Raw genomic sequence first — 288,358 nt, 5'->3', positions numbered from 1 at the left:
TGACAGAGAGATGAAATTTCCTGTGACTTAGTATGGAAAGATTTGCAGTTACTTTTTTTTTTTTTTTTTTTTTGGTCCTGGTGATTGAACTCAGGGGCTCTCGGCCAGTGAGCCACACACATCCCCAACCCTATTTTGTAATTTATTTAGAGATAGGGTCTCACTCAGTTGCTTAGAGTCTCACCTTTGCTGAGGCTGGCTTTGAACTTGCACTCCTCCTGCTTCAGCCTCCCAAGCCTCTGGTATTACAGGCATGTTCCACAGAGCCCAGCTGTAGTTAAATTTTTAAACAGGAAAAAAGTAAGATATATATTCCATATTAGACCTGTTGACTGATATTTCAGGGAAGGGGACAGGGACACAGGCATGTAGAAGGTCTTCAATGGATGCTCTTTCTGTGCTGTCTGGTTTCCTAGTATGCTTGCATTGTCAAGTGAGGAAAGCAAACATGAGTTCTCCTCCGACATCCCTGCCACTGTTGTTATTTCAATGCGGAATCAGGCAAGGGAGACTGGACTGCTCTCCCCACCCTACCCCAATGCCTTTTTCCCCCTGATCCACCCAGCTGCCACCTGCAGTTAATGATGCTCAGGCCACATGGACTCTGGGGTTAGATGTGGAGATGAGCACGCCTCTTCCCTCATTCTGACTTCAGTCTGGACCTCCTGAGAGGATTAAACCTCCTGAGAGTTTTAAAAAGAGGTTTCTGGGCAACCAGAAACCTGCAGAGAATGGTCAGAATGTAGCTGCAGCACCTCCCCAAGCCAGCAGTGCTGGCCCTGGTCCAGAGCTAACAAAGAGCAAACCAAGGATATGACCCAGGCTGTCAGAGTGACCACGGTGAGTGAAGGGTGAGCGGGCTGACACCAGTCCCCTGAGGACCTTGTTTTCCAGATGCTGCACTGGAGGATCTCCAGGGCCATCCTTGGGGACAGGCAGCAACTCAAGAATGTGAATCTCAGGGGAGACATAATTGAATGAAGATCTGATTGTGTTGCCAACTGCTGTGTGCTCAGCCTCTGAGAAGAAAAAGAGTAGCCATTGTATCTTTGCCATGACATGAATGAAAGTAACAGCCATGGGGTACATGCAGTATTTATACAGTAATAAGCTCCAGGGTTGGTCCATGTGTTGAGATGCCATCGAGAGCCATGTGTGATGTGTCACATGACATGGATAGTCATCAAAGAGGTCAGAACTCTTTGGCTCAGAGAAGAAATGAAATAATTGCTGAAAAAAAATGAGAAGCCAGGCAAAGCTAAATAAAATATGCACAGTTATTATTAAAAGTTCAAGTGCCAACCATTGGGTTGGGGATGAAATGAGATTTACTTTTTAATAGTAATCTGTAAGACAATAGCAAGAAGAGTTTGTTCTTACCTCTAGTTTTATTAGCTGTGTGACATTGAGAAAGTTGTCTAAACCATGCCTGACCTAGTATGGCTTTCAGATGGAGGATGCTATATGATCACTATTTCCTAAGGCAGAATGTGAGCATTAAGTGAAATGGTAATGCAGAGTGTTTAATGCTAGCACAGAATAACTGCTTTTTAAATGTTGGGGAGTACTACTCTTTCTGACCACCATGCATATATATCCACTCCCCTCTGTATAGTTCCTGATGAATTGAGTATAAACTCTACATGGGTTTTATTACTTCACTTAAATGTCAGAGTGAGCCTAGAAAGTGCTAAGAAGATGTGTTAGTACAGATTTTCCCCAGAAGTAACAACCAAGAGAGAATGCCTTAGAACTATAAAAGATTTAGGGGGAGAAATACCAGTGGAGGATAAAAGGGATAGCAGGGGTACCAGAGAGAATGGAGAGAGTCTTCAGGAAGTAGTGCAGGACTGATACCTAGAAAGGGCAGGAAGCAGGGCAGGGGACTATATGGCAGTGTGGTCAAGCCACAGTCCCTGCTCAGTGACTCCTAGGAAGTGGGAAGGCCTGCCTTAGCACAGGGCCTTGCTTGGCATAGTCTGGGAGCAGGTTCAGGAAGTATGGTTTCTGTAAACGTATGGAGTGGAACAGAGAAGACAGTGGCCAAGCAGCCAATCAGAGCCCAGTGCTTCCAGGCCACACAGATCTGCCAGGCATACCTGCCCAGGAAGCAACCTCTCTGTGGCTCTCATGAGTCTGTTCTTCTGAGACTAGTGAACCAAGGGCATCCCATATTCTTATAAATCTCAGGGCTTCCTCTTCCACTCTGCGTTCCAACTGTCCCTCACCTTCAGTGCCATCTCAGTAGCATGCCTTGTGGCAAGAGGTGAGCCTGCATTCCTGAAGGGTCTGAGCATGGTCAGGTCTGAGTCACAGTGGCACCGTTCTGTTAAAATGCAACAAGGCACTAAAAGAGATGTCTCACCTGGACCCCACACATACTTCTCCCTCCTCTCACTGGTAGAAGCAACCTTGCCTGTTCTTGTCAATCAAGGTCAAGTACCTTCTTTGAAGTTCTGCTGGCCTATGGACACAAGGAACCCACAGTGCCCTGGTGATAGCTGCCCCTTGCAGTTCCATGGGACACCCACTATACACCCTGATAGGGTCATGTGAAGAAGCTGGGGACGGGGGCTGATACAAAGCCACTGGGTGCCTTGAGGGTCAAGGGCTTCTGCTCCTGCCACTTATTCAGTGCCTCTCTCCTGCTAAGATGAGGCCCAGATAAGACTTTTTCTTGTTTTAGAGAAAGGAGTATTGCTGGGTCCTTCTGCCGTGAAGATTCTGCAGTTCTAACAGAATACGCCCATCATGGGAATGTCCATAAACATGGTCCCTTGTTTCTGGGGGTATATTGCTCCATATCTATCAGGGCCTAACAAGAGCTGCTTCTTTAAAAAGTGTAATACATTGCTTGGACCTCGGAAGCCCAGTGCTTGTCTTGCGATTCTCCTATGGGAATTTTCATAAGTTTCATGTGGCATCTTCATTCCCACTGACATCCCTTACACTACAGTCTGCAGAGGTGTTTAGCTCAACCATGGGAGTGGATTGCATCAAGTGCTACATGACTGTGGAGCCCTTTTCTGTCATTTCCCTGCTCATAGCCAGCAGCTAGGCATGTCACATGGTCCTGGGTGCTAGAGTAATATCCCTGAGTGCACAGTGTGTTTTCTCTGAAGCACAAAGAAGCCCAGTAGATGTTGTGTTCCCTCCTTGGAACAGACACAGCAATGTGTTGTTCAACCCAGAAAGGATGTTTTGCAGGCCTGTGAGCAATGGATACCAAACAATTCTGCAAAGTGCGTCCCTGAGTCTTCACACCCTCTGGAGCCCATGGGTCTGCCAAGGCCCCCAGTATCCTAGTCATTGTGTACCATTCTATCCTGTTGATGCAATGTACCCAGGAGATGTTCAGTGGAATGCACAGAACACCTGGACATCCAGATTATGAGTGTATCCATCTCTGTCCTGCTAAAATCAGGACAGAGACACCTAAGACAATGCTATAATTATTGTCACCTAAGACAATGCTATAATTATTGTCACCTAAGACAATGCTATAATTTGCCCATCCCACATGAATCCAAAAAGAATCTGAACAGTGTCATAGAGTGCAGTTGAAAAAGTGGTGCTAAACCTTTGGAGTCCACACACAATCGAAGAATCCCTGCATCCTTCGGTATTTGTATCTTTGATTTTTCTATGTTGCCAAATTGCTTCCCAGAGTGGTGATGCCATTTTTCAAGTTGAATTTGAAGTTAGAAGACTTCTCAGCTTTCTGAAATAAGAGGATATTCCAGTAACATGTCCTTGTATATCTTAGTTAGGGGTGACACAGTTCTGGCTTGATTTGATAGCTCTGCAGTTGGTGTTTTGTTTTTCAGAGAAACACTCCTCTTTATGGCTCACCATTTAATTTCCCTGCTGTCAAGAGGCAGAATCAAGTTATTCCTCTTTTTGAAAGAATGATCTAAGCAGGAATAATGAATGCAAAATGCTGTAGTTAAACATCAGCAGATCAACTGATGGATCGGCTGTCACTTAGATTATGCTATAAATGGAAAGAAAGTGATATTTAATCATTTGCAAAAAAATAGAAGCAGTGGTGATGGATTTGGTGTACTTTGACTGTGAGCGACTCATTATGGCAAATTGTTATTTTCCAGTTAATAGAGGAAATAAAAAGGGCAAAGCAGACAAAAGTCATTGCTTTCAAGAGCAGGCCACATCCCCTGAGCTGTTTATATATATGAAGCATTACTGGTTAAATGTTAAGTGCTGGAAAAGGTCTTCCCAAGTTCATTAGTCCAAGTCCTAACCACAAGTGCCTGAGGTGAGAATATATATGGAGAATAGGTATCCAAATAGGTAAGACAGGTAAGATAGGGTCCTTACAGTGGGCCTGATCCAACATGGCAGATGTCCTTATAAGAAGATTCTAGGACACACACACCCAAGGTTGGCCATGTGAGGACAGGGGAGAAGGAAGCCATCTGCAAGCCCAGGAGAGAGGTCTCAGAAGCAATCAGACTCACTGATCTTGCACTTTTGGCCTCCAGAGTCGTGAGACAATAAATATCTTCTTTCTGACCCCCTCTTTCCCAGTCTACAGCACTTGGTTTTGGCCGCCTGAGCAAACCAGAAAATAAAATCTGCAGATTTGGAACCTCTGGGTGGCAGGGTGGGGTGTGGGATTGGCATCCCATAAACCGGCTTTGTTCCCCTGAAGTGTAAATGATATTGTTTTCATTTGTTTCAACGTTGTTTAAAACCAGATTTGAAAAAGTAAAAAAAAAGAAAGACACATTTCAGGAAACTCTGGTGTTTGACCACAGCCAATACGTCTAGAGCTGCTGGTGGCCATGCCCTGGGGACAAGGCCCAGGCTCTCCCACTCACCACAGGCCCTTCTATGGCTGCTGTGTCCCTGAAAATAAAGTTGGACTTTAATTGACATTTACCACGAAGAATGCGGTAGTGTGTGTGTGTGTGTGTGTGTGTGTGTGTGTGTGTGGTGTGAGTGTGTGGAGTGTGTGTGCTATTTTTATAAGAGAGATATTTGTCACCACCATTTATTAGCAAAGTGTCCTCGATCAAGCTATTTTAAAACTCTTTAGACCTCTATTTTTTCACATTTAAAGTAGGGCAAATATTGTACCAATCTTGGTCTGACCACAAACTGACCACAAATTCCATGGCCTTTAAACAGGAGAAAACAATCCTCTCAGTCCTGCCTGGGGGCTGGCAGAGTAACATCAGTTTCACTCAGTGGAATGCAGGACCACCAGTGCCCCGAAGGCTCCACAGGAGAATCTGTTCTTGGCCTCCTCTGATCCTGGTGTGTGTCATAGCCTGACTTACGGCTGCATCCCTGTAGTCTGCCTCTGTGGTTGTCTTGCCTTCTCCTCTCCTATGTATACCCTGGTTTTCTATTTAATTTCTGCCTCAACCATGGGGCAAAACTGCTTGTTTTAACTGAAGACACAATATTAGTAGAATGGAAATAGAGCCTCAAAGAGAACTTCATTCAGTATTTTGTTTATTTTCCCAGACACCCCTTTGAGATCTAATTTTACCTGCTGCAAAAGAAACAGCAAATGAAGCAGCTGCTTTGTCAGCGCCCCAAGTCTCAGGAGAGCCAGCTCTAAGCTCCACCTGGAGCAAAGGACAAGTGTCTGCTTAGGAGTGTCACCCCATCTGAGCCAAGACCCTGGAGGGTCCTTACCTAAGTCCCATCTGATGACCATGTACATGTCTTGGACATGGAGTGCAGTTTGGAGAAGTAGAAATGCATGTGTTTGTGTAACATCCACAACTTTGGATTCCACAGGGCTGAATGAGCCAGACAGAGCAGGCCTGAGTCGGGTCGACCCTTCTTCTCCAATTGACAATTCTTAGACACAGGCCTTTCCCAATATGTTGAGAAGAAACAGTTCTGTAGCTGTTACCCTCCCCAGAGAGAGGCCTGTCCTTGGTCCCAGCTTCAGGGAGGCAATCTAGGAGAGCAGTGTCTATTTAGGGCTGCTGCTAGCCATATGGCCACTGAGGGTGGGAACTGGCCATGCAGAAAGAAGGATCATGTGATTAGGTAAGATTGGGGTCGTTGGTATCAGTGGACAGGGAGACTGTCCAATCAATCATGATGGCATAATAAAGCCTCACCAGGATCTCTGAGCAGGGAGGCTCAGAGGAGCTTCCAGGTTGGCCGTGTTCTGTGCACGTTGGCACATGTCAATAGGGCTAGGGTGCATGACCTGACTCCACAGGAGAGGTGCGTGGACCCACACCAGGGATCCTCTGTGCTAAACACACCCTTTGGCTGAGGTTGAGATGTATTCTTCTCTGTTAATAAACTGCCACAATGAGCAGAAGAGTGTCAGTGAGGTTTGCATTCTCTAAGCAAAGCTTTGAGTCTGAGGGTGGTTTGGGGGAAATCCCAAGCTCGCAGTTGGTGCCAGGTGAGGTGAAGGTGGTCCCTGCAGGCCTTCCCACCCTGTGAACTTGAGTGTTGGCCCTGAACTCTTGCCTAATTCCAGGTGTGGGCCAGTGGCAGATGTGGTCCTCCAGGTTCTCCTTATTCCAGGATATATTTGGATGTTCAAATACAGGTTCAATTCTTTTTACCTGCCCAAGAGCACCTCAAGCCTCAGAGGGCCTTCCTTGCTGAGAGTTTCAGGCTGGGAACAGGGAGTCTCTGAGCAACTTTTCAGGGAGCTCTCTGCTCTGAGTGAGCACCTGAGGTGCTCCTGTTATGATTATTCCTGAGTTGGAACATGGACTTCAGTTAGTATTCCTGTTATTTGTAGATAATGAGAAACCCAGGTGTGCAGTGAAGGACGCTTAGGAGAAGACCACCATTGTCCCCTGACAGGTAGAAGGGCCCACTTGTAATTTTCAGGTTTGCGAGTAACACATTCACAAGGGTCCCCTCGGCTGTCTGCTCATTTGCTAAAGCATAGCATTCTAGAAAGGGCTCTGTCTTGGAGAACTCCAGCTTAGCTGAGGACTTCAGGAGGATGGGAACAGGAGTTGATTGGTCTCCCTTTGAGGAAATGTTGGTCTCTGACTTTTCAATGGCAGCCGAGGGCCTTTTCTGGGAAGAACTGACATGGCTGCAGGGGGTCAGGCAACACCCACCTTGGAGTAGTTTCCCTCTCAGTGTTGGAGTGGTAGCTCTTTCTTCACATGGAAAGTGGATTTATCTTAGATATAAATGGAGATTAGTTATAATTGATTTGCATTCGAAGCATCTGTATCTGTGATGCAGTGGCATCTTCCATGTGAACAAATGCCACCGTGATGCAACACAGCCCTGGAACTGCAGGAAAATATATCTATTATCTGTTGATAATGGTTTCCTTATTCCATTTGTTTTCTTTGGTACCTCAGTGACAATAAAATAGAAGACAATCAAGTGCTGTGAAATTGAGCCAGATTGGGAAGAGTGGGGTTCGTGAAGTACATTCCCCTGTGGAAATGTATTGGAGATGTCATTTCATCAGTGGGGAAATATTCCTCGATTTGTGGTGTTCGCTGGTTTGGAGAGATGTCTTTTATTTGCTATAAATACTCTCACCTCTTTTTTCTTAAAGTTAGCCGATTCCCTCCTTGTGAACGTATGTCTTGGATTTGTTTCTGAATTAAATTCTCCCAGTTATTGAATGGCATCTCACTCTTCCTCCTGCCCTCTATTTGGAATGGTTTTCTGTGTTGGACTTGTCTGATGTTAAAAGGAACACAGGGCATGGCACGATATGACCCAGTAATGACACTCTTGGCCATGTTTTCCAAGGAATGAAAAAAAATTATATGTACCAAAAAAAAACTGTAATGTGAAAACTCACAGAAACTTTATTCACTTAAGTCCCAAACTGGAAATAACCCAAATGTTCTCCATATAATGGAATGCTAGTCAATGACAACAAACTCTTTGTGCACACAAACTGGATGACACTCCAGGGCATTATGCTGAGTATACAGAGCCAATTCCATGCTCTATGATATTGTGGATGACATTCTTCAAATGACAAAGTTAAACTTTTGGAGAGATGATCTGTGGACACTAGGGATTAAGGTGTGAGCAGGATAGGGGAGTTTGGGAAAGACTGCTCCTCATGCCAATGGTGATTACATAAGTCCACATCAGTGAAAAGAATGCATAGAACTGTGGGTGTGTAAATCTGGAAAAATTAGGAAATATCAGTGGATTGTATCAATGTCCAGTTCCTGTTTGTAATGTTTTACTGTGGTCCTGCAAAATGGTGGCATTGGAGGAAAGTTGGCTAATGGTGCATGGGCTCTCTCTCTGCCTATTTCTGACTACTTCATGTGAATGTGCAATTATCTTAAACGTAAATATACACATATGTAAAATTATGAAGTCACTGTTGCAAAATTAGATGGCATACAGTACAAACAAATATTAATACCTTCCTCTGATTCCATTCCATGTCTTCATTCAAGGAAGGTGTAGGAGTTAGCTTTACACTTTTTGTTGTGAAAGATAATACCTTTCTTTATTGCTTTGAAAACTCTTGTTATTCAAAGAACAAAACACCCTAATAGATTCAATTGCTTATCTCAAACATTTCCATGTGCTTTCATCCTTTATAATGCCCATTGAAGTAAGTGACTCCTCTCCATTGTGAAATGAATATAGAATTTTATGTAATGAAATATAATCATCTTTTTTTGGTACTAAGTTATACCAACCCATAGCAGCTTAAAACAAAAATATTTTCCCATCTCACCCTTCCTGCAGAACAGACATCCAGGAGTACCAGGGCTGATGGATATAGTCATGGTCTCTCAGGGGCCTGTGGTTGAACTGTCTGCTGGGGATGGAGCCATCACCACTTGGCCAGGGATGGAGGTCCATGTCCAAACCACTCACATGGTCACTAGCAGGCCTCAGTTCTTCAGGGTTTTGCTGTTCATTAGATATTCAAACAAATGGAGGAAAGATGATTTGTGTTTCCTGTGAGTGCTAAGTGTCCTTGGAACCAGGGAACTGGCTTTCCCAGAACGGGAGATCCAAGTTGCAGAACAGGCAAAGGAGAGGCCTAAGATGAAAGCTGTGGTTTGCATTAACTAATCTTGGAAATGCCACACTCTCCTCACTTCTGCCTTCTGCCGTTAGTCACACAGACTGTTCCTGGTAAGACATGGGAGGGGCAGGGACCCCTGTAGCCATCCTGGAGGTTGCCGCCATGATATCCAGGCACGGGGGCATGGCCGTGTCAGCTCTTGTCCACCACACGGTGGACCCTGATGCTGCTGTCAATGGGCAGGAAGACAAGCTATCAATCAGGCTTCCAGGAGATATTACCAAGTAAAAGGTCTACACTTGTGAAAGAAAGAAGGGGAATTTTTTTAAAAAAAATATATGTCTCTGCTTATCCTTTAGGAAACAAAGCACAGGAAAATACATTGAATAGCAATGAAGTCAGCTACCTGAGAAAGGAATGCGTGGACATTAAGGACAGATGGGATACGAGAACTAGTGGCACCTTTTGTGTAATTTCTTGAATAAGATTGACTTCTAGAAGAAGAAAACAAGAAATCAATAAAGATGAGAAGGTATTAAAAAAACTTAACTGAATGTTCAAATTAACCCAACTATATTTCAGATGATACCAAAACTACACTGAAGGGGATTAACTAAAAATCAAGATGGCTTTTTTATTGTTCTGAAACATTTACTCACCTGATCAGCCTTATCATACTCCAAAACTGTGCAAGCACAGGCGAGAAGCCAGACAACACCCTCCTTGACCAGGTCACCCAAGTGGACACCACCTGGCAAAGGCTGAGGAGGGCGGAGGGTAGAGGACACAGAGAGGCCCAGGCAGCATTAGCTGAGTTGAGGCTCCAGGGACCATTAGAATAACTGTCTCAAATTGAGTTCGATCACCTTGGAACATCAGCTACTTAAATTCTTCCCATAACTCTGCTTATCAAAATAAAACCCCAAACCCTGGTGGCTAAAATGCTCGACAGATAAAACACTCTTGTGGTCTAGAAGCTTCTTTTTCTTTTAAGAAAACGTAGCTAAGAGCAGTTCAGAGAGGCAGAAGGCAGACTATCTGAGTGGTCAGTGGTCTCTGCGTGTTACCCACATGTGAGGATCTCCCCGGTTCTTCTCCCGCGCCTCACACTTGTTAGTGGATGTCATATCTAGTGCCAGTGATGTGTTCTAGTGGTGCTGGCCCCAGTGGTCTCCAGAGGACTCAGTTCTCTTCCATCCTGGACTCAGGGTGGACAGTCAGGTACATTGGAAAGGTCAGGGACCCTCAGCAGCTGGGCAATCCTGTTTGGGAGTGAAGTGGGTGGAGCTGGAGGAGAAATGCTGTGCTCCATCTAGTGACAAAATCAAAATGTTCGCAGAAGCCTTTGAAGGTGCATCTGGGTGAGCAGGACCCTGGAGCCAGCAGCCAGGGGGCCAGAGAGGCTGTGGTGTCTATCTCCTGCCTCCTTCCTTCCAGGAAGACTTGAGCCCAGAGCTCAGCCTGTCTTCCCCAGTATGGAAGGGGCTCTACGCTTCCCAGCCCTCCCAGCTGACCCAACTTTAGCCCTGCCTCATGTTAATGGGAGGTCCTGTGCCCACCACCTGGAATGGGAAGTTATACTCCATGTGTGTTTAATACACCAAAATACACTCTACTTTCATGTATATCTAAAAAGAACAAATTAAAAAAAAAAAAAAAAAAAAAAAACTCAGACCAGAACTCTCAATCAGTGATGCTGGCCACACCCTCCATGGCTGAAGCCTGGGGCTCTGAGACCTTTTAAGAGTGACCACAGACTCTCCTGGGAATTCAGAGAAATGGATTTGGAGCCTGCTATCTGATTGTGGGAGGAATGTTCCCTCAGTCAGGGTCAGACCCATGTGCTCACTGTGGCCAGACTGATGACAGGAGACCAGAAGTGGCCGTGTCACTGCGTCGGTAGTAGTGGGTGGTGGTGAGCTGGAGAGCCCCTTCCCACCAGGCAATGGGGCCGCATCTGTTGCTGTTGGTTTGCAAAGCCTGCTGCAAGCTGGCTGTAGGTAGCCCTCAACCCACCTCTTCTGACGATGCTTTGACCCAGCGCTTTCTTTTCTGTTTCTCCTGAGTTCTCGTCCTAATCCTTACACCCTGAGCACTTCTTCTCAGCTTGGTTATACTCATCTGGCCTTTCTTCTTGTGTCCTCCCTGTCTCCACATCCAGCCAGGGTGGGTACTCCCTGTCCCCTCCCCAGGCCTCCATCCACAACCTCTGTCCACGTGGTCCTGTTGTCCAGTACACCTGCTCTGCCATCTATCCATAGGAATATTACTACCCCAAGCCCAGCCTGCTTTCTCCTCTTCTGAGAAGTTCTTTTCCACTGAAAGCTAAATTCATTTTGCTCCGTCTGGTCATGAGGGGTTTAGCTGAACATATACTTGGCTGATGTTTCCTGGATTTGCTGGTATTTTACTTCTGACTTGTCAAGCTGCCGAGCTCCATCTCAAAGGGCTCAATCCATAGAGGAAACAAACCAGCTCACATAATAATAAAAGAAAAAAAGTCCAATAGAATATGTGACCTCAGGCCCAGCCAGATCTAAGGGCTATAATAACCCCATTGAGAACCTGCTTCCCTGTCCCACAGCTTTGCACTGGCTTTGTTCATTTCTTGGGGTGACCAGATGGCCCTAGAGCCCTGACTTTCTCCCTAGCAGCTGGGCAACTTTACAGAGAACTCAGTTCCAGTAAGTCCAGCCCAAGTTTCAGCTTGGGTCTAATTGGCCCAGGCTGAGTCATGTGCCCCTCTGTGAACAATCACCATGGCCAATGAAAGGGGATATGCAAATGGTTTGTCTGACCTGATAATCCCTGAAGGTGCAGTTGGAGGACTGAAAGTGGCTGGGGCACAGGTACCCCAGACTAGAGGTAAGCCACTACCAAGAAGGGAAAGGTGGCACTGCTCCAGCTAAAATAAGACTGAACTAGCGAATTCCACCCTTTAGATTTTTTTAACCTTTCAATCAAGTTTATTTTAGAATACACATTTGTATTTTATTTTATATATATATATATATATATATATATATATATGTGTGTGTGTGTGTGTGTGTGTGTGTGTGTGTGTGTGTGTGTTTCCATAAGCATCTATTCTGTACCAGGTACTGTGCTGAGTTCTGGGTACCAGACTGGAAAAGATGCAGACCCTGTCCTTTACAGTTGCCCCTGTGATGTGAAACTGCATCAGAGACCATCTTGCACAGAATTAATCGTACATTTGTGAGGTACTTTGAAGGAAAACACAGGGAATTTTAAGAGTTTCAAAACAGAGATATGATTTTGTCCAGGAGGTGAGAAATGCCTTCCTTCAAGAGGTGGCCTGAGGATCCCAAAAGCTGACTGGCCATCACCCAGGGAGAGGGTGGCTGCTGTGGGGGCAGCTGGGCATTTTCCATGCATGCCATGGAATCTGGCATCAGTGTTGGTATGTCCATCATGTGGATTCAGTTTTATAGAGATGTCTTTGTCAATAAGCTCTGTGCAGATTCCTAAGAGTGGTAATCATCAATGTAGTTTGGTGTTTTTCTTGGAAAAAAAAAGTTGATAGATTTACAACCCATGAAATTCTGGTGAGACAGCTGTATTAGTCCTGCTCAGACTCCATAACAAAATGCCGCAGAGGGCTAACCTGAACTGTGAATTTATTTCCACAGTTCTGGAGTTGGGAGTCCAAGTTCAAGATGTCATGAAGGTCTGTTTCATTCCAAGACTTTCCTCTTACCTTGATGACAGCCATCATCTCCTGGTGTCCTCACAGAACCTGTTTGTGATATATGCTCAGAGAGAGAGAGAGAAAGACATATTTGGTGCCTCTTCTTCTTTAAATAAGGGCACCAATCCTATGGGATTAGGCCCCACCTTCATGACCTCATTTGATCTTTATAACCTCCTCAAAGGCTCTATTTTCACTATAGTCACATAAAGGGTTAGGGCTTCAACATAGGAATTTCATGGGAATGGAAACATTTAATCCATAATAGCTCTGTACAATTATGTATGTGACTTTTGCAGGGGAGCTGTGCACAAAGCTTCATGCTTAAGACCCAGGGGCCCTTGTTAATGAGATGACTAGCTAAGCTCAGGGATGGAGATGAGGAACAGAAGAAGGAAGTCTCTGTATCTAACTGGTCCAGGCTGTCTGAGACTTCCAGCCGCCTCATGTTTGCAGGGTTGGCATTTGTCCCCCAAATATGAAGGACATGGAAATCAATAGAACTACTTCTCCTGATCCAAATAAAGCTTCCACTTGATTCCTCCAGTCCTTTCCTGACCCTCACTGCTTTATTCAAATCCTACTTGGGAGGCAAATGGGTTTTCATTAGTGGCAGGATATTTTTAAAGACCAATATTCATGGTCCTCCATTAGCGGAGCCTCTCTGGAGCCTGAAGAGGGATCCACAGTGAGTCCTACATCCCTTTATTGGCACAATAGGAACGGATGGTAATGGATGTGCGGTGTGCATTTCAGAAGCAAGTGCCTTCCTTTTATGTGATGAACACTGGGAGCTCTTTATAGATTTCTCCTCATTCATGTTGAGAACTTTTGATATTTCTGATTTATAAGATCAATTTTCATTCATGCTGCATTTTCTCTATTTATGATCGCGCTGGCCTGGACTGATCGTCTCTGGAAATCCATGACTGCATTTGTGGGAAAATTAAGAAGACAAATATCCAGCCGCTCGGCAGAGGCCTGGACGCTCTTGCTCCTGGTTTAACAGAAAGCTCAGGAGGCGCCACCTGCCTTGGCTCCTCTCTGCCAGGAGGGAGGGAGGTGGTGGGGGCATCATCCTTTCCTCCTGCTTCCTGGACAGGCCCTGCTCATGCCCACTTCTAAAAAGTCCCCTAAGCAGTGTGGCTACATCATCCTGGACCCAGCTGGACAATCTCACAGCCAGGCTCAGCTCTGCTCAGAGCAGGACATCCACAAGCCTCCGGCAGCTGTGACACAGGTGACCCTCTGGGTCTGTGGGCTTTTCTCTGCTTGGGCTCAGCATGTTGGGTGTCTGTGGGGCCAGGCCACCTCCCTCTTTAGCTGTTGAGTTGGGGACGGGAGCTCTGGCTTCCCTGGCATGGGCCATGGCATAGGACATTTGATGGCCATGACTATTTCAGACCTCCCTGGTACACTGCCACTACCCCCAGCTGATTCTGGGCTTCTTAGCAAATCTCCTCAGGAGGGCTTGCAAACAACTCAGGGTCCAGGCTGGTGTCACCCTGAACCCACAGCATCCACCACAGGCGATCAGTGGCTGCTGAAGTGGCTTTGCGTTCTCTGTAATTAAAGATTTTCTAATTGGCTTATTTCATTAGTAAAAAAAAAAAAAAGAAGAACAACGAGGAGGAAGAGGAGAAGGAGGAGGAAGAGGAGGAGGAGGAGGAAGAGGAAGATGAGGAGGAGGAAAAATCCACATACTTGTGCTTAAGGTTTCAACTCAGTTTCTCCCCAAGTTAAAAACTTGGCTACAGGAAATATGTCATCTTTGCCATCTTTTCATGTCTTGGAATTATCAGCTTTGGGTTACTAGGAGGATCAAGAGTCCCAAGTGCCATTGCTCTCAGGGACTGAGCTCACCAACACCAGAGTTCTAGGTGAGAGAGAGTCCCAGAGCTCTGCCACCAGGGGATGGGTGGCTTTTGGCAAGTTAGTTAACCCCTCTGGATCTCCACTTATTAACCTGTAAAATAAGTTTGTTCATCATTTTATTGAAATGTAAACTTTTTATAGGGACTGATGGGGAGACATTAGCAGTATAGCAAGAAATGGGTCTGGACAAAATTCCTAATCACCAGGAGTCTACACTCTGGTGGAAAGACACACACTGAATATGTTAAGTGAGAGGATTTGAGTGAAATGATACAATGCAAATAAAAATGCAGTGGGGACAGTGGTGTGTGTGTGTGTGTGTGTGTGTGTGTGTGTGTGTGTGTGTGTAGGGCAGCTGCTTGAGGGACAGGAAGCCTCTCCCAGGACAGAGATACTGTGGACAACTGGGCAGAGAAGCAGGCAGACCTGTGATCTCCGAGGCAGGCTTTGCAGGCAGAAGGAAGTGCAAACCCTCAGCTGTGAGGATGGGAGCCCAAGGGTCCCTTTGGGGGCTGCCCAGCCCTAGAATTCAGGGATTTATGTACCAGGCTCTCAAACGGTCCTGCAGGTCTTCCGGGGAGCTGGTTTCCCTTCGGGTCGCTTATTCTCTTGGGTCTGGTTTTGGTCTAATTTTTGATCCTTGCAAACTTGGCTTTTATCCCTCAGGCCTAGCTATTGATTAGGTGCCCTCACCATGGACAGTGCCTCAACCCATCGAGGGTCCTCCTGGAGCCTTCCTGTGTACAAGCTCCCTACGGAGCTACTGGCCGGGTGATATGATGTGGCAGAGGAGCACAGAAGTCCTTCTGCAGAGCCCCTGTCAATCATGTTTCTCACCACCACCCTCCTTACCAGAACAATCACCTGGTAGAGAGGTGCCGAGTAAGGTTGTGTTTGCCTGTGGCTTTCAGCAAGGACAGAGGATGAAATGTCCTGGCTGGTTCAAAGTGCATAAAGCCCATGAGGAGAACCCGCAGCTGCGGGAGGGTGAATACCAGGCACGGGAGGCACCAGCTCTTCTTGGGAATGTTCTTCTTGGCATCTGAAGTAGGTCATTCAGTGCTAATGCCCCCCGACCCCATCCACTGCAGCAGCTGAAGGAGAAGGGTCTCAAAGTCAGGCTCCTCCACTCCTGACCCCATGACACCTGTGGGGCTCTGAGGCTGCCTGGCCTCAGGAAGCAGCATGGGGACGAGTTGGGAACAGGAACTAGACCCCCAGAAGAGCTACCCCCTGGCATTTCACTTGATACTCACTCGCCTTAGTCAATTGATCAGTACCACCTACAAGAGACACCTTCCCCAACAAGGAATCCTTCTCTCCTCCCCAGGTGTGGATGTGCAAAGAAAGTAAAGCCACCCTTTTGGGGTTGGAAATGCAGTTCATTGTTGGAATCAATGAACTGTGAGAGCTTAAACAAAGCTGCAGGAGTGTGCAAAATGGGAGGAAGTGGTGATTCCCTACTGGATCAAGGAAACCGTCCAGAGGAACAGCTATATTTTAATTTGGTCTATAACAAAGAGCTAGTGAGCACTGAGTACTGCAAAAACACTGCAGCAGAAACACCCCAACCTCAGCCAAGGAAAGTACTGCAGAGGAATATCAGGTAGGCCTTACTCAGCTTTCTAGAACTTGTAAATTGTGATTCCCGTATTTACTGGGAATAGCATTTTCTGTGCCGGAAGTTGTGTTAGTAATTTTGGATCATTTTTCTGAGAGTTCTTGCTTAAGCAAGTGTGCTTTAGCCCCCACACCTGTCCCCTTTCTGCCTATGCCTAGGAGCTCTCTGCTGGCTGAGCTCAGCAGGAAACCCAGCTGTGAGGGGCCAGAAGTGTCCCCCCACCAGATCCTGGAATGCCCTCCAGAGTGCCTCCTCCAGGAGGGTTCTCAGGGATGGATGGAGGTGTGAGCTCCAGGGATGGATAAGATGGTCAAGGTTGGGGGCAGTGCCGGGGGGTTGTGTGTGCCAGAGCAAGGGATGCAGCCACCTACATCTCATTTTATATTCTCCAATGTTCTTCCTACTTTACCCTTTTGTGGGGGACTCCAGTGTGGTGTAGCAAGGTGAGATACTCAGAGAAAATTCTTGCCTAATTCATTTCATGAAATGCACTGTCTGCTGAAGCTTCATAGAGCCCAATTTCTGGAAAACAGGTTCATTAAAACTTCCAAAAAACAAATGAATTTAATTACTTCGGTGTAGAAGAGGCAGGATTGGGTGGTGCCATGCAGGCTCCCGTCTCCTGGCTTGCCCTTTGTTCCCTGCGTGATGGAAATTCAAGCATCACTCTGTGAAGATCCTTGGGCAGACTAATAAATGCAAAATGCAATTTTTTGTAATGAAAAGTATTATAATTAGAAGACTATTAACTTTTCTCATCCACTATTATGGAATGAATAAGCTAAAGGAAGCTTATCCTTCAAGGTAATTAAAATTCAGAATTAGAGAGTTTTTTGTTTGTTTGCTTCTTAAGGGTCTGGTTAGCTCATGGTTTGCATTTTCATAAGGATCTGAGTATTTTGATTTGGGGGCTGCTCCTTTTTTCACCCCTCCCCTCCTCTCATCACACCTCCTTTGCTCACTGAGCCCTTTTCCTCAGTCTGATCATCCTGGGTCCTGTGTGGTGGTGTGGGAGGAGGTGGACCCTCTAAGAGCTGGGGCCCAACAGGAGGTGGTGAGGTCTTGGGGTGCCACCTTCGGAAGGGCTTAGTGATAGTCCCAATAGAGAGCGAGTTCTCGCTGGAGTACAGGTTTTGAAGCCAGTTTGGCCTTTCGGCTCCCTCTCTTGCCTCCTGTCTTGTCCTGTGGCATCTCCCTGATTGTTTCTTGCTATTATGTCATCTGCTGCAGAGCCCTCACCAGAGCCCAGCAGAGGCAGGCACGTGCTCTTAGACCTACCTCTCCCACTTGGAGCTGAATAATTCTGTTCTCTCTATTAGGCATCCAGCTTCAGAGAGTTGAATTCAGCCACAGAAGTGACATGTGACAGAGGCTTCCCTGGGCCCATGTCTTCATGCTTGTTGTCTGGATGTCTAGCAGAATGCCTGGTGCAGAGTAGGTGCTTGGGAAGCGCTCGTCCATCCACTCCAAGAATGCTTGCTGTTCAGACGTCCCAGCCTCGTGTCCCTGGTGAAGGAGGGGACTCAGGGCAGCCATTCCAGTTTGCTCATGTTGAGAGCAAACTGAGGCTGAAGCAGTGTCTTGAGGAGGGTGGACGGTGTGGATGGCTGGAGAAGCTCCTGGTTTCCCTCTGTGTGGATGTAGCCACAGAGCAGCCTTAGGAGACACCAATGTTCAATTACAGAGCATCTGCAGGTGTGCCATCAGGAATGGCCTGGTCACAGATTTCAGTGCTGAGGTCTCCTCCTAGCTCATTGCAATTTGGGGCTGGAACGGTTTCTTTGGAACCTCATCCTGGGACCTGTAGTAGAAGGTCCTGCTCTGCTAAGTGAGCTTGTGCTGGGACCCGAGTGCTCATTCCCCACATCTGCATGTTGAAACCCAGTTCCGGTGTGATGGGATTTGGAGGTAGGGGCTTTGGAGGACAAGACCAAAAGGAGCTCTTTTAGGAGATGCTAGGCACTTCCCATCGGCCTGAGGAGCTGGTTCCCTCCCAAGGAGCTTGCTCTCGAGAAGGCCCAGGGCGCTTGTTTGCTATCTTCCACGGGTGGACAGAAGGCTGCACTATGAGGACTGCACTTCACCAGACCCGAAATCTGGTGCCTTGAACTTGGACTCCAGTCCTCAGGGCTGTGAACAATACACTGTGTTGTGCATAAAGGACTTTAAGTGCCAGGTCACCTGCTCCAGCAGCCTGCACAGACTGAGCAGGTAAGATGATGCTTGTGAGTCCTGCAGTTTTCTGTTCTGCAAGTAGCTGCTGTTGAGTGGAGGGAGTCACCTCCTGCTGTCTCCAGAGAGAATGCCACTGACTTGCACAACAGGCAGCAGCTTGGCCTGTCCCTGGGCTAGGACTGAAGTCTGTCCCAGGCATCTTCCCTCACTCTCCACGCTCCAGACTTCTGCCTTATCTCCTCGCTTCATGCCCAGCTCTTCCCACCTCGGGGCACTTGCTGCCCCTGCAGGGGTCACGCCTGCCCTGTTCCCCCACTGACCCAGATCCTTCTATGGACAGGGCTCCTCAGACACTTTCCAAAAGCCTCCCCCACTAACATTCCTAAGTGCCCTCTTACATGCCCATGACATTGGCCTCCTTTGTGAATCCACTGCAAAGTCCAACTCCCACAGGGCAGGCAGCAGGCTGACTCTGGAACCCCTGAATCTGCAGCAATAATCAAAGTATGTGGCCTTGCACAGGTGCCCAGGGCAAGCTGGTCGACTTAATTAATGAACGGAACTTTGCATGTTCTGCAGCTGAAGACCCCCATCTGATGCCATGTCAAGTAGGTGCTCAGGGCCTGGCTGATGGGTAAGAATAGACCTCATGGTGTTCAGGGTCTTATGAGCTCCTGGTCATGTGGATTGCTGGTGTGGGCATTTCTGGGAAAATTTTCTCAATGATCTGGAAAATGCATTGAGAAGAGGCTGTGTCAGTTATGCTGGCCGCTGAGAGCACAGTTGTTAAAATAATAATATTAATAATAATGAATAATAACTAGTATCTATTATGATCAATGTAGTTTGAGACTTCTTCCACAATTCTGAAACTATTTTTCATGGAGTTACATTTTTAAAAAGAAAAACAACAACATAATTGCAAAGCTTTAGCAGGATGTGTGCTGCCTGCTTCCTCTACCCTCCTGTTCTGGACTTCTCAAGACCTAGTGCATTTTAAACTAATGACATACTGGGAAGAGAAATTGCTTCTGCTCAGAAGGAATTATCCTGATCAGAAGGCTGAAGAATAATTAGAATAACTATTAGATCAATTCAAAGAATAACAACAGTTAGAATAATTAGAGAAACAATACAGAATGATTTAATTTAGGTGGGAAAATTAGGAGTTGAAGGTTTAGTGTTTCTCTATTAAGCATTATTTTTTAGGAATTGTTCTACTTATGTGTAGAAACTTTTTAGCACTGGGAGGAAAAAAAATCAAATCCACTAGTGTAATTTAAAGGCGTCCAATTAACTCAGAGAGCAGTTTGTAGCTTTCTTTACTTGCTAATAAGTCTATTCAGCTGTTGGGTCATTTTTGGCTGAAGACACTTAATCACATTGTGAGTGGGCTTATCAACATACATTAGGAATGCACTACTGGATTGTGCAGCAGAGGAACTGCTGCTAATTTAGGTATACATTCAGCATTACATATGAAGCGCTGCCACAAATGTATATATCTTGTTCCCCTGTGTTTCAAAATGAGACAGGCTCATTCTGTGGTGTAAAACTGAGAAGACATAACTCAGGGAGACAGGTGAAGATGACATCCCTGGTTTCTGGTTGCTAACACCCAGACTGTGTCTAATAACTATTTTAGTGAGCTTTTTTTGCCAATGTGATGAAAAGATCTGAGAAAACAATTTTAGAGGAGGAAAAGTTTATTAGGGGGCTCATGGAATCAGTGGTCTCTGTCCATAGATAACTGGGTTTATGGCTTTGGGCCTGAGATGACACAGGACATCATGGTAGAAGGGTATGGTAGAGAAACTGAGGAGAGAGGGAGAGGGAGAGGGAGAGGGAGAGGGAGAGGGAGAGGAGAGAGAGAGAGAGAGAGAGAGAGAGAGAGAGAGAGAGAGAGAGAGCTCCCTTCATCATAGATAAAATATACACCCCAAAGGTATACCCCCAGTAGCTCACCTCCTCCAGACATACCCTACCTCACTACAGTTATCTCTCAGTTAATGGCTATGAGCATATTTAGGCATTGATTAGGTTAAGGCCCTAATAACCCAATTATTTCACCTCTATACTTTCTTGCATTGCTTTACACATGAGCACTGGAGGAACAGCTCCTACCTAAATTATAACATTAACATTAGTGCTATTCCTGGATCTCCCCTTCCTCTGAGAGGGCAAGAGAGTGATTGGGGCACATCAAGTCCATGGAGTAGAGATACCACTCCTGAGTAATAGTCACATCTCAGTCAAATAACATCAAATCTCACTCCACACACAATCCAGACCCACCCAAGCCCCAACAATACTTCAACACATAGAACTGGGAAGACAAAAACCCCAAACCATCAACCAGGCCCCAAGGAGGAACAACCAGTGGAATCTGAGATGTCCACTCCTGGACATAAACTCATACATTCAAGAAAGACAGAGAGAGAGAGAAATTCCAGAACAAAGAAGATAACTACATTCAAAGGACATGCATATAAAAGTGGAAGCACACTGAGCTATAACCGTAAGACTGCAAACAAATCTATCACTCCAAATTCACAGTCCCCTAACAAAGGAACCTATAGATATGTAAGTGGTTGAACTTCCAGAGAAGTACTAAGAAAATAACTGATTTTTAAAAGTTTAATGAACTAAAAGAAGATCTAAGGAAGCAACAAAGAAAACAAGAAATAAAAGACAATTTTAATGGAGAAATAGAGATATTGAAAAGACACAAGTTAGAACTCCTAAAGACAGAAAAAGTCAAACTAAACATTGACTTGAAAGCATCCCCAACAGAGTGATTGCATAGAAAATAGAACTTCAGGCCCTGAAGATAGTTATGAGAATTTGAGTACTCAGAATGTGATAAAGGGGGGAAATAGCATGATGAGAATAATACATGAATATTGTGTCAGCATTCTGAGAAAAAACCCTGAGAGTCATTGGGATAGAGGTGAACATGGAGATACAGAATAAAGGTATAAAGAATATTTTCAGTGAGATGGTAATATGAACTTTCCCCATATTAGAAATGAGATAGATATCCACAGGCAGGAGGCATATAGGATCCAAAATGGATGAGAGTAATAGAGAACCTCTGCAAGTCACTTTTTAATCAGAATGTTTGATAAAGAAAATGATAAAAGCCAGGTGTGGTGGCACTCACCTGTAATCCCTGCAGCTCACGAGTCTGAGTCAGGAGGATTTTGAATTCAAAGTCAGCCTCAGCAGTGGTGAGGCGCTAAGCAATTCAGTGAGACCCTGTCTCTAAATAAAATACAAACTAGGGCTGGGAATGTGGCTCAGTAGTTGAGTGTCCCTGAGTTCAATCCCCAGTAGTAAGAAAAAAAGGAAAAGAAAATGATAAAAGAATATTAAAAGCTGTGAGAGAAAAGAGAAAAAACATCAGGTGACATTCAGAGGCAAGACAATAAGGCTCACTTCTCACTTCTCAATGCAGACCCTAAGATCAAAGAGGGCCTGGAATAAGATATTCCAAGCTCTGAAATAATTGCCAGCCAATTAATATACCCAGCAAAGGTATCTTTCAAATTTTGTGCACAAACAACAACAAGATAAACTACAAGAATTAATGACCAGTAAGCCAACACTAATAAGAATACTCAAAGATATACTGCACACAAAGGAAGCCCTAAAGAAATCCCAAATAGATCAAGATCACTAGAAGAGCAATCAATTATATTAAAATCAAGACAATTAAATACAGCAAACAAATTAAAATGTCAGTGAAAGACAAACACACATCCATAATGACACTGAATGTAAAGGGTCTCAACTACCCCATTAAAAGATGTAGATTAGCAGAATAGATTTAAAAATAAGATCCAATGATTTGCTATTTTCAAGAGACTCATTTCATAGGAAAAGATACTCACAGTCTGAAAGTAAAATGATGGAAAAAAATTTCATGTAAATGGAGTCCAAAAGCAAACAGAAGTAGCTCCCCTTATATCTGACAATGTAAATCTTAAGGGGGAAAAAAGAAAAAGAAAAAGAAGAGGCAAAGAAGGTCACTACATACTGATAAAGGGGACAATCCAACAAGAAGATTGAAAGTTAGTATATAATATATACACTCAAATGTCATTACACTTAATTACATAAAAATACTTCTTGATATTAAGCCCAGATAGACCACAATACAATAATACTAGTTGATTTCAACATATCTCTATCACCAATAAAAAATGAGTAAACATAGTTCTGACCTAAATAATACTGTAAGTCAAATGGATCTATATACATCTACAGAATAATTCACCACAAAACAGCTGTATTTACTTTCTTCTCAGCAGCTGATGGAACTTTTTCAAAATAGAGCATATTCTAGGTGACAACGTAAGTCTTAGCAAATACAACAAAACTGATATAATCTTGTGTGTCCTATCAGATAATAATGTAATAAAACTAGAAATCCACATCAAGCAAAACAATAGAAACCACATTAACTTATGAAGATTGAACAATGCTCTTTTAAATAAACAATAAAAAAATAGAAGAAATGAGAGGAGAAATTAATAACTTCTTAGAAACAAATGAGAACAGAGATGCAACATATCAAAATCCCTGGGACAGTATTAAAGCAGTTATAAGAGGAAATTTTATATCATTGAATGCTCACATTAAAAAAAAATAGAAATGTTCCAAATAAATAACCTAATATTCCACCTAAAGGTCTTGGAAAAGGAAGAACAAACTAATTCCAAAATCAGTAGAAGACAGGAAAAGATTACAATCAGAGCCAAAATTAATAAAATTAATATAGGATCAATGCCACAGAGAGTTGGATCTTCAAAAAGATAAATAAAACAAATAAATCCTTATCCAAAATAGACGAGAGAAGAAAAAGCAGATATTACCACAGACACTTCTGAAATCCAGAGGATCATTAGAAACCATTTTCTAATATATCGTTTCCTATAATCCAACATTTATATGCCAATAAAATCCAGAAGAACATTGACAAATTTCTAGATACATATGACCTGCCCAAATTGAACCAGGATGATATTAAAAAAAATAAACCTAAACAGACCAATATCAAGCAACAGAATTGAAACAGCAATTAAAAGCCTATCTACAAAGAGAACCCCAGGACCAGATGAATTATCACCTGAGTTCTACCAGATCTCTAAATAAGAACTAACACCAGTTCTCAAATTACTCCATGAAACTGAAGGAGAGAGAACACTCCCAAATACATTCTAGGAAGCTAGTATAACCCTAACAACCAAACCAAACAAAGACACATCAAGGAAAAGATAATGTAGACCAATATCCCTGATGAACATAAATGCAAATTTGTATAATAAAATATGAGCAAGGCACATTGAAAAACACAAAAAGAACATAATATACCATAAACAAGTGGGTTTCATCCCAGGGATGCAAGATTTGTTTAACACACAAATCAATAAATGTAATTCACTACATAAATAGAATTCAGTAGATGCAGAAAGGACCTTTGATACAATACAGTACTCATTCGTGTTAATAATGCTGGAAAATCTAGGGAACAAAGAAACTTTCCTCAACACTATGAAGATTATATATGACTAATCCAAAGCCAACCATCATACTGAATGGTGAAAAACTGAAAGCATTTCTTCTAAAATTAGGAACAAGATAGGGATATCCACATTTACCACTACTATTCAATACAGTTCTTGAAACTCTAGCCAGAGCAATCAGGCAAGAAAAGTAAATTAAAGGAATACAAATAGAAAAAGAAGAAGTCAAATTATCTCTGACATGATCCTATATCTAGAAGGCCCAAAAACCTCCATTTGGGGATAATAAATTCAGTAAAGTAGCAGATTATAAGACCAGCATTCATAAATTAATATCATTCTTATAATCCAATAGTGATTCTACTGAGAAAGGAATCAGGAATAAATCCCATTCACAATAACTTCTAAAATAATTGATGAATTCATCTAACCAAGGAGGTGAAAGATCTCTACACAGTGGTGTACGCCTATGATCCTAGTGACTTTGGAGGCTGAGACAGGAGAATTGCAAGTTCAAAGTCAGCCTCAACAGTGGCAAAGTACTAAGCAACTCAGTGAGACTCTCTAAATAAAATACAAAATAGACTGGAGATGTGGCTCAGTGGTTGAGCACCCTTGAGTTCAGTCCCTGGTACCAAAAAAAAAAAAAAAAAAAAAAAAAAAAAAGAAGAAGAAAAGACATTCTAGAACACTGAAGAAATAATTGAAGAAAACCTTAGAAAATGGAAATAACTACCAGGATCTTGTATTGGTAGAGGGCCCTGACCACGTATGTGAAGGACAAGGGCAGCCCCTTGTGAGCCAGGCTGGAAGGGTGCAGGAGAGAGAGGTGTGGGTGCTTGGCATGGGAAGAAGGATGCCCTCATTGGAAAAGAAGTGCCAAACTTAAGCTCACTGTGGGTAGCTCAGAACAAGTCATCTGGCTCCACCCCACCTCACCTGGGCCAGGAGTGCTGTCCTATCTTTGGAAGTTGGAAGCTGGAATGATCTAGAAGGCCCTAATGGCTCTCGTGTTGACTACTTGATAATTGCCTTATTTACTTGTCTGGTTGTTGCTGTTAGCTTGCTAACTGTCTTCTCCCTGCAATCTGCCTGCAGGAGAGCAGGAACCTCATCGAATTCGCTCATCACTCCCTCTCCACTGGGGACAACTGAGGCATGCAGTAACTGCTGGAAACCCAGAGAATGCAGGTTTTTTTTTTAAAATCAGGGTAATTAATGTTTCCATCTCCTTATTACTTTGTGTTTACAGCCTTTCTTCTAGTTATTTGTTATATATATATATATATATATATATATATATATATATATATATATTAGTTGCTCAAGACAATACAGGTTTTAATGAATGAAGTAGTTCTCCAAAATGTGGAGAGCGAGCAGAGGAGTGGGGCGTTTTGTAAACTAGAGTCTATCTACCCATTGCTGATGACTCTCCTTTCTCCTTGGATTGTCACTGGTATGCTAACCTGCATCTTACAGGAAATCCAAATGTTGAATAGTCTGCTCCTATAAGGAGCTCACTCTTATCAGACCACATGTCGAAACTGGGTTCAGGCGCTTTGATTCTCTGACTCCCAGCATCATTCATTAGGATGGATAAGTCGACCTGGACCTGAGGGGGCGTGCACTGTCATGGCAGGACTAAGCAGGGTTTTGAAGGACCTGGCTTTGAGGACACTGACCTTGTAAGATCAGAGCTGACGTTGAAATTCATCCTTTGCCTGGCCACGCTTTGTTCCCAGCATACATTGACTGTCCTTAGTGGCCCCGAGGAGGGGGGCATGGTAATGATGTCAAAGATCAACCTCTCGGAATGGTGTCACATGGCCCCAGAGCCCCTCATTAGTGCACAGTGGGAAGAATCAAGGCGGCTCCGACGCACCTTTCATTCTATCATTTTAGATCAATTAGTGGTTTTTACCCTCTAAGATGCTGACCTGGTACACACCAAATCCTGATTTCATCATTATCTGAACTTCATTTTCATTCTTTTAGAATGCACTGAGGGTTCTCTTTCTTACAATGGTTTTCCAGTTCTGTTGCCATGCACTGAGCACCAGGCAAGTTCAGGAGGTCTGCAGCCTCTACCCTGTGGGACTCCACTTTCCTTCTTCAGGAACCCTGGAGAACAGCAGCTCCAGAAGTGTGCAGAATGGCTGTCTCCCCTCCTGGGTCATCTTATTTTTTACATTCTCTCACTAGATATGAGCAATCTTTGCAGGACAAATGAGAAAAAATGATGACTTCTACTTTCTTTCTCGAATGAGTCTGGCTTATACTTGCTTCGGCAAACCAGATATCTCTTGATCAAAGCTATATACAAGATTAAGTTTCTGTAGAAACAAATCTCAGGAGGGCTTGAGCAGGTATAATTAGCAAGAAAGAAGCTCTGGAAGTCACATGCCCACATCCTTTGAACCGTGGTTGACTTAAGACCTAATTATTGTAGAGTAATTGGCCTAAGAGAAAGTGTGCGAGGCTATTGTAATTAATATGATGGGCCAAGTGGGAGATGTGATGGGCTCGTGGGTTTTAAAATCAGAGGCCCAGGCATGGGCATGCATGTTTCCTGAAGGTGAGCTCCCCACCTGGGCAGGGTCTCACATTTGGCAATTTAGGGAGCCTGAACAATGTTTTTTTCACTGAATTTTTGCCCACCTGAGAAGTATTGAAGAACCATCAGATAAGCTGAAAGTGACAAGAATAACATTTGATTTTTTACTGAAATGTCATTGAGCATGTCAGCGGACTCCTGGGCTTCTCTTAACTCTTTCCCTAGACTTCAGCAGTATGATAAGGGAAGTTCTACCCGGGCTCCTATTTACAGTCACAGGGTACTTGGCATTGGAAGTGCTCCAGGGTGTGGGGGACCATGAAGATTCCTTCCCATCTCCTCTGATTTTGTTCTCATTATTTTCTTTGCTCGTGTGCTATTGAAATTATTCTTGGTGTTTTGAGGTTCCAAGTGCATTAAGGATGGCTGACTCAAAAGTGGGTGCTTTACCTTTTAGAGAAAGCAAGCTGCTCTTGTCTTTCTGAGTCTCCCTGAGAAGCAGGGTCCTCACAACACTCAAATTCTGTTTCTGCCTGTGGCCCAGTCGCTCCTTTCAGGGAGATGATGTAGGATTCTAAGGGCAGATGAATGGAAAACACACAGGCAGGAAGCAACAGCCACCCAAAGGCTGTGGGGTGTGAATGAAATATTGGAGCTAACACTTGGAACTAGGAAGGACTTAGGATAAATGAAACAAAATCTTGGAAAAGGTAACAGAATTTGTGATACCTCTCAAACTAATTTCAAAGCTTAATGTGAAATCACAGAAATCAAAACAGTGTGATAGTGACCTATGGACATAAAAATAGATCAATAGAACAGAATATAGAGCCTAGAATTATATGCACAAATATGATCACTGATTTCAAGCACATAGCAAACCATAGATGGAGAGAAAATATCTGCAATACCTACCTGATACATAACATATATACAGACTACATAATTCAATGATGAGAAGTACTTATAATGCAATATAGGAAATCAAACAGTCCATTTTTAAAATGGTCAAAATATTATACCAGTTACTATAACAAAGAAGATATAAAAAGAGCTCAAAACATGAAACTATGGTCAATATAACCATATAGTCTAGGAATGGGAATTAAAATCCCAGTAAGATATCAGTCTGCACCAATTTGGAGACTAAAATTAATATAACTGATAATGCCAAGTACTGTCTAAGGTTTGGAGCAACCATAGTCTCTTAAATGTTGCTGGTGGAAGTGCAAACTTATACAGCCACTCTGGAAAACAGTTGGGTAGTTTCTTAGAACTCAGCAATTCCACTCATGGGTATTTACCGAAAGCATATGATAACATTATGCTCACACAGAGACTAGCATGCAGGTGTTATTGCAGCTTTTAACATTATAGCCCAAACTAGAAATAACACATATGTCCATGAGTGGGTAAATACATAAACCTTGTGATTTATACACTGAATGGGCTATGACTCAATGTGAAAAAGTAATATATAATACATGAAGAGCATGGTTGAATCTCAAAAGAATTATCTAATTGTAAATGCACAACAGCCACTATATATTTTATGATTCCATTCACACACCATTCTTGAATTGGCTGAATGGTGGGAGAAGCCTGTCAGTGATCTTGAGGTTTAGAGATGCAGGCAGGGGATTGCTGACCATGGGCTTTTGCTAGGAGCCACAAGCAAATAGTATGATGCATGGCACCTTCGGTTGTAAGGTGACGCCAGCTAGCCACTGAGATGATATGATTATGTTAAGATTTACATTCATATGGAAATTGGACTCCTGCTGTTCACCTTGGCCTGCTATAGGACTCATGTTACGGGACTCCTGGAGAGTTCCCATTGGTTGGGGAAGGATAGTAGGAGGGAATTCCGGGGGAGGTCGGGGCCCCCCGGTTCCGGTAGACGGATGCGTGGGTGGACCGGTTTTGGCTTGCCGGAGCGTACGGAGGATTGGCGGCTTTTTCAAAAATAAAGTTTTGTTCCTGCTTGAGTGGCTCGTGATTCTGTGCCCAGCAAAGACTGCGGCAATTGGTGGCCTGGACGGGGAATGCCTGAAACTTAGAGGTGAGTAAAATTGCTCGCCCCTGAGGAAAGGGAAGGCGACAGAATGGGTGACCATTTCAAAAAAAAAAATGTGTTCTTGTTTTGATTTATTTTGTTTTTATTTCAAGCTCCCTAGCCCTAGAATTTTCTCAGGCGAACTGAGAAAAATGATTGGCTCAAGGTTTGAAGTTATTCGGCCCTGAGAAAGAGAAAATTGATATAACCATTCTCTGCTCCGTTTTTGTTTCATTCTGCTTCGGCTTTGTTTTATCCTATGTTATTGGGTTACATTACCTTTATAGTAGATTAGAACCTAGTAAAAAACAAACCAAAAAACTTTTAAGTAAATTGTTAGAGGTCCAAACTATGGTAGAAAAAACGCTAGGTCATGCAAAAGAGAAGGTCTCTCAAGCTAGTCAGACAGAGGAAAATTTAAAGAAAGAAAGCTTAGAGGAAAAACAGCCATCAGGTGGAGAATTACAACAGGAGGCTGCTACTAACTCCGTTCTATCAACAGAGGGCGTAATTCAACCAACAGCTCCATCTACAGCTGAGCGCCCCTCAACTCCCGTAGTTCATGGACGGAATTCTGAGGCAGGACCCCAAAGATTAGCATGCCCTGTACTTGAGCAGGCAGGAGGGCAACGAATTCACCATGCTTTAGATTTCAAAACAGTAAAGCAATTAAAGGAGGCTGTAACAACCTATGGGCTGCAAGCTCCCTTGATGGTAAGCATGGTCGAATCTGTTACCAACTTGGACATGACACCAGCAGATTGGGCTAACATGTGTCGATCTGTGCTAAATGGAGGACAATATTTGTTATGGAAGGTTGCCAGTGAGGAATTTTGCATGGAGACAGCTAGGCAAAATGCAGAAGCCGATTACCCTCAAAGAAATATAGATATGTTATTGGGAAAGGGACCTTATGAGGGTCAAAGACAGCAAATTGAATATGACACTGGCATATATGCACAAATTGCTGTAGATGCAGTTAGGGCATGAAAAACTTTACAGGGGCATGGAGATTTACAAGGTCAATTATCTAAGGTAATACAAGGAACTAATGAACCTTACGCTGAATTTGTAGATAGGCTTATTCAGACAGCCTCTAGAATATTTAGAAATACAGAACAGGCAATGCCATTTATAAAACAACTGGCTTATGACCAAGCAAATCGTTGCTGCAGAGAGGTCATTAGACCATGGAGACAAGAAGATTTAAACACATATATTAAATTATGTAGAGACATTAATGAACAAGGGCAAGTCTTAGCAGCAGTACAACAGGCTTTAGATGCCAGGCCAAAAACATGCTATAATTGTAATCAAACAGGACATTTTAAAAGGAGTTGCCCCATAAGAGGAGGGTTTAACAAAACTGGGTATCAAAGGAATAGAATACCGGGTATTTGCCCACGATGCCATAGAGGGAAACATTGGGCTAATGAATGCCGTTCTCAAACCACCATAGAGGCTATTCCGTTATCAAAAAATGGACAAGGACCAAGTGTTTATCCATGATATCGTGGAGAAAGGTATCAGGCTCCATTGCCAAAAAACGGACTAGAGGGCCCAATGCCCCGGGGCCCAAAACCACAAATATATGGGGCAATGGAGGAACCCAGCAGCACCATCAAGGTAGTGCCCAGGACACATTATCCATTAAATCCCTCATCAAACAAACTAGAGGGAGTGCAGGGTTGGACATCTGCACCTCTGCCAGAGCAGTACTAACTCCAGAGATGGGAGTTCAAATCATTCCCACAGGAGTAAAAGGACCTCTTACCCAGGGAACAGTAGGCTTATTATTGGGATGCAGTTCTTCTACACTAAAAGGACTTATGATAAGTCCTGGGGTAATTGATCCCGATTATGTGGGTGAAATAAAAATTATAGCTAGTTCTCCAAGAGGTATATCAGTAATTTCACCAGGAGATAGAATAGCACAGTTATTAAAATACCCAGCCTGCATGATAAATTTTCCAGTTGTAATGTAGAAAGAGGTTCCAAGGGATTAGGCTCCACAGGTGTAGATTGGGCTATGCTGTCTTTAAATTTAGATTCTCGCCCAATGCTAAAATTAAATATTCAAGGACATGACTTTAATGGGCTGCTGGACACAGGTGCTGACCTCAGCATCATATCTCATCAAGAATGGCCAAAACATTGGCCATTACAACAAGCCACTCAAACGCTTTGAGGCCTAGGAGTGGCAACAAATCCCCATAGAAGTGCTATGGTATTAGATTGGAAGGATCCTGAAGGATGTGAAGGAACTATACAGCCCTATGTATTGGATCATCTTCTTGTAAATTTATGGGGACGAGATGTCCTAGATCAATTAGGATTGACATTAACAAATAACATCAATCCTAACTCGCCAACGACTAGGGCTAAACAAGGCTTTAGGAAAGAAAAAAGATTAAGAGAACAAGAACAAGGTATGACAGCACCTATTCAAATAGATCAAGAAATAAATAGACATGGATTGGGTTTTCAGAAAGGGCCACTGAGACAATCAAAATTACTTGGAAATCAGAAAGACCAGTGTGGGTTCCTCAGTGGCCCCTGACTAAAGAAAAGATACAAGTAGCCCATGACTTGGTCAGACAACAATTAGCGGAAGGACATATACAACCTTCCATATCCCCCCATAATACTTCCATTTTTGTCATTAAAAAGAAATCTGGTAAATGGAGATTATTACAAGATTTAAGAGCCATTAATAATGAGATGGTTATTATGGGACCTGCTCAATCAGGGATTCCCCAATTGTCTGCTTTACCAAAAACCTGGCATGTTTTAGCTATAGATATTAAAGATTGTTTCTTTTCTATTCCAATTCATCCTGAGGATAGTCCACATTTTGCATTTACTGTCCCTGCACTGAATCATGAAGGTCCTGATCAGAGATATGAATGGAAAGTACTCCCTCAAGGGATGGCTAACAGCCCAACTATGTGACAAATTTATGTTAATAAAGCAATCCTGCCACTTAGAAATCAAAACCCTGAACTACAAATATTTCACTAGATGGATGATGTGTTATTGGCACATAAAGATAAAAACACATTGCTAGAATGTTATGCCACACTTACAAACTTATTGAAAAATTATAATCTAGAGATAGCAATAGATAAAGTACAATTAAATCTTCCAATTAATTCTTTAGGAGTTCTATTATCCTCAAACATGGTCCGTCCACCAAAAATTCAAATACGAGTAGATCAACTCAAATCACTTAATGACTTCCAAAAGTTATTGGGAGACATAAATTGGATAAGGCCTTATCTAGGCATACCAGCAGGAGAGTTGGGACCTTTATTTGATATTCTAAAAGGTCCATCAGATCCAAATTCACGCCGCATGTTAACGCCTGAAGCAAGAAAAGCATTAAAAATCATTGAAACATATATGGAAAATATGCATTCGGATAGAATTGATATAAGTTTTCCTTTATTATTTATTGTACTACCAACAAAAAATATTCCTACAGGAGTATTTTGGCAAGAAGGTCCATTATTGTGGATACATTTATCTTATTCTCCTAACACTATTCTTACTAGATATCCTAAGGCTATAGGACAATTAATACTCAAAGGAATAAAAGCAGCAAAGGGAGTGTTTGGGATTTATCCCAATAAAATTATTACTCCATATACTATGGATCAAAATGATGAGTTAGCTAATGAGTTAAATACTTGGGCAATAATCCTGTGTAAAACTAGTGTTTCATTTGATAATCACTTACCATCTAATCCTGTGTTGTCTTTTTGGTCTAAGCATCCTGTAGTTTTTCCAAAAATGACAAGAAAAACCCCTATCATAAATGCTCTAAATATATTCACTCATGGGTCAAACAATGGTACAGCAGCAGTAGTTACTCCTGATCAAACTTTTACATTTTTAGTACCCAAACAATCAGCTCAAAAGGTAGAGCTTAATGCAGTATTACAAGCGTTTATGATGTTTAAAGAGTCTGTATTTAATTTATTTTCTGATAGTCAGTATGTAGTTAATGCTATAGTATCCCTTGAAGATGCTGGTAGGATTTCATCTTCTTCTACTGTTTTCTCTTTGTTTTCCGCTATACAAAGTCTAATCTGGGACAGAAAAGATCCATTCTTTATAGGACATATCAGGGCACATACAGGATTGCCTGGAGCCCTTAGTATGGGCAATGAACTAGCAGATAAATCTACACATGACATACATATTTTCTCCACAATAGAAGAAGCTATAAATTTTCATAAAAGGTTCCATGCCAATGCTAATACTTTACAAAAGTGTTTTAAAATAACTAAAGAACAAGCCAGACATATAATAAAACAATGTCAAAATTGTGTGACATTTTTACTACAAGTTAATCTTGGAGTCAATCCTAGAGGACTGATACCTAACCATATTTGGCAGATGGACGTCACACACTTGCCAGAATTTGGAAAATTAAAATATTTACATGTTACAGTTGATACTTCTTCCGGATTTTTGATGGGCTCCCTTCATGCCGGAGAAAAAACTAAAGATGTTATAGCTCATTGCTTACAAAATTTTGCCACTGTGGGCATTCCAAAACAGTTAAAAATGGACAATGGTCCTGGTTATACTTCCACCTCTTTTAAACAATTTTGCTCATCATTTGGCATTACTCACATAACAGGAATTCCATTCAATCCACAAGGACAAGGCATAGTTGAAAGAGCTCATCAAACTATTAAAAAGTACTTATTAAAACAAAAGGAGGGAATTGGAAAGGGGTATATATCCCCCAAAGATAAACTTAAAATAACCCTTTTTACTCTAAACTTTTTAAATTTGGAATCATCGGGACTTAGTGCTGTGGAAAGACATTTGTATCCAAAAAATGTATATAAGCCTAAGGTACTTTGGAAAGATATTCTAACAGGACAATGGAAAGGTCCGGATCCAGTGATAGTCTGGAGTCGGGGCTCTGTCTGTCAGGAGGAACAGCAGCTGATTTGGATTCCAGAGAGATTAACTAAAACAATTTCTACAGAAAAAGAAGATGATTTGACTCAAATCCATAACAGCTGATATCCAGAACTCCAGCTTGACTATTCTTACATCTGCAATAGTGATTAACCAAGGTTTTTTTTTTCAATATCTATTTTATTATTGCATTTTTCCCACATCATAAAGTTCTATTTTATTTTTGAGCTCATACAAACCTAGGTTAATGTTTTTCTGATCAGTTTTATTTTTTGACTGTGTTTTATTTTTTGACTGTGGAATTTTTAAACATTGCAATGGAGATTTCACCTAGGTATAGCTACAAGGCCTTTACTACTATTGTCTTATGTGTTGTATGTTGTGTGCACACTTCTGTTTTGTGTTGTATGTCTGTATGTGTGTATGTCCATATTTCTTATATGAGGAGCGCTCATGAAAAAATGGATCTGAATTTTTTTTTATTCACGTGATTTATATGGTTTAATTTAAATTAGGTGAAAAGCTGTTAATTATTGTTTTTAAAGGTGGTTAACAGATCTGTTTGTTTACTAATTTAAATTAGGTAAACAGCTGTTAAGGATTGTTTTTAAAGGAGTTTAACAGATCTATTTGTTTAGTTTCACCTTTCCTTTTCATTATATTTAATAATTCTGTTCAGGATAATGTCTCTTTAGCATCATTGCCAAAATTTCCATCTCCATCCCAGTTCCGGTGAAGACTAAGATAAAACCAAACTACAGCATCTATGATAGCTATCACAGTAAACTGTATAAACTGATACATCAATGAATATAACTCAACAAGTAATGCTCAATCAAGAACTTGATTTAGTTTGGGAGGAAATGGACATATTGATAGACTCCTCCGATTTGAACTGCCTGCAGAACTTGCCTGGACTATATATCAGTTACATGCATTGTGAAATATTGTCTGGTGCAGCGAATTGTGGTACTGCTGGCATATCTTTGCTGATGGTGTCACCAGTGATGCAATTTCCTTGCCAGCTCACCCCATGTTAATTGTGGTAATGCTGGCATGTCTTTGCTGATGGTGTCACCAGTGACACAATTTTTCCAAAGGAGCCATCAATTGGCTTGGTGTCGTGGCATTTCTGTATCCTCCTCCCTTCTACTAGTGATGGTCTAAAATTTGGGGGCCAACAGAGGTGAGGCAAAGAACCTCACCCCCCCACTGGCACCAAGGCTAAATATGGGGGCCAACAGAGGTGAGGCAAGAACCTCACCCCCCCCACTGGTGCATAGGCCTATCCACAAGCATGGCTGAATGCTGGACCAGTAGTCAGTGACAGATTGATCTGATTGCAGTGGATTCAACCTAAGACAGGAAGCTGACGTCTAAAGGTCAGTTCTCCCATGACGGGTAAGAATCATATGTTGAATTGGACAACCTACCAGGCACGGTCCCTAGCCACATTGCCTGTTGCTTAATTAAACAGAAGGGGGCAGATGCTAGGAGCCACAAGCAAATAATATGATGCATGGCACCTTCGGTTGTAAGGTGACGCCAGCTAGCCACTGAGATGATATGATTATGTTAAGATTTACATTCATATGGAAATTGGACTCCTGCTGTTCACTTTGGCCTGATATGGGACTCATGTTAAGGGACTCCTGGAGAGTTCCCATTGGTTGCGGAAGGATAGTAGGAGGGAATTCCGGGGGAGGTCCGGGGCCCCCGGTTCCGGTAGAAGGATGCGTGGGTGGACCGGTTTTGGCTTGCCGGAGCGTATGGAGGATTGCCGGCTTTTTCAAAAATAAAGTTTTGTTCCTGCTTGAGTGGCTCGTGATTCTGTGCCCAGCCAAGACTGCGGCAGGCTTTGAGAAGGTTTTGGTGCACTGGGAATATTCTGCTTGATGGTGGCCTTCACAGGGTGCACCTTTGTCAGCATGCACTGAAAGGTAAACAAAACACTGCTGATTTTATTGTGCATAAATTATAGTGCATGTGGTTGATTAAAAGTGGTAAGTTTTAATGTGGCTGAAATAATTAACTTTGCTCTGAATGAGAGTTGCATTCACACCCCTCTGGAGTCAGAGGTGTGGCGGGTGGGTGCTGCTCCTCCTCGCTGTGTAGTCTTTCTCCACAGGGCCTCCTGTGCCCTAGTCAGGAGCGAGGCTCACCTCTTCCCTCCTGGGCATGCAGGAGAGTGACCTTCTCTGGGCCTGCCACAGGCTGGCCAAGTGACTGCCTGTGATGTCCCCTCCTGGCCAGATCATTCCACCATTCCATCCTCAGTGAGCAGATGGCCAGGGCTCTCCTTTCCCTGGAGTCAGAGATCAAAGCTCTAGATGTAGAACGGAGTGCCTAATGCCATCACCTGTGTCAAATAAGGCAAAGAGTCACCCTCGCTCCAGCTTGCAGGTGCAGAGGAGGTCTCTGCAGGGCTAGGGAGAAAGAAGACTTTGCCAGGCTAAGGGTTTGAGAGGTGTAAGGCAAGATAGCTTTCCCTGCTCTTTTCTTTTATACTCTTCAATTTTGAATCCGGGGTATCTATTATGTATTCTATTATACACATCAAAATACAAACTCCCTAGCTGCAGGGTTGGACCAATACCCAGGCCCGTGAGTACTCACCCTAACCTCTTCAACCCAGGGCTCCTGGGCAGAGTGGACGAGGCTCTGTAGGCTTCTGTTCTGCAGGCCACCAGCCCCTGGCATACTGTTCCTTAAATCACCCAGGCAGGGGTGTCTTCCTAATTGATGGAAATTTTAACAGAAATGAATTCAAAAGTCATTTTGCAAAATAATTTGTCTCATCAGTGGTGATTCTAGGAAGAAACAACAACAACAACAAAAACACCTCTACTAAAAGTTGCAATTAGGAAATTAAAGATGATTCTGAGTCCTATTTTCCTGGAGAGTTTGGGGTATTGTCAGAAAGATACAGGCTAAGAAAAAAATAATTATAGCAATTGCCTTTGCTGTCTCCAGGCTTGTCATGGTGATGCTGATAAAATCAACAGAGCTGGGAGCAGGGCAAGTTGTCAACTTGAGAAATTGCCATGGATTTGGCAGGTGAGGAAGTAGAAGTGCCCAAAGTATTTTGTTCATTACCAAGATTTATTGTTTCCAGCTCTGGGAAAGTGTTGGCTAAGCAAAAATAAGGCCATTCACACCAGTCTGCAAAATAGATTTTACCTAAAAAGTGCTAAAATGAGAATAAAAAGGAGGAGGGAGAATGTGAGGACGTTCCTCTGCTATTTAGGAGTTGGGCCGTGGGTTAGACTGCTTGGTAGATACTGATTAAAGAGGCAGATGGGGAATTTCTTAGAGTGTTTATGCTAGAAAAATGTATTTGAGATTAAAATAACATCGGCAGAACTGACCAAATGAGACATTTGTAGTTGTGAGCTTTCAATTAAGAAAATACCAATTACAGAAAGTTGCAAAACATAATACAAATGCCTATGTACCCAACATTCAGCTCTGGCAACTTTAAAATTTTTGATATATTTTCTTTGATACTTTAAAAGGAATGTTACATATATGGCTAAAAGATTTCAGTGGTTCTTATTCATTTATGCCCTCTCTTTTTGTTCTGCAGGGTTGATGATTATATTGCAATGTGCCTGAGCTATGGGATGCCCAGATAGCTGACAAATCAGTTTCTGGGTGTCTGGTGAGGTTGTTTCCTGAAGAAATGAGCATCTGAATTGGCAGACTGAATGAAGATCTTCTCTCCTCCATGTGGGGCAGCATCATCTACCCCTTGGGAACATGAATAGAAGAGAAAAGCTGAAGAGCCATGGATGTGCCATTGGCTTGAGCCTTGGGGTACATCTTATCTGTACCTAGACAGCTGTGCTCCTGGTCCTCAGGCTTCATACTCAGACTAGGACTTATACCTTTGGCTCCCCTAGTCACAGTCCCTTGTGTTTGGACTAGAACTACCCCATCAGCTTCCCCAGTTTTCCAACTTGCAAATGGTAGAATGTAGCTCTGTCTTTCTCTCTGCCTGTCTGTTGCAAGTGAATTAATACCTAAGGCATGTTCTCATCCCTAAGGCATGAGGGTTTCTTTTTTCCATATCTCCTCCAAAATATTTGGTAAGGTCAGATTTTTAAATGATTGACCAGCATTTTGAATGTTCCATTGTATCACAACATTTATGTTTTTAAATTACTAATGAATTTGAGTATTTTCTTACATGTTTCAGGAATGTTTGAATTCCTCCTTCTGTGAATTACAGATTCATGTATTTAAAATACTTTTTATTGAGTCCATGTCTTTTCTTATTGACTCCAGAGCTAGTTCTCCATGAATAGGCCTCACCATTTTAGAAGGGTTTATTCTCCCTTCACAGTTGGGTTCTGAACTGTTGTTGGGACCCAGCAGACCGTATGTGTGGGGATGTATTTCTGAGTGATTCTGCTCTAGGTCTGCTCATCTTCATGCCAGTCCACCCTGTCTGCTCCACTGTATTCGTTAACGGTTCTCACAAGCAGGTGGAAGAGTCCTCCAAGGTTGCATTTTGTTTTCCCAAAGCCGCTTGATGATCTTGCCTTTCCATGTGAAGTTTAGACCCAACCTGTGCATCTCTGCAGGGAGGCCCATTGGGATTTTGATTTGGAATGTATTCTGAGCCATGTGTTGCTGTGGTCACCGAGTTGGGGACAAAATGGGCCCCTGCTCCTTCTGGTATGCTTACTGTCTCTGCGCCACCTCTGTGGGGCTCCAATAGACACGGGCTGCCTATGCTTGTCCTGAGACCCTGACCCTCTGCGTTCTCTTTATGAGAATGTGTTTTCTCTGTGCTTTTGACTTGGAGTGTATTCTATTGTTTTGTATTTGTGTTCAATCTATTGTTGAGTATTTGTGTTCATTTAATTGTTAAATGTATAATTTGCTGTTTCTGTGTGTTATTTCTCATCGCTCTGTGTGTGTGTGTGTGTGTGTGTGTGTGTGTGTTGATCTCACATATGTAGCTAATGCATCTAGAAGCTCAACTTATGCCTTCTTTAAGCAGCTTCTCCCACAGCCCTGTCTATTAGGTCTCTGTGTCTTCCAGCCTTTTGAACGTGCAGAAGGCAGTTAGAAGAACCGTTAAACCCTTCTAATTATGCACATCTTTTGTATCCTTTGTTATTTTCATTGATTTTTTTCTTCTTTTTACAGGTCACATATTTATGTTTCTTTGAATGCCTCGAAATTATGGATTGGGTATCAGACATACATTTTAAACAGTTATATGTTTTTTTTAATGTTTTAATCAATATTCCTCAACTTTGTTAGATGCATTTGTTACCTAGAAATTGTTTGATCCTTCCTGGTATTTTTTCAAGTATTTATCAAGGGGGACCAATATTGCATTTGATTAAGGGCTTATTTTTTTTCCCCACTAACAAGGCTGCATCTTTTGAATATTTTGATAATTGTGGCAGAAGCATATCAGGGTGACACCAGAGAATCATGCCTGTGTGGAGGCCCCCACCCCCGCTCTAGTGTGGCCAGGGTGTGGGACTTTTCTTTTTTCTCAGACAGTGTGGCCAAAGTGATAGAGCACCCTTGTGACTGCCACATGGAAATGTGAAGAGCTTTCAGGAGCCAATGGGGACTCTATTCAGTTTGCATTAAGTTCATCAGGAAGGAGGCCTCGGCCTCACCAGCGGGATCCTTCAGAAGGCTCCCCAGTTCCCAGGCCCTCAGGAGTGCACTTGCTCTGTTCTTGGTTTGGGGAGGTGCTGCCCCTAGTTCTGCAGCAGGAAGCAGGTGAATCCCATCACTGTTGAGAGAGCTTGGGAGAGGATTCTTCCCCATGCATGCTTGTGAATGGGGCACAGCCTGGCCAGCACATTGATCTCAGTCCTGGCAGCCCTGAGCTGAGCCCTCATCCACAAAGAGAGGATACATGCACACTGTGGACGCGCTGTGGGTAGTGATTGCACACACAGCAACTGAGAACATGCACCCCATGGGTTTCCCAGTCTGACCCTGGGAAAGTGTGTTCCCTCACCTTCCTGAGCTCTCTCTCTGGTTAGGTGTGCTCCCACTGTGTGCCCAGCAGAACTGGCTGGAATACACAAGAGGGCCCCTCTGCTGGTCTCCAGGGCTCTCCATGTAGTCGTCCTCTCTGTTAGAACCTCATCCTCTGGACATCACCTTCACCTCTGCCTCTTCCTCTCTGGGTACCACTGGGTTCCCTCTCCATGAGGATGCTAGGGGCCAATCCCAGGGTGACTTGGGTGTTAGTTACAGACTCTGGCTATGGAAAGACTTTCACTCCAGTGCAGGGTTCTCAGCCTCAGCCCTTGGGCTCAGAACTCATGGGAGAGGAGGCAGCACACTTGGGTGCCGCAGGACATTGAGCAGCATCCGTGGCTTCTACCCACAAGGGGCCATAGCACGGTGGCAGCTGTGACCAACAAATCTGTCTCCAAGCATTGCCAAATATCTCCTGGGGTCCCCAGTTGCCCTCAGTGGAAAACTAATGCTCTAATTAGAGAAGCAGATGTGTCCCCTGGGAAGTAAAGTGTATATGAAAAGCTTTCTCAACCAGAAGCTGGAGTACTGCTCAGGACTCAGCCAGCGACAGTTGGTTCTGGGTAATCCCAGAATAAACATCATGTCCCCAGAATGTTCCAGGGGGTCCCACCAAGAAGTGGGGCATGTTCACAAAACTAAACAAACACTGCTTGAATTCCTCCAATATGTTAGGCACCAGGCCAGCTGTCCCAAGTGGAGCAGCAGACAGCACAGCTACCCAGCTTTGTTCTGGTGGAGACTGTCCACAGGGTCACCTTGAGGATATCCACCCCTGGGGAAGGAATGCCAAGGGTGTTTGGCTCTCCTTAGCTAAGAGGGACACACCTGGTCTGGTTCATCGAGGCTCAGGAAGGAGGAAGGATTGGCAGATAACCTAAACTGAAGGGTGTTTGAGATCATAAAATCAAAAATTTAGGCTGAAGACATGATTTCAAAATAGCCAGAGAAGAGGATTCACCATGTTCCCAGCAAACATAAGTGCTAAGTGTTTAGCGTGACGGATATGCTAATCACCCCCAGTTTGACCATTAATATACTGTATGTGCATGTCAAAATACCACACTGCACCCCATGAATATGTACAATTAAACACAAATAAATGAATAAAAAGCCAACATAGAGGTTTCCCTCCTCTGGGTGGAGGGATGTACCTAAACAAGAAGTCGGAACACAGAAGGACACAGCTGAATCGCTGTTCCACGCACCTCTGGGCTCTGGCAGCTCCTGGGGCAGGTCCATCTCACAGGCTGGAAAGTCACAGAGGAGCAGGAACTGCCTGAGGTGTGGCAGGGTGACCTCTCAGGAAGACCCCACCCCTGCCCCAGGAGGCCATTCTCTGTATTCACCCAGGACCAGAGAGCAGACTTAGCAGCACCAAGTAATGGACCAGACGGAGTTGCCTCCACGTCCTCCCCCTGGATTCCACTTCCCCCTTGGCTTCTCTGAGGTCCTCGGAAGGTGAGAGCCCAGGAGGTGATGGGAGCAGCCTCCTAGTTCTGGTAAAGACCAGAGAAAGTGGAGACTTGATCCGATTGGATGGGGCATCCCAGTAGGAGGAGATGGGACAGGAGGATGGGGACAGTCCTGTGACCAGAGAGCCTGCAGGCCAGGATGAGGTGGGCAGGGAGGGGGCGGAGCTGAGCTGCTGGGCTCCTGATTCCTGCAGGCCCTTGGCCACCCAGACTTGGCCCTCAGTCTCTCCTTTCTTAGCCTTTTCACTGTAGATGCCCAGGTCAGTAGGGTCTCCTGATGGGGAGTCCCACATGTGTCACTGTTGGTCATCTCATTAGGTCAGGGAACTTGTTTAGTGCACACAACAATTTGTATAATGAGTATTTGAAAAATCAAAGCTCCCCACACACATATGCCAATTCAGTCTCACCTGGCTAGGAAACTTTAAGTAACTTTAAATTTCAATTGTCACTTCTGGCCGATGGCCATGGTGCTGGACAGAGCAGTGTCCAGAAGCTTCATAGAACCCTGATAAGTGAAAGACAGAGGCTCTGAGCCTGCTTCTGTGCAGACAGCCCACTACAGAGAAGGGACCAGCTGGCTTGTGTGACCCAGGCCTTGGGGACCTTGGGAATCAGCCTCTGTGCTGTCCCCTTCCTGGGATCTGGGTAAAGGTGATGTGGGAAACAGGCTTGGGGACAGGACTCACTCACAGGCCTGAGCGGGTGGCTTTCTGTTTCATCTCTGTCTTTGGTGGCTTCCTCATCAATGCAAGAGTCAGCTATGAGCCACAGGGGCCCAAGAGCCATCCATTTATGACCGTATCAAGAATCAGGGGTCCTTTTCTCTTCTCCACACCCCGCCCCTCCTCCCCTCCTCCCTGCTTACCTGCAGGGGGCCTGGAGGAGGGTGATGGGATCTCCTCCCATGACATCTCCTCACTTGGGCTGATGAGACAAAAGCCCACCACAGCACCTACCCTTTCACAGCCGCTGCAGGGAGCCATGTGGCCCAAGAGGGCCTTTCCCATGGTGGCCCCTGATGCTCCCATGAGCCCCGAAGTCACCACCGTTCTCCCAATTCTTAGAGCCTGGACAGTTTGAGCCACTGTCCCTAAGCACAGCCAAGAGGAAGGAGGGGGCAGAAGGGGGAGGTGCCTGGTGACTGCAGTGATGGAGAAGCTGGACCAAAGGGATCTTGACGTGGCCATGTGGCCCTGGCTGAGTGCTGCAGTCCGGGCTGCAGCAAAATAACAGGGGGGTGACGAACAACTTGTGTACATTGATACAGCAGGAGTGGGAGCCATTTATTGTAGGACCGGAGGGGTATATATACATTACACACAGCTTATCTTAATTAACATAAACTAGATACAGCAGTCAACCAATAAGGAATCTCCACACTTAATGGCTCGCTGGTGTTACTTCACAAATCACTCCCCCTGGCAAAATGCCAGGCGCCATCCTGACTTGTTTACAGACTCTAACATTTCCCCCTTTTGTTTAATTTAAATAACGACCATAGTGGTTTTTACACAAACACCATAAATAATCTGCTACAAGCAGAAGGGGAGGATACAAAATGCCACAATACCACACCAATTGATGGCTCCATGCAAGAAGCCCTTGGAAAAATTATACCAGCAATGACACCATTAGCAAAGATACTGAGTTACAATTTGTTGTAGATTACAGTTTGTTGTCTCAGTCCAGGTAAAGCAGTGTCTTGATAGATTAACTCACAGTCCAGGTAAATCACAGTCCAGGTAAGTTCTGCAAGCAGCTAGCTTAAATCACAGTCCAGGTAAGTTCTGCAGGCAGCTAGCTTGATCCAAAGTCTCGTCTGGTTCTCAGCAACACTAGAAATTCTTTCACCCTCATCCTCACTGGCACTGGGACGAAGGCAGGAACTCCGGATGGCTAAAGAAAATCCTGTAGTATTCCAGCAGGCACTAAGAAAACAACCTTCTGAACAATTTAGTACATTATCTCAAGTTTTTTACATTTGAAATAGGCCTTAATGGCGCTCATTACTCATTAGCTTCCAGGTGTGGGAGAACCATTGTAGTTACTGGCCTTGGAAATGATCAAACTTCAGGGACTCGGCTGTCTTGCGCCTGCAGCATCCAGGGCAGCTCCAGATGGCCCCGGAGAGAGTCTGGGGAGTGTTCCAGACTCAAACTGCCAGTGGGCACAGGGAGCAAAAGCTTGCAAGACTGTGCCTCCGGGTCAGGTTTGGATTTGGGCTCTCGCAGTGGCATCCCGCTCCCTGGGCGGGGGGCGGGGAAGAGCCCGCTGCCACCACTTGGAAAGTACTTGCTGCGCCATGACCGGCTGGCACACGCGGCAGCCGCCGTGCCCATTCGCACCCTCTGGTGATGAAAAGTATTCAGTAATAGCCTTTTGCTGCAACTTTTTTTCCTGATAATCCTTCTTCTTTTGAACTTTCTTTTTCTTTCTGACTAGAGTTCCTGGGCTTCCATCAACACATGCCCTAACTATTCTTGGTTCCACTGGGGTGCCTCCTTCCCTTAGTAATTTACTTCTCACCCCTTCCATATTTTCATCACAAAGACAATACAATACACCAAGACAAAACAAGACACAAACATACTGTATCAATCCTCTCCATTTTCTCAAAATGGCCATTTTTCCTCTCACCCTATCTGCCTAGGGACGAGCAGATTTGCTCCCGTCCTGTCTATGGACGGGCAGCTTTTTTTTGTCACTTACCCCCGAGTGTCCTGGGGCTCCCCGTACAGGCCACCATCTGCCGCAGTCAGGCTGCAGCAAAATAACCAGGGGGTGACGAACAACTTGTGTACATTGATACAGCAGGAATAGGAGCCATTTATTGTAGGACAGGAGGGGTCTATATACATTCCACACAGCTTATCTTAATTAACATAAACTAGATACAGCAGTCAACCAATAAGGAATCTCCACACTTAATGGCTCCCTGGTGTTACCTCACAAACCACTCGCCCTGGCAAAATGCCAGGCACCATCCTGACTTGTTTACAGACTCTAACAGCTGAGGAGCAGGCCCCTCCTCTTTGGCTGGGCAGGAGGGGGAGCTGGCACCGTGTGCAGGGGTGGAATCTGTAGGAGTGAGGAGCAGCCTGCTCCTGGACGCCCATCTCGGAGTGTGGCCACGGACGGGCAGCCGTGGGCCAGGCTCTGTCAACACTGCCACATGTGGAAGGTAGCAATCATTCCCTGGTTTGACAAAGAGGAATGGGCCCATTATTCTATTTTTGACATTCTGCTGAATTCCAAGTTTTAAGCAGAACTTTAGGGTGTGTTTGTTTTCAAGGCCAATGGCTCCTTCTGTTAAATTTTGCAATAGAATCAGCCTTACCTCGGCTAGAAAATTTCCTGGCTAGTGATGGACCTGACAGAGGACCCCGTGAGTGAGTTGGTCATGTCTGAGGTCTTCGTCAGTCAGACAAACTCTGTGGGCACTGTCCTTCTTACAATGGTGAGGAACTAGGGCTTCGGGAAAATTGTGACCAAGTTGCCTTTGCAAGTGTTTCATGTTCATAAGGAACAGAAAGCATTTTATAATCTACCATTTCTCAAGCACCTGATCAAGTTGTTGAAACAAGGAATAGAGTTGTATTGTATTTCATTTACCTGCTTTCCATAACGGCCCCTGGAAGCTGTTTGGGGTCTACTGTGTAAATCCCTTTTCATTTGTGGAGACTGCAGGATGGTTTCCTGGGGAGCCCTTGTCCTTCATTGTCTCCAACTGTGTGCTCGTCAGGACCCAATGCTGCACTGAGGGGAGAGGGTTTTATTGAAATGTATGGGGGTGTGTGCTGGGGACAGAGATCTATGTGCCCAGAAACCAGCCCCTCATTGATTGGCTTTGCCCTGAAAGTCCCCAGGTGGCCCTGGATTGGCAAACTTTAAAGTGCTGATGGACCAAAAAAGCCTTGTTGGGAACTGTCCAGCTGAACTTGGACAGGGACCCAGAGCCCATTAAACTCACTGTGTCCTGCTTCCCTGGACAGGAGGCAGTTGGATTCCTTTTCTGGAGCTCAGCTGAAGTTCTGTTCCCAACTGGGTCCAGGGGCCATTTTGTAAAGGTTCTAGAACCTAAAAATGACAGTGCTTTTGCGGGGCAAGGAGTTATGGTAATGATAAACCCACGGGAGTCCCTACAGAGAGGCGGATCCTCTGTGGCAACCTAGCCACATGGACCAGCTAAGACCTGCATGGTGGCAAAACCCCTGGGAGGCTGAGGAAGGGCCACTCAGACCACCTCCCGCCCTCCCTAGGTCTCCTGAGGCTCCATGAGGGAGATTGTCCCCTCCCAGGATAGGCAAGGCCTTTTGTGCAGCCTCCCTCCAGGAGAGCTAGAGGCCCAACCACTGGGCAGGAGTCAGCAGAGGGGCACCTATGACTCACTTGGCAGCCCTCTGACTAGTTAGATCTCAGCGTCATCCCGTCATGGGGTGGAGGCAAGGAGCACGGTGAGTTGGCCCCCGTGGCAACTTATCCTTTCAGAAAAAGTGTCACGAAAATATAAATAAATAGGCAAATCACAAGAAATCTGAGTCTCAGGGTGGCTCACTCCCTCTCCACCACCTGGGCCAGGTCTCTGCCTTACCCTCGCCTGTCTCCTGTGCACTTGGCGGGGTCACCTTCTTCACGCACTTTGCATCTTTTGCAAATGCCTGAGTGGACTCTGTGCTAGTTCACTCTTCCTGTCTAGGACCAAAGCATCAGGGCCTCAGGGAATCTGTGAAGTGTTGACCCCTCACTCAGGTTTGGGATTGGAAGCAAGATCCTCCCTCATGATCTTTTTACCATAAATTCTGCATTGCTGGATCTCCACACCAGACTCTTCCCTTTGCTGACAAGATGCTTTCCCTGGGTTCCATGTTCCTGGCTCATTCTCTTCACCCAGGGCTCAATTCAGCTATGGGAGGGACCTTCCCTGACCACTTGGCTGAAATAGGTGTCCCTAGGCTACCTCCTAGCACTTTTCTGTCTTTCCATCTCCGTGTCGCTGTTTGAGACTCAGTGTTCATCATCTGTGCCCTTCACAGAGGCTGGAGTGAGACTGAGGTCTTGGTTGTTTTGTCCACCTGTGTCCCCAGAAGCCAGAACAATGCCTGGAACTTAAGCTTTGCTGAGAAAATGGACCAAATGCTTCATGCAAGCTACAAGGGTCAGCTGGCTCTTAGATGAGACAGGGTGCTGTCCCCGTCAGCAGGGATAAGCATTTTGGTTTGAGAGAGACCACGGCTTGTCAGGAGGAGCCCCTGGTAAAGGTCGAGATGAATTTATATCTAAAGCAAGAAAAACGTTAATAAATCCCATGAGAAAATATCTTTATGAACTGTGGTAGGGAAAGAGTTCTTAGACATGGCACCAAATAAACAAATGGAACTTTATCAAAATTAAAAACATTTTTTGAAGGTGGCTTTGTTAAGAGAAGAAAAGGATAATCAACAGTTTGGAGAAAATATTTGTAAAGCATAGCTGGCTGGGGGTGTGGCTCAGGGGCAGAGTACTTGCCTGGTAAGTGTGAAGCCCCAGGATCAATCCCCAGGACCACCAAAATCCAACAGCAAAGCAAACAGAAACAATGTGGCCTTCTTTCACTTAGAATATAGACAGAGCTTGAAATTCTTGAGTAGAAATAATAACAACCAAAAATCCAATTCAAAAAATGGGACAAGGACATAAACAGATATTCCAGCAAGGAGGAGATAATGGCTGAGAGACTGTTCAATACCATTAGTCTGTAGGGAAATGCCAATTAAAACCACAATGAATGAATGCCACTGCACCTATCAGAAAAGCTATAATAAAACATAAGGACGCCACTGAGTTCTGGGGTAGGGGGTGGGAGGCAGAGGTCCCGGGTCTCTCCCATAGCTGGGAAAGTGAAAGGGCAAAGCCCAGTAATAGAAAACAGTCTGAAAGTTTCTCCAAACTTAAATATTCACTTACCACATGTCTAGGAATCATTACACTCTGGCATTTATTTCAGAGAAATAAGTCACGCACACACACAAACCTGAATATAGATTTTATTCTGTCTTTATTTACATTAGCAAGCTATGGGATAAACCAAATATCCCTCAGTGGTAAATGGCTGGCCATACACTTGCACCTCCATCCAGTGGAACCCCACTCACAGTGTGAAGGAGTGATCAGATACAGAGCACTGGGTGGGTGGGGTGAACAAGTGCTTAAGGACAAGTAAAGACCATCCAAGATTTCAACTGCATAAGATTCTTGAGATGATGGGGCCGTGGAGATGCAGGGCAGCTCAGAGGTGCCCAAGGGAAAAGGCAGAAAGCTGTGTGGTTCAAGGGTGGGAATTCAAGAGGTAGCTCGAGAGCGATCCTTGATGAAGGAAGACTGTGTCTCATTTTGCAGTTGGTTGCACAAATATACATATACAGAATTAAATGGTACCCATAGAAGTAAGTGCAGGTTAATTTTTTTTATTGAGAATTGAATAAGGTTTGTAGTCAAGTTAATTGGAATGAATCAATTTCAAAAGCCTGGGAAAGCCCACACCAGATCTTTTTCACTAATTTTGCAACTTTCTGTGAGTCTATAATTATTCTGAACTGAAATGCTTAAGAATAAAATATTAGTGCACAGAAGTTACTTACAAGTGAGGTTTGGAGTCCAGCAAAAGATATAGTTAGAAACTGAAGACATTTGTTTTAGATTCCACATGTGAGACTGCACAGTGTTTGTCCTTCCATATTTGCCTTATCCCATTTAACATAAGTTCCTGCAGATTCTTCCATGTTGTCACTAATTTCAGATTTGCTAAGAGACTGGATTATAAATGTCTTCACTGCAAAAAATATACATATGTAAGGTGATGGATATATTAATTAGCTTGTTGTATTCTTTTCATAGTGTGTACAATTTTTTGTACTCCATAATGTATACAATTGTCAATTAAAAATGAAAGCAAATGAAAAAAGTAATATAAGTAAGTTTTTAAAGAAGAAAAATGCCTACATGGGTCTTAATTTATACTATAGCTCCAATTACTTGGAGTCCTCCCAGAGTCAGTTTTTGCAATGAACCAAGAGTCTCACTGTAGCACACAGCACCACTGACCACCGAAGTCGCCCTTCCAGCAATGGTATTCACAGCCCTGTGCAATTTATTGCATTGGCCAGAGACATTCTGTGAGTAAAGACCAGCCCCCGAGTGTCATGGAGATGCAGTGTGCACAGCACGCACAGAACTGGCCTCCCCCACCCCAGAAATCCCTGAAGGAGAAGAAATGGAGGATATAGAGTGTAGGACTAAGGAGGGCAGCCTGTGGATAGGGCCAGTGTGGGTTCCTTTAATTCATCTTTGTTATGGGATATGAGGTGTCCCCCCAAGTCCTGTTAGTGTAGGAATGTTCGAGGTGAGATGATAGGACTGTGAGGGCTGAGACCTAATGTGTCCATCCTGGTTTGAATGGACTGGCGGGGTGATAATGTAGGCAAGTGGGACATACATGGCAGGAGGAGGTGGAGCCCTGGGGGTGTGCCCTGGAAGAGTGACTCTTCCCTGTAGCCTCCTCCCCTCTCCTGTCTTCTTCCTGGTCACCATGAATGGAGCAGCAGTCTGCCACCACACCCTTCCACCATGATGTGCTCACCTGGAGCCCAGAACAATGGAGTCCGGCCCTCCAGGAACTGAACCTCTGAACCTGTGAGCCAGAATGAACTTTTCTTCTTCTACGTTGTTCTTGGAGTTTTATTTTCTGTCACAGCAACACAAAGCTGGCTCACCCACTTATCAGGTGGTTTTTAATAAATATAATCCAGGCATTCAGGCTGCTGGGCCAGCCCCTCAATTCTTTCCCAAGGTGCCATATTGGACCTCATCAGAGGTCCAGGTCTTTGTGCCCCTCCCAGGGCCGCCAGAGGATAAGCTGCCCAGATAACAAGCAGTCACTACTTTAGCTGGATGCTGTTAAAGCCACAGGCTTTGCAAATGCCTCCGCATGCAGTTGACCCACAGGGCTCTCCTGCAGTGCCCCATGCAATTCATCTACTCCCAGCTAAGGGCCCAGCTCAGGAGCACCAGCGAGTCCTTCCAGTCAACCTGTCAGCACTGTGTTCACATAACGGGATTGAGATGTTAAGCCATCTCCTGCTGCACATGCAGAAGCACAGGAGTACAAAAGGATCCATCCCAGAACACAGGCAGGAGTCAGCTAAGCAGAAAAGGAAAAGGAGAGGGAGACCATTAAGATGTTTGGTTCGGTTGACCTGCCTCTGTTCACAAAAACTTATGCTGATGCATAATTTCTGAAGTTTAATGGAAAAAATGGAGCCAGCTGAGCAAGTTCAGAAAAGAAGTGGGTGGTTGTCAGCCAGGCAGGGCAATTGGTAGAGTTCCAGGTGTTTCTGAGGCAGGGCTGTGTCACGACACAATTTTAAGGCTCCATCAATACCATTAATATTGATGAACTGGGCTGGAGATGTGGCTCAAGCGGTAGCGCGCTCGCCTGGCATGCGTGCGGCCCGGGTTCGATCCTCAGCACCACATACAGACAAAGATGTTGTGTCCGCCAAATATTGAAAAATAAATATTAAAATTCTCTCTTTCTCTCCCTCTCTCTCTCACTCTTTCTTTAAAAAAAAAAAAAATATTGATGAACTATCTCACAGAAGCAGCTGGTCGAGCAACACATCTATCAAAGCCTTCTGCCCTGCAATTGTCATGTTTGGTTGGGTGATGAGCCCTGAATGGCAAATTGGAAGATGATTTGGGGGAAGAGTTTTATCCTCCCAGATTACATCCCTACATTCGTGGTAAAATAACCAGGATTATGTATTCAGAACAAGCAGTCTCTTTGAAGGATCCCCTTTGTCTTTGCCAGGTGAACCAGATTATTTGGCACAATGCAGACGCATAAATATATGAGTGGTCATTGGAAGATCTGGAGCTACACCTGACCCCACCTCAGGCTTTCTTAATTCTGAGAATCTCCTTAGAGATAACAGACCTGATCTCTGGTCCTCGGGCGCTCTGTGCTGGTTCACAAGGAATCATCCCTTCCCACAGCTGGGGCGCTATGGAAATACGTGTGGTTGGAGGGGTCGGATGCTTTAGGTTAACCTTAATGATTACTACACCGTGAGATATCAGTGTTCCCCAGCTGCACACAGCCTAGGTTTTCCTTTCTGTAAATAGGGAAATAATTTCTACTAGAACAACCTCCCCAGCCGACTTTGAGGATTAAATGAGAGAAACCTAAGTGTGCATTCCTTGTCACAAAGAATACGATGCGATGCATGCCGGACTTCTTTATGTCAGCATTGCAGCTCAGTTAGAAAGGAGACCCTGAGCAGTGAAGAGAGGGAGAGATGGAAATTGTTCAGCCAAGGTCGTGGTGGAGGGTAAGAGCCCTCTACACCTGACCCCATCCCAGGGCCCGACAGCTGCAGAGCAGTCCAGAAGCACTTGGTCAAGATGGCGTTTTTATTATTATTATTTTTATTATTATTATTATTAGTTGTTCAAAACATTACATATCATATTTCATACATTTGATTCAAATGGATTATGAACTCCCATTTTTATCCCGTATACAGATTGCAGAATCACATCGGTTACACACCCACTTTTTTACATACTGCCAAACTAGTGTATGTTGTATCCTGCTGCCCTTCCTGTTTTTTGATCTACTTTAACTTCTTTTTCCCCAGGAAGGAAATCCTGACTGATAGTTCCTGTTGTCCCCACTAGATGGCACTGACAGACCAGGGTGTGGCCACAGGTACGCCCTTCTCCCCTCCCCCAGAGGACTCCAGAACACCTGTGGGGCCTTCTCTCTGGCCAACTGCTTGCTGCACAAGGGGCTTTGAGTGGTTTCTGCTGAGAGTGAGCAGGGAGGCTCCCTCTTGCCGCCCAGCTGGGTCCAGCACAGCACCTGGCACCTGACAGCTTGGAAAGGTCCCACCTCCCTCAGCAACTCTGCTGTCAGCCCTGAGGCTAGGTGGGCAGGACCCTGGGTTTGTGTGTTGGGTTGTATTTGGTTTTGTTTCTTTTTCTTAAGAGGCTTTATTGCTTTTATTTCAAACAGGGTGTGCTTATTATAAAATTTATAAACACAGAAAGAAAAAAATCCCCCATCACAGCACCCCCATCAGGGGACCATCTCCATAAAGCACGGTGATTGTACCTACCTACAGCCACATGCACAGAGAGGGAGGGCTTCCTGGACAGATAGACAGCAGGTGGATGTTCATATTTTATAGCAGTAAAATCCCATTGTGTGACTTCTATTCTACTCATGAAAGTACTCAATTCCATTTAATTTAAAGTCAAAGAATCCAAAGTAGAGTGGCTGTAGTCCATAAAACCACCGACACCTCATTTGGTTGGCGTGTGGCCCTCCCTCCTCCAGCCATTATCAGTGGACAGGCAGGCGATGTCCCCTTGCCTATTCAGAAGGACACTGGGGAGTGTGGAAGTCTCCCTGGCATAGGGATTTCACTTTCTTGGGATGTACATGCAGAAGTGGGAAGGCCAGGTCACGTGGGGGTTCTATTTATAAGTTTGTGAGGAACCTCCATGCTGTTTTCCACAGACTGAACTGATTTACATTATGAAGCCCTAAAGAAAAGGAAATCCTGCCATCAGAGACAATATGGATGAACAGGGGGAGGGAGGGGGGAGCCGTTAAGGGAAATATGTCAGAGCCAGAGAGAAAAAGACTGTGCAGTCTCTCTGCTGTGCAGAATCTAAAAAAGTTGAACCTACAGAAACAGACTGGGGAAGGGTGGTTACCTGGGGCTGTGGGGAGGGGAGAGGGCGAGAGGGACCAAGGGGAGACAGGATGAGTAACAGGGCTGTGACGTAGGACACCAGGACTCTAGTTGATGTATTTGTATGTACATCTGCCAGGAGAGCAGATCTTAGGTGTTCTTCCCACAGAAAGAAGGAGACCCTAGCTGCGGAGTGATGGGTATGTTAATTAGCTTGATTGTGGTAATCACTTCACAATGAACACACTTCTCAAAACACCGCCTGGAACTTGAATATTTCCAATTTTTATTTGTCAACTTTACCTCAACAAAGAGGAAGAAAACAAACAAAAGCCCTGGCTGGTGGGGAGGGCTTCTGATTTGTAAAAGCCCTGAGAAGGTTAAAAGAAGCTCCAGCGGAGGAGGCACAGTGAGGTCTGGATGCTGCTGTTGTCCCCTTCCTGGGGCTGACCCCTGGCACTCCACCTCCTGTCCTTCCACCCACTCCTTTCCGGACAGTTGGTCTCCCTGTTTTAAAAGGCTGCTCTGGGATTTCTTCCCACTCCCTCTGTCTAGATATTTCATACTTTTGTCAAAGTTCATAGCGTGGGTCACCTTCTATGGCCTAATGCCACAATCCAGGCCCCTTCCTGGGCTGAATAAAGTTTAGGGGTGTGGGGAGAACCACACTCATTCCTGGGAAGCACAGCACACCCCACACCCACCTCCTTCTGCCACCACACAGCTCCCAGCTGTGCCCCTGTGGATCCAGCTGTCAGTCCGTAGACTCCCGACTACATGTGTCCCTCCCAGTTTCTAGGGTGCTCCTGAGGGGGCCAGGGAAGAAAGACACTGGCAGCCGCCTGGTCCTAGGGGAAGCTGCTGTGCCTGCCACAGACTGGGGCCCCTTCAGGGAAGTGCCAGCTGTGACGCAGGAGCCAGGCCCCATGGCCAGGCTCTGGGACAGACCCCAGCTCTGCCTCTTGTCAGTTCTATGGATTTGGGCAACGTGCATCCCCTCTCTACCTGTCAGTTCTGGGTCACAGGACAGTGTTAATATCAACACTACTCATCAGCCGCTGTTTGGGTGGAATCCACCCTGTTTCAACTCGTGAACTTGAGGCATATGGTGGTGCCTGTGTCCTCAGGGAATCGTAGGTTGAAGCCTTTCTGTTTTTGTGGGGAGCATGAGGATTGAACTCAGGGACACTTGACCACTGAGCCAGCCAATTCTACACCCCACATCTTTTCCACGCTCGGTGTGGTAAAGCCACACCCGGAGGTCAGCACATCAGGGCTGGGGGAGGGAGTGTGGGGCAGTGGTAGAAAAGGTGAGGGGTGAGGTGTGGGCAGGTCGGGGTGTATCACAAGTGTAGCCCCCAGGGCTGTCAGAGTTCAACAACATAAAAGGTGCTAAATTCCCAGTGATGCCCTTGACTTTGAGAGAAGAGTAGAAATTAGAGCAAGGGCCAGGCAAGCAGGTTTGGGGTCCAAAGGATGCTGTGAACTTGAGCTCAACTTACAGGAAAGAGAAACTGCAGATGTCGAGTAGCCACAGAGCTCAGGACTGGGGGCACCGTAGGCACGAGGTGGAGACAGCTTGGCGTTGGTTTAAATATGGAGCCCAGAAACCTCTGCGCACGTCAAGGTCAAGGGCTAAGTATGTGCACGGCTGCCCAACATGAGTTAATGGGGTATAAATAAAGTGACCCCGAAGCACTCTGTCTGTCAGAGACTTATACGCTCACTTTCTGTCTGCTGGACTCTAAGAAGAGTCCAAGGGAGATTCTTTGCCATGTGCAGCTGGGCTAAATCCTCTCATGCCCACTGTAGTGTTTGGGACCAAGAGAACCCATGAATCCTAATGGACACATACTCAAAGTATGGGACATGGCCATAAGGGTAAGCTTGCTCTTCCTGTCCACCCAAATCAGAGTCCAATGTCCACTGCCCTGACCAGTGATTCTGAATTCTTCTGATCATAGCACTTCAATTTTTTTTTTTCTGGAAACTACATCCCCCTGACTCTCAGACCATGAGGTGTTGGTGAAGGTTCAATCATGTTCTACCCAGTTGGAGTGGACCATCCTCCTGACCACTCTGGTTCACATCACCTGGCTCAGGGTGGTCCAGTGCCAATTAACCCCAGGGATTTGCTGTGACCACTGAGCTTCCTGGTGCCATCTTGCTGCCATGGAGAGAGAGTCTGCCTGAGACTGAACATCTCACAAGGGAAACAGAGGTGAGGGGTGAAGAGAAGAGACTCCTGGTGGATTCTCGGGGTCCAAGATTAAAGCTGTCTCTGGAATGTTCACTTACAGAAGCTCATGAATTACCTTTTTAATTAAAACGACAAATAGAATTTTGTATCTTGCAGCTAAAAGGGCCCTGACTTCCAGCAGTTTTAAGAGTTTATTTATTTACATGCTTACTGAATAACATGGAGCCCACTTCAGCACCATCAGAGAGCTGCAGCCACACTTCCCATGAGGGCTGAACCCCCATCTGGGCGGGGAAGGGGTCCTTCATGTTGAGGAGTTGCTGGGGATTCTCCCTCAGGCTGGGAGCTTCTCTTTCCGTTTCATCCCTCCTAAGAGTTCATTTTTATATTAAACGATTTCTGATCAAACAGATGGGGTGGTTTCTGTCTCCTAACTGATGTGAAATCAAATTAGCACCATCCCCAAATGCACATGCTTACCCATTACTAAGTCTTCTCATTTATCTATATACTCCAATGTGCTTTCCAGAGACTTTTGTAAGCTATATATATATTTTTTTTAAAGAGAGAGTGAGAGAGGAGAGAGAGAGAGAGAGAGAGAATTTTTAATATTTATTTTTTAGTTCTCGGCAGACACAACATCTTTGTTGGTATGTGGTGCTGAGGATCGAACCCGGGCCGCACGCATGCCAGGCGAGCGCGCTACCGCTTGAGCCACATCCCCAGCCCCTAAGCTATATTTTTTTAATGAATCAAAGAATGTTCTTCTTTAAGCTTGACTGGAGTATTATACATAACATTATTTTAAAATACTTAACTATTTATACGGGCAGGTTTTGTAGTATATGGGGGTTCATTAGCACCAGAGGACCTGGTTTAAAATGGGAATCCCTCGACTTCCTTCCCCATTGATTCAGGAGGACTGGGGTGGCCAGGACTCAGAATCCCTAAAGCATATCTCTGATGATTCTGACATAGGTGGTCCCTGCATCATGCTGAGATTTGCTGATTGAAATTCATCATTTTAAGTGTCCTTCCTACATCAATGACCTCATCCCTACAATGGCCCTGTTGGATGTCTCAGAACAGCCTCTCCATAGCAATGGAGGGTGGGTACAGTTATCTAGCCCAGGGTTTGCCAATTCCACATCCCACATCTTTTCCAGTAAATGCCACTGTCTCCCCAGCAAGGGATGAAGGCTCTTTTCTATCTCTCCTTTTCAAAGACATAAATGACATCTGTCAGTGAAATAATTCTAGTTTTCTTTTTGCTAACTGCAAAAAAAATGTTTTTTTGAAACACTGAAAATGACAAAGGATAAAAGAAAAATCCTCTCTCTTTCTGCCCCCTAATCACAATTAATCTTGGATAAATTTTTTTTCTAGTTTCTTCTTTGTTTCTATTCTCTTCTCAAAAAGAGTCGATCATGTTTACTATCATTATCATGTTTAATCTGTTGATTTTTTAAAATAAAAAGTATAAGATGTTTCATTTTTGATTGACACATAGTGATCATACACATCTGTGGGGCCGGTGCAGCATTTGAGGGCAGGGGTAATTGGCGGATCTGTGTCTCAAACATGCATCACTTCTTTGTGTGGGAGCTTGGGAAATCCTCTCTCCTGTTGCTTTGTGAAAGCACATGGTTGCACTGGATTATTCTTGTATAATGAAGTGCCCCTAAATCCAGTGGCTTAGAACAGCCCCTATTCCCTGTCACCCAAGCAGCCACTGATCTGCAGGGGCAAAGGGTGGAGGAGAGCTCCTCTTGATGGCTTGGCCAGGTCTTCTCTGCACCTTATCTCTCTTCCTTCTCTGGGGACAGCTGCTCAACTCTGTGTCCCTCTCAGGATCATGACAGGTGCACTCAAGGGCAACAGGAAGACATCAGTTTTCTCAGGGATCAAGGCTCAGAAGAGGCGCACTGTCTCCTCGATCTGCCTGCCCCGAGTCAAAGCAAATCACTTGATTGGAACAGAGGCCAGAGGGGGCCATCCGTGCCTGCCCCAAGGTGGCCATGGCTGGGGGCTGCATGTGGGGACAGTTCAGTCTGCCTGGCCATGGAGTGGAGCCTTCCTCACTTGCTGACACCCTCTAAACCAGGTCCAGTGACCATCTCACGTTCCCCTGCAGGCTGGGTGATGGGGCTAAACCCTCCACTGGGTTTTCCCCATGCTCCTCTCTTTGTAATAATGATGCTTCAGTGAAGATTCTCTGTTGCTGGTTATTTCCTCAAAGTGATCTCTTGAAGTGAATCTCTGGGCCACTTTGCATAAATAGTGTTAAGACACCTGCTAAATAGCAGTGGAGTTCCCTGCACAAAGCCCGTGTGGGTAACAGCAGGACAAGCTCATTACCCCCTCACGGCCACGGGGTGTTACTTTCCTTAACAATCTCTGTGACATGGAGAAGCAAAACATGATATGTGGTGTTATTTTATTTTCTTTGATTTCTGGAGATCTAGGGAGTGTGCTTATTAGATAAATATTTGCCATATTAAAATTACCTTAAGATCAGGTGTGAAGGCCGAAGCTTTACCAATAATGTCCACTCATTCATCCATTCATCCGGCATATTTCTTTGGAGGACCTCATCTTTTCTAGGAGCTGGAGATACGGAGAGACAACTGAACAGGAATCCCAGGATCTGTGTGGTTGTGATTGTAATTGAAGGTGAGAGATAATAAACCCAACCAGTAAATAAATACACTGTTAGACAAGTTGCTAAGGAGTAAAGTAAAGCATGAGAGAAAGAAGTAACATTTCAGTGGTGGAAGATGGGGTTTCCAGGAAACTTGCCCTGAGAAAGTAGAAAAAGCCCAATACAATGAATAAATGGGCCACAGGAACACCTGGCGAGAGGATGTTCGCTGGAGGGGCCGGCACGTACCAAGGGCCTGAGGCAGAGATATGTCTGGTGTGTTGAAGGAAGAGGCAGAGGCAAGGAAGGAAGAAGAGACAGGGATAACAAACAGGGAGAGGGCGGAGGGGCTGTCAGGTGTTGTACATCCTACTAGAGCCTCTCCTGAAGACTGGCTCTGTGTGATGTGGTTTGAGAAGAACAAATGGTGCTGATTGCTGAGCCAAGCAGAGACTGCAAAATCTGGCGCTCCAGCTGTGTTCTGCAAAAACTGAAATAAGAAAGGTAAGGCTGGGGCTGTGAGTTGCTTCTAGAGGTGGCTGGGGAAGAAGTGGGCAGCTTTGGGGAAGTAGATTTGAGGTTTGCTGATGAATGTCCCAAGAGGTGGGGGGCATCCGGGGCCAGGGACGACACCAGTGTGAGAAACAGAAAGGAGAGAGGCGTAGCTAGCTGCGAACAGAAATCTCACAGGAGAAGTGACTTGGCCCTGGTGGAGGGATGATCACCTACAGCTGGGGTCAGCAGCTGAGGCCACAGCAGAATCAAACAGTCAGGATACCTCCTGCCAAGCCTAAAATGTGGCCATCCATCCCCTTTAAACTCTCTGGCATAAAATGACATTAGAACTATTAATGAACCGAATTATTTACAATTTTAAAGACAGCATCATTTATACAATCCAAGCCTATACTGGGTGTGAAAGTTCAGAAACCATGTTGGATATGGCATCGTGGGAACATCTGCCCAGGCAAAATTCATAAACAATCAAATTCAAGCCTTGCTTATTAAAAGGTAGCTAAGGCAGTTCAGCCTGTGGCTGAGGATCTGTCCTGAATCACAAGCAATGATGTCACCTCTGTCAAGGGGACCAGGTGTCTGACCCTGTGATTCTGAGTCTCCCCCATTAGAAGTGGAAGTGACCTTCCGGCTGTTTCTCCTTTTCTTGAAGCAATAGCACCATCTGTTTGCTTTACCTACTGACAGGCAGCTCCCGTAGAACTCCACCTGATAAAGACACCCGAATGATTTCCCTCTCAGGTGGAATGAGGAAAAACGCACTAAGCACAGTATTGACAAAGGTACTGGGTCTTCAGGTGGCTGGACCCTGCCCGACAGAGCACAGAGCCTGCTCCTATCTGCTCCAGAACTAAGGCCGTCCCCCGTGCCCCTGAAGGTCACTAGTCACTGTGAGGGGCCTACGGAGAGGGTGGCCTGTGGTCTCAGTTTTGATGGGAGCAGGGACAAAGATCTGGCCCCACAGCGGAACAGGGAAGGCAATGCCAACACCCGAGGAAACAAGGTGTAATGGTAACATTGCTCCCCCACAAGTGTGGGTGTCCCAGGAGTGGACACAGCAACCTGAGCAGGGCTGCCGGGCCCAGGAGGCTCTGCAGGGGGTGTGGACCCTGTGCCCTGGAGATTGGGTGTTGGGATGGGGTGGTCTGCAGGACGGGACCCGTGGAGGCCGAGGTGTCCCCAGTGGAGGAGACGCATCCAGGGGATGGGCTGAGCCGATACTGAGCTCAGACTGTGCCAAGTCATATACAGAAGAAGTGACTTCCTCCGATTCTCCATCAGTTTCCTGATCAGGCCAAGAGGGGCGTCTCGTTTGGTTCTACTGAGCTTCAAACACTCCTGACATTTCCCAGTCTCCCTTTAGAACAGAGAAGTTGTAGTAGCCCTTTAGCCAAAGAGGAAGAGGAGGGACCTGCCCCTCACCCCAAGTTATAACAGTGACACTATATTAAAAGAGAGAGAGAGAGAGAGAGAGAGAGAGAGAGAGAGAGAGAGAGAGAGAAGGAATGAAGGGATAGACCACAAAACAGGGCCTCATTCCTGGGGCTTAGGGTGGGCTCACAACCTGTCCACGAATGTCCCCAGGGAACAGGGTCAGGTGACCAGGTGCTGCCCTGGTGTGGTGCAGGGGTCAGGAGAGGCTCTCTGGGGTACAAACTGGCTGCAGCTTGCAGAGGGCGCCTGGGGCTTTCTTCCTGGCTGCCGGCCCTGACGGGGGCAGGAGGGGCGCAGAACAAGCTGAGCGGCTGGAGGGGACATGCTCCTCCTGGACTAGGGGCAGCTTATGTGAGCAGAAACAAGAACATGTCAGGAAACATTTAACCACCAAGAAAACAGCATCCTCTTCTCATGAATATTGGAGTTCCCAGATCCTTTCAGTCCTCACTGGTAGCAGAGAACATAGGCTGCTGCTGTGGTGATTTCTTGAGACCAAAAGAGCCCAGGGTGAGGAAGGGTCTTTTGCTAAAGAAGCCAGCAACAGGCCTGGCTTTGAAATTCCTTTTCCTGAGCATAGAGTGGCAGGGCTGGATTAGGATGGCACCTTATCACCAATTTCAGTTCAGGGTAACCCTGCCTACACGGGGACTTCTGCAACCTTCAGGGTCTGGACAGAGCTGTGGCAGAGTGGAGGGTGGTGCTTGTCCAGGGTCAGCTTGGTAAAGGCAGCTGCAGCCGAAGCTGGGGGTCCTGAGAATCTTGGGACTAGCTCGTGTGCTAGGAAACAGGCTGTGGATACCAAAGTTGCTGGATGCCTCTTGCACACAAAGGCTAGCCTCAGGAGAATGTCCTCAGGAAGATTGTGAGTCCTGTGGCAGGATCTTGCACAGTAACAGAGTTCTGGTAACTCCTCAAGTATTGGCCAGTGTGATCCCTGCTGCAGGGACATTGTGGGTGATGTCAAAAAGGAGACTCTTCCATGAAATCCAACAGAGTTTATTTGAGCAGTTACAAACACAATTGGAACAAAGCAAAGGAAGAAGAAATGCTTCAGAAATCCCGATGTCCTCTGAACAGGAGCAGGTTCAGGAAACACCAACCAATAACAGGGTCTGAAGGCACTTACCAGGGAAGGAAGCGCATTGTGGAGAAGACTTAATTGGTTACGGTGTAAGTGGCTAATTGGTTACACAGCCTCCTGTAATTAACCAGAGCTCAGCTACCCTGGTTCAACTCTTTATCAGTTTGGTCTGTTGGGCCTAGGCCAGGAACCTTGGTCCAGATCAATGCCTCTCCACAAGTTGTATGTAACAGTAAATGAGAAGCATTAATAGAAGTGGGTCCCTGCAAATGGTATCCGCCTAGGACACAGGAGGAAGCGACAAAATAACGCTATGGTTTATAATGAGCATTAATGCTTGTCCAGCCCGTGCTCTAGGCCAATGACAGTTGGAGGCTCAGACCCTGGGAAACAGATTCGGGGTCATGGCAGGTGGAAGAAGATGCAAGACACAGTTGGGATAGTAAATATGCTTTCTTCAGAGGAGCAGCAGCCATCTGCCAGCTCCAGGTCCATTTTGCCCCCAACAGTTCCATTTAGCACCACACCCCATGCCCTTCCATCGGCCTATTTAAATGACATGCAGGCCAGACAAAGCAGGCATGTTGCCAACAGATTCCCTAAGCAGGTACATATCACAGGCAAATGTCGGTGACCTTGGGTACATACGTTGAATCAGGGTGTTCATGGCCTTGGCTACAAACTAAACACATAGCCTGCCAGAAGCCTTGGTGAGGGGCCTGACTACAGCCACCTGGGGCCAGCAACAGCCAGGAACAGAGCTGAGCAATCCATTCAGCCATCGCGTTAGTGCCTGGACTCACACTGCCCAGCAGTCTTTCCTGTGCATCTACTATGTGCCAGACAGCATGCCAAACCTGGGGAGACAACAGTGGACAGAAGGAGGCTGGCTCTGACCTCATGGGCTCCACGGGTCAGCAGAGGAGACAACCAGGCAGAAATGTCAATGTGCTAATGGAATGCAGGCAGATGTCACAAGGGGACAACAGGAAGGCCAGGGGGCAGAGGGCTCATGTACATGGGCTGAAGGACTCCCGGGAGGGAGTTTGAAGAGGAGATTGAAGAGCTTGAAGAGGGAGATTGAAGAGGAGTTTGAAGAGCTGCCTGCCCACAGAGAAGCCAGACTTGCCAAGGTGTGAAGAGGGAGCCCCGCAGAGGGAGCTTCAGAGGAAGGAAACGGAGGGTGCATTGTGGTTTCTGTGGCTGATGGCACTTAACTCTCACATCCATATTTACACCAAGAATATTGGTGGAATGGACCCCTCTTCCAGGGTAAGATGACAACACATGGTTAATGACAAGCCCAGAATTCCTGGTCAAGATTGCCCCAAAGTCTTGTTCCTTTTGCCAACAATGCTGTAATGCTATATCCGGTGTCTGAATACCAAGTACATCTTCTTCTAAGAAAATAATAGCCAGTTAAGGGGTCTCATACCTTTAATCCCAGCACCTCAGGAGGCTGGGAAAGGAGGATCCAAGGGTTCAAAGCCAGCCTCAGCAACTTAGCAAGGCCCTAAGCAACCTAGTTAGAGCCTATCTCAAAAGAGAAAAAGGACTGGGGATTTGGCTCAGTGTTTAGTGATGCTTGGGTTTAATATCTAGTGCCAAATAACAATAATAATAATAGTAATAATGATAATAATTATAATTCCCCAGTAGAAATATTATCCTGGAAGGTGGAAGAGGGAGGTTCTTGACATGGGGATATTTCATAGCCAGCACCATGTCCTTGAACAAGCCAGATGCCCCGTCTGAGCCTCACTTTTCCCTCCTGTCCCCTTCCCTCCTTCCCTCCCTGGGATGTTGGGCATCTTTTGACAGAAAGGTGAAGTGAATCACAGGGATGCTGAGCAATGGAGCCACAATTCCTTTCACAGGAGAAAGGACAGTGGCAGCTGCTGGCAGGTGTGATTAAGAGGGAAAATCACGGGAGTCAATGGTACCAACAGATGTGGTGCCTTGGGCTCCGCCCTGCTCAGGAGCATTGGTTTGAGCAACACTCAGTTGAACCTCACCTCCTTCCACTGAAGTATCAAGTGAGGAGATGGTAACAACAACATCAGCTCAAATCAAATATCCCAGATGATTGTCCTGCACCCCACCTGCCCTTTGAAAGGAGTCACTGGGCTGCTCTTGGCTCCCTGCTCCCCTGAAGCCATGAATACGCTCACATTTTTCTGGTCCAGGAGAGGTGGGTGGAGCCACCAGCCGCCCTTTCCATCATCCACAGCGCAGGTCATCTGCTGACTTGCACAGGGTGTCATAAGGCAGCTCTCTCAGAGCCAGGGACAGGTGCCATTGAGTGGCAAACAGAAGGACAGCATTACTAGTTGAGTGGCAGGGTCAGGGCTCACCACCTGTGGAAGTGACCTGGGGTTTCCTGGGCTGGCTCCTTGAGGCCAAAGTGAGATGGTCGAGTGTGTCCAGCGCGCAGCCGATGGTGTTTGGGAAATGGGAAAAGGCCGGTAGGTGACTTGATGACTTGAGTTCCTCGTTTAAAAAGTGGAAAGCAAAGGCTGTCATATTTGTAAATCTGCAAGGGAAAGGACACAGGCAAGAAGTGGCTTCCCGTAAATAAAGGCAAGATCCAAAGAGCTTGTCTGGGTTTTGTTTTGTTTTCTAGCCAGATAAAGATAAAAGCCCACTTATGTGTTCAGAGGGAGGCACGGAGATGATGAGGCTGAGTGGATGTCAGATGGCCGCTGAGACATGCGTGGATTAGTGTCTGGAAGTTTCTGTCCCGTGGATGTGATTCTTGGAGTCTTCCTAAGTGCTATGGCAACCCACTGGAATGACTTGGGATTATAACAATTTAGCAAAGTGTGCCCTTTATGTGCTAATCCTAACACATTTTCAGCATATTAAGATAAAGGCAATGAATAATTTATCTAGCATAAAGAAGCACATGTTCTCGCGTGTCTCTTTTCATCAGGAGCACTGAAAGGACAGATTGGATCCTAATGTCACAGTGTTGATACTGGAGCTTTGATATGAGAGAAATAGAGACCGGGATTAGTTTTTATTACATTCTGCTTCTTGCTATTGCAGCCTTTTTCAATGATAAAAATTTCAAACACTTTAAAGGAAAATGTGAGTTTTCTGTCAGATTTGCCCCTGAGGACATGGACCCATCTTTACCTGGTTGGTTTTTCATAAAATTACTGAACTAGAGGAATTTTTCTGGGCTGAGTTCTAGTATTTGGGCATGTGAGGGGGTGTCCCCAGAGTCAAGGGCCTGGGGTACACATTGGGACCCAGTTTCTGTGATAAAGTGGTACTGTGATTTAAGTCCTCACTCAGCTGGGCTCAGCTGTGCTCAGATCCACCAGGGTAGATAGCAAGAGCTACGTCCTTGCACCCACTGTTCACAGCTCCTAGTCACCAAGCAGAGAGCTTGTGAATATGTGTGTCCTGGCAGTTTGTGTGGATTATGTGAAAAATGTTTTCCTGTCTCCTGGTCTGTATGGAGGAGCCATCCATTATCTGTTGGTAAGTCTGTTGCACTTGTGTCTTGGTTTTCTCTTGCAAGACTTTTTAAATCCAGTGTTTGTTTTATAGCAAAATGAGCAGAAGGTGCAGGATTTCCCACCTCCCTCCCTCATGCCAGCCCCGACCTGAGTAGGACCTTCGTGCAGTTGGTGAACTGCATGGACACGTTGTTACCACACATACACAAGCAGATTCAAGTAGGGCTCACCCTGGTGCTAGAAGTTCTGCAGTGTAGACAACTGTAACTGCATGGTGCCATGCGCCACCACACCCTCACAGCATGCTATCACCGCCTCGACCATCCTGGTACACGGCCTATTCACCTCTCCTCCCAGGCACCCTTAGCAACTGCCAGTGTCATCGCTGTTTCCATAGCCCTGCCTTTTCCAGAATGACACAGCCTTGGGTTTGGACTTCATGTCTCCTGTTTAGACCAGATTCTCCCACTTAATAACTTGCATGTAAAATTCCCCAAGATTGGAGACCCGGCTTCTCAGCCCAGGTCCACTTAGCAGTGATATTCCATTGCCCAGAGGGACCCAAGTACACCCCTCACCTACTGAAGGGCATCCTTCTTACTTCCAAGTTTGGAAAATTGTGAATAAAACAGATACAAACATCCTGTGCAGGGTTTTTTTTTGAGGATGTACATTTTCCACTCCTTGCTAATGCCAAGGACAGCACTTGCTGGATGGACTGGTGAGGCTACATTGAGTGTTGTAAGACCCCCAAACTCTGCCCAAGTGATGGCACCATTTTGAATTTCCACCAACATGAATGACAGTTCCCATAAATCCACTCTCTGGCATTGGGAATTTTTGGTGTTCTGGGTGATGGCCTCTCTAAGGGGTGTGGCTATTGTGCACTGGAGGCCATAGAATGGGGATATCTCTCCATGTGCTAATTTATCCTCTGCACATTTCCTTTAGTGAGATCCCAGTTAAGATCATTGGCTCATTCTTAATCTGGCTGCTTGTTTTCTTAAGAGTTCTTTGTGTTTTGGATGACAACATTGCATCAGATCTAGTTTCTGCACATAGACTCTCCAAGCCTGTTGTCTAACTTACTGCCCTAATATGATTGCTCAGCAGATTTAAAAAAAATATTAAATCTGGCTTTATTATTCTTTCTTTCATGGATCATTGCTTTGGTGTTGTATCTAAAACATCACTGGCAAACCCTAGGTCATCTCGATTGTCTTCTGTGTCATCATCTAGAAGCTGTATAGCTGTTACATCCAGACCTGTGATCTGCCTTGAGTTCATTTTTGTGCAGTGTGTGAAATATGGGTGAGTTCACTTTCTGCATGTGGATGCGCAGCTGTTCCAGCAGCTTTGGTTGAAAAGCCTCATCTGATTCAAGTAGGGCACAGTGGCGAGGGAACTGACCCAGGCAAGAAGGGGCTTCCCATAAATAAAGGCAAGATCCAAAGAGTTTGTCTGGGTTTTGTTTTGTTTTCTAGCAAGATAAAGGTCAGTCCCAAGAAAAAAACCCAATTACATGTTCAGAGGGGGCAAGGGGATGATAAGCCTGTTCTTGATCAAAATCAGTTGATTGTATTCACGTGGATCCACCTTGAGGGTCTCAAGTTTTTGTTCCATTGACCTGTTTGTCTACTGCCTGACAATCCCACACAATCTCTGTAGCTTTATGGTCAGTCTTAAGGTCAGGTGGGGTCGGTCCCTGAGCTTTGTTCTTTTGCCCTACTGTGTTGGCCATTCTGGGTCTGTTGCTTGACCTTATAACCTTTAGAATCGGTTTGTGGATATCCACAAAGTCCCTCTGTGGGATTTGGATTACGCTGAGTCTGAAGATCAAGTTGGGAAGACCTGGCAGCCTGGCGATAGTGGGTCTCCCTCCCTCACACACGGGATAGCTCTCCATTGACTCAGGGCCCTCACTTCTTTCATCAGGATGTTGTGTTTTTCCTCATGTGGGTCTCGTGCCTCTTTTGTTGGATCCATTCTTAAGGGTTCCTTTCTTTCTTCCATTTCATGCATTTGCCAGTGCAAATGGCCTGTGCTTCAATTTCACATTCTGCTTGCTCACTCGCCGTAGAGAGGAACATGAGTGCCCCTGCATCCTGCACCATTATTGAAGTGGTTTTTTTTTTTAGTTCCAGAATTCCTTTTATGATCAGTTCTTTCAGATTTTTTACATAAACCATCATGGCCTCTCTGAATAGAGCTAATTTTAAGTCTTTCCTAATTTTCTTCCTTTTATTTTATTTTCATCTCTTATTACATTTTCTGAGAATATCAAGTTGAAAGGGGCTCCCTTACCTTGTTCCCACTGTTGAAGGTGACGCGAGCCTAGCTTTTTGTAGGTATTGTTTATCAAGTTCAGAAAGTTCCCTCCCTCCCAAGGTAGTTGACTCTGCTCTTGAAAGTTAAATCATAAATGGTGATGGGTTTCTTAGACACCTCCTCTGCTTCTAGGTGTGTGATTTCCTTTCCAGGCGGTAGGGATAGACCACATGAATGCTTTCAAATGTTTGCCTGGCTTCCTGTACCTAGGATCGACCCCACTCAGCTGTGCACGAGTCTTTTTCTATTTTACTGGGTTTGATCTGCCATCCTGATGAGGCTTCTTACATCCATGTTCCTGAGGAAATTTCTTCCCCTGAGGAGTCTGTGGCTCTCAGAAGCCCTGGTGAACAGGGGAGCTGTGGCCATGACAAGGGCTTCTCACTTGGAAGAAAGCCTACCCTGGTGTCTTGTCATAGTGACAGTAAGTCTGGGAGAGGGGCCTCTGCTGGACGTAACAGAACACACTTGTCCTGAGTCTCACCTGCAGCCACGGGGGGGGGGGGGGGGGGGGGGGGGGGGGGGTTGTGTGGCCTGTTCGCCTTGCACTCAACAAGGAGGCTCTCAGCCTGCTCCGTGAAGGCTCCTCTGTCTTCAATCTGTCTTTCTGCCTGCCCTTCTTGGTCAGCTGCCTCCTGTTGCTGTCTCAGGAGTCCTCTGCCTTTCTCTGCTCACATCCCCAGCGCCTGGCCCTTATGACAATCCTTGGTGTGTTTCTCTGCTTTCTCTGTCTGGCTTCATTCAAGGTCACATGTCTTCTCAATCTCATCTTTCCTCCATTGTATGGCCTGTCCTTGGTCAAAAATCAGTTGATTGCATTCATGTGGATCCAAGTTGAGGCTCTCGATATTTTTGTTCCTCTGGGGCCTTTTTGCCAAGTCCTGTGCCAGTCCTAACCTGTGGCCCTGCGGGGGTGGGGCTCATGGTCCCTTTTGTACATGCAGAGGTGGAGGTGTGGGGAAGTTGATCCATGTCCCTCCTCTCTAAGGAGGGCCCCTCTTAGTGTGGCCCTCAGTCCCCAGGTTCTTCCCAGAACCTGTGCCAGGGACAGAGTCAACATGGGTTTTGGGGTCTGATCTCCTATATGAGGCTATGGCCCCTGCAGGGTAGGGGAATCTCAGTGTCCCCATCAGTGGTGTTCAGGAGGGTGAGGGGAGCAGGATCTGGGGAGAGTGGGGTTGAGGGGACCTTGCCCTGTGGGGCCTAGGGCCGTGTGTCCCATTCAGAGGGCACCAACCAGTTATGGGGTCAGAGTCTGCCTGCCCCATTCTGGTTCTGACCAGAGGGTAAATGAAGTTAAAATCATGAGAGTTTAGAGGGTCAAACTGTGAACTCATTGACTAGGCATTTGGTAGACAGAACGTGCGAGCAGTAAGTGCAGGAGTGGCGTCCAGAACATGATGGTGTCCTCCGTTGAAATGAGCAACCAAGAACCATGAGCCACGAGTCCTCATTACATGGCCCCAGAAGGATGATGGCAGGACCCTATCCTCTCGTCTTCCAAAGGGCTACAGCTCAGTGCCAATCAACTTGATGGGCAGTGCTACTATGATTGTATTTTACAATACGATAGAACACATCGGAAAATTTCATGATTCTGACTTTAAAAGGCAGGCATGTCTCTTCATTAGTTAACATTGAAATGGCTAAGCTGACCTTATTTGGCCATAGAGTCTTTGAAAAGGAGACATGAAAGGCTGAGGGGGCTCTCACTCTCACTAGTGCTTGGTGTTGGGTCATCCTGGGACCTCCCTGCCATGGGCCACCTTCTCTAGAAAAACTTCTTTCCCTTCTTTTGCAAGAGAACTTTGGCTTAAGCACCGTACAAGGGTAGCAATAAGTTCCATTTTAGTGTGTTCACATTGTTGGGAAAACAAGAAAAAAATATCATTAGCTGAGTTGCTTGTGAACAACAGGATCCAAGTTCCCATGGTTTTCCCTGCAGCCTCGCATGGTGGACGGAGCAAGGGACCCTCCGGTCTGCACTGAGGGCCCCTAAGGACAGCTGTCCCCTGCTGTCTGCGATGGGCCCTGTGTATCGACCACAGTGGGACCGACTTTCACAGCCACACACCCACACCCCCTTAGATTCTCATTTCTGCCATTGCTTCTGGGCGGGAGGCCAGGGCTCTTCAAGTACAGGGGGATATGGACTGAGGATCTATCTTCAAGATGAGAGTTCCTCCTGCTGTAATGGGAAGGATTGAACAATAATTGAAAAGGAAATAAAATTTCTCACTCTGTGATTGCGTGTTCTGATGCCCCTCGGGTGACCTAAAATCACTCTGCATGCCCCCCCGGGGTCCCGATCATTTGAAATTCGCTGTTATAATGCAGCGAATAGAATCAACATTTTTATGACACTGAGAGCACATAAAATATCTAGCCAAAGCAGGAAGTGCTAATGGTCCTGGACGAGCGTGGCTTGAGTGACACTGAGGCTTAGTGAACATGAAACCCACCCACGGACTCACAGGTCTGCAGAGTCTCCCAGCCCTGGCATTGCCAGATTTGAAGTTAGGAAATCATCCTGGCCTGGATGGGGAGGGTCTCATGCTCTTGTAAGATCTCAGCTGATTTTCAGAAACAAAAGTACTATGGAAAAAACAACCAGAGTTCATGCAAAAAGCCAACAGGGTGTCATACGAATGAGGGAAAGTAAACCTTGGATGAGAAGATCCACCGCGACTTGGATCCCGCTGGAGGAGGCGGGCTGGATGTCCGCCTGGGCGCTTCCCTAATGGACCTTGCTTGCTTTCAGGGTTTTATTCTATACTGTGGAGACATTTGCATATCTGTGTGTCATAACACTATTTACTTAATGTTTTCTTTAAACAGACGCCACAGTATCCTGCAATGAGACTGCTGACATTATGCATGAACAGAGCGCCTCGTCCCACCTCCAAGAGCAGGAACCATCCCCAGGATGGAAAGTAGGAAAGCAACCTGTGTGCGTGGGACAGAGGCTGCATTCTGCTTCCTCCTATGAAAAAGCAGGTTCCAGAGTGTCAGGTGGATGTCGAGGACATGACAGCAACCCCACTCTCGGCTTGATGTCATCGGAAAAGCCCAGTGAGTTTCAGAAGGGAATTGCTGGGTGACTGTGCTGTTAATTGGCATCTCAGTTACCTCACAATGAAACAGCTGAGGCACCTGTGGGACCCCACAACCCTGACCCCCACTGTGTCCTGACATCCCTGGGTCCTGCAGGGCACAGGGCATCTGGGGTGACTGGTTTAAAGCATTCCTAATCAGGAGTTTCTCCTGGGTCAGGGATGGGTCTAGGGATCAGGAGTGGATCCCGTTTCTGAACATTTCTGACTGCTGAGAGGCAGACATTTCTTCTGGGCAATTTAAAGGAAGATTTTTCTTTTATGATCAAAGCAAATGTGATGCAAGAAGACCCTTCTTTGCCTGCTCTCCTCTCAGCCCGTTTACACAGTAAGGACTTGATGCCTGGAGCTATGGCAGCTACCCTTCTACCATGAGGCATATACTTCTGAGTAAGTCAATGTGTTCAAGATGGAGGACAAGAAGGATGGAAAATTGAAGATGCCTCTGAGTTCTGAAATAATACTGTTCATCTCCAGACATATTTTTGAATATCAAGCATCCTCATGGTTTAAAGACTTGTTTACTAAAGAGTTGTGTACTAGCAGCTGAGCATGTGTACATTAAACAGCTGTAACTTTTCTGTGTCTGCTTAGATCATGCTTGTTAATTTTAGTTTTTTTCTCACTCTGTGTACATAACAGCAAATGGGCATAGCATTGGGTGGAGTTTAAAAAATTAGGAAATTATTAAAAGAGAAAAGAAATAGTCATATCTCTTCTCTCCTGTTTCTATTTCTTTTCTAAAAACTTCAGGTCTTGTTTGCATTGGTGTCTCCACAGCCTAAGGATGCCTGCACAAGATGCTAAGGAGCTTGGTAATGCTTCACTGTTGAGGATCACGAGTTTCCCTCTGAAGCTACCAGTTCCCACCAGTTTTCACGGTGACCTCGGTAAATGGCCACAGCAACACAGCCTTAGTCCATGTGTTGATAATGCCATTTCAAGAGCAAATGACCCACAAATCTGGATTTTATTTCTAGATTAGGTTACAGCCAAGTGCAATGGTTCCCCACCCCTCTCAAGATGAAAAGCAGGAGCAGGGCTCAGGCACTTCTCCAGATGCTAATGTCTAATGGCCAGTGGACGTGAATCTCCTGCAAGGTGCAGGCTTGCCGTGAAGGTTCTGCAGCTTCACTTCAGAGACTCCTGCATCATCAAATAATCTGTATTATGTTCAGGGTAAACTGACAGCCCAGATACCACTGGATGCAGACATGCATTTCTTGTAAAAGAAGAATAGATCCTAATAAACTGAAGGTTCTTAAAGGTTTTTACTTTAACAGGTTAATGACAGAAGTAATGGTCAAGAAAATGTAGTGCAGGAGAAATACATTCTAAGGGGGAATACCCAAGGGGAGAGCCCTGACCTTACTGCATCCCTTCTAGAACTTACTGGGGGCTGCAATGCTGCCCAGAGGCCCTGGCATGACTGGTGCAATGGAAAGCAGAGCCAAGGAGGCACCGGGTAGACCTTCCTCCTCGTCTCCCATCACCTAATAGTTGGATTGGAATATTCTCCTATCATTGCTAGAAATCTGCTAACTTCGGCCCAAAGTGAGGATTTAGGATGGAGATCTTGCAGCCTCAGAGTGGTGACTCTAAGTGAATTCAAACGTGTCTGTGGAAGAGAAACCCCCAACTCCTTGCATTCCTGTATTTTTGATGTCCCTGTGTTGGGTGTGGAGAGTGACAGATAAGAACAAGTTCCCAGATTCTGGGATACTTCCAAAGCCGCCAAATTACTTTACAGCTGCGGATAGGCTCCAGTTCCTTAGCCAGCTGAGCTGGAAAGACAGCCAGGGAATCCCTACATGATCCCAGGGCCATCTCAGGGCACTTGCTGAGAATCCTCACCAGCTGATGATGTCTTTCCACACCCACATCAGCCAGGGGACCCGGCTGGGAGGGCGCTAGCTCTCACCCTGCCCACTACCGCTGGCAAGTGCAAGGGACCCACTCTGACCTGTGATGTGATTACAGAACTTCACACCCAGAAAATAATCAGGATTTTGCCTAAAAAAGAGACCAACGGGAAACACAGATAACTAGATTAGATGACCCTGCTGGACCTTTGGAATAAATGAAAAACAGCCATGAATCTAGAAGCTCTACCTGAATGTTCTGCTTGCAAAAGTTTATTTCAGCCAGATGAACTCGGATGGGGTTCAATTCAATGGCTTGGGGGTAAGTTCCACATAGACAGAAGCACTTTGGGCTCCTGTATAATTTTGAAGAAAGTCAATGGACCCAGAAAATTTGAGAAGTGCTCTTTCAACAGAAAGAAAGCTGCTCTTTTGAGCTCAGCAAATTGTAGTCCTAATATTTCTGTAGTTCTAGTTTACCATTCCATAGTAATAGCTGCAACAGTAAACAGCTGGGGGTTTAAGATCCCCTGCTAGAAAGACATCTCTCAGTGCAGAAGCATGATTTTAGTCAACCCTCTCCCTGCCCCTGTAATTTTGGGGCACTCATTAACCTTATCTTCATTTTGGAGGTGAAGGGACCTGAGGAGGTTCATACAGGTAGCCACACAGTCAAGTGCAGAGCTGAGATTGGATTTCAGGGATGCCTGACTCTCAGACACCTTGAGAGACGATTGTGCAAACATCACTGGACCATTTGCAACACTCCCCATGACCTCCCCCAAATAAAATATAGCATTAGGATTTGTAAGCGGTGAGAGCTCTTCCACCCACGCACAGGGAAAACCTCCCTCCAGTGCAGTAGTAGCATGTCTCCGCAGCGGGTTCAGCTCTGTTCACAGCGTCCCCTGCTGGCCCCTCCTGGTGGCTGAAGAACTACGCCCTGGGGCTCCCAGGCTGTGCGCTCTCCAGCGCTGGTGGGTGCCCTGGGCTCCTGCAGATGCAGAACACACCTGGGGACAGAGCATCCCTGATGCAAAAAACAGTGCCTTCTCACGCTGTGATTGTGGCCTTTCCCTTTCTCCTTTCCTTCCTTCCCCCCTTCTCTTTCCTTCCTCCCACCCCAACATCTAATTAAATCAACGGAAGTTCTCCCCAGAAATATGCACATACGCCTAGAAAATTCAGCCTAATTCCAGGACTTTGGAGACTCTTCTGCTTCTCATCCCTAAGTGCCCTCCTGCCACAGTGGCCTAGGAGAGCTTCTTGGATGGAAGGAGAGCACTGAGAACTTAAAATAGTGAGTTCTTCTTGTTGTCATCTGCAGGCAGCTTAGTATTTCTATTCAGCATCCTGTTTAAACAAGTAAGTATTGCCACAACTCTGCTTCAAATGCCTGATATGGTCACACGGAACAAGCGAGTGCTTTTCAAAGGTGCAAATGCTGCAATAAAAAGATGTGTCAGAAGTACCGACTTCAACAGGAAATAGGGTCTGTGATGGGTCAGTTTCAAGTGTGCCGTGAAGGTGTTCCTGAGCACCCCTTTCTTTGTGACTGGTACTGGACTGCTTTGGAATTGGCCTGGACCCCTTTATGAATGTGAGGCCTGAGCCCCAAATCCACTTGTCATCTTCAGCCAATGGGACCACAAGGCACATGAGACTGGTCCCTACATTCCATTGCTAGTAGGGACCCAGTGAGAGGTCCTAGGAGGCTCCCCTAAAATGACAACAGTGTCATGTTTGACTTTGCTCCTGGTCACATTCTCAACAGCCTTAAGTAGGAGGTGTAGGTATCTATGAGGAAACCCAGGGGCCAGGAGACACAGGGACGCATGACTTCCAGCTGCAGAGGCCACGGCATCACGAGGACTTGGACTCACATCCATCACCCAGGAGAAATGGTGCAGTTCTGCACCAAGAATAGACAGAGAAACGCAGCCACCCTGCAGTGTGGGCACAGCTGGGAGCTGGCCAGGGGCAGATCCCATCCCAGAGCCTGAGGAACCTGCAGGCTATTCCAGTGGCTTCAAAACCATCTGCCCCCAGAACAGCCCCCTGGATGACTCAGGCACAAAGCATGAAGAGGCTGACCCCATAGCCTGAGAAACCCAAGCACCGGCCACGGCCCCTAAGCGCCTCCCTCCCTCCGGTGGCTTGTTGGGGAACCCATCAGTCTTGTTAACACTCACAGCAGTGCTGATGACCGGGCGTTGTTCCGTGTTGCTATTATTCTAACATAATCACTATTGGAAACATCTGTTGTTAAACACAGCACTGTGTGCACAGCCTTGCTTGATTGGTTTCTATTAATTGCATCCATAAATTATGCATTAAAGTGGCTGCAGAAGCCAGGGGAGTGTGGCAGGCCTGGGAATGGCGAGCCAGCCTCGGCGCCCTCCTCGCTGTGGAGGCCTGATGCGCCTGGGTGTGGGAGTCCTTCCCCGTCCTTGTAATAACTGCTAGAAATCCAGGAAAGACCACGTACCAGGGGGATGTTTCCCCAAGTTCTACTGTGATTTGCCCAGTTTTGTCTAACGGCTGTACTTTGGCTCAGGGTGGCAAGTGGGGTGCACCCCTAAATCCTGTCCAGCAACACACTGCAGCCTCAGTTCATCCTTGTGACCCTGTGGAGGAGGAATCAGCCCCAGAAATCAGCCACAGATATATCCTTCATAGTGGCCAAGGTCCAGCACCTGGATTCCCCACCTGGGCTGTGCCAACCTCGGCTGTGTCCTGCACGCAGCAGATCCAGCCCTGACCTAGGACTGGCTGACGGCAGCTCCCCTGCCTCCCCGTGCAGAGCCTGCCCTCCCACAGCAGCCCCTGTGCTCGCTCCTTCCACATTCTGAGAGGGCTCATGCCCCCTCCACCACTCCTGGGCCCTTGGATTCTGAAGCCTGTGTCAAAACAGCCAGTGACCTCTACTTCTCTTCCCATATCCAGGGACACCTGTTCCTCAGAAGCATTGGTGCAGGTGGCCAATCCTGCCCTGGACACCTGGCTTCCTGTGGCCTCAGGCCTCCTGTGGCCTCCCCTCCCATCCTGCCCACAGGGCATAGGCCTCAGGGCTCCCTGGAGCTTCCCTGCGACTCCCCTCCCCTTGCTCTGTCCTCTCACAGTGTCCCCAGCACACAGATGGGGTCTGCAGCCTGGGTTCCTGCCCTGCTTCTCCAACTCCCCTTTGGTGTCTGTAAGTGACCTGATGCTAGTGCTGGCCTCATCCGGGCAAGGTGAGGGTCAAGTGAAGGGGCTCAGGGGTCCCTCGGAGGATGCCTGGAGAGACCACTTGGCTGTTTCCCCACGTGTTACCAACAGCTCCCTGGGTTTCCATCTGTCCCTCACACTTGAGCCGGGACCCTCGTCTGGGAGCCAGCACCCTGGCACCCTGTAGGTTAAGATCTGGTCACCCTGCCTCCTGTGGCCACCCTGGGCCCTCTGAATCTGTGTCTCAGGTATGCGCCAGGCCCAGCCCCCGCTGGGCCCACAGCAGCATCTTCATGCGCCCTCCCTGCATCCCCTGCCTCTGGGACCTCCTCCCTCCTGGCCTCCCTCTGTCTCCGCCTCACCGCTCCACACATGGAGCCACACAGGTCCTTGCAGGGGTAAATCCTGCCACGTCCCTCCCAGTGCACCCCACTGCAGCCACCTCACCCCGTCCGTCTCCGGCATTTAGTGAAATTCCTTCAGGGTCCTGCCCCAGAGTTTCTCTCCGGCTCCCCCAGGTACTTCTCTTTCTGCTCCAGGGCTTCACAAGTCTGCCTTAGAGGACAGCCCAGGCCCACACCTGCACACCCCATCCTGAGTGACTCCTTTCCTCCTTCCTACTTCATCTTCAACAAGCCCACCTGTCCTGGGCGCCTGCCCTGCTGTCTACCACTGAGTCATGTGACAATCACAGGACACATGTGTGTTTTACAGACACATATATATGAAAATACGACGTGTATGTGTATAGCGACAGTGACCACTGCCGGGCACATCTAATGGCGAGAGCAGACACGGAGCACAGCTGGCTGCCGGGGGCTTCTGCAGGGATGCCTGTGACAGACCCACTTCCTTCTCCTGTGTAGACTCATTTCCCAGCACCTTGGTGGCTAGGGGTGGCCGTGTGGCTGCATTCTAACCAAAGGGAGGTGGCCCTTCTCAGGGGCAAAAAAACCTTCCACAGGCTCCTCCCCCCACTGCCCCACTGCCCACGCATCCCACAGGCTGGGGACACAAAGGAGTCATGACACCTCTCAGCACCTGGGAAGGAGCAGCCCCAAAGAGCCTGAGACCTCAATCGGCAGTGTGGACAGAGGGTCAGTGGCAACAGAGCAGTGGATTGAGTGGCCGAGGGCCATCGGGGACCCATTTGACCGTGTCAAGCCACTGCCACCCCCAGAGCTGCCCAGTCCTGTCCAGATTTCCCTGAGGGAAGGCAGATCATCTTCACGACGGTTTTCATCAAGGTCTTAGAGATGGACCCACCTAAAGTGTACGTCCACTCTGCGCAGTAGATAGTTCTTCCTGTTCCATTTCAGCTGGAGCCTGAGCCAGGCACAGAAAGGCCAAGAGACATTGCTGAGGCCAGGACGCCCGTCAACAGTGGTGTGCGGCTTGTGGTCCGGAGCCAGTGTTGCCCAGAGAAACCCTCTTCCCGCCATCTTGTTCTCCCCCCCACACCTCACCTGGGGTAGTGGCTTCCTACTTCCTTCTGTGTCTGGAGAGTGTCAACCTTGAGCCTACCGCCAAGTCCCCCATGTTCTCAGGGGCCACTGCCATGTCAACCCTGATCTTCCCAGAACAGCGATGGGTGAGAGTCGTTGTGACCAATTAGCTTTCTCCCTCAGGTGAGTGGACCTGGGAGAACAGGGAGGAACTCATCTTTTAAAAATGCTAACTATGCAGAACAATGGGGACAAATTAAATTGTTTTGGAGAAAGTGCTTCATTACATACATACTGTGAATTGATTAGAGGTAGGGAATTTTCATTCTGGATTATCTTTCTACTTGTGCATTTCCTCACATATAATTAATCAAGCTATTTGTAAATAGGTTATTTTCCCCCCGGATTCCTCTGTGATTCCACTTGTGCTACATTTTAAGTCAGTTTTTCATTATCCTTTTTTTTTTAAGTGATACTTGGAGTCATCAGCTGAAAGATCCCAGTCTAAGGGTTTTTTATAACCTGTGTCTGCTCTGTTTGCTCAGGAGAAAGTCTGATAACAAAGTCAAGCTTACTCTTATTATAAAATGATTGCTCCTTTACTAAACAGCTACTCTGATTTTATTAGTGAGTACTCACTGCAAATGATGAATAGTTTTCAAATACACAACTAAGATGCTGTAATGTAAATGTAATTGTTAGAGTTCCTCTGAAATCATGAAGACAAGTTATTAAAAAGACTCGGGGGGCTGGAGAAATGTCCTGACGGCCCCCGTGGTTCAGACGCTCCTAGTGCCACTGGTTTTTTCCTGGATTTGATGGCTTCAATTAGGAGTCGTGGAGACATGCAGCTTTCCAGCTGAATTCACTTCTCTGTAACCTGAGTTTTGACAAATGTGAAAATGTCCCTTTACAGAAACCATGTCCCAGTGAATCAGCCAGTGACGGGTGACCTTCAGGTGACAGAGATCACGGCCACACAGGCTTTTCCGGACATGGTTCCCGAGACAGCATTCCACCCTCAGAATCCACCCTGGTGGTGGCCTGCTCTGTCCTGGAAACACTGAGTTTTGTCTACGTGCTGGGCACTGAAGCAGAGGACCAGGAGAGGGTGTCACACAGTGGTGCTCCCCTATTGCAGGTCATGTAGCACTGTCCTGGGCTAGGGTGGCCTCACCTGTGCCCTGGACTCCTGCCTTCTTGCTCAGAGGAGACATGCTTCCCCTGGAAAGAAATGGAGCTGCCACCAAAAACAAACAAGCAAACACTCTCAACCTCCTCAAAGTGAGCAAACAGAACAGCCATCGTCTAGATTGTGTGACCCGGCTCATCCTTTCATGCAGGGTGCCGCGGGAAGGTTAAGAAAGCAGGCACTTAGGCATCCTCTGAGGAGTCCAGCCTTCACCAGTGTTGGAAGGAGTCCCACCCCTGGGGGTGGAGCTGGGCCAGGGTGGCCAGAGCAGAGGAAATCTAACAATGCTCGTGGTAGGGCAGCAGCCTGGACATAGGCCCTGAGATGGGGGTGAGCACATCAGGTAAGCATAAGGGCCACAGGTCACTGACCAGTGGACAGAAGCAATGGCAATAAAGCCCAGAGACTTCAGGCCAGAGTAGATCACAGATGACATCCTGGTCCACATCTGAGTCCTGTGGTCAGCAGAGATGGGAGGGCCCACGGGGCACTGGCAGGAGCACACAGTGGGAAGCACCTCTCTAGGAATGAGTGGGACACCATGTACACGGTGGAACGGGGTGGTGAGTTCATGGGGAGAGATCAGCAGCGCTTGCAGGAGTCCAGAAGAGGCCACCCTGGGACTGGACCACAGCACTGGCCCTGAGAATGTGGCTTCCCTGGTTTCTGCCCCTTCTTCTCTGCAGCAGGGCTTCTCCTCCTCAGCACCACTGATACCCGGGGTGGATGGCTCTTTGTTATGGGGAGCGATGTCATTCCCTGCTTCCACTGCTAATGCAGAAGACCAGAAGGTGGTACTTTATAAGAAAAAGAGGTTTATGTAGCTCGCAGCTCAGCAGGTTCAAGGGCACAGCACTGGGATGAGCTTGCTCTGGTGAAGACCTGGTGGCCATGGTGGGAACATGACAGGAGGGAGACATACCATGGTGGGACAGGAAGACAGAGAGGGAGGCTTGGCCTTTTAGGACAATGACTCTCACACACTAACCAGGGTCCCAGGAGAACTGTCTTAATCCTTTCTGAGGACAGCATTCCTGGTGACCTGAGGGCTTCCCAGTCTCCCACTAAGGTTCTGCCACTTCTTAGCCTCACCACATGGGGGACCAAGACTCCAACACATGTGCCCTGGGGACACACTTGACTGTACCCAGACAGCATCAGGGGCTGCGCTGTGCCCTGAGACAGTGGGTGTCAGCTCTGTCCTCTACCTTCTAGGTGCCCTGCCCCCATTGAGGCCACCAAAAACGTCTCAGAAACTGTCCAACGTCTTATGGGGGAGTTATCCCAAGCTGGGATCCTGGTGTTTTCTGATGTTATTTTTTCTAGAATCCTTCACCAGGGGTTTGCAAGCTGTTTCCCCGAGAGCCACGTCACCCTTGATGTCCTAGCAGCGTGAGAAAGAGCTCAGGAGTGGCAGCCTCACTTACAGGGTCCCTGGAACCCAACCCCTCTGTGTACAAACACGTGGGGGTTGGTGTCCACACCAGGTAACGGCTGCACTGCCTGTGAATGCAGGTACTAATCAGACTCGCCCTGTTGGCATTGTTGTAAGGTTTGAAACAATATGGCGCTGTCCAAGCCCTTTGCAGACTAAACAAGGCTTTCATAAGATAGGCACCACTCATTACTGCAAAAACTGGGCATAGAGAAAAAAACCTAAGAAGGAGCTGGCACTTGGAGAAGTCACTGGGAATCCAGAGCAGTGGGGCCAGCCTCTGCCTGCAGGGGCCAGGCATGAGATGGGGCGGAAGGGTCCAGATGATGGGCCTGGCCGCTGACCCAAGGCAGCACATTTGGAGGCCCCATGGGCTGGGCCAGGAGCTCAGAGAGCTGGAGAGGCCAAAGACCTTCCAGGAAGAACCACAGAGGGGGCAGCTTTGGTGGGGAGTGATGGGTAGGAATGGCTGGTCTTGGGAAGGGACCTCTCACCCCTCTCCCCTGTGGAGGCACGAGGCCTTCCCTGCGCAAGCCTGGGAGAGAGACCTCAGCACAGAGCAGAGCTTGGGGGCCGTGTGCAGCACCAAAGCACCACCCAGACCCAGCGTGGGGGAAGCTGGAAGCAGGGCTCATGGCATCTGGGTTATCTATGGAGCTCCCGCAGACAGTGACAGAGGAGCCCTGGGACATTAAACTCGCAGCGCCGTGCCTCTGACCTAGTGATTAATGGGGTCCTGGGATCTGCACATTTCCTTTCCATGCTGTTCTGCTCTCAACAGATGCCTCCTATTTCCCAAGGTGCAGTTTGTTAGCCCCAGAGATAAGGAGGTGGCAGATGCAGCTGGCAGGCCCAGCAGGGGTGTGGCTCTGTGCTTAGGAATAAAACAATTATTCACGTTTTCCTCATTATTAATTAAAGTGTTGCTAGCACTAAACAGAGAAGCTGGTGCTGTCTGGGGAGCAAAGCCTCCCTGTTGTCAGAGTGGTGTACTGTTGGGGCCCCTGCAGGGGACGTGAGCAACCCTGGAGTCTGCCAGCTACTGCGAGATGAGGTGGACCTTCTGTGCCCTGGGGACTTGCGCACAGGTTTGTGCTCGCTGTGGCTGGGGCTGGAAACCAGAGGAGCTGGACCGCACGGTCAGAATCCCAGCTGGGAAGGCGTCCACCCTGGAGGGGTCAGTTGAAAAGCGCTGGACAGAGGGACAGCTGAGGGAGATGCAGGCAGGGTAAAGGGACCTGGAGCAGTGGGAGGAGGCTCTTGGCCAGCAAAGCTGGGAAGCCATGGCCGTACCTGGTGCTGCAGGGACAGGGTGTTACTGCACGTGAGGGGACTACAAGGAGATGCAGAGGAATGCACTGGGCATCACTGGGCACCAGTTCATCCTAAGAACAAGCCACCATTCTCTGTCCACTAAGGTTTTGATGAGCACCCACATGGTTTTCAGCTCGGGACATGTTCCATACATGTCTTGACTGGACCTGGGCATGTGTAATTTAGTGAGCGGTTTCCAGAGTTGCAGTCACATGGACAGTCCTTGTCCAGCTCATAGCAGAAATAAACACATGCCACTTCTTGAGTAATATGTGTCCCCAGTCTTGCCTCTTCTGGAACATTTGAGCACAGCAACACTCCTTGGAAGTGCTATTGGGAATGTCAGGTATGCACTTGATAGATGTCCCCTTCAGGAACCACGAGCTTACCCCTGAACATCAGCTCCTTCCTGCACACGCACGATGTGGTCTCATCCTGAGCAACATATGAACTGTGGTCCAGTGCTGCTTTCTGGACACCTGGGCTTGTTCCCAGACATGTCACACCCCAGGGCAGAGGAAAGGGAGTCAGGTGCTTGCCCATTGGATGCCATCACTGGCAAAGCCTGTCAGGCCATCTGCCAGTGTTTCCTCTGTAGATCTGGCTCCTGTAAGTTTCTTGCTTCCTGAAGAAGTTTTTGCTTCTACAAATATGTTTTTTTTCTGTTTGTTCACCACTGCAGAGATCCTCTGAAGACCTGATACCTATGGAGAAATGACCATCCCTTGGCTTGTTTCCCCTCATCTCAGGGAACATCCAGCACTGCAGATGAGCACTTATGGGAACAGGTGATGAACAGATGAACTGTTTCTCAGGAACCTTGCCTGAGAAGGGAAACTCATGCAGTCATGAAAACTGAGAATCCATGATGGTCATGATGATGGTGCTGGTGACATGACACCTAAGTCAAAGGACAGTGAAAGACAGTAGCAGATGGTGATGGTGGGGATGGAGATAGTGACATGGTTGTGATGGTGATGATGGTGGTGATGTGCTGCTGCTGCTGCTGAGGATGATGATAGTAGTGATGGTGATGATGGTGATACTCATGATATTGATGATGATAGTGGTAAAGGTGATGAAAATGGTGATACTGATGCTGATGATGGTGATAGTGATAGTGATGGTGATGGTGATGGTGATGGTGGTGATGGTGATGCTGCTGATGGTGGTGGTGATGGTAATGATGATGATGGTGGTGGTGGTGCTGGTGATATGATCATGATGGTGATGATGATATGGTGATGATGATGATGGTATTGATGGTGGTGATGGTGATGAAGATGATGATGGTAGTGATGGTGGTGATGGTGATGCTGATGATAGTGTTGGTGATGGTGATAGTGATACGGTCATGATGGTGATGATGATGATGGTGAAGATGGTAATGATGGTGATGGAGATAATGATGGTGGTGATGGTGATGGTGAAGATGATGTTGATGGTGGTGATGGTGATGATGAAGGTGATAATGATGGTGATGGTGGTGATGGGGATAATGATGATGGTGAAGATGGTAATAGTGGTAATGGTGGTGATGATGGTGGTAATGGGGATGGTAATGATGATTATGATAATGGTGGTGATGGTGATGTGAAGGTGGTGATGGTGATGGTGATGATGGTGGTGAAGATGATGGTGATGGTGATGGTGATGGTGATAGTGATGGTGATATGGTTGTGTTGGTGATGATGGTGATGATGATGGTGGTGATGATGATGGTGAAGGTGGTGATGATGGTGATGGTGATAATGGTGATGCTGACTCTTTCTTTGTGACTAGGAGAACTTCTTTCCACATGTCAGCAGACAAGTTATGTTGAGCAGCTTATATGTGATCAGCTTTTACTGAGGAGGAGATTTGTTTGTCTAACATTTGGACTTGGGACAAATTCTCCTCCTGATTCTTTTCAAAGGCAGCCTGGCCAGGATATAAACTCTCTCCTCATTATTTAATTCCCCTTTTACTAACCCACATTTAGCTCACAGAATCGAATGCTGTGTGCGTTTTTATTCATATCCCCATGCCATTTGGGAGCATTTTTCTATAATGAGAAATTTAATGATAAGCACAAAAGCATTTCCAGTATTCTTCCCAGCCTGGCATGACTGCTAGTGTTGCCAGAAAAATAGCAATGATCATTTATTTCAGCAAGTTTCAGAGTCAACTACAACATGACTGTCTGCCTCATCTATTGGTGTCTTTTTTTTTTTTTAAAGAGAGAGTGAGAGAGGAGAGAGAGAGAGAGAGAGAGAGAGAGAGAGAGAATTTTTTTTTAATATTTATTTTTTAGTTCTCGGCGGACACAACATCTTTGTTGGTATGTGGTGCTGAGGATCGAACCCGGGCCGCACGCATGCCAGGCGAGCGCGCTACCGCTTGAGCCACATCCCCAGCCCCATCTATTGGTGTCTTAATGACAACCTCTTTACCTCATGGATAGGGAGAAAACCATGTACCAGGACCAGAATCTGATCCTGAGCTCTGCTGCCGTGTGATCTCAGACAGCTTACAGGCCTTCTCTGAGCTTTGACTCCTAGCACTCTACAAATTGACTTTCTCCATATCCCTAGTCTTAGGTTGATTCTAAGCCCTCATCCTACTTGAACACCTATTTCAAGCTGTAGAACCCCCACCCTCTCGAAACACTTTCTCCTCTTGGTTTCTGAAGTCACATCTTCTCAATCCCATCTGCCTCACTAATGGCCATCTTGTTCATTCCACATGACTGACTGTCCTCTGTGTCCCTGGCCATGGACCAGCAGATGCTCAGTCCTCCTGTGTTCTCACTGGGGCACCTGCTGCTGTTTTGTGATTTAGATGTCCCGTGTTTTCATGACTCATGAACCGGATTCTCTATCCTGAGTTCCGATGCGTCCACCTGGCTGTCTCCCAATCCTTTGGCCCCTCCATACCTGAGTCTTCTTCAACCTCAGTTCCCTGACTCCTGCACCCTGAGGTCCTCCTCCTGCTCTTTGGCTGCCACAACATCAACACAACCCCAGTGGGGCCAGGTGAGCTCTGCAGCCAGGTCCATGCAGCCTGACCCTGAGGGCCTTTCCACCATCGCTGCCCTGCCTCTGACCTTGGGCTCCCTTCTGCTAAGTGACATCTCTTCCTAACTGCTGTTCCTGAGTCCTCTCCTGCCCCTAAAGCTGGAGTAACAAGTTCAGATCGCAATGAACTCACTCAGCAAAACCCTCCATTTAGTTTCCCTCTCATTTGGAATAATAATGGGAACCTTCCTGCCATCTGGATGTCCCCTTCCTAGGTCCTTCATTGTTCTGGTCCAGTGCTGGTTTCGGGCCTTCTTGCACTGGCCCAGGCACCCCTCCTGGACTCACATGTCCTGAAATTCTGGAGTTACGTTCCTGGTGTCTGGCCCTCACCACCACGTTTATGTTTCCATCCTTCCACTAAGAGCCCTGCCCTGCTTCCCTGGGAGTCCGTGGCCCCCAGCAGTCCCCACCATCTGCTCAGCGCTCAGCGACATGTTGTGTGTGTTATCTGAACACCAGCCCCATGTGGTCACGTATTTGTATTCTGCTTTATCTTTAAATCCTAGAGTGGCACCTAGTACTGAAAAATGGAGGCACTGAAGGAATCCTTGACAATGGCTTGGTCAGGTCAGGATCTGCCTGTCACCTCAGCCATGAGCTAGGGCTCAGAGGAAGGTCAGCTGAGACCTCAACCATGTAGCACATTAAGTAAAACATTGAAAGACAGCTTTAGCCAGACAGCTGGCGGGATGGTCTGGTATCTGTGGGAGGATCAGAGGCTTCCCTGGACTCTGCCGGAGGTCCCTGCTGCCTGTCTGCTAGAGGCCCTGCAGGACGTCACTGGCTGGTGGGGTCGCATGTCTGGACTCTGCAGTTTCCATGGAAATGATGTCAGTGAGCACCTTCTGCTTGCCCCCTTCCCATGCCATGCAACCCCACACAGGTGCACGTGAGTATGAGCCACTGCCTGTGGCTGTGCCTTTGTGTCTATCCTTCTCTATCTCCATTGGCTCTTTCTCTCTGTCAGTGGAAACAGAGACTAAGAACACTTTCTAGTCAGAGAAAAATCAATTCAAGCTGGCCTTGGGTGGTGGAGCTCTGGTGTTCAGCCTCGACCCGTTCAGCAGGGATCACCACCTGCTAAGAGCCCAGCACTGTGTCAGGTTCCAGGAAGGAGCCAGTAGATGTGGCTTTGGAGCTCAGGAGCTGCAGAGCAGGCAAAGGACAAGATGCACACAGTCGTGGTGTAGTGAGTTCAGATCTGGGAACTGTTAAGGGTGCAGTACAACTCCACCACAGAAAGTCACAGTGGAACGGGGCTCTGGTCAGGGGCACTCGGCGGAAGGTCCACTGGGGAGTGGGGACAAGCAGGAGGTGAGGGTGGTCTGCATGAGGAGGGGCTGGACTTGGAGCATTTGAGGGACAGAGGGAAGCAGGAAGCAGCTTGGCCTTGGGTAGGGAGGCTCTGGGTAATTTGCAGGTAATTAGAAAGCAGTGTTGCAGACTCATGGGGTGAATGTTTTACTTTATTTGTTTTTACTTTTCTTTTCATGTATACATGACGGTAGAGTGTAATTTGACATGCTATACATGCATGGGGCATGACATTCTAATTAGGATCCCACGTTTGTGGTTATGCATGGTGTGGAGTTTCACGGGTCCTGTGCTCATCTATGAGCATAGAAAAGTGATGTCCATGTCTCGATATGAACAGGCAGTGTTCATGGCCTCAACCCTTCATGGGAGAGGTTGTTATGGTGAGCAGAAAATCCTGGGATCTGCTGCAGTTTCCAGCCAGGGCAAGGAACCTGACCAGCACTCGCTGCATGTGCTCAGAACCCTGGGAGAGGAAGGCTCAGTGGCTCCCATTACAGGATGCTGTCAGGAATGCAGAGCCTGGGACTCGACCCCACTCTGCACCCCAGGCTCTCTCAGAAGATGTGCTCCGGGGCCAGGATGAGGGTTTTGATACTCATAGCCCCATTGAGCTCCTACACCCAAGTTCAACAGGGCAGACAGAGAGGGAGGTTCCCAGGGGGTGACAGGCAGACAGGGGTCTATGTTGCAGCTGAGGAGCTGAGGAGCATGGAGCTTGGGGATCTCTGTCTTCACAGTGAGCACTAAGCCAGCTTGCTCTCTGTCCTGGAGAGACATCACCTCATCCCTCAAGGTCACTTCCAAACACAAGCCTGAGGGATGGCCTGGATGCCAATCAGCCAGGGCTGTGTGTCGTGGGCACAGCCAGGAGGAGCACGAGGGATGCCCAAGACCAGGGAGCTTGCCCTTCCCGGTCACTGCAAGCTCAGTGTGTCAGACACACTTGGAATTAAGAGACCACAGATGACCGTTGGCTGTGGGCAGTGCGCTTCCTTCCATGACCCACCCCAAGCACAGGTCACTGTCCCAATGAGGTGCAGCGCCACTCAGACCAGTCTCTGTCCTCTCTGTGGACCTCAGAACCCAAGGCCAGCATTCAAGGAGGGGGCCCTGGGTCCAGGTGGAAGTCCACCCCACTAACACTGCTTCCTTTCCATAGCACGTTCCCCCATTCCAGCTCGCACACACGTGGTATGTCTGTGTGTGTGTGTGTGTTCTGTGACTCTCAAGACCATGCAGGACAGGTGTCAGGTCTGGTCATGACATTAAAGAGGTGTCATGTTTTTAGAGGGGGAAGCTCCATGGCCGGAAGAGCTTTATCTCCCCATGACTCAGGGACAAATCTGGGGCAGGACCCAGGTCTTCTGTCCCTGAAGTCACCGCCTATTTCACCATCCCACTTTGAGTTTCCATTGCCATCTTGTGGTATGGAGAGTGAGCCGCCCTGGCTCAAGGCCAGAGACTTCTGCCTCTCTCTGTGCCATCCAGGAAATGCCACAAGGAACGTAGGGCCGCCCTTGTTTGAAGCATGAAAATAGGAAACATTTCCAGAGCCCGTGCCTTGAGCTGGGAACGCTGCATGCAGCCCAGAAAGAAGCTGCAGACACCATCATTTCACCCCGTCAGGAGGCCTTGGCAGGGAGGAGTGGGGCATGGGAATTAGCATATGTCCCCCTTGGGTCCTGGAGCCCCAGCAAGGTGACAGCAATCAGAACTGACACCAGTAACATTTCCTGCCAGCAGGATCTGCAGCCCCGTCCCTGTCCAGTGCCGCCCTCCCAAGAGGAGCATCAGGCCCAGGGGGTTCAGGGCATGGGGAACGTGGGCCGCTTTCCCAACAGTTCTTAATTAGGTCAACTTTTATTTAAGTAACATGGACCGACTTCTTTTGCATGCAGACGCTGCATCCTCACCTGGGAGGAGCCCTCCTGCAGCATGCCTGGTGGTCCTGCCTGGCCGAGAGTCCCCAGGAAGAGTTCCAGCCATTATCAGAAGAAAACAGCAACTGGGGCAGACAGGGAGGGGGTGGGGGGTGGGGGGGTGGGGGGTGAGGGGGTGCGCCTAAGCCGAGCACCCGAGCCGCGGCCCAGCGTCTGCAAAGCACCCTTACCATCTATTGCTATGGAAACCACGGACATTTAAACCCTGGCTAACTGAAATCCACTCTCCGTCTTTTGTGGAGGAATTGTTGAGGGCCTCTGTGGTTTTCAGGCAGGGAAATCAAGACAGATAGGTTTTGTGGAGAATGCGGAGGGCCTGATGAGATGGAGGACCCAGCCCCGAAGAGGCGTGAGGAATCCAACCTGGAGAACCTGCCTGAGCCAGAACGCAGCCTGGGCTTGAAGAACCCTTGGGGAGCTGGGAACTGGAGAGCCATCCATCACTCATGTCCGCAGTCTGATGAGGGGATCTGGGGCCGTTTACGCACCATGGATCCTGCAGACACCACGCTGCTACTTGTGCATTCTCTGTAGGAGATTTTCTACCAGATTGTGGAGCTGGGTGATCACCCCTCTCCTGAGGAATGGACAGAAACCAGTGCCTCCCCCAGCCCTCTCCTCCAAGCCCCCATCTCTGTAGAGTCACTGCTTCTGCGGACGTATTTATCAGTTAATTCTGAGTCAGTTTTCTGAGATGTGAACAGAGGCTTTGAATACATGGGCCCCTGTTCTGGGCTGGTGTGGTGACTCCTACGAGGCCACACGTAGTCAGGGAAATGCACGTGCAAACTGTGTTGGGGAGGGCAGAGTGGTCAGGCCTGGCCTTGTCCTGCTTCAGTGAGGTAGACAGTGTCCGTGCTTTCAAAGGGGGGATATGGGGAAGGACAATTTCACTTCCACATGCTGGTTCTTATTAACAATCAGAAATCCCTTTTCTGTGTGGCTCACCTAACACTAATTTTTCTTTGCCTTGATGCCAAGTTATCAACAGCTAGTAGAAAAGATGTAAATTTGTCTCACGTACCATGAAGCCCATAGTCAGCCATTTCAGGCCTGGCCTAGCAGCTCACCAATCTCCAAGAAACCAGAGTCCTTCCATCCTGGTTTTATATGATGCTCAACACATTAGTTTACTCCAGAAACTTTTCCCCTAGTGGTTACAAAATGACTTCCAGACCTCCAGGCATCACATCTTACAAACACAGCAAAATAAAAGAAGACGACAACTTGGGCAGGAAATGTTTAGGTTAGATGTCATTAATATTCCCCTCATACCTCCTGGGCCCAGATTGGGTCACATGCCATTAAAAAAAAAGTTTGAGAAAATGGAAATCTGTCATTGTAGACTCTGTTGTGGGGTGTGGACGGGTGACCTGACCCCTGCAGTTCCCCTGTCAGAGAGAGTTCCTGGGATGTAGGTCTTTAATCTTCAAATTCTAAGAGTTAGTCAATGAGGAAGGAGACTGTTTTGCTGGTGGCACTCAAAAAACCTTCTAATCCTGGCTGCTGCCGAGAGAGGCTCCTGTGGAGTTGTCAATCATCTGCTCAGAATTGTCAATCAACCACCACCCTCCTTACTTCCGAGAATATCTGCAGGTCGACTGAAGCAGAGGAACCAATTTGGGAAGAGTAAAGCAGTGCAGGGGTGAGGGGATCCCCGGGAAGAGCTACAGCAGGTTATCAGAAGGAAAGACACGTATGGAAACCAGCCTGAGGCCTGAGCCCATCCAGCACTGACCTGTGGGCTCACTAGACACGGAACAAATTGGAGATCAAACACGCAAAGCACCCAATTCACTTGCCAATATTTGCTTTTTCTTTGTTTTGTAATCCTGGGGATCAAACCCAGGGCCTCACACAAGCTAAGCAAGTGCTCTACCTCTAAGCTACATCCCTAGACCCAATCAATATTTAAAATTTGTGATAATTGATTTTTTAGCCTCTTTTGAAAACCTGGAATAACTGATCTACTGGGTTTCTGATCCTAAATGACAACATGAAATAGCACAATATCAACATCCCTGAGAGCGCCTCTGCACCATGGTCCTTGTGCTTACCACCCCATTGACCCTACGTGCCATAAAATACCACCTTAAAATAATTTAACATTTTTCCTTTAATAGAAGTCCCAGTCTTATTGCTTTAAACCACTGTTGGAAGTGAAATTTAAAGAAAAATAGAGAGTGCAAATAAAGCAAGAAAGAAATGGTGCAGAATTTGTCCACGGCCCACATAGCAGCCTTCCCTTCCTCCTGTGCCAACTTGGTGTGGAGGCCCAGGAGAGGAAGCTGGTGCACTTAGCGCAGCTCTACCTGACCAGCTGCAGATCGGAGTGCAGGTGTGGGCCAAGTTCCCCCAGATCACAGGGCTAAATGCCTGAGGATGGGAGGTTGGAGGGCTGGGTGGCCATCCTGTGATTCACGAGAGACTAGGGCATCCTGACCACACCCGCACCCCAGGCCTCTTGAGGTACTGAACCAGCCACCATCTGCAGATCACCCGAAACTTGCTCAGCTCTTTCTTGGAGATGTGAAGATGTTTTCAGGGGTTCAAGACGTCCAGCTAGGTGTCTTTCTCTCTGAGATAATGGAAAGGATGAAAAAATAATCTAAGAAAAATACTACCTCTCACTGTGAGATTCTGTTATATAGCGCTGTTTGTACAGCACCCCAAATCAGATCAAATGTCACTGGGGATTCTCCCCACACTGACAATAACCCTGCTATATCATGTCAGGCCTGGGGTCCATATTTATGCCACTGAACACAATTCAGAAGTACAGACTGAAGTAGAACTTTTTTTTTCCATTCATAAAATTGTTGCAGTTATCCAACATGACATTTAAAAAAATAGGGGTCTAATTCTGTAATCACTAATTAAGACACCCATCCAAGAAGAGACCTGTCTATCACTATGTCTATGTGTCTATCCATCAGATCCACCTATCTATCGTTTATCTTAGTTCACAAGTTCATGGCTTCCTCTGTTATTTTAATTCTAAATCACAAGGCAAGAGATGAATATATTTTGAATTGTGCTTTGAATATATCAGCTTCTTTTCAGAAACAATAGTACTTAGTACAATAAAGGATGAGACATACCATTGTAGCATTTTTAAGTTTTCCATTGATTTTGCCCTAAAAATTAACCTAGATTCAACCTTCAGCTTTCTCTTCTAGATACTCAATTGTCCCAGAAACCCTCTCCCAGAAGGCCCCATGTTCAGCAATTCTTAATTTTCAAACTATTAAAAAACCATCTTTATGATTAATTCCATGTTGACACAATATTTGTAATATTATATTTGAAGTAACCTGTATTATTGCTAAGTGTATTCCAAGATGATTCAATATCATGATGGTAAATCTTTACAACTTACAATAATGGAGGATAATTGTGAATTTAAGTCTAGTGAATGAAGCCATAATAGTGTGGTTCTGGTAACTGCATAAAGCTTTGAACCAGCTTCCTCTCCGATAAAGTCTGATTAGGATTATGTAAGAAAAAAAAAAAAGAAAGCATTTTAGCAACAAACAGATTTTTCTCCTTGATTCAATCAGAAAAAACACAAAAATAATCAGAAAAAGAACAAATCTGTCACTATGATATTTAAATGTCTCCAATTTCCTTTATTTAACACTGAAAAATATCTCTCTTATATGCAGAATGGTTTCATTCCACCCAGAAGAGTGTCTTATTCACTTCTTACCCTACTGGGTTGCCACCCAACAGCTGCTCCCCATTTTGTCCTGACATCTGATGAGCAGCTTATTGTCCCTCCCCCAGACTCACGGGCAGGTCCTGATTGGTCAAAACAGTTTTAGGCATTCTATATTTGTGCATCTATTCCACACAAGCCTGTGATTGATTGAGGTCTTGACCATGTGACCTGATCTTACCAATGAGTGCTAAGAATACATCATATAAAGATTTCAGCACAAGATTTTGCTTCTTCATTCAATAATATTAAGGCCACATGGCCTTCCCCAGCTCTCTTCCTTCAACTCTCCTGGAAGAACTTAATACCTATAACCATGGTGTCTACCTTTCTGTTATAACAACATGGCATAAAAAGACAAATATGTTCAAGATACAGAATTAGAAATATTGAAGAAATTGAGGTCATTGATGACCACATGAAGCCAAATATCCCCCCAAATGCTGAAAATATACACAAAAATTCCCATGATTTAAAGGAAAATAGCTAAAATTTCTGTCCTATAGCCAAGCACACCCATTATTAACAACATCAACATATGCTCTCCTGCAGGTGTGTGTGTGTGTGGGGGGGGGGGTGTCCTGGTTAGTCTACAGGTATAGTTTACCTAATTCTGTGTTTGTAACTCATCTGGTCTCCTTTCTCAGCCTCCATAAATCCCAAGCAACCATTTACAATTAGCTCAGAAGGCAACTTAAAGAAGCATAAGCCAGGAAAGTGGGAAATTCTTTCACACAAGTGGATATTCTTGGGATTGGTACTATTTAGGGGAGAAGAAAAGAAAAAGAAAAAAAATAGCATAGCCCCCCCCCCCCAAATTAGAATCTATATATAACATGCAGCAAAGGAGGAAAAATACATTTAAAGCAACCTTTGTTTCATTGGCTAATTCATAAAATATATAATAAGCCTCTACTATGCACTGTTTACACCAGGTACAGAGTAGTGCCTAAGAAAACAGGATTCTGATTGCTGTGAGGAAATTTTTCACTCTTGACTCTTCTACTGTCACTGCATTTTGAAAATCCTCCGGGCTGGCACTCTTGGCTAGCTTTCTGCTGTGCCAAGAGCCTGTTTTGCAGAGTGCTGTCTGACCCCAGATGGAGTGCAGATATGTGTGGGGCCCAGGAGGAGAAAAAGACCAAAGCCGCCTGGATTTCTTTGTTCCCTGTGGTTCACTGAGTGAGCTTTTGTTTCCTTCCCACAAATTAGAGCTTGTTGACATTAGTTTCCAGAATGGTTTGCTCATGTGGTAGGAGGGGGCATGGTGGTAATTGAGCCTCCTCGAGTGTGTGTGGTCTGGAGAGGGCAATCATCCAAATGCCATCAGTGAAGGACCAAATTTAAAAGGTGTGGTGTCTGTGCAGAGGGGTATTCCTCAGCCAGAGAGAGGCAGGGTGGTGTGAGAATATGAACTCCTCAGTTAACGCGGTTGAAATTGTCCACATTGTACTGAATTAACAACACCAGTCGCCGGCACCACTGATCACATCCAACCCTTTAGAGGAAATATCTAGAACAGGTAAATTCATCAGGATGGAAATGGGTCAGTGATTGAGAAGGAATTGGGTGGAGAAGTGGGGGAATAGCCTCTAAGGAATCTGAAGGGCTGGAACCAGATTGTGGTGATGAGACCCCCAAATGGTGAGTGCACCACATGCCACCAATTGTCCTGCAGTACCCGTGACTGGCAACATGCTGTGTGAGCTTTTAGCAGGATGAAGTGGGGTGAGATTGAAATGTTGCCCCTTTCTCTCTGTTTTGGAGGTCCATTTCCATTTACAATAACACAGTGACCCAGCTGGCCCTGGTCCTGAGCTTTAATGGTCACTGTCAAGACCAAATGCCCATAAGGCTGTGCTCCACCCCTAGTCTGTGCCAGGGAGAGGTGATTCCCCAAACCTTGGTGGATGAAAGACCCCGTGCAGACTGTCTCAGAAAAGGACAACAAGAACGAGTTCTCCAACAGGTTTTACTAATTGCTTTGACAGCTTTGCCGCTTCAGCTCCTGCCTCTGGAGTGGAGATCTCTATTTTGCTTGGATTAAATTGTCATCCCTGAGAGCTCTTGGGCTGGCAATCCTCTTGCTGCAAACAATGGTTACCATCTAATGAATTTGTGATGCTTAAGGTTTTTTTTTTTTTCAGAAATTTAATATATTTGTTTTAAGAAATCCCTGACACCAAGAATTGGGGAGAAAGACAGAGAGAATAAATAAATTCTCGGTGAAAATCAGTGAGACTGGGAGGCTCCTGGCATTTGGTGGATTATTTATAGAAACATGATATTTGTTTTTCTGCTGTGGTGTGACAGGTAAAATAAGAACGTGTGCCAGGGGATACCCGCAGACGTGTTCTTATTTCTTCCATTTTCTTGGAGTGCCAGGGAGATTCTGCCACTCAAAAGCAGATATGAGCAACTCACTGATTGGAAAAAAAAATGTGAGGCTATGAACTGGAAATATTCTGGCCCCAGAACAATAACTCTCTAAATTGAGTTAAATGTACTTACCTCGACAGAAAGAAACCCCTCCAGTGTTGAACACAGGGTTCACAGCACCCAGCAAGGGCTCTTGGGGCAGCTGAATTGTACTGGGAAGGATCGTGATGCGGGTGATCTGAGGTTTAAAGATCTGAGACTGGATATCAACCAACTGAAATAGATTAATATCCCTGGCTCCCAGAAAGACGTCCAAAGTTCTGTGCTTAATTTAGAGCCAATGCTAGAAGTACTCTATAGTCACTTAACTCTTTAGTATTGGAGCCAGCACTAAATCGATATGTGTCCCTGAAGGCCATTCTGGGGACATTTGCTGAGCTTTAGAATGCTCCAAATAGGCTTCCTTGTGACTCCCACAAGGGCAATTAGAGGAGGCCCCTGGGATGCGTGATCTCATATCAGTCCACGTTCACTCAAATACAATGGCATCCATTTGGCCACCAGTCATTAGCACGTGATGATGAATTGAATTGAAATCTGAGCTTTGCCTATGTGAGAGGCAAAGAAGAAAGCACATGCAAGTCTCAGAGGATATGGCTTATTTTGTACTTGCGAGGTGCACAGAAGGAAGGTAAGGTCTGTAAATTGAAGAAAAATGAGTCAAGTGTCACCTGAAACCGGCTTATGCAGCAGACAGCCTGTGTCTCCCCCCTCGAGTGTGGAGCTCGATTTCCTTTATACCTTAGCCCCTTCTCCTTCCCTCAGCTGCTACCCCCAGGAGGGACTGCCAGGAGGGACTGGGATTCGAATCTCTTGGTCAGGAAGGTTCGATATCATCTCAGGAGGTGCTGCTCTGAGAAGCCAGGTCTACTCAGGGTATGTGAAAATGTGAAGTTAACCGTATTTCCTGAGAAGTACAATGCATGCTACTTGGATGGGAAGGAAAAAAAAAAAGAAGGCTGAATTGCAAGGCCCATGTGTCAGTCAGCCTTGCACCAGAGTGACCAAAGGACTGGTCAAGGGCAATGTAGAGGAGGGAAAGTTTATTTTGGCTCTCAGTTTCAAGGTTCAGTCCGGGCTCAGCTGAATGCAGCGCTGTGGGGTGAAGGTGCAGCAGAACTTCATGGCGGAAGGGAATGTTGGAGGAAAGCAGCTCAGGACACCGGAGCCAGGAAGTACTGAAAACTCTTCTCACCAAGAACAAAATATAAACCCCAAAGGAAGACCACAGTGACCCACCTCCTCCAGCCACACCCTATCCCCATGTGGTCAAAACCCAGTTAATCCACATCATAGAATTAATCCACTGATTAGGTCACACCTTTCCTAATCTAATCATTTCACCTCTGAAAATTCTTACATTGTCTTACATCTGAGCTTTTGAGAGACATCTCATATCTCAATCATAATAACTGGGGAGGCTGGCCTTTCATCAAGAAGAGGATACACTTGTCCTAATGTGTGAAGGCTGCCATAATTGGCTCCAACAGCAAGGATTTACTTTCTCTTGGAATTTTCAGGTCATGGTGTTGGCAGGGTGGCTTTCTGGGTCTCTCTGTGGCTTGTAAATACCATGTTCACCTGTCCTGTGCCTTCACCTGGCCTTTCTCCTCTACATGTTTGTGTGCACATTTTCTCCTATGACACAGACCCTGGCCACATTGGATGAGGGTTCACTCCCAAAACCTCATTTTTACCTCATTACATCTTTAAAGATTCTAACTCCAAATAAAGTCACATTCTGAGGTGCTGGGAGATATGACTTCAACATGTGAATTATTTGGGGGAGACATAATTCAGCACATATCAATGATAATAGCCATGTTTCCTATTCAACATCTGCGATTCCTTATTCTTGACTGAATTTCCAAATGGCAGAAAAATGCTCACTCGGCGTGAGATCTGAGCTAATGTTGCTGTAAGCTCATCTTAGTTTGGGATGCTGTAACAGATACCAGATGCTGGGTGGCTGAAACAACATGCATTTTTATTTCTTATTGTGAAGGCTGAAAAGTTTGAGATCACAGTGCCAGAGATCTCATGTCTGGTGAGGGCTCCCTTCCTGGTTTACAGATATCTGTCTTGTGTGCTCACTGGATGGGGAGCAGACAGAGGACACAGAAGCTCTCCCTTGCATCTCCTTATAAAATAAACCCTGCCTCAGGGAAATACATCGAGTCTGTGCAAATGTCTTGTTTCTTCTTAAACTTCCACCTACCAATTTTAGCACCCATATATATACATTGGATGCAGCAAAAACACTGTGTGTGTGCATGCATGTGCACACACAGGTGAGGTGCTAGGGATTAAACCTGAGGCCTCACACATACGAGGCAAGCACCCTACCACTGAACCATATCCCCATATATTACACCACCATCATCATGATTTTTATTGTTCTTATATTATCATTGTAAACATTTTATTTTTGAGAAAGTGTCTCAAATTGCCCTGGCTGAACTTGAACTTGTGATCCTCTAGCCCTCCCCTCCTGAGCAGCTGGAATCACATGCTCAGCCACCAAGCCCAGGTGATGCGGGAATTTTAATGTGATTCCTCCCTCTAGTGGTGACTTCCATACCCCTAATTCTTTTTACATGTAATAATGGAAATTAATCTCTGATAAAGAGCCAATTTTTCTGTTCTATTAAATGTTATTTTTAATGTATTTGCTTATTTATTTATCCCCATGAGGTCTCCAAAAGGCTATATTCTTTGGGAGATAACCCAGGGCCATCCCTGTTGGTTTTGCTCCTCCAGTGTTCCCATTTCTGGTGTCTGTGACAATTTCACAGTGGCCTCTGCAGCTTTCACACACATCCCGCCTCGTGAACACTTTGAACTTTCTGAGACTGCGGGATGCTGCAGGCACATCTGTGCTTTCCCTGCCTGGGCCAGGAGTCCCGCCACTTCTTCCAGGAGCCCTGCCTTATTTATTGAAGAACAGTGTTTAGAAGCCAAGATGGCTGTCCCACGTACCCGTTTCCACTGAGTGCCAGGCCTTGGTGGAGCAGAGCGTGGGAATGCTCATTGTGTGCACTGATCTGATGTGGACGGACAGACGGTCTCTCCATCTACATATTTGCCTGCCCACCATCCGTCTACTTATCTGTTTACCTGAGTCTAGATGACAGAGGGTAAGCTCTAAATATCTATTCATTCATTGAAGTCCTAAAGAAATTTAAAATAGCTTAGGAAATACTAATGTGTACCTTCATGGAAAGCAAATGGACCCATAGAATAATAAGCACTGTCTATCTGTCTCTAACATTACAACCGCCAATCAAAATGGTGCTATTCAAAATTACTTAAATCAATGTCTACCATTTGCTCCAGGAGCTGGTTAATTTGTAACGTAGAGATGTTTCTTTGTCACAGTCTGCCCCTTGACTTTCATTTACCTACTTGCTCTTTGATTTTTTTTAAGTTTACATACATGAAAATTTACTATTGCCCCAAAGTAGGGGATGAGCTCCCTCTACCCTGGGGTCACTCACAGGATTCTGCTTGCCCTGGGGGCAGCCTCTGCCCCCTCTGTCCTATAGAGTGAGTCCTAATTTAGTTCTGTCCATAACTAGGATGCGGGCTCTGGAAGTCAGCAGCGTGAATCTCGTTCTTGCTTCCTGCAGGGTGCTTGCTGCAGGGCAGGTGCTCTGTAAGCCTTTGCTGAATGAAGGAGTAAAGGAATCTTCAAGCAAAACCACCTCAGAAGGACAAGGGCTTCCAAGGTCTTCTGTTTCACACTAGCCCTGCCCTGGCAGGAAACATTAAAAAATGAAGAATTGCAACATTTGAAAATTATAAGAATTGTATGCCAAAGTCCAGTTCTTAGTCTTTCTATGGAGTTCGGATGCTCTGACCCCCTGGCTCTTGCTCTGTCTGGCTCCCATCCGTGGGTTCTAAATGGAGGTGACCAGCCTCAGCAGGACATCTGCTCTCAGTTTTCCACAATCCACAGGGCTCCTCACTGTGCCCTAAGAGTGAATATTGCATTTGGTCGTATGGACTGCATTCATCACCCTGTTTCTGCTTTTTGTTTCTTGTTGCCATTGTTGTTTTTAAAATAGGTTCCTTGAGGCCTGGACTCCAGTGATCTTCCTGCCTCAGCCTCCCCAGCAGCTGGGACGATGCATTGTGCCATATTTTAAAATTTCCCCTGGTTTAGAGTTACAAGGAAAGTGAGACATTTTTCTTCTCTGGCTCTATTGAAAACTGATAAACCAAAGAAACACCAAAAGCACCAGGTGTTTCCAGAAAATAAGAAATCTCACATTTCCTTCAGAAATTGAAAAATATGACTATTTGTTTAATGATCTATAAATAAGGTCCCCAAGGAAATCCCCCAACATGCTTCACTCATTGGTACATCCTTCTGGCCCCTGTAGGCATGTCAGCTTGGGAAGGCCACGTCCACTGGCCAAGTCCACTGAACATGCTTCCTGGTCTAAAGAGACAGTGGGGATATTTCCAACCTTCCTCATGCCCTGACATTGGGACACCAATGAGTGCCCTCAAGGTCACATCAAGGTTAATGCTGAACCTTTTTTTTTCTTGGTGAACTTTTATACTTGGATGAACTGAATAAGCTCCTTTTGCAATGCATTTTCCTTGTCTGAGTGTTTGGATGATCATCTGGCCATAGAACAAATTTAAAACAGCAGCTGAATGGCTCGTTGAGTTTGGTCAAGCCGGTGTGTCCTCAGTCTCAACTCTGCAGAGTTTCCAGTAAAATTGGATTGTTGGGGATGAAGTCTTTATTTCACAATATTTACTGATGAGTATTAAACAGGAAAATAAAATTAAAGTTGTGTGAAAGATTAAAGCTCTTTTGTGTTGAGAGACATCTGTTTATTGCTTTCATTATAAATGTGCTCTAGCTCTGGAGGCAAAATGCAAAGCAAATTTAAATTAAAGTAAAAAGACACAAAGCCAGACAAGGCTGCTGTGCCCTTGAGAGAACAATCAATTTCGGGCATCAATAGCTGGAACAACTGTGTCAGAGGACAGAGTACATGACGCTGTTCCCAGGAGAGCCAATTCACGACTGAGTTTCTACCTTGCAAGTGTCGCTCCTGATGCTGGCCATCTTTCTTTTACTTACTGATTCAACACTTATTAATCAGCACCCCTTGTGCCAGGCATAGGGCAAGGTCCAAGGGCATCTTGGTGAGCAGTCAGCACCTGGCCCCTCTCTGCTTCTGAACCAGGTTGTGCCATCCGGGCCTGGCCAGCTGGAGCCCACGGTCAAACGCAGCTCCAGAGAAGTTAGATCTGATTTTCTCTTGCTTCCCTTTCATTGTGTTTCCCATCCTGCTTTATTTCTTCCGTCCACATTTCTTTATTAAGGCATTGAACTTGGTGCCGAGAGTAAAACGTGGATTCAGTCTTGTGTGCAGGAGCACTCCTGTCCCCTGCAGCAGGCTCTGGAAGAGGGAGGCTGGCTGTCACGCTCTGTCCTGAGGCTGTCTCTTGTTGCTGTTCACGCCTTTGCTTTTCATTACAACAGAACCTGGAATAAAGTAGCTTAAAAAGCAAAAGGGGAACTGAATTCACGAAAGGGCAAAATGTACTGAGGCAGAGAATGAGCAGAAACAAAAGATGTGTCCTTTAAGAAAACAACCCAGGGAAGCGAGCTGAGACGTGGCTGAAGGTGCTGTCCCCAGGGAGCATTTGCAAGTGAGCACAGGTAAACCTCCTTTCTTGCGTTCAGCTGCCAAGAGGCAGGAGGACATCCAGGCAGACAGTGAGCTCTGAGCCCCCATAATCAACTCCTGGATGCAAGACAGTCCTGGTAAACTATGAAGGGGGCAGATTTCCATCAGATCTTGCAAACTTAGAATGTGAGGAGCAGAGTGCGTGGAGGCTGTCTAGAGGCAGAGGAACTTGGAGGTGCTCACCACGGGAAATGACTAGAGTCTGAGGTGATGGTGTTGTTGATCCACCAGAGTTGATCACTGCTCACCCAGTGTCCACAGGAATCAAAGCAGCACACTGTACCTCACACACAGGGAGAAATATTATGTGGCAGCCAAACATAAATAACAAAATCCAAATAGGATCTCTGCCCACTCCCACACACAGAACCAGAGCAGGTGCTCAGAAACCATCTGACTTAGAGACTTGTCTAGCTCCCATTAGAACAGTTCTAGAAAGATTCAGTATCACCTAACATAGGCTCTTTTAAAATGTCTCAGATTTTCCAGGTATGTCTTTTGGTTTCTGAAAAGTGCCAAGAGGTTGGTATGTGGAGAACAGCAGGTGCATAATTTAGTTAGAAATTCCACCAACGGGGCTGGTTCAGTTATGTCCACATTACGATGACCTTGCTCAAGGCCTGTAGTTCAGAAAAACTCAATTTCACAGCCACTTCATTCCTGGGGAATTGCATTTGAGTCACCTACATATTTATATCATGTAGCCTTTGAGAGTGAACATCAGATATTTTTTATTGTTTATGAGCTTAACACACAATGAAGCAAATGATCCACAAAAACAGAAGAAACTATTTTATCTAACATAAAAGGATTTAAATATTCAAACATTTTGATACCCAATAGGAAGATAATAGAATCTGGTGTATTTTCTAATAGAGTTTTTACAAGGCTTTTGAAGGAATTTGGGTTAGATACATTGTTTTACTTGTTGTATTGTAAAGCTTTTTTCTTTCTTTTTTTTTTTTTTTTTAAGAGTTCCAGTTCAGAAACACTGACATCATCATGACTGTCACGGAGTGTGCTTGCAGAAACTGATCACCGTGAATTCTTTTGAAGTTTAAAAAACTGAATTTTGGGTTATGGCAATTATTCTTTTAAAGGTTTATGGAACTTGTCCATTTTTATTTTCAAATTTGAAAGTTTTAATTGCAGTGTGGGATGAATTGTTCATCTATGCAACCTCTTTTATTCTGGACTTCCCTGAATTAGTTAAGGCAATGTCAACTACAGGGTCAGAAAAACCCTGGCAGCCCAGGGTTTTACCCCAATAGAAGATGCAGCCATTGCTCTTCCCCATGAGACCCCTCCCGGACCCAAACTTTCCACGACAGGGCCTGACACCCTGCAGCCTGGCTGACCTCAGCCACTCTTTTGCACGTGGGAAGAGTGCAGCTAGAACACAATTCTATATGTGGGAAGGTCCTGGGGTGCAAACCAAGAGTGATGGGCCCCATGAAACTGTAATAGAGGGGAGAAGAGATAGTCTAGCTATGTCCCCAGGAGAAAAGGGAATCAGATTTTGCGACACATACAAAGTTTTGCTACACATTAACTACATAGGTTTCTAGTGCTCTGTGTTCAAATTCAACTTTCTGACATAGAAAACACACACAAAAAAAGATCTCCAGTCTTCTTCTACCAGGATGTCATGTTGGGCACCCTCAAGGCCACCCTTAGGTTTGGTAATTTCCCAGGAAGACACAGCACACAGTAGCACTCCAAGTATGATGACAGATTATATCAAAAAGATACAAAGCAAAAGCCATAAAGGAAAGGTCCATGGGCTGAAGGGCAGAAGCAGCCAGGTACAGGCCTCCAGGAGCACTCTCTCCATGGAGTCACCCGAGATTTGATTCCTCCAGCATCCAAGGGTGACACATCTGAGACACTGTCTACCAAGGAGTTTCATTCGAAACTTAGTACCTAAAGACTTAGGGCTGGTCTCCTGGTTCACACTCAAATTCTTGACTCCCTGGAGGAAAGCAGGTGCTCAGCATGGACATTCGTGGTGGCAACAGTTTAGGCCCAGGGAGCCACTCTCATGTCTTCCAGGAATAGGAAGCTTCCCAAATCCAGTGTCCCAGATGCTAGCTGAGGGCCGCCTTCCCAGCAGACCCGAGCAGGGCAGGCTCAGGCAGTCTTGGTGGTGTAGGTGATTTTGATTTTCAAGATGACAGGAAGAGGTGTGAGACTTTAATGAGGAAGCCGGATGCTCAAGAAAATTGACAGCTATCGTCTGATCACTTTTTGCCATGGGTGGTGGAGTGTGGCAGACTTGAGGGGGCAGAAAGGAGAAACCCCACCAAAGTGGCAGAGTCACTGGGGTTCTCCTGCCTGGTGTGCCTGGCAAGCCCTCACGGTCACCCAGAGCCTGGATTCCACACTCCTCCTCCTCCCTCCTAACAACTCTGTTTGAGCTTCACTAAAAACCCCTTCCTGCTTAAACTGATGGAATCGAACCGGTTTTCTGTGCTGAGATGTCAAATTGCACAGCCCCTTAGCTTTAGAGTGTGACAGAACAGAAGCTCAAGCCACAGACATTTCAGTCGATTGCTACTTGAAAGTCTTAGACTATGGTCACCCGTGGAACTGTCAACATCTATTTTGCCACTTACATTCTAATGTTTTTAGATTTTCATTAAAAACCTTTTGAGACTCAGCTTCACTTGAAAATCAGAATATTTGGAAACTCTATAAAAGGAAATAGAGTTCAATAATAAATACAAAGGAGTCTATGAAGAACACTCATTTATTTTAGTTATGAATTAAATAGTATGACTAATTAAATTATGTAATTATTGAGCACCTACTGTCTCCCAGGCTGTGGACCAGGAGCCACGTCTGCTGTGGTGATCAGAGTACAATGGGAAGAGGGACCAGGACTCTGTTTCCTGATCAGTTCGTTAATCCACTGGGGATATCATCAGATAAAAATGCAAGAAGGTCCTGAGGAGACTATTCTGGATCAGACCCACTTACTTCCTTATGTGGATGCCATTTATACCTTAAAACACTCTAAGAAGTAGACGCTATTATCATTAGATGAGGCACAGAGAGTGAGGAGACTGTCCAGCACCACCCAGCTAACCAAACACCACGGGTGCTGCTGAGCTGGTGCCCGGCCTCCCTCCCCACCCTGCCCTCTGCATCTGGGACCAGAGGGGCTCCAACCCTACTCTTCAACACATCTCAGTGTGCCGGGTGGGATTGAGCTTGGATGGCAGTATTGTAGCAAATAAATATTTGTTAATTTTAAAAAAGCAGAGGTTGGTTTTGAGGCTGATGCAGTTGCTCTGCTGTGCAGCTGGGGAGTTTTGCCAGTGCACCCAGGAATCCTGAGGCAGAGGCAGCTTGCCATCCTCTCCCAAGACCTTTGCTCCTGTCTTTAAGTGCAAAGCAGCCCCAGTTCCACATGTGCACACTGACTCCATCGTGAAATCCTCCCCTGGGTGGAAGGGCATCCTGCTGGCAGACTCTCTGCAGCTGGCAGCAGAACCTTCCCTCTCCAGGGGAAACACCATCCTCGGAGCACTTGGTGCATCCTTGGACTATGACACCAGCAGACTTTTTCCCAGAGCAGGTGAGAGACAGAAACTGGAGAGCAGATTGCCTGTGGACATTTTTGATGCCTGGTGCAGACTGGGGCTCCTCTTGGTCCTGCCAGGTGATGATGCACAGGAGGTTCTAAAGAAAGGGATTCCTTGATGCCCAGGTGCATTTCCATGGGCAATGGCAGACCAGCTTGTCCAAGCTTGCGCCTTCACAGACCACATTCTGCTGAGGCTGGGTAAGTAGCATTCAATGTTTCTAGTGGATTTTCTTAATGTTTTTTTTTTTTTTTTTTTTTTTTGCATATAACAATTGCACCTGCTCATGGGGCACAATATGATATCTGGATACACGTGCACACTGGGTCCTGCCTATATCATAGCTGATCTCATAGAAGGTGAGAACAGAATACTGATTACCAGAGGTCAGTGTTGATGTGTGTCCATAAAACTACCTGATAGGTCTCTCTGTGATAGGGGCTTGCTTCTGTCCTTTGGAATCTAAATGTCTTTATCCTGTGAGATCCCTGTTAGGCTGTGGTCTCAGGTCACCCTGGGGCTTCATTCTGCCCTTTAAAAACATCATGCTGTGGGGGAGGAAATCCTTTGACACAAACTGAACTGCCCCTACCCAAGGGTTTTGGGCTCACCGAGTTGCTCAATTCTTGGAGAACTTCTACCTCCCAAGATGAGCTTATTAGATGCAAAGACATTTATGAGGTTTGTAGATTCACTAGAATCATTGAGCTTGACAGCACAGCCACACACCAGAGATGATGATACATCATCTTGTAACACACACACACACACACATACAGTTTTTTATGTTTTCAAAATCACTTAATATGCATTATCTCATCTGCTGAGACATTAAGGGCAGTCTTTGTACTTATAATAATGACCGTTAATTGCATGACAGGTCCATCATGGGTATTTTATTGTTCACCCAGTCCTCCAAGTTGCCATCGTAATCCAGGGGGGGAGAGTGGCTATGGTGCCACTCCCTCCATTGGAAAATCAAGGAGGTGATGCCAGGAGAAATCAGAGGTTGCTCAAGTCACCGAGCACTGTGAGGCTTTCTGTCCCTGGAAAATGGAACCCCATCCTGTGCCCCATCATGCACACCCCTGACTCCTACCCTACAAGGACAGGGAGAGCCTTTACTTCCTACTGCTCCCTGGCTCTGTCTACATGTGCCCATCACTGTGGTGGATTTGCAAAAGAGCAGAAGGTGCAGGGACCTAGCACATTCTTCTGAAAAAGCCTCTGTTGGAGTTAGGATTCTAAGCTCCATTCCTCACTCCTCCAGTGCCATGTTGGTTAGAAAGGGGGCCTCTCTGAGCATCAGCTTACCCTTCTGTCCTAACTGATTTATGATCTTGCCAGCATGTGGCACTTTTTAAAAAAAATATTTATTTATTTATTTTTAATTCTCGGCAGACACACATCTTTGTTTGTATGTGGTGCTGAGGATCGAACCTGGGCCGCACGCATGCCAGGCAAGAGCGCTACCACTTGAGCCACATCCCCAGCACACATGTGGCACTTTTGATGAGGATCTCCATGTAACCAGGGTCAGATGAACCCAGCGATTTAAAATGTGCCTCACAATTTTGAAAACAAGGGAAATAAAAATCACAAAGTGTGTTGGATAGGCAATCTATAAGCGACAAACTCACAAAGAGCAAAATGATAAATTTTTAAAAGTTCACATTCAATGGTGTTTCATGGAATATAAATTAAATCAATATGTAGCTCTCAACTTACATGGAACAGATCCCCAATAATTTCACAAAATGTAAATGTGCATTCCAAACATTTTTTTCTATTAGAAGTGCAAATTTCAGGATGGAGTTTCAAAACAATTGTGTTCCTATAAGAGGGCACATCTTTTTGACCAAGTGATTTCTTTAGAATTCCATTAAGAAAATAGAGGTATATGTACATGTATGTAGAAAGGTTATTTGCAGTGATTTGTAGTAGCCACAAAAATAAAAACCTTGAAATAGCATGAGTGTCTCAAAATAGAGCATTAGTTCATACCTGGCGTAAGGGAAGTGGTCCACCCCAGTGACACCTGCCACAACCTGCCCTGTGCCCCGATCACTCTCTAGTTCTCTCTCCTGGAATGCAGCTGTCCCTCTAGTTCTCATCCTGCCTGCATCACTAGGCTCTGTCACCTGGCCTAAGAAGCCTTTCGAGGAAATAGGTGTGCTGGCCAGACCTCAGCTTCTCCTCGAGCCCACCAGTTGGAGAGGCAGGAGAGTCCATCCTGGGTATTCCAGAAGATGACCCCCTCTCCAGAAAACTGCATTCTCCCTTTCAGGCCAGCGCAGAGCAGGGTGACAAGCATTTGTACACAGTAGTGCCCTTGCCCTGGACAGTCAGCATTTTCTTTCACTGTGGGGGTTACCTTTTTCTGCAAAGTTTCTAGGTTCCTGAGATCTTAGGTTTAAATCCAACATTTGGTTAGTCTTCATTACATTTTGTAAATGGTAAAAAAAATGTGGGTAAGAATATTTGACCAAATATAGTTTTTCCCCATTTTTGTTGGTGCGTTACAGTTGTATATAATGGTGGGATTTGTTGTTACCTATTCATACCCAGGCACAACATAACAATAGAATTTGGAAAGTATTTTTTAATTCAGAGTTTTGGAAACTGGATTTTGAAATCAGATGCGTTGCTGACATGGCCCGTTTTTTCTGTTAGAAATTTAAACCATGTGTCCATCCTAAAGCACATCTGAATCACTTTGGATGTCCTTGAACCAAGTTTCTCTAGTGCCCAAAAGCATCTGTGTTACCTGTGTGACTCCACAGCACCATCCGTCTCCTCACTGGTGCCACAGAACTCATCTCACCATCTATGTGTGGGTGTAAGAGTGACCGCTGAGGGCTGAGCATGTGCCCCCTGCACACCTGCCCTGTCCACCCTTCCTGGTTATCAGTGAGATGAGTCCTAAGAATGTCGCAGATCCACAAGCTGGCGAGGACAGCAGCCAGCCCCTGAACCTGGTCTGGACAGAGACCCTCTGAGACACCCACGTCACTGGGCTCCTCCCGGGACGACACGCCCAGGCCAGCTAGCTTTCAGGCCCCATGCTGCGTTTAAATTCAGGATCCTTCTGCTGTCAGTGCCAGTGATACACAGAATCTCACTTGAGAGGTGTGGTGCAGCCCACAATGAGGGGGGCACTTTGGATACCCAAATTTTCAAATACATTGGAATCAGTTGTCAACAATTTTAAAATTCAGAAATTTCACATGAGGGAAAGATGTCCCAAATCTCCTCGTGGTTGGTAGAGTTTGTGTCCCCGTGACCTTCGCCCCTGATGTTTTGCCCATATATAGCCTTCTGTAGCAAGAGTTATTTGCAAACCTGATTAAGGTTACTATTTAGTTGACCTTGCAATACGGAGAGGACCCTGAGTTCTCCAGGTGAGCCTGGTGTCCTCATCCTGGCCATCCCTCTTGTCAGAATCTAACTCTGAAGTTCAATTTCCTGCTGTCCTTCACACACCACTGTGCCAAATGGCCCACAGCACGTGCACCTTGATTGGTGGACAGCATGTCATCCTGGATATTCTGCAGCTAATATAAAGCCAGGTCCATGAGCATGCACGAGCAACTCAAAGCCTAAGTAAGGTAGAACTGGGCAGTCCTGACTGTCCTGGGATCAGTGAACCCCAGAACTTTATGGGTGTCACTGGAGGGAGGGAAACCTGGTTTCAACAAGATATAAACCCAGAGAGAATTGGAGCTAGGTCTTCAGACAGCCGTGTTGCCACTATGGTGGTGCTGTTGGGGCCAAGGGGAGATCAGAGACAGACCCAGAGTCCTGATCACAGCTCTGCCTTCTGTGGGAACTTCCAATGGATGTTCCCAGGGACGAGCTAAAAAGAGTCTTGTTTTTTTTTTTTTTTTTTTTTGGTCTAAATCATATGCACTTGTTTTTATCCCTTGCAAAAGAAAGGGAACTAACGGATTCACTTTTAAAATGCATGACCACACACTATCTTCATCTTTCTAACATGAGGAACTATGGAAATAAAATGTCTGATGAAAGAGAGGAAGGGAAGACAGAGGGAGGAAGGAGACCCAAGATGACCCAGCAGGAGCGAAGGGCTTTAACTGAACATTCAACCTAAGAAACAGGAAGGGTTTGAACTCACATTCTCCACAAAAATGTGTTTTGCCTCGGGGGACACCTCCTGTGACACCATTACACTGTCCCTGAGCGGCTGGCACTGGCTCACAGGTGCTTTGTAACCAACCTTCTCTTTCAAAAATCTCATTATTATTTCAGAAAGTTGTTTTTGTTGGATTGTGAAGTATTTGGCTCCGTGGAACTTGATCAACAAGCTTGTTCTAAATTGACACTCCAGAAGAAACAGTTCTAAAGACAATTAAAAGTGAGCTGCATTCCATGCATCAGAGGACCCTGCCCCCGGCAGTCTCATGTGGGACCCAAGGGGCAATATTTATGGCTTCAGCATCAACCCCACTCCCCAGAGGCTGATCACTGAGCTTTGGTTCTTTATGATGATATGGAGCAAAAATAATTGAAAACATCTGGATCTGTATTGCAGCAAAACTTCTAGTGGAAAACTAAAAAGTTTTTATTCCCCTCTCATTTTAACAGAGGCCGTGAGGAGAAATTCAGGCTTGGAAAAGAGGAGAATGAAAGCCAGTTTTAGAAATTGGAGAATTCATTGAGCACTGTTGTAAAATGAGGATGGGAGGAGGGGACACAATCCTTTTTCAGATGGCTCTGTCACAAGCACTGAAGGGAACTTCTCTAGGTAGAGGTCCCCTGAACCAGCAGAACTGGAGGACAGCAGGGATAATGAGCTGGGCCAGGGTCGGGGACAACCAGGGACCCATGGCTAAAGGCTGCTTGGTTCCACTGCCCAGCTCCATCCATTCCTTCCAGGGAACCTGGGCCCAGCTGTGCCACATTGTCTCCTCCATGTTTTCTGAGGGTGTATGACATGCAGCACGAACTTCATTGCTAGAGCAGCCTCTTGTTCCCTCAGTGGACCTGCCCAACAGCCTCAGCCAAATCAGCTGAGTTCCCTGTGCAGGGTCTCCAGTTAAATACCAAGCATTTGCATTGTTTTAGAGAAAAAAAGATCACCAGGGACGAAGGGACTTCGGATGTTGGTGGGTGTGTGACATCCTTACCTGTAGTGATCACTTCACTGTGTTTGCATAGGAAAACCTCCTGCTGAACACCTTAGGGAATTAAATACACACCTGAATGTGTGGCAAGCTTGACAATTCAAATGCTTATGAATCTTTACTTCTCTGATTTATTTCATTTTATGGTCCTATTATTGTCCAAACTAAAGAGAAATTGATGCCCTACAAGGGTAAATAATAGACTCCTTCAAGATGGAGGATTTGGGTATGATTTACAAGTTTTACATTAAATTATCTGGGGTCCAGTTTCTTTGCAGGCAAGAGTGAAAGCAGGCAAAAGACGGACCCAGGAACAAGGATCTGTGTTGAACAGCTACCCGACCCTTGTGTCTGATAAACGGGCACCGCCTGGATTCCCCCCCTTTCCCCTTTGCCTCTAGCCAGTGTGGGACATTTCTTCTCCTGGAGTCGCATTTCATCCTCTGCTGGAAATGCAAAGCTTTCACTGTCTCCTGCTGTGATCCCTGTCCTCTTCCCAAGAGGAAGCATATTTAGGGAGGATGCTGGAAAATAGAGAGAGAAACTAATGAGCTCTCTCAGGGGGGAGACTAATTGCCTGCCATTCATCTGAGGATTCGAGATGTGGACTAAGCCCTCCTGCAGAAAGCATAGCAGCTGTGCCCGTGATGTCCAGCATCTGGGCTTTTATTCCCTCTCATCCTGGTACTGATAAAATGTGGCCCAATAGCTGTCATGTTGGGCGGAAATCTCTACACTTCCCCTGGGTGTCCACAGTATCACAGGCTTTAGCTGCTCACATTTCTGGTTTGAGGTAGTAACAGCAAATATTTCGTGAAATGAAATGCTGCTGTCCAACATATTGCAGCCATGGGCCTCTGTCTACCCTGTGGCCATGCAGAGCTCCTGATTTCAGGCCTTCTTCTGGATAACAGCATTGGTATTAAGCTCACCCCAGGCTACAGGTCTGTCTCAAGTTACCATTCAGCTACAATCTGCACTTGGAGATTAATTTAGTGACTTTGACTCCCCCTCGGAACCTGCCTGTCAAGGTTTACTTGCTGTTTCCAATGGCTCTTCAGTTAGAAACCTAGTGCTGGGAGTGAACCTTCAGTTCCCAGAGACGGTTTTCATTTATAAATGTGCTCTGAAATATGGTGCCATCTGCAACATCATGGAGAGATGGGCGGTCTCTCCAGCCTCCATGTGGAAGGCTCAACTTTGGCCTCCCCAGCTGGAATTCCAGGCTGATGCCCCTCAGAACACGAGGCCGATGGTGGGGTCAGGTTCTCCAACCGTCTGTTTCCTAAACCCCTCCATCCTTGATGGGGAGAGGAAGTCCAGTTGGATTAAAAAAAAAATTCTTTCTTTTTAAAAATATTTTTTCTTTCTTTTTTTAAAACTTTTTTTAAAAAATTTAAATTAGAGCATTATGGTTAATCATAGTAGTTGGGTTCATTTTGAAAAAATCATACATGTGTGAAATTTGTTTTTCTCCTTTTCAGTCCTTTCTTTTTCTGTGTACTAAAGTCACTGCCAAAGTTAGATGGCAAAAAGAATGCATTTCCAGCCGTACTAAAATTGAGTGATTCTGTGTACCAAATGTTACCTTTGATTACCAAAACTTCCAACAGCTCTGTCTTAATGGACTCTGCCAAGAAAGGGTGTTCCTCTTTCTGTGATCTTAGTGTGGACACCCTGGAGGCTACTGAATGGAACAGAAGCTGTCCCAGGCATGGGCCACTCTGTGACCAGTGTGAATGGCAGGGACCATGGCTGGAGCTGTCCTTCTAAGCCCTGTTTGTCCCCTTATTAAATGACCCCAATGGACAAGGTCTTTGAAATCCCCCCCTTTGATTTATTTTGTTGCATTTTTACTGATAAATAGTAAATTTGCATATTTATGGGGTGTCAGGTGATGCTAATTAACATATCCATCACCTATGCTTGTTCTGGGGGAGGTTGGGAGAGGCTGGGGGTGGGTCAAGGGGAAATGTTGGTCAAAGGGCACAGGCTGAGTTAGACAAGGGGAGTATGGTTTTGAGACTTCACCAGGTGGTGAGCACAGCTGATAAAATGCCAAGCCTGCTTCTCCTCTGACCCCTGGTCTTCCAGACCTGCTCTCCGCAGTCACTTCTCCCTCCTCTTTTGAGGTCTGTTTTTCCAGACTTTCAGTGTGTTTTGTGAATGACATCTGCCTGGGAGGCCGCATGCCCTCTTGACTGTGTGCTTCCTGAAAGGAGAGAGCCTGACCACCTTGTTCATCCAAACTTCAGAAAGTGCAGCACCAGGCTGCTTTCAATTTGCCTGTGAGCATTGGTCGAACGAATAATCCAAAGCATTCAAACTGTTGTGAAGGATCCATGGGTTCCACAGCCTCGGTGTCCACCCACAGATGGATGGATAAAGAAAATGTTGTGGACATAAATGGAGTCTTATTCAGCCAGAAAGAACAATGAAATTATGTCATTTGCAGGATAATAGATGGAACTAGAGATCATCATGCAGTGGGAAATATAAGTCAGACTCCTTTTAAGCCAAAGGGCACATGTTTTCTCTCATATGAGGAAGCTAGAAAGGAAAAAGGAAAAGAAAATTTGGAACAGAGCTCATGAAAATCAGAGAGAGGTCACTAGAAGAAAGGGTCCAAGAGGTGGAAGGTGGGAAGGGAGGGGGAACACTAGGGAGGGATATCAGTCACATTCTATTGTTACACTTTGTGCAAGTATGAATATGTAACAATAAATCCCATCATATGTACAACTATAATGCACCAATTAAAAAAAAAGTGTGGGTGGAAAAAACAATCAGTTGGTTCCAAAAACCCAAAGGGTTTTCCTTTGTTCAAGGTGCATGGGTTTCAGCCATGAACTCAAGGTGCCTGCACAGGATTTGAGATGCTCTAAAGCAGGGCTTGGACATACTCCTTTCTCTCTCTTCCCACTTCTTTTGGGAAATATCCTTTCTTCCATCTATTCAGTTATATGCAGGTCTTGGTGTTGATAGTCTGGAGAGTCCCAAACACCTATTTCACATTCTGATGTTTTGTTTTAGGGTCAGACTAGAAAGAAACTCTTGCAGAAACCTAATCACAGATGTTCCTGTCATTTTTGCCTTTCTGTAGGTTTTGTTTGTTTGTTTTACAGAATTTGTCTTCAGTAACCATTCTCCTGTGTCAAGGCTTCCTAAGGTTTCATTGCTGTATAATTGTACAGGGTCTGATTTGGAGCTAGTTACATCAATTGGAATCTCTCCCAGGAAGCAGAACCCCTTTGTTTGCTATCTGATAACTTACTGAAAACATTGAAATTGATAAAAAGCACAAGAATTCAAGTTGACACTTCACGGCTTACCTTTCAGAGTGTCCATTTGCAGCACAAATGTGTTCTGCTAAACACAAAGCCCCTGGGCTCTGGCAAAGACACAGGCTTAAAGGACTGCATTAAATCCAGCGAGTGTTTCTTCAGCATGTTTAGCTGAAAATCTGAGCCAGGGTTGGGGGAGGATGGGGGTGATATCTATTCAATAGGTTGAGTCTCAGTATTGAATACAGACCTGGGAAATTTCCATTTTTCACCTTTCCATTTATTGGCACTTAACAGTGACTTTTAAGAAGTTGCTCTGTAGCTTTCTTTTGTCTTGAGATCAGCTGGCAATTTGTGTTGTGCTTTTTATAGATGCCTGGGAAATTTCCTCCTCTTATTAGCTCTGGATCAATCCCCAAGGATTGTTTATTTTCTCAGGTCTTGGGTGACCTGCATTTCTTAGACTCTTTTCCATACTTGAAGTTTAGTCCTCTGTTTTCTATGTGCACAGGGAGATTTAACATATCAAGTCTGGCATTTAAAAAGCAAATAAGACACCTTCAGATTCCTTGCACGAGTGTCCTGTCGATCTGATGGCTGAGAGTTCCCTTAGGACTGATTATTGCTTGTGTTGGGCAGAATGCCCAGCCCCAAGATGTTGAGATCCAAATCTCTGGGACCTACTACATGTTACCTTATATTGACCAAAAGGATTCTAGAGATGTGATTCAAGTTAGGGACCTTGACAATCCAGATTATCCTGGATTATCCTGGTAGGACCCATTTTATCCTACAAATCCATGAATGTGTAGGAACCGCAGAAGGTGGGCATCAGAAGACCTTGTAGCACTGGAAGAAGGGCACAGGGGGTTGCAATGTTGTTCACCTGGATGAGGGGAGAAACAGGCAACCAACCCAGGAATGTTGGAGCCCCTGGAAGCTGGGAAAGGCAAGGAAAAATATTTCCCTTGGTGCCTCCAGAAAGGAACACAGCTTGGTGGGCCCCTTGCTTTTATCCTGGTGAGAGATGCATGGTGTTTCTCTCCTACAGAACTGCTTCTTTCCCTCCCTTCGGGTTATGCTGAGCTAAATGACAGCTCTCTGCACCGGTGAGCCAGCAGCCACCTGACCAACACAGCAGGCTGGATGGAATTTTACCTCACTCCAGGAGCTATCACCTGGGGTGGCTGGGCTCAGACACCTGTGTGTGGGCCACCAGGTCAGATCCATGGGCAGCTCTCATCTGGGTCCTGATCCCTGTCCCTGTTGGTCCCTGCAACATCACCCACTCGGAAACCCATCCATTCCGTGGATTCCATTTTCATAAGGAGAGCCGTGCCTGTCTTAGAGAGGCTGAGCATTTCCAATGAGTCTGGACCACAGCAGCTTTCGAATGTGAACAGGGAGCCTGGGTGAGGAAATGGACTTGGAAAATCTGCTGCTGACTGGTGGTTATATATTTATGTTTCTTAAAAACAAGGGTATTATTTTCAAGGTCTGAAGAGTAATTGGGAATTTATCCAATGTCTTCAGAACATTAAAAAGGATCATAAAAGTGCAGTGCTGTCAGATTCGAAGATTGCCAATTTGTTCTCTATCCTTTTGCTGCTTCCGGATGCTGAATAAAATTGTCTCTCAAGAACAAAGTTTCTCAAGCCGTCAACAGGCCGTCCTCTGGGAGAAATGTTGGTTCCAGGGTTACCTTTTGAACGAGGAAGAACTTGTTATCCTCTCCAATCATTTGCTCTCCTTTGAGTCCACAGGACCCTCACATGTGTTTGAAGACATTTTCACGTACCTTCGAGAAGTGGGTCGCAGGCCTGGCCTCCTGCAGCACTGGCCACATGGCTGGGACTGCTATTTGCCTGTGCTCAGCAGATAATGTTTTGGATTAGAGAGAAAGCACCAAAAGTCAATAGACCCCTGCCGCCCTCACCACTTATTCCAAAGCCAAGGCAGAAATTCAAGGCATTAGAAATTCCCAGAGCCTTCAATTTACCTAGTCAAACATCTGAAATAAATTTCAATGTTGGGCTAAAAAACGTTATGGTCAGTCACGTGCTACCAACAGCCATAACTTTTAAACTCACATCTTTCTGCTGAAATAAGCAATGGGAATTTTTTTTGTGCTTTCCTGTTTCTTCAGAATATTGCTCTTTCTCTAAGTACTATCTTCACTTCCCCTAAAGTATCTTAAAAAGAGTCACTGGCAAAACCCTGTCCTGGAGATACCTGTTTTTAGAAGGAAGTGTGTGTGTGTGTGTGTGTGTGTGTGTGTGTGTGTGTGTGTACACCATACTTTGCCATTTTACATAATCAAATACCTGTCACATTTGAAGGAAATAGTAATTATGAGTTATGGATCATTTGCAAGAAGCAATATAAAAAATTAGCTTCTGGGCCTGTTTCCAAACTTAGAGTAAATTTATGACAAACTTGATATTGATCAATGATTTATAAAGTCTGTTGAATTTATCAGCACAGCCTATGAGGGAGGACTTGTTAGGTTAAATAAATTAAGTTATAATGAAATAGATTGTTCCTTTATGAAAAATTAAAATGCACGAGATCTGGTAATTGTAAGTTGAGATTTGAAATCTCTCCTTTACAGATATTCTCACTGCAAAGTGTGAATTATGTCTTTAAGCTCTAGGGCCAAGAATAAGACCAAGAAAGTTTAAAGGGCTTGCACACGTGATTTTGGAACTCAGGTCAATGAATATCTCAGAGTGGGAAAGACCCAAATGGTCCCCCAAATCTCCAATTGTGCTTGTAAATTTTTACTCCTGAAGCCACTTTGGCACATGCAGCTGTTGGTACATTATTCTCATCCTTCTAGAAGAATATCATAAGGGGGAAATATTTGCACAGCTTCACCAAGCAATGGAGATAAACCCATTTTCCAGTCCACAGCACTAGATCATCATTGCAGAGATGGTGACTATAAATATTGAAGCCACAGGAAGCCCCAAGTCCCAGAGCTGAACTAGAGAGAGGGGACTTCCCTGGAGAGAGGGAAGAATGTGACCTCTCCTCCCAGAGCTGCAGGGGAGCTTCTGTCTCCAGCCCCCTGGAATTGAGAGGGGTTTTACCTTAATTTGCATTCCTTTAAAATCAAACCTGGGGACAAGTTTTCACACAAAAGTAGTTTATGTGAAAAGGATTCCCTGGAAGCATTAGTGGAGGGGGGAGAGAAGCCAGGAAGGGAAATCAGTAGAGAAAAACTGCTGAATTATTTTTCTTTCAAAATTGAGATAAATCCATACGCCACGGTTTTTGAAAGAATTTCACTGTTTTTTAGTGTATTTGTAGAGCATTTATCACCATCTGCACTCGTTAAATCTAGAACATTTTAATCTCCTCTAAAAGGAAACCTGTGCCCATAGGCTGTCCCACTTCTGTCCCCCACCCCGGCAGGTGCTAGTCTGTTTTCTCTCTGTGACTTATCTAGTCTGGATATTTCATACAATTGGTATAATATAACAAGTGGAATTTTATGACCAGCATCTTTTGCTTAACGTGAGGTTTTACAGCTCCATTCTGGTTATAACAGGCATCAATATTTGATTGTTTATTTTATGGTTGAATTAGATTCTATTGTGTAGATATATACAACTTTTGCTGTTCTATTCATGATTGATGGACATTTGGTTCATTTCTACTTTTAGATAATACTAATAATATTGGATAAAAATTTTTGTACATGTTGCATGTGTGTGTTCATATGTGTTCAATTCACTTGGAAGCAGAAGAATGTCCAGGTCTTCTGGTAACTGACTTTTGGAGGAGCTGTGGTTTTCTTGCTGTGGTTTTGAAGATGTCACCCCATTTCCTAGTCCCACCAACATGTCTTCCACCTCCCACACCAGCTACTGTTCCTGTCTTTTATTATCAACATCTTGATGTGTGAGGAGTGATATCTGGGGTTTTGACTTGAATTCCCTAATGATTAACAATGTTCAGCATCTTAGAGCATCTTGCCATGTGCTGATGGAACATTTGAATGTTTTTAGAGAAATGTCTAATCAAATCCTTTGCTTATTTAGTTCAGTCATGTGACTTTTATTTGTTAGTTGTCAGAATCCCTCGGGTGTGCCGCATACTAGATCCTTACCAGAACTGGCAAATATTTTCTCCAATTCTATGTGTTAATATTTACATTGATAATGTCCTTTGATGTTCAGAACTTTAACTTTGATGAAATTCTCCATTTTTCTTTAATTTTTTGTTATATTTAAGAAAATATTGACTAATCCAAAGCCATGAAGATTAATAACTTACCTTTTAGAAATATTTTTAATGAAATTTGGTTACTTCATCCATTTTGAGTTAATCTCGTGTGGCTTGTCACACAGTTAAAGTTTATTCTTTTGCATTTGGATATCCAGTTATCCGGCACCATTTGCTTGGGGAAAAAAAAAAAAACAGTAATTTTCTCCATTGGCTGTCCTTAATAGGAGTCAATTCTTCAGGAAAACAACTCAATCCTAAGTTGTGTTCCCTAACAATACAGCTTGAAAAATATGTAAAGCAACACTCTGGGAGCAGGAAGGAAAAACAAATATATTCCTAAAAGAATGGAAATCTTCAGTAGCCTCACTGCACACTTGAGCTCTACCTCAGACAGGAAGTCGGCCAAGCGTAGAGACTTAAATCAGGCAAATCAACTGGGTCCACGTGAAACTGATACAGCACATCATCAGGCAGCAGAATGTATATCATTTAAGGTGCATATGGGACATTTGCTGAAGTAGACTCCATTCTATGAAATAAAACAAACCTTAATTAGTCTAAAGTAATGGAGGTGACATTCTTTTTTTTTATTAGTTGCTCAAGACAATACAATGATCTTGACATATCATACATTTGATTCAAATGGAGTATGAATTCTCATTTTTCCACATGTACAGATTGCAGGATCACATTGGTTATACAGCCACGTTTATGCATACAGCCATACTAGTGTCTATTGTATTCTGCTGCCCTTCCTATCCCCTTCCTATCCCCCCCCTCCCCTCCCATCACCTCTCTCTACCCAATCTATGGTGACACATTTCTCTCTATTTTTTTCTTACCCCTCACACCATCATATATGTAATTTTGTATAAAGATGAGGGTCTCCTTCCATCTTCCGTGCAATTCCCCTTCTCCCTCCCATTCCCTCACACCTCTCTTCCCTGTTTAGTGGTAATCTTCTTCTCATGCTCTTCCTCCCTACTCTGTTTTTGAGTCACCCCCCTTATATCAAAGAAGTCATTTGGCATTTGTTTTTTAGGGATTGGCTAACTTCACTTAGCATAATCTGCTCTAATGCCATCCATTTCCCTGCAAATGCCATGATTTTGTTATTTTTTAGTGCTGAGTAATTTCCATTGTGTATAAATGCTACATTTTCTTTTTAATCCATTCATCTATTGAAGGGCATCAAGGTTGGTTCCACAGTCTAGGTATTGTGAATTGTGCTGCTATGAACATTGATGTAGCTGTGTCCCTGTAGTATGCTCTTTTTAGGTCTTTTGGGTATAATCCAAGAAGGGGAATAGCTGGGTCAAATGGTCAAAAGCTCATTCTAAGCTTTCCAAGGAATCTCCATACTGCTTTCCAAGTTGGCTTCACCAATTTGCAGTCCCACCAGCAATGTACAAGTGTACCCTTTTCCCACATCCTCACCAGCACTTGTTGTTGTTTGACTGCATGATGGCTGCCATTATTACTGGAGTGAGATGGTATCTTAGAGTGGTTTTAATTTGCTTTTCTCTGATCACTAGAGATGGTGAACCTTTTTTCATGTAATTGTTGATTGATTGTATATCCTCCTCTGAAAAGTGTCTGTTCAGATCCTTGACCCATTTATTGATTGAGTTATTTGTTTTCTTGTAGTTTAATTTTTTGAGTTCTTTGTATACTCTGAAGATTAGAGCTCTATCTGAAGTGTGAGGGGTAAAAATTTGTTCCCAGGATGTAGGCTCCCTATTTACCTCACTTATTATTTCTCTTGTTGAGAAAAAAAAAAATACTTTTTAGTTTGAATACATCCCATTTGTTGATTCTTGATTTTAACTCTTGTGCTATAGGTGACATTCTTATAAGCAAACCAAACATAATAAAAGTTTTTGAAAGTCATCAGTTTTCTGAAACCAAACACACAACCTTCAGAATCATCTGTGGATCATAGAAGAAGTAACAAGGAAGGTCAGAAAATATTTTTATTTAAAAAGAAAAATTTAAAATAATATGTTGGAGTTTGTGAAAAAACGATAAACTGTTGCTGACAGGAAGGCATGTACCATCAAATGCACACATAAAAGAAGAAGAAAATGGTCAGATTAATAATGCAATTCTCCACATAAGAAACTGGAGGAAAGAACAACTTACATGTTTAGCTGGCAGAAAGAAAGCAGCCATAAAAATGAGAACATATGGTAATAATTAAAACAGAAATGTGGGGGGAGCAGAGTGAGCGGAGCCGGTTCCCCACTGCAGAAGGCCCAGTGGTTAGCTCCCAGTGGGTTTCCTGTTTATGCATATTGGTCATTTGCAGCATTATCCAAGGGGTTCTCATGGACATTTTCTTCATTTAGATACATTTAGCTTCAGCCTCTAAATTTATGTTCCTTAATGCACGTAGATGGGCATATGTGCATACCCATGTGCATTTTGTCTTCGTTTTATATATACTGCTGTACACAGTAACAGTGGCTTGATATTCTCTCTGTAAGGTCTCTGACAGCATCACGTCAGCTCAGCCTCACTATGACAGGTAACGTAGAGCCCTGTGGATCCGGGAAGTCCAGGTAGGCCAGCTCAACCGTGGCTGGATCCCCAGGCTCAGCAGGTCCCAGCAGCTCCAGGTAGCCTCATCTCCAGAGAATCATCTTATGACAAAAAAATCTTGGGGAAAGGAGAGTAAATGATCTCCTTCAGCATCCAGATAATGATTGAAATGCTCTCAGTCACATGAGGAGTCTGAGGAAGTTGGGGTAGGAGAGTGGTTAGCCAAGGCTGGGGAGGGTTGGGAAGCAGGAGGGCTGGGGAAGGCTGGTCAGTGGGGACCAAGTTACGGCTGGACAGAAGTAAGATCTGGTGGGTTCCTGTACCAAGGGGAACCACAGAGGATGATAAAGTAGAATCCCCCTCAAAAGATCTAGAAGAAAAGGCTTTACATATTTTCACCAAAAAGAAATGATACCCACCTAAAGAGATCAAATGGGTCTGGTTTGAACATTATGCACCATGTCCATGTATCAAAACATCACATGATACCCTATGAGCGTGTGTGATTTTAATGTGTCAATTCTTAAAAAATATATAATTGATATGCACTGAGTTTTCCCTGAAAAGGGCAGGAACCAACCCTGAACCATGGGGATGCCACAGAGTTCATTACCCTGAGGCACCTGCTCAACAAACTACAGGAGTGATGACCAGGGCTCTGGGTTCAAATCCTGCTGTCATAGTGCAATTTTATTGAAGGCACAAATATCTGCCTGGATTGCCATCTTCATTCAGGCGTGTTGTGTTGAATGAGGTGACACTGGAAACGAACTCCGTTGGCTGTCTAAGGAGGGAGGACTCTGTGCCTTTTACTGATTCTGGGAGCAGCATATTTTATGGCTGCTGCAGAATCTCAGGGCAGTGGAAGAAGTAGCACTCAGAGGAAAGGACAGAAGGCAGAAGATGGTGATTGTGCCCATTCTCCGGCTTCTGAGCTGGAGCATCACAGAAGTTGAAAGATGCACACGCTACATTCTTACAGAGGAGAGATGTGAGCTTCAGCAAGTCTGAGCTGCTGGTCCAAGGACAAACTTTTAACCAACAGCTTGGCTTGCACCTGAGTCCAGGTCTGTATGTCAACCAAAGTCTGCACCTGCTCTACCACTAGGCATCCCCAAAGATGCCTGCACCCCAAGAAGCTCAAACCCACAATGGGCATATGGCCGATCCCTAATGCATAGGCTTGACGCAAACAGCAGAAATGATGCCCTGGTTCTACAGCTAGAACACAGGTGAGCCAGGTGGGTCCTGCCCTTTCAGGGACACAGGTAACACAAATCTTCAAACAGCCACTCCCCTGGTGTCACCACAAACACAGTATCTCTGTGGCAGTTTCAACTTGAAACTCGACTTCACCAAAAATAGAGATAAATCAAAAAAGTCCTGAGTGGTAAGGTGTAATTTTCAAAATGGTCCAACAGTCCTCTGTAATCTTTTATAAAAACGTGGTGGAGGAAATGGCACAAAAGAAGGTATCAGGAAAGTCCATGTCTACCTTAAAAGACTTCTTGAAGACTTAAAATCGTAACACTACAGGAATTTTCACATGCCCTCTTCTGATTTCTGCATTTCCACATAGAACATTTTCTTACTGTGGAAATAGGTGCCATGCACAGCAAAACAATCAGAAATGGATCCTAATAGATTCTATTTATTTAAAATGCATTTACAATGTATGCTGTATTATACTATTCAAAATTGACTTTCAGTAACCAAATGGTGAGGTTCCCTTAACATAAATTTTTAATTTAGCCCCTTCACATTATAATTAAAGAAAATCACAATTCCCAGAATCTTGATCTTTGCCTCAACAAAACTATTGATTTAAGAATGGATTTCATTAAAGTACTAAAAGTAGAAACTATTTAGAAATTGTAGACAAAGAGTATTATCAATGTGTTAATTATCTCTAATTTAGGTATATGTGGTTAAGATAAAAATGGTTTTAGTATTAATTTTTTAGGTTAAAAATAGGGCAGATATAATAGTAGTAATTATTATTATTATTATTATTATTATTATTATTATTATTATTATTATTTTAGGGTCAAGTGTTAGAAGCCAAATGCTAATTCAGAAACTCTTTTCAAAAAAAAAGTTTATACACATGTTTTTTCTATGCATTGAGTCTTGTATTGATTAATTTAACTCTTTCCCTGTCCCAATAGCCAGGTATTCATTATTGGACTAAAATGTTTGCTGGGTTTGTTTTATAAAAGAACAGTGCTGTAGTGCTACTACCTTCTTAAAAAGCTATAATAACCAACACTCAATTTCTAACTCAATCTTGTCAGAAACCCTGACTAATGAAATTCTCAGCCTCTTCCTAGAGTGCTGGCTACATCTGCTCCAGCCGCTGCTATGAAAAAACCTTCCCACAGCCCCCAGGAGGTGTGGGTCCCCTCCAGCTCTCTGTTGGACATATGGGACCTACAGTCTGGGCACCTGTTAATGCTGTTCTAGAATCTTCCTCTTGCCCCTCTTATGGGAGTGATAATGCAGCCCAGAGCAGAAGTGGAGTCAGGGAAGTGCCCTGCTTCCAAGGTGGCACAGAGCAGGGGACAGGGCCTGGCTGGGAGTCTACATGGCTTCCGTCTGTGCAGTTGTAAAGAGGAACCCCCAGGCTGTTTTCTCTCCCCTGTCACCATAGAGAAAAGACGGGCTCTGCCCCAGCAGGACTGGAACCCTGTGAACATGCACCCACATGTCCTTCCCATCCAAGAACACGAGGAGTGCTCTGAGATAGGGAAGGTGGAAGCCATCGGTCAAACGCCCTTGGGCAAGTAGAAGCAAGCAGCATTGGTCCCCAGGACTCTCTGCTGGTCACACCTGGCCCTTGGCCAGAAGCTTGCAACTTCTCTGTGATTTCTCCAGTTCCAAGGCTGAGCAGTGTCCACCTGTGCAGGGAGCCCCTGAGGAGGAAGGAGAGAGGGAGGCGTGCATTCCCAGGGCTGGTGCTGGAATTCAAGCACTCCCGAGAGCATAGAGCCACCTTTCACACCGATGGGCTTCTCACTGCCTCCCACATGGAACCCATTGCCAGTTGGAATGAGAGGCTTCCTCTTGCAGCAAGTGTGCTGTGTCGACTTTTGGAATTCCTATTCAGCCCTGTCACCATCCCAGTTCTGACTTCCAGTTCTGATGTCACCACAAAACCAACATGTGACTCAGTCTCTGGGATCCCCTGCCTCTTTGCCTTTCAAACAGGGTGATGCTGCTTGTCTTCCCTGGGTGTTAGACCGGTGTTCATCTGCACTTTCCCAGGTCTCATGAACATTAGGGACTTGTTAGAGAGTGGCCAGGTGAGGGCACTTTCTGTTTCTTGCTTACCCATCCCTAGGGTATCATCTTTCCCTATGTCCTTCAAGATGGTGCATCCTCACCTCCCATTACAACCAGCGAGAAGAGACAGGTATAGGAAGACAGCCTTCCTCAAAGATGCTTGCCGATGGTGCTTGCCCATCCTCCTTATCTTATTGACCAAACTTGAATCACATGACCACGTGTGGCTGCAAGGAAATTGGGAAATGCTGTGTTCAATCTGCACGGCTGGCTGAAACCAGAGATGTCTTGAGTGGAAAGGAGAATTTCAGATGTGTGCCTGGGTGGGGGGTGGAGTGGGCGAGCTGGTAACCAGCAGCAGATCATGAATATGCACCAGGACATGAGTAAGCGCTCCATAAATGTGACAAATAATAGGATGGTAATCTGCTATCTGATAGATATCCTCTGATCTTAAACAAATAGGGAACATTTTTCAAACCACTTATTAAGATTGCTGCTGATGTCTGGCTATCTGCAAAAGAATTGTTGCTTTTAAAAAAATTGTTTTACACATAGGGAAGAAGCTAATTGCTAGAATATTGCTTTCAAACACAGCCAGTGGTGGCCAGAGTTTAAAGACTGTCTCCAGATCATAGTGACTCAAACTCAGAAAACTTAAAGATGACTTAATGTGATGAAATTTCCAGAATAACTCCTAATTGCCTGTTATGCTCTAGGCACATGGCGACCATGTGCCTTTTAAGAAATGATGGAGTGTTGGGAGCCAGCCCTGTGTGACTGAATGTCGTGATTAGGATGTGTTTTCAGCTGCAAAATTTTGAGAAAGCACAAAGCTAAACAGAGAAGATGATGTATGACAGCATGAGGGGACCAGATGTGAGCTCCCAAACTGATACTTGGATGCAAACTCTTGTGTCAATTCTCCCAAGAGCAAAACATAAAACTCTGTTTTGCCAAGAGTTCTACCTTCCTGGATGACAGTCTCTTTCTCCTCTGAGTATAAATGCAAAATGAAATCTGTAAGCCAAATTAAAGGTTATTTTCATGAACTTTAGAATGTCATTGAATTTTTAATGAGCTAATTTTAGAGATAATTTTAGCATAATTTAAATGTAGAAATAAATTACTAATAGGAATTACTTCTCTGGCAATCAAGGGAGTATATTTAAAATTTAAAAAGATGGTAGCTACTTTACTTAATCTAATTTACTTTATAGTTTAACATAATTTAATTTTTATAATTTAGATGAATATTTTCAATAGGTTGCATATTGCTCAAAAGAAAAACAATCTGATTTGTATAATTCTCATCATAACTTTGGATTAATAAGCTTTACTTTCAAAACTACCAGTTATCCAGGAACACAGCTTTGGAGTATGAAAAGCTATGCAATTACTTTGGTGATATTGATACAGAATGAGAATTTGGGAAATATCAGCTATAGCATCAGTGCTATCAGCTCTGTGAATGCCATCATAATATCATAAAATTAATATGAAGTGCACAATATGAAGGGTTTCACTTTCCCTTCCAGTGGCCCTGAGAGGCAATACCAATCAAACACTCCTTAATGTCAACATGTGCTCTCGGTTCTCTCGTGGGTTTGCCCCAGGATGCCAGGGCAAGTGGATCAGACCACAGGGGAGCCTTGCTCAGTAGGTGCTCCTGATCCAAGATGATTCTGACCAGACTGGCTGTTCTGCTCCTAAACGGCTTAGTGTGAAAAACGGAAAGATCTCCCACATGGCGATGAGATCTAAGCAGGGATAAAACAGCTCCTTTAATACAAAGTATTTTTAAATGCAATAATACTTATTTTTTAAAAAAATGCTAAAAATAAATCAATAATTTCATTTCATTCCTCTACAAACCCACCGTTAGCATCTTGGGGTCCTGACATCAGATTGGAGATGGGTTGGTTACTGCTGGGGTTAGGACTCTGTTGTGGGACTGGTCCTCCCCTGGGACAGGTCAGCAGTGACCAAGTCAATAGATGAACAGGATGGTGGGAGAGAGGAACACACATGTGCACACACAGACATTTGGTAAATCCCTTACCTCCTACCGAGCTGGTGAACATCTGATGTTCTATGGCCTTTAGGTACTTTCAGAAGTAAGAGAATCCATCCTCAGTCTAGAGCAAATATCTTCCCATGTCAGGAATGATTTTAGGTTGCAAGTTGTCAACATTTCAAGGGATGCCCTTTGGGCTGGCTAAGGTTTAGGTTGATGTTTTGTTAATTTATATCTGTGAGTGGCAGCCACATCAATGGGACACATTATGATAGCCACATACCTGCTTGAAGAACAGTGGTTGGGTAATTCTCACTCTGATCATTTTTGTGGTTGACAATAGTGATCAAGCAATAGACACACAAAAGGATGAAAGCATTTCATAATGTGTGTATAGAGAAACATACTGTGAAGCTCGGTGTGTCACCATGACATTCTGTGGCTCCATGACTCACATGGCAACTCTTTTCAGTCATCCTCACCTGACTTTGCCTTCCTGAGGAAAAGGGGGTACCCTCCCTGTCCCATGTCAACTACATCTGGCACAGTATCTAGGCAGGGCTGTGCTTGCACCAGTAAATGTGGCCAGGCTGTGCTCTGGGTACCAACAGCATCTTTATCTTGTGGCATAAATATAAATGACCACAAGGAAGAGTGTTTCACGCTTTTGCCACAGGTCCAGTTGGGGGTTTTGGTTAAGAGTGGAGGTCTCTGTACAGTTGGGCAGAGACACCATCTCAACAGGAGATCCCACCTGCATGGATGGGGAAGTAGGGAGAGTCAGGCATTTCAAGAGAGTTCAACAGACCCATTTTCCTGGCACACACAAGAGAGGCAGATGTGGGGCTGGGGCTGAGGCTCAGTGGTAGAGCACTTGCCTAGCATGTGTGAGGCCCTGGGTTTGATCCTCAGCACCAATAAATAAATAAATAAATAAATAAATAAATAAATAAATAAATGTATTGTGTCCATCTATAACTATTTTTTTTTTTTAAAAGAAAGAGACAGATACACAGTGGATTGGAGAAGTCAACTCGCGTTGGTGATGGTTAGTTATTGAAATGATCTCTGGTGGCCTTCAGGCAGGAGAGTAAAGTAGAGCAGCTGACATTTTGAACAGATCTCTGCAGGTTCTTGGTGGTATGTCAACACAAGAGTAGACCTGGGGTGAAGTTGGAGGGGACAGGGAGACTTCATGTACAAGGAGCGGCCGGAGCATAGTGGTAGAAGTTCGGACAGAGAGGAGGGCGTTTGGTGTTGGAATAATCAAACGTGGTGTTGCATTGCATGTGAGAATAAGGACACTTCAAGACTCAAGAATGACACTGAGACAGGCAAGTGGCAGAATAAACTAGGAGGACCTGGACGAGCTGTGGGTATGCAGAGGAAATGAGGCAGAGGAGTTCAATGCCATGGCATCCTCAGGATTGCTAAACCTTGGGGCTGTGACTCGAGTCCATCACAGCACAAATGACACTCTCACCTCACCCACAGCGGGTGCCAGTCGGGGTGCAGAGTGGGGCCTGGAGTGGGGGTAGGAAGCCCCACGAGGCCCACAAGGAAGACCTCTGCCCTCTTGGTGTTGTTTTGGGAGCTCTGAGTCAAAGGTTCCTAAAGTCTATGGACCTGGGGTAGGGGAGACAGGAGGAGTAAAAAAGTGCTGGCTCCCTGGTCAGAGTGGGGAATAGTGTCCCCAAAGTCCCTTGCCTCCCCAGTAAGCAGAACTTGGTTGAAGATCCCAAACACTCCTCCTTGGCCCAGAACTGGGGATGGAGCCACATGATGTCCAGGGGGCTGAGGAGCCCACACAGCTGCTATCAGAGCCAGCAGCACACAGCTCCCATGAAGCCTGCCAGGAAGTGCCTCATGACCCTTGTCCCCTGCTGATTCTGGACACCAGATCCTCTAGCAATGGAGATAGCAAATAGACACAACAGGCCATTGGAGATTTTTGGATAGATCTGGAAAGAGTTTGGGTTTCAGGACTTGAAAGAAGGCATGGTGTCCCCAGGGGCAGAGGTCATGGACACTGTACCCCACAATACACAGGATGGTCACCCACGGTGCAGTCTACGGTGCAAAGTATCCTACACCAGGTAGAAAATTATCCAGCCTAAAATATCAACAGTGCCATGCTTGTCATTTGCTCCAAGGTCCCAGAGCAACAGGCACTGAGAACTTCAGGAAGTGGGGACCAGTCTGAGGTCAGGTAGGCATCTTTGGAAGAGCAGGATGAAAATCAGAAGATGAGAGCAGGCACAGTTCGCAGCTGAAGAACAGGAGACTCCCCACAGGTCTCAGGGACATGCTGGGGGACTGGACACATGTTGGAGTCACTGGTGCCTTGGCACGTGCTGGTTTGGCCAGACCGCTGGGGAAGTCTTGGAAAGGAGTGTTGGGGGTGGTGGCGGGGTGGGCTCTTGTCAGCTTTTACTCATGCCCTGCCTTGGAAATACAAGCCACAAAGGCATGTCCACCTGCCTGGGGCAGGAGGTGTCCCTTCCTCAAGGCTAAGCAGCATCTCTGTTCTTGGTCACCATGACTTCAGGAAACCCAATCCAGGCCCCTGAGTGTCTGCACGAGGGGAAGAGGGTACAGAGTGGTTGCGCAGCCGGCCAGCTCCTCGACTTTGTGATTGTTTACTGTTACCCAGGATCTGAGTTTCTTTTAACTTTTTGCCAGAGTGCTTATGTGGTCTCATCCTGCACCATTTAGAAATTACAAAATTTCATCTCGGTTTTCCAAGAAAAAAGAACTCTGATTATAATGATAGCTCTGGGCCCAGCAGGGAAGATTGCCGAGCTCCACAATGTGAGATCCTAATTTGTCCTTGCTCATAATTTTCCACAAGTGATCTTAAATAGACATTATTTTCTTTAAATAAAGGGAAATACATTTATTATTTTGCTCATTGGGTTTCTGGTAGATGGCACTTACATTTCTGATTAAAACTTCCCAGCAGAGAGGTAAAGATTGTGTGCATAGGTGGAAAAAAAAAAAAAAAGCCAGGCAGCATAAATACTTGCACATTAGCAATTTTGTTCAAAAGCTGCCAATAAGGAAGGAAATGTGGATGTAGCAGGGTAAAACTTCACTGGTACAAATTGCAGCCACCTGCTTGCCCAATTCCAAAGGAAATAATTCTGTGAAGGATGAATCAATCTCTGAATGAGTGTTGTAAGTATAGGGTTGCTGTCTTTGCTGGTTGGGCAGTTACAGAGGTCCCCCACCTCCACCCTGGCCCAGCCCATATCGCCCTGTGGGCTACAAGAGGTCACTTTAGGGGGCAGCTTTAGGAGAAAAGGGGTTCAACTGGGACCATTCCAAGTAGCAACATATCACCAGATACCTGAAGTCCAGAAGATTCATTGTGCTAATGGATTATTGATTTCAACCCAGGGATATATTTATCAAGTGTTGATGTTGCTTGTGACTAATTACAGAACAGCACCTGAGGCTGAGGTAGTGGGGGACTGGGGCAGAGTCCCATCCATAAAGCTGCAGACACATGGATTTGGTTGAGCTTATGAAAAAGGCATCTCCCTGTAAAATCCAGCCAGCACATCAAGTCAGGATGGGCTGATCAGCAGGGAAACAGACCACACCTGATTGTTTCATAATTCTGATATTATTTTGGGAATGCATTCTGTACTTATCTTCTGCCTGGTAATCAAAAATACAATTGTACTGAAAACACACACACACGCACATTCATGTATTTTTTTTATTTTTTACTTTTATTTATTTGTTAAATTAATTAATTTATTTTAATTAGGTATATATGGCAGCAGAATGCATTTTGATTCATTGTACACAATTGCAGCACAATTTTACATTTCTATGGTTGTACATGATGTAGTGCCACACCATATGTGCAGTCATACATGTACCTAGGGTGATGATGTGCATCTCATTCCATCATCTTTCCTGCCCCAATGAATCCTCCTTCCTCTCCCTCCCCTTTGCCTGGTCAAAGTTCCTCTATTTTTCCCATGCCTCCCCACTCCCAGTTATGGATCAGCATACTTATTAGCCTTTGGATTTTTGGCATTGACTTACTTTGCTTAGCACGGTATTTTCCAGCTCCATCCATTTACCTGCAAATGCCATGATTTTATTGTCTTTTAATGCTGAGTAATATTCCATTGTGTATACACACCACAGTTTCTTTATCCATTCATCTGTTGAAGGGCATCTAGGTTGCTTCCACAGTTTAGCTATTGTGAATTGAGCTGCTATTGAACATTGATGTGGCTGTCTTACTGTAGTATGCTGATTTTAAGTCCTTTATGCAGCAAAATTTAAATAAACCCCTCTCTTTCACCATGCACAAAACCCAACTCAAAGTGGATCAAGGACCTAGGAATTAGACCAGAGACCTTGCATCTAATAGAGGAAAAGTAGGCCCAAATCTTCACCTCGACTTCCTTAACAAGACTCCTAAAGTGCAAGAAACAAAATCAAGAATTAATAAATGGGATGGACTCAAACTAAAAACTTCTTCTCAGCAAAAGAAATAATCAATGAGGTGAAGAGACAGCCTACATTTTGGGAGCAAATTTTTGCCACACACATGTGAGATAGAGCACTAATCTCCAGGATATATACGAACTCAAAAAACTTAACACCAAAAAACAAACAACATCGATATGAGAAAACAAAAAAAAAAAAAAAAAACACCAGTATGTGTTCATCTTTATCCCTGGATTGTAGGACTTTAATGATTTTCAACATCTTTTTCTAAACTGTGTTTTCTACTTTGTTTTTTAATAAATGGGTAGCCCTGTTCTAAAATATTTTTTAAAAAATGAAAATGTCTATTAAATGAATGGGGACTTCACTGGGCATGGTGGTGCCCTCTCGTAATCCCATGGCTTCGGAGGCTGAGACAGGAGGTGCCCAAGTTTAAAACCAGCCTTAGCAACTTAGTAAGACCCTAAGCAACTTAGCGAGACCTTGTCTCAAAATAAAAAAAAAATAAATAGGGCTGGGGATGTGGCTCAGTGGTTGGGCAGCCCTGGATTCATTTCCTGGTACCAAAAATAAAAAAGAAAGAAAAGAAAATGAAGAAAGAACAGGGCCTCTAATTTGTGAAGAAGCTGCAGGTCTACCTCCAAGCCCTACTGCGGCTGGAGTATCTAACCTGATGTGTGCTGGGGCCGTGGCTGATGGAAGGGGACACACCTCACGGCTGGGACCAGTCCACATCCTTCTCCATCCATCCGCACTTGGGTGGTGCCTCATGTGACATCACAGTCCTTCATTTGTTTAAAAGTTTCCACTGTTGTGAGTCATTGCCGAGGCTTCACATCTGCAGGAGAAACATCTGAATGTGTCTGTTGATTATTTCCTGGGGTGTCTCATCAGAGGTTCAGCTATTAATGTCACCAAAATGAGCTCATCGCGCTTGATTCCACATCATGTCTGAGTCACCCGTGACAGACGGATGTAGTTCTTGCAGAATTAGTACCACGGCAATGCGTGAATTTTGCATATTGTTTTGAGGATATATTTGCCCTAGTTGTCAAAGTTATAATGGTGGCTGTCCATGTAGGTCACGGTGAATGACCCCAATCTCTTGAAATAGTGACCACCACCTATGACTTTCTATTAAACAATGAGAACTAATCAACAGAACTGGTCGTGAAACATAGTTTGCTTGTTGTTTCCTTGTAAGAGAACAAGAAAACACTTTGGTGGCCCTTTTGGTCCCAAAATGCCTTCCAGGTACTTGATTTTCTCAGGGAATCTTGACATTAATCTATCTTCCCACATGTCCAAGTTAAACTTCATTAAAACACAAAACAAAACCAAGAACACCTCCCACCACCTCATACCCCCAAGTCCCCCTATTGCTGCCGATGGATTGATGTGACATTAATGGCAGTCATGTTTGTTAGAGCTATGTGTTTTTTTTTTTTCTTTTGAAGGTTTATATGACCAGGAATGTAACCCTCATGCACACTCAAGTGTTGAGACAGTAGCTAATTTTCACCTGTGTGGTTTTTCTGCTTGAGGGCAAAGGATAATTAAAGGTGGCTTTTACTATTAACTGGGGTCCCTGCAGGTCGCCACTCCTTTCTTCATTATGTCCCTATCCAGCAGGAAACTAAACTGTGCTTAAAAGTGTTCAAAGTCCTTGTGGTCCTGTGGCAGACACCCAGCCACCACCCCACCTTCTCACAGCGCACAAACCAGTGCTATGGGACTAGCCATGTTCTTACCCTGGGAACCAAGCAGGACCAGTCTGATCTGACTACTACCGCACAGTTCCCACCCAATGATTGGTCCTGAGACCCACGTGTGACCCATTTCTGGACAATGGAACATAAATACAATCTACTGAGTTTTGAGGAAAACATTTCCTAATTTTAAAAAAAAATCCACATATAATCTTGTTCACTTGTCTTACTTTCTGTCCCTGACTGGTAGGCTGTCTGTGACAATGTGATGCCTGGAGTGGAGACAGTTGTTTTGGGATTATGAGGCATCAAAATCTAAGGAGAAAAATAACAAGTTGAGTGTGTGAGAGAGAACAAGTGGAAGGAAACTGCTTTTCAGATAATGTTATTTAGTTTTGAGGAAATCAACCTTGAGATAGCTATTGCTGGACATTCATTTAACTCAGGAGCAAATGTCTTCATATTTTAAATCACTCTGACTTTGGTTTTCCGATGCTTACAGCTAAACACAACATGGAAGGATAAAATTTCTTTATGGCATTACTCTTTTATCTGGACCCAAGGCAAAAGGTCAGGTACTCCAGGCAGGACCTCCTGATACCAACCCCACAGGGCTCCCACCTTCTCCACCCAAACTCAGCAGCATCTGTAGAAATGGAGGGTGCCGGGAACACAGTTTGAAAACCACTGATCTGTGTGAAAATATGACAGGAACATTGTGGTTTACCACTGTTCATAATGATGATTATCCCAGGTGGCCTACCTGAAGTTCCATGTCGGAAAAATATGTATCCTATGACACTATTTGTATTTCAATGACATTATTATGCAGACATAAAAATATCAGCCAGAAGATCTAGCTGTGTCTACTTCTAGCAATTTTATAAGGATTATCTTACGGGAAGGTGTAGCATTTTTTTAAAGAATCTTATAACATTGATACTTAGTTAATTTAGTGCACAGAGTATTGAATTATATAAAAATAGAAGTCATTTAGGAAAAATGAGACATTTCCCCATTATCTCATTTTATCTTTATACAAACATTATATTAGAGGTTGTTAAGTTGCCACTTAATGTTAATTCACAGGATGATTTATTGTTGGTGGCAACGTTTCCAACAGATTTGAACGTGAAAACCGTGTCATGGTAATGCTTCCCCGGCTACCCGTTGGTGCTTTTGAAATTCAGCATGTACTTGTGTGAGCTAAGATTGACCTTGTGAGGGATAAATATTTAAAATACGGTAAATACTGTCTAGAAACACAACTGTAAGTCAAAATGATGAGACACAGTGGAGAAGTCGATGGGCAACCCTCCAAGGAGGCATTCCCAACGTGGCTCCCAGCATCCTAGGAGACCTCCTGAGTTTTCTAGTTCACCAAGTCCTAAGGCAGCCACGGAAACGGGCTTTACCCTTCTCTTGCACAAGTATGCATGTGTGCAAATGGCTGTATGTCTGCATGCATAGCTGTGTGTGTATAATTAGAAAATAACTATGCGCATACTTTGCACATGACATATCTATCCTCCCTTCTGCCGACTCCACAATCCGGTTGTGAAATGTGCTCACACTAGGCAGGGAACCCAAGAAATTACTCCTCCTTCCTGTCACTGTGCCATCCGCCAGCACCCACCCCCCAGCCTCTGGTAACCACTGTCCATTTTTATGAGATTTAGTTTTTAAGATTCCACATCATGAGTGACATCATGCAGCCTCTGTTTTTCTGAGTCTGGCTTATTTCACATAATGTAATGTCCTCTGGATTTGTTCTGTTGTCACAAGTTCAGGACCCTGTCCCTTTCTCTGGCTGTGCCCTGCTGTGCATGTGCAGCACATTCTCCTGACCCAAGGCTCAGCCGATGGACATCCAGGCAGATCCCACGCTCAGGTGCAGTGAGCTCAGCCTCTGTAGCCCGCAGCCTGCAGAGGTGATTTCTTGCCCTCGGGCGCGTGTCCAGTGCTGGGATGGCCAGGTCATATGGGGGCTCCCTCTTCAACTTTTGTGGATGCTCTGTACTGTTCCCCAGGTTACTAACTTGCATCCCCGCAGGGGTCAACGAGTGCCCTGTCCTGGCACCCTCCTCAGCATTTGCCAGCTGCTGTCCTTCCCTTGGGCTGCGGTGACTGTGGGATGGTGGGGATGTGCGTTTCCGTGACGTTCAGTGATGTGGAGGCTGTTGGCAACACACCTTCCCTCGGGCCATGGTTTCCATATGTTGCTTTTCATCTCATTCAGCCGAAACCCTTCCCAGCTTGGACTTCGAGGTCTTCCTCGGGATCGTATCATTTACCTTCCAAACATCTGGCAGGTGCTGCAGGTCTCTGAGGTATGGGTTTCTACCTGGGTTCCGTTGTGGTCAGGGAATATCATTCAGGTTATTATTGGCTATTCCTTGACTCTCTTCTCAGGACCCAGATGTGGCCCATGGAGGCAGCTGCTCCACAGGCCTGAGAACGTTCTGTAAACCGATACTGCTGGGTGGGCTGCTTGGCAGGGCCATCCAAGTCCCTTGGACTCTATTGTTCAAGCTTTTGATTCTCTTGAATCTTTTCCTTCTGCTGGTGTCAATCATCCAGAGAGGGTCCTAAGTCTCTCCATCCTGACCCCAATGCTTAGGCAGGGCTAGGTTACACCAAAGGACCCCCGAGTCTGAGTTTCTTCTTATGCAGCAGGAATGACCCCAGGAGGACTTCCCCTGATGGACCTCAGACAGCTTAGGTCAAACCTCCAAATTCCAGTCCTAATTCTCCAGGGGTCTGTGTCTTCTCTCTTCATTTTCGTCCTAACTGACCGTAATATAGAACTAAAATAAAATATTACATTATTTATCATTATGTTATCGAAGACTTTTAGGTTAGGGTTCTTAATTATGAAAACTAATGAGGAGAACATTTCATATTTCTCCAAGCTTATAAAATTATTTAATTTAATTTTTACTTATGAGATCTATAATTATTCCCTTCATGTATAATTATCCACATTAGGGGGGAAATTGTACCCACCTCATCACTAAGTTGAAAAAATTCTCATTTATTAATAATCATTTATATTAATAATAATTGCCAAATTAAATATGCCATCTCTTAACAGATTACCCCAGACTTTAGTGAGTTATTGCTTCCCTGAACCAGGAGCAGAGTAGGGACTCATCAGATGAACCCAATGTAATCTAATTTTATTCTGATTCTGAAGACCCTTTCCTTACTCTGACTACACACTCAGTCTAGTTAATATTCAGATTGCAAAAAACAAGTTTACTCCACTACTTCTGCCCTTAAAGGAGATGGCCTCGAGTTCCAACCTGTCAGCTCATCCTCAAGGGTGTGACACCCCAAGGGATATCAGCCACGGAGCCAGGATGTCCTGGAAGCCAGGTTTGCAGGCAGCACATGTCCTTCTCTGAGTCATCCACAAAGGGGCCTCCCCACAACACCCAAGTGACAACATCAACATAATCAATCCTGTCCCTTGTTTGTTTGACTGTTTGTTTTACTAGGGATAGGACCCAGGGGCAATTTGCCCTTGAGCTACATTGCAGTTTTTTATTTGTTTGTTTGTTTGTTTGTTTATTTATTTATTTATTATTGAGACAGGGTCTTCCTGAGTTGCTGAGGCTGGCCTTGAACTACAGTCCTCCTGCCTCAGCCTCCTGAGTTGCTGGGGCCACAGGCACAGCCTTTCTGTTCCAGATGCCTGTTCTTCCTTGAAAAAGATCCGAATGAAATCCTCAGATTAAAAATCAAATTCTCTGAATCAAATATCAGCATCTCTGAACATATATAGAGACAGAAAAAAATGTCATCTTTACAAAACTTTCAGGCATTTCAACTTTGTTTTCAAAATGGGTGTCACGGGTCTGCAGGTGCCATATGAGAGAGTGAGACCTGTGGTCACCTGGTGAGTGTGAGTTCTTGACAAAGACATTAAACATGGATTGAGCCACAAAGCTCTCCATGGCCCAGATCTGTCCAGGTGATAGCCCTGCCCTGCATCCTAACGGGGAAGTCAGCATTAAGGCAAAGGATTTTTTTTCTTTGACTTAATTTCTAAGAATATTGAGCCACCATGACAGGCACCTGGCACTTCTGTCAAAGGACTGGTTTATACCTGAAGACACCAAGCTGTGGTCAGTGCAAGGCAGCCACACACAGTGGACTCTCTGATTCAGTAAAGTGAGATGTTTTACTTCCCGAGGAACATTTAACCTTGAGGAGTCAGCAGTAAGCTCGTTCTCTGTCCATTTACACCTGAAATTTCACCAGGGAGCATGTCAGTATCATGGATAGAGAGGGTGCTCAGTGACTGTATGCAGAGACCAAGGTTTCTCCAGAGAGATGCTGGTATCCACGCAGCCCCAGTCACCCTGAGGAAGGCTCAGGGCACCTTCTGGCCTCTCTCTCCCTCTTCTGGCTTCAGGGCACATTCACAGCCTCCTGAGCCTTATAAGCCTCAGCACACCAGTTATCCATCCACTTTGGCTCCGAGGCAAGTTTTCCCACAGTCTCCATGTGCTGGTTAACAGCGCAGGTTCTCATTCAGACAATCCCAGGTTTAAATCCAAGCCCTGTCATGCACCCACTATGGCCGCTTGAGACCCACCTCCAATGAGCCACTTCCCTCAGCTGGAGAACCACGGCCCAACCTTCCCAGAGAAGCATGGAGGGACCGGATCAAATGGGAATGGGCCTTCCTGGGGTTGACCTCAGCACTGCTGACCCTTGCCGCCCTTTCCAATTATTATTCTCCAATTATTCTTCTCCAATGAAGCTCACCCGGCTTCTTTGCCACGGCTGTTCCATAATTCTCACTTTAATACCCTGAGAGATGATGATGGCACTTGACAGATAAGCCACTGCTGTGCAGTTAGTGTACATTTAAAGTTTTGTCACTCTCTGCAGGGGGAGAAAAGGATGGACATGTGTGCATAGCCGCATTGAGGTCAGCACAGGCTTGCAAAACCCAGGCTCCCGTCTGCCTCCCGCTGCATGCCCTGAATGCTGCTGGGAAAGCTCTGCTCATTCATTCATCAAAATGGGCACCCATCCTGTGACAGACCCCACGAGGTTCACAGCAGAAACCGTCTGTGCAGAACAGGCATGGGGCGTGCGGAGACTAGAAATCTGTTCATTGTTGGTCTGAAATCCATATCCGTCTGGCTGTGATGGGTTTGTGTGCTGATCCGCCAGTCCCAGCCCTCAGTGAGGGTGAAGCCGAGGGGTGCCACAGTCACATGGAGGGACAGACATGACACAGTGCAGTAGTTCACGGATGAGAGGCTCAGGCTCTGCAAGAACTGCAGCAGCTCAGTTAATCCAGGGTTTGGAGGCCGAGAAGTCAGCAGTGAACCTACAACTGAGGTGACAAGAAGCAGGCAAAGGAAGCACATATCTGTCCTTAGACAGAGGGGACAGACAGCATTTCAAATGTTGTCAGTGGCCCACCCTTCCTATAGCTTCTAGAACATTCCATGTGAATGTTCCACCCTGTGCTGAGCTTGCAACCTCTTATGTTTATTTCTGGGCCTGCAGGCCCTTCCTCCTCCCTACCTACAACTGTGAAGTGAAAATGTCTACAGTCTGAGGTGGGCGGGCAGGAAGTCTGAGGGCAAGGCTTCCCCTGCCCCGGGAACAGCCCTTCAGCCATGACTCTTAAAAGTGGTATGAGGACTGGCTGGTGGAGGAAGGGGCTGCACTGGGGAAGAGGAGACCCAGACCTGATCCCAAAGAGCAGTCCCTGAAGGAAGTCCAGGAGGGGTCCAGGCAGCAGAGGTCCGAGTGGTCCGTGAATGGGGTTCCATCCTGGTGTTGCAGACTGACACTCAGGTCTGGGAGGAGAGAAAAGGTGTTCTGGAGAACAGACTGAGGGCAGTCGAGAGGACTGTCACGGAGGGCCGGGCCACAGGTGAATAGTGGATCAGGCGAGGCTGCATAAATCAAAATGGACGTTTGTTACAAGAACCATGCAAGAAATCACAGACCGTCACAGAAATACTGTCCCAATGCAGATTCGTGTTGGTCATATAAAGCAGGTGATTGACACTATTTCATATTCTGGAGAGATATCTGCTATGTGAATACACAGATGAGGCAAAATCACGGCAAATCAGACTCTGCTATCTGCAGTGGCCAAGGGCAAAATCTTCTGGCTCAAGACTCCATGTTTATCACCCATCTCCTCAGCAGAATTGGCAATAGGTGTCAGCCAAGGTTTCAATATCGCAGTTGGTACAAAACTGGATTTTCTCAAAGTACCAGAAAGTTAAATGAATAACATTTATAAATAGTGGTTACCAATGCAAAGTGCAGATATTATAAACCTGGAATATACTTGTCTGTGTTTGTAGGTTCTTCTGTTTAGAATTGTACAACCATATTAACTCCACACTCCTATACAGAAGACAACTTAAGCTCAATACCCAACCAGAGTTCACTGTAAGTGACTTAAGAGTTTCACTATTTTAAGTTGAAGTTTCAACTCTGTGTATGGGTGTGTGGTGCTGAGGATGGAACCCAGGGCCTCACACATACCAGGCAACACTCTACCACTGAGCTGCATCCCCAGCCCTTTCTATTTTATCTCAAGACAGGGCCTTGCGAAGTTACTGAGGCTGCCCTTGAACCTGCTCTGCCTCAGTCTACCAGATTGCTGGGATTAAAGATGTGTGCCGTTGCCCCGAGTAAAATTTCAGCTTTTTAAATACCTCCCCCAGGTATGGTGGCACACACCTGTAATCCCAGTGGTTTGGCATATTGAGGCAAGAGGATCTCAAGTTTAAGGCCAGTTCAATTTAGTGAGGCTCTGAATAACTTAGCAAGACCCTATCTTTAAAAAAAATGGTCTGGGGATGCAGCTCAGTGGTTAAGTGACCCTGGGTTCAATCCCTGGTGCCAAAATAAATAAATAAACAAACAAACCTTCATCTGCTGAACTGCGACTCTGTGGGTGGCATGTCTGTGGGGGCAATGGAAGTTTCCTGACCTCCAGGGGTCACCCACAGGGATTGCTCTGGGTTGACCTTACTTGTGCTCAGCTCTCTCCTACACCCACTCTCCAACCTAGCAAGGGTGAGCAAGTAGGGAAGTTTTGAAAAGCAACAGTGGAGTTGGGTGGGGTGTCAAAACCTGTAATCCCAGCAGCTCAGGAGGCTGAGGCGGGAGGGTCATGAGTTCAAAGCCAGCCTCAGCAACTTAGTGCCCCAGGCAATTTAGTGAGACCCTGTTTCTAAATGAAATATTAAAAAGAGCTGGGGATGTGGCTCAATGGTAAAGTACCCCTGGGTTTGATCCCTGGTACAAAAAAAAAAAAAAAAAAAAAGCATAGGTGGTATTTCATGTGAAGAAGCACATCAGCTACTGCCTCCTGTGAAGGTCAAAGAGTAACAGGGAGGTGACTATTGCAACCAAGAGTGGGAGGTGGCTGTGGGCATGGAAGTTGATCAGGAAACGCGATACCATATCTCATTACCACATTGTGACTCTCCCTAAAATTTCCAAGAGAATCTCTCTGATTCTAGAAATTCCCAATAAAATAGAAATCTGCTTCTGCTTTTTCTCAATCTGCCAATAATCTCTGCATTTATTATTTTTCAAATCAGTTTCTCTATTACCTATTGTTCAGCTTGAGAATGGGAGAGAGGGGTTGAGAGTACAATTCCTTGCATGGGTATGTTTTGAGGTGGGTGGAAAGAAATCCAGAGCTGTACAAAGTATTGCAACTAATTTCTTTGAAGATGTTGTTTGACTCCTGGTAAAGTTCTGCTTTGGTTAATATTAACACAAGTATTCTCTCTCAGAGCACTTTCTAAATGAAGGGGAGCTTCAGGGCATCATGCTGTGATCTCTCCTGTCTGCAGGAGTGAGGACTTCCTCTAACAGTCTACAGCACCTGCATTTGATGGGAAGAGAACCTGCCACCCGAATTTCTCCACAGGACTGCATAATGCACAGAACATAATAGAAAGTAGGAATCCTGCCTTGCAGGCTCCTAGCTCAAATCAAACAGCAAAGATGATCTCTTGGTTTCCCATGTGGAGGAACATGGTGTGTGGCTATGTCTTTCTATCTGAGAGTGAAGGGAAAATCTATTTAATTTGATGTTGAATTTGGTTTCTTCCATGAGCCCTGGGCAAAATTGGAAGCATGCAGGATGTCCTTCACAAAGCAACAGCTGGGCTGTGCTCTATAGCAGCTGTTAATATAAATGTTTGCCATTAATAGGTTTCATAGGTGCTCTAGAAACTGCATGCCAAGCTGGATAATGGGATAATGGTGCAATGCAAAGAGATAATATTATGATTATTTATTCTCATGCACCATTGATGGTTATAAGAAATAGAAGACTTGGGCTACATCTTAATCCATTTGGTGTTGCTGTAACAAAATTCCTAAGGCTGGGTATTTTGTATAAAAAAAAGTTTATTAGCTTGCCATTTTGAAGGTCAAAGGGCATGGCATTGACCTCCATGGGGTTCTGCTGAGGACTACAAAACAATATGGTGGAAACAGGTGCAGGAAGGGGAACACACGCAGCGAGATGGGAAACATGGTATTCAGGGAGCAGTTTCACCTCCTTCAAACAACTGTTCTCAGGGGAACTAGTCAGGGTCCTCCAAGAACTATAAGTCCCTTCCCAGGGTGGTGCCTCCAGTGACCTAATCACTCTCCACTAGGCCCCACCTCTTTGTCTCTCACCTTTGCCTGAGGGCTCAGCTTCCTTAGGGAAACCTTCTCTGACACAGAAATCCACATCCAAACCATCCCAGGCTCCAATTCAGAGGTCTAGGAATCCTAGGAATCAGTGGGTCATGGCTTGAAGTTTAGAATAACAATGTGTCATTGTGGCCTGAAGTCTCAGATGCTCTTGTTCCAGTTTAACAAGGTCATTCAGCCATTTGTCAGGTTCATTTTCTGCCAGGCCACTTAGAGACAATCCATCTCAAAAATTTTTTGAAAAGAAGAGTATCTGGTGTCCCCTGTTGTTCCCCTGGTCCATGTCTAGTTCAGATGGGGGACCTCTCTGTGCTAGTTCCACTGTACAAACAAAGGGGACTGAGACAGTCCCCACAGCCCTGGCCATCACAGTCCAGTGGGGGCATGGAAGGCTTGGGGTCGCTGTCCACCTGCATGAGTATACGAAGAGGGAGGGTGCGGTGAACTGTGGTACCACCGACTGAGAGCAGGCAGTTATCTTCAATGGACAGAAGCAGGAGCCGGAAATAATGGCGTGTGTGAAGGTGACAGGGCACAAGAGTGCTGCACGTCCATGTGACAGGACCCAGACCCAGCACAAAGATGAGCGCACAGAAACAAATGCAGAAGGACAGAAGAAGGGGGACACTCTTTGTTGTTGAGAAGTGGGGGAAGGGACCACGTTCTCTAAACTGTTTTCGGGTGGTGGGATTTTCATCTTTGTCTCTGTTTTATTCTGAAATCTCAGGTAAACACTTCCTAAGTAAAGCAAGATGATACCTGCAGCTCCAAACTTTTCACGTACCAGTTGAGAAAATGAAAAAAAAAAGAAAAATGAGCAACTTCCTCTGAATCCTGCAGCAGAGCCTGGGGTACATCTCACTGATTGACACACTTGCCCTTTCAATGTGCCCCAAGAGGCATGGTGCACGGATTGGTCAGGCCTGGTCAGGTGACTTCCTGCCTCCTCCATTAAAGTCAGTCCCAAATGAACCCAAGGAGTGAGGTTCCAGGGATGGAGAGAGGAGAAAATGAATCCTCAGGAGAAACCATGTGCCAATATCAGAAGGGGGATTGACCATGGGAAGAGAAAATAGAAACGCAAAACTAAAGAAAAACAAATCAGGATGTCTACCCCAAGCAGGGAGTCCTGGAGAGGTTCTGATGCTGTCTTGTGTTTATATTCAGTGGAGATTCACCACAGGGAAGGCACTGAGCATGGTTGAAATTTGCAGATATGCAAAGCCCTGGGGGGAAGCAGCAGAACAAACAGGGGCAGATGAATAGCTTTGTTTGTGGGGTGTGTGTGTGTGTGTGTGTGTGTTTTCATATTGCTTTGCTTTGTTTTCTCTGCAATGAAAATAAAATGCTAAAAATTTTATTTTAACATGCTGAAAGAGTGATGCCCCTTGGAGGAGAACACCAGCTGGGCTTGGAACACTGGGTTTTGTTGCTGCCTCAGTGTTCACAGCGCCGTGGGTACAGGGCAGGTCCAGAGAGGTGCTGGGGTGTTATTCAAATTACAGTTCAATGACTTAGAAAAAATACTTACAAGTCCTCCATACATTTGTAAATGCCAAGGTGCCCAGTGTGGGTGGCATGCCAGTTTCCTTGTCAGGGTTTTTCTCAAGATTTGAAATATCTCACCTAGTATTTATTTAATAAACCTGAGAAAAGCAAAATGCAAAATTATCTGAAATCTCTGTTTTTTTTTCTGTTCTTGTCTTTCTCCTTTCTTTAGTGTGTGGGGCTCAGCAAACCAGTGGCTAGGAAGCTGACCAGCTCCTCTTCGATCTTGGGGAACCAACAGCATAATTCCTGTTGCATGAGAAATGCTGCTCACCAGCATCAGGCAGGATGGAGCTGGCTATTAGATTTGCAGCCACCGGACTCAGTACAGGAGATGAACCCTGGGTCCATTTGGTGCCAGCTGCTTAGGAAATAAAAATGACTACAGGTCTCCCACATTTGTGGCTGCAGGATCCAGCTCAGTAATATTCGGAGCTTCTTTTAGGGAAACCTCACTCTCCCTCTCTCCCTCTCTCCAAATGCTGGAACAACTCATTGTCTTTCAGCCTCTGCAACACCACCCTTGTTTTTCCTGCTTGGAGGGTTAGAAACAAGGCAAATTGAGCTGCTAGAGGATGAGTTTTGGACCTGCTGTTTGAATTAAGCCCTTCAGAGTTATATCCCCACACTTCTGTGAAAATGCTTCCATTGATCTCTAATAGCAAAGCCCCAGCGGCCCTCCACTCAGAAGCTTCAGAATCAACTAAGAGCCGGGGCTCAGCCATGGGTCTCAAGACTCAGCCGGCAGAAACCCTCTTTGTTCTGTTCAGGAGGACTGGTCATTCGCTGTGCGGCAGGTGGGGGCTGTGGACGCTGGCCTCCCAGGGCTGCCAGGCCATGACCACCTCGTCACCCAGGACCTGGAGAGACCAGTGGGCCTGACTGGGATTTCACGAGGGAAGACCAGCAACAGGCCCAGCAGCTGTCTGAATCCCTGCTCCCTTCCACAGATTCCTTTCTGGGCAGCAAAGTAATCAAAGTGAAATGGAGGCGAGTGGATAAGTAAACTCAAGAAGCAGCTGTGGGAGACTCAGGGGTTCAAAGGTCGTGGGCAGGATTCTCAGCAGAAGGAAGGGAAGAAGGATGATGAAATGCTTTTTATTCCCTTGGACGTTCAAGGTACCATCAGTACCCAGGGGATTCTTCCATAGTCTAGAGTACAGAACTGGACCCTCCCTCACGATGTCTTCAACTTCCAGTCAGGAAAACGCTTCAAGTCAGGCGGAGACGCTTAGGTGGGGGAAAGAGAATGGGACACAGTGACGGTAAAAGCCAGAGGACTGGCAGCAGTATTATCTCCTGCGTCTAAGACAACACCTAATGACCACAGGATCCCCTCCTAGTTGTCTCCCAAGAGGAATTTGTCCTCCAGAAGATTTGATTTCTTCAGAAAAGCCACATCTTTGAACCACCCAAACACCCACAAAGAGGAGGATGAATAGACACATTGCAGTGTGTTTGTACAATAGAATAAAAAAAATGAGTACAGCAATAGGTTGAATTATTTGCTACAGAGAAATGGCACAGGAGTATCAGCATAATGAAGGAGGAGCAGGGGCAGCCAGACTCTAAGGAGTCCTCACTGCTTGAGCCCTGGTGCGTGAATCTCAAAAACAGACAAAACTATGATCATGGGTTAATTCTCCTCTCCCCTTCTTGAAAGGATGCAGTAGGGCTGGACACTGACTGGGAATGCCTGTGGGGAAATTATTGGATGCTGGAAATGTCCTCTGTTCTGGATAACTACGTATTTTGGAAATGGGTAGATAGGGGTTTACAGCTAAGCAAGTGCCCAGCAGGCTGTAGTCTGAATATTTGAGCTTATTACTGTGACTTTTGTGCTTTTGTGAACAGAAAGGAGTCCATGCAGCTGGAGAGTATTAGTCTACGTGCTTTTGTTAATTCTGCACACGGGTTTTAAGGAAATCTGATTTTTTTAAGTCTTCTAACAGCTTAATGGATCATAAGTTGGTTCATTAAAAAAACTTTTTAAAAAAGGAAAAAAAATGCATTTCTATTTCCAGAAAGTCTATTTTGTGAGGTGTCTCCTTTTTCTTGGAGCCGAGGACACACGTGAGAACTGCTTTTCCCGGAGGCCAGCCTTGTAGGGACAAGCCATGGTCAACGGTGGCAGGCACATTCTCTGACATCATGTGACATGGGCACCCAGCAGCGGCCCCAGCTCAGCAAGATTCGAGGCTTGTCAACCCAGGAGCTTGACAATGAAGCTCTCAAAGTGCATCTGCTCTGCGATGGAGGGAACAGGGATTACGAGGAGATGAACCACAGCAAGATTATTTTCAAATACTCAGGGGAGGGTTTTGAATGTCTGTAACAGATATAAATTATAGATAGGAAGATGTGGCTACCAGAGACTGACTTCAAATAAACATGAATTTGGCTCCACAATGTAGCTATTTCTTGGAGTCCTGTCAGATAAATAATTAAACTGCCTTCATTGGTTCTCAACCCAGAGGTGGTATTGCCACCAGGGGGTTTGGAAGGCCATGGAGAGGCTTAAGGTGCTCACCCTGACCAAGCCCCACTTATGGCACTTAGTGGCCAAGGGCCAGGGCTTCTGAACATCCTGAACTGAGAGAACGGTGCTAGACCATGAAGAACAGTGCCGTGAAGATGTTTATCACTCCCCTCCCCAAGAAATCCTGGAACAGAACAGGTGAGGGCCTCTGTCCTGCTTGGGAATTCCTAAACCATTTCTTTAAAATGGCCCCACTGCATCCATCTTTTACAACACAGGTGACACCTTGTTTCTATGTGAATGCTCCCAGTCACTCTCCTGCCCATAGTTAAACATCCCCAGGTCTTGCCAGGTCTCCCACATCCTCCCATATCCTGGAGAGCTCCTGCCTGGACAGATGGCATCTTTGTCCTTTGGTGGTAGACAACTGGGAGGAAAGAGGCTTAGGGTGGGCTGTGACAAGAGACACGTAGGCTGGGGCAGAGGGGACTGTTCCAAGAGGTTGGAGTTAGGAATAGAACTGAGGAGCCGTGGAAGGTATGCAGAAGGAGGATCAAGCTCACCTCCTCTTCAAAAAGCAATACCCTCACATCTTTGCCTGGATCTGTGGGTATCTCCATTGGAAAAGACGGGTCCAGATTCCAAGGCGGAGTTGATCCGTCCCACTCTCCACCTCCTCTGTTATGGTGGATTCCTCAATGTGCTCACAGAAGGGGACGTGTCTCATCCAGCGAGATGTGTGCAAAGTGGCTTCTTCAATAACAGACATTTCGTAAAGCCTGTTTGAGAACAGAGGTGCCATCTTCCACTTGGAGCTCTCGAATATGGATGAGTGAAGCACCGAGTGATTCATGTGCCTTGTCAATGAAAGCAACAGAAGACACGGTCCTCTGGCATCTCACATGATCCTGGGCATATATTTATGGATGGCATTGGTGATGCTCACTCCTGTGACTCTTGCCTTGATAGCACTGGTTACCATGGAGACAAGATGTCACGGCTCTGGGTGATGCAGAGGAGATTTAGCAGGAAAGGACAGCATTTTATCAGGTGGCAACTTGTCCTGTCCACGCAGTTAGCTCTCTGAAGGTAGCCTCCAGTTTCATAGACACTCAAATAAGCCACTCGGGTGAAGCCGCTATACGGCATGCTCAAGCATTCCTGTGGCTGGACAATTAAAAGTAAATGACCTGTGCTATTATTCCATATTGATTCTTCTAATGATTCAATATCGAAGGTGATGTATTTCTGGATCCTAATTCCTCACAGCTAAATGTTTGAATTGCTTCACGCCTCAGCTTTTGATGGCTATAAAAATGTTCAGCCTTAAGTGTTTCATATGGGCCATAAATTCTTGTTTATGTTACTATGGTGGTTTATATTGTCACCCTTTAATAACCACATCAAATGCAGGCATTAAGTAGTGATAGAGCACCTCTACATAATTTAACATCAACCATTTGTAACAACTTCTGGCTTAGTTTGGAACACTGTATGAAGAAATTAAAAGTATACAGGAATAAATCACCTCGGGCCTGAAACATATAAATATTTGAGTTGTGTGCTGGTCAGCTCTCCATCACTACAGCCAGCACCTGATGTACTCAGCCTACAAAGAGGAAAGACCCTTTGGGGGTCCCAGTTTTGGAGGGTCCCACCCATGCCTGATGGGCCCTGTTTTCTTTGGGCCTCTGACAAGGCAGCACATAATGGCCAGATGTGAGAAAGGGAAGAACACGGGGATAGAATACCTTCACTGTACCATGTTTCTTATGACCTAAAGGACCCAAAGTTTAAAGGTCACACCACTTCCTAATAGCACCAAGCCTTAAACATAAGGGCCTTCCAGGGACATTTCAGTTCCACACTATAGTAAGCCGTGAGCATGAGCAGGAGCCCATCACTTATGAAGGAAAAGCTGGTTCTAATAAATTGAGCAATTCTACACTTATTGTAAGGAATGACTCCTGACCCTCATTTCTCCTTTCAAGAAACCCATGCTGCAGGTCAGCAGGGCTGGCAGCTTCTTGCCAGGCTCCAGGGATGAGCTTACACTCATAAGCTCCTGGACTGTGGATCATTGTCTTTGGCTAAACTGCAGACTGAACAGATCTCTGACATATTTCTTGTGGGTCAAACTTAAATGGGGTCACTCCTTTCTTCCTTTCCCAGACCTTTCCTCCTGCTTGAGGAAAGGACATGCTGCCCCTTCACATTCAACCCCAAAGCAAAGGTGAGTTTGCAACTGGTTGAATGCAGGGTCCTGGGTGGTGGGCCTCAGGGTGGGTGACCCAGCACAGAGCAGATGGGAATTAAAGAATCCAGGCCCCGAGGGCAAGGAATGATTTCCTGATTCAGGGGAGCATCAATCCCTTTCTAACTCCTGAGAGAATGCATATCTGATTCAAAAAGTCCTTCTCTTTTCTTTCAGGAAAACTCACCTCATTGCTAGCTTCAAGACCGACCTCATAAGCCAGGAAATGCTCAGCTTCCCACAGGTGACAGTTTGGGCCCAAGAGTAAACACAGTACCTGAATTGCACCAATCTGAAGAAAAGGTGCTGCAGTTTTGGTTGGGGAAACTAGATACTTTTCTCCTCTCTTCCTCTTCCTCCTCCTCCTCCTCCTCCTCATCCTTTCTCTCTCTCTCTCTCTCTCTCTCTCTCTCTCTCTCTCTCTCTCTCTCTCTCATCAGTACACACACATGCCAAGTTGCTGATCCCAGACCTCTTGCACCCACAGGGGGAGCGAGGCTCCTGTGGACAGGCGGGGAAGAGGCTTAGGTGTAGGGCACGGTGGAGGAGCTGTGTCAGTTGCCATGGGGACCTTCTGCCAGGGGCTCTGCAGTGTGAGGTGCTAGTTTCCCCATGTCTTGGAGAGGGGTGAGGCTGCCTTGTTGGCACCCAGAGTTGGAATCAGCATATTGTGTGCTGTATAATTGAAGCAGTGAATCATGTGTCCTTGATTCAAGGACCTCCCAGTGGAAGAAAACCATGACCTCTTTGTGGCCGGGCCCTGTGCCTGAGGACCTGGGAGGTCGCTCAGTGGAGGTGCAGTTCTGGAGGCCAGACCTCATCACTCTGTTCCACTCCATGCAACATTTGGGGTACCTCGGATGTGTTGTGCTGATTTGGAGGCCATCCAACCCCAGGGATGCAAACACCCCAGTATTGTTTACCTCATAGCCTCTAGGAGCAGGGAGACTATCTAGCTTAGGTTGCCTGCTCCCTGGGCAGGTGGATTCCTCAGATGTTTATGAATGCATCCATTAACTTTAAAACCAAGGTCACTCTGTTTAGATCCTGTCCAAAAGACTGGAGATAAGGGAACTAGCCAGCTCCTAATCTCCCTTTCCTCCACTATCATATCCTTTAGAGACCTTATTATCTCACTGCAAGCTTTCCTAGGCACTGAGTAGTTTTTAACCCGACAGAGGCCTCTCTGGAGGACCATGATTAATATTGCCTTTCTGTTTCAGTTGTTATGGCAGCCGGGGTGTTTTTGTTTGTTTCCCAGAATCAGTGGCAATGATTTGTGAAATCATTTACGAAGAAGCAGAAGCCAGTTGAAGGGAAATCACAAATGTGGTGTCTAAGGACTGGTACCAATAAACACCAGTGATGGTTAACCATGGTTGTCAACTCGACTGGATTGAGGGACATGTAGAATGAGCCAACGCATCATTCTGGGTGTGGCTGTGAGGATGTTTCCAGAAACAGGGTGCCAGTCAACCCCATTGGGGAAATCTGCCCTGAGAGAGAGAGGAGCCCTCCAACAGGCTCAGATCTGGATGGAAGGAGAAGTTGAGGATGAAGCGTCCTCACACGCACACACAGGGCCTTCCTGCAAGGGTGAGCCTGTACCTGCTGCCATCACGGTGGAGGCCAGACTCCTGGGTCTCCATCTGAACATGGACTTGCATCAGCCATTTTCCAGGGGACTTCCAGGTCTCTGGCCTTGTACTGGGGCCTCACTGGCTTCTACTTTATTCTGAAGTTTCTTGAACTAAGCAACTACTTTGTCCCTGCTCTGAAGGCTGCAGATGGTCATTGAGGAAATAAATATTCAGTCTCTGGTCATGTGAGTCAGTCTTATATTGAGATACTCTAATAGAGTATTAGAGTATTGCTCCTCTGGAGAATCCTGACCATACAGCCCATCATTACCACCCACAGGCCTGAACAGTCAATGGGAACAAGTTGATCTCAGATCTCAGCACCTGGACCCCAAGAGGGCAGTGACCTCAGACAACATCATCAAGCTACAGGAAGGGAACCAGCAACATACCTTCTCCGATTCACCTCCTTCATTCTTTTCCTGTTCTTGCCCATGCTCTTTACTGGTCACACCACCTGGGAGCGAGAGGGAGGGCAGGGAGATCTTTCCTGAGTCCATCTGAGCACTGGGCACCCAGCAACTCCAGGCAGAGTGGGGACCATTAGAAGACATTGTTTCTGGTGCTGTCTCTTCTTAGGAACATCTGGGTCTCACTCAGTTTACCTAGTGTCCTTGGACAGACCATGCTTCTGCCACCCAGACTTCTACTGTGATTGATTGAGAGGGCAACTTGGCAAGAAGGAGGGGAAGAGGTGAGCGTGGGCGAGCACTTGGTGGGAGGGGGCTGAGGGTCTTCTCCCGCAGAGATGGGGCTGTGCATTCCATGGCTTCATGTGTCTGTGTTGTTAGTTAAGTGATAAGTGTCCTCTGTGTGCCCGGGAATAATATACTACGGACCAGAGAATAATGACGTGACAAAGCTCTCTCTGTTCCTGTGCCGTGCAATGCATATGAGACAACGTGGAGAACAGAGAATGCAGAGGACCTCCTGCCACTCTCCTTGCTATAAACAGAATGCTACTATGAAGAAAAGCAGAGTAGATAGATGTGCTTAGGAAATGGCCATCTGGAAGCTTCTTCTTATAGGCATCAGAAGAGCCTCCCTGAGGACACACTGCTGGCTGGCAGGCAGGTGGAGAAGAACAGGAACCGCTGCTCTCTGGGGTTTAGACTTTTGTGTTGGGAATGGCATCCCCTTGAAGACTTTTGTCTCTTTGGGTGCATCAAAAAGATATCCAAAGGCTGAGAGGGTAGCTCAGTGGTAGTGCTTGCCTGGCACGTGCAAGGCCCTGGATCCCATCCCAGCCCTGCACACACACGCACGCACATGCGACCCAAAGTTTTGCTTTCTGTGGTTTCTGTTATCTGTGGTCAGCCACAATATAAAGCATTTATATTTGTCATTATTCTTTCAAGAGAGACCATATTCACTTTTTCATGGTAGCATATGGTTATAACTGTACTGTTTTGTTACTATTATTAATCATTTATTGTGCCTATACCATAAGTTCTCCTTTATCACAAAAATGTATGTATATTTCAGTACTATCCATGGTTTTCGTTATAGACTAGGTGTCTTGGAACATATCCCCCAGATAAGGGGGAAAACATTATGCATCTTCAGATTTCAGAAATAAAAATTCACATCCAAAACATCCATCAACCTAAGATCTATACTTTCTCATGCAGAGGGTTGGCTGCTGAAGAGACCTGGATGCTACTTCAAGAGTCTGTGGAAGGAATCAAGGACCTCGTGGCTTCTCCTGAGATTCTTTGGTGATGTGTCCCAGAGTCCCAGAGAACAACTTCCTTTTGCTTTTTCCTCTGTATTTCACTTGACAGAGAAAACCTTTAATGGTGGCCTGTGAAGTATCGTTTTTCCTAATAATGGATGAAAGACTTGGAAAGGTGAAGTCAGGTGGAACCAAACCCTCAGCCTGTATCCAAGCCTGGCTTGTGCCTTCAGGATTCACAGGATATGTCCCAGAAAAATAAATTCCTGACTTAGGAGAACCAGGATTTTGGTAGTATTATGCTGTGCCATTACCATGGCTATCTAAGGATGACTGAAAGTTCAAAGCCAGCCTCAGCAACTTAGAAAGGCCCTAAGCAAATTAGAGACTCTGTCTCTAAATAAAATATAAAAAAAAGGGCTGGGGATGTAGCTCAGTGATAAAGCACCTCTAGGTTCAATCCCCAGCACTAAAATAAATAAATTAAAACAATGGCTGCCTAATAGAGTACATCACCCACATAGACCTGCTCGCTGCTGCAAACACTCCCAAGATAGAGGCAATATTTGTACATATTGATTAGAACATTCTGAGGATTAGCAAAGCTCAGAGTGATTACAATAATTTCTATCAACCATATCAGTTGTTTTACAATAGTTATTTTGTCATTATTGTTAACATAATTTATTTTACCAACACTTACTGTTGAAATTCCAGGTGATTCTTAATAGTTGAATATTTGAGTCAGCCCTGCTAAAGAAGACCCACTCTGGGGGCAGTGTCTGAGTATATGTGTGGTATGTGTGTTTTCAATCAACTCTTGTATTTGTTAGTTTGATATACCAAGTAAATTTTTCTCGTCTCCAAGTATAGTAAAAGTTGTCATTTGCTCTAGGAGATCCTAATAATAGCAGACATATTACAAATCCCCTTTGGATTGACTGCTACCCAGAGTACCACCTCATCATTTATTTTTAGCAAGAAACTGACCCACAAAAATGTCAGCTTGAGTGATCCCCAAGGTCTTCTTCCCTGATAAGTTGTGAGTGAAGATGGTCATCAGAAATGTTAAAATCAATGTGACAACAAGTGAATCCAAAAAGTTATTTTTCCTTGGAAATTTTTCCATTAGAATTTCTAGAATATCAGACTTGCCTGGAACTGTCTAAGTTAGATTGCTGAAGGCTTGCTTGCTCCCATAAGTCAATATTTGGGCATCTGAATCAAATGGTACTGCCAATTTTACATACTGTCAAAGGAAAAACTCAAGGCAAATTAAATTTAGCAGAGCTTGAGCAGAGAATGATTCACAATGGGGCACAATTCAGAAGCAGATGAGGTTGAGAGGGCTCTGCCTAGCAAGCAAGGTGAGCAGCGAGTTCCATAGGCTGGACAGGAAAGCAAACTAGATAACTCTCCTGCTTGGCTACAGGTAGGTGGCTGTCTCCCTTGGGCATGGTAAGAGGAGATATTTGCCTTGTAGGGTCACTGTGTGACTAGTTGCTGCCTGGAATATGCTGGAACCCGGGAATATGCTCTTAAGTTGGGTTTTGGTTTATGTGCCAAATTCAGCTGCAGTTCATAATGTAGGAATGCAAAGCTCAGAGTCGCCTCAGCTATTTAACTTAATCTTGTTGGCAGGTGCAACCAGGTGCTGAGTGGGAAGTCACTGGAGAACGGAAGGCAGAGTGACAGCGGCCTTTGGTTGAGCGCAGGAGAGTGGTTGTCCTGTCCCTGCGCCAAGGTAGAGGACTTGATGAGGACCCTGTAGGGTCTGGGAGTAAAGCAGAGCGTCCTGGCAGGGAGGCAGTGCCCGGGGCTGAGTCAGTTCCACAGTCATCTCCCTCCCCAGCGTCGGTATTGGCTCTGAGCTTGGGCCATGGTCTGGGGTTTGGTCTGATATCCACTGGGTTCTGGGCGACATCCCCTACAAAGACACAGGTCCCTCCAAAGAACCCTCAGGCTCTGGGGCTCTGTTCTGTGCAGAGCGGGCTCCAAGCCCTTCCTAGGAGACCTTCGTGAGGGATGCGGGATGTCCTGTGTCTGGGCGATAGTGTCCTGTGTCCACCTGGCACCCAGAAGTGCTAAGCTGCCGCAGCCCTCTGCCAGATCAGGACTGCCTATCGCCCGCAATGAGCCTGCAGGACCCTACTGGTCATGCCATTTGTGTCTGGCCCAGCGCGGTCCACACCACAGCCATCTGCAGTCCACACCACAGCCCCTCTATACACTACCACCCGATGTCACTCCTCCGCAAAGCCACTGAGGACCCATGTGTGGTCATCCATCTGGTGGATTCCTGGTGAGCTGCGGTCCTGACTTGGTGTCTCAGGAACATGCTTGGTGGTCATGTTCAGATCACATGGGGAGCAGAGGAGGGCTGGGGACCCAGAGCATATGACTGCTATCCAGGTGGGTGAGAAATGCACGTGGGCAAAGCCCTTGGGACAGTGCAGGTGCCTGATAGGACCTCGGAGAGGAGTGGGCGGGCACTGGCCCAATGCAGTGTTGAACCTGTGGCTTGTCTAAGGTCATTGCCCCTTCGAGTAGCTGGGAGATCCTTAATAGAGAGAAGTGGATCATCTAAATACACACACGCATATATTCTGCACTACACACACCCACACCCACAAACAGACAGATGTAACTCCTTTTATATATACACATATATATGACTCCATTATATAAATAACTGTATATATGTGTGTGTGTGTGTGTATTGTGTGTATGTGTGCTATGTGTATTTTTTTTTACCCATTCATCCATTGATAGGCTGATTCTGTAGCTGCTGTTGTATATTGTGCTGCAATTAGCATGGGTACGTGTGTATCTCTAAAATTCACTGGCTTTCGTTTTTGGGGGGAGGTAAATACTGAGGAGTGGTAAAGCTTGATCATATGGTAGATCTACTTTTAGCTTTTTGAGAAATCTCCATAGTGAATTCCATAAGGGCTCTACTAATTTACATCCCTCACCAACAGTGTATGAGAATTCTTTATCCCCCCAGGTCTTTGCCAGGATTTATCATTATCTGTATTCCTCATGCTTGCCTCTAATGTAATTTTCTAATAAAATGAACCAGGGATCTTTGGAAAAGAATCTGACTTTACAAAAAAGGCAGGTAATACATAGCATGAACCTGAATCATATTGTGGAGGATAAAATAAGGAAGAGCTTAAAAATCTCCTGCTGTTGGGGTGTATCAGATGAACACAAGAACAATGGAAAGGGGTTCCAGTGGCCAAACCTGGAATCATGTGAGCAAATAAATAAGTCAATGGATTGCACTTCAGCTTAAAATATGCAGCAACTATCCATGCTGAAATAAATGACTGAATAAATACTGAGCAAGGGATGAGAATAGTCTTGTCCCCAATGTGGAAGAATCCCAGATCTTCCATAGACAGATATGCCTCCTCACAGATGTGGAGCATGGTTCTTGAATCCTAAAATTTGGAACTGTGCACAGTGACTTCCTTCCAAAGGGTGAGGTACTGAGGTGGGTAACTTTAGAGTGAGAAGCATAGTAAGAACTACTTCAGCCCCATGACCAAGTTCAGCATCGACAGTGGTCATTCACAGTGACAACATGTCACCTTGACAGGATATGGTTAATGCAGCCTGCTACCTCTGTGGTCTTTCTCATCACTCATACCTCTGGTCTGATCACAGAGAAAATGTCAAGACACATCCCAACCAAGACCCAGGCCACAGAACACCTGACCAGCACGCCTTAAAAACATCAGGGTCATCAAAACCAAAAATTATCCCAACTGGGAGGAGCCTAAGGGGATGTAATAATTAAATATAATGTGGTTTTCCAGATGGAATAGGAAAACTAAAGTGATATTAAGTAAAGCTGAAGGATTCTGAATAAAATAAGAACTTTGGTTAATGTATCTAATTTTTTTTCAGAAATTGTGACAAACGTCACTAATTAAAGATGCAATTAGTCAACCGGGAGTATATGTAAAACTGTACCATCTTGCCATTTTATCTGAATCTGAAAAATAAAATAAAAGTTCTATTTTTTAAAAAAAGAAACTGAACTTCAATTTTTCAAAAGGAGGAGGGGGAGAAGGAAGGAGAAGAAAGAAAGAAAGAAAGAAAGAAAGAAAGAAAGAAAGAAAGAAAGAAAGAAAGAAAGAGAGAGAGAGAGAGAGAGAGAAAGAAAGAGACAGAGAGAGAGAGAAAGAAAGAAAGAAAGAAAGAAAGAAAGAAAGAAAGAAAGAAAGAAAGAAAGAAAGAAAGAGACAGAGAGAAAGAAAGAAAGAAAGAAAGAAAGAAAGAAAGAGGGAGGGAGGAAGGAAAGAAGGAAGGAAGGGAGGAAGGAAAATAAGCACATTGAATAAATAGGTTTAGAAAACTGAATGGACAACTAACTCTCTACTCCAAATCATTCTATTAAAATAAATTTTTAAAATTTTCTTAATGTTGGGAAAAGTATAACGGGAGCCGCACCCAGAAAAAAAAAAACAAACCCAACATGGCGCCTAAGGACCTTCTCTTCCTACTTTCCCCTTTTTCCACTGGCACGAAAAGTTCCGCGGGTGTGAACTCTCCCAATGGCGCCAGTATTTCAAATCTCGCTGGTGGGGAACCTTAGCCCCAATAAGAACTACTTCCATGGGCTCCAGAACTGATATCTGGAAGAACTTGCCAATAAATGGGTGGCTTGCCATTTATCTAAGCCCTGCCATCTCTCCTTAGATCTATATAAGCACACAGCCTTTTGGAATAAAGTGGAACTCTCCCTGGCGAATTGTCTTGCGTGGAGGCTTCTTTCACTTAACATGTTTGACTTAATTATCATAGTATAACTTGAAGGTCAAATATTTCTGAGCTTCAGCCAGAAACTGCTACATGATCAAGAAATTATAAAATTTTGTACTTTAGGAAAGGAAAAATCTTTTGAGACAGGATTTTACTCCTGTTCAGCTATTAGGATGAATTTTAATGATAAAGAAAATACTTGTTCATATGCAACAAAGACAGGTAGTGTCCTACACGCACATGTCCCCTACTTTCCCAGGGTCCCCTGATATTAGGCTCTTTGGCACCTGTGGACTTCTGGGGCTAGTATTTGCTGTCAATACTGCAGACACAGGTAGGGGCCGGGGCAACCTATCAAATCTCCTTCCTCATTGCTGCAATATGGAAGAGAGCTTCCTGACGACTTTGGACTTAGAGGAGAAATAAAATTTTGCTGCCTTAAGCCAATAAAACCCCAAGATTTTTCATCATAGCAACTGGAATTAGCTCCTCTAATGAAGGACATCTCCCACCAATGACTTTCCCCCAGCCTGTCCTAGCCAAGGCATACAAGTGTGAAAAATATGTAAGGCGCAGATGCCAAAACCAGGGTTTCTAGGCCAGATCCTAAGATCCAGGTGAGAGAAATAGAGGGCTCAGGCTCTAACCGTTGCATATTTTCAGCCTGGCATTACTCCCAGCTCCAAGCAGGCCCAGAGCTCCCTGGGTGATGAGTGATGAAGTATGACCATGTGGGAAATGCAGATTTAATAAATCATTATAAACCTTTACTGAACTGTAAATACAGCTGGAACCAGAGCCTGACATTTCACACCTCTTAAATTAAAAATAATGGCTCCTTCTTTGGCCTTTTGCCCATAAGTACAGTAAAATATCATGGATTTTAAGACTGTTATTTTCTAATTCTCTCATTCAAGGAGTATATTTACCCACTACCATGCAAAACACTGTGCAAAACCCTAAAATTTCAGGTATAAACAAAACACAGCCCTTCTCCTCCAGGGGTGTGTGTTTTACGGGACTGAGCAGCACATGGCTGGCTGCTTTAGATCCCCGTGATTAGTGCAGCAGCAGGGGCCTACTTGGGGCACTAGAGGAGCACAGGATGGTGGGACTTAGCACAGCACTGGGCCACAGCAGAAACTTCCAGAAGGAGCTAATGACACCATTAAATTTGGCAGAAAGGATGGGGAAGGAATTGTAGGCTTCAGGAGGTGGTGAGCAAGAATGGAAAAATGCAGTATGGATGTGATTATCATTTATGTCAGTCTTTGCGTGTGTCATGAAGATTTAACTTTTTTCTGTATGTTATTATTTAATTGCACCTAGTTTGGTATCTATATATAGTACAAGTAGCATCCATATGAAACAAAGTGAAGTGATATGAATTAGAAGGTAAGAAACTGATGAAAGGACATATTCTAGGGTGCATCTTAACAAACCTGTGCCTTCGGTTAAAGGACTTTCAAGAGCGCAGTCCTATGGCTGTGCCTGTTGAGAGTGAGCTACTATTGAAGTGAGACGTAGTATAAGGTGATTTTGATCACACTCTTCCTGTCAAACAGTGCACACTAATTTTAGAACAGGTTGACCTGCAGCTCAAATCTTAAGAAGTATTGTGATCTATTTGGTCAAATGTTAAATCTGTATTAAATTATTCTTAAAAATTATTTCTCAAATAGGAAGGAATAATTGGAACCTCTGTCAATATCCCTGATAAATAAATAATTCAAACAGAAATGAAAGAGAAAATGAACAACATTCATGAATAGGCATCAGCCAAAGAAGGAGCAGCAGTGAGCACTACAGAAACGAGAGATGCTCAGATGTCCCAAGAATCAAATAGGTATAATTTTAACACAAAAATTAACATGATGGCAATATACAATTAGAATGTATAAAAGTACTACCATATCCAGAGTTGGAAGATATAAACTGATAGGCACTCACATGGGCCACTGGTGGTTTCTGTTATTAGAGATGTCATTGAGGGCGCTTTTGCAACACACATTAAAAACTTTAGAAAACCTAACCTCTAGAAGTCTCCGTCATTGACATGCACCCCAAGGAATTAATCACACACTGCTTTCAAGGATTTGGACTCAAATACATTCACATCCATGATGTTTATAATAGTGCAAATGTGGGGATGACCTAAGATCCACAAGCAATGAACGTTTAACCAGCCACTGCAAGTTCTACCTCCCCTGACTTCTTGTGAAATGTCACTGCTATCTTTGAGGACAGTACTTTTCAATCACCCTTCTGTTGCACAAAAGGGTCATGTGACTACCATTGAGACCCTAATAATAGATGCACAGTACAGAGTGCTGGGGATAAAGTGAATCCATGGCATGAATGATTGGGGGTTTCTCCCCCACATTCAACAGAGACCACAGCTAATGAAGTACTAACAAATTCTTACTGAAAAAACAGTCTGACTATCTTCTCTATCATAAAAAGCTGAGTGATTAAAGTTCAAGGACACTCCCTGGGCTTGGCAAAAACAGTGTATAGACCTGCTACCTGCCCATAGCTCCATCCTCCTACAGGTTGGTCCTGCAGCTGGCTTGCATGCCGGCAGCCCAATTGTCCCTTCTGGTTATGCACACACCAGAGACTGACCCTCCAGGTCAGCTCTGCAAACACCTACTCCATAGACCTACAAGTTGGCTTTTCTCCCAGAAGAAAATAAGAACTATTGGCTTTTTCTCTTTCCATATTTTGTCTGCTTCTATATTCTGATCCTTCGGGGTTGGAAAGGGAAGCCAGTTTTAATCTCTGTTTCCAATTAAATAACTGAGATCATGCTGTTGCACTTAAGAACAAAAAAAGTTTAAAATGAATAATAAAATTATTGTTATATGGGGAAACAGCTTATTTTTCCTAATATTCTGTTGCTATGTTAAAAGTCTTAAAGATAGATTTATTTTAATGAGAAATATAGATCCTGAAAAGTCTTAGGCTAGTAGTAAATGGCCCTTTGAGGTCTGGGTCTCCTGGTGAACACCTGGTGGCTAATTCATTACTCCAGGAAGCCCTTTCCCCTTGCTTTGCATGAAGCAGAATGCCCTCGATAGCTCTGTTAGGAGGGTCCGGCTGCTGGGGCTTGGGCTAATTCTGTCTTCCTAAAAGCAAGCCTGTGTTGGTGTGTGCATCAGCAGGCATTTGAAGAATAATGCCCATCTTTGGAAGTGAGCTTTCATTTTAGCTCCTTTGCAAGCCTCGAGACTTCTGTGTCCTGGGTGCACAGAGGGCTTACCAAAAAGCCATGGAGGAGAAGCTGGTCTTAGCTCTGAGGGCTGCTGTTTCCCCAGGGATGGAGCCATAGTGCTGCCTGGCCTCCTAGAGGGAGTAAATATCTACCAGGCTCCTCTAGTGGGTGCCTTATAGACTGGGGAGGTCTCGTTTCATGATGCCCAAGGAGACTCAGTTCTCCTTGGCTCCCTAGGCAATGTTGGGAAATAGCTCCTGTACATCTCACATTCTGGCTGATTAGTGAGAGTTTTATTTCTGAAGCAGGTCACCTCACCTCAAACTTTTGAATGTTTTCTCATGTGACAATTAGATAGGAAGGCTAGCATTTATTTTCACTGTTTTATGTGTGTGTGTGTGTGTGTGTGTGTGTGTGTGTGTGTGTGTTATACTGGAATGAAACTCAGGACCTTGCACATGCTAGGAAAGTGCTCTGACATTAGGCCACACCCTGGTTCTAGCATGTAATTGTGTAGGTAGACTTTCCATCAAATTCTATTGTGTTGACACATTGTGTTGTGGATACATGTTGCATCCTGGATGCATTTCTGTAATCATGCTGCCTTGGGTCTTATTTCCTCAGGTCACCTAGAGTGAGTAAGAGTTGATACCACTTACATACGAGGCTTCAGGTCACACACCTCTCTATGGCTCTCTCACTCAGTTCCCATGACAGTCCTGTAACATCGGCACTCGGGTTATATCCAATGTGCCTGGGAGACACTGAGGTCCACAGGTGGAGGGAGCAGTCAGGGCACGGGCTGGAGAGCACATCCCGCTGCGTGACCATGTGCACCTGTGCTGGTGCCTGTGCCAGGTGGGGACTGTGTGGTGGAAGTCCCCTAGTGGTTCTGGAGTCCTGAGATTCCTCTGCCCATTGTGATGACTGACATGACCCCTCATCTGCTCCCCTCTTGACCATATCTGAGCAAACCTGGATGACAATCTGGCACCTGGTTTTCTGAGCACTTGCAGGTTCATGTCACAGAAACCCTGGCCTGAGCAAGAGAAGCTTCACCCCAGCCCCACCTCCTGCCAACAGGAAAAAGCAAAGGCACCCATTCCTCCATTGCCACCTCTGTTCCACTCAGGGGACTGGCTTCCCCTTGCACCCAGAAAGCCCCAGGTTGTAAATAATAAACCGTTTCACATGTTTTGATGCAGTTTATATCAAGAGTCGTTCCATCTGTCTTAGCATCCTAAGCAATAAAGAAAACCACTGAATAACTGCTAAGGGCCTTATGACAAGAACCATGAAGACAGAGTAAGCTTCTCACAATCTTATTGGATGGAAAGAGCTCATTTGACACTGGAAATGTTTGAAATACTTTATTTATATAAGCTCATCTGCTGGGTGGATATTTTCATTTTATTTTATGGACAAATAAGTCAAGCACAGAAATAAAGTAGCATTCTCTAGGTCACACAGCAACGTGTCCAGAGGGCTCTCTGTGCCACCTGCACTGGGTCATTCCTCCTGCACTAGGTGTCTCCTTATCTGCTGGTGCCACTGGAATTCAAGGTCTGAACCATTTTGGGTTTTTTTGTTTGTTTGTTTGTTTTAAGTATATATGACAGCAAAATGCATCTTGATTCATTGTACACAATTGCAGCACAACTTTTCATTTCTCTGGTTGTACACAATGTAGTGTCATACCCTAAGTGCAGTCTTATATGTATCTAGGGTCATGATGTCCATCTCATTCCACCATCTTTCCTGCCCATGTGCACCCTCCCCACCCTCCCTGCCCTTTGCCCAATCAAAGTTCCTCCATTTTTCCATTGCTTCCCCCTTCCCCCCATTTTGGATCAGCATCCACTTGTCAGAGAGAACATTTGGCCTTTGGATTTTGGGCATTGACTTACTTCACTTAGCATGATATTCTCCAACTCCATCCATTTACCTGCAAATACCATGATTTTATTCTCTTTTAATGCTGAGTAATATTCCATTGTGTATATACACCACCGTTCTTTATCCATTCACAATTGAAGAACATCCAGGTTGCTCCCACAGTTTAACTATTATGAATTGAGCTGCTATGAATATTGATGTGCCTGCATTACTATAGTAGGCTGATCTTAAGCCCTTTGGATATAGACCGAGGAGTGGGATAGCTGGGTCAAATTGTGGTTCTATTCCAAGTTTTCCAAGGAATCTCTATACTGCTTTCCAGATGACATCTGACCCTGAATGAGATGGACATCATGACCCTAGATACCAATTTTCAGCCCCACCAGGAATGTATGAGTGTGCCTTTTCCCCCACATCCTCACTGACATTTATTGTTGTCTGTATTCTTGATAACTGCCATTCTGACTGGTGTGAGATGAAATCTTAGAGTAGTTTTGATTTGCATTTCTCTAATTACTAGAGATGTTGAACATTTTTAATATATTTGTTGACTGAATGTTCAGCCCCTTAGCCCATTTGTTGATTATATTGTTTGTTTGTTAAGTTTTTGAGTTATTTATGTATCCTGGAGATTAGTGCTCTATCTGATGTGTGTGTGGCAAAATGTGCTCCCAAAATGTAGGCTGACTCTTCACCTCATTGATTGTTTCATTTGCTGGGAAGAAGCTTTTTAGTTTGAGTCCATCCTATTTATTAATTCTTGATTTTATTTCTTGTGCTTTAGGAGTCTTGTTAAGGAAATCAGGGTCTAATCAGACGTGATGAAGATTGGGGCCTAAGTTTTCCTCTATTAGGTGCAGGGTCTCTGGACTAATTCCTAGGTCCTTGATCCACTTTGAGTTGAGTTTTGTGCATGGTGAGAGATAGGGGTTTGTTTTCATTTTGTTGCATATGGATTTCCAATTCTCCTAGCACCATTTGTTGAAGAGGCTCTCTTTTCTCTATGTTTTTGGAAACTTTGTCTAGTACAAGATAACTGTATTAATGTGGGTTTGTCTCTGTGTCCTCTATTCTGTACCATTGGTAGACCATGTCTATTTTGGTGCCAATACCATGTCATTTTTTGTTACTATAGCTTTGTAGTATAGTTTAAGGTCAGGTATTATGATGCCTCCTGTTTTATTTTTCTTGCTAAGGATTGCTTTGGCTATTCTGTGTCTCTTATTTTTCCAAATGAATTTCATGATTGCTTTTTCTATTTCTATATGGAATGATGCTGAGATTTTAATTGGAATCACATTGAATCTGTATAGCGCTTTGGGTATTATGGCCTTGATGATATTAATTTTGCCTATCCAAGAGCAAGGGAGATCTTTCCATCTTCTAAGGTCTTCTTCAATTTCTTTCTCTAGTGTTCTATAGTTTTCATTATAGAGGTCTTTCACCTCTTTTGTTAAGTTGATTCCCAATTTTTTTTGAGGCTATTATGAATGGGGAAGTTTTCCTAATTTCTCTTTCAGAGAATTCATCACTGATGTATAGGAAAACAGGAATGATGTTAGAATGAGATGGACACCATGACCCTAGATACATGTAAGACTGCACATATGGTGTGACACTATGTACAACCAGAGCAATGAAAAATTGTGCTGCAATTGTGTACAATGAATCAACATGTATTTGATTTGTGGGAATTGATTTTATTTTCTGATACTTCGTTGAATTCATTAATTAATTCTAGAAGTTTCCTGGTGGAGTTTTTTGAATGCTGTAAGTATAAAATCATGTTGTCAGCAAATCATGATAGTTTGAGTTCTTCTTTTCCTATTTGTATCCCTTTGATTTCTTTTATCTGTCTAATTGCTTTGTCTAGAGTTTCAAGGACTATGTTGAATAGAAATGGTAAAAGAGGGTATCCCTATCTTGTTCCAGATTTTAGAAGGAATGCTTCCAGTTTTTAATCATTTGGAATGATGTTGGCCTTGTGTTTAGCATAGATTGCTTTACAATGTTGAGGTATGTTCCTATTGTTCCTAGTTTTTCTAGTATTTTGAACATGAAAGGGTGCTGTGTTTTGTCAAATGCTTTCTCCACTTCAATTCATATAATCATATGATTCTTATCTTTAAGTCTATTGATATGATGAATTATATTTATTGATTTATGTATGTTGAACCAACCTTGCATCCCTGGAATGAACCCCACTTGATCATGGTGCACTATTTTTAAAATATGTTTTTGTATGTGATTTGCCAGAATTTTATTGAGAATTTCTGCATCACTATTCATCAGGGATATTTGTGTGTGAAATTCTCTTTCCTTGATGTGTTTCTGCATGGTGTTAGTATCAGGATGATACTAGCTTTGTAGAATGAGTTTGGAAGAATTCCTTCCTTTTCTATTTCATGGAATTATTTGAAGAGTATTTTTATTGATTCTTTCTTGTAGGTCTTATAGAACTCAGCTGTGAATCCATCTGGTCCTGGGCTTTTCTTGGTTGGTAGGTTTTTGATGGCATCTTCTATTTCCTTACTTGAAATTGATCTGCTTAAATTGTGTATGTCCTCTTGAATCAGTTTGGGTTGATCGAATGCCTCTCGCAATGTGTTGGTGTCTTCAAGGTTTTTTATTTTATTGGAGTATCAGTTTTCAAAATAGTTTTGATTGTCTTCTAGCATCTGTTGTGATATTTCTTTTTTCATCACAAATTTTAGTAATTTGAGTTTTCTCCCTCCTTCTTTTTGTTAGAATGGCTATGGGTTTGTCAATTTTATTTATTTTTTTTTCAAAGAACCAGCTTGTTGTATTGTCAATTTTTTGAATTGTTTCTTTGGTTTCAATTTCATTGCTTTCAACCCTGATTTTAATTATCTACTGTCATCTACTACTTTTGGTGTTGGTTTGTTCTTCCTTTTCTGGAGCTTTGAGCTATAATCACAGGTCATTTATTTGTTGACTTTTTCTTTTTTAATGAATGAACTTCACGCAATGAACTTTCCTCTTCGAGCTGTCTTCCTAGTGTCTCAAAGATTTTGATAAATCATATCAGAGTTCTCATTTAACTCTAAGGATTTTTTTTATTTCCTCCCTGTGTCTCTTGTTATTCATGTGTCATTCAATAGCATATTGTTTAGTCTCCAGGTGTTGGAGTAGATTCTCTTTTTAATTTTATCATTGATTTCTAATTTCATTCCATTACGGTCAATTAGAATGCAGGGTAGTATCTCTATTTTTTTTTTTTATTTGCCAAGACTTTAGCATAATATATGGTCTATTTTGGAGAAGGAACCATGTTCTGCTGAGAAGAAAGTATATTCACTTGTTGATGGATGGAATATTCTATATATGTCTGTTAAGTCCAACTAATTGATTCTATTATTGAGTTCTGTAGTTTCTTTGTTTAGTTTTATTTTGGAAGATCTATCGATGGAGGGTTTAAAGTCACCCAGTGTTATTGTGTTGTGGTCTATTTGGTTCTTGTATTTGAGAAGGGTTTGTTTGACATACATAGATGCCCCCATCGTTTGGGGCATAGATAGTTATGATCCTTATGTCTTGTTCATGCATGAATCCCATAAGCATCATGAAATGTCCTTTGTTATCCTTTTTCACTAGCTTTGGTTTGAAGTCCACTTTATCTGACAGGAGGATGGAAAAATCTGCTTATTCATGCAGTCCATGTGAGTGGTACATTTTTCCCACCCTTTCACCTTTAGTCAGTAGATGTCTTTTCCTATGAGAAGAGTCCCTTGAAGGCAACATATTATTGTGTCTTTTTCTTTTTGATCCAATCTGTCAGTTTATGTCTTTTAATTGATGAGTTTAGGCCATTCACATTTAGGGTTATTATTGAAATACGATTTATATTCCTGGACATTTTGGTTTATTTGGGGTTTTTAACTTGGTTTCTCCTTTGATTACTTTTTCCTTTAGTATAGTTCCTCCCTTTGCTGATTTTCTTTTTTTTAAATTTATTTTTTAAATACTTTTAGTAGTTGTAGATGGACAGATGCCTTTATTTTATTTGTTTATTTTTATGTGGTGCTGAGGATTGAACCCAGTGCCTCACACATTCTAAGTGAGCACTCTGCCACTGAGCTACAGCCCCAACCTCTCCTTTGCTGATTTTCATTGTTGGTTTTCTCTTCCTCCTCCTGGAATATTTTGCTCAGGATGCTCTGTAGTGTGGCCTTTCTCATTGCAAATTCTTTTAACTTTCATTTATCATGAAAGGTTTTTATTTTGTCTTCAAACTGAAGCTTAATTTTGCTGGATATAGTATTCTTGGTTGGCATATATCTTCTTTCAGAGCTTGGTATATATTGTTCCATTGTCTTCTGGCTTTGAGGGTCTGGGTTGGAAAATCTGCTGAGAGACAAATTTTATTTATGTAGGTCTCCCCCTACATATGATCTGATTCCTCTCTCTTTTAGCCTTGAAGATTCTATCCTTATTCTGTTTGCTAGGTATTTTCATTATAATGTGCCTTGGTGTAGATCTGTTGTAATTTTGTATATTCGGTGTCCTGTAAGCCTCTTGTATTTGATTTTTCAACTCATTCTTCATGTTTGAGAAATTTTCTAATATTATCTCATTGAAGAGATTGTGCATTCCTTTGGTCTGAAACTCTGTGCCTTCTCCTGTCCCAATAACTCTTAGATTTGGTCTTTTGATGCAGTCCCATAATTCTTGCATGTTCTCCTTATAGTTTCTTACCATCTTCACTGTGTGGTCAATTTTATTTTCCAAGTTGTATACTTTGTCTTCATTATCTGACACTCTGTCTTCCAAGTGATCTGGTCTGTTGATGATGCTTTCTCTCAAGTTTTTTATTTGGTTTATTGTTTCCTTCCTTTCAAGGATTTCTGATTTTTTTCTCCAGAATCTCTCTTTCTTGAAGCAATCTTTTGCTACCTGTACTTGTCCCTTTATCTCTTTGTTGGAGTGATTAATTTTTGCCTCTATTTGCTCATTTAGTTCATTCTTTAATCACAGCTCATTTTAATTATGAACCTTCTCAACTCCTTCTCTGACATTTCATCAACTCTGCTGTTCTGGGTTCTGTTCTTGCAGGATCCTTGTTTGTTTGGGGCACTTTCCTCCCTTGTTTTTTCATGTTGTCTATGTGTCTTCCTTTCTTACAGTGTGGATCTGAGGTGTTACAGTTTCTACTCTACAATCTTGTAGTATGTGTAAGGCTTATCTGTACCTCACCTTGGGGTTGGGCTTACAGACCCTGCTGAAGGAACCATGTTCCTGATGTCCTGGACAGATGCTACTGCAAGTGTAGGTAGTGGTAGCCATAATGGAGGTAACTAGATGTATCAGTCCCTGTGAGTGGTCTCAAAATGGATGCAATGTCTTTTAGAGATGAAACTGAAAGGGTGGGCTTTGCACTGGCTTTGGGATTCCTATTCCAAGATGCAGCCACTTCTAGGCCCTGTCCGCTTTCCCAAGGTGGAGGCTACTGCGTGCAGAGGACTATGGCAATGGCTCAGTGTCCCAAGAAGGAAGTTAGTCAGACCTGGGCTCCCAAGAGGGGGAGGGCAGTGGACATGGGCCTCCCCTGTGCCTGGGCTCCCGCATAGGTCAGCGGGTGGTCCTGGACTGGGGCCTGAGCTCCAGTATGGGTTTCTGTTTTGTTGCTTTGTTTTTCATTTTAATTCAGAATCTGGAAACCCCCCCAGCTCCACACAGCACTTCCCAGTGTGCACAGCGCCCTCCCACAGTCTTCATGGCACACTTGGCCTAGACAGCGAGTGAGAGGGTGAGAGGGTGAGAATGGCCCACAGAAGGGCAAACCCAAGCTCAGAGAAGCCTGCTGTGTCCATGTGTAGCCCGCAGTGAGTGAAGGTGACACTTTTCTGGCACCTTTCTAGCCCCTGTGGAAGACAGAACCCACACTCTGAGCTTTGCAACCATCAGGGACACTAGAGAATTAGAAGCTGGGCCTGGACCTGTCAGGACCCTTTCCCCACCAGGGCTTCCTGCAGGGGCTCTGGCTACTCTGGAAGAGCTCACTAGGGTGTCACAACCTACCTCAATCCCTCGAGGGCACACCCCCTATGTTCCAAGGGCCTCCCATGAAGCTACCCCTCCTAAAGCCCCCCTTGCCTCCAGCAAGGCCACTCTAGGGCCCAGGCCCCAGAAGACTCGTGATACTTAGGGAAGCCCAGGCCCTCTGCAGGCCAGGCAGCTGCCCTTCTCAGCTTCTGGAAGCGGGGCAATAGCCTGAGTACTTTCGCTATGTATAAACTGTCCCTGGGCTTAGTAACCCCACCCTGTATTTTCTCATAATTTTCTGTAGAAGGCAGTCACCTGGGGGAGGTCATATAAGTCACAGCTGAGCCACCACAATGGGGCCTGGGCTACCACAGCAGAAAGGCAGGGGATGGTTTGCTGGCGTGGCAGTCTGAGGCTCTGTCCTCACTGTGAGCCCTGGTTGCCTGCTCTGGGGCCTCTGACCCGGGGAAGAGGTGGCCCTCTGCTCACCTAGAGCTGACTGCTAGAGAGGAGGCCAGGTTGCCTGCCTCTGAGGACCTCTGGCTCCACATCTCCTCTGCTGCTCCTAAGGCCAGGGTCTGCTTCCGACAAGGGAAGAGGAGGATCTAAAGGGGTTCACCAAACACCTTTAGAGCTTTCCTTACCCCACTGTTCCTGCATGGTCGGGGGGACATTCTAACAGTGTAAGTGTTGACAGTGCTGTTTTCTCTCCCTATCTACTTGGACAGCAGCCCTGTGTCTGCAATTGAGCAGAATCTGGGTCTGCTTACCTGCAGGAACTCAGATGCTTGCTTTTTTGCAGACTGTACTATTGCACACTTTCCTTTTCCTCTATGTTCACAGTAGTGAGGAATACACACATGTACTAGTCCACACACACATGCTTACACATGTGATTTTGTCACTTGGTTATGCATCATTATATAAATTCATGTAACCACAAATACACACAAATATGAATCTACTTATGTAAGCATACTGTTAGGGTGCACAGAAATGGAGACACTTATTGGGAAAGGGAGCTAAGGTGCCAAGGGACAGGATGTCAGGGCAATTTTTATTTTATATTCTTTTGTACATTTTGAAGTTTGACCTGTGAATAAACTATAGACACACATCATACACATATTCGCTCACACATATTCATTTTCACAATATCATTTAAGTTAATTTTAAGTACAAAGAGTAGCTTAGAAACCTTTCCAGAGGGGCCTATGTAAATCCTTTCACCTGCAGAATACTATCATTTAATGATACACTAGAGTTGAAGCTACTATCGATTCCATATCTTCACAGGCGCCATTATTGTTTTTATTACTAAATATGTTTCATAGACCCGGTACTAACTCATTGAATATATCTTAAAATAAAAAATGTAGATATTTATATCATCCATATAAGTGTGTAGTTTCTTATGCATGAATAATATAATTCCTGGCCAACAGTGTCATGCATTTCAAACATCAAATCTGTGTTTATGGATCTGTCTGGGGATGAGCTGTACTAACAGTGACCTAGGAACACCAGCTGAAGTATCATCAGTACCTAATGTAATCCCAGGCCTATCTGAAAACTGAAAATGCTTTTTCAATTAAAGAGTTATCAGCAGGCCTTGTGGCTTTACTGGGATGAAAGTGCTCAGCTGTCAATTCTTCTTAAACTCCCATTGAGAGCATGTGCACAGAAGGGATTAAACCCACAGGGCTCAGGGTACACATACCCAGTGACCCAGAAGGCAATGGACACAGGCACACAACACCCAGGGGCCTCCGCCTGCTCCCTCTTGGGGTGCAGACAGGAGGACTGGCCTCAGAGTCCAGGGCCCGTCCCAGAGACCTGGTGCAGGGCTTGTGTTGTGTTTCCTGGGCTTCTGCTCTCCGGGGTGTGTCTGCTGTTTCTGCTAAGAATGTTCCTCTCTGTCATCCAGTGCCTGCCGATTTTGCATTGCCATCCCCCACAGCTCCATGGTGAGCACGGAGGTCTGTGGAATCCCTGCATCCTGTCCCCCATGAGTGGCCAGGACAGAGGTGTGCACACTCCACGCTCAGGGAGGCTCAGTGGGAGCCCCTGTTGGAACTGAGCAAGGCTAGAAGACATAAGGACAGGTAGAAAGCAGTGGGGGACAACACACGAGTGGCCATGATTGAAAGTCCAGGGTTAAATGCCACCGCCACCTACCCTGAACACAAACACACTAGAGATCAATTATGAGACCTGTGAGCAGATCTGTCAATAGCCTCTCTCCTGACCTGGGCCTAAAAAATGCTCCTGCTCAACAAACAGATGTTTCTGTGATTTATATTTTTAGGATCTGATTGCTTTGTTTCTCCTCATGGTCTCCATCAAACCCTCAGGGTTCCAAAAATGTAGTACAGTTCACATTCACTGAGCGGAATGATGAAGAAGCCCCAAGATGGGGAAGCTAGCTGAGACATTTCATCAAAAGCAAAGAAGAAGATAAACCCCTAACAATTAACTATCAACATGTCAAGTAACCAGCACTGGAGAACGAGAAATACCCTCTCCCATCTTGTGCTGTAGATCAGCATATATACACACCGAGCAAAGCCCACACCCACATCACACCCTTCTGTGTGTGCCCTTGTTTTCTTCCTTATTAAACAGATCTGTGTCTCACTTTGACCCATCTTTACATCACCTTCTGTGAGGAAGCGAAAGACTCTCATGTCGTAATTTGAGGTCTTCTTCCTTTTAAGGACATCCTCTGCACCCTCCAGCCCTGTGACAGAACTGCACGGGAGACAGAGGAATAAGGATTTGAAGATGATGTCCTCTTGACCTGGAAGATATAGGAAGCCTCCATGAGCCAAGAAGTGGGTGGCCCCTAGCACCCAGAAAAAATGAGATGATTTTCCCCTGAAGTCACCTTAGTTTTAAGAAAACTCACCTTCAGAAGGGTAGGATGATCAATTGCTGTGTTCTAGCCACTGTGCTTGTGCTCATTTGTTACGGCATCAATAGGAACAGATGCAGTTCCCTCACCTTCCTTTCTGAGCCACTGACTCCCCCTTTAGGACCCACTCCTCCCTGTGCACACCATCCTTCCTACAACAGAGCTTCGATCATGTCGCACCCTGGCCAAGGGCCACCCAATGCCTAGGGAAGAAGACTGAACCTGCTGGGTTGGCATTCTTAATCATGACTGTCCACTCACCTTCCCGGTCCTGTTCTCTCTTTCCTCCCTCACAGGCTGTCTCTCCGAGAAGCCAGAGCACATCCACGCTTTGAGCCCAAGTCTCAGGACGGCTTTCTCACTGATCTCTCTGTTGACTGTCTATCATATCTCACTGCATCTCCAAATGCAAATTAAGGGGATAAACCAACAATTATCTCTCATCTGCAATGTTCTAAACATGGTGGTTTCATATATTTGATCTGATTTAATTAGGAAGCAAAAGAGACCACGATTTTCTATCACACTTCAATTGTGATTAAGCAAGTCTGGAGTTCAGATTCAAAAAGAATGATCTTTATGGAGGGGAAAAAAGCCTGAATGTCATTCAGCCAACACATGGGTCGAACATGCATACATGTGTGTGCATGTGGGCTGGGAAGTGGACATTAACAAGAGTAGACATACTGTCGTCACTATTGTTGGGTACATTCCACATCCACTTTTATCTCAGGTAGTGCTTTGGTTTGGATCGGAATTTCCCCCAAAGGCCCATGTGTTATATGGTCCACAGTAAGTGGATCAGTGTGGATGCTAAAAAATGAAGGTCATTATCTTAAAATCATTTCAATGCGACTATAAACTAACATGAAGCAAAAGGAGGCAAGAAATATTTTGAAGTAACATTGCTTTCTTTTCAGATGAAAAAAGATGGCATACATTTCCAATTCATTTCAAGTTAAAGTAGCATGGATTTGGAGTTCTAATTATGTGATCTATGCAGAATTATGAGGCATAAATTCAAAGAAGTATTTTGATGTTTTTTCTCATTTCCTTTTTAATTTCTTTTTTTCTCCTGCTCTCAGACTGAAAGCTGAGTTGTCAAGGGAAAGACATGAAACTGCTTGAAGTCTAAATATCCCTAGGCATTGTTCTTCAGTGACTGTCATCGTCATTGCTAAAAGTGGAGGTCCCCCATGGCAACAATTTGGGGGGCTGATCTAAAACACACCAGTATGATTTCAAATACAAAGCTGCCCGCTGCCAGGCCAGACACCAGACTTAGAAGAAGGGAGAGAGCCAGGTGACAGTAATAGCTTTTGTTGTCATTTTTTTTTTTTACCTTTTGTTTGGAAAATATTTTGGATTAATAAAAATATTTGAAAATAAATGTCATGCAAAATCTAACTCTACATCTTTTCCAGGATTCCCCTGTTGATAATATTTTGCTCAGTTTGACTCATTCTTCCTCTGCCTCCTCCCTCCCTCCTGCTCCTTCCCTCCTCCTTCACCAGTTTAGTGTGATGATAGCATCCTGTGAAGGCCAGTTTGTTTCCTTTGCTTCAGCCTGGTTCAGGGGTTGTTTACTCTCATCTTATTTCTATTGATTTAGTTCAACTTTTGAATGGATATGTGTGTGTGTGTGTGTGTGTGTGTGAGTGTGTGTTTAATTTTTTTAATATGTACAACATTCCTTATTCTTCATCATCCCCACTCCTTATTGGTAATCATCTTGTTTTCTGATTTGTCCTTATTTGTGAAGGTTGATTTTATGTGTCATATTGAGTGGGCTAGGGGATGCCCAGCTATCTGGTAAAACACGATTCTGTGTGTCTCTGTGAAGGTATTTTCAGAAGAGATTTGCATTTGATTCAGCAGATGGAGGGAAGGTAACTGCACTCATCAACATGAGTGAGAATCATCCAAATAGGTTACAAATAGGATACAGATGGGAGGAGGGTGAGTTACTTTCTTCCCTTGAATTGGGCCGTCTGTTCAATGGCCTCCTGTTCTTGACTCTTCAGATGCAGACAGGGCTTAGACCAGCTGATGTACTGCCACCCAACCCTCTGTGCTCCTCAGGGCTATGGCTTCACAGTAAATGACAGCACTGGTCTTCCTGGCTCTTCAGCCTGCAGATGTATCTCATGAGGCTTCTCACACCCCAAGATCCTAAGAGCCAATGACCTTAAAAGTCTCCTCTTAAATATTTATGCTATATGTTTGTATAGTAGCCCATTGATTCCATTGCTCTAGAGAACTCTGCCTCACCATTCTTGTGATTTCTTTGGTAAATAAACACAGATATGTGCATATTCTACTATTTTCTCTTTTTTCTTACACCAGAGATAGCACACTATCTGTCCTCTTTTTATTCATTGATTTTTACTGTGCTGAATTTATGCACAACCTAACCTGTGCCTTTCTAATCCTATTAGGTGTAGGTGATTCAATGGCCTCACCTACCTTCCCATTGTTATGCAACCCACAGCAACACCACCTCCAGAACCCTCTGTGTTGCCCAAACTTGAGATTCTGTACTCATTAAGACACAGCTCACCACAGGCCCCTGCCCACCCCTGGACGCCACCCTTTACTTCCTGTTTCCCTGAATTGACTATGGTGGGACCCTCCTGTAAGAAGCATTATATAATACTACTACTAATACTAATACTATTATTATTATTATTATTATTATTATTATTGCCCTTTTGAGTCTGGCTCATTTCAATCAATTAGCACAATATCCTCCAGCCATATCCAGGATAAAAACACTGATCAGAATGTCATTCATTTTCAAAACTGAATAATTTATATTCCCTTTTGCCCTTTGTTTCCCCTTCCCCCATTTTGACTGCCCCTCTGGCCCTCAGAGTGCTGGTCCCTTGCGGCCCCCTGTGTTTTGATACCCAGCATGACGAACCCCCTCCCAGACTTACAGTCTAGAATCTTTCTGTCTATACTTCTGCTTATTGAGCTATACAAATTTTAAAATCAACTTGCATGGCTCCAAGAAAATGTTCGTTAAGATTTTCACTGGGATCACATTAAAGCTGTATGTGAAGTCAGTGATAATTGAGCTGTTGATAAGTTTGACATGTGTCACCTTGACTGATGGGGGACCAACCCATTCAAGCTTACTTTTATCAGTAGACGTGTTTATGCTTTCCTGCATAGTGGCTGCAAACTCCTCTGCTCCTGCTTGTCCATAAATGTTTATTTCTTGTTTCTATTATAATTGGGGAACATGGATTAACTTCATCTTCTAACTGGCTATTATTTGTGCATATATACATACACTATTGATTTTGTGTGTCAATGTTATGTTTTCCTGTCCTGTGGAAATCTTTTGGGTTAATTTTATCATTGATTCTGTAGCTACCTAATCAGGTCTTCTCTGTTTTATTTCTTCTTCCTAACTTTGATGACCATAATCATTTTCTTCATCTAATTGTCTGACGAGTACCTCAAGATCACTTACGTTATGGTGGAAATGGTTGACCTTCTTGCCTTGTTCATAGTTTCACTGGGATCCTTCAAGGGTCCCCACATTATGTCAACTGTTGGCTTTAACGCTGACATCCAAATACCCCACTTTTATTTTCTCAGTGTTTGTCATTAGGATTGCATGTTGAATTGCCATTTCGGTGTCTATGGACATAAATGCTCTTTCTGTTTCCTCTTCTTCCTGCCCTGTCAGCCCAACCGCTGATGGCTGGCTTGCCAGGGTTGGATGGAAGGGAAGTGAACAGAGAGGGTCCTTGAGGCTCTTATGCAGGTGGCTTCTCAAGCTGGTGTCATGTTCTGGTCTTGTGGAGGTGGACTCCATTTCCTGTGGGGACTTCCTTACCCTTTCTGAGGCCTCCTGCCGGACTCCTTGGTGAGACGTCCTCTGGTCCACTCACAGCAGGCTGCTGTTGCCTTCTCTCCCCTCCCTGCTCTCCCCTACTTCCATTTATCCTCCATCCACCCAGGACAGACACTCATTTTCCCACTGCTTTCCCAAAGAGGTCCCTTAAAGTCCTCATAGATGTTTAGGCTGCCCTTTCGTCCTGCATGGGTAGGTTATCATGAGTTATTTTCCTCAAAACCACCCCAGGCAATTTCTGTTGTTGTGGCTAAATTATTGATATTACCCTCTTCACTCTCCCAAGTCCCTGTTGGGCTACATGGCATGACTGTCCCAGGCCTGGAACACAGGTGCACTCATCCTTCTAACCTGAGCACCAGGTCCCTCCTCACAGAGCAATCCCCAGACCCTCTGCCACCAGGCAGGTTACAAAGCCCCCTGCACATTTCTGGAGGAGAAATCGTACCATAGTCCATGACATCTCCAAGTTTCAAGTTGTCCATGTGGCCCATCAGTCAGTAAATAAAGAAAGCAGCAGCCCCCAATCTCCCCACCTTAGGAGTGGCAGCTCTCACGAAAGATTCTTCTTTTCTCCCATAACTTCTACCCTGTTGTATAAACAAATCCAAGATGGCCTCCGGACAGTGGCCGCCAGGTTGTTTACTTCTCTATAACAGGCTGGGACCTGTTAGCTTGAAAGCCTGCCAGAGCCAAACTCAAAGTTTTACACATCTCATTGTTATTAGCACAGCCTCAATAAGCATATTTTTAGCCATCAAAAGCCTGCCTGCCTGGCGTGCTCTGCAAAGTGGTATCCAACATCTGCAAGCCACAGATAAGACAAATCCCGTAGCAATAAAGACCCCCAAGTGGCTCCTATGCTTCTGAGCTCTCTGACCTGGAGACCCCCACCATGCAGTTGGGCCACAGAAGCTAGATGCCTGAGCATCGTTTCCACCAGGAGTCCTCTGGCTCTCATCCCTTCTGGGTGGTGGCCCCCACACCTCTGGACTGTCTCACGCTTCCTCTGCCTGTCAATGTCTCAGTGTGTCATACCAACAAGGTGTGAGTGCTAGCAACCCTGGGTGGTCAGATCTTGGTCCCTGATAGCCCACCCAATCCTGAGACTCTCCTAATCTTCCCACCTACTCCCTCCTCCTGCCTGCTTTGAATGGCAAAGAGACTGTGAGTTGGTGAATAAGTTTTTAGAGGCTCCTTTGAAAATCTGCATGCTGGTCTCTTGCCTTTCTTGGGCGATGGTGATGCTTTGCTGAGAACATCCTGCTCCATGCATGTGGAGCATCTCCTACAGATGGAAATGCAACATCACAGGGGAACTTATTTTCTGGCATTAGGATCTAATCCGCCAGTGAGGTGTCATCCTGTGATCTCATTTAATCCTCACAACAAGGAAACCTATTAGCATGAACTGAGATCAGGAAGGCTGAGGAGTGAAAGGGAAAGGGGTGAATCTTAACCACAGGCTGGGGCGACTGGGGATTCTCCTCCACTGCTCATGGACTGATGAGGATTTGATGGCGATCTGTAAAGGAGGAAGGTTGGAAGCACAAATGTCTGCTTACAGCTTTCCCCTGGGTTGCTTCTTAGTGACTCTCATCCTGGATAGGGCATAGTTATTACAGGGCAAGTCCTACGTATGCAGCAAATCCCTGCACGCTGTGTACTGGAGACTTATTTTCAGAGCTCTTGGGTGGCAGTTCTCCTGGGTGGTTTTCCCTGTGTTCTGAAACCAGAAACTCTGCATCAACATGCCAGTGTGGGAAACATGGCAGAAGAAATGGAGGGAAGAAATATCCGTGCTTGTCCCCACGGGCTCTTCTGCCCGTGGCCGAGCTCAGCTGTCATAGAGTTTCATTCTGACAGTGCCAACTCAGGTGACTTGGTGTGTTTGAGGCAAAGGAAGAAGCTCACAAGGCTGAAGGTAGACAGCAAAGGGGATGTTGGTGACACCAGGTAGGAGGAAAAGAATCAGGTCCTGGCCAGAGGTCTGCTAAGGTATGGCGAGGCCTTTGAGTTTTATTCTAATCCAAAGGGGAAGACTCCGATAGGTGTTCAGCAAGGAGAGACAATACTTGATTTACACCTTAAGATGACCAAACTCTCAATGGAGAGTGGATTCCGGGACATGAGTGGATTGCGGGACATGAATACAAGTCAGCAGACTGGGACCCTGAAGACCTCGGAGACGGTGTAGACACGGGGCCTCCATCGGGTCACATTGTTTCTTTCTGAGCTCTGCTTCCCATTTCCCTTCCTAGGGCGTCGACAGCAGGAGGCTACTGTGATGACTGAGGTTTAAGCACTCATGTCCCAATAAAATTGATGGAGTGGTCAGCACCTTAGCATCCAAGAGCAGGACTCCAGGAAGAAAGAACAGAAAGAAGCACAATTCAGTCCCCAGTTCATCCACATGTTGCCAGGCAGACTACATGAACGACTATAAAAGACATATTCTAAGGCTAATGCCTGGAGCTGTGAACATGTCCCCAGTCAGCACACCTGCAATAGAGTCTCTAACATTTCTCTCTAAATCAGAGGCAATCTCTGAAATGGACAAAAAGACTCAGATTAAGATGTTGTTTAGCACTGGCTGCACACCTGCCACATCATTGTCACACATGTGCAACATAGGCACACAGGGATGTAAAAGGAAATAGCAAAACTCAGCCCTGTAAGATCTCAGTACCAACCCCAACCCTCAGAGATACCTGTCTGTGCTCAAAGGCTCTGAAGGGAATGGCGTTTCCATTCTGAGCTGGGTTAGCCAGTGAATCCCACAGAGCCGGTGCTTCTGCCTACCTGCCAGATGCTTCTGTAGCAGAGTCTTTTAGGACTGACTCAGCCGGAGGCCAGCAGCTTGGGTCGATTTGCTAATCTCAGAACCTCTCCTGTACAGCATGTTCTCATTTCGTTCATTTGTGCAACAGCATCAGGGAATTGTTCCACTTTGACCTTGATCCCCTGGGATGTGAACACTACATATCCCATTCACCATATGCTGTTTCTATGTTCCTGGGACTGTGAGTTACAGTCTTAATGTCTTCCTGCTGGCGTTTTTCTAGGTGTGACAGTCACCTGTTAAATAGCTTGAGAGCTACAAACAGAGCTCTGTCATTCTAAAGGGTGCTGAGTGCCTTGTGCCTGGTCTCTAAGAGTATCCAACCCCCAGACCCTCACACTATGTGTGGACATGCTTGTCCCTGCCCAGGCAATGCTCAGCTGGGACTTGCTGGCAAATCTGAAGTTGGAAATGGATATTTAGAACAAAGAGCTGAATAGTCTCTTCAATTCAGTCTATGCACATATCCACTGGAGACCATTTGAGTTTCTAAATTGAGAAAATATAAGCAATCTGATTGCCTGGAAGCCTTGGATTAGAAGAATTCTGAGAGGATCCCAAAGGAAACAGTGTTATTACGGAGATGCTCAGAGACTTAAACAGGAGATTTCCTCCTGAGAAAAGCTCACATTATTGGAGGCCAGGGGATATTTCTGATAATAAAGTAAGAATTTGAAATTTGACTTAGAAAAAAGTATATCTAGATACATTAGCATAGGGTTTCGGCTTTGTGTTGTGACTGCATGAATAGGCAAGGTTTTCTTTCTAGATGCTTGCTAGCATCCCTTGGTAATAAAAATTGTCAAATTTTATACAATTTGAATGGTTTCCATGTGCTCTTCTTATATTCTGTTGCTGGCACGGACTCCCCCCGGCCCTCAGGGCTTGGATCCAGCCCTGATTTTTGTGCACGTCAAAGAGGCCAGCTCACAGGGCCTTGAAGGAGCTCACAAGGCCTTGTAGGATTTGTGGTGTCTGTTTTCATATTATTTCAGCCTGTAATGGTCATGTGGGGACGCCCTGACCTGCTTGGGTCTGATAAGGCTCCTGGTTGAAGGCTCATTATGAGTCGACATGAACCACCTGTTTTCCCCTCCTCCTTGCCCCCGCCTACTAGTGACTTTCTATTCTATCTGAAAGAAATATATAAGTATGAGCTGAGATAATAAAGTCAGAATCTCCCTGGATGAAGGACCTCGGACTCCTGTGTCTTTGTTAATCCCGACGTCTCCCGCCGGACTCAGTCCATTTTGCCGGACGCGGCAGTTTGGAAGTCCCACCGACCGGAAAGCGGAGGTAAGCGTACGGGACTCACCTTCCATAAGAGAAGGGGGAGAATTGGAGACCTTCCATAAGAGAAGGGGAAAAGAGACCTTCCATAAGAGAAGGGGAAAAGAGACCTTCCATAAGAGAAGGGGAAAAGAGACCTTCCATAAGAGAAGGGGAAAAGAGACCTTCCATAAGAGAAGGGGAAAAGAGGTGCGCACCATGGGTAACTCAGCAGCTAAAGTTCGTCTGGCCAACGAACTCAGAGAGCTGTTGAACACACAAGGAACAGGAATAAAAACAAAAACTGTAACAGAATTCGTTGAAGTTATTGCCCAGGCATGTCCTTGGTTTCTGACAGGGGGATTTCTTAATAACAATGATTTGGATCAGGTCAGATGTGATTTACAAAGATTGTTGAGGGATCAAGGTCCGGAAAGTATCCCAATCGCCACTTTCTCTTTATGGAGACTGGTTAAGGATGCTTTGTTAACAGATAAAATAAAGATTAAGGAACAGCTTGCAGAATGTGAACAAGTCCTTGGCCAGGTCCAGGAAGAGCAAATGGCAGAGTCCTTATCCCTTTCCCATTATTCTTTCACATCTCCTTCTTCATTCTTAGATCCACCCTAGCTGCTCTCAACCCTGCCTTCTCATCTTCCCCCTCCCTAATAGGCCCACAGAAAAGTCTTAACTGACCTTCTCCAAAATATTCACCATGGCTTATTTTAGGATTTTCAGCAAAAGAATCTCTACAAAAAGGTTCAATGTGGATAAATTTCCTATTTTCATATTGCCCTGTTTTATTTGGCTACTGTCTGAAAAATTAGCACTCCAGGCGCTGGACACTCCCTTACTAGTTTTTCACAAAAATATGTAAACAAGGCCTCTGGCCTTGAGCTGGGCTTCACAGTGCTGAGTACATTTCTAAGATAAGGGATTTACTAACTGGGCTCCATGGTAACAGCTGGCAGGAGGAGGAACTAGAGGGTCAAATGAAGAAGCCAAGATTTAAAGCACCTATGGCCCCAATCCCTGTTGCGCTCCCTCCTTACAACCCCAATTGGGACGAGGACAACCCCAGAAGGCGGGGGGGCAAGGGTATTCAGTGGCAGCCTAAGACGGCCCAAACTTTTCCAGTAATTGAAAACCTGGATGCCTATGGACAGCCGGCCAGAGTGTACGTTTCTTTAGCCTTTAAGGATATTAAACAACTAAAGGAGGCAGTTACTAATTACAGACCCCATGCCCCCTTCACATTGACTCTCTTCAAGTCTTTCTCTGCCAATCAGCTGACACCTAGTGACTGGCAACAGCTTTGTAGGGCTGTATTGTTCGGAGGGGATTTTTTTTGTTGTGGGAAAGTGAAAATCAAGAGAGGTGTCGCGAGCTAGCCCGAGTCAATCAGGACGCCGGCTTCCCATGGCGTAACCTTGAAATGTTAACAGGCTCGGGACAATATGCTATCATAAATCAACAAATTAATTATGATCCTGGGGTCTATGCTCAGATAGCTACAGCAGCCGTTCAGGCTTGGAAGGCTCTACCTATTTCAAATGCTGAAACAAAAATTTCAAAAATTGCCCAAGGACCCTCTGGGCCTTATTCTGACTTCATAGCCTGATTGATGCAGATAGAAAGAAATGAAATTGTCCCGAGGGGGATAGGCGGGGTCGGGAAGGCATGCCTGGCCCCTGTCCCCAATGTGGCTAGGGGAATCATTGGAGCAGCGAGTATCCTTCCAAGTTTGTTGCTCAGGGACGCCCATTGCAGCCGGGAAACGGGAACAGGGGCCCACCCCGGGCCCCGAAAGCCAGAGTGTACGGGGCGATACAGAGACAAAACAAGCTGCTACCGCAGTAAGATCTTGGCCAGGCAGGGAAAAATGCAGACAAAATCAAACAAAATGCAATCGGCTAAGAAAACTTGGAGAACTTTTGCCCTGAAAATGGGCAGCGAACTCCATGCTGTTTGCATCACCATGGTAACCATGGGCTGCCTGGCTGGAAGAGCGGCTTCCTGGTCCCACCTCCCACACTTTTGGGGCTACCGATTGGTTCTTCCACAGTCACTCAGACAGGACTTCTAGTCCCACCTTCCAGCCACTAACCTGTACTGCTGTGTTTCAGATTTCTACCGGAGCTGCTCAGAGCCTGTATTTTTAAAAGATGCCTACCTGTAAATGCTAACGAAAGATATCTTTTTCAGACAAAATTTAATTCTACAAGTTTCTATGTTACAGTCCTAAATTTAAGCTAATTCTAAGTTAAATAACCTGACTTTTTCTTTATAGTTGTGTTACTAAATAATGTTCTATTGATGAGAGATATCAAATATGCTTCTTTATATTTTACCTTTAATTTTAGAGGTCATGAGGATGCATTTACTCGCCACAGGAACAAACCGACAAAGTTCCTGTGATGACCAAAAAATCCTTATTCTCATTGCTAACTATAAAAATAAAAATGTATACTCAAGGATCTTATTTCAGTTACATCAAGTGACGTCACATAAAAGAGTGCACTCCTAGTTAAAAATAAATTAAAATGGATCCAAATATTTTAAGACCACGTGGTTACATAAAGTTAATACAATTATAAGTTAAGTTCTTATTCTTAATATATATTTTTTAGATATTTAAATAACCTATATTTGTTAATCTATAAATTAATTAGCACATGCCTAATTGATTAGTTAATATATATTTGCCTAATTGTTTTTCTTCAACAGGAAGCCCATAATTTATGTTTTATATCTACATTTATCAAGATACTCTGCCTTTTCAGTTACAGATATTTGAGATAAATGTGTTTACTGTAAATTTGCTTTTAAGTGAAAATACAACCAAGTAATTTCTAATTCTCAAAGTTACTGTTTAAACTCATAAGATGATAAATTATTATAATTATTTCTACAAAATATCTAAGGGTTTTAACCATACTTTCATTGATATTCCTTATCAAAGTATAATAATTTGTTTATAGATTCTAAGGTTTTCAGAAATTGTTCCAAAGTATATTTTTTTTTAAGAAAAAGGTGCTTCAACAAAGAAAAAGCACACATGGATCCTAAAAAGAAGAAAGAAATCATCTTTGGGTAAAACAAGGTCTTTATATTCATTTTCCTAAAAAAAAAAAAAAAAAAAAAAGGGGGGTTTTATATTGGTATCTAAACAGATGATATAAAAAGTTAGAACAATTAAAAAAGAGATTTATATATACTAAACTGACTATAATTAATTTAAGGGTATTTCAGGTTATTTTCCTAATTTAACTATACTAATGTGAACAAAAATTTTGTCCATATTTTGATATGATAAACACCTATTAAAATGTAAGTTTATTTCTTTAAAGAAAGATCCTTATTGCCTAATAATTCTTACTGTTTAAGATAAAAATTAATTTTGGTAAATAAATTCACATTGTTGATTAAACATTAAGTATATTAAACTACTAACTTAAACCCCTGTATGACCTTTTGAGAGGAGACCCCTCACCCACCTCCCTGTAAAAACCTACTCCAAAAGCCTTGAAGGCACTCAGGTTAATAAAAACAGCCCCACAAAAGATACAGGTTACCCAGATAGATTATTCTATACCCCTATCATTTATAATCCTGCCATCAAAATTAACTCCTACTGGAGTGTTTTGGCAAACAGGTCCCATCTATTGGGTCCATCTATCCGCTTCTAACTCTCAGGTGATAACTCCCTTTTATAAACTAGTGATAAATCTGATCTGGAAAGCCAAATATTTGGGTGATGCACTGTTTGGAAAAACTTTTGACATTCTCATTCAGCCTTATACCCAGGATATGATTTTAAAATTACAACAAGAACATAATCTTTGGTGTCTCTTCCTTTGTAATTTCAAAGGTCAAATTGATAATCACTTTCCCCGACATAAACTTCTAGAAGGCCTTAAAAAATGTCCTATTATTTTTCCTAAAATTATTAAAAGGGAACCTATCTCAGGAGCTCAGACTGTTTATACAGACGGAGCTAAAGGGGGGTTTGCTGTTGTGTTTGATGGATCTCAAGTAATTCGACACTCTGTTCCTAAACTGTCTGCCCAAAGATCAGAAGTTGAGGCTTTAATTATGGCCCTTAAACTATTCAATTCTATTCCACTTAATGTGTACACTGATAGTCTCTATGTTGCCAATTTAGCCTTAGTTATTGAAACAGCCCCTTATATTGGCAGACAATCTACCATCATGGAACAATTACAAACGGTTCAGCTCCTTGTTTTGGCTAGACGAGATCCTTTGTTTATTGGACATATCCGAGGACATTCGGAGCTTCCTGGGCCTCTGGTGGAGGGTAATGCTAAAGCAGATGCCGCCACTCACAATATGGGCCTGGTATTTGCCATAACCAGGCATGATGAGGCCTCACAGCTCCATGCTAAATTTCATCTAAATGCACAATCCTTATGCTTCCGCACAGGATGCTCGCGTGATCAGGCTTTACAAATTGTTTCCCTATGCCCAGTATGTGCTCCATTTCTTCATTCTCCCAGTTTAGGTGTTAACCCTAGAGGCTTACACCCCAATGATGTCTGGCAAACTGATGTTACCCATTTCCCAAGTTTTGGAAAGCTGTCTTTTGTGCATGTTTCTATTGACACATATTCTGGCTATATCTTTGCTACCTTACATACTGGGGAAAAGGCTAAGGATGTAATTGGACATCTCTTAAAAGCTTTCTCTTGCATGGGCACTCCACGCTGCCTCAAAACAGACAATGGACCCGCATATACAAGCCAAGCAGTTCAACGATTCTGTGCCCAGTGGGAGATTAAACATAAAACTGGAATCCCATATAACCCCCAGGGACAAGCAATTGTAGAACGGGCCCATCAACATTTAAAAACCTATTTACAAAAAACAAAAGAGGGGGAGATATATAGATGCTGCCAGGGACCACAAGCGCTATTATCCATAACCTTGTTCACTTTGAATTTTTTGCTCACTGGTGCGAGGGGACGTAAGGCCGCACAGCGCCATTTCTCCCCTCCCACTGTACAAAATGCTCAGGTACGGTGGAAAGATTTATCCACCGGAAGGTGGCAGCCTTTGGCTCCACTCTTAGCGAGAGTGAGAGGAGCCATATGTGTTTTCCCTCCAGGAGCAGAAAAGCCCATTTGGGTCCCGGAACGCTGCATAAGACCAGTGAATGACAAACATGAGGCTACAGATGAAGACCCCCAGACACTTGAGCCTGTCGTTGCCACCAAGCTTCCGAACCGTGCGATGGACTCTGCTGGTGATGTTCCCTCTGGGTGAGTTAGTTCATGGGGGCCTTGGTCCCCCGGCCGGCACAAATCTTCTAACATACCTCTATGGAACCCCCTGTGAATGCAAAGGGGGAACAATGACGCAGGCCCCAGGCTTTTACACCGCCACTTCTGATTGTACCAATAGGGTAGCTTACCTCAGTACAAGTTTCCAGACTACGGGTGCTACCCACCCCAATTGGGTTTGTATCAATAAGCCAAAAATTAAAGCTCCAAACCCGGAGGGCACTCCACAATGCTCTTCAACTTGCAATTTTACGTCAACAATTCATTCCTCATGCTATACGGAGGCCTCCCCTTGTATTAAAATGGGAAAACATATTTTGAGGCTACGCTGACTGCCGTCAAAGGGGAGGGTCCACCAAATAGTGCCTATTTTTCTCAACCTATGTTTGGAGGGGGAGACATATCTGGCTACATGAAGCTGGCTGGTTGTTATGGTATTGTTGGCAAGCCCTCCTGCTGGTCTAGCACGGCCCCTGTAGGGATCTCTGATGGAGGGGGGCCCACAGATGCCATTAAACACATTGAGGTAATTAGGCGACTGGAACCAGAGATCCCCAAACTTATGTATCACCCCCTGGCACTACCTAAATCCCAACTCCCTGATCTAGATGCTAACACCCTAGGTATTTTAGAGACCACCTTTTCCCTGCTTAATGACTCCAATCCCACTCTTGCCAGAGATTGCTGGCTTTGTATGACCACAGGTGTAATGATGCCACTGGCCATTCCTGTTAACAATACCATTCAAGAGGGCACAGTGTGTGGTCCTGGGTTACCCTTTAGGGTGCAAGTTGTGGAGGGCTTTATGATGTGCCTTATAGGATCTTTTCAAAACACTTCTAATGATGTTGATGTAGGGTTCCTGAATGTAAGGAACTGCTCGGTGGTCACAAAGTATTCCTCACCAACCCCACCTCTTTGTCCTCCCAATGGTACTGTCTTTGTCTGTGGCGGAAACCTTGCCTTTTCCAGGCTCCCGGCCAACTGGACGGGCGGATGTGTCCTGGCATTTCTCCTCCCTGATGTTACAATCGTCTCAGGTGATGAGCCCCTGCCTATTCCCAGCCTGGACACTTTGATCAGGAGACATAAAAGGGCTGTTCAGTTTTTGCCGCTTCTTGTGGGCCTTGGAGTGACCGCTGCTGTGGGCACCGGTACAGCCGGATTAGGCACGGCTATACATTCGTACCGCCGCTTATCCCAACAACTCATAGACGATGTACAAACCCTATCAGGGACCATTAAGGACTTACAAGATCAAATAGACTCCTTAGCAGAGGTGGTCCTTCAAAACAGACGCGGCTTAGACTTGCTAACCGCTAATCAGGGTGGGATCTGTTTGGCCTTGGGGGAGAGATGTTGTTTCTATGCTAATAAGTCAGGCATAGTCCGTACAAAAATTAAGGAGCTTCAAGATGACTTGGAGAAAAGAAAAAGGGAGTTACTTGAAAATCCCCTTTGGACGGGACTAAATGGATTTCTGCCTTATCTCCTTCCTTTGCTTGGACCCCTGTCGGGCCTTCTCCTTATAGTTGCTATAGGCCCCTGCCTTGTCAATAGAATAACACAATTTATTAAAGATCAAATTAACATTTTGACTTCTAAGCCAATACAGGTTCATTATCAACGCCTACAAACCAAGGACGATTTTGCTGAAGTTTGTCTCCGACCAATTCGAAGATGATTTTTCTACAATGATCCCTGCTTCATGCCTTCCTCCCTTCACCCCCTTTTTTCTTCCTTATTTTATTATTCCTCTCCTCTGACTCTATGCCTTGTAGAACCGGAACCAATTAAAGACCCAATAATGAATGGCTAAATAGATACCACTAAACGCCTTGGCAACAACGAGCTGATCTTGTAGTACCCAGAGACGGGCAACTTTCACGCTTGCACTGCAACCTAAGACAGGGGAATGGGGCCTCCCCAAAGACGGGTAAGCAGTGTAAGGGCAGTGAACGACCTAAGACAGGGGCTACTTGATTCCCTTTGACGTGCAACAAACAAAAGAGGGGGAACTGCTGGCACGGACTCCCCCCGGCCCTCAGGGCTTGGATCCAGCCCTGATTTTTGTGCACGTCAAAGAGGCCAGCTCACAGGGCCTTGAAGGAGCTCACAAGGCCTTGTAGGATTTGTGGTGTCTGTTTTCATATTATTTCAGCCTGTAATGGTCATGTGGGGACGCCCTGACCTGCTTGGGTCTGATAAGGCTCCTGGTTGAAGGCTCATTATGAGTCGACATGAACCACCTGTTTTCCCCTCCTCCTTGCCCCCGCCTACTAGTGACTTTCTATTCTATCTGAAAGAAATATATAAGTATGAGCTGAGATAATAAAGTCAGACTCTCCCTGGATGAAGGACCTCGGACTCCTGTGTCTTTGTTAATCCCGACGTCTCCCGCCGGACTCGGTCCATTTTGCCGGACGCGGCATTCTGTTATGATTCAGTAGCATTTCATTCTTTTTCAGAGGACTGAAATAACTAAATTTTCAAAGTCCAACTAAGAATCTCCTATTTAAACAAAAATCCCTTCCTTGATTATAAATTTTCAGAAGAGCCTTCAGCTATGGAAGGGTTTTTCCAACTCCTTTTGATTCCATCCTCCACCTGCCAATAATCCCCCCAACACATAAACACGTGCACACACACCTTTTTCCACCCTAAATGCCTGATCTGGGAAGGGCTTTCTAATGTTAAACTCCTTCTAATGTCCAGAATGGCACTCTTCACACCTGCCCTCACTGTGTAAGAACAACCCAGGGACTCTTGTACTGCAGCTTTATTTCACCTCTGTGGATGCCTAGGATCACAGAAATCCCTGTTACTAAGCCTCATTTTGTGGGTCAAATTGTGTCCCCCAAAGACCTAACCTCTATACTTGTGAGCATCACTCCAGCAGATACTGGAGTGACTCAGGAGCCAAGGGTTCCTGGGGCTGCTAGAAGTGGAAAGAGACCAGGAAGGACCTCCCTAGAGCTTTCAGAGGGAACATGGCTCTACCACACTTTAAGTTTGCACAGCTAGACTCAGAACTTCTGTTGTTCCACTTTGACTCTAAGCTCTTGTGGTACTTTGTTAAAACAGCTCCAGGAAAATAATACAGACACAATACTGGAAAGATGTAGAGAAGCAACTAATGCACATATTGCTCAGAGACTGAGGTGGGCTTCTCATTGCTCCAATGACAGGGTCTGCCTCTGAGCTGCGCATGCTCCCACAAGAATCCCCAGGTGTGTTCAATCCGAGGGAGGGAAGTGGAGCCTTTAAGATAAGGCAATCTGTCCTTCAGGGATTTGTACACAGGTTAGAAAAAGATTAATGGATACAGAAATATTTATCAAACAATAAAAGCTGTATCAATGCCCATATAGGACTTTTGCAAACAAATCAAAATAATTGTGATTTTCAGCGATTGAAGATTTTAGCATATGCAAAGGGAATTCAGTCAACATACAGTCTACCTACAACTTGTCCTGACACCAAGGGCAATCTCAAGAGCCCTGGCTCATTCCATCAATGCACATGAATTCCCATCCCGAAGGGGCTGTGGACGCCAGTTATGCCCTGAGTCTGCTTGGGATGCACAGTTGGAAATGTGCTAATAACTAGAAACTCGGTTCTTTGCTTATTTATAACTTTATTTTTAATAAAACAAAATTGTTGTAAAGAAACTAAATTGCGGGGCTGGGGATGTGGCTCAAGCGGTAGCGTGCTCGCCTGGCAATGCGTGCGGCCCGGGTTCGATCCTCAGCACCACATACCAACAAAGATGTTGTGTCCGCCGAGAACTAAAAAATAAATATTAAAAATTCTCTTCTCTCTCTCTCTCTCTCCTCTCTCACTCTCTCTTTAAAAAAAAAAAAAAAAAGAAACTAAATTGCGTATTTCTCTGTGCTTTAGAATACAGGGTTTAACTTATTTTTTCACTTTGTTTTACCGCAGTGTAACAAAAGCCCCTCCTGTGCCTGTGACCTAACAGGTACTCTCTAAGCATTTACTCCATGAATTAATTCAGCTTGATCATCTTTTAAGGTAATTGAAATAATAAGGTATAAAACTATTAAAACCAAAATGCTTGCCATTTGGAATTCTTTTTATTCCTTAGATCCACATTTCCACCTAGTATCAGTATTTTCTTCTATCAAATGTTTTTTTTTTTTTTTTATTTGGGGGGTGGTGAAGGGAGTGCAACTATATCCCAGCCCCTTCTATTTTTCCATTTAAAGACAGGGTCTTACTAAGTTGCACAGGCTGACCTGGAACTTGAGATTCTCCTGCCTGAGCTCCCAAAGAGGCTGGGATCCCAGGCCTGCTCCACCACCTGCATCTGTGTGTGTGTGCGCGTATTTTAAATGCAGATAAAAAAAGAACATTTTCAGACTTAAAAATGTTCAGAGAATTTTGAGAAGACTTCACTTTAAAAAATGAATGAAAAATCAGTTGGGCTCCATGGCACAGGCCTATGATCCAGCTATCCAGGAGGATGAGGCAGGAAGATTGCAAGCTCCTGGTCAGCCTGGGCAACTAAATGGAATTTTACTCAGCAATAAAAGAGAACAGATAAATGGATGACCTTGGAGAAGATAATGCTAAGTGAATTTAGCCAATCCCCAAAAAACAAATGCTGAATGTTTTCTCTGATATAAGGAGGCTGACTCATAGTGGGGTAGGGAGAGGAAGCATGGGAGGATTAGATAAATTCCAGATAGGGAAGAGGGGTGGGAGGGAAAGGGAGGGGGCATGGGGGTTAACAAGGATGGTGGAATGAGATGGACAAAGTACATGTATGAAGACATGAATGGGTGTCAACATACTTTATATACAGAGAGATATGAAAAATTGTGCTGTATATGTGTAATAAGAATTGTAATGCATTTCACTTTTTAAAAAATCAATAAAAATAAATTAAAAAAAAAAAAACTAAAAAGGGCTGGATATTTAGCTTAGTGATAAAGCAACCTTGGGTTCAATCTCCAGAATCTCCCCCACAAAAAAAAAAAAAAAAAAAAAAGAGTAAAGAAATGAAAACTACACACATCCATTTCTGACTCTAGAATTCTAGTTTGACAGCTTTCTTTCGTTCCCTCGTCTGAAAATGGTGCCTTTGTTTCTTCCTACTTGCCTTGCTTTTGACAAGAAACATACAATTCTCAGAGTTCTTCTTGGTGTAACATTTCTTTTTCCTCTGGTTATTTCCAAGATTTTGCTTTGCAACTAGTTTTGAGCAATTGGTTGTGAGAGTTCTCTGTATGATCTTAAAAAAAAAAAGTTTCCTGCTCTTGACTTTTATTGAATTTCTTGGATCCCTGAGCTTATCTTTTCATTACATTATTTATTCAAATGATTTTCCAACCTCCCTGTTTTGAAAATTTCAATTACACACTTATCAGGTCACCTCATCTGAGCGTAATGAATCTCTGCTACTTTTTGTTTCCATTTCACAGGGTCTTTTTAGCTCTGTGTGTCTGAGTTTGGATGGTCTTGATCTCTTTGCATCACTTTCACTAATTTCTTCTTCGCCATAGTCTAACCTGCTGTCCATATTCTCAGCATGATTTTTCATCTCACACACATTGCAGATGTCATCTGGACCATTTCCACTTGTTTTTTTTTTTTTTTATTTTTTCATCTTTCAGAGTCCAGGAAATGTATTCAGCTTTTCTCCTGCTCTTTGAGCCCACAGAGTTCCTGTCTTAATGTCCTCTGACTCTTATCCCGGCCTATGTGCCGGTAGTAGGTCAGCTCAGCTGACTGAAATTTCTTTCCAGGGTTATTGTTTCCTTGAATGACCAGTAATTTTTAACTGAAAGCAAAATACTGTAAAATTTTCTCATGGAGAGCCACACACATTTTATTTCTCTATATTCATAAACTGTGTTTGTTGTGGAACACTATTAAAGGACTGAGAAATCATTGGATCCGTTTTGTTAGGCTTTTAGGATTTCTTCAGAAGGACTGGGGCAGCATGAATTTAGAGCTAAGAGCTGATTATTTCCCAGTTTGGATTGCAGGCCTTATAAAGTGTCCTACCTTATTTGCATTTGAATTTTGAGGTCTTCTTGTTTTCCTGATGTGGCAGAGACCACCCCAGGCTTTCTCATGGTACCATGGTCCTGTTCCCTGACTCTTCCATGTGGCCCTTCCATGTGGCCCTTAGATACTCAGTTCTAAGTTTTCCATGGGCAGGAACTGGGTTTCTCTTTTTAATCTCATCCTTCATGTGCAGGTCAGCACCCTCTGGACAGCTGGAAGGACCCCCACAGGTCTCCAGAGACTTTTCTCTGCATCCTTCAGCTGCCTGGACCCTCTTGTCTGTCTCCTCACTTTGCAGTAGACGACCTCACCCTGCATTCTCCCTCCCTTCCTGCGGACACCCTCTAAAAGCAGTTTGGGACAGTTCTGGAATTCACCTCATTATTTTTCATTTTCTCAAGACTCACTCCCCTTGGTGGTCCATATTCTGTGCATTTGAAATTGTTTCCTATACTTTTCTGATCATTTAACTTATTAATTTATATTTTATGTAGAAGAATGAACTATTTATTATTACTCCCTTTCCTGGAAGCTACTGAACATATTTTATTGGAAAAAAATAAAAGAAAATAACACATCACTGCAGAACACATATTATCACAGACAGACATACAGAAAGCTTGCCTCTTTCAGATTCCCAGTTCGTGACTTTGAATGTGTTCCTTTGGTTTACCATTTCAACATGTTATTAAGATGATAATTATGTTTGGTCCTTTACATAGCACAAGTTTAGAAAGATGAGAATTGCATCTTTTATCTGTCCTTTGTTCTTTAATTTTAAAGTCCTTTTTTGATTTTTTTTAATATTTAGGATTAAAAGAACTATAAAAGCAAAATAGATAGCTTAAAATAGAACATTTAAATGCATTCATAAAATATCAGGTTAAAATGCAGGTAGAATAAATAGGGCTAGTCTTTCAGGTAGAACACTAATGTGTGTTTCTATGTGGCAAGGAGAACCCTGTAATCCCCTGCAATAGTTCCTTAACAGTTGAAGTAAGGTGATGCTCTTCCATTGATACTCAGTTCTAAGTTTTCCATGGGCAGGAACTGGGTTTCTCTTTTTAATCTCATCCAGGTAATGTGTAGACCTTACCATATACCAACAGTGTTTGCTTAATGGGTATATGGATGAGTAAGCTAATGTAGAATCTAATGAAACAGGGTATTTCAGCATCCCTACAGAAAGAGAGAGCTACCATGAACATCACCAGTGGGAGCCAGCTTCTTCAACTCACCTGAAGGGAAAGCCTCTCCTTTTCCACACATTACCTCTTCACGGATTTAAAAATCAGCATCTTAGCAAACAGTCACTCCTAAATAAGCATTAATATGTGACACACAAAGAATAAGTGAGGAAAGTCAATGGAGTGGGTTCATAAGACAAGAGGGCAGGTGACACTGGAAATAATTGAGAAGCCCCGGGTTCTTACAGGATTCACAGACTGAGAGGTGAATGCTCAGGGTTCATTCAGCAAGAGGCAACCTCCACAGGGTCATTATTGTTTCTTACACAGCTTGTCTGTATAATTCATCTTTAAAGGCACAGCAGGACGAGAATGGTTTCTGCCTGAACCAATTACTTATGAATCTTTTCCCTAAAAAATCAAAAGCATGTTCAGAAGTCTCATCTAATTCACTTTGTGCTCAGCAGGGTTAGAAGAGCTGTTATGGAGATTTTCCCTATAGAATCCTGGAACCTGCTCTGACCTACAAAATAGCCAACTAGGGCAGAGACCACTGGGGACAGAGGTAGGAGCCGGACTTTTCCAGCTCTGCTCGGGGCGAATCTAATCTATGTTTTGTGGCTCTGCTAAAGTAGAAATGAGAATTCTCAAAGTGGATTACTGTAAATTCCCATTTCCATTACCCAATAAAGTCTGTTTATTCTCTTATATTCCCACCTGTTTCATTGCCTACAGACAGCCAGGTGTGCAGATGGCAAAGAGCACAGGAAATGAGAGCTCTCTGCAGTGCACAGGGCTACGGCACCCCCCTGCTCCAGAGCCACAGTGACAGCCTCGCCCTCACCATGGCCTGTGGGCATTTTCCTTCTGGCCCCCGATGGCCACCTGGAGTCCCTATGCCCCATCCGTCCCTCTGCATCAGGTTCCTGTCACTCTGTCTTCTTGCTGCTCCTCAAGCAGCTTAGGTTTCCTCTCAGGTTGGGTGGCTTGTTTTTGTCCCACTCTGTTCTGGATTGATCCTTCATTCCACTTAATTTTGCTTGATCCCTGGTCTTTATTTGGGTGTTAGTACAAATACTCTCTCTCTCTGGAGGCATTGGCCATGACCACTCAACCTACTTTTTCCTCCCCTCCACTTCACCTTCCCCAAACCACCGGCACGACAGCTCACACACCATTATCTTTATCTAAGATATGATCAGCTGTGTCCATCTCTTCCAGGAAGACTCTAACTGTCCTTGTCAGAACCTAGAATTCTTCCTACCCATCGCACATCCTCAAGTAGCATTTGTGAGAATCGTAAAGTAAGCGTTAAAGCAGGATGGACAGCTAGATTGTGGTGTTGTGTGCTCTTGCCAAGAACTCTCTGCAGCAATGACAAGGAATTTTCTATAACTACTTGCAATCCAGTTTTGCAAAAGAAGCCAGACACAGAAACGCATGCTGCAAATCTTTTGCCCATTACAGAATTGCCCAGGGTCCATAGAGAAAAACTACTATGCATATAGTACAATTATATATATATATATATATATATATATATATATATATATATATATATATATATATATATAAAACACATGCAGAATTAATTGAGGTTGTCAGACATCAGGATAGTGGATTTCTTTGAATAGATGGAACAGGAAGGAGCTTAGGCAGGCCTCTGGGGCTTGTCCTACCTTGTCTCTTGAGCTGAGTACTGACCATAGAAGTAATCAGATTCTAACATGAATCAAGCACTCAATACCTGCAGAGTTTTAATTAATTTGGCCTGAATCCAATAGGTTAAAATTTAAGGATTTCTTTCCTATTTACCATGACTTTGATGTCCAGGTTTTATATTATAAATACATAAATTTATATGTGCTTATGTGTATATGATTAAACATAAAATATGTGCCATTTTATATATACATATAAATACATTTTACATGAATTCAAAATAAATTGAATGTATTCATTCAATAAATGTTTAATTTTATTATATACAGTCATTCATATTTTATATATATATGTGTGTGTAGGTGGGTGTGCATACATATTTGTATATATAATATAAAATAAATATATAACTAAGGATTCCTCTTCCTCAATTTTTTTTTTTGTAGGGGGAGCTCTCTGTCCTTTCAGGGACATGAGCTCAGATGGGCCAGAAGAGATCTGGCAGGCTTGTTTCTCTGAAGGTCTCTTGGGGATGGGGTGTTTCCATGGTTGTCTCCTGTCCTGCGGAAGACTGGCTTTGATCCCATTGTGCACACGGGGGCCTTTGGTTCCATGTGGAGTCCCAGGAGGTCTTATTCTGCAACCAAAGGCCCAATGGCAGGAGAAGGCATTGTCTGGGGCACTGTTCCTGGACCTGGACACTCCCCACAGGCCTTTTGCAAGGGCAAATGTGTGAGGACCCCAGCAGCCCCCTTTCTCAGAAGTACCCCGGAGTACGTCTGGACACTTGTTCAAAGAGGTCATGAGCAGAGGAATTATCAAAGAGATACATAGAACAGTGACAGAAATTATGGCCAATGGCCAATAGGAAGGAGACTGGGTGTTCATAAAACAGAATCCTTTCTCATGATGCATTCAATAACGGCATTAAAACCCACGGAACACATGTACATGTTTATACATGGTACGAGCACAGACGACTGCACAACAAGAAATGGCCATTCTTGACAGGCATAGGGTGGATGCTCAAGTCTGGCCTATTTTTCTTTTGAATTTCTAAGTTTTCTACCATGACAATGTGTTTTGCATTCCCAAATACTCTGTGAAACATTATTTTTGTGAGCAAGTACTTGAGAGACTGTGAAACTAAGGTCACAATTCACTGCATCAACGTAGTAATTAAAAACATTGTCAACGTGAATTTTTTTCTGTCTTACACAGGAATCCTTTTCTGTATGACAAATTTGAAAGAAGTAATCTTGACTCCACACCATGCCTGAACTATCCCTGTTTTATAGTTACTACGTATAAATAACTTAAACATTTGACTAAGATGTACAGTGCTAGTGGTTAGATTGACTTAGTAGAGTAGTGATAAATCATTTAAAAATTTAAACAAATTAAATTGCTCTGGCCCAGGTAAAAGGAAAGCTATTGGCTGTCAGAGCATGGATATAAGCCTACTGAAGCATTTCATTAAGATGTATTGCAAAAGTCAGAGGCTGTCTGGATTTATCATCCCCTCCAGAAACCAATTTAATCCCAATGAATCATGCAGAAAGATGGTATCTCAATTCTGGTTTTGCAACCAAACCCCAACATTGCAATTTATTTCCCCCTGAACCAAGATTATAAATCACCCTGTTCATAAGGTTGCATGTTCCCTAAGGGAAGGTATTTGAAACCAAAATATATTTTTTTCTCATTGCTAGAATGAAGTTAATTAATACAGTGGTTGGGTCACAGTTGATGATTTTACTCCCAGGAATCCTGGGAAATCTATTTCGACTGGTTATGATTTCATAAAATCCCAACTCAAGCTCCCAGTCTGAGCCCCACTATGTGACCAATGGGTCATTGTTGGGGGCCTCCATGAACAGGAACTGAGCACCTACCCTTGGCCTTGAATAATGAAGGTGTGGAACTGGCCTCTGCTTGTAGTGTGAAAGCAAGGAAGTGCAGCTCTGGGAGTGGGCTTCCCCCAATGGGACTGGGCCACACCCCGCTGTTGGCTGTCACCCAATCCCTTGCCTTGTTTGGGTGGAATATTCTTGAAGGGCTTCCCCCAATAAATAGGAGGGTTTCAGGCGTTCTCTCTGTTTTGCCTGCCTCTCTGGCCTCCCTTGTGGGAGCTGAGGTCAAGGAGCCATCACTGAATCCCCCAAAAGATATTTTCTGCCTCTGTGTGGTTATTTAGTAGCCAGCCCAGTTCACCTGAGTGATCCTGGCTGATTTGGTCACATGTCACAGCAGGTAATCCAGTATCATCTATGGCTTTCAGCTTCTTGCTTTATCTGTGGCTCCCAAGGTCATTCCTTTTTTTTTTTTAACCTGGAAATCAGGTTCTCTGCCAAAGGCACTTGAGTTGAGGAGTCTCCTGGGTCAGCCACCTTGATAAAAGATGGAGGAAGGAGTAGAAATGGACGCGGCCCATCTCCATCCCCACCTTCTGCTGTCAGGTGGCAAATAGAGAGCATCCCACACCACAACTGAGTTTTTCTGTTCTGAGATGCAGCAATGTTTTTTCTACCATGGGAAGTTAGTGGAGCTGACGTGCCACTTTGAGAATTTTCTATAAAAGGTCATCTGTCCACAGCAAGAGAACTGGGAGGCAGGAGGCGATAATTGCCTTGCAGGTTACCTCCTGCTCCTGCAAGGCAGCTCCCACCTCCTGCGCCTGGTTTCCTGACCTATTTTATATCATGAGTAGGAGCAATAGTTACTTATTCTTGTTAAATGTGAAAAGTTTATCCCAGACACCAAGTCAGCAAAAGGTTTTTTTTTTTTTTTTTTTTTTTTTTTTTTTTTTTTCCTTTTCAACTCAGGATGCTTCTTAGTTGAGTCAGGAAAATGTCTTCTTAAAGGGAATAAAGGGCAGTAATCATTCTACTTCCTCAGAGGTGGATTTCAGGTGGCTGGTTTTAAGCAAAGCAGGTTAAACAGACAAGCTTTCACAAAAAGAAACATGTTCATCCTCTTGGCTCCTGACGCCCCTAAAAATGACTTCTTAGACACATTTCCTCTTTAAGTCAACAGCTAAGTATCTCGACATTCCCAGGCAGGAGGCATTTTTGAGATGGCATCCAAGGGAGCCCAGGACACAAGCTGCTTGGATAGACTTAATGTCCCTCTCTGGGCCTGGTCTCTGCCACCTGTATGAAGTGGATCCCAATAGGATCCCCCCACCTGGCAGGCATGAGACTAGAAGGAGAGAGTGCTACAGGGGCAGGCAGGGCCAGGTGTGGAGACAGGGAAGAGCACCTGAGCCCTTTCATTCTGTTTCTCTTGGTACAAACCGCCCCTCCCCCACCATTGCAGCACCAGCTGATGTGACAGGTGAGCAGCACCCACTTAAAACTTGAACACGTGATTAATACAAGAGGCAACTCCCCTGTCTGGCCTGGACGCTGTGCAGGGTGCCAGACAGCCCAGATCTTTCAGGGCCTCTCCCTAGGAGGGCTTGATAGGGAGATTTCATGAGTTCTCCTTGCTGCTCCTGCTTTAGGATTACAGTACAAGCAGGACCCTGACCACAAGCTCTCCAAATGGCCTTTGGACTGTGAAAGCCACTCACAATAGCAAGACGCAGAGGCGCCTGGTGAGGGTTGTGAGGCGTATGTGCTAGTTTATGTTTGGTTACTATGCTACAGGGATGGAAAGCTGATCAACACAGTCCATATTATTTTCAACAGCATACGTGCTGGTTTATGTTTTGTTACTATTTAGTCCAACAAGGTTTGGACCCATAATGTGATGGGCAGACTGAGCGCTGGTATTGGCCTCAGCTCCAACCCTCAGTGACCTCAGCTCCTCATGAAGTGTCAGCAGCACACAGGTTTCTACTGACTGATAAGATCCCCAGCCAGGGTTAGGGCCCCCTAGCCTGGACAAGCAAGGACTAAAAACTGCCTTCCTGCACTGCCACTCAGGGCTGCACAGCTGACCTGAGACTCCAGAAATGCATCCTGCTGGTGTTCAAGCCAGCGCTCTGCTTCCCATGAACTATACTTCTGTGGAAGTAGATCCTAGAACAGTGGCTTCCTGCAGGTTTCTCACCAAGGGAAAAATGATGGGGATCCAAAGTGAGAATGGGTTGGCAGAGACAAGGCATTGATTTCCAAAATAAACCATTAATTACTCAAGGCCATCTCAGCAATGGAAACTAAGATGAACTAAAGCTGCAGACAACTGAGGATGCTCAGGCAAAGCCCTTCCCTCCTCTTGCCATCCTCAGAGATTCCCGGTATGTCTTGATGGACACCCCAGAGGCTTACTGTATGCAAATGTGCTCTATTACCTAAAATACCACAGTGCCTTGAATTCTGTTTGCCTAACTAATGCTGTTGTAAAAATAAATCAGGAAAATACTTTGAGTGGCATATTATGAATCCCACAGAAAAAGCCAGATGATTTTTTGTTTTTAAATGCCAGGCTTGAAAGGATTTAATTATATTGTTGTGACTGAGTCCACAAGCAATGCTCTGAAAACAGTACTCATTGGACTTAGCTTTCTCTCCTAAAATAGAATGGAAAATGCTTTCCAGTTTCTTTAATACCCTTTTTCCCCGCTCTCAGCTGTGAGCCCTGGTCTAAGCTTAGATAAGCTTAGATTAATGCCCATTAAATTAATTTGAGGTGTCTAACTCAAAAAACTGAACACAAAGACCAAAAATATGCTGAGATGTATTCAAAGAAGGTGATTTTATATTTTATTTATATTGTTTTATTTAACTTTGCAATTTTCAGGGAACTTATCACCCCCATGTAGACACTTCAGCTTCGAGTGGACCAGCCCTCTCCCTAGAATAGCTCAACACACTACTTCAATGGACAAAGAAATCATATTTTGTTAGCACATAGCAGAGCAGCTGTGTTTCATCAGTCTTGAGGGACCTTGAGGGATGAGGTCCCTAGGAAAGAAAGGAAGTGTCTTATGAGAATCTTACCCTTGGAGCAGGGTTCTGGCTGGCCAGGGAGGTGAGGCTGAGGTACCAAAGAGAAGGAAAGTGACATCGAATAGCAGAGAAGCCAGTGGAACTCTCAGCAGACACACAGTTTGGGGAACACTAAATATGGAGGTGGGGTGGCTGTGGTCAGCATTTGAGGAAGAACAAAAGTGCAGAGATGTAACCCTGCCAGTCTCCACCCACTGACCCTGGAGAGAGCTACTCACTTGTGCTGAATAAGGACCCAGAGGCAAAAGAGTCCAGCATGAGGTGGCAGCTAAGAGGCTGAGAATTATCAGACACTTTGCAAACCCTGGTGTAAACAGAAAGGAAAAAAATAGCTTAGGGGCCCATGGGTGCCCACAAACAAAACTTGCACCAAGTGGCCGCTCCCTTTAGGAAGGGAACATAAGACTCCACAGGTCCTATATAAACTGAAAGCCAGCCTGAGGCTTCTCTATGGAGAAGCAGGGAATACATGGCCAGATACATGCCAAAAAGGGATTTTTAAAAGCCAAGTACACTCCCTGCTTTATGCCTGCAAGGACTACTCAGGGCCCATGATTGCATGTGCCACTGTGTTTAGAGAGGGATGCTTCTCAATAGGGCACTGTGGCCTGCATCTTAAATAGCTTCAGAAAGGATCTAGGTTTGAATTTAAAACATTCTCAAGCTCATCTTGTGCACATCCATGTTTATTCATGCCAAATGCAAACATCCCGAAGGACAATTTTGCATTTAGGGTATAGAAAGGAATATATCCGAAACCAGTTCGAAAAATGCTAAGAGTCCACGTGGGCATGTTTGAGTTTGCCTCGCCTGTAAAGCTTACACCTGCTGCTCAGAGAATAATTAGTCTCACAGCCCCTGTCACGGAAGAGGAGCCAGAGGCTAAGCTATCGCCACTAGGTAAGCAGTGAGCTGGTACCAACAAATGAAACACATGGCTATGTTTGGATACGGTGATCAGGCGGCACTCCAACTAGTGTGGACCCCAAAGTACACACTCAGGGTAGATTAAACTCAATGCATAGTGTTCCTTTCCCACTGTGAACCAAACTGTGTGCTTGGTCACAGATATTTAAAACATAGTGGTGCATACCTGTGATCCAGTTACTCGGGTGGCTGACACAGGACGATGGCAAGCTCAAGGTAGCCTCAGCAACTTAGCAAGACCTGGTGTTAAAATTTAAAAAGGGGGGGGGAAGGCAGGGGACATGACCAGTGGCAGAGCACTCTGGGTTGAACCCCTCAAACAAACATATCTATGAGGTGCCATTTGGAGAGCCTGGGGATTGGGTGGGAAGACACAGAGGCTGTGGACAAGACTCGAGCACTAGGTCACGTCAGGGAGACTGGGTGTGATGTTGGGCTCTTTGTGGATGGACAGTCCATGGGTCCCTAGAGGGGACATTTCAGGTGGAAGAGGAAACAGGAAAGGAGGAGGGGAGGTCCCCTGGTGAGGAGGGAGGATATGGGAGGTGGCTCTCCCTGAGTGAACTGTTTGTGCAGGGCACTGAGACAGTAGGATGGGAACACAGGGTTAGGGTTAGGGTCGGTGTTGGGGAGACGGGGCTGCTCAGTCCACCATGCACAAAATGATTAGCCTAGACTGCAGGGGTGTCAGCACCGAGGCCCTCCTGCCTATGTCTGGCCTCACTGATGCTCCCAAGCTAAGGAAGTGCTATTACCTCACTTCCTGCGCAATCAACCTGAGGTCCAGAGGAAACGTGGCTTATTCAGTCACCTGGGAAGTCGACGACCAAGCTGGACCCTGAACAGAGCCCAGGATGAGCTCACCTCCACAGCCAGAGGACAGCTGGGGGGCGCCAGCAGCACCCGGCTCTCTGTGCCTGTTACCTTCTCTGTATTAGTGTCCTAGAAATAAATGAAAACTTCTAATGGAGTGTGTTTTTGGTAACAGGGATTGGACTCAGGGGTGCTTGATCACTGAGCTACATCCCTAGTCTTTTATTTTTTTTTTCTATTTTGAAACAAGGTGTCACTAAGTTGCCAAGGCTGGCCTCAATCTTGGGACCCTCCTGCCTCAGCCTCTTGAGCTGCTGGGATTACAGACATGTGCTACCACGCCCAGACCTGAATGGAGTGTGTTAAAGATGCTCTAGATGCTAGTGGGCATCCACAGAGACGTTTAATAGTTATCGCAGATGATGCCTACTAAGGCCAACATACACACACACACACACACACACACACACACACACACACACACACTCGCACACACCCTTCCATCTCTGGCTTTTTAGATAACTTGATCCCCACTGTCTGTCCTTGGTTAATGTCTCCTATTGACTTGGATGGGGCATCCTCAGAATGAGGTTTGATTTTGCTGTGCCTCATTAAATACAGCTCCTGTGAGACCCCCGACGAGGCCCACAAACCTCGGAGACACTGCAGCCATGAAGAAAACACACAAGGGAAATCCAAAGTGATTCCATCATTGGGCACAGACAGTGCCAGCGTTCGCTTGGGTTTAAGAGGCTCTTGGGTTCCCTGAAGCAGGCACACAGCCCCTGATTTCCATGTAATGAGCATATGCTGGGATTAATCAGTGTGATCAGTGCAGAGTTTATTAATTCGTGCATTAGCATCTGTGCTGGGTGGAGGCTCAGCCAGAGTGAGGCAGCCCTGGTCTCAACCCAACCCCTCACAGTGAGTCAAGGCCAGGACGGCCGAGCCTTTGGGGCCTGGAGCATCGTGTGCAGGTAAAGCTGTGTCAAAGCGTCTCCATCCTAGTTTAGCAGACCAGGGCTGTTCCCTGGCAACAGAGGCCCCAGGTGCCCTGGAGACTCAGGGTCCTGCGGTCAGTCATTTCCACCCCCGGTGGCTGAAGGCAGCTGCTCCTGCCAGAGCACCAGCCTGGGTCCTGCTGGTGCAGAGGAGCCCAGGAGGAGAGGACAGGGCACCAGGTGCTGTCACACCAGTGTCACAGGACTTCTGGGTGAATGGAGAGCAACAGGCATGTCTCTGTAGCCAGTGATATCCAGCCACCTCCTGCTTGTCATGTCCTGGCTCTGGGTCAGCTCTGCCAGGACAGGGAGCTGGACCCAGGGTTGAGTGCTGGGCACACCACCTCCTTAGAGCAGGGGTGGGTTAGGGGTTCTGTCTCCACACATGGTACAGAGGACGTGTCTGTGTGCACCTAGGGAGAGTGACACCTGTGCCCGGTGCAGTGATGTGAGTGGCCCTTGATGACAGTGGGATGAAGTGTGACGAAGGTAACATCAGGGATGATGAGATGGAGAGACGGGGTGGGGGACAGGGCTGCCTGAGACCGCGGGGGTGGGGCAGGCTCCCTGGGAGGGCATTGGGGACACTGTCCTCTGAGGAGGGAAGAGGCCAAGGGGGGCGTCCCTGAGGCAGGAGCGGGCATAGCCAGCTTTAGGCACAGAGGCGCCCGGGTCACCCTGGTGAGTGCTGACCGGCTTGTCTTGTGCCAGCAGGGCCCCGGGAGGCGGCTTTGCAGCACTAATCTAAACCAGCTGAGCGGCAGGGCAGTCCCAGGAGATGCGGGGTTTGCTCTTCTCTCACAGCAGATGGAGGCCGATGGGTCCTGCAGCTGTTCCTGCTGACATCAAGGAAGCAGGGAAGGCTCTGTGTCCAGCCGGGACTTGGCTGAACCCCCCTGGGTGCAGAGCAGAGCTGGGCTCTTGGGAGGGGCTGCTCTCGTTTCACATCAGAAGTGCTGTGGGCCCGCATCGGGGCTGTCCACGTGGCCCAGGGAATTGTGCACTGAGGCAATCCCACGGTCATTGTCGGGTGCCAGTTTGCCACTCTTACCCATTCTCAGGGCAGCTAGAAGCTTCTCTGCTGCCGTTTGGATCTTGAGTGAAGGGTTAGGGTTGAACCCTTGGTCCTAGCCTGTGGGGACCTTCTGCAGGTGGCTGCACCTTTAACAGGCAGGGCCTGGTTGGAGGAAGTGAGGTCATTGGCTGCACCTTGTGAGGATATGGGAGTCCAGCTCTTCCTCTTCCCGCCTTTGCTTGCTGGTCAGGTGAGGTGAGCATCTTGCTCTACCATGCAGCCCCGCCCTGTGCTGCCACAGACCCCAAAGCAGCAGGGTCCACTCACCATGGACCAAAGCCTCCAAAACCCTGAGCCCAAATAAACCTCTTTCCTCTCTTTAGGTTCATCATCTCAACTATTTTGTTATAGCAAAGGAAATCTGGCTTTTTTCAAGTTTTATCATATTTTAATTCTATCTTTGGTTTAAAGAAACCTTTATGTCTTCCAAAATATCTGTGGTATTTACAATTTAATATTGACTTGTGTCATAATAAAAGTTTACTTCATCTTTTCTAGTCAATACTTCAAATTTCCGTGCCATTGGAGGAAAGACTCAGGTTTTAGACAAAGCCAGGTTTTGTTTTATCTGTTCAGCTGTTTAAATTAACCACTGCAAAACACCCAGGTATATCAGAATCTTAGCCATGGGTCGTTGGGGTCCAAAATAATCTAATTATAAGGTTGATAACCTTAATGGGATTAATTAAAAGTCTGATATGCTAATATTTGGAGGGAGAACAGCATAATATGTATGCCATAAATCTAAGTTCAAAAAGGTTTAGATGTTGAGCAGAAATGTGATAATATGAATAAATACCTCTAAATGAGATGATGGTTGTGGTTATTTTATTCTTTAGTTTTTGAAACTGTACTTTTTGTCCTTAACAGTGCACTTCAGCATAATGTGTGTTTCCTTGGGAAAGCTTATGCTGACCTGAGGGGTAGAGTGGGATTCACTCGGTATTTCAGTAGCACGGCCTGTGTGCTTCCCCTGAATGTGGACTTCTCCTTCCCGATGATGGCTGACCTTTAGCAATTGGAGGCACAGTCTTGACTTGGGGAGGGGGTTCTAGCTCCCGTGCACAGCAGGACGCTCATGATGGGTTGTGGCTATGGTGAGAAGCCTCACTGAAGAGTCCTATGAGTGGAACAACCCTGTGGATGTAGTGACAGGGTGTGTGTCATGAGAACACCAGGGGACACCGTCCAAGCGGAGCAGCACTGGTTCTGGGCACCACCTGCCATGAAACGGGGAGGCCTGGCTAGACCGGGCTCGTCCCCAGCTGAACTGGGCTGCTGGCAGAGGCCACTCTAGTACCTGAGCCTTGTGAGCAAAGAAGAGCTTCTGGAACTAAATCCAGTAGTCTCTGTGGCGGTCTGTGAAAATGTCCCCTCACTCCGAGACAGTGCCCCATCCCTTTCCGACAGGAGTTTGACTGTGGCCGCACCCACTGCACCCACCGCACCTCTTGACACACAGGAGATGTGGTTAACAAGTCACATGCCGTCTGAGCTGTGAAACAGCCACTCTCTCTCTTCCAAAGCCTTGGAACACATTTTCGAAGCTGAGTGAATTTGGAGTCTCCTGGATCGCAATCTTAGTAAGCGCTAAATAAATGTACTTTTTCTTTGCACTTAACCAGGATGATTTTATCTCAGTTGACATGAAATTGTAAATAGTGCTGACAATGTAATTAGCTCTCGTTCATGAGACTCATTATGACTCAAATTTCCATCCCTTTCATCAACAAGCTCATCTGTTTTTCTGACAGAAGCCCTCTCTGTGCTTTGGAGGGGGCCTTTTCCTGGAGAGATGTCAGGGACATGGGTGGATAGGAAGTGGGCATTTGTGGGGCTGGTGGCAGCACCCAGTGGAGTGAGTCCCGAGTGGGCCCACACCAGCCAGAAGAAGCCAGCACCGTGGGAAGTCTGGAAAATCCATTTGACTCCTGGGTATTGCACTTGCCTTAATTTCAGGGCAATAATAACAAATAAATCATTGAACTGACCACCTCGGCTCATCTGCATCTTCATTCAGAGGCAAAGGGGAAAGTCAGGCTGTGACTCCAAGAGCCTCACCAGAGAGCAGCCAGGGGGTAGCCACATGAGGCTCCAGTGTGAAGAGAAGCCCTCTGCCCTGGGTAGTGGGAGAAGGTAGGCTGGCAGAGTGCCCTGCAGTGTGTGCCAGGACAAGTGGCTTACTCCCTGCCAGACCCCCTCCAAAGGCTCAGAACCTGATGGACCCATTAGGAGTCCTGATGGTCACCAGAGTGGGAATGAGCAAGGGATTTGTGAGACACCAGCAGTCTGAGAGTCTCTGCAGAGGGGCACTCCATGTCTCCTGAGCCCAACACAGTGACATTTCTTCCTACTCCGAAGAACTGCTCTAGATTGGGGCTGGGGCATTGAGAAGGGCAGCTAAACACAGGTCAGAGCTAAAATCTCTGCTTCCTGTTAGTTGGAAGCCACGCCCTGCAGCTCAGGTAATTGGAGCCCTGGAGAGTTGGGCAAGGCTCCCTCTAAGGAGGCACTGCAGGTGTCCTGGGTGTCCTGTGCAGCAGCCCGAGGGCCCAGGGTACACAGAACCAGTCAAGATTGCATTCTGTCCCTGGTTCCTAATAGAACTGAAAATAGTGGTGACTCTGAGGTTGCGCACTATTTCTTGACATACAGAAATCTGCTTGTTTGCAGATAAGGATCCCCAGAGCCTTTGGCCTCTTAGGATTTGCCAGGCCCCCTTACAGTTCCAGACAGGCAAGTTCACCTGTCCTGCAGTGGTCACAGGTGGGGACATTTGCATCAGTCTGGAGATGTGGGGTTCCTTGATCCTGGTTAATCTGCTTAGATGTTCTCAGCCACTGTACCTCTCAAGGTTGTCCCAAAGGTCTCTAGAGAGAGAAAATCCCTCTCACCAAGATATAAACAGATTTTCTATAGCTAAGGAGCCGCCTCAGCCTTACTAGGAATTATCAACCACTGGATTTTTGTAAGGTTAAAGGTCCTGTGGTCTGAGCATCCCTTTAGCCATGTGCTGTTGTAGATGCCAGAGAAGGTGCCCTGGACACCCTCAAAACATGGCCATGCTCGGGGAGTGGGGACTGAATGGAGCAGCTCAGGTTCCAACAAACAGTGGCTATTCCAAGAACAAGGACAAAGAAATACGCCATTGTGGGGTCCAGGGAGAGGGCAAGGGGAGAGTAGTTCACAGCAGAAATAATAATAATAATAATAATAATAATAATAATAATAATAATAATAAAAGATGTTTATTTCAGATGTGAGCGAGTCCTCACAGTTTTCAATCAAGCTCCCTATAGTAGTTTGGTTGGTGTTTTTTGTTTGTTTTACTTATTTTATTTTTATTTTTTAAAGCAGTTCTATGCCAAATTTTCACCATCTCATGATTTAAAACGACACAAGCTGACTGCGTTACAGGTCAGTGGTGAGAAGACATACCCGGGCCTCTGGGTTGACACTGGTGTCAGAACTCCAGGGAACTCCTAGAAGGTCAGGAGAGAATTGCTTTCCCCTTCAGTCTTGTAGGAGCTGTCCGAACCCCACAGCCCACCCTCCAACCTCAAAAGCCAGCACAGCCTCAAGCAGTGTCTTCTCAACACCTCCCCAGCCCTGACCCTTCCACTGCTCCTGTCCACGACTCTCTAAGACTTTTTAGCCATTGAGATACCTTAGGCCCACCTAGAAAATTCTAAATAATCTACCTCTTTTAATGTCAGTTGACCAGAGTCCTGAATTCCATCTGCTCCATAGTGCCCCTCCCATTCTAGAGTAACAAAATAGTCTTATAATCAATTCCCATTGTGTTCTGGATTAAGACCTGGGCACCTGGTGGGGGCACCCCCTCCATGCATTTCCATCCAATACCCAACTTCTCAGCTCCTCCCCTGAGCACCAGGTCTCTGCACAGATGCTAACCTTTCTTCCTGCATTGGGCCAACACCTTCTCTCACCCAGAAGACAACTATTCAGCCAAAGTGGGGCAGAGATCATTGAGTGGAACACACGGAAGGTTTTCCTGTGACCATCTAAGATGAGTTTTTAATGTTAGAAAACTTCAACCGTCAAACAACAATCCCCTGACCTTTATGGCCAAACATGACATTTTCACCATTGGAATTAAATGAGCTCAGAGGCACTGCACAGTGGGAAAACCACCAGCTTTAAGGGGCTCTAAGAAAATGTCTTTCATTTGTACTTGCCTCATTAAGACTTTAGCACTTCTGTTTTTTTCTTCTTTTTATATTTAAATATAAAGGTTCTTTAGGCATTTTCAGTAAAAATGCATGAGTTACAGGAGATTTGGTTGCAGCTGCACTTCTTGTGTTGAAAGCTGACTTCTCACTGTGCCCCTATGTAGTGATGGAAAGTTAGGATAGATTCTTGTCTTTAAGTCCAGTGACCACGAGGAATGTAAGGACAGCCTCAATGAACCCGCATTCTGGCCTCCTGTGTTGGGATGCTCACAGCACACATTCCTTGCACGATTAAAGCTATCAGCCTCTTTCTGGATGTAGATGTGTCCCACATCCTAGATTGCACTTGATAGAAAATGACCTCACGGTCAAGACTGACATACTTCTGGAATGACCTAACTGTTGTGTTTTATTTAATAAAGATAACATGATAATTTATATACAAAAACTTCAGATAAAAGTAACATCTTCTAAAAATGACTGAATCAGTATTAAAATCTTCAGAGGACAAATATTTCAATAATGCATTTTACAAACTACTTAAAATGGCTCAAATCTTTGTGAAGTCTTTGATACACACCTTTTGTAGAAATTGAATATTTTAGGACCGCTAATTTTGAAAAATCCTGATGACCCTTTATGATTTTATGTGACCATCTCTGGCTAAAGCACACTGTGTTTCTCCACAGCACAAAGGAGAAAATTCTGTTAATCATTGTACTACCTTTATTTAACAGAAATTAGCATCAAAATTGTACCTGACTCTAAGAAAGTGGAAGATTCAAAGACTCATCCCAAATCCTTTGGTCTTATGTGCAGAGCTGGGACTTCGACTGGAATTCTGCTGACTTGGTAGGTTTGTTTTCATATGTATCTTGCTAATTTTTCATATTTTTAAATGTATCTCCCAAATAAGAAGTAAAACCCACAGCTATATTTCTTGTCTGATTAACCTTAGGAATACGTGAAGCAAATGGTTCTTGATCCACAGTCTTACACATCTTCCAAATGGATAGTTCTCATTATAATCCATTCTATTTTTTAAAGAAAACATTGTCTGTGCCAAAGAAATGAGATTTTTCTGTAAAAGCATAAATAGACACTTTGAAATTTAGAATATACTAAAGAAAATATGTATAGAAACTTTTTAAACAAATTTTTTTAAAAAAAGGATTTTGCATTTGGTGAATAAAATTTCCTGGTTTAAGTGTGAGAAACTTTCAGAATTTTAATATTAAACTAGATGAAGTATAACAGAATAATCTGAAACCAGTGGGAAAAATAAAATTGAATATAGCAAATTCAATGGAGGTTTTAGAAAGCAAGGAAGGAGGGAAAAGTGATTATCTAATAAGCACTGCTTCTTTAGGTGTCCACATCTGTTTCTGGGATAGAATCTTCCAATCCATAGGTCACAGCATATGATTGGCCGTTACAGGTTAGATAGGAGGTGTTCCCCAAAAGTTCATGTTTGAGACAATGCAAGAATGTTCAGAGGTAAAATCACTGGGGTAAGAGACCATTCACCTAGTCAGTTCATTATTCCACTTGAATGGATTAGCTGGATAGTGACTGTAGGCAAGTGGGGTGAGACTGGAGGAAATTACTAAGGGCATGACTTTGGAGTTATGTTTTGTCCTTGTGGAGCACAGACATCTCTCTCTGCTTCCTGACACCATGTCCCCAACTCCTTTCCCCTTCCACCACGATCTTCTGCTTACTCAGACACAGAACAACAGAATCTATGGTCTGTGGACTGAGACCTCTGACACTGTGAACCACCAAATAAAATTTTCCTCCCCCAATTGTTCTTGTCAGGTCTTAAGTCACAGAGGTGAAAAGGCTGACTAAAATACCAGCATAAAATAAAGTAGGAGCCAACACTTATTTTGTAAATAAGATAGAGAGTATACAACAGAAAATATTCAGAGGCATTGCAACTTGTAAGAGCCCATGTATATTGGAGCCATTGGCTTTAGTATCCTGTGTGTGAGCACACACACCTATATGCATGCCTGTATTGTCAAGGTGCAAAGTGTGTTCCCTCATGTGAATTGTGGTCAAAACATTTGAAACCCACCTTTAGAACTCAACGTTCACATTAAAAATGGAGAAAGTTATGGACAAGGTGATGGGAGGTAAAAATAGCAGAGGCCCCTTATTATACATAAAAATGACTATGACAGCAATAATAATAATAATAATAATAATAATAATAATAATAGTAAAACTATAAAATTTCCATGTGACAGATGCCCATGTACTTTGCATAGATTAACATTAATGGAAGGAGACCCTTAGGGTTATACAAAATTACATGCAAGAGGAAGTGAGGGGAAAGGGAAAAATAATACAAGGGGGAGAAATGAATTACAGTAGAGGGGGTAGAGAGAGAAGAGGGGAGGGGAGGGGAGGGGAGGGGGGATAGTAGAGGATAGGAAAGGCAGCAGAATACAACAGACATGAGTATGTCAATATGTAAATCAGTGGAAGTGTAACTGATGTGACTCTGCAATCTGTATACGGGGTAAAAATGGGAGTTCATAACCCACTTGAATCAAAGTGTGAAATATGATATATCAAGAACTATGTAATGTTTTGAACAACCAATAAAAAAAAAACATTTACTTCTCACAACTCAACTTTTTGGAGTAGATACTATTATTATCCTAATTTTAGAAGTTAAATATATCTGTAGTAAAAGAAGCCAGGCAGTTCAGAAACCAGATTCAGAGATTGATGGAGGATGGAGTGTCTGTTACTTTCATAAACTTAACTATTCACCTGTTAGTGGGTTTACAGTCTCTTTCCTGATCTCTTGGAGACCAAAGGCTGCTCCACTTTGAAAGCAATGGCATGGAGGAGAGGTTACTTTAACATCGGCATCAGCATGATCTATTGATGTCCAAGTCCTTCATCCCTCCAGGTAACACATGCCTGGCCTCCATCAAGGAGAACTTGTGTTCCTATTTAGGGGCAGCTCCAATGCCTTGCCCATACTTCTTGGAGCTGAATAAGAGGCCCTGTCCCCAGATGATGAGCAGACCAAATGGGAGAAACAATTTTCTGGAAGCAGTTGGGGACATTGGCTCTGAGCACAGGATGTGACAGGAGAGACACCTGTGGTGGGTAGCTGCCTTCATCCATGGATTTTTTCCTTTACTGAAGCCCATGAGCATCGAGGTCAGAGTCTGTGGTTGGCATGCAGGCACTGTGATATAGTCACATCCCAAAGGGACAAAGCCTCTGTCCCCATGGGGCATATATTCAATTAGGGAAAGATGGTCAATAAAACCAATACAAAAATACAAGATAATAGCTCTCCAGGCAACGAGTCTGCTCCGATGGGTCATAAAGCAAAGGATAAACTAGACCATCTCTGGGGAGGCAGAGTTTTAGTTAGAATATCATAAAAGTCCTTTCTGTGGAAGCAATATTGTGTCAGAATTCTGAATGCAATGAGGCCGCAGGGAAGGATTCATTCCCACAGAGGGAAGACAGACTGCACCTGCCTTTAGTGTATTGGTGGTGACCTCATACAATTAAATGTGTCCCAGAACTGTTCACCATCTGCTCCTAGCTGCAGATACTCATTTGGGTCTGGGAGTCTGACACCCGAATGCCAGAAATAGCTACCTCGGGGGAGTGGACTGCTGGGAAAAGGGGTTCTCTTTCCCTCTCTGTGCATGTTAATGCCTTTAAATCTTCTCCAACAGTCTCACCATCACACTTGCAGATTGAAAGCATGAAGGGACTTGCTTTATTTGTGGATCTCGCTTACTCCTTCAGATTTATGCCATGAGTCTTGAAACTGGATGAGCATGTATTTCCCAGACTCCTCTTCCTATAACCAATGAGGAAAAACTTCTGGACATTTCTTTAAGGGAAAGGAAGCTATTGATTCTTTGCAAACTCAAACCATTGTATTCCCATGTCTCGAGGAGGTAGGTAAAATCACACTCAACACACAACCCCTCAGCCCCTGGCCTCTGAGTTTCCAATGTGGTCGCCATGCACACCGGGTAGCAGGGCAGAAGCTGCGGGTGCAGGGATAAGAGAGATGAGCCTAATTGTGGATGGGCGAGCAGAGGACGCCAGGGTCTGTAGGCATGTTGCATGTGGCCATCACTGGGAGGAAGGGCAGGGGAACCTCTCCTGAGTATCAGGAGTCCTGTCCAGCTGCAGGGTGGAGCCCAGGAATCTGACCAGAAGGAGCGCTCACCCTCTCCCCTTGGCTCCAGGTCCAAAGAGGACACAGTGAACGAGGGGCCAGCTCCAGGAACATCATCTAGTGACCACAGTCTTCATAAACAGGGATGTTGCAAGAAGAGACAGCTCTTGTGATGTGGACTCTGTTTTGGAAATACATGCAGAAACAGGGTTTGAAAATCTGAGAACTGTGGATCATTTTACTCTGGTGGTTTTCTACCCAAATGGTGAATCTGTGTTGAAATGTTTCTGTCTGCCTCTGGTATCACTTTCCTGTTTAGTGTGCAGAATATATAAGGAACATAAGAAAATCCAATAATAACTACCAAAATAACTCCAAATAATCCAATTAAAAATTGGGCAAGGACATGAGTAAGACTTCTCCAAAGAACAAATTCAAGTGATTTATGGGAAAATGCTCAAATGAATTAGGGAAATGCAAGTCAAAACCACAATGAGATATCATCTCAATCTAGCAAGAATGCTTTTGTTGGTAATTAAGAAAATAACAAATGCTGGTAAGGATATGGAGAAAAGAAAGGAACTCTCACACAGTGTCGGTAAGGACAGTTTGGGGGGGTCACCCACGTCATCACCACCTGATTCGTAATAAATGCCTGTCAACAGATGAACGGGTAAAAACAATGTGGTATGTATGCACAATGGAATATTATTTGTCCATAAAAAGTGTTATCCTATCATGTTAAGTGAAATTAGTCAGAAAGACAAATACCAGATGTTGTCTCTCTTCTACATGATTGTTAAGAAGCACAAGTCAGTTGGAGTGTATAATAGTGATTATTAGAGGCTAAGAAGGGCAAGAACTAGGGGAGGCAGAGGGAGGCCCGGTACTCAGACACAATGGCTAGAAGGAATAAATTCTCATTCTGCAGAAGAGAATATTTTATTGGTTAACAATTTCTGTTAGATAATTTATTAATGCTTAGAAGACAGGAGCTCAAAGCCTTTAAACACACAGTAATAATAAGGAGATGGAAATGTTAATTATCCTGATTTGATCAGTATATATTCTACACATGTGTTGAAATTTAACACTTTTCCCCATAAATATATATAAATATTACAAATTTTAAAAAAAAAAATGTTTAAGAGGAGGGAACAGTTAATGACCCTGACTTGGTTATTACACTCAGTAAGCATGGATTGAATTAATACTGTATCCCATAAATGTATTCAGTTAAAAGTGGAAAAAATAATTAAAAATTAATACTGATTTTATTACCAACAAAAATGAGAAGGAGGGCCATGTTCAGGAAGAGGTGAGAATGCCCCAAAGTCAAGGAGTAGAGCAATTATCTGCTCAGCTGCTGCCAAGCATTGAATCTGCAAAACCAACTAATGATCAGGTGTCGTTTGAGTGGTGACTAAAATATGAACTAGAGAAAAATTCCAGTGTTGTTTAATAACAAAAGGTCTTTAAGAGCCAAATCAATGTTTATAGCAGTACAATCCACAATAGCTAAGCTGTGGAACCAACCTAGTTGCCCTTCAGTAGATGTATGGATAAAGAAAATGAGGCATATATATATACAATGGAATATTACTCAGCAGTAAAAGAGAATAAAATCATGGCATTTGCAGGTCAATGGATGGCACTAGAGAAGATAATGCTAAATGAAGTTAGCCAATCCCCCCAAAACAAATGCTGAATGTTTTCTCTGATATAAGGAGGGTGACTCATAGTGGGGTAGGGAGGGGGAGCATGGGAGGAATAGACAAACTCTAGATAGGGCAGAGGGGTGGGAGGGGAAGGGAGGGGGCAGGGGGTTAGCAAGGATGGTGGAATGTGATGGGCATCATTATCCAAAGTACATGTATGAAGACACAAATTGGTGTGAACATGAACATATTTTATATACAACCAGAGATAGAAAAATCGTGCTCTATATGTGTAATATGAATTGCAATGCATTCTGCTGTCATTTACTTAAAAAAATAATAAAAAAGGTCTTTAAGTATCCAGAACTCAAGTAGATCCCACTTACATACTTCCTACTTCAATGCCAGTTTTTACTCCTTTAAGATATTTTATTTTCTCAACTTAAAAGAAATGACATAGGGGTGGAAGTACAGTGAAACTGTACCATTTCAAAGGCTGGTCAGAGTAGGGGACCCTGTGGGGTGTATGCCAACTCTGTGCTGAGGTCTAGCTCTCAGGACCCCACTAGTGCTTTGAGGTAAGCATCCCACCTGCACACGGATGTGCGCCCAGGGACAGTCTGCAAAGAGCCTGTGGATGGCACCATGCCTGAGCCTCTAGCTGACTCGTGCAGTCTGGATGCTGAAGACAGTGAGCCCTTCTGCGTAGCCACGGGAACAATATGCAGGGAGGGGCTCTTCAGTGTGACCTGAGGCTCTGGGTTGTCTCTACACTGCTTTATAAAAATAAACCCATCCAAACAGAGAGGATATTTTCAGTTTCAGTTGAGAAAACAATGCGAATCTCAACCACTGTACAGCTTTCCTTCCCCGCCCTCCCAGGTGCCTGGTTTGAGGACCACTGTAGAGGCCAGTGAGAGGCCCTTGCAGAGGTCAATGGAAAACCTCCTCCTGGGAATGGAAAAGCTACTTGAGAGCTGCACTAATCCAGAACCAACTGTGAATTAGCTCTTTGAAGACTTATTGAAGGAGCCGACATAAACCCATAGCTCCAAATGCTATGATGGCCTTCAGATGGCTAGAAACCCGCTTTTCCTTCTCTAATTCTGTGCCTGACAACTGACTGTGGGGGGCTCCTGTGTAGGGTCTAAATAAACATTTTAAACCAGGCAATGCAGAGTTACATAAAAATAAAAGAGTCAATGAACTGGAGCCGGAACAAAAGAAGGCAGAGGGGCACAGGCGCTCCTGGGGGAGCCGAGGGGGCTTGCAGAAATCGTCTCTGCCGCTGGGAAAAACTAGAAAATCTGTACTTGGAAAGAGTTATTGGAGGGCATCTGAAGTTACCACGGTAACCAAAATGTGGACAAGATCTTCCACAGGAGGAGAACTCACTGATAGGAGCTCCTCTCCTGGAAGGATTTTCACTGTGAACTCAAGAGAGGGTCCTGGCAGCCAGGCAGAAGGCTGGGCCTCTGTCGCAGCCAAGCAGGGGTCCAGAAGCCTCCCCAGGGTGCTAGACACAGCTGGAGTTCAGACCTCCAAAGCACCCAAAATGATGACCGCACAGAGAGCCACAGAGAAATGGCATCATCCAGGGCTCAGCCCTGCTCACAGGCAGGGCGCACAAGTCTCTTAAACCCGCTGTGCTGATGTGCAGAGAAGACCCACAGAACGTTGCTCCTAGGGGCTTCTTGAGAGGCTGAGCCGACTTTGTGGATACAACAGTCAAAATTAGAGATGGAGCCTGCCAAAAAGTCAGGCTTTAGCTACAAAATCCAGGTTTATCACCATCTATCCTAGCTGGAGGCCTAAGGCTGGGTTCACAAAATCTAACTATTCCAATAACTTAAGAAAACAGCGAAGAAAGCACATAAACACACAGAAGTGCCTTTTCAAAATCCAGGGACGGCTCTCCAACCTTAGGTGTCCGTGGATAGAGAGGAGGCCACTGGAATGCTTTATTCTTATACAGGGGACACACAAGGGGAGGTTCCGTGGAACATTCTATCCCCAAAGGGCAAAGGGGTAGGATTACAAAGGAACAGGGGAGTGTACCTCAACCCCAGCAGGTGACGCTTACTCCTGGAGCCGCACCTTGTTATCCCAGCTGGGGTAACCCCCAAGTTACTGCGACCTGGCACTGCCGTGCCACACTGAATGCAATAATTGTTCAGAACCCGGTGCATCAACTTGACAGCTCCCGACACAGGTTCTCTACGGGTAGCCCTGGATGACAGTGAGCTGGGGTCAGGGCCAACCAGAAATAAACCCTTAGACAAAAACTGACGTTTCAAACCAACTCAACTCAATTTGTGATTGGATTAAGGTTGACTGCCCTCAATCTAACCCCAGGCCCAAAGCTAAAAACAATAAGCCTTTAAAAGACTATGACATTATTGAGTCTCAATTTTTTAATAGAAACATCCAACATTAAATCAAATCAAAAAACCTTCAGAGAATCCAGAGACAATAAACTTGGAGGAAAAAAAAAGCAAGCAGGTCAGACTCAAGAGTTGTGCCAATATTTTCGCTCTAAGGATGGATTTAAAGACTATAATTAATATATTTAAGAAAATAGATGTTATGGAACTGGAAGGGTTTCACAGAAGTAGAATTTTGGATTAAAAAGTAAAATGGGAATTTTGGAAAAGAAGATCAATTGAAACAGCACTCCATAATTTTTCTAGTTCTCTGTTACATTTACTCAGGATCCATCCCAAGGATTAAAACTGGGTGACTTCAATCAGATGGGAACACTCTAGGACTGTACCACCCAGGGTCTTTGGAATTCTCCAGACAGTGAGTCTCAGAAATAAACAGATTTAGGTTTATGTTGAGTGTATCTAGAAATTGCTTCTCTTCACACCCAGCACTGGCCTCTGGTGGCAAACCAATGTGTTAATTCGTGTACACACATGTCAATAGCTCTGTAATGCTGTGAGGAGATCAATGAAATGAATGAGGCCCTGTTCGTGCCGGGACTGGGACGTGCTGCTTAACACCCTGGCATTGAGATCATAAAGGTCAGGAAGGGCAGGACCACACATGGCTGTAGGGGATGTTCTGACCAACATCTGTGGACTTCATCCCTACAGAACCCAAGGAACTCAAGTCTGCCCACAGCCTAAATAGGCCTCCAACCTCATTCACCCCAGGGTGGACAGTCCTTGAGCCTGCCCACACCTGGATATTCACATGGTGAGATCTGTTGGTCTCTAAACCATGCAACTGGATAGTAATACATTGGTGCTCTTTTAAGCATCCCAGAGTGTGGTAATTTGTTACCACAGCAATTAAAAACTAAATTGAATGTCATCTACCTCATAGGTGGCTGGTAGGATTAAATCAGTCATATGTATTTCAAAAGACTGTGCATGACACATTATAAGTCCCCCATTGAGGTCAGTCATGTGATTACCTGTTATGTGGAGAAGGGAGGCGTTACCCCTCTTCCAGACCCAGAACATGGAAGTCAACGGATAAAGTGTAATCATTATTATAAGAAGGAGAACTATAGATTGTGCGACATTGTAAAGATGAATATTAGGCCCTTGGTGCTGCTTGTTTTCGTAGAGAATGTTGAGAGTTCTAACAAAGCTAAGAACCAATCATGAGTTTAAAGAAAATTGTTAAAAATGATGTCATATTTGGAATTTTTAAAAAAGTAGGTCAGATTGTTTTACATGTGAACTTCCTTGACATTGAGACATCTCTACTGAAAGATCCAGGAACTTGCTCATCTTAAAACATTTAAATGTGTCTCCTTTAGAGCAGTGATAGGGGCATTAACCATGCTGGTCGGGGCAGGCAGGGGCAGGCTGAGTGACTGAGTCTCGGCCTTTGCAAATGGTGTCACACTATAAAAACACGGCCCAGCATTTCTGAATGTCAAGTCAAGTAATAGAGCTGACCTGGGTCAGCTGAATAATTAAATACTGCAGTGCCTTGGCATCCTGCTCCAAGTTGAATATAAGGATTTATGTCCCTCTTAGCCACCGGCATATTACTCAAGAACTCTAAAACCCTCAAAATAACCAGGGTGTCCTGCCCAACCCTTGTGTATACAATCTTTGAAGCATATCAACTCCTGGAAACAAATGTATTTAGTCAAAATAATCTGTACATCAGCAAGCAAACCTGAATCATGGTTTAATGGAGCTGGAAATGACTTCCTCTGTAATGCCCAGCAGGGAGGCTGCACACCCGGGCAGGCTCTGTCTGCTATTGATGCCCCGACCCCACATGGAGGTGTTACCAGGGCTGCAGAGCACACCCTGGGCAGCCCCATCTGTAACAGAACATGTGCTCCAAATTTCCTTTCCCCCGCTGTAGCACCAATCACGGGTGCAATGGAAAGTTACCCTATGCAGTCCTGCAGGGGGTCTCAATCAGCAAAGGATGAGTAAACAAGGAGGGAAGACAATGGTATACACCCTGGAAGATTTGTGCACACCCTCTGTTGTGACTTATGTCACTTTAAGAGGTGACATGTACCCATTTCATGGATAAATAAAAGCTCCAGAAAGGAAATCTCCTATTCACTGAATATTAGTGCCACTGTCTTTGTAAAATTAGCTGAACCCTGAATAAGACTAATGGCATCTGACGAGCAATTATCTGTCTGAAATCGTAACTGGCAACGGGCTGGAGTAGAAGCTGCAGTTTAAGCTGTGAGATACCCATGGCATCCCATGCCCATGACTCACGAGATAGCCCAGGAGCCTTGCCATCCTGCTACCTAGTCATGGGCTAGCTGAGCTGTCTATGAAACTGTGTGTAGCATTCACCAACATGCATTCATAATGCACATCAGTGCCTCGTCTTCAAACGTCCATATATTAAAATAGCTTGAATCGTGTAGTGATGACTCATTGGACATCCATTAGGAGGCACTAGTTGAAAGTTCTGACTACTTTTCCTGGAGTTTATGAAGTAGGAGGCAGTGGGGGCAGATGATCATGGATCAGGTAAAGGAGTTGCTAGCAGACAGTTCAGACAATGTCCAGGAGTGCAAAGAATTGTGAGAGGGCATTTACTCTTTCAAGAAGCACCATAAAAGGGGGAAAATGTGCAGAGGCCTCAATGGCAGAGACAGGGAAGGGCACAGAGCAGCGAGGCACTGGGTGCAAAGTGCACTGGTGAGACCCCCACTGAGTGTGCTGGGAGCCGTGAAAAGTGACATTTTGAAAATACCTGAAATCTGTTTTATTTCAAGATGCAGTGAAGTCACATAAAATAATACTTATTAAATGATCTAGACAAGACAATGAACTCCTCTCAGAATTGTCCCCCCTGCCAAAAAAATAAGGGTTTAACTCTTGACAAAAGCAGAAGGGTCCCTTCACTTGCTACCCCTGCCCCATGTACACTTTTCTTGGATCATTGAGTTTAGAAAATGTTTAGGTCCTTGCTTGGTGTATGGAAATAGAGTTGTTTTTAAATGCTCAGTAAGTCTCCTCCAGCTTTAACTTGCAGCGTGTCTCCCTGGAGGAGCTGGGGTCCTCTCTTTGGAATGCAGTCATCTGGGAAGACAGAGCCCTCTCCCCCAAGTTCCCTGGGACAGTCAGGACCACTCACTCTGGCCGCAGAACTACCTCCTGCTATGAAGGTAACACTCTGCTTTTCCTTTGCACAACCCAAGCAGCTAGCACAGTTGTCCATCCCAAGCGCAGGTGACAAGTTGTCACTTCTCTTGAGAACACAGGTGAGATGGTGGTGCTGCCTGGCTGTGTGACAGGGTGAGGCTTCCTTCTGCTGTGGCCACCTCTGAGCAGGTGCCCTTGCGTGCCTTGTTTTCTGGCTCAATGCCCATTCAGTGATAACACTGTCTTCCTTCTCTTTTAGCTCTGGGGACAGATTCTCTGGATTGGGAAGGGGTTATGCTTAGCTTTTAGTCTTATTTATCCAACACAACTCAGGGTGCAGCTAATTTTAAAAAGACAGTATGAAGGAACAGGAAACACATTCAATGACCCTAGGGTAAATTCTGATTTCATAGATACCAGGGGACAAGATGCACAGGGTCCATTCTGGGAACTGTCAGCCGCTGAGGCCACCCATGGCCTGACAAGAGGCGTCCATGTCCCACTGTCTTGATTCATAGCTCTGCCTTTGACTCTTGTGACCAGAGAGGACTGTCAGGTACTGCCCCTGTGCACTTCTGAAGGCTTGTGAATCACTTGTAATTTAGACAGTAAGAGCTAAGCAGAGGGGAGAGAACATGCCATTGCTCCCCATCCTTGCACATCTTCTGAGATACCTAGAAGGAAAAACTCAAGTGTAAATCAAAAAATCATCTTCTTTTTTAAAAAATGTTTAATTCCAACTACTTGTAAAAAAATGGCTGATAGAAGCTAAGGGTTTGTAATGCTACTCGTTTCCTCCTCCTCCTCCTCCTCCTCCTCCTCCTCCTCCTCCTCCTCCTTTTTCTTGCAAAACCTTGGAAGGATGCTACCTGGTTTTGTTTCCAGCCAAAGCTGATGTAAACTTGTCCCTAACAGTGAGGAACCCTGAGCATCTAGATGAAAGATCCTTCCTTCCTCCTCACTGGAGGACCATTTGAATTCCACCCAGCCCCTGGCAATGCCAATGCAGAACTGGAGCTGTGAAGGAGCTACCCCAGATAGAGCACAGAGCAGGGGAAGGAGGATCTAACAGGGTGGTGCAGGAGAGGATGGATCTTCGAGCTGTCTCCCTTTAAGAAGGAAACAGAACTCAGCAGTGACTCTTCCTTTGTTTGGAAGCAGAACAAGGACCAGGTGTGGCTTTAGTTACTCACCTGTGTCATGTCCCAGTAAGGACAATGACTGAGAAGTACCAGTTCTGTTACGGACTGACAGATCCACATTGCAAAAGGAGGAACTGCAGGAAGCAGAGAACATTGGGAACTCGGGGAGAAGGGACGCTTAGGACAGAGGAGGGGCTGGTCATTTCGTCACTGATATTATTTCTCAGATGAACGTGAATTTCTATTTCACAACAATCACTCTCATAGCTAGGACATTTTACATGTATTTGTACTAACCCGAAGATGAACCCAGAAGTGATTATAATATTCTTCTGGGTTTATTCAGTTTCATTCGGCAGCATAATTACAAGAAAATAGATAAAATGACTAATACGCTTAGGGATAATTGTCAAATTATAAGAGCTCAAGAAAACTAAGTAAGAGAGAAATGAATGAACTTTAATAATCTTTGTAATTCCGGGAAGGTCAACGTTCCTACTGAAGATGACTGGAAATAATGTGGGCAGAATAAACACAAACACAAAAATTTAAGAAAAAATTCTTTCATGAGCCTTCAGGGATCTAAGAACTCTAAGCCTACTTGCCCTTCGGCTTCTCAAACCATAGGACAGGAGGCGAGGACAGAGCACCTGCCTCATGCAGCCGTTGGCACAGTAATGGGCGATGCTCCTGCCAGGTGTGTCTGATCAGCACAGGTGCCACCTCCCTGCCATGCAGGTACTCTGCCCTGGCTCCGCCTTCTCAGGGGCTCCTCCTCCAGCCTGCCCAGGTGTCTCCACTCTCCCTCCAGAGAGTCCTGGCCCCAGGAAGTTCTTGGACCAGAACACTTGCCCAGGTTTACTGTGGCAATCGTACCTGCCTGTTTCTGGAACAATGTCACTCAGCTTGCCAGCCACAGCTCTGTCACTCCCATAGTGGATCACCCTGGGGACAGGGGCTGCCTGTGTATCGTGCAGCTCTGCACACCCTGGGGCCTGGACTGTGCTGTCACAGAGCAACTCCCCCGTCCCTGAGCCACGGAAGCCTTAGGTGGGCTGAGGAGTGGACTGGGGGACGCAGGAGTCATCGGAGCTGGGGGTGAATACGTGACACCGAGGAGGCCACGTAGGGGGTCCCCCCTCCCCTGTCCACTGTTAGGAGTCTTTGGAAGCCCTGCCTTGCCGGAGCTCCTTCCTCCCCATCCAGCCTGCTCCTGGCTGGCTGCCTGCCTTTGGCACCTGCTGAGTAGATCCCTGGGATGAAGAGCTGAGGCGTGGGGTGGGACATCAGAGTGGCACCTGCCAGGCATGGTTGTCTCAGACCACCTGTGCTCCTGGTCCGGGTGAGTACAGAGGGAATCCTGGCCACTGGACAACAGGGACTTTGAGACGCACTGTCTGCCTGCTAACATGACCTCATTTCTTCTCACATGGCCCCCAAGGTGGCTGCTAATGTTATCCCCAGTTTACCAGGGAAAGAAATGGGCTCCCTAGAGTTCTGGAACTTGCCCAAGATCATGCAACTGGCATTGACCACGAGCAGAGACAGGTGCAGGCCCCTCACATGGGAGGAACACGAGGCACTCCGCAGGTAATGGGACCTGCCCAGGAAGGGAGAATATGAAGACACTCCTGGGGGTTTGCTTGGTCTAGTTTATTGCATGGGAAAGTGAATGCCTGCCAGAGCTAGGGACTCGGAGACCTGGGAATAGGAGCAGCTCAAGCTTCAGCTGGAGGTAATAGATACCAGGGCCCAGTTTCCAGGGAGAAATGAAATGCCACTGTGGGTAGGTACTGTTGTTGCTTCTCAAGAGAAGACAGAAACTGAGGATTTGAAATGGAATTCTACTGTGCCCTCCATTTTAAATTGGCGACTGACTTTGTCCTGGTAAGTCACCGAGCAGGTCGACATGGGAGCAGTGGAGATACTGGAAGCTCACATGGTCTGCAGCGATCAGGGGCAGGGTGGCTTGGATTTGAGCTGACTCAGTTCTTCCAGGTGAGCTGTTTTTTGGGTACATGGAAGTTTTGAAGCCCATTTGGAAATCCGCCACACTCGAGGTCCTGGGATCTCCTCTTGATCCATAAGATGTCACTCCCCATGGAAGAGGACACTTACATAATTAAGGGGCAGTGCATGAAGCCCTCAGACACACTGGGGACACCAGCAGCATGGCAGGAGAGACACTGGTCCCCTCCGTTCAGGTCTCAGCCCTGTGGGGAAGTGGACCTCCACTTGGGGGTAGGAATTCTAGAGTGGCACTAATGTCAGGGAAGGGCAATTGTAACCCTCCCCTTCGTCCTGCTGGTGGGAGTCCTTCCATTAAGCAGCGAGTCACAGGTGCAGGTGGAGCCCCTGGTCAGGGCTGGATGACCAGAGTCTGGCTGCGTGTTAACCCTGTGGGTGTAGTCCCTGTCCCTGAAGAGACTCAGGAAATGTGCTTAGCAATGTGACAAATTAAACTCTCAGCTCTCTGAAAGACACATGGATTTTTCTACAGGAAGGGAGGAAGCAAATTTGTTTTCTCTTACCTCAAGCCATTACGATCCTCATGCAGTTTGATTAAATAATGACACTCCAAATACAGAAAAGATGCAGTTTCGTTATGGAGGCACTGAGTCACATTGAGAGGCAGTGTCCATTTAGCGAACGAGAAATGTGAATCAGTGCGGGCAATTTTGCCATATTTTAAGAGAACTGCATGTTTTTGCTTTGTCTCAAAAATAAGTTTTGCTGGGTGTGGTGGTGCACACCTGTAATCCTAGCATCTTGGGAGGCTGAGGCAGGAAGATGGCAAGGCAAGGCCAGCCTCGACAACTTAGTGAGGCCCTAAGCAACTTAGCAGGACCCTGTCTCAAAATAAAAAGGATTGGGGAGGTGGCTCAGTGGTTAAGCACCCCTGGGTTCAATCCCTGATACAAAAAAAAAAAAAAAAATGGAATGGTAGAAGCTACTAAATAAAACTGCTCATGCTTTATTAATCGCATACATCTTGCATGAGATTGTTTTTCTTCTGCAGTTGCCACTGCTAAATTCTTTGATGTAAGTGTGGGTATATTTGGTTGGTGACATTTTATTGTTATTTTCTTAAAAGCCCAGGTTTGCAGGGGCTTTCATGTTTCTCCTCTCTCCTCTGCTGTCAGCTCTAAGTCCAGTGCGCACCAGCTGGGGATCCAGGAGCAGGTTGAAAGCACTTCCAGTGCTGGCCCAGCAATTCCACCCAGCACAGTTCACCCGTCCTCTGGGTTTACATTTTCTCAGCTAGACCTCAGAATGTAAAGGCTTCTCTTACTTGGATACCTGAAGGCAGGAGGGTTCCTATGACTTCTTGATCTATACTCTGATCAGTGTTGGTGCTCAGGGAATGAGTAGAAGCTCATTTCAGGGACTCATACTCATTGCCCTTTCTTTCTCTGATATCCTCAATTGATTGTGTTTTGATATTATGAGTGCTAACTCTTAGTCATAACATGGCTGCTGCTGCTCCAACATCACAATTTATGGTAGGCAGAAATGGATGAGAGCCGAGGAGATTCGGGGGACAAGGGAAACTTTTTCCCAAAAGAAATCTCTGAATCCACGAAGAAAGTCCTAGGTGTCCCTCCAGCAGGCATCTCCTTCTATTTGTATAAACTGTGCCATGTGAACACCCTACCTTTAAGGGAGGCTGAGAAAGCCAATATTTAAGCAATCAGGATTCTCCTCACGTGGCTGGGAGGTCCCCCTCCTCTGAGATCAAAGGGGCTGCAATTGCTACCTGAAGTCAGAATAGTGCTCTTCAACCATGGAAGCCATGAGGTCTGGACCCTTGGATTGACCATCCTAGACGGTCACTGGGAGCAGCTCACCTGCTGTCCTGGGGACATGGTCTCTCACCTATAGGAAGTGGCCTCAGTTTCTTCTCAAGGCCAATGGTCTCCAGTTTCGAGACTAGATCCCTGCTACAACCAGACAGGTGCAGAGGGTCCGGTCCCAAGCCCCGGTCCCGGTGGAGGGGCTGTCACTCAGCTGACTGCAGGGCTCTGAACAGGGAGGACTGGGACATCACTCTGCTCTTCCATGAGGCAGGTGCCCACGCAGAAATCAATCACCATATCTGTGCAGAGATGGGATGGGATTCTAGTCTGTGGTTGGATTTTCTGTGTCCCTCCTGCAGGAGGCATAGCTCAGCTGGGTCCTGTAGTAATCAGACAGGGAGTCCTCCCAGGTAGGGTAGAAGCATGTGTTAAGGCTCTGGGGCGCAAAGTGGAGGTGAGCACAGCTCAAGGCAGATGTCAGGTCACAGTCTCTTGAGCAAAGTCATCAGGAGAGTGAGCACAGAGTGGGGAGTGGGGGGGGGCAGCAGAGGGGAAGGCAGCCCGGCTCTGAGGGTACAGTGTGCCCTGGGATATGAAGGACTCACTCAGCCACTGTGAGGAGACTTGCAATGCATTGGAGAGGAACAGAGTAAGATGAGCATTTGGGTTTGCAGTGTAGGAGATTCTAGAACAGCAGGTGGGAGGCACTGGTAAGACTAAGAGTGAAGGTTGCATCTAGAGTAGGACATATGTGTTTAAGGTCATTCGTAGATGGGAGCCATGTGGCTTCAGAAGCCACCTCTGCCCAAGATGTGTGTCCACTGGCAACGTGTGCACTAAGATCATCTCTAAGCAGTGTTTGGGAACTCTGTTTCAGCTGGTGGGAAAGCAATGCCTTTGTGCTGTCTACCCTTGAATTGTACTGTTGAGCCCAGGGATGCCCCGAGACATCTCTGTTTCCAAGTTGTGGGGACCCGTGACTCATCCGATCACAGTCACCATGTACAAACCCAAGATCAAAGCACCCCTGGCTCTCTGATTGCTTGACTCACATTTTCTCAGGGTTGATCTGCTTAAATGTGTTCTGCATGGGCATCGCAACCTCTTGATGGGCAGCGCTCATCATTGAACATTCAGAAGCACATTTCCCATCAGCCTCACTGTGGTAAATTTGCACGGCAGAAATAACGCGCTAATCCTTCTTTGTAGGAGTCCAGCACTTGGCCTTGCTCTTTCCCGCCCTGTACTCGGCCTTAGTTTTACCCCAAAGCTCACTGGACTTCTATCAACCAGGATAATTAAAGTAGCTCAGAAGGAAGGGCTTGCTTTTGTTTGTAACGGCTTTATTTAGATGTGACCCACACGCCCCAACGCCCTCCGCTTAAAAGTACACAAGTCGGTGCTTCTTAAAGACATTCAGAGACTTGTGGACGGTCTCGCGCATCTAATTCCAGAACATTTCATCGCCCCAAAATGAGTCCCCTGCCCCTGGACACTCACTCCCCCCTCCTGCAAGCTCCTGGCCACCACTCATCCATTTCCTCTTTGTGAAGGTTTGCCTCTTAGGACAATTTAGATAAATGGAATCATCGCAGGCTTGACCTTGGTGTGTGGCTTCATTCACTCGGCATCTGTTCAAGGCTCTTGCAGTGACCTTAAGCCAGACTATTGCATAGTCCTAAGCCAGCTGCATTCTCTTTGGTGTTAGTGCACTAGAGTTCAGCACATTATATTCTGCATCATAGTGCATTACATCATGCACAATCCTGGGGCTCATTTTGACAGAATCATATAAGCATGGGATATAATCTGCTCCACTTCAGTCCCCAGTACTCCCCCTTTCCCTCCCTCCTACCTCCCTGGCTCCCTTTCCCATACTGTCCTTGGCCTTCCTTATTTTATATAAAGTTCATTTTTTTTGCTTTATAGATACATAGAAAGGTGAAATTCCCTGTGGTATATTCATATATGGACACAGCACTCTTGTGTCAATTTTATCCCCTGCTCCTCCCTTTTCCCATCCCTCCTGCCTCCCCCTCATCTCTCTTTCTGTTCCACTGATCCCCCTTGTATTTTTGTGGAATGCCCCCCCCTTCTTGTTCTCCTTATTTTGGTCTCATTTCTGCATACTCCACCCTTGATTTTGTCTGGTTCACTCAGCATGATGCTCTCCAGCTCCATCCACTTACCAACAAATGCCATTCCTTTCCCTTTAGTGACTGAGTAGTACTCCGTTGTGGGGATCTGCCACACTTCCTTTATGCACTTGTCTACTGATGGGCACCTGGGCTAATCGATAACTTAGCTAATGTAAGTCATGGTGTTACACACACTGAGTGGCTATCAAATTAGCCTATGCTGATTTTAGTTCTCTTGGACACCGAGGAGTGAGACAGCTGGGTCACATGACGGTTCCATTCCTTTTTTTTTTCCAGCAGACTCCCAACTCCTTGCCAAAGTGGTTGCCAAAATTTGCAGTTCCACCAGCAGTGTATCCCTTCACCATCCCCCCCATCCTTGCCAGCTTTCATTAACATTTGTATTCTTGTTAATTGCCATTCTGACTGGCATGACATAAAATCTCAATGAAATCTGTATTTGCTTTTCCTTAATTGCTAGAGCCGTTGAACATTTTTCCATATATTTGTTGGAATTTTGTATTTTTTTTCTTTTGAGAAGTGTCTGTTTAGTTCTCTGGTTATTAGCTGGGTTGTGTCTGGGGTTAAGCTTTTTGAGTTCTTTGTATATTCTGTATATTAATCTCCCGTCTGAGGAGCAGGTGGCCAAGACCTTCTCCCTCCCGCAGACTCTCTTTCTCCACACTCTTGTTTCCTTTGCTGCGCAGAAGCTTTTTAATTTGATGCCATCACACTTTTTGATTCCTAGTTGTATTTCTTGAGCTTTAGGTTTCTTATGAAGGAAGTCAGTGCCTGCACCAGTATTTTGGAACGTGGAGCCTACATTTTATTCTAGCAGTGACGAAATTTCTTGCCTAATTCCTAGGTCTTTGATCTCCTTTGGGAAGAATGACAGACAGGGGTGGAGTTTTGTTATTTGACATATGGACATCTGGTTTTCCCAGTCATTTGTTACAAAGGCTATCTTTTCTATAATGTGTGTTTGGGGCACCATTGTCTAGTCTCAGATGATCGTATCTGTGTGGATTGGCCTCTTCTGTTCTGTTCCACTGGTCTTCCTGTGTGTTTGGTGCCAGCGCTATGCTGTTTTTTTTACTATAGCTCTATAGTTGTTCTTAATAACCTCATTTAAAAATATTCATTTATAAGGCACTTAGCCACAGGACTTACATAGTGCTTTTTTTTTTTTTTAGAATTTTTAATATTTATTTTTTAGTTCTCGGCGGACACAACATCTTTGTATGTGGTGCTGAGGATCGAACCCGGGCCGCACGCATGCCAGGCGAGCGCGCTACCGCTTGAGCCACATCCCCAGCCCATTACATAGTGCTTTTAAAATCATTTTTATATCTTTAATTTGGGAGCATTAATTTTTTTCCAGAAAAAAAAATGTTTGCCCTTTGCCCTCCTTTCTCATCTCTCATCTGCACCTGGAGAGAATTCCCACACCTCTTTTTCACCAGCTTTCTCTTCCATTAGGACATCTGTGTGCTAGCACCTCCAGCACCCTTGACCTCCCACTTCAAGAGAGGAGAACCAGGTCTTTAAATCATGGCTGGGACCGTGGTCACACATTGCTTCTTGCTCTAGGAGTCATTTGATCTGGAGATTCCAGAAATAAAGAGAAGAAAACATGGACTTTGATCCTGGCATCTCCTATTTGAGGCTGTTCCCTTCTTCCAAGGGAAGACCCCCACACAGGTTCGCAGCTCAGAGGGATGAACTGTGCTTTGAGCTTGGTGTCTAGATGACTGAGTTCTATGCTACATGACTCTGCAATCTTGAGCAAATGGGTCTCAATTGGTAACCACCAGGGATCTCCAGGGATCACCACTGATATGATTGATGGGTAATGACTCTATGAAGAGCTGGGTTGAAAATGAGAGTCAATGGGAAAGATGTTCCAGACTGATTAACAATGTCTGCTGAGGTCAGAGGAGATGCAAATGGTACAAAGCATCTATGGCAACCACCCTCTCAGGAGGAGACAGCCTCTGAGTGATCTGCTGTATTCCAGTTCCAGTGATGTCATTCTTCATGACTTTAAGGCAGTGCATCTTGCTGATAAATTCACTTATATTTTAATAATGTTGGCAGATCCAATCACTGCATTAAATCCTATATATTAGGTATATCACATATTGTGTTGTAGATGTTATGTAATCAATATATTCACAGTGTGTATTATGAGAGTGCATATAGTCAATGCTGAATTATGGTATGTAGTCCCTACTATATGACAAACAATATAATTTCTACATATACTGGCTGGTGTCCTCAGCCTTAGACTTCTGTCAGAAGGATATTCACTTCATGTTGAGATGAGGGCCCTGAGGCGATATTACAGAGCATGCATGAGGCCCCCCACCTAATAAGGCCTGGCATCCACACTAACCATCAGGGATTGTGAGCCCTGTTTGAGGTGGCCCGTCCTGCTAGGAGGGCAGGATGCACATACCCTTCAAGTACCATTGTACCGTGCAGTTCAGTTATCATTATGTAGCACCAATTGACATCAGCAGGCAAATTATTCTTAGGGTCCCCACTAAATTTCCTTATGACCTTGAGTTTACAGTCATGAATAGAACTTCTTTATGTCTCTGAAGCACATTTTATGAATAATATATTGCAACACATTTTGAATTTTATTTTCAGTTAGATCTTGAGTTTTATTGATCCTCATCTAGGACTTTTACATAAAGCATTATTGCAGGTTTTATTCTAGCAAGTGCAGGAATGGGTTTTATCTTCTGAGTCTGTTTTTCTCAAACTTTCCCCTTTCTTTTTTTTTTATTTCCTCTTTGCCAAACTTGTTACTTTTTAATCATTTTTTTCTACTATAGGAAAAAGATGTGCTGTCTGGTAGCCTGAATAATTTAAAAAACTCATGCATATCTAGGACCACTAAGGCATTAACTCTGCCCACCTATTTATGGGCAAATGTATACTTGTTTAGGTTAAGTATCTATTTCAGAACAGAATTCCATTTATATAGTGCCGCCTGCACATGGAGCATTATGTGAGATTATGAAACTCTCTGAGAACCAGCACAGTATCCTTATTCAAGACAACATCTCTTTCTCTCGCTGTTTAAAACTATTCCTCTACAAGCAAGTGACAAATCCTTGCATACGTTTGGGTTCTTATACCTTCCTTTCTGACTAGTTCAGAAGTCAATTTTAAACATTTGGTGGTGCATAAACCAATTCAAACCCAGGACACATGGGCACATCCTGGGTCATCACAATCTGTCTATCTGCCTGGGGGCCTTTGTGCAGTGAGGATGATACCATCTGCACCTGTTAAGGATGTTGGGAAGAAGAGATTCAAACATGGAAGTCTCTCTGAACAGTGCACACTGCCGCAGTCTGGCTGGGCACAATGCTGGGCACAATTCAGGAGCCACTTGTCAAGCAGAAACGAACTTTATTTTTAGAACACACGTGCACCACAGGAGCTCTTCAGGAATTCCCTCAGAGCCCAACTACCACCACTGGCTTCCAGCCTCTCAACCCCCACTCCTCCTCTCTTGAGGCCGATTGGCTGGGTCGCATGGGCGGAGCCAAAAGAGTCCCCGAATGAGCAGCTCCGTGGTCTGAAAGGGCAAGGAAACAGCCCAATGAGCATCACCGCAGAGGAGCCAATCAGCTGGCAGCTGGAAGTTTGCTGGGGCTGTGGTGAGCCAATCAGCTGGAAGTTTGCTGGGGCCCCTTCAGCTGTGGCTCTCAACAGCACATCAGGCAGGAAATGACAGTACCCTTCCCACTTTCTGTAAGGCAGGAATCACTGTGCCTCCATGGGGACCTGCTAGGGGGCTCACCAGAGATAAACACCTGGTGTAAATCACCAAACAGCCTGGCCCCTTATTCGCACTGGTAATGAGCTCAGGGACTCCCTGTCCAGATGCAGAGCTGCATGGAGAGGAATGGGATGGATTCCCTGGACCTGGTGTGATCCCATCCCAGCAGTAAAGATGCTGGAGTAATTAACAGTCCTTGAGGTGGCCCACTGAGCAGGGAAGTGCTTCTTTCCCCCAGGAAATGCTACAGACATGAAGCCACTTTCAGCCCATAGTTGCAGCTACTCCAAAGGCAAAGGAGATGCAACCTTTCAGCTGGAGGCCCAGTTGACATCAGCCACTGCACCTTCCTCCCTCATCAGGAAACTTCTGGGCAGACATTTAGGGAAATCTCCACTGCCAGGCTTGGAGGGTAGCACCAAATGAAGACAACAAAGCCCAGTCTGGGTCAGAGTCCAGGGGGGATCCATGTATCCAAGATGCTATTTCTTGAACCCATGTGTGGGGCAGGCTCATCTGAGAGCAGTGGCAGGCAGTGTTAGCTCCCTGTGGTCAACACATCAGATGATGTGAACCATTTCAGGACATAGCAGATGCCACTGCAGACATTCTTTGGCTCAGCCCCCTTAACAAGCTATGCTGGGGACCTACAGGGGATTATTTACTAATATCACCATGTGGACCTGGAAGGCCAAGTCCCAGGGCCAGCAGAGGAAAAGAGAGTCATCAAACCATAACCCTAGTGGCCACAGAAAGAAGGTAGTGACAGAAGGTAGTAATAGCTGTGGTGACAGGTTGGTCAGGGGAGCTTCCTGTGCCAGACCTTCAGCATCTGGGGTCACACTGACCTGCACTGACCCACAGGTACACACACATTGCAGATCACCACAGAGCCACCAGGACATGCCAATGGGCAAATCCAGATGAGCAAATGAGGCTTGGGAAGCCGAGAAGCCGTCCCCGTGTCCTCTCACCATGGAGAAGTGGTCCCAGCCCCAGGCAGGGAAACTGAAGGCCTGCAACTCAATTCTCCACCAGGGGGAGCTGTTGCCCCCGGTGCCTTCTTGGCAGGAGGGGTTTCAGAAGGAAGCCCAGCACCCCACCCTGGGCCAGCCTGGCAGCTCTCCTGGCCTCTCTCCACCCTCACCTATTGTGGTTCCCCGTGGCTCAGCCCCCAGTCACGTCCCCATGCCCACCTGGTCTTGTGCGTCTCTTGGCTTCACACCTAAGATTCTGTTTCCATGTTTTGTCTTGTTTTTCCGTTCAGTAGTTTGTCACCTCTGTGACTTCAGAGGAGGAGTCCCCTGTCCTTAGAGCTGGTCTTCTTCCATACCTGATGTGTCACTTGTCTCTGCTCTAGTACTTTGTCATGGTTGCTTTCTGTCCTTGGAACAGGAATCATGGTGTGTCTTGCCACGGAGACTTGGGGTTGATCTTACTTGAAATCTTTCCATATTCTTGAACCTTAAGTTCTTCTCCTGATGTCACGCTGGGCAAGTTCCCGCCATTACTTCTTGGTGCACCACTTCAGCCCCACCCTCCTTCCTCTCCTTCCCTGATGCTCTGCTCACTGGCTTTCAATCCATTTGCTCTCTCATTGGGATTGAATAAATTCTCTTTTCTGTCTTCAATACGAGCGATTTTTCTCTCTTTCTCAGTGTTGCACTTTGGAGCAGGACATCCTCCCAGGGCTCACGTGTTGAGGGCCTGGTCCCCGCTGGTGGTTCTGTTGGAAGGTGGTGGAAACTTTCTGGGTGGAGCATAGTGGAAGGCTTGGGGCCATTATGGTCATACCTGCCAAAGGAGCTGTGGGACCCGGGGCTCTTCCTCATTTCTTTTGATCCTGGCCTTGACATGAATAGTTAGTTGTGCTGCACCCTGTGTTCCCTTCATGATGTGCTGCTTCACCACAGGCCCAAAGCAATGGGGCCAATTGGTCATGTACTGAATCTTCCAAATGCTGTGAACCAGGGAAAACCTTTCTTTTCTTATAAGTTATTTATCTCAGGTATTTCTTGCAGTGATGGAAAACTAACTAACACATTTCCACTCTACTCTTAAATCCATCCATCTCATCTCTTTTCTTTCACTGTGTTTTCACAGTTCTCTAATTTTCTTTTGAGTGTTTTTTCTAACTTCTGAAATTTTGTATGTTTTTAATTTATCTCAAAAGAATTTTTCATGTCTTGTTAAAAACATTTTATGATCCCTGCTTTAAAATTCTGCTTAAATAATTCCTAAATCTCATTCATCTCAGTATTCATATCTATTGATTATATTTTTCTTAGACTGGCTCATGTTATATAGACTTACTCTTTTTTTTAACCTTTATTTAATCTGTTCATTTTTTTTAATGTGGTACTGAAGATTGAACCCAGTGCCTCACAAGTGCTAGGCAAGTGCTCTTCCACTGAGCCCCAGCCCCAGCCCCTGTAAACTTATTCTTCTTCATATCTGGGAAGTGGTGGTTTTATATTAAACAACACTGGGTCCTATTTAATTTTTTTCTTCCATCAGTCAGTAACTGCTCAGGTTTAGGTGTAGCAGGCAGTTGTGGCCTGTATTTTTGCTATGTAGTTTTAATGATACCTAAAGTCAGAGCACTGGCCATGTCTCTCTGTTTTGCTGTGTCCTTCAGATGCTGGTGCGCACCCACCCAAGTTCCACTGGTCCTGCCAGCGTCTACAAAAGTACTTTCCGGAGACACCTGCTGTGCAGACACTGTTGCTCCTTGATGTACTGATGCTACTGCACATAGCCCCAGTGGTGAGGGATCCCAGGGGGCCTCACTTCTGCTGCTGTCAGCCCACTGGGGCTCCAGGTGCCAGCGTGAGTGGCTTGGTCCACATGTGCCCTGACATGCTGCAGGCAGAGCACCCAGTGCATGCCCAGGGGCAGAGTGGCAGTGGGGGTGCCCACCAGGCGTTTCCGGGCATCCCCTCTCCCAGGCCTCTGGTCAGGGAAAGCAGACTTTCCTTGAGGGTTTTGGCCGCAACTGCTGGTGGCTCTGGATTGGACAGCTCTCCAGTGCCCACCTGAAAAACAGTGGGATAAAAATAAAACGTAAAGCACAGCCTGTCCCAGGCCTAGGGGCCCAGCAGGTCTGTCTTCCTCCTGGAACATCTCAGAGTCCTTCTGTGCTTCTCTCTGAAAACCTCACCAGGATTTTGTGTATTTGTGGGTGAAGGGAAGGGGACAGTGAATATATATCTCCTTGCTGTGAGATCTATATATTCTGCATACTCTTAAGGATCCCAGGGTCTCATCTCTTTGTTGTACCTGTGAACCTCATTTTCAATATTCACACTATTCGGCACAGCCAGTGAGAGGTGGGGTCCTCAGAGCCGAGCCACCTACCATCCATGATGCATCAATCTATGTCACATTGCCTTGGAACAAAACTGAGCAGACCTCAGTCCTTCTGTCATTAAAAACAGATGCATTCTTTCAGGGGGAAAGGAGGATGATTATACAAGAAACTGACAAGCATTAAAATAAAATATCTATAAAGAAAGAGATTTCTACCTATGAGATTCTCTTTAGAAAATTCATACCCAGCTGTTGGAATTAACTTTGGCTAAAGGGGAACAGTACAGCGGCTAGCCAGATTGATACATGGAAATAATTTCCCATTGCAAATGCACATTATTTTCATTTTCCATAAACTAGAGCAATCAAAATAAAAATAAACTGGTGGAGGGGAAATGGCAATTGGGAAGCTGTGTGTATTGTTGGATTCATCAAATTATGCACCTTTTTATCTTCGAAGTTAATGGTGTTATACTTATAGCTTTCATATCCTAACTCATTTTCCCTGTTTGCCAACAATTTCCTTGTGCTGAACCTACTTTGTAAATACTGACACATAATCTGTTTTTTGTTTGATCCCCAAATGTGTTTAGCACAAGTAGTTTCCAGTCTGAAAAGTCTGAATGTTCCTCAATCTTTGGCTTCTGCCAAGCCTATTCCATTGACTTGATTCTTACCTTCCATCCTGAGTTGACCACTCCCTGCAACATGGGCTGTTCTGGTCACTTCTTATAGCATGTGTGGACTACAGTATAATTGGTGCTATCAGATAAAACATGGGGATACCCAGTTAAATACAAGACACATACTGAATAATGTCACAGTACAGCATGTCTCAAACAGTGTATACACTCATGCTAAAGGGGCATTTATTTTCAATCCAAATTTAACTCAAGACCTGCATTTTTTATTTGCCAGATCTGATCACCTCAAATAGTGTAGTGGCCTGTGATTCCACTTCCTGAAACATATGCACCAGAGAACAAGCATTTGTACTCCAGGTGTTGTGGAAGACTCGTTTAAAGATGCTGCAATACAGCATGAGTGTCACTGGCCATAGGTCCTTAAGAAGCACTGATGTGGCCACCAATGCTACACAACAAGGAAAATCTAACAATCAGCATCACATTCACATCCAATACTATTTATGTGAATCAAAAAATACAAAATATTACTAAGGTTTTGTCAGAACATATGCCCTGGACAAAACCATGACAGGTCACAGACATACTGGCTGGGGGCCTGTACAGAGGGATTACGGAAGGGACTTGGATTCCAGGGGATGAGTGAAGACAATAACCAGGAGGCCCACACACCCAGTGATGTCGCTGAGCTGTGAGGTGAGGGGCTCCGCTGAGCTAAGCCTGCGCTCCTGTCCCAGCAACAAGGAAGGAAGCCAGGTGTGACATTGTGTTTACGGGGAGGACAGGGAGCCCATCTTACACAGGGCAGTGAGAGGTTAGAGCTTAACTATGGCCTAACATATGGAAGCAACTGACTCGTTCCCTTGTACTAAGAAAAAGATTTGCCTGGAGACAAAACAGGATCTGTTCTCATAACACACCAGGAAACATGTACAGCCCGTAGCAGGTAGGACCGTTGGGCCTTAATCTTCTCCTTCCACAGGGTCACAGTGCCCCACAAGAGTCAGCCTGGCGTGAGCAGGTCCTGCCATCCTGCCCTGTGCAGCATCCCAGCTGCTGGGCTTCCCTTAATTAGCAGGAACTCCACGTGGGGACTCTTTAGGATGCACTTTCTGTGACCTTAGAAGATCGGACTCCTGCATAGGGATACCTAGCCTGGCCTCTCCACTCAGTGGACAGAGAACCTGAGACAAGTTTCTGAGCTCAGCTGGCATACCTGCAAAGGGGAGTGAGCTACTCACCTCCAGAGTCAGGGTTCTCTAGAGGAACAACCAACAGTGTGTATGTGTGTGTGTGTGTGTGTGTGTGTGTGTGTGTGTGTGTGTGCGTGATTATACAAAAGACGTTTCATTAGATTTGGCTTGCACAACCCAAAGCTGGATGGTCCCACAATGGCTGGCTGCAGGCTTGGGAACTGGGGGGACCCGTAGCTGCTCAGTCCAAGAAGATGAGGCCCCAGAACAAGAGGGATCAGTTATGCAGCCCCAGTTAGGGAGGGAAGGCCTGGAAACTCCTGGAGAGCCACTGGGCAGGTCTACTTTGAAGAGTGGAGGAGCAAGTGTCTGGTGCCCTCAGGGGATCTCAGCAGCAGATAAGAACCTGCTCCAGAAGGGTCAGGGCTACATCTGGGGCTGCTTCTTTGTTCTTCCAACTTTTGTTCCATCTAAGCCCTCCACCTATTGGATGATGCTGTCCACACTGAGGGAGGGTCTCCACTGTGGTTGGCTCTCCCACATGCCAATCATCCCTAGACACACCCTCACTGACCCACCCAGAAGGCTCTTTGGCATCTCTTAATCCAATCAAATTGACAATTCAGATTAACCATCACAGAAAGACAGAAGGCTACAGGGCAATTTTGATTTTTGATTTATCCTCCCAAACAGGTTCCAAATTTTATGAGTAATCCAGGTACATTTTACCTGTGTTTCCTGGCTCTCTCCACTCCTCAGCTCTCACTAAACATGTAGGCATGCTTCAGGTAATTGAGGAAGGAGAGCAAATGTAGGTAAGAAACCCAAAGTCTATGGAAGAAAGATAAAGAGGTTCAAGGAAGCAGTACCTTGAGGTGGTTTTGCTTAGAGACAAGAAACCCTGATGGGGAGAACGTAACTCACTTGGAAATCTCCCGGGGTCACTTCCTGGAAATTACCCTCATGTTGTCTGTAGATCCTCTCACTTAATATTGGCACTGATGCAGGCAGCCTTTGTTGTATTGCTTGTATATAAAAAAGTCAAAGTTCCGTGTGCAGCAACATCTAGATACTAACAAGGAAGCCAATTTCTAAGAAGTGAAAGGAATGAAGGAGACTGTGGCAATCTGGTGGCATTTCAGCCTGTGCCCTGTTGAAAGGACTCGGAGGAGCAGCTGGCATGCACCTCCAGACAGGGGCTGTCAGGTGGGAAGGCGCAGGCTGGGCTGGAATTGCCAGAGATTCCAATTTTTCATAAATTGTTGGGGACACATAGAATCACGTAAAACTTTGCAATTAGAGCACATTGACCTTAAAATAGCTAAGGCTATGTGGGAGGTCAACAAAAGGATTCTCATGTCTGCACAATACATTTGTCATACCAGGCTGCCAGTCTGTGTGCTTTTGCTTTAAGTCACAAAGGGATGATCGTCTAGGGCCTTGTTATAGGTGTAACACTTGGGGCCCATAGAGTGGACACTGCCTCCACAGCAGCTAGTGAGCATGGCCAGGCTGGAACACAACCCTGCCCTTCTGTCCTGGGCTCAGAGTTGAAGGAAGGCAGTGGCCAAGCCCGACCTCATGCAGGAGGGAGCCCAGACTTCACACCATGTCCATGGCCTCAAAGTCAGAAAGTGGAGGATGCTTTGCTTCTTTTCTTATTTCCTTCTTTCTCTTCCTCCCTCCCTTTCTTTCTTTCATAGGGAAACACGATTTAAAAATGCTTCATGAAGAGAAGTAAGCTTCCTGACAGGTTAGGCTTGTGTAAGGTCCGTGGTCAGACCCACTGTGTTCTAGCTCCTGAGTGGGAAGGGGAGGGTGGCATGGGCTCTGTACATCAGCTATCACTGCAATTGGACCCAACTGTCCCTGAGGAGGAATTCCACCTTCCTCCTAAAATACATCCTTACAATGTGTGCTCACCAAAGGAGAAAAAAAGAAGATTAATTTTCCTCCAGCAGTGCCAGCTAATGGATAAAATATGTCTTTTAAGCTGTTTTATTTAATAAAGGCATCATATCCATTAAAAAGTCATAACTCAATTCTACCTTCTTAACAGAAGCAGCTCATATTGTTTATAGTCGGCTTAAATGTTAATATTTGCATCATGAAGGACTTCAGAGAAAGGGGAATACAGTGCATGGGGCTCTCTGTCAGTATTTATTAAAAGGCTTTCCCATTGCACAATATCACCAAGAAAAAATTTAAAAGAAGGAGGAGAAGTAGAAGAAGGAGGAAGAGTCAGAAGAGGAGGAGGAAAGGAGGAGGCTATCAGGAAACAAACACACCACATTGATTCATGAGGAAGCCCAGAAAATATCGTTCTTCGATCTCTGGGTGATTTAAAATAGACCTGTAGTCCTCACCCCACTTTTGTGTTATTTTTCGCAGATAAAATGGTCTCTCAATGGTAAGATCAGTGTTCTGAGGACACAAGGTCCAGTCCAGGTGCTGGTCTTAGAATTTGCTCCTGGTGTCTGGCAATACTCCTCTGTAATCCCATTATAAAACGAACAAACAAAAAAAGAAGCTTTTTTTAAGGCTACTTCTGTTCTGAGACACCAGCTTGATTATTTCCACAAACCTCATAATGGATTAGGGGCCCATCCTACTCCAGCATGACCACATCTTAATTGCATCTACAGAGACTCTGTTTTCCAAATAAGGTACACAAGTTCCGTGAGCATGCTCTTGTGTCTGAGCTTACCATCCCACGACTGTACATGAGACAATTCATAATGAAGGAGATGAGGATGACTTTGGTAAGGAGAAATATGTAAATTGTCCTTCCATTTCTGTCTAGTGACACTTGCATGGATTTATTACAGAATACTCCCTAAACATCTCATGTCAAGTGTTGGGCAGGGGACTCCAGTCTCCTCCATGACACAGCCTTGGTGCCGAGGTCCTTGAGTCTCTGTCCTTGAGTCTCCAGGGGAGGACCCAACACACAAGCATGGCCCTTTCCCAGGGTAGATGCTGGAAGGATAGTGATGGAGATGTCAACCTAATGCCCAGGCTCTTGGGGATGGGAACGCCTGTCCTCCATGCTGCGGGTAGGCCATTCCTGGGGTAGGACAGACAAAGCCAAGGCATTTCCCCCCACCCTGCAGATGTGGTGTGTCTGTAGTGGGGAGCAGGAGAGGGTGTGTCCCTTCCACATCAGAACCACCTTCCCAGGGGGGAGAAAGGTGGCGGCTGCTTATTGCACCTCCCTGACTCTGGGAGCAGCTGATGTAAAGGTGCAGTGTGAGCATGCTCTCCTGCTGGGGGAATGGAGGCTACTCATTTATGTTTCACTCTTGTAACTATTTTGCAAGATCGCCTACACTGGACCCAGTGTGTTGCAATATCGCCTGTCCTAGGCCACTGTAACAAAGCCCCACAGTGACATGATGTCAAACAGTAGGAAGTTCTCTGTTGTTCTGGAGGCTGGAAACCCAACATCAAGGGTCAGTGGTGTCAGTTCCTCCTGGAGACTGAGGGAAGGAAGATGTGCTTTCTCCAGCTTCCAGGAGTCACTGACGGGCTTTGTTGTCCTCAGTTAGGCCCATCACTCGCATCAGGCTGCCATCCTCAAATGACATTCTCCCTAGATGTGTCTCTGTTTTTTCTCATTATAGGGACAGCCTCATAATGAATTAGGGGCCCATCCTACTCCAGCATGACCATATCTTAATTGCATCTACAGAGACTCTGTTTTCCAAATAAGATCATATTCCAGAGGTGCTGGGATTTGAGACCTGAACAGATATCACTGGGGTCACAATTCAGCAATAAACATAGAATTTTAAATAATATTTTTACATGGGTCAAGTATATGTAAGTAGCCTGAAAAATTCCATAGACAACTGTATTGAAATGGGATAGGTCTCAAAAATAAACAAACAACAACAACAAAATCCATGAAAATGTGTTTAAAATCAGGCTAATAATAAGAACACAATGTCACTTCTGTGGATGAAAACTGTGTTCACCACCTAATCACTGCATATCTCCCAAGAACAAATATGTTTTTATGCACAATACCAAATAGGTCAGAGCAGTACCTCTGGGGAAAGGAATGATGGGTGGGCTAGGGATGAGATGGGTGGTTTCCAATGATTGTCCCCAATCCTTGACATTCCTCCTATGGAGAGGCAGGGTCTGTGTTCCTTGCCCTCAGCTCTCTGACAGCCTCAAATATTAATATCAGATCCCCAGGCAATAAAATGTCATGTACATCCCCAGGGCTCTCTTGGGACACTTACTCTGGGGAAGCTAGCTGCCCCATTGGGAGAGGCCACAAAAGTCTGTAAGGATGTATATTGTAAGTACCCAGAGAGCCACCGGCTGAACTAGAATGGCCAGACAAGTGAGCACCACCCCAGAGGGCTTCTGATGCCTGCCACCAGGGCTCATGGCTGGTGTCAGTTGTGAGAGAGTCCATGCAAAACCTGCTCCACTGAGCTCTTCCTCAATCCCTGACCTACAAAATCCTGAGAAAAATCACGGTTATTGTGAGTTGGTATTTGTTCCTTAGCAATTCTTAATTAAATTCTTAATTTTCCTTAGCAAAACTTAACTAGAACACAAGTAGAAAAATGAAATAAGATTAAAAGGGAGAACTTGAATGGACCAAATGCCAATATTGCCCTATTACCAAGGACTATGGTTAGTTATTTGGGCTCAGCAGAGCTTGGCTGGCTGAGGTTTGAGTGCAGAGGACAGTGCTCAGAGTTAGTGGGTTGATTGCATGTTGGGTATGTTGGTTTTCTTCAGCAGTCATAAAATTGTTGGCTTATAACTGTGCCCTGGGGCTGGAAAGGTTGGACCACCCAGGTTATGACAGCCTTACCCCCTCACGCCTGCAGTGACCATGTTCCACGTAAGACTGTGCTCATAGGGCCCCAGGATTAGGCCCTGATGACTCCATGCAACATTATTCTGTGTACCACCAGTGGGATCGGGCAGAAAATAAAATGCATTAAGAAAAATGGAAGCCAGGCTCTGACTATCAGAGAAAGGAGCTGCACATATGGAATGGGAGATTCCGGGATAACCTCTGGGATGCTGAAATGGGAGAATCCAGGATAACCTGTGGAATGTTGGAATGGGAGAATCCAGGATAACCTGTGGGATGCTGAAATGGAAGACATCAGTGTGAACACTCAGTTCTTAATATGTGAGTACACGATGCATGTGGACATGTGGGGCACGCTCCTCTTGCACCAATAGAACCTAGACCTATCGACCTCCCAGGAGCAGTGAGAACACCTAGCACCGAATCTGTGACTCCTAGATGGGACCTCTACTGAAAGGACCCAGACTCCTTGGAGAGATGGCTGATTCCAAAGATGGGACCGCAGTGGAAATCCTGAACCTCAGCCGTCATATTATCGTGCCAAAAGCAAGGAAGTGATAAAACACAACTAGGACACATGGGTGCATTTGAGGGGACTCTTGGCCACCGGTGCCTCGAACATAGAAAGTAGTAGGGCAGTAGTTCAAACTTTTAAATAAATGGGAATCCTGCTACAAACAGTGAATGAATAAACAAGTAAATGTCAGAGAAGAAAGGACTCTTGTGTAATAGAATTCCATCAAACAAATATAGAAAAGGATTTGCGGAACTAGAAACTGTTCAGCAACCACGTCGCCATAATTGATTAAGACAACCACCACTGCTGGGTGCTGAACTTCACAGGTAAATGATGATAAATGGAACACACACATAATTCTAAGTTATTTTCCCATAGAATGTTTGTTAAATTACTTATTAACTAATGAGCACAGAACACTTCCTTAATTAACTATAAAATGGAGAAATCTGGTGGACACAATCTTACACAAGGACTAAAACTTAATGTTTCCAACAATGGGGCAGCTGGTGAGTACCCTCCAAGGCAGCTGGGGAGGCCCAGTTTCCCACACAAGGACTGGACAATATTGCTTTCTATTTCCGTCAGTCATGCAACACCTGAAGCTAATGCTAAGAAGACATCAGACAGTCCCACAGGGAGGGGTGCCCTACAAAGTAGCTGACTACCATTCTTCCAAAGAATCAGTTATGAAACCCAAAAAGGCATGAAGGGTCGTTCTTATTAATAAACACACAAGAATCATGAGGACAAGGGAAATGTATGCTCCTGCTTGGGTCCTGCACTGAAAACAATAAATAAATAAATACATAAGAAAGAAGAATAGTTGTTTTTCTTTATTGTTGGCGTTGGCTTTAGAGCAACTTGTGACCCACAGGTCTTTTGATGAGACGGAAGCCCCATATCAATGTTGGTTTCTTTCTTTTGATGTTTGTTGTGTGGCTGTGTAAGCAAGTGTGATTTAAAAAAAATAAAATAAAAATATACACTGAAATATCTAGGTGTCATGAAGCATCATTTCTGCAATTTCCTCTCAAATGATTCAGAGGGGAAAAAGTTCCCTATCTAGAGCACACGCTTTGGGGAGGGACATGGCACAGCACATGTGCAATCTGTCAAGGCTTCAGTAAGAAAGATAAACATGGTGAGAGGGTAATGGTGTCACAGGGGCTGTTAGCTTGACTCAGAGGAGGTGAGGCTTCAGCTTAGGCTGACTGACAGAAATACCAGTGGGCAGGAAATCGGCCAAACCTGTGGAGGCAGAGGCAGCCGCAGGGCACAGGCCTCTCGATGCCAGCAGCTGGCACAACTGGACCCGGAGCCTCGGGGCTGCGCGGGAGTGGGGGAGTCCAGGGGCAGAATGAGGGAGGAAGGGTGTGCAGGCACAGGACGGGCACACTGGACTGGCAGGGCCTCCGTGCTTTTCTGAGGAGGTGAGGAGCACCTGGACAAGTTGGAGCTGGGGACAAGGAGGTCTGAACTGTCATTCAACTTGTTCTGAACTCTTTGTGTAGAACACACTTCGTTACCCTGGCTCTTTCCTTGTCCAGCTTTGTGGCTTAGTTTCTTATCTTTTTTTTTCTTCTCTCTTTCTACATTTTATTGGTGCATTACAGATATAATAATGAGATTTGTCATTACATATTGGAACATGCACACAATGTGACAATCTAGTGTGGCCAATTCCCCTCCCAGCACTTCCTCCCTCCCTACCCTTGGTCCCTTTCCTCTGCTGATCTCCTTTTGATTGTCATGAGATCCACCCCCACCTTTCTTCTCCTTTTTCCTCCTTAGCTTCCACATATGAGAGAAAACATGTTTGGCTGTTGTGAATCGTGCTGCTATAAACACGGGTATGATGTAGTGCTATAGTATACCGACTTTAATTCTTTAGTGTAAATACCGAGGAGTGATATAGCTGGGTCATGAGGTGGGATCATGCCTGGTCTTTTGGGGAACTTCCACACTGATTTCCACAGATTCCTATTGATCAAGTCACTACCTATGTACAGGCACAGGTAGTGACTTGGTCAATAGGAGTCCTAAAGCTCAGGAAATGATGCTGTCGAATTAAAAAGCATGAGGTTAAAAAGCATCTGCATAGCTAAGGAAAGAGGAATGTGAAGAGAAAACCTACAGAATGAGAGAAAATATTTGCTAGCTACTCTTCTGACAGAGGATTAATACCTAGAATATATGAATAAGCTCAAAAACTTTAACTCCCAAACATCAAATAACCCAATTAATAGATGGGAAAACGAATTAATCAGACATTTCTTGAAAGAGGAAATACAAATGGCCAGAAAATACATGGAAAAAAAAAAGAACTACACTGAGTTTTCATCTCACAACAGTCAGAATGGCAGCCGTCAAGGATATGAAGATAATAAATGCTGGAGAGGATGTGGGGGGAAAGGAGCAATTTCACAGTTTCTGCGTCTTGAAAATGAGAGGATTGGAGAAAGAGGAGCCCCTCTCCCTGATGGCACCAATGTTACACCGTGTCCTGGTCACCCTGAGCCTCTGAGTGCCCCCTTCACTCTGCTGTGCCCACCAGCTGGACCCTAGAGAGAACGTGACCTCCCTGGCCTGGGACCCTTCAGGACCAGCTGAGGCCATCAGAGAGGCTGCCATGGGATTTGCAGCCCTTGGCACCCGGGGTGAGGAGGGCGCAGTGACCGCAGCTTGAGGAGCAGCCGGCTGTCAGGCAGCCATCCTCGAGCAGGTCCCTGCAGCACTGGCTGCAGCCTTAATTGGGAGCGGCTGTGGAATTGCTGCCATAAACAGTACTGTCCTGGTGGTGCTGGCCAATTATGGAAGATGGACGATTAGGGAAACCCCACCGTCCCAACGTAGTAGAAGCACTGTCCAGAGGGGCATAGAAAGGAAGCACTCAGGTTCTTGGGGTGACAGGATCAGCACAGATGGAAAGAGGAAGACGGCCCCCAGCCAATTAGCCACAAACCCTGGTGCACAGACTGCCAGCACTGTCCTCACCTCTGAAGGGAAGGGGCCAGCGTGTCACCACGACACACCTCTAGGAAAGGCACGTGTCCGAGGCTCCACTCCCTGTCCCCTCACCTAGTCTCTGGGGGACTCACTGGAGATGGCTTAGAGACGTGGATGAACACGAGTAAACAGGTCAATGACACGAGGACACTTCCACTTCTCCACAAACGGACAGACCCGAGGCTTTCTTCCCTGTCCCCATGTCCCACAGACATTCCGTGGACAAAGATGGGCAGGCCCTGACAGATGGAGAGAGGGCCACTGGGAAGCACCTCAGGACCCAAGGGAAAAGGTGGTGGTCAGTCCCCTGGGCTCTCCTTTGTGTTTTCTATCCTAATCTTGGAGCTGAAGGAGCCAGAAAACGAGAATCCCTGATGAGCTCTGGCAGAGGAAGGAAGGAGGGAAGAAGAGGGAAAGGGAGGTAGAGGAGGGAGGGAGGAAGGACAGGGAAACCATCCTGATAAACGTGGTCACTTAGAAAAGGAGACCCTGGTGTGAAGACACAGTAGACCAGAGGACTCCTCGCCCGTCCAACAGCCCAGTAAAATCCTGTGCCCACACCAGACCCCCAGCCCCAGTGCCCAGCCTCGACTCCCGTGCTCACAGGACTATAGCGAGGTGCCTCAGCACCCCCATTGTGCTGGGGTCAGAGAAGGCCAGGTGCTTTCCATCCTGAGACCTCCATCCTGCTGGCTGGTATCAAGCCACTGTCTCCATCCCTTCCTAAAGCCTCCCTGGGAACTGCACAGGAGGAGGTGACTGCAGCCCCCCCAGCAGTGACGAGATGTCCTCCCCATCTCTGCCTGCCATCTTAGGCCCTAAGGGGCAGTGAAGAGTCCACTACTGCCCACGGTCATGGGGCCACCTTACCCCAGTGGTGAAGGCCTGTGGGGAACTGGGACTCCAACCCCTTTAGAGTTTGTTCTGGAATGTTCCTAAGGGCTGCTGGGTTGAGGGCTTAGTTCTCACTGGTGGCACTATTTGGGAGCCAGGAGAAGCCTCAGAGGGTAGGTTTAGCTGGAGTAATTAGGTCACTAGGGGTGTGGCCTTGACATGTGTAGGAACTTGGCATTGTCTCCCCCCTACCTCTTTCTCATTCTCTCTCTCTCTCTCTCTCTCTCTCTCTCTCTCTCTCTCTCTCCTTCCTGAATGCTATGAGGTGAGCAGCTCTATTCTGTCACATGTGTCCCCACCATGGTTCTTCTGCCTCCCTCTGGGCCCCTCACAATGGGACCAAGTGACTATGTGTGGAACCATGAGCTAAAATAAATCTTTCCTCCTTAAGTTAATTTTCTCAGGGATTTTGTCAAAAGGAGAGAATGGTGACTGACACAAACCCCACCAAACAGCTGAAATGTGGCCTCCTCGGGTATCAGCAGAGATGACCTGGGGTCGTGGGTCCCCCCTCAGGTGCCAGCAGAGGACAAGAGAAGCCCTGGTCTCCCCCTCGCTGGGGTCCTGGACTTCCACCTCTGCATGGCAGACACCAGGCAGCATTCCCTTCTTTCCCCACAAGGTGTGTCAAAGAAAGTCACTTAGGACAGGACGTGTGGACAAGACAAAGGGCTTCTGGGCTTAATGCCCCAAATTACAAGTCCATAAAGAATATCACTTGCCAGAAAAAGAACCAGGAAGATCAAAAGCCAACTGAAGAAAGGTCATCTGCAGGCGCCCAGGCAGACAGGAAGGAGGTGCTGGGACTGTTGGACTAAGGTTTTAAAGCTGCCCTGATCCAAATGTTCCCGTGAGCAATTACCACCGTGCTCCAGTTAACACAGACAAATAGAAAGCCTTGGCCAAGGAACGGTCTCAGCTGAAGGAGAAGATACAGCGAGGAATGAAAGGGAAATTCAGAAGTGAAAACACAGTAGCAACAACAAAAACCTCACAGATGGGCACTCGATGGTAGATGGTACAGTAGTGGCGGGGGGACAGAAGGACAAATGGGTGGCCTGGAGCAGAACAGCACCCACCACACAGCCAGAAAAGCAGAGGCTAACAGAGGAACCGCAAAATAACCAGGGGCTGTGTGAACATGTAATGTCCTCAGCACTCCGGGAGGAAAGGGGAGGGGGTCAGAGATAATTGGAGAAATGGGTGAAAACGTCCTAAGTTTGCAAGAGAAATAAAAACCTGCAAATTCAAGAAGTACACCTGTGGGCCCTTCTCCAAAGTTCCTCAGAGAGCCAGCCTCTCCTATTCACTGGCTCCACTACTGGCCACCACAGCCACCTGAGTCATTGCACAGAAGCCTCACCCTCCTGTCCACACAGGAACCAGACAAGACTTTAAATACAGGACACCTGATGTCATTCCTCTCACGGGTACACCCGACGGCTCTCATCCTATTCAGAATTAAACTCAGGTCCTCACAATGCAAAGCCCAGTCTGCCAGTCCCCAGGGTGCCCTCTCCACCCTGTCATCTGTCACTGCTGCCCCTTTCCATCCCTGTGGTAGTACCCGGTCTTCTCACTTGTCCCTGAACAGACCTGCCCCAGATGGCCTCCACCACTCACCTGGTCTCAGTTTTCCACATTGTTGCTGCCTAACGGAAGACTTTGCTCTCTTGGTTTCATTAGTTCTTGGATTCGCCTAGTGGAAAATAAGCAATTGGAGAATAGAAACGTTTCTCTTTTGTTTATTAGGTGACACCCAGAACAGATCCAGAGATCAGGCTCCTAGCAAATACCTTTGAATAAATGAGTTGAAGATGTCTGCTAAGCCCGTGGACCACAGCTTGTCTCCGCTTTTATCGAGTGAGGAATTCTCATGTGCTGAGATCCTCATCTCCAGTTCCCCCTAAGCATCCCACACAGAAAGTGATAATGTCATCTCCCTCACAAAGCTGCAACAACTGAGAATTGGAAAGAAGAAGAGCGACCAAGTTCACAAAGTTAAGGAGTGATATTAAGGCCCGGGCATGGCTCCGAATCCCAAGTGGTGGCTTCTGCTCCTAGTGAAGCAGTGTCCCTCCCTGGCTCCTCAGCTTCCACACATGGGTATGAAGTGTACATTGGGGCGGGGGGGGGGGCATTGAACATTAGACTGGGGAAGCGAAGTGAATCTCATGGCATGTTTACCTTTTCCTGCAGGCTTGACATTTTTCCCATCAATAATAATAATCTGATCCCTGGAGCCTCTTACAGTCAATGTTTATCAGAAGTTGTGCCTCCAGCCACGAGATGCAAGTCTTCCAATGAAATCAGACACTTGTAAAAGGGCAAAACTTTTGGTGAACCTAATTCTAAAGCAGAAAGGCAGGGCAGGTGCTGTCACACGTCTGTGTGTCCTGGGGCTCTCTTTGCTCAGCAATGGACCCCACACGCTGTGGTCATCCCTTAAGGCTACACTGCCTAATGCTTTCCCAGCCTTCTTAGTTTTCTACATGCACCAGAGACTTCTTCATAGTGTTGCTTTCTACAGAAGGAATCTGTCCTTAGATTAAAGCACAATGGTGCCCTTGCAAAACAGCCAGCAAGAAAGTGTACTGGCTTTGGTCTAAAAGGTGAGCCTGAGTTGGAAATGTCAGTCTTGAACTAGACCGGCTGGATGTCCTCCTCCACACTCAAGGGACATCTTCGCCCCTCCAGATTCACTTGGTGGTTCCCTGGGTCCAAAGCTCCAGTCGCCTTCACCAGGACCTCAACTCTGACATCTGTCACCTCAGCCTTCCCCAGCATGATATCCAGGTCCACCCGGTAGCTTGGCAACCTAGAGGGAGACCCACTAAGGCCCTAGTTCAAGGTCCTCCAGGAAGGCCCCATGGTCACATTGGTCATCCTGGACCTGTACCAGGGGTCAAGTAAACTCTTCCCAAAAGGAACTCTAGAGAATCGGTTAAAGGATGTTGTGTGTGTCCATGGTCAGCTACCCCTTGGTGGAAAGCTGGAGCCCCCTTGGCCTCCCCCCCACCTTGGCCTTCTGCTGGTCCTCCTTCCTTCCTGATCCATTTCTGTTTTTTAGTCACACTTGTGCCTGAGAATCACACTCTACAGACTAACCAACAAAAGTGTCAGGACACAAGTTTTGCCTCGAGATATTTTTTCGGCAACCAAATTCAGTTGATGAGTGGGAGCTCCCAAGGACAAGTGGCTTGTCTTGTCTCAGAATCTTCTGAGTTGCAAATGGATTTTATGCTATTAAGTAATTGTGTACTATGAATGTTATGTAGTCCTTTTATCTCAGTCCTGGTCTGCTTTCTCCAGCCTGGGATTCACCCTGGAGGAAGTGTCGTCCAGGGTTTGCATGGCTCCTGTCTCACCTTTTGCACAGGGAAGCATATAACATAGCGGATTAGAGCAGAGGCTGTGTCCACAGGGCAGTCGGGACACGAAACGCAGTGTTTCCTAGAGGGGATTCCAGAATAGGAAGGGGGCATTGGGTAACTCTAATGAATCATGATTAAATTACAAACTTTAGCTACTAATCATATCAACATTGGCTGAGAGATTTTGACCAAGAAGCCACAGACTTGTAAGATGTAAGATGTAGGAGGAAGGAGGCTGTGCATCTGGTAACTGTGTCGACTGGACTGTGTGCAACATTTGTTTGAATCTAAAAATATTCTAAAGGCCAAAAATCACATTCTAAAATATGTAAATCTCAGATTTTAATAATCAGTGGGTTATTGATTTCATTATATCTGGTAGGACTATCAGTCAGTGTTTATTTCTATTTTTATTCCAAGTTATATTCTGTTCAACTCATTAATTCCACATTTATTTAGTAACTTAAATAAAATGAGCCACTGTGTTAGTTCCTAGGGTATTGAGTACATTAAAATTTCTTCTTTCATGAATAAAAATTTAGTTTACTCACTTGCTGCTATAATTTTTGTCTGAAACTTAAAGAAATACTTAAATGTATTTTATGCTATTAAGTAATTATGTACTATGAATGTTATATAGTCCTTTTATCCACACAACCAAGGCCAGGGATTGGAAATCTGGAATTACAGTAGTTAATATGAAGAGGGAATATCATCAAGTAAAATCTACTTCCCTAATTTATTTTCTGAATGTGTTGCTCCTTTTCTACAAAGTAAAATTTGAGTTCTATGACTGAGCCCCAGCTATTATAAACTAAATTTTTTATGTGTACCCAAGAAAGAGAAATGTCACTGGCATGAATCTTCTGAGTTACAAGTTTTTAGGGCACAATATCCAACAAACCAAGCTTCTGGCTTTGGCAAAGGAGCCCCTCCCACATCATGCTCACCTGCTTTCCCAGATGGACAGAGTTTCTGTAGATTTACCTTTCTTTCTTTTTTTATTGGTACTGAAGACTGAACACAGGGATGCTTAACCATTGAACCACATTCCCAGCCCCTGTTTTTGGGGGTTCTTTTCCCACCTTTAATTTTGAGAGTGTCTCACTAATTTGCTTAGGCCCTCACTCAATTGCTGAGGCTAGCTTTGAACTTGTGATCTTCCTGCCTCAGCCTCCTCATCTGTTGGGATGACAGGCATGGGCCACCCCACCTCGCTAGGTTTGCCTTCTATAACTGGCAGGACAGAAGTCTGGGATAAAGGTTGCCCAGGGAGGAGGGAGGTCACTTTGGAAGTCCAGACTGAATTGCTTATGGCACTCCTGCCTTGTCAACCCTGTATCCACCAGGGTGTAAAAAGTAAACCACTGCCCTCCCTCCCCGCACACACTGGTGAGATTACAGTCTCAGCTGCCCATGTTAGGATTTCCCCCACCAGGGCTGCCTGCATACCTAGCACAGAATAGAAAGAACCCAACCTGTGCTCCATAGGCATCGTTGGCATTGACTATTATTATTCTCCATGGTTGACTTTTCTCTTATGATAAAAAAAGCTCCAGAGGTAATTGAGTGCTACCTATTTCTGACATGCACAGCTGAAACAAGAGGGTGGGAGGGGACTATGCTGCTGTGCTCAGAGGCATTTTCTGCTTAATCAAAGTACAAGCCACAAATGCATGGGATGAAATGCAGAGAGCTGTGAAATTATATACACATTAATCCTGTAGGGTCTCACAGCCCATCCCACATGACCATTTCTCCCCTATTCCACTGGCCAGATTTAGTCACATGGCCCAACCTAGCTGCAAAGGAGCTGGGGACATGCAGGCTTCCTATAAGGTAGGGTGAAGACAACATCTGCACCCATTGCACAGTCCCACCACACCCCCAGGCTGAAAGCCCTGTTACCAGGGTCCCCTGGGGAACTAAGACTCGACATTCAGGTTTATTTTATTTGTGAATCTTTTCCCAGAGTAACAAGGTGCTTCTACGCCAGCCTGAGTCTGGGGATGGCTTACCTCCCCATGTGCTTCATCTCAGCTTGAAGTAAATAGAGCTAGTGGTGCCTTGGAACAGTGGACACTTCTCCAGGACCCCAGCTCTGACAGACTATAGCATTCCTCAGTGATTTAAGTAAACAATGAAAAGCACGAACAATGGCTTAAAGTAGTGGAGTTAATTTCTGCCTTTCCTCTCGGCTTTAGTTTTCCAAACGGAAAAAATTCAGTAAAATACAAAATGTAACCTTGATCTTCAGGCACACATCTGGAAGTACAGTCTCCATTTACTGTTCATAATTATCTCAATTTCTTAGTCTTATCAGATACAGATAATGGGCAAGGCAAAAGGAAAAATGGATTTTAACTTTTGTTTCACCAGATGATTATGATTTCATACCAAACACTTTCCCACAAAAGCAATTCTGCAAATGAAATGAAAGATAAACATTTCCAATAACAGTTTTCCTATTTTTGTCTTTGAAATCCAGGTGCTAGTGGACATTTGAACCTGAGGTCGATCACACTTTCAGTCCCAGGGGATCCAGCACCCTCACAGATCCCCTGCGTGGTTTAGTGCTAAGGTATTTGCTCCCTCTTCTTATGCCTGTCCAACAAATTTAGTTACACCCAAGCAAATCCATTTGCTGCAAAGAGATTTCTTGATGGTAGGGGATTTGAAGACACAAGCAACCTGGTAGTTGTTTTTACCAAACATTATCCTTATAAGGTCTTTACCTAGAGTTTCTATATTACTGGGGACACCAAGACTGTGGTCCCACATGGTGTAATGTTACCACTCACATCCCTCAAACACAAGTGACTTTTCAGCTGATTTTGATTGAGTTCAGAAATATTCACTGTCAGGTGACAGCACCTGGGACATGCAATGAATATGTTTACCACACGGTTCTCTCCCACTGAGAACTGGGTTTATGTTCTTCCTGCCTTGCTGCGCTGCTTCTCTAGGCTGAGTTTTGTGGTTGGTCTGATCTTTCCTACATTGTTTAATAATTACTAATCCAGGTTTGCATTTATTTCTGAGGGTGTTAGCATATTTACCACTGAGTAAATATCGGGCTGTATCTTATGTACTTCTACAACTCTACCCATACCTACTGTAGTAGATAGTGCACAGTGGACCCCCACAGGATCCGTCTGGGGTCTCTGATAAACCAGGAAGTCACCCTGTCTCACCTGAAGAAGAAGCAGGCTAAAAATGGCATGTATATCATTATTACTGACTGGAAGTAGTTTAAGAAAGTTGTATTCAGAATAAAATTGCTTATAAATGGTTAACTCTATGTACTTGGCAAAACTAAGTCAATAAAGAAATCAGGAGATAAAAAAATTGAATGACTTTTACATTTTACAAAAATTATTTATATACATAAACTAATAGGATTTCAGTATTCAGAACTAATTTGTCAAAGCAAATGTTTCTCCTTTAAGAAATGATTAATCATCATTCTAAGCAGTATTTACTTTCCAACTACCCATAATATTGCAATGTCACTTCAAAAAGAAAACATAATTTTTACCTTGAAGTAATAAATAATAACTGAAGAACTTTTTTTTTTTTTCAGATCTCACTGAAAGATAAATAAAACAGGAGGGGAAGTATATGATGTCATGGGTCTGGCCTTACTTTGAAGGGTTCTCTGTTTGGTAGATACTTGAGTTAGAGAAGAAAGCAAATAATGAAGGAAGCAAGGAGGACTTGCACTGCCACGGGGCATTCAAGCCCCTACATCAACACTACCCAGTGTTTGGAGAGCTGGTGGCCTAGGGCATGCACGTCCATGTTGAGTTCCTAATTGTCAGCCGGCCTTATGCAAATTGCAACCTGCAATATTCCTTCCTCAAATGGTGAGGCCAATAACCACTTCCAGGGGGACAAGGGCAAAATGAGCTAATTTGTAGAAAAACATGCCTGCAGAGGAGAGGCATGCAGATGAGCTGTGTAGATGTTTTCCAAAGGAAGGGACGTCCACACACACCTGAAAATTGAGTGCTAGCATAGCAGAATCTCTGCTTTCTAACTGCCACCATAAGCTGTTGCTATGCCTTAAACGTCTCTGCAGAAAGATTGGGATAGACATCTGAGCAAATGTGAATGACCATGTTCGGACCACAGTTTGAGGATTCCATCATCTATGATTAAGTAAAATGCTACATGGTTAAAAGCACCTGTCTCCCCTGTGGCTGGGAATGAGAACTATTTCCTCCTTCTCTGCTGACCCACAGTAGCTTATAAGTCATTGTTTCTTCACCAAGAACATTTACCATGATGCTTCTTCATTTTTACTTTGTACCCATGTAAATTTGACTCTGAGGATTAAATGGAATATTTATTAGAAATACAATACTTCCAATTATTGGGATTTCCCCCTTCATTCTCTTTCATTTTCTTTAAGCTTAGGTTATAGTTTTAGAATAAATGATAGAAAAAGAACCACCTCACATGAGGCTAATATATACTAAGAGGACATGTCCCTTGAGATCTATGCTACTAAAATTAGAAATAGTCTCCGGTTGGAGGTAGAATGCTTTGCAACATATCACTTTATGTATTTCAGATGCACTGTTTAAGCTTTTTGTTTCTTTGTTCCAATGCATTGATTTTGAAAGCCCCATCTCTTCTCAGGCTCAACTTGCAAGCTGTTTTACACAAGCAGCTTGTGAACATTGGTGGAAATCTGTGGTGGCCTCAGAAGGACCCACAGGAAAGCTTTTATATCTTACTGTTTCATTTCTTCCTTGGGAACTTGCAAGGAAACTTTGGTAGAAATAACAAGTTCTGCAAAAGCTAGTTTATGCCACGTATTTGGCAGGCGTGGCACAGTTTACCAGATTTCGTATCATCCACGGCAAGCAGGACATTTCTGTGCATGGTGTTTGCAGATGGTCCCAGGGCATGTTGTGCTTCTCCACTGATTCTCCAGCTTCTGAGCACCATAGGGATGGTCCACATTGGAGCCAAGCATGGTCATTGGAGCCTCAACTCTTCCACTTCCAGCCACTAGAAGAGATTAAGGGGATCACTCTTGGGAATAGGCTCAGAGGTGAGAGGCGATGGGATGACCTCCTGGTCAAGCTCCAGTCTCTGTCGCAGTAAGCTCTGAGTTGAAGGGAAGATGATGCCCTCAGGCTTGGGCACTCCTGTGGCGCTGTGGAGCTCTGAAGAGGGTGCCAGGCTGACCAAAGCAGGTATCTTCCTACCTACCAAGGAATGTGATGCCTTCTGAACTCCTCACAGCTAAAGGAGGAAGGAGGTCTGGGATGAACGAGTTCAAGAGGCATCCTAGGCAGTACCTGAGGTGGTCAATGAAGAAGACGTAAACTTGGACATGCTATCAGCAGTGCAATGAGGATTTCAGATGGGAAAAATAAACAGGGTTTATTTCCCTAAAAGGAACATTTCTAGATGTCAAACGTGTGTGTGGCATTTCTAGATATCAAATACATCTTGTGTATGCATGCATTTACAAAAATGCATGTATCTGCCTCTCTCACATCTGGTGTGGGTGACGGAATGGATTCCCACCAGAGAGATGGGCCAGCTGCAAAATAAAAGCCATGAAAGTAGAACCACAAAATATACACCAAAGACCAGAAATATATTTATTTATTTATTTTATTTTTTATTCTAATTTGTTATATATGACAGAAGAATGCATTATAATTTATATTACACATATAAAGCACAATTTTTCATATCTCTGGTTTACACAAAGTATATTCACTCCACTGTGTCTTCATACATGTACTCAGGGTAATGATGTCCATCTCAATCCACCATCTTTTTACCCCCCTTGCCCCCTCCCTTCTCCTCCCACCCCTTTGCCCTATCTAGAGTTCATCTAATCTTCACATGCTCCCCCTCTATACTCCACTATGAATCAGACTCCTTACATTAGGGAAAACATTCAGCATTTGGTTTTTTGGGATGGGCTAACTTCACTTAGCATTATATTCTCCAACTCCATCCATTTACTGCAAATGTCATTCTTCTCAGCAAAAGAAACAATCAATGAGGTAAATAGAGAGCCTGCAGCTTAAGAGCAAATTTTTACCACTTGCCCATCAGATAGAGCACTATTCTCCAGGATATATAAAGAACTCAAAAAGCTAAACAGCAAAATAACAAATAACCCAATCAACAAATGGACCAAGGAACTGGACAGACAGTTTTCAGAGGTGATATACAATCAATCAACAAAATATATGAAAAAATGTTCAATATCTCTAGCTATTAGAGAAATGCAAATCAAAACTACTCTAAGATTTCATCTCACTTCAGTCATAATGGCAGCTACTAAGAATACAAACAACGATAAATATTGGCGAGGATGTGGGGAAAAGGGCACATTCATACATTGCTGGTGGGACTGCAAAATGGTGCAGCCAATATGGAAAGCAGTATGGAAATTCCTTGGAAAACTAGGAATGGAACCACCATTTGACCCAGCTATCCCACTCCTGGATCTATACCCAAAGGACTTAAAAACAGCATACTACAGGGACACAATCACATCAATATTTATTGCAGCACAATTCACAATAGCTAAACAGTGGAACCAACCTAGATGCCCATCAGTAGATGAATGGATAAAGAAAATGTGGCATATATATACACAATGAATATTACTCAGCAATAAAAGAAATATATGTTAAATAGCAGGGCCAGTGATAGGTTAGGCTGACCAGAGGAGTATGGCTTCTAACAAAGATGGAGCCCGGCTGGCTGTATTTATAGCAGTGCAGATCAAAGGGGCTTGGTAGGTATGAGGTGGGAGGAGTCTTGTTTCCCTGCTTGCTTCTTCACAAAGAACAGGGTACAGGTGGGGAGAAGCAGGCTGTTTGGCTCTTAGCAGGACACTCCCTGGCTGTGCTTGGATGTGAAGGGTGAGCTTGAACAGGGCGCCACAGGAATCAGGCTTTCTCTGATGAGTGGAATCGGACTGGGAGTTCCCCAAACCGGGCTTCCCTGCCTAGTGGCTTGGACATTGCTCAGTTCCCACCTGGCTCATGGATGGCTCCCCACCTGCCTGTGTTGTGGACACACACATACACATGCTCTTATGTCAGAAAAGAAAATGTGCAGGGCACTAACAGTCCTCAGCACTTCCTTCCACTGCTGAGGAGGGGGAAGGCTGGACCCCCCATGCCCAGCAATCACCACCTGCTGGGCTCTCACAGCTTCCTACACTTTAAAGCTCTTACATGAGTCATGATCATCCTAGGATTTAGTGAAATCCAGGCAACATGGGCTAATTTGGCTTCAGTGTGTCATTCCCAAAAAGTAGAGGGTAATTTTATGAGTAGAGCTTTTATTATTATTTAAATTTCCTGAAGGCAATGTTATAGGGGTTGCTTTTATTTTTCTATTCAAATGTCCTGTCTTCTCTTTGTTTCTAAAACTTCGTTAAAATTCCTTTTTGAGATCAGGTTGGCTGAGAGTCAAATTTCCCTGGGGGAAGCTGCTAGGACACCTAATGTTTACATAGATCCATGGGACAGTCAACACCCAGGAAACAGGCCCTTTAGGACCCCAGATCAGCAGACATTCAACTCTCTGTGCATTAGGTGACAGCTCTTTGTAGAACTCATTTATTTCAGAGTCCCTATGGGCTGTTCTTTCTTAAATCAAGTTTTCTATTCTTCCTGATGTTTAGATCAAACAGTCTTGTCATTTGTCTATAAAATAATTTCATATTTGCTTCTTACCTGCTCACAAAGTCACAGCTAAATGATCCATGAGTGAGAAAAACAGATGACGGAGGGGGAGTGATAGGAAAATGGCTGGCTCCACCTTCAAGCATTGATCTCATGGTGACACCAGAATATGGTCACTGTGATAGCCAGTGACTGTGACCATGAGGTTGCTGCCTGTTGTGGCCTGTCCACTTACCCACAGAGACCAACAGAAAAGATCTTCTTTAAGGAACAAAGACGGCAGTAATCACCCAACTGCATGAAAAGGATTTCAGAGGATATTAATAATATTTCACAAGTGGGGGCACAGTAAGGAATCTCAATGCTTTGGGTGTCTGGGCTCAGTGTGTTTAAGGTGGGCCTTTCAAAGTCAGAACGGTTGAATTTGGAGTAATTTTTTGGTATAATTGTTTAAAACAAGTGGAGATAACCAGGTCAGGGTGTTGATTAATAAACTATTGACTGATAAATGAACTTGTTTACTCAGGTGAGCAAATTAATTGCCTGGATAAATGGTTTTGCTAAATGTTCTGACCTAATTAGTAGTTCACGGTTGGCTGCAAAGTCTTATTTTCCAGAACAACAACAACAACAACAAAATCCTGGAAAAACAGTTATAGGGCTATGAGCTGTCTCGGTTCCAACCTGGAATGAATTCTCATCCCTTGCTCACTGGCTACATGGCTAGAAGCAAGCCCTCTAATCTTTCTGAGATTCAAATTCTTTAAATATGAAATGGGGATTATAAGAGTATTTATTTCATTGTGCAATGCTGAGGATTAAATGGCATAATCCATGTGAAACACTCAGAAGAGTTTCTGCCAAAAGACACCTCAAAAGAGAGAGAGAGAGAGACCTCAGACACCTCAAAAGAGAGAGAGAGAGACCTCAGAAGATGGAAAAATATACCCTGTTCATGGATAGGCAGAACTAACATCATCAAAATGGCAATATTACCAAAAGTTCTCTATAAGTTCAATGCTATGCCAATCAAAATCCCAACAGCATTTCTTGTAGAAATAGATAAAACAATCATGAAATTCATATGGAATAATAAAAGACCCAGAATAGCAAAAACAATGCTAAGCAGGAAGTGTGAATCAGGCAGTATAGCGATACCAGACTTCAAACTATACTACAGAGCAATAGTAACAAAAACAGCATGGTACTGGTACCAAAACAGGTGGGTGGACCAATGGTACAGAATAGAGGACACAGTAACCAATCCACAAAACTACAACTATCTTATATTTGATAAAGGGGCTAAAAGCATGCAATGGAGGAAGGATAGCATCTTCAACAAATGGTGCTGGGAAAACTGGAAATCCATTTGCATCAAAATGAAACTGAATCCCTTTCTCTCGCCATGCACAAAAGTTAACTCAAAATGGATCAAGGAGCTTGATATTAAATCAGAGACACGGCATCTGATAGAAGAAAAAGTTGGCTATGATCTACATACTGTGGGGTCGGGCTCCAAATTCCTCAATAGGACACCCATAGTGCAAGAGTTAACAACTAGAATCAACAAATGGGACTTACTCAAACTAAAAAGTTTTTTCTCAGCAAAAGAAACAATAAGAGAGATAAACAAGAAGCCTACATCCTGGGAACAAATCTTTACTCCACACACTTCAGATAGAGCCCTAAGATCCAGAGTATACAAAGAACTCAAAAAATTAGACAATAAGATAACAAATAACCCAATCAACAAATGGGCCAAGGACCTGAACAGACACTTCTCAGAGGAGGACATACAATCAATCAATAAGTACATGAAAAAATGCTCACCATCGCTAGCAGTCAGAGAAATGCAAATCAAAACCACCCTAAGATACCATCTCACTCCAGTAAGATTGGCAGCCATTATGAAGTCCAACAACAACAAGTGCTGGAGAGGATGCGGGGAAAAGTGTATACTTGTTCATTGTTGGTGGGACTGCAAATTGGTGCAGCCAATTTGGAAAGCAGTATGGAGATTCCTGGGAAAGCTGGGAATGGAACCACCATTTGACCCAGCTATTCCCCTTCTCGGTCTATTCCCTAAAGACCTAATAAGAGCATGCTACAGGGGCACTGCTACATCGATGTTCATAGCAGCACAATTCACGATAGCAAGATTGTGGAACCAACCTAGATGCCCTTCAATAGATGAATGGATAAAAAAATGTGGCATTTATACACAATGGAGTATTACTCTGCTTTAAAAAATGACAAAATCATAGAATTTGGAGGGAAATGGATGCCGTTAGAGCAGATTATGCTAAGTGAAGCTAGCCAATCCTTAAAAAACAAATGCCAAATGACTGCTTTGATATAAGGGGAGTAACCAAGGACAGGGTAGGGACGAAGAGCTTGAGAAGAAGATTAACATTAAACAGGGATGAGAGGTGGGAGGGAAAGGGAGTGAGAAGGGAAATCGCATGGAAATGGAAGGTGATCCTCAGGGTTATACAAAATTACATATAAGAGGAAAGGAGGGGTAAGAGAAAAATAATACAAGTGGAAGAAATAATTTACAGTAGAGAGAGAAAAGGGGAGGGGAGGGAAGGGGAGGGGAAGGGGGATAGTAGAGAATAGGATAGACAGCAGAATACATCAGTCACTAGAATGGCAATATGTAAATCAATGGAAGTGTAACTGATGTGATACAGCAATCTGTATACGGGGTAAAAATGGGAGTTCATAACCCACTTGAATCAAACTGTGAAATATGATATATTAAGAACTATGTAATGTTTTGAACGACCAACAATAAAAAAAATAAAATAAAAAATTTAAAAAAATTAAAAAAATGATATAACCTAAAAAAAAAAGATAGAGAAGTAAAGAAAGAAATAGAAATAACTGAAGTGCCATAAAATGATTTCAAAATATCCTAAATGCAAAGAAAGCAACAGTTACCAATCAATAAATATCACTCTGATAAATAGGCATCAGAGTCTCTATCAAGAAAAAAAAATAATGTGAAATGTTTGCAATCTGTAGAGAAAAATAGCTTTAAACATCTTGAGTTAAAGTAAATCTTTTCAATCACATTACTGCTGCACACCAAAGGGCCACAAGCACTTTAGTAAAGGAACATCAAATTTTGATTATGCAATTGATGCTATAACTGTCTTTATTTTGTTTGAAAGAATCACAAAATTGTGATCAAATTAAAGTATTTGGTCTTTATAGTCTTACGACCAACTTAGCTGATTGCTGAACACTTTTAATGCAAATCTAATACCTGCATGGCTAGGATTCTAACTTTTCAACAATACACAAAATCCATATCTTGCTATTAAATCTCCCAGTGGAGAAGAAGTTGAACACCACGTGTGGCAAACACAATATGCCGGTAAGCTGTATCCAGTTAACAGCCTGACATCATGGGGCATTGCCTGTCATGAAAAGGACCATCACTGAGACTGAAGACTGAGCTTTGTGGATAATGGGCCTTAGAATAAAGATCACCAACTTACTGGGAGGGAGTGTAATAAGCCTTGAATAAAATCAAGCAAATGCCATACAAAATCTGTGTCTATGGGGGACTAGAATCTTCTAGAGACTCTAAGACAATTTCAGCGCAATAAAGAGGTCTATTTTTAAACAGAAACTCAGAGATCAAGTGTAACGCAGGCAGGCATGACCATTTTTGAGACATTGTGAGACATTCCTGTAGTGAGTCACTAGGGTAGTAGTTGCTGCTTTGCTTAGTAATGGGTTTAGATTTTTTTTGTTTTCCATTTTCTAAGGCTATTCAAAGACTTGAATGGGATTAATTATTTCAACTCACACATTTAAATATAGCATAATGTGGTAGTCCTTCCAATCTATCCATAGCATAATAATTTCATTTTTAAAATTAGCTCCCCCCCGGCCAGGTGCCATATTTTCTCTGTAAATGGATATGGATATACAATTTAATTTGAAAATAAACAAATAAAATAAAATTGTAAATGCATGGCTCTTTATGATGTTAAAAATGGGTAAAATCTCCCTGGCCCTTATTTTGATACAAATTCATTTACAGTCTTAGGTTTTCAAAAAGAAGACTGGCAACTTTGCTTAGAATTTATCTGCTCTGTAGAATAACTGACCCCAAGTCCTTCATTTCCAATTCAGTTGTTCTCTACACTAATTAAAGCTGTAATTGCCTATTTTATGAGGGCTTCAGGAAATCCTTAGGACATTAATGATATTAGATTTAATTTTTCAAATAATTTCTTATTAATCACATAGCAACTTGTGTTTTTTATAATACTCCACTGATAATTAATTACAATGCCTGCCTTTTTAATTACAGATTAAGTACCCACATATGTTGGAGAACTTTTCATTAAAACATTCCCAGAAAGTGTGGCAAGATAGTCACTTATTTATTGAGTCTCCTTGGAGTATGCATCAATCAGAACAGCTGCTCAACCCAGCGGCTCTTTACAAAAAAGAACAAAATATCCTATGGAAGAAGGTGTCCAGCGTCCAGATGGGCCTAGGCAAAGTGGACCCCAGGGCTGTCTCTAGGTCTGCTTTAGTTAATTCTAAGACACCGTGGCCAGCATGCGTGGCGTTCCCAAGCAGAACTCCTCTATTTCTTTTTTTTTTTTTTTTTTTTTAAGGTGGACACAATACATTTATTTTATTTGTTTTCATTTTTATTTTTATTTTTATTTTTTTTTATTATTTATTGATTGTTCAAAACATTACAGAGCTCATGATATATCATCTTTCATACATTAGACTCAATTGGGTTTTGAACTCCCATTTTTACCCCAAATACAGATTGCAGAATCACAACTGTTACATACTCACATTATTACATAATGGCATATTAGTGACTGTTGTATTCTGCTACCTTTCCTATCCCCTACTATCCCCCCTCCCCTCCCCTCCCCTCCCATCTTCCCTCTCTACCTCCTCTGCTGTTGTTCAATCCTCTATTTCTTAATAATGATCTTCCCCCATGCTAATGGGATCACACCTGTTTAACTTAACAATTCAATTACATGCCAGTTGACAGAGAGCAAGGGAGAGCGTGCACTCGCACAAGAGTGTGAGCAAGCACGCGAGCACATCATCAGGGTCCAGGTAGGGTCTGAGATTCTGTCTAGAATTTTCTGCTGACTTTGTCCTATCGGAGGTGAAGACATGACACAGGGTGAGCAAGTCAGTGACTCTCTCCATTGCTACAGTCCCTCAGGCCCCTTGCTGTGGGAACATCTCTCAACAGTGACCAAAATTCTGATGTTAATGATGTGTACTTTTAATCTTAGAAATGACATACTATCTAGAAACACATCGACTACATTGACTGCATTGAGTCCAACCAATAGTCACCTGACCCTCTCCCACCTTGCCTAGCTGGTTTCCGGAGACATTTTGAACACAATATTTTTGAGATCTTTACATCCAAACCCAGAAAAAAGTCACGAGACTTCATGATCCTTCTACCATGTCCAGGACTCTCTTGGTTCACTTCTCCTAAGAAATACACATTCTGAAACATATTCCACAGAAACAATCAGGCACTTTTATTTTCGGTCCTTTCCCTACAAGAACTGGGTTTGGTTGTGGGTGAAAAGACCAGAAAGGGAGCTGTTGGGTCTAAAGGTATAGCTAATGGTGGTATTTCAGGCATCCTAGGAAGGGTCTCTTGGCCATGTCAGGCCCAGGATGTAAACAGATAGTTGAGCCCATGGATCTGGGGCCGGGGGGAGAAGGCTAGTCACAGAACCCTGATGGTACATGTGGCTGGCGATGAATCCACTCAGGATGGCTCCTTCCATTCCTCTTCCCTATTTCTCTCCCCTGCAGCCTCCTCAAAGCAACACACTTGCTGGTGGGAATGCCTGATACACACTAGGCTATTTTTCTCACTCATCCTTGGGAATGCTTTCTGGTCTTACACAAAGGCCTTGTTCTGCTCTCAGAGAGAATGTGCAGGCAAGATTGAAATGGCCTGGGGGAGGCTTGTCGCAGCAGCAAGTGTTCCCCAAAGAGTCCTCTGTGGCCCCAGAGTGACTGTCCAAAGACTCAGCAGGCTGCAGGCTTCATGGTGACCTACACTACCCACCTGCCCAGGTAAGTAGGATTTTGACTGAGAGTATGTAGATCAAATACAAAAGTTAAGATGTTGGGACCAGAATTTTAAATCCCTTATTTTAAATTTTAAGTCCCTTATGGTTTAACTTAAAAGTATGTTTAGGGTTAGAGCAGAGGGAGAACTGTGGCTCAGGTGGAGACCCACACTGCCAGCTGTCCGCCTGTCCATCAACTGCCCCTATCTCCCTGAGTCACATAACATCTTGGTCTGGGCACCCATGTCCCCAGCCTCAAGAATGGGTGGCTCATGGATAATCACAACTCATCATCATCGTGCCAGGCTTCCTCAGAGCTCCCTGCCTTCCAGTACCAAGTAGAACGCAGGGCATTTCTAGGGAAGGATTGCTCTTTTGATCCAATGATCATTTTTGGCTAAATATTTTACCAAGAATACAGCAATCGGAGTGTGATTCTTAGATCTTCTGTAGCCATCTCGTGAGGATGAAGTTGTAATCATGAGGATGAAACCCAGAACATTGCAGACGACAGGACAAGAAGGTATAGAGAGAGATGGCAGAAATGGGATTTTTTTTCCATTTTTTAGAATATGCAAGTAATGAATCCTTGGTGCTAACCAAACAAACAAACAAACAAAATAAAACAAAAAAACCCTGGGCACCCAAAACAGGAGAAAATAGAAGACATCTCACACAATCACAGAATGCCATTGCTTTCTTGTCCCACTCTTAATCATGTAAAATTTACCTCTCAGTAATTCCCTTCTCCAACACAGGAACAGACAGGGAAGCTTGTTCTGTAAGGGTCATCCCAGAGTCCAGCACCCCCCAGCACTGGCCACACACTGGTTAACTCAGAAATCCTGCCACTTTTAGCAATAACCAGAAAGATTTGTAAGTTTTTCTATTTTTCCCCATAAACTCCTGAGAAAAAGAACGGAGACGTCATCTGTGTTACAGAGAAGAGAACAGAGGGAGTAACTAGCAAAGCCAAGGGCACTAAGTGAGCAGCTCTCCTACAGGGAATGACCCAGGGCCAGCCTCCTTCCAGGGGGCGCCTCCATCTTCAACCCACAGCCTCCAGCTCTAGTGATTCAGGGAATCCAGCTGGAGAAACTCTGCAGAGGGTGCAGGGTGGGTGATAGGAGGATGGCACTGCAGGGGACAGAGGGCGGGGCTCCTGCAGCTGTTCGCCTGCCATTGGCTGAGAGTTGGTCACGTGGCCTCGCTGACTGCATTGAAGCTGGAAATGAAAAATAACTCAACAGCGTAACTCTGGTCCGGCCAGTGAGGACCCAGTCTCCAATGTTTCTAGTCTAATTCCAGGAACGATTCTTAAACTTGAAACAAAAAAAATGAATAACATTATCAACAAGCAGCCCTATGTCTACTTGTGCAATATGGTTTGGAATCAGCTGCAAAATCTTCACTCGCATACATTTTAAATAATGAAAAGTATTGTAATGAGAGAGAGAGAAATGCCAGTTAGATGCCACTATGTAAACACATAGCCACTCTCAAGATGAAAGAGTAGATGTATGTGTGTGTGTGTGTGTGTGTGTGTGTGTGTGTGTATACACACACACATATACAGAGAGAGAGAGATATGCATATGTAAAATACTTCTCTGTGATAAATTCTTGCTGCTGTTTTTCTTTAATCCATAGTTATGGAAATGAGTAGTCTTTAAGTCAAAGACAAATTCATATCACATCATGCAGTTTTTTGACCAGAGAAATAAAAATGCATCAGTAGAACTATTACTGTCTTTACAATTGGCACTACATTTGTGTTGAATTACTAAGAGTATGCTTTCATTTGCAGGACTAGATGATAATAGGCCATGGCGACAAATACTTAGTACTTGATAGGTACTGTGATAGGGACTTCACATGGAAAAGTGTAATAATTCTATAATATGAATGTTTTTATTATCCCATTCACATATGCTCACATTTTTAGTATAATAAGTACATATTTATTCCACAAAATAATGGAATTCATTGTGACAATATACATGCATATAAACAATTTGATCATGTCTACCCTAGTTCTCTCCTACCCCTTGCCTCTGAGCCCCTGACTCCTTTTGTTATTTCTTTAAATAGATTTTACATGAAAAAAAAAAAACATTTAAAACTTGTATTTCTGAGTCTGGATTTTTTCAGATTTAACATGATGATCTCTAGATCTATCCCTTTTCCTGCAAATGACATGAGTTCATTCTTCTTTATGACTGAGTGATACTCCCTTGTGTACATATAGAGTATTTCCTGGATTCTTTCATCCACTGACAGGTATCTAGGCTGACTCCACAACTTGGTTATTGTGAATTTATTGTGCCACAATAAATATGGAGATGCATGTTCATCCATCCATCCATCCGTTAGATACTGAACATTGCCAAATGCTGAGCATTCAAGATGTTGAGGATATGCTGGTCAGTTATCCATGGTTCTTCTTCTTGTGGAGTGTCCAGTGTCATAGATATGCATAACAGAAAATTAATGACATATCCATTGAAATGAATTCATTATCTGAGCCATCTAGGAAAGAAGAGTTAAAACGGTGAGAAAGCCTAAGCAAACTCTGAATCTGATAAGATATAAAACTTAATGAAAAATCATAGGTAGGATACACGTGTGATAAATAGGAGACGTGGCAAAGGGGAACAGCATTCTAGGCAGAGGGAAGAGCACAGACACTTATGACCCTGAGGTGGGAGCTACATTGGAAGGGAATCAGACCCACAGGAATTATCATTGTTATCATTTTAGAATGGGAAAACTGAGGTCAGTGGCATTAGTTAAATGTCTAAGATCATGTGGCTTGAGACTGGTAGAGCCAGGCTTTGAATTCAGACTCAAATTGTTTATTTTTCTACCCTAATTCATTTGGCAGGAGTCACCACATTTTGCCTTTTGGTAGCTTAACAATGTAAATGTGTTTGACTCCCAAGAAGAGAAAATTGAGTACAATAGTTTGTGCTAATTTCACTTGTCTTACTTGTGTCCCAAATATTGCAAGACAGAGCTCTTTGTAGCATTTGGCTTCATGGGCTCTTTTTTTTAAGCTCATGGATTAATAGCTAAAAATAATTGATTTACCTACAGACATTAAGTCCTTGTGCCTGGAAGGAAAAACGGCTCATTGAAAATGAATCTGTTCCCCTTTATTCTCAGAGAAACGGGATGTTTCTGCAAGCCCATTTAATAGGTTTCCAGGCAGCATGGCTGTGGGCCGGGGCATGCTCAGCCCAAGGGAAATGAAGAAATTACATTGTGTTGATGCTACAAAAGCACCAGGGTTTTGCAGTAGGAAACAATGTGGAGTGACTCCTAGGAGGAGGTGAGGGTGTCCTCCCAGAAGGAACCAGTGGCTGTTGAATCCACTGAGACCACTCTTCACGCCCTACGGGAATCAGTGCTAAGGTCCCCAGGCTCAGGCCAGGACTCACCCCTCTGGGTATGGAAAGGAAGCAACAAAGGCTCCGAGGCTCTGAAATCTCCCAGCCATCTAGGAGTGCCAGCTTGCTGGGGGGAAGGTGCACTTCTGAACATCTAAGACCCTGTGAACTCAGGGCCTCATTGTCTGGGTTCTCACCTTTTCTCCGTCCCCTAATAGTGTGATGACTTTAGGCAACTTGGGAATCGCTGTATATTTTAGTTTTAAGTGAAATAGTGCAGACGAATCTCAGGAGTCGGAGTTGGTCCTCTCCATGGAGCCTTAAGGTAGGCATAGACAGATAGAGACAGAAGGGTATGAAAGATTGCAACATGGCATGCCATTGTTCTATTTAATTAATAGTAATTATAAGCTATTGTTAGTTAGAAATCTGGCTGATCGGCCTTTGAGAATGAGGGAGTGAAGGCAGGTTTTCCACTCTGGCAGCTGCTCTGGGGGGAGAAGTGAATCTGGCATCACTCTTGACTTCAACTTCATATATATATAGTGGTTTCAATATGATTCATCTCCCTAAAAATTAAATGAGTCAATGGTGTTATGGTCTGGATGTGAGGGGTCCCCCAAAAGCTCATGTGTGTGAAGATGTAAGAACATTCAGAGGTGGAATGACTGGGTTATGAGAAGTGCAGCCTACTCAGTGGATTAATCCACCGATGGGGATTAACTGCATGGCAACTGTGGGCAGGTTGGGTGTAACTGGAGGAGGCTGGTCACTGGCACAAAGAGTGCCTTTGTGGTTTACATTTTGTCCCTGATGAGTGGAGCTCTCTCTGCTTCCTGGCTGCCATGTCCTGAGCTGCTTTCCTCCACCAAGCCCCTCCGCCATGATGTTCTGCCTCACCTCAGGCCTAGAGCAAGAGAGTCAGGGCTGCATTTACTTAAACCTTGAGCAACAAATAAACACTTCCTCCTCTCAAATTGTTCTTGTCAGATCATTAGGTCACGACAATGAAAAGGCTGCCTAAATCAAAGGTTAAAATAATTATTCTAAGAAATGGTTAAATTAAGTGCTTTGTCTAACTGGAGTACAATTTCCCCAAATTCAACTACAAAAAGAAGAGTATGGAAACATAGAACACAACCTTCAGGTTCAGGAGTAAGTTTCAGATTAATATACATATAATTGGAAACTCAGAAGAAGAAAAGATGAAGTGATAAAAATATATGTACTTGATGAAGTAATAGCTTAAAAATTTTCAAAAAAGAATCAAACTGTTGATCCAGAGAACGCCAAGAAGTTTTCTTAAAAAGCTGGACAGATCATAGTTTAATTCTGAAGAGCAACAATAAAGACAAGAACTTGAAGAACTTAGAAGATGCCATGACTTTCAGAGGGGACCCTCCATTGAGGATCATGAAGAATGGCCTGATTGACTGACCCCTTCAATCCTGCCCAGCAAGGACTGAGATGAACAACACCCCCATGCGCTGAGAACCTGTTTCCCTGGGTTCTTGCCATCCTGACTGCCCTGTGGGGGTTGGTTGGTTCAGCTGACCAAGGGGCCCCCTGCCTCTGGATGACATCAGAGCACTCTGGTGTGGTGTCCTGTACACTCATGGAGACATCTGTCCTCGTTTACCTGCTCAATCATTGCAGATCGTCCTCAGCACTGATGTTAAATTGACATTGTTCAGGGAAGCTCATTAAAATACAGAGAGAGTTCTCAATGGAGGCAGGGAGTCTATACAACAGTGAATTGTATGTATTTTCTTAATAGATATCATTTATCCGATAAGCAACTTGGGGGGCCAGCGTAATTCACTAAAGCCTGGCCACCCAGGTCCAGAGCTACCCTCCTGAGAGAATGGCATGAAGGAAGGAGTGAGCAATGGGCAGGGGGTGGGGGGGTGTCCAGGAAGCCTTGGGGTTTCCAAGGTCAAGGGCAGCTCAGGCAAAAGAGCTCCTAGAGCTTCATTTGTCCTCCAACCCCAAGGACTTGAGAGAATTGGATTTTACTGAGGATCAGAAAGCCAGACAACCCAGAAGACCAACAAGATTAAGAATTGGGCAAACAGGGAAGGAGGAACTCCTGAACCTTGTGGGTTCAGCTATGGCCTGGACGTACCTACAACAGTAACAGCATTCTGACTGGTAAATTTCCTTAGAAACTATTTATTACATATGTTTTCAGACAGTAAAAATTGCCAAATTAAGAATAATCCCCCCCTTCTCTGTGACTTCTACCCTTCCTAGTTTATCCACACACGAGTTTCCAAATCCTGATGTGAGACTGGCCTCTGCTTATGGGACAGGGCCTGTCAGCCTCACTGCCCTCCGCAGGTCTCTGCCCTTTGTCTTGGTACCAACTGGAGCACTTCCTGGAAGAGGGTGACGTTCTGTTTTTCCCACTGCATTTGAATTTTACCCTGAGCAGTGGGGCATTGCCGTGGGTTCGTCTGCCACCAGTACTCCACACACTGCATTCCCCTTTACTAAGAGGCTGTCAGCTGTACAATAATCCATATGCTGAAACCAAGCAATCCCACCTCTGAATTATTAACTTTCACGAACACCAGCTCCAACAAGGCCCTTCAAGATAATCTGCCTTTGGAACAAAATCCCTGAGCTCCCAGCTGAGTGAGGGCCTTGTGCTGGGTCTGAAGCTCACTTAGCAATGACTCTTGGGCTGGTTCCAGGTACCTTCTTTGTCCTGGCATCTCTCTGTGGTGCTTTCCTGCTAATCATCAGGCAAAAGATGAGGAGATTCTCTATGAGCAAAATAAAAGCCGGTGTATTCTTAAGCAAATGTACTGGTCTTTGTGTCTCCACTGCTCAGGTTTTTGTTGGTCTCTTGTCAATACCACATCTGGCCTCACACCTGGAAGACTGGTGCCTTCAGCTTGCACCACCCCAGCTCTCCCTTTCCCGGCTGTCCATCACGCAGGACATGGAGGCCTTCCCAGGGCCCCAGAGGGGGTGTGGGGAGGCAGTGCTGGCTGCCCGCCTCCAGGCCATCCAGGGGTCTCCTCCTGGCATAGCCGGTGTCCTTCATTCAAGGACATAGCCTTGTTCTAGAAACCACCCATCTCACTTCTCCCTTCAGGAACAGGGGACCATAAGAGCCTCCTACTCTCATTAGCCACGGGTACCTCACAGTCACCTCTTGGTTCTAGTCACCCTGGCAACACCATTGTGAATTGTCCAGTCATCAAATGACCTTTCAGTGAGCTTCTTCCTGTGGCTACCCTAACTGACACAGGTGACTGTGTTTATCATTTTAAAAATATTAATCTCAAGCTTTTGTTTCACCTTAACCTGAGCCTGATGGCCAGTTTTGCTGAATATGTGTCCACATTCCAGCATGTTCTTTGAACAGCTCTGGCTGCAATGAAATGTAGCCATCGCAGGACACATGGTCACCATCATTAGGAGCAAGTGATGTCCTAGAGCTGCCATTTAGCTCAAGAAGAAAGAGGGGAACTTGGACTCTACAAAGCCGTCACCTGCCTTCTCACTGGAAACACTGATTCAAATAAAAGAATAAAGCTCCTTTCTTTTACCTTAGTTGCTCATTTTGGGGAATAAATCAACATGATCTCTGCGGTTGGAAAACACCGAGCACATAATTGCAAATTCGAGGTGATAATAAGGACTATCAGAGTTTAATAGGCATTGCCTGGAGACCTACACTTCTCAGGTTGGCATGTCCCCCTGGGGGGATCCCTTCCTGAGAACCAGCAGAGGGAGCTCCCAGCTCTGTTCACGTCAGCAGCCCTGCAAACTGCTGAGGGCCCTGTGGGCATTGCAGGGTCTGCTGGGTCTGCTGGTTAGGAGAAAGCAATAAGAAGAAGTTCCCCTCCTCTGTGCCACACGTCCACATGTGCATCTGCAAAGCTTACATCAGATCTTGAATGAGGAGCAAAGGTAATTCCAGGGAAGTTGTGGGAACAACCAAGAGGGCGGCCAGCTCCCAGGTACCAGGCAGCCAGAGTCAGCTTCTCCCTGGATGTTCCCATGCATACAGAGACAACCACAGTCACTTTGTGAGTTTGGGTGAACCTTTCCATTATCACACGGGACACGATTGCACATGCCGTCTTCTGATTCTGAGCTTTCACGTCTCAAGCAGAAATAATGATGAAGACATGCACCAAAGCTGATTTATTTTCATTTTAACCCATGAAGTATTAAGGTTTTGGGTCTGTGAATAGTTCAATGAAATTAACAAAATTCCATTAAAATAAAATATATTGGAAATTATACTCTAGAGCTTACACATATTACTACATTGTTATTATACTATTATTATGTTCTAATATTAATACAATTATGTTGCTATATATAACATGATATAGTGTATAATTATACATTGTATATTATTTTTAAGGTGTTTTACATCTGGGACAATGGGATAAATGGGTTTTAACTGAATAAGAGAGAATACTTTTCACTAAGGTGGGTTCTGAACTCTCCTTGATTAATGGCTGGAAGATTCTCGGCTGCATCTTCCAGGAAGTCAAGGATGCATCCTGGATATTTGCCCAGAGATGACCACATATTGCCTGATAATAGTTTCATGGAAGGGAACAAAGAGGCCAGGTGTCCATTTCTTCTGAGGACTGAACTCCATGTCACAGATCAACATCTTCTCATAGAAGGTCTCCTGACACAGGCTAGATCCTGCTTGTGCCAAACACAGGTCCCTTGCTGAGCAGCAACCCCTGAAATCCTCCTTTACCGTCTTCAAGGATTAAGGTATTTCTTGATCCAAATATTTTTAGGAGAGCGTTTCTCATTTTTAAAAGCCTACTTCCCATCTTTGGTTGGTAAATAACCCAGCTTTCCTCATGCCCTGAGATTCCAGTCTGCCTCTGGTTCATGGACAAGTGTAGAGGTGTCCCCTGTTTTACACCCTCTTCACTGAGAAGTGCTGTGTCTTCTAGTTGCCACCATAGTGGGAGTTTGGGAAAAGGGAAAATACTTATTGGATGAGTTAAGTCTGACACATTTAATTAGAATTTACTTCTTCATTCTCACTGATCATCTTGTAAGATAGTTATAGCATACTTTTTATAAACAAAGAAAAGCTAGGAGAAGATAAGCAACCTGCTCAGAGACCCACAGACCAGTAGGGATCAGACGTCCTTGACTTCCTCATAATGCACCCAGCCCGAGTCTCCTACAGGAGAAAGCTCAGTGCAATGGAGATCTCAGTGTGGACAAAGGATGAAAGTTGAGGAAGCTGTGTAAACTAAAATGCAGGTAAGACAAATGTAAGCAGATAAAGTCAAAAGGATGCTCGAGAAACAGACTTGACCAAGAGGAGAGAAACTGCTGTAGGAAAAAGCAGCTGACAAGGACTTTAAAAAAAAAAAACCCTGTTATTAATATTTGTACGACTTTATGGGGTACATAAATGTGAGAATTCCATATAGGTATATAGTGTGTACTGACAAACCAGGGTGATTGGCATTTCCATGTCCTCAACAGGACTTCATGTTTGAAGGTTTCCAACTCCTATCTTCTAGTTATTCATAAAGACTCTAAAGGTCACCATGAGCCATTCTGTAGAATACTGAAACCCATAGCATCCCTGCACCTGTGTCTGGGAACACACCCTGCCCCCTCCCAGTCTCCCTCTCTACCCTTCCAGCCTCTAGAATATCTACTACACATCCAGGTTGACCTTGATGAACAACATACAACAGAGACAAAACGTGGAGTTTGTTTTTGTGTGTCCAATTGGCTTTGCTAACGTAAGGAGGACTGAGCTTTGGAGCCGACTATGAAGGATCAAGAAAGGGTCATCTACTGATCAACACTAGAAAGGAAATGGACATGTTCATATCACATAACAATGTTTCTCACTGGACTCCAGGTTTGACTTAACAGCCTGAAACATCGTCCATGCTAATCTGCAGCAGAGTCTTGCTGGACAGAGTTGGGGCTTTAACAACCATCTTTAGGTAATTCTGCCGTCCCTCAGCCTTGCCATAGAATGGGCTGAAGTGTCTCAATGTCAGCGTGTATTAACTTATTCTATGGGGACAAAAGTCTTTGACTCAATAATTCAGATGAAAGCATTTTGTAACTTCCAAAAATGTTTTAGCCTCTATACTGTGGGTTTTGCAGCTGCAAAGAAATCTATAATACTGTAAGATGTGGAATTCTTTGACACAGAGCATTGAAAAGAACTTAACAGCACATTTCCCATGTTTATAAAACTGATTTGTTGCCACAGATGGGAGGATTGGGAGTCCGGAGGACAGTGTAAAAACATTGCTCTGGTCTTCCTCAAAACTACATCAAGATCAAAGGTAAATGCCACATGATTTCTATCTGAATTTTGTATAGCTTCTTTTATTAAAGACACGTGGGCTCAACAACTCCAGGTAGAATATTGCCTTTCTGGAAAACGGAAACACCTTCCTTAGCTGATTTTCAAAATCTTAGTTTTGGTCCACTTCATAACAATTAATTGGATTATTAAAAAAGGTTGAGAAAATTCAGCAATGAATTGTATAAATCAAGGGTTCCAGAGGAAACATAAGGTGCACACCAATTAAAGAAATTTAAAGGCAGATGAGTAAAGGGACCTTTTGCAAGGGTGGTGACAGGGTTGAAGCATGCCCTATGAGGCACTTTTGCTCCTCAAGACCAACAGTGGGGCTCCTTTCCCAACTGGGCTCCAAGGAGGAGCTGCAGGTAGGTGTGCTCATGGCTCACCATGTTCTCAGGTAACAGCCAGCCTGCAAACCCTGCACACACCAGCAGCTACAGAGATAAAGGCTAAATGAGGGAATCTCCCTCTCACTTCCTGTGGGGCTTCCTCAGAGGCTACCTTTCCAAGGTCCCAGCCTGAAACAAAATGATAGGTAGATTTGTGGACATACTCTCCAGTGCGCAGTGTTGTAGGTAAGGAGGGATGGAGAGGAGTTACATGTCTCTGTAAAGTCAGATAAAAGAGAAAGTGTGAATGCATGTATACATGAATTCATTTGTAAATGTATATTTGAGCATTTTAATATAAATATATAAAGCAAAAAATTTATAACATTATAAATGTATGTATTAGATATAATTAAGGTAGAATATATATGCATTTATTCTTAAAAGACACTAAATATCTGAGATCAGATTGGATCTTGAAAGTTAGCAGCATATTTCTGTTTTGGCCATGTTTTGAAGATACGTAGAGGGATGTTAATCCTCATGTGGAAGTTCTGCTATTAATTCTACAGCAGGTAAGAGAGTTAGAAGGTATCATATCTACATTTAGAAACCATCTTTTTCTATTAGTACATTTAATTTAATGGATTGAGAGGCATGCACATGGGAAAAAATAAAGTTCCTCTTACCCTTTATTCCAAGCAGTGGTCAAGAACTTTTAGAATCTCGTGTTCATTTCTCCAGTGAAGCTGAGTAGAGCCACATGAATTTAGCTGACTGGCACTACTTTGGTGGGTCAACATTTGTAGATTATTTGAAGAAGGACAGATACATTTTTGATGCACTTCAAGTTAATTTTTGAATGCAGTGTATGAGCCCACCTTTAATTCTTCACAGGTGGCTCTCCAGTTTTTCCGTGCAGTACCTCCTTGTTAGGGGCTCTCTCTGTAGCCTGGTAATGCCATTTGATCTTAGAGTGTGTGTTGTCTCTGTATTTCTTCTTTTTGAAGATGGTTTTGGTTATTTGGAGTCTTGCCACAGTCTGGCTGGGCACAAATCACCAGTCACTGAAGCAGGAACAAACTTTATTTCTGAACTTCACCAGCACACTCCACACACGCTCCCCGGGAACTCTCCCGAATGCCACGCTGCTCCTCCAGGAACCAACAACCAGAAATCCCTCCTCCGGAACTTCCCCAACCAATGGGAACTCTCCAGGAATCCCCATGAGAACTCCAAAGTAGCGCGAGAACTCCTAAGTAGGAGGCTGAGGCGGACAGTAAAGGTCTAATATACAACCGAATCAATCCAGCATCATCTTAATGGCTTACCTCTCAACCAATACTATTGGCAAAATGCCAGGGGCCATTCCGACTCGGCTGTGGCTCTCAGCAGAGTCTGTTGCATAAATAATTTTATAATTATTTCCATTTCTATGAATAACATCTCTGGAATTTTAATGGAAACTATGTTGTATTTGTAGATTGAATTGGCAGTATGGGTATTTTAATATTAGTTATTCCAATCCATGACCAGGGCCTATCTTTCCATTTATTTTTGTCTCGCTCAATTTTTTTTCATCAATCTCATAGTTTTAAATGTACAAATATTCCATTTCCTGGTTGAATTTATTTCTAAGAATTTCATTATTATTGATGTTTTTGTAAATGGATTCTTTTCTTAATTATATTTGGTAGTTTGCTCTTAGTATATATGAGCACATACAAGAACAACTGATTTTTATTATGTTAATTTTGAATGCTGCTACTTTACTGAATTCATTTATAACTTCTACCCCCTCATTGTGTGTATGTGGGGCCTTTAAATTTCTCTCTATATAAGATTATGTCAGATGCAAACAGAAACACTTTAATTTCTTCCTTTTCAATCTGAATGCCTTTTTTTTTCTTGGCTTACCTAATTGTTCTGGCTGGGATTTCCAGGACATTCTAAATTCCCTTACTGGGGCTGATTTTGCCCTGCACAGTGTCTGCCATGCCTGGAGACACAACAGTGATGTCTGATTGAGAGCATGCTAAGACCATCTGTTGCTCAGAGATCTGGGTGCTGCTACCTATGCATCCTGCAGCTCTGGTGACCAGAGACCACGTGAGCATTTGAGCAGACCCATCGATCCTTATTCTTCTTGTTAAATCACCAATTAACAACACCCTTTGGGATTTTCAGTTGCAATATAGTAAAATGAAAGTATAACCCAAATACTTTGCACTGTAGGCTGCTGTGTACTAAGACCCTCACTAAGAGGCATAGTATTTTAAAAAAGAAAAATATCAGATAAACAAAATTTATAAAAAACTGAAATAAGCCAGGCACATACCTGTAATTCCAGTGGTCAGGAAGCTGAAGCAAGAGGATCACAAGTTCAAAGCCAGCCACAGCAGCAGTGAGGAGCTAAGCAAATCAGTGAGACCCTGTCTCTAAATAAAATACAAATCAGGGCTAAGGATGGGGCACAGTGGTTTAGTGTCCCTGAGTCCAATCCCTGGTACAAAACAAACAAACAAACAAACAAAAACAACTAAAATAGTCATTTTCAGTATTAATTAATATAGTAACTAAGCCAATTTTGACTATGCATACAAAGATAACCCTGAAAAAGGAGAGAAACAACTAATAGGATTTATTTATCCTTAGGAATAAATAACACAAATGATTGTTTCCTACAGGGGATAAAAATGTTTTCACACTACAATTAAACCATCTTCCTTCCTGCTGGCTGCAATCATTTATGTTTCCGTCCCCTGACTGACATTTCCTTCCTTAGAAGCTCCTGTCTTTTAATAATGTTAATTTTCAGCAAAGATGGATCTTTTTATAGTAATAAATCAGTGTTTTTAAATGGCACCAAGATGGTTTACTTAACTATTTTTCCCCATTGATACTTCTATTTGCATTGTGTTAACAGAAAGGAAAATTAATATCTCTATCAGTTCCAGTTGCCAGAGGGTGGAATTTCTCCTGTCTCTAGCCAATACTATTTTAATATTTTTTGATATTCCAGGGTCTTATAATAATTTATCCTGGAACACTGAAAAAAATCAATGTAGAATTCATGTAATTCCTTAAAAAATAAAGGTAACTACATTATCACCATAATCCTGAGCCTTTAATACACTGCCCTATTACAGAAGACCCTCCATGTGGTCTTGGGAGCTGGCCCTCAAAAGCAAAGCCAGAAAACCCTTAACCCCAGCCCCAGGGACACACTCCCCCACCAGGTGACCCACCTAGCTGAGATGCTCTGGAAGCCAGGAGACAATCTCATTGCAAATATTAAAATAATAATAATAATAATAATAATAATAATAATAATAATAATCTTTGAAGAACTAAGCAGCTCACAGACTCTTACCCAGGAATGTGAAACCCACTGAAACCAAGACCCAGGGCCCAGCAAAGATAGCAGTTGCAGAATCTTTCTAGAAAACACACTTGTGGAAAGAAACAAGATGGAAAAATATTCACCCTCAGATATCTTGGAAGTGGCCTTTAGAGCAACTACTAAATACTCACCCAGTCTTTCCACATGTTCTTCAAAGCACATCTGAGACATTTCCTGCAACGAATCTTCTATGATATTCAGTTTCTATTTTTGCTGCTGTTGCTTCATTAATTATCTCAATAGCCACTTGATTGGTCTCCTTTCCACATAGTCAAGTGATCCTTCAGACACTCTGGGTGTCTCATCTGTCATCAGGTATTTTGTAAAATTATTGCTACTTTCCTCTCCTAGAGCATCATAGACTGGACTTTATAAACACTTTCTCCAGTTCCAGGGCTTGGGACCCCAAAATAAGAGAGCTGGCCTGGTGTGGTTTGTACATACCTGGGAGGCTGAGGAGGGAAGATCATAAGTTCAAGGCCAGCCTCAGCAACTTGGTGAGGCCCTAAAATACTTAGTGAGACCTTGTCTCTAAGTAAAATATATAAAGAGATAAGGATGTGACTCAGTCATTAAGCACCCCTGGGGTCATTTCTGATTCAAAAAAAAAAAAAAAAACAAGGAGCTGAGAGAAGGCCTCAGGTGCTCTTGGGAGAATGAACATCAGCCAGTTCCCTGAGGCAGGTAACTTGATGTTACCTGAGGCTCACCTGGGGGCTGGGCTCTTGCAGAGACAGCTCCTTCATGGCTCCTGCATCTGTCACCTTGGAAGCCATCCTGTGCTTACTCTTTCTCCTGGGGGTCCTGGCTGTTGTTGGGACACACTCAAAGGAAGCCTCCTTTAGATTTCTGCCATGGCAGCAGCTCCTCAGAGATGCCTCCTCCTCCTGGCTGTGTGCAAGGGCAGGCTTATATGGCATGTACCCTCACCCTGTTGGTAATCAATGGATGTATGTAAAGCACTGCCTGGAATTATTTAATCTATGGTACCCATGCCATAGAGTATGGCAAAGGACCATCATTATCCTAAGCCCTTTGTACTCAGTCCTGTTAGATAAGACCCTCCATGTGGATCCTGCCTGTTCCTATCAAGAACAAACCCTTAACCCCAGCCCCAGGGCACTGCTTCCTGCACCAGGTGATACACAAGTACAAGAATTTGGTTGTGATTATGTAGGCAGAGGGAGCTACTGACTTTTTGAAAAACTAGAGGAGCCTGTTTGATTAAACTTTTAGGAAAACTTTTCTTAGGTGCCAGGCTCCGAATTCTGCAATGGCTGGAGTTGTGGGAACCTCGGAAGAGGGCAGAGAATCCTGCTAAAGCCCTGAGCAGCTTCCTGGGCAGCACCCAGCTGGCTCCTGGGACTCCACCCCATGTACAAGTTTTCTTTTGACTGAAGTGGCACAAGATTGGAGAAACTGTGAATCCACCTTGTAAATCAGGATACTTCTGAGTATGTGTGTGTATATGTGTGTGTGTGTGTGTGTGTGTGTGTGTGTGTGTGTGTGTGATGAAATTGAGAGGCTTGAGAAAGTCAGACCTGTGTTGTTGCCATTGTTTAGACTGCCCGCTGGGTAAAAGTCAAGTTGGCATGGAGGACATGTGGTGACCCACTAGCTCACTGGACACACGTGGCTCCACAGCAGCTGGCCCCAACAGGCACTGACTTGGGTTAACATGGAGCTCCAGCCCAGCAGCTGAGTCCCCTCCCTGCTCTCCCAGGGACTGTGTTTGCTTCCTGCCCACTGAGTCATCCTGCCCAACAAGAAACCACACTTAATATCAAGACAAAGGCAGCAGCAATCAGACAAGCGCACACGTTTGACCAACTTGGTTAGTGACCCCTCACGAACACTCCCTGAGCAGTCTCCACTTCAACAACAGAAACAGTAAGCGGAAAGTTGACTAAAAGGTGTCAATCTAGCAAAACTGTAGTCATTTGATCCTGTGGGTCAAAGGATGGGACTCCCTGGGTATCCCACGGGGCTCCTGGGGAGTTGGACACAAGCAGAGGTGGCTCTGAGTGTGCCCAAGGGATGTGGCCCCCTGGCACTGGGAAAGGTAGCAACCTGTGTAATGGATGTTAACTTTCAACCGAGTCTTATTCCCTGATGATTTGGGGCAGAAAGTCAAGATGACGACAACATTTCCAGAGACTGTTGGTTTAGAGATCCTTTCAAGTTGTGTTCCCCCACCACATCAGTAACTCTTGAGTTATTTTCTGTACTCTGAACAAACACAACCTCTGTCTCGTGTTAGTTATCTTATGGAATGCAAGGGAGTCTTCTTTTCCTCTTCACTCAATTAATTTAGCTGAGAACATTTATATTTTAATTGAAGTGGTGGTTTTCATAAATATTCATCGATCACAAATAAGTCTCCAGGTTCAACAGGCCATGGGCCAGGAAAAAGGAACATGAATGTGTTCTCCTCCCTGAAGCAAGTTCACACTTGTGAATGCATAAGGAGGCATCCACACTTATTTACATTCAGGAAGAATTTACCTACAGCCAGAGGTGTGAGATGTGTGGATAGGACCCAAGTGTACAAAAGAGAACACAGCTTGTCTATGTTCACCTTTTTTATGTGTCTGCCCATCTGTATGTGGGCCACCCATAAATATATCCATGCCTGTCTTGTCTATTATCCCCAAGGTGATCAACTTTCATTTAAAGAGCTTTAGATACCATAGTAGTCATAGAAATACATAGTCGTACTGCAGTGCCAGATAAAGTCAATGCAGAGTGTTGAGGGAGGGAGAAGAGAAGGCTTCCTAAGTCAGTAGGATTCAATGTAACTTCTCTTGTGGGTGGCACAGTCATGGCTCTCTTCTTGGAATATATTCATTGTGTCAGTCAGAACAAGTAAGTCTTTGCTGCAGCAACTAATATGTTTCAAGTATCAGTGTTTAGTTATTACTCATCTGTATGTCCACTGGGAGAGAGTTGCGACTTCACTCACATCTTTGTGTCTCGGGGCCATGCTGACTCTGGGATCTTCTTCATAGAAGTGACACATGTTAGTCACACTCCTTTACCCTGACCAAAGCAGGCCACGGGCTTGCTCACTGCTGGGTTCAGAAAGTCTAGGGTTCATGAGTCCCTTGCAGATAGCAGTCAGGCAAGGAGGAGAGCCTGTGCTCATGAACACCATAGGGCCTTTGACATGGGCATTGTCTGATTTGAAAGAAGCACACATATTTTAATGCATTTCATAGAAAACCCAGTGAAATATAGCCTCAGAAAGAGATCACATTACCAGCCCCTTAGCTGGTGAGCAGGAGGTGAAGATGCACTCCCCTGACTCCAGTGCCCAGCAGAGCATCGAATACCGAAATTAAGCTATGTTCAAAGAAAGAAGAAAAAGATGTCAGTGGACACATGAATGACCAACTCAGATGCATCCTGCTGCAAAACATTCTGCACATCTAATTTTAAAGGAGACCTTGCTTCATTCTGGAATGCACCATCCAAGTTGATAGCTTCATTTTTTAAAAGTCCATTATAGGGTAGGAAGGGGCTCTTTTTCCCTTTGACTCTCCTGGGATCAGCTGCCTGTCTGGGGCCTCTGTATGCAACCAGAGAGGAGAGGTATCAGAGGAAAAGCAGGTTGTCCCTATGGCCTTCCTATACCAGTCCTGGGCAAGGGCAGGGAGTAGATTTGAGGGCCTCTTTCTTGCTCTCTCCAGCTATGTGGTCCCCACTGAAGCCATCCCAGCTTCTTTCTCCATCCCAGAAGACAATCCACAGTCACTGAAACAGGAAAATTGAGCTGAACAAATTTCATTAACCTATCAGAGGGGCTGGCATGGGGGAGGGTGAGTTGTAACACTGTTCATGATCAGGAGAGGCCAGGTCTCTTCCTCAGTCTGATCAGAAACTGAAAAACAACAACAACAACAACAACAACAACAACAACAACAAAAAAAAAAAAAAACACAGACCTGAGCAGTAGCTCGGAGAGAAACCTGCATTTAATTGATGTCACTAGCTTGAATGGTGCAGTGATGTGTCAAACAGCACAGGGATTTCTGCACAGTCTGGGTTCAGATCTTCTCGGCCTAGATACAAATATAAAATCAGCATCCTTTACTGATGAATTCTAGTCACTTAATTTGTTCCAATAGGTGATGCACATCCCTACTCTGAGCTCCCAGGAAGAACAAAAGAGTCCCTGAAATGTAGGGGAATTTCAGGGATGGAGAACTTAATTAAAGCAGGGCATTCAAGTCAAGGATATTGAACACTTTGTAAAAAAATTTTGCAAATTCTGGGTATGTGCACTGAGGTGCTGAATGATGCCTTCCCAGCTCGGCTTTAGGAATCAACAGATAAGGCCTTTTGCAGCCTGGGTGCTGCACTGGGTGGGGGGTGGCCATTCTGGAGGTGGCCACAGAGCTTTCTCCTCTGCCCACTGAGCAATACTGATAAAACTGTCTTGCTTCTTCTTCAACTAAATAAAGACTCAGTTTTGCTAAAATGGCATAGAAGACAGCCATGTGGTTAATAAATTCTGAATTCATCTCATTATACTTCTATCTGCTGTTAGTAATCCTAGCATTTCAATCAGCAGCCAAGTATGAAAGTCCAAATGTCCTTTTCTATTGGCTGATGAGTATATAACAATTTATTTAAAGAGATTGAAAGAGGCAGAGGGAGATGGGCAGGAGGGATGAGAAAGTACCAGCAAGGGGTTGAGAAACCATGCTACCTAAAAAAGTCACTCCCACCATCCCCCTGTCAAACAGGCCATGGGCACCCTTGACATGCACTGTATCAGCTAGCTGTTGTCCTGACAATGCTGTATGACAAACACCCCCCAGTGTATTCACTTTAATCAATTGCCATTTATTATTATATGTTATTCTTCAGTTTATTATTATTCATAGTCTCAGGACTAAAAATCATCTGGGACTAATTCAGTGGGCTTTTTGTTTGTTTAGGTCACTTTTTTTTTAGTTTTGTCTGGGACTCCTCTAGGTATGGGTCATGGGCCCCCAAACTCCTAGAGAGATGTGTTTCCCTTCTTAAGGTGTGCCCCTTCTTTAGGGCATGGGGTGCTCTTCCTCTAAGGCTTGATCACCTACTCCAATGGTGCCCCTTTACATCAGGTTGGGGTTCCCAATCAATAAAGATGGAGTCACCCTTGAAGACATGCGGCTTCTCTAGGGGACGGGGGTACTGCTCCTTCATGAAGGATGGGGTCCATGGGGGTGCCCATCTTCTAGGGGATGGTTTGCCCCTCATTTAGAAATGGTGACCCTTTCTGGAGGGGGGCTCCTCTAGTAGGGAATGGGGGCTCCCATCTTCTGATAACACTTGGATCCTTCTCTCATAAAAAGATCGGGTGTTCCTCTCTAGGGAGTGGGTCCCCCTAAAGAGGGGTACCTTCCTCTATGGACTGAGTCCTCATATAGAGGGGTGCCCATTTCTAATAAAAGTGGTGCCCCTCCACTAGAAATTAGGTTCCCCTCTCAAGGGGTGCACCTTCTATAGGAAAGGGGGCTTCCCTTCTCAGGGGTTGCCCCTCCTCTAGGGAAATGGGGCCAGGTGCCCCGAGCCTGTGAAGGATGGGGCTCCCCCTCTTAGGGGTTGCCTCTCCTCTGGGGGGTGGGACCAGACACCCCTCTTCCCACGAGAAATATGGCTCCCCACTTGGGAGTTGCCCCTCCTCTAGGTGGATGGACCCTGGAGACCTTCCTCCCGCGAGGGATGGGGCTCCCGGTCCCTGGGCTTGTCCCTCTTTTACTGGATGGTGTCGCTCTTCTGTTGTCAGTGTCCCCCTATTTTTGGAAACCTTTCCTCTAGAGGTGGGTTCCCTATTTCCAGGGGTTCCCCATCTCTAGGGCATTTGAGCACCCCTCTTTCCCTAGAGATGTGGTGCATCTCTTGGGGTGTTCTGCTCTGTGGGATTTTGACAGCCCTTCTCTAGCAGGTGGTCCCCCTGTCAGGATGGACCCTCGAGGAATGAGGTCAAATTCTCAGGGGGTGCCCCTCTTTTATGAAATTTATGAAGGATGGGGGGCCCTCTCACTGGGTGCCCCTCCTCTAGGGATGGGTCATGTGCCCTCATCCTCCTAGAGGTATGCTTCCCCCTTAAGATGTGCCCCTTCTTTAGGGCATGGGGTGCCCTTCCTCTAGGGATTGGTCACCTACTCAAGTGGTGCCCCTTTACTTCAGGTTGGGGTTCCCAATCAATAATGATGATGTCACTTTTCCAAGCATGTGGCCTCTCTAGGGGATAGGGGCACTGCTCTTCCATGAAGGATGGGGTCCAAGGGGTGCCCCTCATCTAGGGAATGGTGTGCCCCTCATTTATAAGTGGTGACCCTCTCTGGAGGGGTGCTCCTCTAGTAGGGAACTGGGGCTCCCATCCCCTGTTAACAATTGGATCCTTCTCTCATGAAGTCCCAATCCTCTAAAGGATCAGGGGTGTTCCTCCTCTAGGGAGTGGGTCCCCCTAAAGAGGGGTACCCTTTATGGACTGAGTCCTCATATAGAGTGGTGCCCTTTTCTAAGAAAAGTGATGCCCCTCCACTAGAAATTAGGTTCCCAACTTAAATGGTGCCCCTCCAGTAAAAAAAGGGGCTCCCCCACTCGAGGGTGGCCCCTGCTCTAGAGGGATGGGCTAACCTGGCCCACTCCTCGCCTTGTGAGAGATGAGGCTCCCTTCGTGGGTTGGCCCCTCCTCTAGCGGGATGATCCCTGGCACCCTTCACCCCACGAGGATGGGGCTCCCTCTCTCTGGGGTTGCCCCTCTTTTACTGGATGGTGCCGCTCTTCTTTTGTCAGTGTCCCCTATTTTTGGATGCCTTTTCTCTAGGGATGGCTTTCCTATTGCCTGGGGTGGCCCTTCTCTGAGGAATTCGAGCACCCCTCTTTCTCTAGAGATGTGGTGCATCTCTTGGGGTGTTCTGCTTTGTGGGATTTGGGCACCCCTTCTCTAGCAATGTGGTCTCCCTCTCGGGGTGACCCACCTCGAGGGGATGGGGGCCTGTGCCCTGCCTCCTCGAGGGACGGGCCAAGGTCTCAGGGGTGCCCTTCTTCTAGACATAGTTGTGCTCAGAATCCTGGAAGGATGGAGGCCCTCTCACAGGTTGCCCCTCCTCTAGAGGCATGGGACCTCCCCTCCTTCTGTGAGGGACGGAGTCCCCCTCTCGGGGGTTGCCCCTCCTCTAGGCTCCCATCTGTAGCGTGAATTTGTTGGTGAGATTGGCTCTTTCCTTCCTGAACAAGCTAGCCCCCAGAGCCTTTTTTTCCTGCTAGAGTCAGGAGTTTAACAATCAAATGAGAAGCCTGCAAAGCCTTTGGAGCTAGACTCAGAGGCAGTTCTTTGGCAGGTCCACCTCACTGTCCAGTGCCGGGCAGAGACCACCTAGAGCTCAAGTGCTGAGGGTGGTGTTCATCATTCCTGGGCTTCCAGGGCTGGGGCGAGGAGGCCGGTGGGGGCTGCCCTGCAGGCTTCAGCCATCATGGAAAGGACAGACGTCTTCATGTACCAGGTGCAGGCACTGCTTGGTGGAGGGGGCAGGAACAAAGGTGTGTGGCCTTGGTCCCGGGTCCTCTGCTCCACCTGCACTCCACCTGCCCCAGGCCTCTCTCTACGTCCTTTGGTGCCTGCTTCACATTATTGACCCAAGCCACAGCAGGGAAGTAGCTCTCTAAGACACCTCCCTTCCTATCCTTGGCACTGAGCTCCGCTCCCCCTGCTGCAGGGTCCCAGCCCCATTTCTTCCTCCCTAGGTACCGGGCCTCCCCCTGCCGTTGAGCTGCCGGCTCTTGGATTTATCCTCCAACTGGGCGTAAGCTGAATGGAAGGTGGGCTCCTGCTGGGGGTTACTCACTGAGTCCCATGGAGCCTGGCACACAGTGGACATTCAGTAGAGAGTTGGAGCATTCTATACAGAATTTCGCTAGGTCTTTGAAATAAATTTAAGCCTGATTTTGTAACAAGCCTGAGTTCAGTTTCCCACTAGAGCCTCAACCAAATCATCCACTTTTTCCCCAAGAGTTACACCATATTTGACTTACATGAATTTTGCTAAGAGCATCCTGTGTGTCAGGTACAAAAATCCCCTCTCCAGACGTACAAAAGGAAAGTGTAGAGAGACAAGAAAATGAGCCATAATAAGGTAGAGATTTTCAGCTGTATAATTGGTTTTCCAAACATACACATATTTTATGTTTCCTTGAATTAAATCATTCATGGGAAATATGTTGCTGCTAAATAAAATAGTAGATGGCGACAATCAGTAGACACGTAATGATTTTCTCTTCCACACTTGGTTAGGTCTAAAGTTGGCTAATAACTTGGTGCAGAGATAAGCAAGCACTACCATTAGGAAGAGGAACTCACTCTTGCGGGCTGGGGAAGGACAAGACTGAGAACCCAGGGCGGAGCTGCTGCTGAAGGCCAGCCTCAGTCCCTGGGCCCCAGCAAGTTCTTGCAGAGCTGGGAGCTGCTGCTCCACCCCAACAGAGCCTAAATTCCTGCCAGGAAGACATGGGCTCTGGAGCCGATCATATGTGCACAAGAGCATATGTACACACACCCTCCTGCCCTGAGTATTGCCCAGGGGCGAGCTCACCACATCTAGGGTCAGGAAGCTAATGAGTTCTTAAGCTCAGCTAAACATTACTACATGGGAAGGTAAAATGAACGCGGATGTTGTCAATTAGAGGAGATGTCGGAAGTCTACATATGGGATCTGTTCCCATTTAAATTAGCATGGTATGTCATTGTAGGTCCTTGTTCCCATGTTCTTCTTGAAGATGACCTGCCACTCAAATAACAGTTTTAGTCTGCACTGGCCTAGACCATTGTCAGAGTGAGTTTGGGAGGCTCTGACTTTTAGAGAACAGAAATTCATTCCACACAGTTGTGGAGCCTGGGAATCTGAGATCAGTTACCAGCCTGGTCAGCTGCCCATGAGGAGCTCCTCTGGGTTCAGGGTGTTGGCCTCTTGAATCCTTGCATCTTGGAAAGAGAGCAAGCTGGCCATGTGCTTCCTCTTGTGAATCATCTTAATCTCCTTCATGAAGCCTCTACCCTCCTGACCAAGGATTTCTCTGAAGCGTCCTTCTAAATAGCATCATATGGGCATTTGGCTTTAGATATTTAAATCTTGGGGAGCCACACACATTCAGCCCATTATAGCTATGGTTCTCCGTCCTTCGAGCACTAAGCCACGTGTTACTGTGGAAAGTTCTATGGATATGATCAACGTCTTAGGGAAATTGTCCATAATGGTCTTAGGGCCCAGCCCAACGGTTGAAAGACCTTAAGAGCAAGGCTTGGGTTCCCCCAAAGATGAAATCTGTCTGTGGACTAGAGCTTCACTTATACCCTAGAGTTTCCAGCCTGCCCTTCCCGACAGCCTGCTTTACAGATTTTGGACTTACCTTGCTAGTCTCCATAATTGTGTAAATCAGCTTCTTGCAATTTATAATCTGTCTAACTATCAATCAATCATCCCACCAATTGGTTCTTCTTTCTGATGGTGGCATCCTCCTGGACCCAGCTCTGTGTCATGACAGAGGCAAGGCACAGCCTGAGGAAGTGGCCCAAAGTCAGCGCTGAGTGACCGCTCACTGCTGGGTCTCCAGAGGGTGTTTGCTTGCTGTTTTAACATGGGTCCCCCCAGAACATTGTGTCCCGTCTTCACCCTGAGGACCCCTCTCTCTAATGAACTATTGCTGTGTCTTATCATCAGAGATGTGGTCTAGCTGGATACAGAAAGACCTTGTTCCACCTCCCTGTGGCTTGTCGGGCAGAGCTGCAGGGATCAGGCAAGAATTTCCCCTCAAGAAAGATGGAGTGCACTTCTCAGACCACTGGGAAATGCCAGTGTGGTTTCATAGCCCTCTCAATTTGGACTGGGGGCCATCCTATCTGAAGCGTGAAGTATCCACACATGCTGTGTTTAGAATATTGACCACTCTGCCATTAAACCCATCTTGTTACAAATGCAGACTGTTTGTTAATGCATCACAATATTTAAAAGAGCTGAAGAGAGGTTTTTAAGAGAGAAAGTCAGGAAAACGAGAAGCCACCCAGCAATGATGGGCTGTGCTGTGACGTTGACTCCTCTGTCTCCTGGCACCAGGTACAATTTCACTCCTAACACCACTCAGTATATCTCACTTTGGAATCACCTGGAAAGTGGGGAGAGAGATGTGCCAGTGTCACACACCAATAAACACACACACACACACACACACACACACACACACACACCTACATTACCAAGATGCTCAAAAAGCACCTAGCAGCTAGACTGCAAGTAGCGTACATGAGCACACAGAGGGTATGAGGCATTCCAGAGCCCAGGACTCTGACCTGAAGGCCCTGCAGGTTGACATGTGAGAAGGCCTTCCTCACTCTAGCACATAGCCGAACCCCAGACTCCAACGTCCAGAATCAGAACTCAAACTCAAACTCCTTTAGCTCCACCTTAGCTGGGTACAGAGGTTCTCAGGACTAGCAGGGAAACTGGTTAAGAAAGGGATTATTTACTCCCGTATCCCAGCATGCCTATATTTGAAGATCTTAAACACAGAGCCACATTTATTTTTCACTACCTCTAGGAAAATATACACCAGGGTCGATTATGGGATATGTGATTTTACTACTGACAAAATGCACTGTGAACAGCTGCCTAGAAGGCTGTGCATCGCCTCCACAAACCAGCGAGATCTCAGAATGAAAGTGGACGCCTCATGACTTAAAGGAAGCTTCAATGTGGACCATGCCGGCCACTGGCTGCCCTTCCTGACCAGCCCTTGCAGCTGAGGCAGCTATGGAGGTGATATCCTGAGTGCCAAATGCCTTCCCTTTGCACGTTCTCGGGCACGTTCTCTCCTGTGGTTAAGAGAATGTGTCGCAGGAGAGTAATGCCACTGGGGAAATGATGCTTCCTTCCCCTAAAGGAGAATGCCAGGAGCACAGTTCAGAATAAAATCGGCATGAATAGACCTGTTCATTAGAATAATGAACTTATAGGCCTGGGGTTGTGGCTCAGCAGTAGAGCGCTTGCCTGTCATGTGTGAGGCACTGGTTTTGATCCTCAGCACCACATAAAATAAATAAATAAATAAATAAATAAATAAATAAATAAATAAGAGAAAGTTATTGTGGTCCTCCACAAATATATATATTTTTATTTTAAGAACGAACTTATAAATAAGCATGGGTCTCTTTCATGATGTCATCTTCCACATTCAGCTCTGGTCCACTTCCTGTGAGGCAGCCCTGGGAGGAGCACTTTACTTATGTCACTTCCTCCTCATAACCACCTGCCCAAGAGGAAGGAAATGTTAAAAAGCCCAGTCTTACAGAGTGCTCTGGAGCCCTGGAGAGCTCAGCTCTTCCCCTGCAGCACAGCCTAATTAGCCCTGTAGCATCTGTGCCCAGGGTCTGTCCCTCAATCTCTGCACTGTTCCCTCTGTCTCAGAATGATTAGGAGCTCAACCACCACAGATCACTTATGTCTTATTTGTTCCGCTCTCTCTCTTGTGTAAAAGGTTGCACCGAAGAAAATAAGGATGTTGGTTTAAGACAATCTGGGAGCAAAGTGTCAATTGGAATTTATGTACCTTGGAATCACCTCTGGTTTTAGTCCACTTAACTTGAGTCACCAAAGAAGGATTCTAAATTGTTTCCCAAACCATTGAAATTCTTTTTAAAACACCAGGTTGTTATACAGCAACAATGGCTCTGTAGAGTTCTGACATTGCTTCATTCCCAAGCTTTCTATTGAATTCCTGCTGGCAATGTTCAAAGTTGCATAATGGCAAATTTCACTAAGAAAGCGCACATTGGAGATGGGGCATACTCCCTGACTATGGGGCTTAAGGAAGCAAGACTGTATTGATCTAATATTAAATAAACATTTGATGGGCTCCTAATGCATTCCAGATGCTGAAACGTTCTGTTTTCTTTAGAAAACAAGGGATCATTCTGTGCGGGTTTGACTCAATCCAATTTGAGCTAATGTGTAATTCTTATTAATCCACCATTTGGCTGATTATGGATAATTGTAAAAGAGACTTTTGTAAGAGGGTACCTGGAAAAAATGTTAAGTGAAGTGTAGGAATATGTTTCCACTCTCTTATAGATGATTAGTCATGAAGTGGGGAGTTAAAAGTTTCCTAAATAAGAATAAAATTAATTTTAAATTATATTCGTAAACATAATCGATACAACTCATCTACTTTTATAATTAAAAACAAAGACACACTATTTACACATGGAATGATTTCACATTTTATTTTAGTTCTTATTAGGGTAAGCAAAGAAAGAAGCAGAGGACAGAGGTAAAAATTGGGAGAGGAGAGCAAGAGAGTGAAACTCTATTCACAGAGTTTGCAAGGGGCACAGAAGCTGGGCCGGCTCTGACTGACCCCAAGGGAGCCTGGTGGAGTGCCCCTGCTACTGGGCATGAGCAGGGAGGCTGCACCCTCCATGTTCATTCTCTGTGTCTACAAAGCCACAAGGAGGAATAAAGACAGGCCCACCGAGACAGCCAGGCAAGACAGCCACAAGGAAGCTCGGCTGCATGCCGGCTGCAGAGGGTGTCACTTGTCAAGGAGCCCAGGCCAGGGCTGCTCAACAGAAAGCCCACTCACTCTAGGGCTGCAGAATTGGGAAGCCAGTCCCCATGCACTCCATTACATTCTTGGTACACTCCCATGTGCCAGGTAACATTGAGCAGAATGAACGGAGAGATGAAGAAGTGACGTCCGTGTCCCATGGAGCTGCCACCTTAGGGAGAACAACAATGAATGAATGATGTCAGTGGTCTATTCTGCCTGGTGGGACCCAGCAGGGCCGCTGAAGCGAGACCCAGGAGGGCGCTGAGTGGAGTTACAACACTTCTGAGTCTGTCCTGGGGTGTTGGACTCTGGACACTGTTGCTTCTCCATGACTTTAAAACTGTCACGTGTTATGATTTGTTCCTGAAATCTGCATGACACCTGACTATTAGGAGATGGGGGCCAATCACACTGAAGGCTGGATATGAGGGTCACTGCTCCATCAGGGTAACCCTGCAGGGCCTAGGCCCTCCCGTCAGGCATCCAGCTGAGTTGGGTTGTGTCCTCGCTGTGGCCACCTCCTAGGGCTGTGGTCACCTCCTAGGAGCCAGGGCTTCAAGCTCGTCCATTAGCCATGCCGTGGGCTTATGGCATCCTGAGGTTGTTCTCAGCGTCTGTGATCCAGCTCCAGCTTGGTGCCACCTCTCCACCACTCTGCTGCTGGTCCCCTGAGGCTTCCTACGCTGGTAGTGGCCGTGCTGGGGATGGGGTGGGGTGCTGAACACTCTCTGCTCTCTGGTCCAGCTGTGGGACTCAGGAGCCAGGGGGGCCTGGACATGGCTGCTGGACTCAGCCCCGAGCCTCTTGTCCTGCATGCACGTGTCTACCTGTGCAGGATTTCACTGTCCCTGGACCCTGGAAGAAGACTGGCAATGACCCCAGAGTGGGGTCCTTGTCCCAGGACTGAAGGGCACCCCCACCCCATGGGTACGATGTGATTTCAATCTTTTATTTGCCCTCAAGTAACAAGATGTACCAGCCTGTGCCCTGTGAATGGCCAGTGTGCTGCCTCTGGGGTGCGAGCCTTTTGCTTCAGCAAGGACAAGTCTATCTGGGGAGCAGGGGGGTGAGCACAGGGCCCCATGCCTTTCCTGGCCCACAGCTGTTACTCCCTGCTGGAGACCCAGGGGGGCTTTCTTCGCCTCCCCTCCTGCCATCTGTCTCTCATAAGTGTGAAGTCGAGGGTCTACGGGAAATATTTTTCAAGTGCGTGCAAACTCCAACTAGGCTTGAGACAGAGGTTCTCAGGTCTCAGAGTGGCCCACCTAGCCTTGGAAATTTGCTAAAATACTCGCCCTTCACTTGCTTCTGAGGGGGTCACCCTCTCCTCCTTTCCTCTTGTGCTCCACCAGAATTGAGAGCTTCCTAGGGTCCATCTCTACTGAGATGAAGATCTAATGAGTGATTCCAAGATATTTAACTGTCCTGAAACCACAGCTTTCTGATAAGCCTAAAAACATTCACGACTTTTAGTGGATGTGCCTTTTCTCATTGCTAGGGTCCCAGTGTGGGGGAAGAAGAATCAAAACAACCCCCTTTCTGCTTCCTTCGTGGGCCTGTAAGCCACAGAGATGAAAAGGGGCGGAGAGAAGGAAAGGTCCTACTCCTCACTGAAGGTCACAGGGTGCACAGGGCTTCACCGGAAAGAAGCGAGGCCGGGAAAAGGCAGATAGCCCCTGGTGCTTGCGGACCACTTTCACCTAGGGCAATAAGTGTGGGAAGGGGCCACAGGAGGGACACGAAGGTGGGCTCCCAGGGACAGGGAACAGTGGGGTGGGGACAAAGACACTTGTGGTAGGTCAGCTGTTTATAAGGTTTGTGATGCAGGGAAAAGCCATTCTCTTCCTGACACCGGGGAAGGGACACTTCCACAGAGGGGTGGTTGTGTCCCCTTTAGGAAGGGATGCTGAGCCCTGCTGAGCCTCAGGCAGAACCTTGTAGGCAGGCAGCTCTCCCTACATTTGCTGCTTCTTAGTCTCCTTCAGCTCAAAATAGCGTGTGTGCCTCCCGCATGTTTTTAGATAGTGCCTTGAGATCCCTCTCAGGAACAAGCTGTTCCAGCATCCTGTATGCTAGCAAAGACAGGCACCTTCATAGTTTGAAAGGAATTTAAAATGCGAGCAAAATATGAGCCTATCAAGGGTGAACATAAATTGTTGAGAACTGATTGTAATAAAGAAAACAATAACTCCAACCAGATGGAATGCAAAAAAAGGAGATGTAATTAAATAAGTCATTGCTATGTGACAGGCCTACAATTTCTCCTTCCAAATTAATGAAGTCTCTCTATAAAGCAAAACATTTTTAAATTAAAAATATTTAATTCTATAAGACATTTTTTCTAAAGCCTAAAAACTAAAAGAACACAGATTAGAAACCAGAAACAAATTAAAATGAAAAAAAATTTTCTCAAGGAAAAATTTTATTAATAATTGGTGAATCTTTCCATGCTGTAGAAAACCTACAAATAAATTGCTAACTAGGGTTTTTTTTCCCACTAATGTTTTCTTCAATTTATTAATGTGTGTTGACTTAAGTAGTGTTTCTGCAATGATGCTAAAAAGACAAAAATGTATAATTTTTAGTAAAATGTGATGTGGGAAACTTTTTAAAAAAATGTCAACTGACACTACCAGTAAGTAGTTTGTGTCATGGGTATTGCTAAAATTCATATATAAAAATAAAATTCAAGATAAGTGTGGTGGCGCATTCCTGTAATCTCAGCAGCTCAGGAGGCTGAGGCAGGAGGATCTCGAGTTCAAAGCTAGCCTCAGCAACAGCAAGGGGCTAAGCAACTCAGTGGGACCCTGACTCTAAATAAAATACAAAACAGGACTGGGGATGTGGCTCAGTGGCTGAGTGCCCCTGAGTTCAATCCCCATTAGTCCCCTCCAAAAAAATAAAATTCATACACACAAATCCTGTTCCAAGGCATTGATACTAACAAGCTTCTGCAGGTGATTCAGCAGAGGAGGTGCAGACCTCATGGGTGGGAGGGTGGCCTTATAACCCAGAGAGCTGCCTGGCCTCTTCCAATGGGAGGAACCAGGAAGAGGCCCCTCATCAGACCCGAGTCATCATCTGGCACCTTGATCTTGGGCTTTCCCAGCACCAGGGGTGTGAGAGATATATTTCCATTATTTATAAGCCACCCAGTTGGTGGTGTTTTGTTAGAGCAGCTCAAATGGACCGAGACAGACAGACAGCCTTTATAGCATGGTCTACTGTGTGTCCTGAGAGGCCCTCTTCACCTGAGTGAAAAGTTATCCAGATTGAAAACTTGTTACTCCCTGCAGAGCGGACCCACACTCACCTCTGGAGGCCATTCTGCAGTTTCCACGGACCAACCCAACATCTTTTGAACGTCTTCCCATTGGGAAGCCATGATCAATTGACTGTGGCTTCCAGACCCTCTGAATCTGGGAATGTGTATAGTCTTTTTCATCTGTCTTCTGTCCTTCTTTCTTCTCCAGCAGGCACACAGGTCCAGCTGTGAGTCCTCCCGGGACAGGGGCAGGCGGGGCAGACCTGGGAGACCTAAATAAAAGTTGAAGCGATGAGTCTGCCCAGCAACTTTTCTTCCTCCTTGGGAAACTACTTCCTTGCATACACATAGCCCTTTCCCCTGGAAGTGAGATGAGCAGGTGGCTGCAATTTATATCAATTAAATGGTAACCTCATTCTGTAATTTACATTTCTCTTCCTTAATTATAGCTTTTTAATCAAACTGCTGATGGATAGCATTTTTATGGCTTGGCTTTTCTATCTCCATCTTCTGTTTTGCACTCATTTGGAAAGTTTTAGAAAGAAATGTAAGCATTATCCAGAGGAACCATAATGAACAAAGAAGGAACACATTTCTTTTTACTTGAAAAATGTCAGATGCAAGCAGAGCACTGGGGAAGCTGATGAGCAGGGACGTTGGATTCTACATTTGGGTTTCATACGGCTTGTCTATCAGATCCTGAGTTATTACAGTCAAATTCTTCTTCCTGAAAAAAAGGATGAAATTTCAAAACTCTGCATAAAGCAAAGGAAACCAGGTGGTACCTGATGCAAAAAAAGGATGTGTTGATAAGGCTGAGTTCTTACAAATAATGGGGAGAGTTGATTTTTAAATAGACTTCATTTCTTTAGAGCAGTTTTAGGTTCACAGCAAGGTGGATCTGAGATTCCCACAGCGCTCCATGCCCACACATGTTTGGCCTCTCCCAGGATAATGTCCCACTCCAGGGAGCTGAATCTGGTAGAGAGGGGAGGCACCTGCCCTGGCACATCAGTACCACCCACCACCCACCGTTCACCTTGTGTATACAGTATACAGTGGGTTTTGGACAAATCGGTGATGACATTTGCTCACCATGACAGTGTCACCCAGAGGAATTTCACTGTCTTAAAAATTCCCAGTGCTCCACCTATCCATCCTTCCCTCCCTAGCTCTATCTCCTTAATGATTTGCTCCCATTCCTGTGGACCACTTAATCTACAGGACCTTGTCCATCAGGAATGCAGTTTAATCAATCGCAGATTTTTTTTCACGTTTTATGTATCGTGCATAGAAGTCACAGTAGTGAATAAACAGAAGGGGGTCCCATCCCCTTGGTCCTCTTATCCTGTGGCAGAGTATTTTCTAACATAGACGCCACCCATAGAGTCTCCTTCAGTGACTTGAAGACAACCCCACACTTAACAGACCCTCGAGGGCAGTCAGCTCTGGCCACATTTTGACATGCAGAAAACTGCTGACCTAAACAACATCGCAACACATTTGCTTGTTGACAATGATGAATACACTGAAGATGCCCATTTGCTTCTTGTTGAAAAAGTTTGTGAGTAATGGAAAACATTGTTCCACACCCTGATTCCACATTTCAAAATGCCATCAGATGCCCAAACTGAGAGCCATGGCAGAATGGTGGTAATGGGCTCGCATTCACTTGGGTAGCTTGGTACCAATTCTCCTATTTGGTGTTTGACTATTTTGTTCTGTATTCTCTACCATGAAGGATATGGGAACAAAGTTGTTAAGATTTCTTTTGAATGCATCAAGCTAAAAAATAGCACCCCATCTTTGATCTGCTCACTCAGGAAGGATTTTTTTTTTTTAAGCACAGGCAGATCTTGATGCTGTGCAGAGACATCTGTCCCTCTCCTCAGAACAGAGGGAGATTTTTGCTATGGCCTCTTGCAGTTGGGTGTGGCCATGAGAATATTTGAGCCAATAGAAGTGGATCAATCATTTGTAGGACTGCGGTCTTCATTTCTCTTTTGCTCTGCTGACTGAGCCTACATCATACTCAGTCCTTGAGTAACCACGGTGATGAGTCCTCATCACATTGATACAGGCTGTCAATCAATGTGACATAATTCTCTTACTGTTTTATGCTGAGTTTCTGATATTTGTAGCGTAGTCTAGTCTATTCTGACTTGTGCTCCATCCTCCATCAATATTGTATTTAATTTGGGAAACAAACACACAATGAACACAATATTCTCCACCCTCAGGTGCTGGAAGCCTAGTAAAAATGCCTGGCAGAAACAGCCAGGGGGTGGTGTGCCCTGGACTGGCATGTGGAGCTGCCGTCTGCTATCACACTGTCACACACATTAAAGAAACCCTGTGCAAACATGTCTCCACCGAGCACATGTTGCTTATCTTCCCTGTTAACACTGTGGGTTCCTGTTGGACACCTTCATCCTTGACCTGCTGCAGCTTCTTAATCCTCTCGACATCTATCCTGTCTACGGCCACCATGATCCGGTAGAGCAGGTTGGTGCAGAAGCACTGGAACAGTGTGTGGCTCATGTCTACACAGAAACCATCCTTAGGGCCAGGGTCATCAAGTGTGGGCACAGATAGAAAGGAAGAGCCATTCATCAAGCAAATGGGGGCTCAGCAGGGAAGCTCATCACCAGAGTCATAATTAAGCAAAAATTTAAAAAGAGCGTTTTTGAATTTGGAAAATAATTGTACTCTTCAGGGTCTCTGCACTGTTTTATATAATGATGTTTCTTTCAGTGATATTTGAAGTTCAAGGGTCACCAAAAGTTTGAAGTTTGGGTGGTGTGGAATCATGCGACCATGCCCTTGATTAAAATGCTGGTGTGCACATCAGATAGAAGGTTTATCCAAATCTTGGTGGTATGAATAAGTGAACTGTTGTTTTCTTCTTTGTATCTTCAATCAACCCTCCAAATTATCTTTAGCTAATATGTATTATTTTTTATGTTCAAGAAAGCAGTGATATGAAATGTATTAACAGTGCTTTTCACTGACATGCCTCCTCATTATCTGGAAGGTGCTGGGTGCATTGAGAAATGGGGCCCCATTGTGGAGCTGGTTTGGCCAGACAGATGTTCTCATGTGAAATCCAAGCTTCTATTGGTGCTTCTGGGGGCAGATGAATCGGGGAACTCAGAGGACACATGTGGGTGATGGGGGCCGTGGCCTGAATCTGTTAGAGACACAGCAGGAAAAAGTACTCATAAAGCCTATGGTGTTGTAGCTGTGGTCCAAAATATCATGGAAACAACCTTGTTTGTTAAGCATCATTGCCCAGGTAGAAAACTAATTGTGAAATATTTTCAAAGCAAATTTACTCTTTATAAATGTATTGTAAGTTCAGAAGATAGTAAAACTGTCTTTTAACAATTATATTCTTGGTATTGTGTTAAAAGAAGTTCTTTTTTAAAAATCCTGGTTTTATTAGGGTACAATTGATAATTAAAAGTTGTGCATATTTGAAGTGTCCGTGTACTTTGATGATGTGATATATATTTACATTATGAAACGATTACCACAGTCAAGTTAATTAGCATACTTTACATCTTGCATAGCTAAAATCTATTTCTTTCCTTTTTAGAGAGAACAATTATCTACACTTGAGCAAATTTCAAGCATGGGATGTCACATTGTGAAGAACAATCACAATGTTCTGCATCAAATCTCTAGAAACTGTCGACCTTGCTGAAGTGAGTTTGCACCTCTTGAGGGACATCTCCCCCTGGCCCCTGTCATTCTGTCCCTGGCATCTACTCTTCTACTTGGCCCCTGCAGTATGACTAGTTTAGATTCTGCAGGTAGCAGATGGGGTGCAGCACTTGTGTTTCTGTTTCTGGCTTGTTTCCCTTAACCCAATGTCCTCCAGTTCCATGCAGGAACACTTCTCTTTTTCAAGGCTGTGCAGTATTCCACTGTGCATATGCATCATGTTTTCTCAATTCACTCATATTCCACAGTCACTTGGGCTGTTTCTGCATCTTTGCTATTGTGAGGAGTGCTGGATTTCACGTGGGCAGGCAGATTATCTCTTCAGGGTGTGGATTTTGTTTCTTGGGGTGCACACCCAAAGTGAGTCTTCTGGATCATAAAGTTGTTTTAACATAGCAGATATCACCAGATATTAGCATTGTAACTTTTGAATGAAATACATTTTTAAGAAATGGATCATATTTTTATTTAATATCAGTAGGTAACTCAAAGGACAACTTTACATGTATAAAAGATCACTCATTCATATCTGAAAACTGAGTTTCTGTGTAACACAGTGGAAAATGAATCTTGCTGATGTGATCTAATCTAAACATTTCACAAATATTTCTGCTATTGCTTTTCCTTTAAGCAACATACAACCTAACAAAACACTTATTGGAAGCTACCATGTGATCTCACCTAAGTGGGGTAGCTGCTGTTTTTCTTGTTCTTAAAAATAGAGTCACATGTGGTTGGCAGGTGGGCAATTCTGATTCCTAGCTACAAGTACCTTGTTTTAAAAGTTGCTTTGTTTCCCTGATTTAAAAGTTACCAAAAGGTACCAGAGTAGTCAAAATAACCAGTAGTAATTTATAACACAATTAGGTTTTGCATTGGCCATACAGTTTTAAAGATGATGCGTGAGGAGTGTGGTTGTATTTGCAGAACACAGATTTTATTCACAATGTAACTTCATTTGCTTCTTTGGAAGCAGAAGAGCTGACATGGGAATCTGACTTCAAGGAACCATCATGAAGGCAGCTTCTGCTGCTTTTGCTGCTGGCCTTGTAGTATCTCGGTTCCAGAAGTGTCCAGCTGGGGGCTGAGGAGTGTTGGGTGGTTCCACGGTAATCAGGTTCCTTCACTTTTAAATTATGGACCAGGCCCCGGTGTTAGCCATGTTGACAGAACATGAAAGCGCTTCCTGAATAATTATAATGCGTGGGCTCATTTCCAGATGTCTTGAGTCCTGTGAGCCTCACCCTGGAAGGAGGTCAGTCAGCTCTGCCTTCTCCCCAGCAGCTCAGGAAGGGGCACCTCTGAAATCACAGCATCTCCACTTGAGACCACAGGTTTCCTATAATTTGAAATAAATCCTATGTGATGTTATTCTCTTTAGTAAAATAGATCCAGCCTCAGAAATCTTTGGTAGTAAACTATGTTCTTTTCACTGGCATGTGGGTGTCATAGAGATAAAAGTGGCCCCAGATTCCATTATCTTTTCCCACTTGGAAAGTGCCCAATTTTTTCCTGGCTTCCCTTCTCTTAAAGACATTTATTTGTGGGGCCACCATCACAGCTAGATTCATGATGATGTGACTAAGTCACAGTCAATAAGATGTAAAGAAGACGAGCATGGGACCTGGCTTGAAGACCCCCCACATGCCCACTGCTCCACCTGCCAGGTGCCCTGGAGTGTGGTGTGTATCCAGGTAGGTCTGATAATTCCAAGGGACACTGGCATAACAAATCAGAAACAGCCTGGAGCCCTGGTGACTGTGCAGAGGACAGCCACCATGGAGATTCAACGGAGGTATCTCTTGTTCCCATTGCAGAAAGTGAAAAAAAAAGAGGCTCCTGCCCTGGA

The sequence above is a fragment of the Spermophilus citellus genome, assembly GCF_964194105.1.
Source record: "Spermophilus citellus genome assembly, chromosome: 3".
Classification (NCBI taxonomy): domain Eukaryota; kingdom Metazoa; phylum Chordata; class Mammalia; order Rodentia; family Sciuridae; genus Spermophilus; species Spermophilus citellus.
This window is presented reverse-complemented; position numbering follows the sequence as displayed.